At 46.7% G+C, this 288,358-nt stretch overlaps 1 protein-coding gene and 1 long non-coding RNA gene across 8 annotated transcripts; one reads left to right on the forward strand and one right to left on the reverse strand.

Annotated features, from left to right (window-relative positions):
• Positions 1–11,697: 11,697 nt before the first annotated feature.
• On the reverse strand, positions 11,698–63,091 carry Prox1 (prospero homeobox 1). Of its 6 annotated transcripts, none has more exons than XM_075989453.1 (6): positions 62,555–63,091; positions 53,102–54,895; positions 46,272–46,377; positions 40,061–40,255; positions 16,891–17,102; positions 11,698–16,386 (listed from the first exon to the last, which is right to left on the reverse strand). In XM_075989453.1, the coding sequence occupies exons 2-5, from the start codon at positions 54,826–54,828 to the stop codon at positions 16,914–16,916; spliced, it is 2,217 nt and encodes a 738-aa protein (XP_075845568.1). In that variant the 5' UTR covers positions 54,829–54,895; positions 62,555–63,091; the 3' UTR covers positions 11,698–16,386; positions 16,891–16,913. The 6 variants fall into 6 exon arrangements, with proteins under 6 accessions (XP_075845568.1, XP_075845565.1, XP_075845570.1 ...); XM_075989450.1 differs by adding an exon at positions 62,307–62,416 and having other exon boundaries at positions 11,698–17,102; XM_075989455.1 differs by adding an exon at positions 62,307–62,416 and having other exon boundaries at positions 11,698–17,099; positions 46,272–46,379; positions 53,104–54,895; positions 62,555–63,090.
• On the forward strand, positions 62,546–136,421 carry LOC142859122 (uncharacterized). 2 transcript variants are annotated; one of them, XR_012912116.1, is made up of 5 exons: positions 62,546–62,702; positions 95,546–95,662; positions 109,763–109,967; positions 134,489–134,769; positions 135,123–136,421. It is a non-coding gene; the product is annotated as an uncharacterized LOC142859122 (long non-coding RNA). The 2 variants fall into 2 exon arrangements; XR_012912115.1 differs by lacking the exon at positions 109,763–109,967.
• The last annotated feature ends 151,937 nt before the right edge of the window (positions 136,422–288,358 follow it).

Below are 288,358 nucleotides of genomic sequence, written 5' to 3' on the forward strand. Positions count from 1 at the left end.
GGGAGGTGGGAGTGATCCAGAGCTGTTTATGACAAGTCCAGGCGTGGGTCAACTGTGCCACCTCATCCTTCCTCCCTGCTTAAGCTATCAGAGACCTTAGGTCTCCCAGGAATCCTTCAAACAAGAGCTGTGTCACAGGGAGACCAAAACACGAGCTAAAGGGATCACATGGCCATGGGCTTCTTGCAGGCAAAAATATTCCATCAAGACTTTACCCACGGACAAATCAAGTTGTTCCCCAGAGAAAGAGGACCCGTGGTCCACAGACAATACTGTTGTCATGTGCTCTCCCCCAAATCTATGTTCTAGAACCAGGTCACCATCCTTTCTGGACTTTTTCAGTTTTGCTTAGTGAGTTAAGATCAGATGAACAGGGCTGAGGAAGCTGTAGGCAGACAAAATTAGCAAAAATTCTTTCCCACAACACAGCCTTCCATTCTCCTAGCATACCTCAAGTGCATGCCCTCGGCCAGCACAGATCTGGTGAGAGGAAGATTAACAATGATGACAAGAATAGCCCCTGACTTGATAAAACAAATATCAGCTGGGTCAGGGGACAGGAATCGCCTGTAACTGGCCTTGGGGTTCAGCATGTTCTTCACCAGCAGAGATTGCACCATCTTAAGTATTTCACCTCGTGCTGACTCTGAAGTTAGACCTTAGACCACTGCCCTTGAACTCGGTCAATATTTGCAAAGGGAGGGAGGGGTAGAGGCTTCAGAGCCACAAAGAGGGAAGAGGAAGACATTTGGGGATAAAGTTTGGCTTTCTCTAACTGCCAATCTGTTGACATTTCAGGAACAGTCTTTGAAGTCGTGCAGGATGATGGTCCCTCTGCAATCAGATGCATGGTGGGGACAAACGTGGTTGACAAATTTTCATTGACTCAAACGTGGCTTTGCCTTAGTCCAAGCTCCCCAGGCTCCTCTCAAGATAAGGATGAGCTCATCGAACAGATCCCATCTCCGGATCAGCAAACACTCTGTGGGGGTCAAATTCCAGTCCCAGACCTGGGCTCCTGCTCTTTGGGACACATTGATTTTCCCTTCCTGGGGCTCAGGGTGAGAGGTCAGGGAAGGTGGGGGCATGGGTGATGAGATTTCCTGTCTTCCAGTCATGTTCTTTTGCATACTTTCTCTAGGGCACGTTTCCGACAGTGAACATTCGGTTTCACTGTCTTTGTCACCGTCCCCCATTCTCCTGTTTGACCATCTGCCCAAATGCACAGGAACATGTATGTGTCATCATAGACATACACATGTACGTACACACATATATGTACATATGTGTATATATATTTCTGTTTGGGGGATGGAACCCAGTGTCTTGGATGTGTTACGTGTTCAACCATGACTATGCCCTTAGGCCTTGTACCATCTATTTTGTTAGTTTGTTTCTTTTTTAATCACTCTTGAGCTCTGGTTTGTTCAAAGTAAACTTTCTTCATAGTATAACACGTCTCCCTCATCTGTGCTTGAAACCTATCATTCTCTGGATCAAAACAAAAACCTAAAAGCAACAGGGGTGTGTGTGTGTGTGTGCGCGCACACACACATGTGTGAATAAGTATGTGCATGTGCTTGAACCTGTGTATGCATATATAGTGTCTGTGTGTGTAAGTTTATATGCACGTGTCTATGTGTATATAAGTATTGTGTGTATATGTTCATGCATGTATACATATGTATATTTGTGTGACCATGTGCGTATGTGTCTGTGTGTATATGAATGTGTATGTATGTTGTCTGTGTGTACATGTGTGTTAATGTGTCTGTGAGTATATGAATGTATATGTGTGTTGTCTATGTATGCATGTGTGCTAATGTGTCTCTGTGTATATGAATGTATATGTGTGTGTCTGTGTATATGTGCGTATGAATGTATAATATGTATATGTAAGCATGAGTGTGTGTGTGTACATGTGTGACAGTCCCTTCCATTTCTGACACACGTGTGTGTACACACACTGCTGGAGGACAACGTACACGCTCGGCTCGTTCATTCGGTGTCTGCCTGTTCCTGCCAGGAGCTCACAGAGGCTCCTTTGGTCTGTTAAGCTGAGGAAAGCAAAGACCACGGGCACCACTGGTGGCGCTGAGGTTCGTGAGTGTGCGTGGGACCAGCAGGCCTTCCCTTGCTCACTGTGAGTGGTGACTCTCCCTCTCTGACGTCTTCTCCCCGTTGAGCACAGGCTACCCCTGGCACATCCCACTGCACATTCTACTCATTCCTCAGCTCAAAGAATCCACGGCATCTGATGAGGAGCACACCTTATTTAGAAGCAGTGGCAGGCCTGCTGCAGCCTGAGCTTATCCCCATAGCTCAGGAACCACGAGGGCATCTCCCTCCCTCTGAGAACTGAAGTGCAGAGACAACACACTGAACATACTGGCGGGGGGCTCCGTCTCAGGGAGGAGCTCGGTTCCTCTCTGACAGCAAATGGTTCGTGTCCCCCCCTTTGGCTCCTTATATGCTCCCTGTTAGGAAGTGGCATGTTTGCTTGCTGGTAAAACCCTAAACATTACAGAAGTTATAAAGTCCCCTAACAGCTCCACAAACCTGAACCTCAGCCAGCGAGTGGTCAGAGGAAAGGGTCCTGAGGGAATATGACCTTCTTCACCTCAGGGAGAGGGCAAGCACCCAAGGAGGATATGAGAGTCCCAGGTCAGAAGCTAGGGAGAAACTTAGTTGGTAAAGAGGACCTGAATTTGATCCCTAGAACCCTAGTACATATGTCAGGTGCAGTAGCAGTTGCTTATAATGTCGTTAGGAAGGCAGGGGAGGAGGGTCCCTGGTGCTCACTGGCCAGCTGTCTACTAGCTTAACAGATGAGCTCTGAGCCAATGAGAGACACTGTCTCAAAGGAAGTGGGCAGTGCTTCTAAGGATGGCATCTGTGGTTGTCCTCTGGCTTCTATAGGCAAGTTCACGTGCACCCGTCACACACACACACACACACACACACACACACACACACACACACACACACACACACACTATGTGAATGCACAAATAAATCCCAGAAAGGAATTTGAGGTAGAGATTGGCTTGAACTACAGGGTGAAAGTAAGTAACATTTTAGTAGGAGCGCGCATATGGGTCTGGCATACCTAAGCACTCATGTGCTCCTGTGCAGATCTGTGCAGGAAACTGACCGCTAGATGAGGCGTCCACAGAGATGAGTCCAGCACGTCTGAGGCTCGCGCCAGGCTTTTCTGTGATTGGTGGTTCCAGCTAATCTTGCTGATCCCTAGGACAGTTGGACAGAGACATCTAGCCCATGCCCTGCCAAGCTGATGCTGCCCCTATTTAGAAATATTTACCTATGTCAAACGGAAACAGTGTCCCCTCGGGTCTTTTTACAGTTGTTGACTTTTGTGAGTTTCAAGTCTACCCTGGGGTTTCTTTCGCTTTTGGAGTCCACACTAGAGGATGGAGGAGCCGAAGGGAGAGTACCGTTGTTGAGTTGTGTGTTGTTCTGCTTCATTTGTGTTTAGGAAGTTAAGTCGAAAGTAGCTCCAAGTAAGTCAGTTTGGGGGCACACACCTGTTATCCCAACACTGGGAAGCCTGAGGCAGGATAGGGAATTCTAAGCCAACCTGGGCTACAATGGTGAGACCTTATCTCACTAATAAGATAGTTGATAAAATTAAAAACAAAGATAGGGCCAGTGATATGTCTCAGTGAGAAAAGAGACCTGTAGTGCAAACCTAGAAATATGGGTTTGATCCCTGGAGGTAGGAGGTGAGAACTGACCCTATGGGGTTGTCCTCTGACCTCCACATGCCTGTCTTTCACCCCTCCACTGCAAGAGCACATACACACACGTGATAAAGATAAAAAGACATGAAGCAGGTCTCATACCAAGACATACACCTCTGCTATCCTAGCATTTGGAAGGAAGAGGGAAGGAGGTCAGAGTTCATGGCCAACCCCAGCTGTTTAGCAAGTTCGAAGCCAACCTGGGGCACAGGAGTCTCTATTTTAAAGATAAAATAAAATAAGATGAATACTTCATATGTTCCTTTTGCCACAATGTTATTCTGCATCGTGGGGATTCTGGGAAGCGCATTGTGTCTCCTGGAGAGAGTGCTATTTGGAACAGATTTCTCCATAACCTAGCACCTCCCTCTTCCCTTGCCAGACTTAAAGAAATAGGCTGTAACTAGAAGCCAACATTTCAAAAAATAAAAAATGCTGGGGTAGCTTTGGTATAAAATGGGTAATTTGTCTTTAATTGGCATACTGTTTGTTCTAGACTTCTTGTTTTGTTTGCTACAGACTCTCAAATAGCCCCAGCTGGTATCGCGGTCCTGGTTCACTCACCTCTACATCCCAAGTGCTAGTGCGATACAGATGCAGTACAAGTGTTTCTGAGCCTGGAACCTAGGGCTTTGTGTAAGCTCTCTGTCAGCCTGGCTGACCCCAGCCCCAGATTTCTTTCTTCTTCTTCTCTGTTTAATAATTGAAGGAAAGGCTGGAATTTGTTCCAGGTGAACCTGGCTTTGTCCTAAGCCTTTAAGTTCCAAGAAGACAGAAGTGAAAGGTGACTTCGGAGTTAGGCAATGTGGCAAGCTGATATGTCAGAGGGCAAAGTCTGCTTTGTGACAGAAACAGGGGACAGCAGGTGGCACTTGAGTGAGACCGCAGTTCCCACAAGACACACCGATCTCCGCCGTCATTTCTAAGTCGGGGCCTTCCTTGAAGTCCACTTGTCTGTGGCGCCCTCTTTGTTCTACATTCGCTGGAATGATTCTACTTGTCTTTTCCATTTGTGTTCATGAACATGAGCTTTTCAAGAGAGAGTTGAACATCTGTGCGTAGAACACATGAGCTAGATGTAATATGAATTGTTTTAAATACTTGGCTACACTCAACCATAAATCTTTAGAGACCAAGTGCTTTTGGAGAATAGGAGTAGATACTGGTTTATTTTTTTGTAGTTGTTTATTTGTTTCTTGGATAACTTTGGTCATTTTTTCTATGGCCCTTGGTTCTATCAAAATTTCATAAATTTGTGTGTGTGTGTGTGTGTGTGTTCCCAGGGGTCAAACCTGGGACCTCTGGGGCACTACTCGAGCACTGTAACAGAGAGCTAACATTTCCTACCTTTTGGTAGATTATAATTTCTCTCCTCTTTGTTAATGGATTCACCTACCTTACCAGGACACTTCGTATGTGTAGCTATGATGCGCACGGCATGGATGACTGGATATCGAGTGGAGGGAAGACAGGGGACAGCAGGTGGCACTGATAGCCACCTATCAGTGGCCATGTTCAACTGATAGCCCGTGCATTCTTGGTGGGTTTTCTGAGAAGGTTTGGACTCCTCTTCTCATACACACGGCACCAGGCTTTGAGGCTTTGATCTAATCACCATGTCACTTGCTCAGCCATGGAGGGAGATGGATGAAACATTTTCTTCCTTAAATGGTTAGCAAAGACTTTCCAGTTGGGAATAACTGGACGTAAGAACATTGGTTTTGGGGAAGCGTCTCCCAAAAGGCCGAAAGTCACACCAAGGACAAGACAGCTGTTGCTGTAGCTGCCGGGACCTGGGGCTCCTCTCACTAAGCTGTTTCCAACACCAGTGAGTGCTGGGTGTTGTTTGCACAAACACCAGGCAAACCCAGTCTTTCTACACCCGCAGGATTTATTTGCAGAGACACAGGCATTTTTTCCAGGGTAGCTGCCAAAGGTCTCCTGAGCCCTTTCATTTCACCTGGGCCACCTCACAGGGGGCTTTGCAAACAAGGCCCTTTCCTCTGCCAGGGTAGGGTGCCTGTGCATTCTGTTTCAGTGTGTGATGGTGCCTTGATCTCTAAGCTGCCCCACTCCAGGGCTGACCCATGCTGCAGGGGTGGCTACAGTTCTGAGCTCAGAAAATAGCTGTAGGGAGACAAAGGCTGTGGGTCGCTGTGTCCTCTGTGTTCCTCACTTTGGAATCTGGAGTGGGTTAGGGTGTAGTTCTGAGTCACAACTTAACATGCACTGGCAAGATGACAAAAGCTACCGACCGTGAGAGAAGGAGCTCTAACTAACTGTGGTTTGCACAAATTCTGTGCCAGGCTCGCACAGTTCCTGTGACACAATCTCTCTTTGGAAGGTTTGATGGAACCCACATGCTATTGTGTACTTTAATTTTCACTGATCACGATAGATCACGTATGCAACCCAGTGAGTGCTGGGCCATCATCGCTTAGTAGACAAATCTTTAAAGATAGTTCCATACGACCTACCTATTTAATTTCATGAGCACATGACAAGGTATCACATTTATTATTTATCATGTGTGTGTTTATGTGTGCCCTGATGATATAGGTCAGTGGACTGCCTGTGGACGTGGGGTTTTTCCTTCTGCCTTGTGGATTTCAGAAATAGAACTTGGGTCTTTGTGCTTGATGGCAAGCACCTTTGCGCCTGAGCCACCTTGCCAGTCCTCATGAGCACATTCCACACAGAGATCTTTTATGCTATCCAGGAGGTCCTTATTTCGAGCAAGAGAAGTGCTTTACCAGAGAACTTTTTAAGTTCTTTGGTATGCTAATGAAATGGTTCTGTTAAGAGGTTTTGACCTGAGAGTCCCAGAAGCAATAACGCATTGCTCTAGAGTTCTGGGACAATCCCCTGAGACTTAGCCTAGTGCTGGGGCTGGAGAGATGGCTCCATGAATAAGAGTAAGAGTCATCATTCATGATGACCCGAATTCCCGTTCTAGCCCCCCGTGAAGCCTGCTGTGTCAATGCACATGGCACTGTGCCCCTGTAACCCCGGGAGCTTGTCGGCCCCATCCTTGCTCCAGGTTCAGTGAGAGACCCCGACTCAAGGGAATGAAGGTAGAGGGTGAGAGAGCTGGACAGCTGATGTCCCTCCTCCTCTGACATCTCTGCACACAAACGTGTGAATCCACTGTACACATTCACACGCACACATGTACATACAAACGTGTGAATCCACTGCACACATTCACACACACACATGTACACACAAACGTGTGAATCCACTGCACACATTCACACACACATGTACATACAAACGTGTGAATCCACTGCACACATTCACACACACACATGTACATACAAACGTGTGAATCCACTGCACACATTCACACACACACATGTACATACAAACGTGTGAATCCACTGTACACATTCACACATATATACATACAAACGTGTGAATCCACTGTACACATTCACAGACACATGTACATACAAACACGAATGCACACACACATGCACACACTCATGTGCATTTACATGCATATTTACACACACACACACACACACACAAACACACACACACACACACACTTCTTTGCTGCTAATTGTTGCTCCTGACTGGTGGCGAAGGGGTCTCATCCTGACAGGTCCATGGCTGGAGACATTGAGGAAATCAGTTCTGGGGGAGTGAGAAGAAAAGCTGGAGGCAGAGGCTGGGCGAGGTACAAGGTGCAGCCCCTAGCAATACCTCCCAGAGACCAACCAGCCTTAAGTGGGTGGGAGAAGCCTATCCCGTTTCTCGCCACTCAGTCAGGAGACTTGGGACCTCATGTGAAGACAGCAAGCCTTTATTTGTGCCCGTCACATCTCAGCAGTAGACTGACGGCGGGAGAGGCAGAGTCCTTGGTCTCTTAACTCTTGCTTTACTAAACAGTCTGTCCCTGTGTGTGTGGGGAGGGGACAGGAAACACTAGCACCCAGTGCTTGGCAGTGGGCCAAGATGTTTACTGAAGGGAGGATAGTCAGACACAGAGACAGGTCCAGCCACACTTAGCCACCTTCGGAAATTTGCTCTTGCCTTGCTTGCTCTTTGGCCTAAATTTCTCATGAGAAACAAAAACGTTATAAAGAAAAAAATATGGTTTTTTTCTGTGCCTATGAGTGCTTTGGTGGAAGCCAGCATACTGACTGTATAGGACTCTAACTGCCCTATCTAGCTTTGAAGGCTATCTAACCTAGCTCTCCTGGGACGCTGGAGGGTTGGAATTGAGGGAAAGTAGGCAGGCAGGGTTTCCCTCAAATTGAATTGAATTTTCGTTTCAAAAGTAACCAGTGGGTTTTCGCCCCAGGGCATTCCTCCCTCCTGGTGATGACGGGGCATTTATGTCTTTTGTACATTTTATAATTCTCATAGTTACCAGCATGCTTTTAGACATGCTTCCCTTGCATTTTATGATTGAGTGTGAATGTGATTGCTCACAGCACACCAGGAATCCCAGACACGGGGAAGGCTTGAGTTAGGTTGTGAATTCAAAGCCAACCTGGGCTACTTCCCTAGGGAGGCTCTTTCTCAGAGAAACAAAATGTCTGTAGACCCTAATGTACAGCATTTTCTTTAGATTCCCAAAGACTTTAAAACACTTTAAAAAACAGTCTGTATTCATCATGCACAGTGCTGGACATCATGAAGAGAACTTATTTCTGAATGAGCTGGACCTTGGGTCCATCTCCTGTCTTCTTTACCTTTGCTTTCCCCAATTCTGTTTTCCTGTTGGTCACCTTCCTGCTCAGTCTCCCCACTGCTTCCAACTGTCTGAATGTGTTGGTATGTATCTATGTAAAATCAGTCTCCACACAGGAGCACAGGCATGTGCGGTTAGATAGGTTCATGGGACTCTGATTTGGGATATCTGTGTCCTGCTCAGCTGTGCGTTGGTGAAGCCTCTACAAATATATGTGGAATTTTAATTGCTAGCTTGAAGGTATGCCCAACCCTTTGACATCACCAAACATCAATGTCATCTGGAGAGTTCACACTTGAGAACAAGTTGCTGAAAAAAAATAATCACCAAGAAAAAAAAATCTCATAACGTTTAAAGTGAGTTTAGGGTCTGTGTTGGGCATCAGTTGAAGACATCCTTGGTCACGGGAAGGCTGGACACACTTGCATGGAAAACTTGTAAATTTTAAAATGAATAGATTGTATTTTTTACCAGCTTGTCAATCATGTGTGCTCCAGTAAGAACTGGGTCCTAGGGTCCCTCAAGAAACGTGTGCTGTGAAGTTCGGGTCTGAAGGGTTATATCAGGGTTGGGGACAGTGGTCTGCTTGATTCTAAGATAATGCCAGCAGACAATTAGTCATCACAGGAAAACTTTGAGACCAGTTCTTTAGATTTATTTTTATTGTTTTGTTTGTTTGTTTGTTTTTCAAGACAGGGTTTCTCCATAGCTTTGGAGCCTGTCCTGGAACTAGCTCTTGTAGACCAGTCTGGCCTCCAACTCACAGAGATCCACCTGCCTCTGCCTCCCGAGTGCTGGGATTAAAGGCATGTGCCACCATCAGCCAGAAATTTTCATTGTTTTTAATTATGTGTATGCACGCACTTCATGTGCCTGCAGTACCTTAGGTGGCCAGAAGGGAGGCATCAGATCCCTAGGAGTTGGAATTACAGGTGGTTGTGAGCCATCCAGCATGGATGCTTGGAACTGAATGTAGGTCCTTTGCAAGAGCTCTCAACCCTGGAACCATCTGTAGCCCCAGAAGCATTGCTTCAATTAACTCCTGTGCCAGAAAGCATTTCTGCCGGCTCTCACTTGCTTGAGCAACTGTGGATTATCTGGACAGCTCCATGCATGGCAGTGGAAGCTTGCTGTATGACTCTGAGCTCCTCTAAGAAGAATGGGTGGGAGATGAGTGCTTCTATTTGCTCTTTTCTGGGGATGAATATTTTGGCAGGAGAAACAAAGGCTCGCCCTCTTGCACACTTTAGCTAGGAAAACTATAATTTAATTTGTGCTGCCAAGAAAGAACCCAAAGAAGAAAACCACTATTATTGTTTGATAAAGTTACAATATCACATTGACTGCACACAACCTTGTACAACTGTGCCAATGCAACTGTAAAAATAAGATGGAATTGTCTTGATTGAAGCAAAAGTAAGAGAGACCTGAGGGGCAGAGGTGGTCTGTAGTAATGAGCCAAGAAGTGAGGGAAGGAGAGGAGACCTAGTTGACCTCAGGCTAATTCTTCTGATTCTTGATAAAGAAAGATCTAGGCTACTTTTAGTTGTTGTAGCAAATACCAGAGGCCAAAAATTTCATTAAGATACAAAGGGGTTTATTTAATTCATGATTTTGAACAAATTGGGTAGTTCCATCCACTGGTTCACCCCAGCAAAGCCTTCATTGTGAACAGAGGGAACACAATGAGAAGAGCCCTTTCTAATAAGGTAGGGCAGGAACTTACCAGGGCCCCTGCATTATGCCTTTCCTATGATGAAGGTTCCCCATCCCGGCCCCCATGACCTAGTGGCCTTCTATGGCGTCCCATCTCTTAAAGATCCTTCCCCTTCTTACTGCCATACTGGAGACCAGCCTCTCGGTACCTGAAACTTTGTTGAGCATCCTCAAACTGCATCCAAGCCAAACAAGTGTATAATACTGTTTTTTTAAAAGCAAAGTTAACACATGCCATCTTCTAAAGCCCTGTGCCACACACAGCAACAGGAGAAACGCTGCCAATAATGTCTGAAGGAACATTTTAGGATGCTGTTGGAGTTTTCCTCCCTTTAACAGTCGGACTAACGTAAGCATGTGCACCCTGTGCTTAAAAACTTGTTATTCTGTGACCGTGAAGACCATCTTTTCTATTTCTAATTGATGGCAGCAGGGTAAGGGCTAAGATTAACTTGGAAGCCCCCCTTGCCCAAGGACAGATGACTTCCTGGAATGCTGGGCTGCGGTCTTATGAGATAACAAGTCACATGTTTTCAATTCAGTCAACAAGGTTGGCTGCCCCACCTGCGCAGGATGCGCTTGATAACACCGAGGCAGAAGACACAAGATACGTTGGCAGGAAATAGGTTGGGATATATGCTTACCCCTGATTGGACGAAGGCAGGAAGTCCCATAGCCTTGTGGGAATTTGCTTTTACAAGCTTCCGACTGACCTAAAATGGGGGCCATTTCTCAGGGAATCCCAGGTATTGACCTGGCCAGTGTTCATCTTCCTGGTCAGTACTGAAGAGAGCTCACTGTAATCGGATAATCGTGGTGATTCTCAGGTTTAACTGTAGCAATTGCCAACTTAAAGGGTTTCTATGCACTACAACTTAAATCTTTGTGTGTGTGTTTTCATGTGTGTTAAGAATGCACACACGCATAGAGGTCAAAGGTCAAACTTGCGTGTAGCTCAGAGGACAACTTCAGGTACAGGTCCTTATTTTCCATTTTGTTTGAGACCAGGTCTTGTTTGCCTCTGAGTACCCCTAGATTATCTGGTCTGTGTACCCCAGTACTAGCTGGCCTTAATCCTCAGTCTATCTGGTCTTCATTGTCAGGCTAGCTGGCTTACAAGCTTCCCAGAGGCTCCTGCCTTCACCCTTCCAATATTTCACTCTTAAGAGTGCTGGGATTAAAGACTCCTGCTCCCATATGTGGCTATAGCTGAGTTCTGGGCCTCCACCATCTCCGGTCCTGTCACTCACACAGCAAGTGTTTACCCAGAAGTCACCTCCCCAGGGTGAACTACTTTTTCTCTTCCCTCAAGTTGAGGGGTACTAAAGTTAAATCCAAGTGAGAGGTTCTTAAAATAAAAAGCAAGCCATTCCAGCAGGCATGGTCTGGAGGAATGTTGGGTTGCATGAGAGAAAACACCAATGGAAGGAAAGCTACGACTTGATATCAGTCAGACAGAAGCCTCCAAGGTCCAAAAACAAAATGTCACACATTTCCAGAAAAAAAAATCACATGACATGAGCTTGTAATGTATATTTTATTTTGCACAAGCTTGCATATATACTGCACATACATTCAGTTCAGGAGAGGATGGAAGGCACACAAGGCAGTTGACTACTGCACCCTTTAGTGGTACAAAGCAAACGGTCCAAGTTCGGAGAATATAGAAAAGCTTCAAACACACAACGGAAACCCTCCCCGCCCTCCCCATGACAACATTGTCCTTTTTTTTTCTTGTTTTAAAATTTTGTAGCTGCCAAACTAAATTGATTTACTTTTTACTTTAAAATCAATTGTCTACGGCACCTTTTTTTTTCTTTTGAAGATGGACAGGGAGTCTCACTGTTTTATCCTATCAATTAATATTACAGTACATCCTTGGTAATACAAAATTGTACACCTTCATCAAATAAATTAGGATAAATTAAACCAATAAATTATGCAGTCTTCAGAACAATAGACAATAACAAAATGCACAATTGAAATTGCCTCTAGCTAAAAAAAAATCAAAAATGACTTTATCAGTTCAGTTATTGTACTATATTCAAATCAAAGGGTCTTTATTACAAAAAAGAGCTTCATAATGCTATTTACAACATATTGCTAAATCATATAAAGGCAGTGTTTGTCACGGTTTATACTATATACATATGAGAAATGGCTGGGACAATGTTGGGGGAAGCTGTGACCTTTGACCCTTCTTGGGAGCTGAGACCAACTCCAAATACATCATTTTTCCTAAGTCTAAATTTGAAGTGGCAATATACAATTTTAAAATGCTTTATTCCCTCATACGCAGAGGAATTTGTTGTTAAAAAAATATCTAGTAAATCCATTTTCACAAAGGCAGGCCTGCCATTTGCCTGCCTGTTCGCGTTGTGTGCACACCAGGAGGGTGTCTGATTTGAGAGCGAGCTCAGTCGAGAAGACTCAAAGTCCACGAGCTTCCACATAGTCTTAGAAGGGTCCTTCAAAAGGACGCGGAGATTAAACACCACTGTGAACCCCAGCTCTGAGGATGAAAATTTTAGTTTTACTTTTTAGGTGGTTTGAAACCAGCTGCTCCACAGAGGCAAAGGTGCGCTACCTCGCACGTGACACGGAAGTGCGATACGGTGGCGCACGTACCAACCATTGTGTTTCCCAAGGGGAGCCTTTGAAAACAGGGCTGTAATCTAAAGACACAGAGTTTACACCAGGAGGAAACGGTTGTGCTGTTCGCACCAGGAATATTCTGTAATATACACTGCAAGGATGTTCGTGTCCGCACACACGTTGCTGCTCCGGGGAACATCTGCAAACCGCGAACCGCTCTTTGATTTACGGTCACTTTGGGGGAGCAGTCTAGGTTTAGTTCCCTCCCGAAACTCTGTAAGTAGTCGATATTAACCTGCATGTGTGTGTGGATGTGGGGACAACTTACTAAATGTCTTCGTCTACACAGAAAAGAAATGTCACAGATTTACAGAGACGCCATTACCCTTGCCTTTGACATCTGATAGAGACTATTGTGTTTTGCAAGTAGAGAACAGGGTTATTGAGAATGCTTTCAACTGCCTGTAGTTACTGTAGTGTCCCTAATAAATTCAACAGATGCTGTGATACTGTAGGTATTTATTAAAATCTCATGTCTTATGGAACAACGGCCATGAGGTTAAATATTTACATTTCCTTATAAAAGTTCCCCTTTGCTTTAGTGTTTTTGTTTTGACATTTTAAAATTTTTTAAATGATATTCACCCATATTCCTAGCACAGTAACAAGGATTTCTTCAAACATAAAACACTTCAATTAAGTAATACTCGGAGGCACAAAGCAAACTTCAGGAATATGGGGGAGAACAGTTACTGAAGTAATTACTACATCCTAACATCTTCCACATATTTTTACCATTGAATGCAAAACATCTCCATTGAACAGCCAGAGAGACGGTAAGAAGTCAATGCTGTGTTGTTGCAAATAGAACATTCTTCTCACGAAACATAACAAATGCCTGAAATAAGCTCTGAAGTCTAGATAGGGAAAGGTAAGCTTTCCACCTCACACGCATACATATGTATATTTTTACATGTGTGTGCCTGTGTGTTCGCACCCACACCTCCGCACACACATTGCACATGGTATGAAATATTGCTTCTATAGTGCTTCTCATTAGGCTAAGAAAAACAAGAGTTACACCACAGTTACGAAAAAAAAAAAAACTGGCTTCTACAAGAATCTCCAAAACTCGAATGCTGCTCAAACAATTGAGGAAAAAAAATAATTTGCGGTGTATCAAACTGTTCTAAAAATTTCTCTTCTTCAAAAACATTATTCTCCCGCTTCATTTTAAAAAGACGCAAAATATGCATAGCTATCAACATTATGTCAAACAGCCAGAAAAAAAAATGTAGTGTTTATTGCAGCTGTAGTATTGGAAATAAGGTAAAAAGAGACGACACAGAGAGCCACAGAAGGCACAAGAACAGTTGTACTGGTGGGGAAAGAACTGGTATTCTGAAGGATTCTGAAAAATCCCCGCGCTGGTGCAGTTTAGATCTAGGCACAGACTTATCACCTTGAGTGTACGCGCAAAAATAATATAGGGTCAGCATAAAAGAAGTGAAGATATGGAATTGCAACAGACTTTAGAGTTGGTCCCCACTCTCCCACTGTGAAAAGTCAACTTTCTCCTGTGCACAAAAAAGGAAAGTTTCACTTGGTGAGAGCTGAGTCAAGATTTGAAAGGTAGAAGGTTTTGTTACTGCTATTGTTTTATTTAAAGACTAACTGCCTGATAGGAGCATTGCGAGACAGGCTTGTGTGATTTTACCGTTGTACTGGGAGGACGCATGGCCTGATGGCTGTATTGGGAACAACCACCTCAATGCAAAGTCACGGAGATCTGCTTCCAACAGAGGGCTGAGTCTGTCCTCAGACTGCCAGTGTGAAGTCACCTCCAGCCATAGTGAACACTGAGGGGAGTCTAGGTACATAAGGGCACCGACAGCAGAACATACACATTTGTTTTTGCTAAATTTGCTTATTTCAAAGGCAGAAGAAAACAATATTTTAAAAATCCAAGCCTAGAATCAATATTTATTTGCCCCAGATTATGAAGATACCTAGAAATCTGTCTACCCAGCTGACTACCCAGCAGCTTTGCCTTTGACCTTGCGAAGGGTGACATGGTGGGGATCCGACTGGCATGTGACTCGGAACAGCCAGGACCCTGCTGGGCCCTTGCAGGAACCTTCCAGACAAAGCAAGCCAAAGACTTCCATAATTTTTACTGACTGGGTTCCTGATTCTGTCGTTTGAGTTTTAGCATTTATTTCAGTGGTATGGTGGGTTACCTGGGCTTCTTGTTTCTAAATACACCCAGAAAAATAAGAAATACACTCTTAACAATTTTATATGCATCTCTGGGTGCGTGAGCACTAGGAGATGCCATTGTAGTGAATGAATAGCGTTGACCATAATTGTTCATGCTCTGTCCTCATTGCTAGGGCCTTCTGGCCTCCTGGAAGATGCCGGGCCTCGCAGAGCTCCACTGTTTAGCTTAAAGTCAGCAGGTTTTCAGGCTTTGTGCTGACAATAATTGTGTTCGTACATTCCTGTCCATCAGCAGAATTTATAAATGATGTTGAATTACAGTGATCCAGCCAGCTAGACAGGCACAAGGGCTGACCTGCATCCTCCAAAGTCAAATGCTGATTTTTACTTTAAAAAAAAATTAATGAAAAACGGCATTTCTGTTCTTTATGTTTTAAATGCCAGATCTGTTACTGTGTTGCTTTTAGAGTGTGTCTATCAAATTATCTAAGGGGAAGAAGGGGCCTGGACCACACTATTCGAGTGGACAGTGCTGTTCACAGCATCTGTACACAAAAATCCAGCCAAGAAAGCAAGTGTGAATGGTACCCAGCATTTTAAATGCAAGCATAGGACATGGTACGTCATCAAAAAACTGGGGGCGGGGGAGCCATTTGAGAATGGGGAAAATAGCAGCTAGCTTTCTCAGTATGCTGAAATTGTGTCTTCTTGGGTAACCCCAAACTAACCTATTGTATTCTTCTCACACTTTGGTCAATATTAGCTTCTGAAATAGAAAAAAAGACATTATCCGTCGCTTTAAGATATTATACCCAAAGTGAAGAGAGAGAGACGGCCATCCTCGCATACTCATGTAAGCGAGCCATTCCCGGGTGGTGTCCTCACACAATGTGAAGGTCGGGTCCACCAGCAACTGTCAACACGCTCCAAGAGTAGGCAAGGATTTCATGGCCAGTGGCATTTCTGAATTCCTTACTATAGAAAGGTATCCAGAAGTCAGTGTTTTAGGAGAGAAACAAAAAGGGTTAAACAGCAACAGCAATGCTAAGCATATGAAGTTGAGCAAGGAATACATGCGAAAGGTACACGCTTTTTAATACCTGAAGCAAAATAAATAGGGAATGAAGACAAAGTACAGGGTCTTCTCTAAGTCAACACCTCTGAGCACACGTCCCGAGCACACGCCCCACCAAGAGCCCGTTACAAAGTTTACAGGGACAGCTGGTCCACCCGCACAGATTTCCAGTCTCATCTCCAGAGACTCGGTTGTGTAAAAATTTAGTCTGGGGTGTATGCCATTTCTCTTAGAAAAGGCTTGGTGATGATGACCATTCTAAACATCTGTCCTTTGAGGGTACTTTTGAGTGTGAGCTGCGCAGCTGCCGCTGGCATCTGTGAAAACATGTAAGAAAAAGTTACTTATGAGGCTCAAATTAAACAGGGTATTCCAGTGTGTGAAGTGCTTTCCTTGAGTTCTCTCGGAACTTCTTAACCCTAGAAACAAGAGACACGGCACAGGGGTTGGGGGGCGGTCTGGGTGTGCGCTGTGTCCTCGTCAGGGTTCCGCTCTGCTGGTGGCCTTTTACAATAGGCTCCCAGGTGAGCAGAGTGTCCTTGGCTCTTGTAGACTTTACACAGGCTGACATTCCCTTTTCCTGAAAATCAACCCAACCTCAAGTCTCCAAATATTAAGGGCCTTGGGCAAAAGTAACTAAAGGCGAAGAAGGAAGGTACCCATCCCCCTGTAGTGGGGAAAATTAAAACAACCCAGAGGGGATGAGCAGGAACCACCAGCTGATATCACGACACACCCATGCCTCCCCCACACAGAGATAGGAAATAAAAATCTAGACACACAGAAGTTAGACATCCAAGGGGGACTTCTTCTATTCATACATTCAAAAGAGTTGTTGCAATCTCTACTCGTGAAGGAGTTCTTGGAGGCAGTTCGGGGATTTGAAAATCTCAGGAACTTCACTATCCAGCTTGCAGATGACCTTGTATATGGCCTTCTTCCAGGAAGGGTCAACATCTTTGCCTGCGATGATGGCATTGAAAAACTCCCGTAATGTGATCTGCGCAACTTCCAGGAACCTCTCTGGAACCTGCTGATACAGGGAGAGCACGGTATTAATAAAGTTTTCAGTTTCAAGTCTGCAGTTCTTCAAAGGAAACTGAGCTAACTCCGTGCCCTCAGAGAGGGGCTTTAGACGGCACCTGCATGTTCTAAAAATGGCCAGCCTCTATTCTCTTGTGCAGGGTTGTTATATATAGCAGCATTGTGATAGACGGTGGCTGCTCCACGGATCTCAGGAGAGAGCCTTGTGCTGAGGACAGACACAGGCCCACCAGCACCAGGGTTTCACTGTGAACACCACTGCAGAGAGAGGAGGCCCACAGCCTCATGGAGGTGGGAAGATCACTCTAGAACAAACTTGCCAACTCCTTTTTTCGGAATTTTATTCCTTTCTCCTTTTGACTTCCATTATGAAAGAAAAAAAATGTGTTCTCAGAGTTGAATAATAAATGCTGGACATCTATGTAAACTAAAAGCCTATTGTCAATGAAGAAACTCTGAAGACAGTACCATAAATGGTAAGATCACAACACAAAGTCCTGAGATGTGAACTCCAAATTCCTATGTTTTGCTTGGACTTGTTCCTGAGACAGTGGGTTGTGTAACTGGTCACCGTTGTACAAACTAATACTTACTGGGTGTTAGCTGTGAGAGGTACCATGCTACATCTTATACCAAACACCATTCCCTTCTTCCATCCTCAGGGTAAGGCGCTCTCTCAATTATACAGCGCGAAAACTAAGGCAGGGACAGATCCTACGGGTCACTCAAGGTCATCCCAAGATTATCATTCCCCAAATCTTTTTGGAATTTCTCTTTGTCACGCCTTTGCTTCCACAGAAATGAGTATACGTGAGCTGTCTATCTGTATCTCTTACATGTTGATTGGACAGTCTGAGCTCTTGATTGTGAAAAGGAACGCTTAATATTCTTCAGCAGTAACTCACAGAAGAACATGATGGATTCACAAAATAATTACATGAAGTCATAATTTTTCCAGTACATGTTAGTGAGCCCTCCCAGATATACCACGAAAAACCTTCCCACAGTTCAGAAATGCCAGTTACTGAAACAACAGGGAGATCATTGACCTATAAGCACATTCAACACCTTCCTCTTGGTCTTTTCTCAACAAGTGGAATGGGCGTGTTCATGGGTCATCCATGTATTAACACACATATATGGATGGCAGATGACACAGAAAACTAGAAATCACTGGATGTCCCTGGATTTCAGATTTCAAATTGGACAAAGTAGCTCATTGCTTCCAATAGCAAGTCAATTGTTTTTTAGGGAAATCTAGTAATTTCCCAGAAAAAAAAAAGTAAACACTCCCAACATGGAGTCTAGAAAAGGAAAGCACCAACTATAGTGTCCCACATCTTTAATCCCACCCAGCACTTGGATCCCTGTGAGTTCCAGGCCAGCCAGAGCCACACTGAGACCCCGTCTCAGAAATAAAGAGGAGGGTACTGAGCAATCTCTCCCAAAGGCGTTTCCCCTGGTCTGTCAGAATAGAGCTCAGAGCTGACTGGAAGAACAAGGAGGACCTCCTGCTCCCTGGCTGGGCAAACAACAGTCTGCTAAGAACCTCACAGCTCCCCCACAGATTCCCACTCAGAGCTGACTGGAAGAACACGGAGGACCTCCTGCTCCCTGGCTGGGCAAACAACAGTCTGCTAAGAACCCCCACAGCTCCCCCACAGATTCCCACGGAAGCACCTGCACACTTGCGGATTTCCTGGAGGGAGCATCGCGTTCCCACCCAGTGACAAGTCATAGCAAACGGGCCTTACTGAGAGAGGACACATGGCTGGGGCACAGGTCTGCAGCCAAACGCTACAGGAGCAAAGATCACTGGTGCCAAGCAGTGTGCTCGCACTGGCTGCTGGCAACAGAACCTCCATGGAAAACTGTGTTTCTCAGACAACAATCCCAGAACTTCAGGAGAGAGAAGCTGAGAGACACAGGTGTGAGCTCTAGAGAAAGGGGGTAAGCCCGAAGTCCCCTCTGCTCCAAGGACTCCCGTCCCCCACCCCCAAAGCACACACAGTCAGGAGCAAGGACAAGGGCCTTGTGAAAACTGTCCGGGAGCAGAGCTGTCTGGGTACCTCGACGACGAAAGCACAAGCCCTGAAGGAGGGAGGGTGATTTAAGGACTTTGAGAGGACAGCGGGACTTCAGAGATGGAGCCAAGTCTGTACTCACTTTCTCAGTGCCCGTGAGCCTTAGCTTAGAGCAGTGGTTCTCAACCTTCCTAAGGCTGAGAACTTTAGTACAGTTCCTCATGTCGGGGTGACCCCCAAACCACAAAATTACTTTCCTTGCTACTTCGTAACAGTAATTTTACTACTGTTATCAATCATAATGTAAATATCTCTCCTTTCCCGTGTTCTTTTTGGGATCACGACCCATAGGTTGAGACCTGCTGGATTAGTGGTCTGATTTAACCATCCATTTCTTGAGCTCATTCCACCAGCCGACCTGAGACAGCTTTTGTATTGTGTCTGGCTTTTCACTTCCTTGTAACTGGTTTCAGCGTCCTCATCACAAGGTGTCTTTGCCTGAGGAGCCCAGGTCTCTCTTCCTTCACCTACACGTTCAGTGGCAGGCCTTTTTATAACTATTCCACGAACATTGTTGTCATTAACAAGAAGAACTCCCCTCTCTGCTTTCTCCCATAATGCTCTGCAGTCTCCTGACATCCCCCCCCCCCCAGTGCTTTGAGGAAAGGAAGCCCAGGGCTGAGTACAGCTCCGTGCCACAGTATTTCCTGGCCTGTGCGAGGTCCTGGGTTTGATCATCATTATCACTATCAAGACCAAAAAAGAAGCAACTTTATGAACATTTTCAGCAATATGGGTCTCGGAAACTATCATTTTATAGGTTAAAAAAAAACCTAGGAGATTCCCCGAGATAGAGTAATTAGATTCTCCGAGATAGAGTAATCATGGGATAAAGATGCTCGTCAACTGTGCGAGCCAAGGCATCTTTCTACTAGAACATGCTGGATGCTAAAACTTCATCTTTTGAGGCAGGGTCACATGTAGCTCTGGATGGCCATGAATGCAGCAAGTAGTCCAAGAATATCGTCTTGACCTTCAGATCCTCCTGCCTCCTCCTTCCTGGGTGCTGCTATGACAGACCTGTACCCCTAGCCTGGCTTTAATGATTTTATCAAGGCGGGTTGACTCACTGTAAGCAACAGATTCCTGTTTGTCTACAACTTCAGAAAACCATCCCCAGGGAGCCTGTGACCTTAATGTAAACAGAAGTGGGCACAGAGAGTGAGTTGTCGGCTGGTTATTGGGAATGGGTACCTTCCCTGTGCACAAATGAAGCAGCTTGCTAACTTACTGCCTGCTCTGGGCAGTGTGCACACAGGACTGCGCTGGGTGAAAGGTTTCTTGGAGATCCTCTGGTACTGGAGCAGCTCTCTTTTGTTGGTGGCTCCAGGGCTAGTGTGGGTTAGCAACTGCTATTCTCAGAGAGTGCCGGGGGATTCCACCCACAGGTAGAGACCTCACCCACGGAAACAGGGAGCCTTAGCTCTCTGATCAAAACCTTTCTCCACCTTTATTTGTGGAATAAAATAACATCTTCCTGATGTTTGGGGAGACATTGGGGTTCAGGATTAGGAATGTGATATGGCCCATATTTTGTGCATCCCCTCACAACTAATGGCTTTCCAATCACTAATAAACATCTGCAGAGAAGCCCTTAGTGACAAGTAATCCCTTATCTAGGTTTCTTTTAATAGAACCCAACAATCTCTACAATGAACCCTCCAGTCTCTCTCCTCAGCATCAGGTGCAACAGTCAATCAAGTCACTGGAATGCAAGACAATGCAGGCTGCTGGGGGCGGGGGAGGGGGGAGGCCAGGCCTTTGGACATGCCACAGGGGAAAAACAAAAGGCTTCCAAAGTCTTTGGCAGAGTGAGGAGGCTATTGTGGGAGCTGCTTGGCCAGGAGTTCTTCAGGAGGGGAGAATGGAAACTTTGCTTTGATAAAAAGGCATCCTGGCCGAGGAGCCTCACCCCCAAACGGTCTTGCCTTGACATTTAGAGAATACACTGGTAATGAGGTACTTGAATACAGTGGTCACTCTGAAGGGAGCTGGCCAATAAGCATCTATCAATTCCATCCCGATGATTGGCTCTTGCTTATTGATCAGAGTGAGCCAGTAGCTCCTGGGTTTCAGGAGGATGGGAGAAGGAGTTCACATCTGTTGGGTCCACAGCTGGGCAGCACACGCATGCAGTGGGGTGGGTGAGTGGATGTTTCGCTGCTATCCGCTGCTTCTCCCTCCCTCCCTCCCTCCCTCCCTCCCTCCCTCCCTCCCTCCCTCCCTCCCTCCCTTCTCTCTCCTCTCTCTCTCTCTCTCTCTCTCTCTCTCTCTCTCTCTCTCTCTCTCTCTCATCGGACTGAGTGGCAAAGACATCCCCCTCCCGTCTTCCTCCTCCTCTTCCCAGTTGCTTTACCTTCAAGGATGATTTGTTTTATTAAACTGGCTGTCCCTAGTCTCTGCAGTCCATAATGAAAGCCTGACATAGCAGGCTGCCTGCCTTCTGTGTCCTGCAGACACTCATCATAAGTGTCAGGACATACCAAGGTTAGCGGTCACTGGAAGTGTGCTCGCTGGCCCAAACCTTGCCAAACGCTCTTGGCAGCTGAATGAATGTCACAGAGAATAGAAGGGGAATGACAAAGGTTGAAAAGAAGACAGCCTCCCCTATTTTCTGGAGACAGAGAAGCGGAATTTTCACACCTCTGAAGCATCCACCAGTTCGTTCATCAGCCTCTCGTGGGGGACCATAACCCTGCCCTTTGCTCAGGTCCCCGTGGACACTTCTCCACCCTTGATCCCCTTCAAAAACTGGCCCACTGGCCTCAACCCACCGGTGGGATCATCTTTACTGAAACGGCTCGAAAACAAGCCAGGCATTACCTCTCTCCCGAGCCCCTCCCAAGAACCACAGGCTAGTGGCCCATTCAGTCCATCAATAGATTCTGATCTTAGGAAGAAGACCTTTTGACACTATCGTCTAAGCTATTCTTTCCCCTCAAACTTGAACATGAAAACGGAAGACGTGTGTAAGGATGGACAGGAGTGGCTGAGGGGTGGGGAAAGGGCTCCCTGACGTGTACCTTGGTGAATTAGTTTTGTGTGTGGGTTTTCTTTTTCTTCCTTCTTGACTTTTATTTTTTTAATACTATAAAAGGGCAATAAAATGCTGACTGCAGAAGACAATGTCAAGGAGAAAAGGGTGCTGGCATTTTGGATCCTCTTCACCACTCGCCTTGGAGAGAGGGTTATTCTTGTCTCCGGCCTTTTGTCTGCATCTGCTGACGGCTTGCCGTAGCCAGCAGCATACTTGGACCGTTTTGTCACCTCCCAACATCACATGCATCAGCTGTTGGGCTTTTGTTCCGGGTATTGTAGAACTAATCCTCTGTGGCTGCTCTACTGTGCAGTAAATAAAACAGAACCCGGCTCCTCAGACCGCTCTGCATGAATATTTCAGACAGCCTTTTACAACTCGGGGACTCACCGAATCAAATAAATAAATAACTCTCACCCCCTAGCATCCCCAGCCCCTCCCCATTCACTGAAACAAACAAACAAAAAGCCTCAAACTCGCCCCAGATGCCCCCAAGTCACCCTGCATGGACGGCAGGGACTGGAGCCGGCAAACAATTGTGTCAGTGGAGTTGAAAAAAAGTGGTCTCAACTTGGGCACTGCTGAATTCGTATTTACAAGGACAGCAAAACACATCTGAGGCTCAGGCTGGCTAAGCAGTTCTGAAAACCTGAAGGGCCTCCTGGGGGTGGGACTCAGTCTATACATACAGAAGCCTATGCTTCCATAGGTTCATTCCATATGTGTGTGTGAGAGATAGATGTATATATAACCTTGTTAAACTGCTTTTATCGTTTCTGTGTGCAGTTTTTTCCTTTCTCCTTATCTACAAGGGTTTAGAGCAAGATGCATGTACTTGCCATTCACCCAAGGGTACTCTTCCAAAATGTGTAAACCTGCATAGAGGTGTGGACAGAAAATCAGACTCTAGAATGTTCTTTGAAACTCAATATACATCACGAACCCTCTGTAAGTATGAGTACCGTCCCAAGCAAGCGCAGCTAGGCTTTCCTGGAATGCCTTCAGAAGAGTTCAGGAGAGAAAGGGCTTCGATGCACCCCACGCATGTACATGCCTAGCACACAGAGGTCCCAGGAAGGAGACACGTACTGGACTTCTTTCCAAGCCATTCACCCTGGTGGGCACATGATTCCTCTAAACAAACTCGCCCATCCCTGCTGTTTGTTAAGTCAATATTGATCAAGGAGAAACCTGTCCCCTGACAGCAGTGACGCAAGCTGGGGACTCGGACTGCATAGATGGAGTGGATGGATGTACTGCATAGACCGAGGGGAAGAGATAGATAAACTCGGATGTTGCAGTTACTCTTCACAGAGATTATCGGGTAGAAAAGCAGTATAGATAGACGATTGGAGCTCCTTGCCTCTGTCTTGCTCACCCTAACTCTGCCAGGTGCAGAAAAGATAAGTCATGGGACTATGAAATATAGTCACAAGATACCAGCCACGCATGCACTTAGGTTGTGCGGCCAGCCCAGCCTCCCAGGCCTTTCAGAAGACTGGAAGGTCCAGGATGCTAAGTGTAGCATCATCCTGGGAGTCTCTCCCAATAGCTTCTCCCTTCGGGGAATGTGCCTGTGTGGGAAGGCACAAGAGACCATGTCCCAGTACGGTGTTGGGCAGAAACGTGAGAACGGTCTTCACACTTTGAAGAATCTCACTGTGGCTAATGTGCACGTGAAAGCGCGGTTCTAGGGACACTTTGAGGAGGTCCGCTTGGGTGATAGTATTGGTGGGTCAACAAACGGAGAAAGATGCTGTGTGGAACTCAAAGTCTCTCCTGTGCTGTCAGGGGCTGGATGGAAGCAGGCTCTGCCCTGGGAAGAGCCAGTCTGGAGCATCTTTAGAGACATCTTTATGCATTAACCCCAAGTACCATCGTCTAAGAGTAAGGTGTCCTGTTTAGAGTTCTCACCAAAGGGCCAAACAGTATGCAAATGCTTAGGACACTCTACGTGCAGGAGGAGGGCAGCCGTTAGGGTTACAGCACACTAGAGGGAGGTTTCCACAACAATTAAGAGGGGGCCAAAACCTCCCTCTGATGCTGCAGGGAACATTCAACTTTCAGGCACCTTGGAGGATTCAATTAATTTAATACTCATGTAATATGGGGCCCCAAGAGTGAGCCCACTTCCTAACTACACACTTAGCTACTTCAACATCTGAAGACTAAATACTCTCAGGAAATGTTTAAAACACACACACACACACACACATGCAGAGAAAAAGCCTGTGTTTCCTTGGTTTAAGCAAAAGAACACATGATGTAATGGTCTGTGCCTTGTCTCCCCCAAAACACCCTGCAACCCTACCCCCTTATATTTTAAAACAAAGCTACAAGAGAACAATGTTCCGTTGAGCAAAATTCAGTAGCATTCTGTAAACATTAATTTAAGAAAATCAATAGGCTCAGTGAGCTAAAGCCATATTACAAGATAAACTGGCCAGAGTGTCACTTTGTCAAATAGATTTTCCTTTTCCTTGGCTGGATAAAGACAGTTTCAAAACGGGGCAAACGTGTTGCAACCAAGGTTTGAAAAGTATGTGGCCTTCAAACAGCCTGTCTGTCCCTACTACAAAGCTGGGTAAACACACTTTCAAAATGATAAGATGGATTTGGTGTTCAAATTTTACACAAAGTAAACTTTCTCAGGTGAGGAAATGTTAAGTGTGTGTGTGTGTGTGTGAGAGAGAGAGAGAGGGGGGGGGGGGAGGGGGCGCGAGCAGAGGGTGCCTTGGGAAGAGTTTCAGTTGATGTTTGACTTTTAAAAAGGAAAGGAAGAAAGAAATCTTTATTCATGCTGACCCCATGGGCAATAGGCCTTCTTGCCAAAATCCCAAAGCCAGACTCTCCAGTGAGCTGGGGATCAGAGGGTTCAGCTGGTGGAAGCTGCTCCCAGTCTACACTCATCAGGCAATGTCATGTTAATGTGGAGGGGCTGTGGGGGTTGAGGGACGACCCTGGCCCCAGGAAGGAACAGGAGCCATGGTTTACCCCAGAGCCTCCAGGCTTCTCTCTGCTAGATGCAAAGGTGATTAGGAAAGCTGGTCAAAGAGAAGCCTGTCCCTTTGTGTGTTCCCACAGCACTGGGCTTCTGGCGGCGTTCTCTCAGGCAAGACCTGTGACCTGCTCCAACAGCACCCCTGCCTCTGTCAATGCCAAAGCCCATCGAGTCTCCCAGAGGCCACTGTGGAAGGGAGCAGTCCCAGGGAGACCAAGAGGGAGGCAAGGGTCCCTGGAAAAGGATCAGAGGGAGGGACCTAGCTGGAGGGGGAGGGGTGGCAACACTGTGATTGACACATACTCCATCTGTACATCCCCCTTCACCACAACAGCAAAGAAACACCTGAGCATTTCCTTTTGTTTCCTTACCTGAAGTGTGGCTGCCTTTGAAAATTTAAATATTTAGAAAACTCAGAGCTGCACTATAAGATTTTGACACCTTTAAGATGTTGATAGCACACATGCACATCACAGACACAGGGCTCTAGAGGATAGCGCCTTCAGTAGCTATGATTTCTGGGTCACAGAAAACATATCTTACCATCGTTTCTTCCTGCTAACAATCCAGGCGTGCATTTTAAACTGCATACACATCCCATGGTCAACTCAGTGGACAGATAAGAAAATAATAAACTCATCTTTTCCACCCTCGCAGAAGAGTTGGTGCTAGCAACCCAGGAGCAGAATGAGTATGTCTTGAAAGGTTTTCCACACTTATTTTTGTGGGGCTGAAATCCAGTCCTCAAATATACTTGAAATAGTCACTTTACATGCTCCTGCATGGGAGTCTTGAAGTCCTATGCTAGGAAACCATTTGTTGTTATTTGTGTGTGTGTGTGTGGGGGGGGTTCTTCCTTCTCAAATTCTTCATCTATCTCAAAAGAATGAGTCAGAGTTAGAATCGACAAAATAAAACAAACAGCAAGAAAGGGCACCGGAAACTGAAACCAAGTATCTCTTCCCATCTTCCAGAGGTGCAGCACAGAATCCTGAGATCTGAGACACCACCAGAAACACTGCTGAGGCCGCCCCTGTTAGGCTGTGGTGGTAAAGGCTAGACCAAGATGACTCCACCAAACAGCCATACGATTCTGTAGCTTCAGACACTGGAGGGATCTCTCAGCCTACTTCGTGTTTTCAATAAGGAAAGTGGCCCCGGGTGGCTCTCAGATACACACGCTTCCTTCTTACAATTGTTTAACAATACAAAAGCCATGCTTAGCACAGGCACTGTCAAAGAGAAACTAACTAGACAACTCTTGTTCAAAACCCGACTTGAAGTCTACCAGATTTCTAGATGCCAAATGCTCTTGCCTTACGTAATAATCCCATGGGCACACCAGATGTTCTTAGGGGGAACTGGGCTTGACTCCCGGGTTCACCCTGCAATGCCTCACTGTTTCTCAGACGTAGCTGAGGCTGTCCAGGTTGATGGGGATAGAGGTAATAGGGCATATACAGAGGCTGGGGCGGACGGGAGTACATCCTGCTTTGATCAGGAAACTGAGTATTTCCTAGGAGTCAAGGCTTCATGGAGCCCGGCAGAGACGTCTGCATGCTTCACGATACACCTCATCCCTTGCTTCCACCTTCAGATGGGAAATTTGGCACTGAAGCCCGCAGACCAGTCACTCTGTAGGGCTAACAAACTACACATCAAGGCAGCCTAGGGTATGTGCCCCTGGTGTCAAGACAAGCTAAGAGTTCTTGAGGTTAGAGTTCATGACAATTACAAGCTGAGGTGGTTAAAGCAAACAGAGCCAAGCTCGGTGCCACTCCTGGATAGAAGATTATCCAAAATCAACATGGCCTAATTCTCCAATGTTGTGCGAAGGGAAGGCTGGGGCACAGGTAATCCGCAGTGACTCCTGTCCTGCTGGACAGTGCATTATGTGATGGCTTGCAGCAGCAGCCTTCCCGTCACAAGCCAGCCCCACTTAGGCCAATATTAAACCTGGTCTGCTTGCTCTGTGCTCCTGTGCATGGGACAACATGAGCAACGTTCCTAGGAAGATCCTAGGTGCACTCACCCCAGCGTCTGGTCATTTCTTCTCAGTGACTAGATTACCTTGTATTAACACTCACCGACTACAGCAGATTTGAGTTGACAATGGCAAGGGAGCCTTAAAGAAACAGAAGTTGGGTATAACAGCCCTAAGAAGTGTGAAACACACAAATCCAGGAGGACTTGCTGCCTACCCACAACACTAGCACACATATGGAAATAATCACATTGCTGGTCTTGATGACTGAGGGTCTTTCAATGGAAAAAAAAAACCCATCATGCCTTGCAGTAGAGGCAGAACACTGCAAACAGTGCTCACTGTTCCTTGAAGGAGGGGAGGGATAGGATAGCGTGTTCAGGTGTTGAGGTCTGCAGCCCTCCCCTGTACACACAGATCCAACCACATGGTAGAAACCCAGGTGGAGAGCCCCACTGCCATCTCATCCAATGGATGGCCAGGTCAACCAAGTGAGCAGCGAGAGCGGCTGTGCCAAGTCAGCCAATCAACTGTTTATCAATTTGAAAAATTAGTCTCTATCATCCCAATAAGGGAATTTCCTCATCTCCAAGGGTGCTGTTGCAATCTGGATCTGCGAAGGTGGCCTTGGGAGGGAAGGAAAATGAGCACCCTGGAGACCCTCACTGAGTAATGAAGCTGGGCAGAGTCACATGGGTGCAAGCGGCCCCACGTGGATGCCATCTGGATTCCCAGGACCTCGGCACTCATAGCTCATGGCTCTGAAGCACGGAAAGGGCTCCGGGGGCTTCTGTGAGAGAATGCAGGATGTCCTCTACTCTGCAGTCACGGCACTGCGGTGCTAGAGCAAGGCTGTGTCTACTCATGTCCCTTTCCAGGTGAGCTTAGCAGTGCCCAGGGGAGGCAGGCATGGCCACAGCCTGAACCTGCGGCTCTCCTTCCTGCAGCCCTCTCGGAGTCCCCAGGCAGTCCCGGGATGGCAGTGCCTTCACGGCCAGGACTGGGCAAGGCAGGAAAAACCACCTTCTTTCTGAAAACTAGTTTTGCATTGATTAGTTGACCCAGTTCTGAGAAGAGCTGTTTGGTGACTGCTAAGGGTCAGGAGGAAGTGATGCAATAATTGGTTACTGATGATGTAGCAATGATGAGGTTCTGTGTAATATGTGTCTGTATGTGTACATGTGTTCTGTGTGTGTACATGTGTTCTGTATGTGTACATATGTTCTGTATGTGTACATGTGTTCTGTGTGTACATATGTGTCTGTATGTGTACATGTGCTCTGTATGCGTGCATATGTGTCTGTATGTGTACATGTGTTCTGTGTGTTCACATATGTGTCTGTATGCGTACGTGTGTTCTGTGTGTTCACATATATGTCTGTATATGTATATGTGTTCTGTGTGTTCACATATGTGTCTCTGTGTTCACATATGTGTCTGTATGTGTACATGTGTGTCTGTATGTGTGCATATGTGCATATGTGTCTGTATGTTCACATATGTGTCTGTATGTGTACATGTATTCTGTGTGTTCACATGTGTGTCTGTATGCAAGTGTGTGGAGAGGCCAGAGGTCAGCGTTGGGTGTCTTCTTCAATTGTTCTCCACCATGTCTTAGAAAGGTTCGACAGCTTCATTCATTTACATAATTTTATTCCTTCTCATCCCCCTCCCTCTCCCTTGCCCCCCACCACACAGCCTTTTGAGACCGGGTCTTCAGACTGGTAGGGCCTCTGCCGGCTCTGCCTCCCCCATTCTGGAATACATCACTATTCAGTCTTATACCTCTCCCCAATGGTTGACCGTCTCCACTTTTGCTTCTCCCTTGCTCCCTTGGCTCCACAAACCAAAAAAAGAAAGGGTTTTGCAGGGTTCACATTGTGCTAATAATCCCGTGTGGGTGCGCTGAATTCTCACAACCCTGAATACGTTCAACTCTGGAGCTGCATCTCCACTTACAGATAAAAAAGCTAAGCACAGACCCTTGCCAACATTTCTAAGCTGGCAAGCAGCAGAGCAGAGAGTGGGTCCGGACTTGACCAGTTGCAGAGTGCACGTCTTGAACGACTACGCTAACACTGGTCCAGGACCACTATGGCAGACATCCCCCGAGAGAATCTTCCTAAGATTTCAAGATGATGCCTGATATAAAATGTTGGCTGCCTGTAAATAAACTTGCTACACATGACCAAATATAGAAAAGCCAACATGTCTCGCCACCTCTGTCATTGCTACGGACTCGTCCCAGACCACAGTTTTCTTTTACGAACTCTGTGAGGACACACGGGTAGTGGGGTAGACCTGCCCGCTCTTCCTCCTGTTGGACATGTCCTGTGCACACAACTCCATCTACCTGACTTGCCAAGAATCTGATCATCCTTTTTGAAATTGTACGGTTTTGAATTGTATAGTGATCAGTGAGATCACGTTAACCAATAAACTACTGAGGGGTTAAGAATGTAGAGCGCGTGCCTATCAGGCCCTGGGTTTGGTCCCCAACATAAGAAAATAAAAAAAGGTACTGAGATACATCGCTTAAGAAATCCAATTTCTGAGGATACACTGGTAAAGCAGTCAACAGAGTGCCAAGGGGCACGCACAAGGAAGGGACAGTCTCTGAACCGTACCACGGATACCCACACCAGGAATTCTGCCTTGCAGTTCAGTCACCAAAGTCATCCCTGGGAATAACACTACCAGGCGGAAACACATGGTACAGGGCAGCTGAAATGATCGGAGCAGCCCACTGCCTGCATGCGATTAGGCTTTGAAAAAGGATTACCGCTCCTTAATCTGCAGAGGTGAAGACTACGGGGGAACAGTGCTCAAAGTCTATGAAATCAGAAAGAAATAGAGAAAATGGCTCTGACCCTATCTGCAAATCCCCGAATTCTATCCCTCTACAGCTTCAAGGGAGCCACTTTCAGAGCCATCCACACAGCGGACTATTTTCTCAGCAGGGAATAAATTTAGAGAATTATTATTTTGAGAAGTGGTATAGTCTAAGAGGGCGGTTAAGTTTTAAAACGTTTTAACAAGCCCTCAGGTGACAAAACCAAAGGATTCAGTCCTGGGAAGTCCATCTGAAAAGTATGAATGACGTATCTAGTCTCTCCTGAGGTGCTCCTGCCCAGGGCGATCCTCCAGCCTCCTCTCTCTCCACCTTGTCAGCTGGACGGTTCATGAATATTCAGAACAGGGCCCATGCATATCCTTGTGCCCAATTTTGGAATGTACTGGGACGTCTCGGGAAACCAGTACAGCACAGCCACCCATTCTGTGCGGGGAGTTCTCCTCAGTCCTTACCACAGTCTTTGTCCTAAGATTCTGAATTAGAATTCAGGGGAATGGTTTGACCATGCGCGCAGTAAAAATGGGATGCCTTTAACGATACCTTCAAGGAAAACTCACAGTTGCTGTTCACAGAGCAATGTTTATACCATGCTGTGCTGATGAGGGGCTAAAAACCAGTTAAATCTCAATGGGGATGCTGCTGGTCACACAAGAACACAGATCAATGAATTCAAATTTAAGGGGGAATTAAACATACCAATTATATAGTCGTCATCACAGCCCAAGATTTTAAACTCTGGAATGGACTGAGGTTCCTGGAGGAGGAGCCACCCACCTTCCCAGACTGGGCTCTGCTAAGCACACAGGGGCTAACTTTCTAGAGGGAAGAGAATCAGCTCCTTCCCCAAAGAGCCAAGCGTTAATCACTTCAAGCATCTAATAATAGGTGATTGTTTGGGGGTTGGGAAGCTGGTTGCAGAAGGAAGGGTAGTGGATTATGGTGGGGGGCGGGGCTGGGGGCAAAGACTCCAAGTCCATTTAGAGAAAGGAAACTTTTAACAATATAGCCAGCTTTTGGATCACTGGTAGGATGAGGCACTAAACAGAAGGGGGAGCAGGGGGCATGGAAAGGGGTGTGGGGGTCTGAGAAGAGAGAGGCTTCCCGGAACAAGAGATAGCTAACAACTCATGCTAACCTTGCCTGCCACACAAACTGGAAGGGATCCCTTTGTATCCCTTCAAATTGCAAGTCTGAAAAAACTCCCATACGTTAGTTCTATTCATGTGGGGAGCACCAAAGCAGCAGAGGTGGGGAGGGCTGGGGTGGGTACGGGGTACAGTGTCACCTTGCTTCTCCTTGTGGACTTGGGAGTGATCTGGGCAAGAAAACTGGGCCATCTGGAGTTCAGAAGTCGAGGGAGATTGGGGAAGAACCGGGAAGATGAACACACGTTCATCAGCCACACAAAAGAACGGAGCAGAAAGAAGCCTGGATTTGGGCACTCGCGTCTGGCAAGGAGGCCGGCAGCAGGGCTAATGAAGCATTTGCAGTGTGGGACCTGTGCCAGTGCAACAAAGATGTGCTGGGGCTCTGCAGATGTGCCAGGGCCCCCAGAGCAAAATAATGACATAATCACCAACAGTGTCACAGACCAGACTGTACACAAGGTGACAGGGGAGGGAGGCCTGGAATACACACACGCACACACACAGAGGACTTTCCACGGCCGGCCGCAGTGGCTGTGGCCCTGAGGGCTGGGCTGCGGCCTGCCCTGTCTCAAGTTCCCAGGTGAAGTTGGTGTCCCTCTCTGCCCGGGTTCTCACCCAATTCCAGTGAGTGCCAAATGAGGCAGGGGAGATCTGAACCACTTCGGGGAGTAAATGGCAGAGGCTGAATGAAGGGAGACAGGCAGAGGGAGATGGAACTCCAGAGAACTGAGGGAGTGAACCTCTAATATCTGCAACTTCTGCTGTGTGTGGCTCTGGTCACAACCTAAGGCACAGGGGAAAGGAAAATACGCAAGAAATAGTCTGGGGCAATCTGTGAGCGGGCAGACTACAAACTAACCACCAGCATAAAAAAAAGGGGTAACCTCAAACTGGGGGTAAAAGCAATGACTAAGCACGGGATGGAAGGCAGACGGGCCCTGTTCATGTTTTAAACAAGATCTCCCAGCAGGCCCTGTCACCTGCCCCGGTGGCTCTTGCTCTCAGTAAGGTGGGTGTGTTGGTACAGCTGTCTGGCTTTTAAGTGACTTTTGTCAGTCTGAAAGTGAAAGTCTGTTTGAGAGGTTGAAAGAACAATAGCTTGGAGCCCGGAAGAAGAACTCCAAGCACAAAGGCCTCCTACACCAGTGTCCCTTTTCATAGTGACTCATGAAATATTCATGAGGAGAACTTGAATTTTTTATGACCCCTTTTTGGTTTGACTATATTACTTGTGTCAACGCCCACATTCAGGTTCTCCTTAAATACCAAAAAGGTCTGCTGTGGCAGTGTTTCCAAAGAGTCCCAGGGACAGAGTTGGCGGCGGCCATCCGGCAGGCCTGTCCGTCCAAACAGAATCACTAGGAGCGACACAGATTCTTTTCAATATGGTTCCCGTCAGCCTTGAAGCTGCCGTCCTCTCTACACTGTCGATATTTTAAACCTTACTAATTTGCTAGCTCAACTCTTCGGAAGAACGGTTATATTTGTTTTTCTTGGCTTCACCCTACTTAACAGAAAAAACCCAGCCTAATGATCAGCCATAGAGCTCTTCTTTCTTCCCAGAAGCGCTTCCACCTTCCATCGTTACTTTGTATCTCGGCCAAAAGTGGGAGGGGGCTGGGGAACAGATTGTATTTGTTTTTTTGTCATGTCACCAAACAGCCCTGGAGATTGGCTTAAGGCAATCTTGGAGGGTGAAGCCCGATTTTAAAACTAGAATAATCTACTTTCAAGAGTTAAACTCCGATGCTTTACCCAAAAAGGCTGTTTGCGAAATAGTGCTGCCAACTCAGACGGGTGGATTGAAAAGACACGAGCAGATGACGGTTAGACATTCTGCCCTGTGACTGACAAGGAAGCCAGTTGTGAAAGCTAAATACTACCCTGTGGGGGACAATGAGAAGATTGGATTTGAAACTGTCATCCAGGTGAAAGGGGAGGGGCAAGTCCCAGCAAGCTCTGGGTTTGCTATGGGAATCTGTTTAATCCAGGCCACATACTCAGGCTGGCTTTCAATGTGGTGTCAGAACTTCTCCAGACATTCAATCCAGGATAGATGGAACACAATAGCTACATCGCACCAAAAGCGGCAGCTACCACCAGCGGCTCTCAGGAGGGAACTTGTGCTCTCCGTCCTACTGATAACCCTTTGTGGGATGAAGGAAGAAGCAAGGCCAAGAGGACGGCACGGCAGACAATACACCCCTCCACACTGTCCTCAGACTTTGCTCATCATCCAGGGATAATTAATTATGAAGGCCTGGGGGTAGGCCGGAGCAAGAGAAAGCCCACCACTGCCTCAGCACCCCAGCCGCCACCTCTGTGCTTGCTAAATGCTTTGCCTATTGGGGTACAGCCGCCAGGGAGCCAACAGAACACTGGGAGGGGTGAGCGGGAGAAAAGCAAAAGATTTTTTTTTTGTATGTGCGTCCACCCTTGTATAATTCCATTCTCACTGTGAACTCATCCATACACAAAACACAAGGACAATTTTTTTTTTTTTTAGAGAAAGAGCCACAGGGTAGGTTACAGTCAGAAATGGGCTCTCGGTGGTGTGTTAAAAAGATGGTCTTTTCACCAAATCGTTCACAGAGGCAAAACAGACAAACACAAAGAGTTGAGAGTTTTTCTCCTACATTAAATGGAGTAACTGATAAGGTCAGACATGTGATACCTAAAGACACGGATCCACGAACTCTTGAAGTCAAAGGGCCTCTGTGCGCCGAGGCTCAATCTTTCAAAGGAAACAGATCACAGAACTCCACTGAACCCCCTTTAAACTTTATGAAGCAGGAGGGGAAAAAGCTCTAAGTAGGGAAGCTAGACAGAAGAGCCTTGAACTATTTTCTGAAGGAGAGATGAGGCCTCCCTAGGCCGCCACAAAACACCTTTTTTTTTTCTAAAGGCTCCTCTGAACTTTGATATGTGCCAAGACACTGCTATTGAAAGCTGTATAATTACGTGCTATAGCCACTGTAGAAAATTCTTTGTTCCCCCCAACAAAGGACAATGAGCACAGTGCAGCGACATTACACACTATCTTTTTCTTTAAGAATGTTCGCTCGGAGAGGTCATGGGACGCTATCACTAATAAAGCTGTTGAGTAAGGGGGTTTTAAAGTTGTCCTCTTACTGTGCTTGAATGTAGCCCAGTGACAAAAAGAGACATGGGGGGCTTAAAAAATGCAATATTGCCAAACAGACCATAAATCAATGGACCCCTTGCTTCATTATACTGATGAACACTTTGAATCTCAGAAACAGCAAAGAAACGGAGCCTTGCACTGGGTGAGGGTGTGCCCTTCAGCCCCACTTCCAGCCTGCTGCTCTCCCTCCCTCCCCTCCCCTCTCCTATTTTGAGTGATCATTCTGTGGGTACCTTCCCAGTCAGCCATGTGTGTACGTGTATTTAGGGATCATTTATTCAGTCTCTTAAAAGATCAATTTGGCTTGTCACCAGTGAGACTGGCACAGGAAGGAACAGAAAGTGTTTCTCCTCCTCCTTGCCACCCACTAGGAGTGTGTTGTGTAGAGAGCTTGTTCAAATGGCTTGGTGGCTTTGAGGCCAAAAGATAGCAATAGCGGTAAAGGGTTTTCAGTCATGCGCCAGTTAGCCAAGACATCGCTCACATTTAAGTATCTATTCGGAGCAGAGGGAAGGGCTTCCAAATTCCACCTGTCTTCCTGCTTCTTTCTAGAAAGGCTTCCAAACTTGCTCGTTCTGCTTGGGCTGGCTGGAAGCGGGAACAGGCTGGGTAAGGAAAAGTTCAGTGCATGCCGAGGGGAACGGTGGTGGAAGGGTCTCTTGGGGGGAGACACGCTTTCATTTTCAATGTCCAAGAAGAAAGGGAGAAATTACATAAAGAATTACATAGACGTACCCCTCTTGCCTGTCATGTGTCGTTAGAGAAATGTCAGCCCCACAGGCTCTGTGACGGATATACCCAGAGACATGCTATGCCTATCGCTACCGTAGGAAGTGGCCTTTACCAGCCCACTAATGAATGAATCAAGTTCCCGGGTCTATTTATTTCTAAGCCTTCCAGCCTCCATCCTGAGCCCTTAGCAAGGGGCAAAGGAGATTAGTCAGTCTCCTTGGGAACTTGGACTCTGCCAACGGGCTGACTAGCCACTTGAGGGGCCTGCGAGGAGCCTTACTTTCCACAGTACACGTACCTCATGATAGCCACTGAGAAAGTGGGCCCCCTGTGTCGGGTGACAGTTATCTCATCTTTGTCTCAATTCATACTCATGTCACCCCAAGTCCCCAGCCTCTACCTCATCCTGTCCTCTGAGTTGCACCAAGGCAGCATCCACACCTTGGCTCTCTGGGCTCCACAAACAGCGGGAATAACCTCTGAGTCATAGGGCTTAGGTACCGAGCGTGGATTCTTCACAAACTGGTAAACTGGCTTTGGGAACTAACGGGCATCATTGCCTTCCTCCTCCCACAGTGGAGGGGGAAACAAAAAAGCAATAAGATCTGACTTCATTGGCCCCCGAAGTCAGAAGTGTAGCTATGATTTAACAACTGGAAAGCAATGCCAAACCTCCCTTCCCTGCCCATAAAAAAAAGTCTTTTGGAACCCCTTCAAAGTGAAGTGAGAATAAAACACAGAGCTATACACCATCACACCTGGAAAGATGGATTTCTTGCTGCCAATCGCATTACACGGGAGAGGCAGGGGTGGAAGATGCAGCTGAGATCGCACACCTTCTCCCTGCACGTCTGTAACTCCGTCTAGAAACGACACACCCCAGGCTGTGGAGTCGACTCCCCTCCCTTTGGTACAAACCAAAGGTGGCCCTGCTTTCTCCCTTCAGTTCTTCTCCCGCGTTCCCCTGGGCTGTCTCAAACTCTCAACACCCCGAGTTTGGGTGCCGTGCCAAGAGTCCTGGCTATTGTGAAAGCTGATACAAAAGGCAGGCAGAGTAAGCGCTCCGGTCACTTAGAAGGCCAGGGAGGACAGAGCTCTGCAGGCCACTCCCTCCTGCCCGGTGACAAACCTTCCTCAACTGCTTCCTGGTAGGCCAGGAATGGGCAGCCTCTCCTCTGCAGAGCCACTAGAGTCAGAGACTGAAGGAGGCTGGTGCTCAACAAGGGCAGAGGACACAGGCTGGAGGGTGGCACCCAGGGCCTCCCAGAAACCAGCAGCAGGAGACAGAAAAGAAGGAAGAAAACGTCCTAGTACTGAAGGGGAAAGTCAGAGGGAATCCCTGCTCCCTGTCCACTGCATGGGCCCCGCCCACTTGGAATAACCTAGAAACCATTCAAGCCTTGCCTTCATTCTTCTGTTTCTATCCTTGTCACTGCTGGTGCCCCCAGCAGGAAGTTAAAGCCATGAATCCCCACAAAGGAGTATCAGTAAACAGTCAACAGGTGCTAGCTACTTTATTATTGCTATATACAATTGGTGAGAAAGTGTGCGTGTGTGTGTGTGTGTGTGTGTGTGTGTGTGTGCACGCACGCACGTGCATGTATATGTTTGATTGTGTGGGGACATGTACATAGTGCGTGTGGCAGTCCGAGATTGGCATCTCACGTCTTGCTCGGTCACTCCCATCTTATTTTTAAGACAAGGTCTCTCACTGAACCTGGAGCTCATGGCCCCTGAGTTCCAGAGATCTGCCCTCCCACTCCCCCTTCCCCCAGCTTTGACACGGGAGCTGGGGATTAGAACTCAGGTCCTTGTGCTCTTCTGGCAAACATTTTACCAACTAAGCCGTCTTTCCAGGCTTAGGAGAATTTTAATATGTAATCTATAAGATGTTGGATGGTTTGAGCAGCTAATAGGGGGATAGCCTGTTCCTTTGTACTGACTGGATCTCTGAGCATCATAGAGATGTAACCCCTGTCTCTACTACGCTTCATCTCTGTTTAATGTTCTGGAGACAGAGACTACGTTCCCACCTTCCCCTCTAGCTTATGCTGAAGCTCCTGGTCTATTTTAGTTGACGTTAAGAAGAGAGACTTCAATGCAAGAGTGAAGCTGTGCACACTATCATCCCAGGCATTCGGCAAGAGGTGCCGGGGCTACTTTTGGCTCGCAGCCACAGCCCACACTGGCAAAGCTGCAGAGATAAGAACAGTGGCTTTTTAAGCATCTCACTTAAGCAGTGACCTCCATGCTCAAAGGCACGGAAAAGGAGGGACCCCTTATCTGAAGCCTTGTAAGTCAATGTGCCAGACTCAGAGGCTGAGTTAAAATCTATTTAGTGGTGGTGTGTGTGTGTGTGTGTGTACACATGAGTTTGTGTGAGCACGAGTAACAATGTTAGGGTACGAGCTGCTGAGTCTTGCTTTCCACATTTCTGGAGAGAGCCCATGTTTTGTTTCTTGTTGGTTTTTTTGTTTGTTTGGTTGGTTTTTTTTTTGGGGGGTTTTGTTTATAAGTGAAGGAGGAACCAGCCTCAGAATAGTCCAATAACTTGCCCAAAGTCACATGAGAAGTGACAGGATTCCTGCCTAGGCCCCACTCTCCCCACAGTGGAGCAGTCTTAAAATAGACTATGCAGATAAAGGCGAGGTGGCCTGGCTGGCAGTGGATTTGATTCCCAGAGAGAGAGCTATCAGATGGTAATCATATGAAGGAGGCTTTGGATGATGCTAAACGGAGCAGCTTGCTGGGTACCTCTTGATGCCAGTGTCTCCTGCTTGTGCCGTTCTGCTGCCTGTGCTGGGGATAGGGGATTAAATTTCAGCAGGTAGGTTTAAGTGCCCTGAAGATCCCAGTGTGCATTTAAAGGGCCTGTCCCTTCTGGCCCGAGATCAGAAATTGCCTAATGAACACTGGGTAGTCTTTTTATGGAGACCGAGGCACCTGCCCAGCGTGTATTTGTTAAAATATAATGTGATTAGTTCACTGGTGGGCAGCAGTAGCTCCTGGGGTAGAGTCTTGGAAGAGAAGAAACAAGAAGCTAAATTCTTACGCAAGATTTCTCCAAATATCTAGCCACTTGCAATGATTTCAGCTTTGGAAGGCAACATTGTTGCTGTTGTTTTTCATGACAGGGTTTCTCTGTGTAACCGCTCTGGCTGTCTTGGGACTTGCTTTAGACCAGGCTGGCCACCAACTCCCATGTCCACCTGCCTCTGCCTCTCCAGTGCTGGGATTACAGGCATGTGCCACCAAACCCAGCCTGGAAGGCAACATTTGCTTATAATTTATCCACACCATCAACCAGTGTGGTGACAGTGGAGACTTTGAAAACAGAAGGGGTCTAGGTGGCTCAGAGGATAAGGTAGTGAGTGGCCTTGCAGTCAAGCTTGGCGGCCTGAGTTCCTTCTCTGGGATTCACGCGATGAAAAGAGAAGAAACCACTGGCTCCCGCAAATTGCCCTCTGGCCTCCCCACTCTCTAGACCTCTCTCTCACACACAGTAAATAAACAAATAAGAAGATAGTGGATTTGAATTCCAAGAACTCCTATTTTTATCACATTCAGCAGAAGAAAATCTTTCAAACCGTTCAAATTTTCAAGGAAATATTTTGACTTCCCCTTTGTGAAACTTGCATGCCCATTCTTTACAAGCTCAGAACTGATCTGCATTGCCCAGAACAACAGGGAGGAGAGCTGGAAAGGAATGAACAGGCAGTGAAAATATACTACCCGGGAGAGAGAGGGTCAGGTCTCTCTACAGACAAAGCCAGACCATCGGGGTTCCTCTTTCCCTTGACATAAAGATGTTTCTGGGTATCACTGGGTACTTATCTATAGAACAAGAATACTAGCATAAGGTCCCTCAGATTCCTGCCTCGCAGTGGCACGGGATCTAGCCAGGAAGGTTTAAGGAATGATCAGCGTAGTCAAGGCACAGCTGGTATGGTCTACCCTCTTCCCAGGGGCTGTCTATAGAAGTCCCCCCACTCCCCACCCCCACCTCCAGCTATTGTTGCCCAGACCAGCAGGGCTCAGCAAATGCCTTTGTGAGCATTGGGAGCTTGCTCTTGTGGTCTCATGCAGTCATCATGTCGATGACAACTGTGTCAGGGCTCGGCATCAGCCCGTAAAGAAGCACCTGACTCGCAGCCCACACACCTTTCATTGTTGCACGGATATGGCTTCCTGGAAATTGTCTGTATCGCTGTGCGCACGTCTAGAATGGTCCCATATGTAAGAGGAACGCACAAGCTACTCATCCCTCCCCAAAGCAAACATAAATAAACACCAAAGTCAGGCTGGCGAGATCTCTCAGTGGGTCAACGTTCTTGCCACAATGCCTGAAGACTCCAGTCCAGTTCCTGGGATCCACATGGCGGAGGGAGAGAACTGGCTCCCACAGTTGTCCTCTGAACTTGGTGGGCACTCTATGGATCAAGGACAGCCCCCGCTCCTCACACAGTCAAGGCCACACACTTGTGGACACACACTAAACAAATACATAGAAATGCAACTAAAAATTTATAAGCAAAAAAAAATGAATGCAATCTTTTGAAATATACTCAGTAAATTCTCACGCCACTTCCTCCCAGGAAGGACATAGGTGAAGGTGGAAATCATGGAATCACTTCTCAAGCAGACACTTTTGCAGTTACATTGCACACAGTCTGTACCCTTCAGTTCATGTGTGTACCCCACAACATAAATGAAATCATCCTATGTTTGCCCTTTGCTTCAGACTTTTCAGTTCTCTTGCCTGCGTTCTCTTCCACGTAAGCTGGATGGGGGGGGCGTGGAAATGGAATGGCTGTGGGGGAGACACATGATTCTCCTGGTTGTCTGCATGCTACCATGAATGCTTAATTAAGAAACCATTGCAAAAAAACAGAGTCCTTCCCAAAGAGCATGAAAACAAATAACGAAAGAGGAGACGACCAAAGCCTGAAGGCTGGCTCCTACCTCAAAGTCATTTGCTTTGTTGTAGTGCATGTTGAGGGCTCGGTACAGCTCACAGTCTCTGGTGATGGACAGCTCTTCTGTGCTGGTGACCCCATCGTTGATGGCTTGACGCGCATACTTCTCCATCTGAATATAGTAAAACTCACGGAAATTGCTGAACCACTTGATGAGCTGGGAGGTAATGCATCTGTTGAACTGTTAAATTTAAATGTTGAAAACGGTGAGCATGCCGCTGCTCTTCTGTCAGCTGACTTCGCGTAAGTATCAGTATCAGGAGCATTTTTAATGTTTCCCTCCCCATTCTACCTGGAAAGCGAGGTGGTAAGTTCCACCAAAATGGTGGCAAGAGGAACAACCATTCTCACAGAGTATTAGAAGGTACACTCATGACAGAAACCACACTCTCTACACCACTCCAAGTGGAGAAGCCATAGTCTAAGTCAGATTTTCCATGGATGGATTATCTCTTATTTACAGAAAACCCCACTGTTCTACCTTCAGTAGAGGGCATGCATCTGCTTATTGCATGGAGAACCACTGGAGCCAGGGTCCTAGGCAGAGTTGGTACTTCCAAGCTCCAGTATGACGTCAGCAGCAGTAGGACATGGTGTGTGTGTGTGTGTGTGTGTGTGTGTGTGTGTGTGTGTGTGTGAGAGAGAGAGAGAGAGAGAGAGAGAGAGAGAGAGAGAGAGAGAGAGAGAGAATGGGTGTGTTTAGGACTGTCTGTGAATGTGTGAGATTGTGTGTGACAATGTGTGTGACAGTGTGTGTGTGTGGAGACTGAAGACAGGCCCCATGCATGCTAGACACATGCTCTACCCCTGCACTATATCCCTAGCCCTGTGTATATTTTAAATAAGAATTTCTATCACTATGTGGCAATCGTATTCAATGAGGGAAACCTGGCTTTCTCTAAAATGGTAAGACTCATTTGTGCATAGGTTTTGGTGCTGAATGACCCCACACCCATGTCTCTGTAATCCATGCATTTTACAGTTCGGCCACCGTATTTACTTCCAGTGTGGTCTGGGGAAACCTTGATACCTGTCCCTGTGTTCTCTGCAACCAGGACTTGCAAGGCCCATGGCCCCTTCCCTTGACTGCCGTGTTGTCTGGGAGGCGTGGTTAAGATACAGTTCACAGATGGCAGAGACAGGACCTTTATTACGTTTCTTTTTAAATGCCACGTTACTATAGCATGATTGGGCTTTAAAAGTTTGTTTACCCAGGTTTCCCAACAACCTTTGAAATGAAGATGTCTTCCTGGATGGGCAAATGGTCCCATCCTTATTGACTGCTTTCCTCACGAAAAGGACAGGTGTGTCCTAACTTGGCAAGTCAGAACCAATAAATCCATCGCTTTCTATGGGGCAGGCTGACAGACACCCCTGCCTTTTGCCATCAGGTCCATTCCCTTCCCTGAGCCCCCAGAAAAGGGTGTCCATCCATCATATATCAACAAGGAACACTTATCAAATCCTGGCCCTGAGAATCTCCAGGCTGCAAGAAGCTGACAGCTAAAGTGTGTGGGGGGCTGTAATTACTGCAGAAAGTTGTTTCTCTACCAGCACAGATAACAAGCGAATGAAAATTTATGGCAGAGAATAGAAGTCACAAGGAAACAGAAGCAGAGGACTGGTGTTCCTCCCAAAAGGCCATCTTGCATCCTAATTGCCGTGGAGTTGCAAGGGCCCTTACAGATAATTGAACAGAAAATGATTAAGTCATCAGCAAACCGCTTCTGCTTGCAAGAGTTCAAACATGTACTTAACCTGTCCAAGAATTATATTTTCCCTCTGTGCGCCTGCTCTGTCTCCATTCAGCCTCGCGGGGAACCCGATTAGAAAGACAACTGAAGGACCCCCGTTATCTGATCTTCTGGTGGCCGATTTCAATAGAACTTAAACCCATTACGATTTGCTGAACTTGGACTTCTTTCCATTTTATCTGAGCAGTAAAATACACTGTCCAAATTTCCAGACACTGAGATAAGGCCTACAGGCCCCCGTGACGGCTAACTGTTCCTTTTTAATTCTTTTAGAACAAGAAACAAAACATTACAAAATGATAGCAGGCTGGGCACTGGGGAATGAAAATTGCTTTGACATGGAGATTAGGCCTCTGTATTGTTACAAGACATTGTCTCATATGGACAAGAGTACTGTAGAAGGAAAAAAATAGAGGGGCATTTTTTTTTCTAGAATGGTCATGAATGACCTAATGGAGGGGGACAAAAAAGTAAGTGCGCTTGCCATTATGAACGAACGGGACATAAAGGGAGATTTAAAGCGTATTGTTGGAGGCTGGAAATACCAGAGAGAGAGAATGGGCAGAAACAACAGACTCCAAACCCGAGATAGGCAAAAAGAGCAGTGTCCACAGCTCAGAGAGCGGAGCTTTCACCGCCACCAAGGGGTACGAAATGTGTTCTGTTTTCCGTTCCTGGCTAAGAGCAAAACGCAAGCGGCTTGTTCTCTAGATCTTCACGTGAAAGGAGGGAAAGAATTCAACTTTAAAAGAGTTAATTCCGTGTGCTCTGTGTAGCGCTTTACGAGCAAAGGATCAATTGTTCTATAAAGGCAAGCTCTGTAGTGTGCTAATGTGTTACTGCAAAAACTAATCGCTTCAATAAAGAGGCTGTGTTTCCAGAGTGTGCGAGCCTCCGTGACTTTGATTAATACTTCCCACGGGACATCTCAGCCTCAATATGGGCTGGAGAAACTTCCTAAATATTCAATGAGCATGGTCAAAAGATGTATAAAACAAATCAACCTGACACCTTAATCCGGCTAGGCAGCAGTTGACTCAAGGGGTGGAGGGAACGAGATACATCATTTAACACGGCAGGCTTGAAAGGCTGTGAACGCCTGCTCCTCAAAGCTGAGATGACACCGAATCTGTTGTGCTTAGTGGTCTAGGAGTTATTGGTGTGTATGTTAAAATCACCCAGTGGTGAACATCCTGGCATTTCTTGTACAATTCACAAACATGTTCTCAATGGGCCTGAAAGCAGGATGAACAGAGAGCTGTTTGCTAAGTGTCCGTGGAGGGAGTGGAGTCTCTGAGAGAACACAGAACTCTCGATTCTTACTGGAGCAGCTAAGCTAAGGTGGCCCAGGACTTGTCTCTCGTGTCCACCATCCCGGCACCGCATCTCTGAGGGCCTGTGACCCCTTCTAACTCTTCTCCTGGGTGACGGTGGGAGCCACTTGGGGAATGGCCAACAGTGGTCCAGGCCTGGAGGGAGACATGCAGTCATGTGCCTCACTTGGTCTCAGCTCGCGTTCAGAAGAAGGATAAGCTCCATCCAACACCTGTTCTCCAGCCATGGCTATGGCAGACATCTAGCTAGCATCTAACTCAAGAAATTAAATAGTTTCTGCATATACTGTTTCTCCTGGTTGTTTTTATTGCAAAACGAATGCATAGTCACCAATTTGAAGTGGAAAAGACTCAACAATTTGAAAGAGTATATCTTATTAGGGTTAGGACTTTTTTTTTAAAAGATGAACGTGCCAAACCAAGTGCTGTATGTCTTTTTCAAGAAATATAACCAGGTGGCATTTCTGATGAAATTCTAGGATCCCTTTCTCAATTTCTAGAGGTCTCCGAATTCTAAAGTGGTTTCTTGAATCTTAACTGCAGTAAAACTTTCCCTGTGCATCCATACATAGCACAGTGTCTGTTTCTTTTAGCCTTAAAAAGAAACAGATAATGACTTATGTAGATATATGTGATCAGCATAATAGACACATGCTTGTACAGGAACAGGGAATCGACAAGACGTGGGGTCACCCGAACTTTAGGGAGCTTGGGCTGCTCTGCACTGTCTTCTCAAAGGTCTGAAGCGCTTTGTTTCAATTGGCTCCTGCGCACGTCACGCAAGCATCCCTCTCGTTAGCTCAGGGAATACAAATTCATTTATTACAAGCCCAATCGAAAGATGTAATTAGGAAACTTAAAAATGTATAATTCATTCCAAAAGTGAAAGAGAGATGACCTTGTGTGGCTTTCTGCTGTGGGTGGCACATGGTACTGTTGTCTTTCATTACAGAGGATCATTATTGTTCAACTAAACTCATACAGACTTTAGCCACTTCCCCTCCTAGTGGGGTTAAAGTATGGACCGAATCTATAATTGAATATTAGTGCATTTAAAAATAAAACATTTGCCCAGGTACTTTATCGTGGCTTGGACAGAGTAAGTGGTTCCATGTGCAGTTAGGTTTACTCGCTGCGTTCTGAGGGAACGAGAAGCTTTTTTTCCTCAGATCTATCTCAGTCCCTTGGCATTCATGCAAACACACAGAATTAGGACATTATTAATGCCCGTATCTACTCCTGAGTAGTGCTGTTTGGCTCAAAATGGCTTGGGTTTTCTACCCCCACATCCCGGGAGGCTCATTTCACTACTGTGTGACCAGTGTTTAAAAAGTTCTTTGGTCAGTCTCTGAATGGAAGAAGGTGCTATAGAAAAACATATGAGACAATGTCATAACATTATAAAAATGCAACAGATTATGGCGGAGAGAGGGGTGATCCAGGAGGTAACAGGACACACGCATGTGTGCACGTGGCACACACATGATAACCCTCCTCGTCTCCTTTTTAGAGCCAAAGCCAGGTTGGCCAGGTCCTAGAAGGCTTTCAGGCATCTCCACCTGACAACCAAGGACAGCTACGAATGTAGACAAGTTTACTAAAAACATTATGAAAAATTATTTTTGTGATGTGTGTGTGTGTTTATCATTACTGCTAAACTAAAACTCAGTTCTTGAGTAGGAGCTTTGGAAATGGCAACGTCCTGTCCCACTGTCAAAAGGTTGGGCATGCCTGTGAATGAGACTAACAATGGCCAGTCCTCCACCACTTGCTCCAACCAACAGGTCCACTATAGAGTGCCACCCACCAAATTCAGGTTCTTTCCCTGACCCCCATGGCACCAGCCTTCTGTGTGCCTATGGTTCCCTTTGCAGCCTCGGGCTGCTTTCCCCACTCTGCCCAGTTAGTTGGCGCTGGAAAAGAACACACCTCCCACGTAAGCAACACAGCAAGAGAGAAAAGGCTGAAGTCAATACATAGTTCAGAAGCAAACAGAAGGAAAACAAAACTTCTCCCATAAGGCCAAATTAAATATTAGTGACGAAACCAACATGAACAGGCCTGCCAAAATGCAGCCATAGGCTCGGCTTGGGCCTGAGATGCAGGCCAGCATGAGTGAGGGAGAGGAGGAAAACAAGCTCATCTTGGTGGCTTGTGAGACCTGGGTGGAAGAAATTAGAACCTGTATACACTGAGGTAGGCAGGGGAAGGGTTGGGGGGCACCCAACCCCCCCAAACCAATCTCAGCTAATGTAATGTTTATCAAATTCCTTGGCTAATGATACCATGAGTGCCATTCTAATCACCAAAGCCCGGTCCGTTTTTAAAAAGTTACACATGATTAACACAACTCCAGGTTGATGGAGATAATTACTTCAAACCCACACACATACAAAACACAGGCACTTGTGCATGCACACACACATGGACGCACGCACACACATGCACATGCATGCACCCGGCCCCAGAGAGAACCAAGAGGTCCCAGTATTCTGCAGAATGAGGGGGGCTGCAGCTGTAGGCCGACAGCTTTCATATCCTCATTTGAATAATGTGTCCTGAATCTGTCACTTTATTCATTCCCCCTTATGCTCCGTGTACTCTACATCAACAACAAATTAAGTTGTAAATAAGAGACAATCATCACTTTTGTTTTTAAGCAGCTACTGCATAGAGAATTTCAGCGTTCGCTCCTTTCGACAGGAGGCGAGGAGGTGCTGAGAGTTAGCGTTCAGAGGCACACATACAGAGAAATCAACAAAAACAGAAACAGTTTACTGCTGCAAAAACAGTGGATTTTTTTTCCTGGAACATCCAGACATTACCAAGAGAGATTTCATCCAGGAAACTACTAAAACACATAAAGACAGAGGCAAAGTCTCCTGGACCGCACTGGTCACTCATGTGAATTGGGAAACAACCTCAGGTCTTAATAGACAAGCAGTATTTTTGCTTCGCACCTTTGGACAAAAGGACAAGAATGGCCACTCATCCACAGCCCAGGCGTCATGGGAAGTTGACCCCACACTCATCTCCATTAACTCCCAAGAGTCCGGACCACTGCTGCACCCATAGACAACGAAAGAGGGGGAATAAAAGCGGCCCCTACCTTCACATCAGAGAAGTAGGTCTTCAGCATGTTGGAGCTGGGGTAGCGGGTGTAAAAGAACATGAGCTTTGCCTTTTTCAAGTGATTGGGTGACAACCCTTCCTGCATGTAGGATGCAATCAGTTAAGGCACAAACAAGGTTAAATGAAAGGGGTTATCCCTCCTGTCCCCATCTCCACACATACTCAGAGAGTCTAGAGTCCCCACAAGCCTGGGAAAGCTGAGAGGTCACCCATATGGGTTGTGGAATCCATCACTGACTGGCCACCTTGCTCACTGCCTGTTTTGGATTGCCGAAGGAAATGGTTAGGATGCTCAATTCGGTTGCATATTCTTGGCTAATTCCTGATGCGGGTGGCCAAGCCCTCCTCCATTTGAAGTCCAGTACGCTATCCATACAGTTCACTTGTTGCTAAGGAGATGGACCAGCTTAACACCACTGCCGGAGGCTTACCTAGGAGCCTTGCTCCCTGTCTGCAGTTACATTCTGTTTGCTCTTTTCTGCAGTTTGCCTGTGGTCATCACACCGACCTAGGTAGGGCTACACAGCACGTTATTCTGAACATGATCATGCAAGCTCCATGTCCCCCCTTGCAGCACTGTCACGGTGAGGCTTCAAGACTCAGTTTCTTCCTATCTTATTCCGATCGTCTTTGAACAGTTTCTTTTAGCGGCAATTCAAGCTTGGGAGGGGTAGTCTGGCAGGACAGAACAAGGAATGTGGTGTTGCTTTTGTTAAGACAACAGTTCAACACCAAATACAATTTGCCCATCCTGGATTTATAGTTAACTCCTTTGAGAATGACACAGTAGTCGGGGGCTAACAAATCAATACATGTGGGTTAGCGGATCAATAAGTAGCCACTTACCCCAAATAAGAAGGCCTATTTATCTGGAAACATCGTCACCTTTTAGATCTGTAAACAGTGGCAAGGAAAACAGTTCCCAGGAGAATGGGAGGCTAACCATAACAATCCAGGCTGCCTGATTCTCTCTCAGATTCTTGGCACTCCTCAGCAGGCTCCGAGCTGGGATAGCTCTGGTCACATCTGTGCCGCAGCCTGGCCCTGCCATTTCCTCAGCAAATTAATGGCTTTATAATTTATCAGAGATGAAGATGCACGTGGAGAAAATCAATGTGGTCCCCACAAGGTCAATTAAGGGTCCTTCCTAGAGGTTCCTCTAAGGACTCTCTCTTAAAAGAGAGTAGGGAACAAATAAAGGAGGAAAACAGAAAAGCAAGTGTGTGTGTGTGTGTGTGTGTGTGTGTGTGTGTGTGTCCCACACATGGGAAGCTACCCAGTGAAAACCTCACACCTTAGGAAGAAAGATCAGATAAACAGACATTTGGGAAAGAGAACAGGTTCCCAGTGACCTCCATGAGGAATGGGACTATGAGTTGTAGGAATAGTGGGGAACCAGAAAGGATCTAGAGAGGTACAATCAAATCAATATCGATAAGCTCTGACTACTCCTGACCAAACACTCAGCCATGAATGTGTTCTGGGGACATCTTCCTTTATATCCTATGTTGTTAATGGAAAAAAAAGAAAAGAAAAGAAGATCGTCATTTTTTAAATAGAAAAGTTAACTATGGTGGTTCTGTGTGTGTGTGTGTGTGTGTGTGTGTGTGTGTGTGTGTGTGTGTGTGTTTAACTGAGAATAAACACCGAAGAAAGAAATTTTGATTTTTCTATGTGGAAGCCAAAGCAGCTTAACTGGACTTGTGTTTTTGTTTAAGGCCCTTAATGATCACAAAGACGGCAATTTATGGCTGACATACTTGTTGTGCCAAGGAAAAGCTGAAAGGTCTCGCAGTAACCTCCATTAGACTGATGGAGACAACGAAAGGAGCCGGGCACTTCAGGACCATCTGCCCAAACGGATAAGTGAAATCTCAGTCGCAAGCTGCTCCCAGCCTCACGATAAGAGTTTTCAAACGAGCCCCAACTCGGATGAACATCTTCGATCTGGGCTCTAATCTTTTCTCTCTCAGGGCCCTGCCTATGATTCTAAGTCCCAAATCTTGTAGATTTGGTCTCATACAAAAGACAAACTGTTCAGCCATGTGTCTAAGAGAGGCACAGAGCTGCCCGAATACCCTGGGGCTTTCTGTCCATCTCAATTTTACTAAGATATTTTAGCTTTTTGTATTTAAAAAAAATCCATTCCCTTTTAAAATCAGAATTTAGAGACTTTTATTTAATGAAAAAATTAAAACATTATTTTGATCTGGATTGCTCAAGTTTTTGCTTCAAGATGTTTCTGGCACCATCCGCCCAAAGAGAAACAGACCCTGCCTCTGTCCCTTGCGATCCTTCTGTAATTAAGATAAAATTCTCATAAAATATATGTTTCTAATAAACTATTAAAAATAGCTAATGAAACATTTAAAAGCCAGCAGTTAGATAATCCTTTTTTTTTGCCTCCTCAAAATCAATCTGAACTGACCAATTGGTTAATTTCCCTTTTAAGTGCTTGTGCCGAAAGCAACTGCTCTTCCAAGAAGGCACTAGCCGTTTCCTGGATACTTACACACGCACAATGACTCACGATGGAATAGATTCAGTAAACATACAGCTGTACTGAACACGCGCTAAGCTCCATTCAAGGCCAGGAGAGAAAATGAGCACAAATAAATATTAAGGAGGTGAAGGGGTGGGGGAGGGGAGGGGGTGCAAACAAGCGTTGTCCCGGCAGCTCGCGCGCGCGGCTCCATTCTCTGAGCCTCAGCTTTGTGAAGACAGATGACATCCAATTCTATGTGTAATGCAAAATAGACAATAACTGCAGAAACTTGAGACGGCTGCCAGGTGTAAAAAAAAAAAAAAGAAAAGGAAAAAAAAAGAAAAGATGATAAATCCATAAATTAATGAAAGACATCTGCTTGGCATATAAAGGCTCAGGGAAGGAGCGGGGTACAGCTGGACCTGGGAGTCCAAACAACCTGAGAGTCTCAATGCGGTTTGTTTACCAAGCACAGTATAACCTTACCTAAACAGCAGCCGCAGGAACAGCTCAGGCAGCAAAAAGGCAAATGCAAGAAGAATAGGCCCTGAAGGCTACAGGAAGAAAAAAAATTCCCCTAGTTGAACTCTGGGTTCTAAGCTGCAGTTCCACACGGGGAAGAGGGTTTTCCCATTTTCTAAACACTTTGAAACGGAAAGAAGTTTCCTTCTCTGATTTGTTCTGATGCTTCCCTGAGAAAATTCAACGGATTTTTAGCTCTCATTTAAGCGACAGTAATAGAGCAGGCTGTCACTCTCCCGGGAGCCTGACATCAGAGAGCTGGATACGGGATTTTGTTTGTTTGTTTTAATGACTTTTTTTTTTCTGGAGATGGTTAGGTTAGTCATTCAGGATTTCATATATGTGTTAAATTCCGAGGGCCTCCAAAGCTTCTAAAAATGTCAAAGATCACACTCACACATATATTCCCAGCATGAGGGGTGCTGAGGCAGGAGGATTGCTGTGACCTCAAGGCCAGCCTAGGCTACACAGTGAGACTTTTTCTCTCAACAAACCAAAAAGAAGAAGAACAACAAAACAACCATCATTTTAAACTGGTGTTTCATGTTGGACTTCAGTTTGTCTAGTGAAACGGTTTTTCCTTCTCAACCCCAAATATTCCCGGGACATTCTTTGCACATGTCAAGCCTTCTCAGAGAACAGGCTGAGGACCTCCAGCCTCACATCTCATAATGGTTCATCTGACAACCTTGTGCTTGAGCTCGGGGGATGCAAATGTGAAAGGCACACACAAGGCTATTTTTCTTGAGATGCAAAGAAGATGAGAGACAAGGAACGTCACAAAGAGAGACAATTGGCTAGCGATTCTTCGGGAATTTGACTATAACTTAATATTTGATTAAACTGATCCATTTGCAAAGACAGTGAATGCACTGTTTTATACCCAAGACACGAGCTCTTGGACCAGGTGTACTGAAGTTCCGGTGGACATGAACACAACCGTGACTTCCTTCCTTCTAGGGGGACTACCAGGCCGTGAGCCTTTCAAACACAGATGACAGACATGTTCCACGGAGCCTGAGCCATGCGAGAAGCTGGCAGTCAGCACTAGTCCTTATCATGGCCACTGCACTGGGAAACAGGAAGGCCCTTCGGAGTAAGAAAGGGGTGTTCTTGAAGGGGGAGATTACGTAGTCCTGGAGTGATTGTTCTTCACCTAGCATGGAAAAGACCCTGGGTGCAATCCCTAGCAGGCTGAGGGTCTGAAAATAAAAGTTATTCATGACAATTTAAAGAACTCTAAATGCACACTAATGTTTGCAGTCTGCACGTACCATCCCAATACACTTCTACTTGCTCCATCGATATCTTCCCCCTAGGGCCGTGTAGTCTAAAAACTGAAGTTAAACATTCCTTGCTGTGATTCCTCAAGATTTTATTAATCAAAGCTTGAGACTCTCCCCCCCCCCCTCCGTCTAAAACAGAGCAGAAAAAAATGGTCTGTAGAGCAGAAGTCTCAGGCAGGTGAACCATGCCTAGGGGAGCAGGTGCTACGTGGGAAGAGGATTCCCGCTGTGGCTTGCCTGTCCTTTCTTCTGACACCCAGGCCTAGTGACAAGCTGGCTGGTCACAGGTACAAGGAGTAGAGGAGAGTGGAAATCCAGAGGTTAGAAGGCCAAGGTGTGGGAAACAGAATGGCTAATTACAGCGAGAGGCCCAAGGCCATGGAGCCTGGGGGAAGGAAGCAACTCCAGATACAGAAACCTGGATTTCAGGCCAATATGGGGGTCTCCTGCCACTACTGTTTAGAAAGGGGCTCTATGCAGCAGGAGACAGGAAATGTCTCTCTGCACAAAAGACCTCTTTTTGTTCGAATCCTCAAAATTCCTCAGGGGATTTAGAGCGAAGGATGGCACAGTGAGCTTAGTGGACACTCAGAGCAAACCAACGCCTTTTCTCTCCCTAGAAGACAAGCTAACAAAGGGGGCCCAACTTCAGTTATCCACCACGAGTCCAGGTCCCAACTTAGAAAGCTGCTGTTATCAGTGAGACTCTGCTGTGGGCATCCAGGATTTTGCCACCCAACTTAACTGGTCACTAAGATGAGTGTGTGTTACTGGAAGAGGGGCACAGCTACTTTACTATGTGGTTTAAAATACAGTTCTCTGAGGTGCAAGGAGTCTAGCCTTAGACATAAATCAGTCTAACAGGATCACATTCTTGGGTAGATTACTGCCCAAGTGTTCCTATCTTCTTCCCTTCCCTTCCTCCGGCCCAGCAGCTCGCATGGCCAGCTGGGCGTATGGGGCAGAAGTGCGGTGCACAACTTTTGATGCACTGAATGCCAGCTTTCGAAAAACTGAGACTGACCCAGCAAACAAGCTCAGACTCAGATCTGAGACCTCGGTGTCTTTGTCTTTGCCTGAGACATTCTCGTCTTCATCAGGGTGGGAAGAGATTCTTGGGCTTAGTGGCCCAAGAGGCCTCGTGCTTGTGGCTTCCGCTCACTTTACCAACAGCTGCCCTGGAGGAATGAGAGCATACGTCTATCATCCTGGGGACCAGAACTTCGGTGCAGCCTCTGGAGTGGGCTCTGCTACTAAAATGTCAACCTCTGTCATCCAGACTATTGCTCAAAATCCTCAATTTAGTAGCAGCCAACTTCATTGCTAAATTTTATATCATCTGCTAATTTATTATACAAGAGGCATGTCTCTACCTGTCCCTAAATGCTACTATCCTCCTGCCCAAGACAACCACAAAATTGAAAAAAAAAATATTGAAAGGACTGATTGACAGAAGAAAAAAAAGTTATGGATTAAAAATCACTGGCATACATTTCAGATGTGCTAAAAATATAATTGACATCTCTACCTAAGAGTTAGGGTCAGGATGGAAAAGTTCCACTAACGGGGCCATTTTTAGATAGCCGAGTTTTGGATTTAACTGTGTTCTCTCGTTTTCCAAAATAATTTGCTTTGTGTATATCAGGACAAAAGATTTCTGTGTTTGACTGAGCAGAGGTCACTCATGCGTACAGGCAGCTGCCCCAGCCCACAGAACAGACCTTGGTGATACAGAGAGGCTGACGCCGTCGGAATACATCAGTACCTGCCCATTTCCTCTGAAAAAGTTTCAAAATTAAAGACAGAATGCAAGCCCTCCTCACAACCATCGCTAGCCCACAGCCTCGGTGGTGGCTTCCTTGCCTTCCTGAGATCTAGTCACGCCTTTGCAGCCATGGTGGCCTCCAAAGCAGTGAGAATTCTGGATGGAATCACAGGTCTGAAAACTGGCTTTTCTCCTCACCTCTGTCCTGAAACTTACCATCTTTATAAAATTCAGGATTTACAAGGTGTCACACCCCCCCCCCCACTCTATCTGCTCTCCAGAAAGGAGACAAGACAGTCACAAGGAAGAAAGGCAGACGGAAGCACTGCTGGGAGACGGCCTTAGAGACTGTTCCTAGGGGCACTTATGCACTTGTCAAAGTTGCAGGGATGCTGGAGTTAGTGTTTAACTTTCTCTGCAATCGGAAACACACAGTGTTTGGATCCCACAAGGCTATTATGTTGAGTATTAGGAAAGACTACACCCTTAAGAAGGTACTGGCTGTGCACTGTTGTGTATGCCTGTCATCTGAACACTTCAGGAGACCCAGGCCAGCCAGGGCTATAAGAGTCAAGCCCTGCCTCACAGTCCCCAAACCCAAACAAAACTAAACCCCACAGAACATGCCCAAAACCATACTGACATAGGTCACCCTAGACATCCTGTATAGTGTGGGTGGCTACGCTTGTGAGGGGGACCTCCTTTGGCCTCTTGTTTATGTTTGTTCTTGAGGAGAAAGATAAAAGGATATTGCGCCTCCCGAATAAGGTGAGATGTCGGACATATCTTGAAGATCGCCACACTCAGACTTTATGAGTGACAAAGACAGTCCTTCTGCGGTGCTGGGTGGGTGTGCTGGTGAACAGGGGTGGTGGCTCAGATGGTGGGACGACATCTTGGTCCTCAGACTCGTCGTGTCCCTAGTCAAGTCTAAGGACTCGGGAGAGGCTCTGTCTTTTCCCGAGAAGGAGCCAGAGGGAGCACCTAGTGGACTCTGAAATGGGTAGGCCATCAAGGGCAGGGGAAAGGGGTGGCGGAAGCTAGGGGTGGTGAAGCCGGCTGTGGCAGAGAGAGGGGACTGGTGCAGGGGCTGGTGGTGGCCACCTGTGGTTGGGCCGGAGGCGGATTGCTCAGATGAGTTTTTGCGGACCACCAGGGGAAGTGCTTCTGTCTGGTCTGTGGAACTGGGCATCTGCACATTGCCGAAGGTGTCCAGAGGGTTCGGAATGATGACGTCACCAAAGCATTGCAGGCGCTGGTTGGCCGTATGGAAATTGTGGTTTTCCCCATTGACTGCAAATCTGGCCTGGGGGATCTGGAGAGGTGGGAAGACCTGAGGAACCTGGCGAGAGGGTTTGGCTGAGAAGACTTTGACCACCGTGTCCACGACCTGTGACATGGCCGTGTTCAGCTCCTGTTTTAACGTCTCTGCCAGATGCTTGCCTTCTGGCTGCAAGGAGTTTGGCCCGTGGTCTCTTTCTTTGTTGCTGCCTTCTCGCTTGGGCTTGTTCTCAGCCATCTCCTGCTCCCTGATCAGAGCTCGAGCCCTGTCGATGAACTGCCCCGGGTCCAGCTCACACAGCTCATTGTCTGAGCGCCCCACCGAGTCCTGGGCCCGTGCATCCAGGATCTCCGATCGCATGCTGTCTTCAGACAGGTCGCCATCTTCATCATTTTCAGAGTCGGTGCTGTCATAGACCTGGTAGAACTTCTCCTGCAGCTGGCGCAGCTGCTTCTGCATGTCTTCCAGCTGCTGTTTCAGCTGTCGGCGCTCCTCTCGCTTCTGTTCTTTTCGGGCTGAAACCAGCTGCTGGAAACTCTGTTGCTGCTGCTGGGGCAGCTTCTGCTTGCGTTTGTTTTCTCTGTAACTTTCTCGGGGACTAACAGACTGCGGGGCCATCTCTCTTTCATTTTCATTGCCCCTTAATGCCACACTGGGGGAATGGCTCATACCCCGGATGATATTCTCAACCCGGGCGCGCTTTGCTCTCAGGTGCTCGTCGCATAAGCGATCCACATCAAACTGGCTCATAGTAGGCCTGCCAAAAGGGGAAAGACACTCTGGGGGGCTGTCTCTTGAAGAGTTGCTGCATATATCCTCCTGATGTACTTCGGAGCCTGTGCTGGAGAGACCGCTGGCTTGGAAACTGGGCTCGGTGCCACCGTTTTTGTTCATGTTATTTTTCAACAGCTGGGAAATTATAGTTGCTCCTGGAAAAGGCATCATGGCATCTTCATACGAGTTTGCCCTCTTCAGCAGCTTGCGGAGTACGTTCGACTTTTCCCCATCTGCGTGTTGCACCACAGAATATTCAACATCCTGCTCTGAGCCTTGGGGATTCATGGCACTGAAAAATGTTGCCCTTGCCTTAGCAAAAAATGCAGATGCTGTCCCTACTGTCCTTTTCACTCCAATGTCAACCCTTCTCCTCTTGGTTTGCCGGCTTAAGAGGGCTGTGCTGTCATGGTCAGGCATCACTGGACAGTTATTGTGCCATCTTCAAAAGCTCGTCAGCTGGGCACAGCTCAAGAATCCCGGGACCCTGGCCAACAGAACAAAAGGACTGATGAATCATTTTCTTTAAATTTCTCCAAATTTCCTGACCTCAATCCTGAATCCAATGCAAAATGCATAGGCTCTGGGATTTATGGCGCATCACAATTATTGCAATTTATCATGAACTCCGCTTGAAATGAAACATTTTTAAATATTTCTGCTCCACTGGTTTAAGATGGATTAAGATTAAAAAAAAAAAGCAAAAACTGCTTAAGCACCAGTAATATGATTCTCTTTCACAAATGCCTAAAATGATACTGTTTATCTTCGGAAGAAATGGCAGATTATAAGAACACAGCCTCTGACGAGCAATTGATTAAATTTGGGGGCATTAAGATTCTTATTCTAAAAGAAGAGGGGCATGGGTTACACTTAAGAAACAGGGTTAAATTTTGAGGCCGTGCGGAATTTGGATAAAGAACTGATCCGGAAAACACTGTGGTTTTCATGTTACTGAAGGAAGGGAAGACTCAGATAGATGCAGATATTTAGCACACACCTTTATTACTGAATTTAGAAATCAATCTTGTCGTATGTGCAATGGGACGAAGGCAGCGACCAGCACCTTCCAGGCATTCCTGGCCTGTTAAGCACTGAGATCAAGGCAGATCCCCATTGTTCAGTGCCGCTTACTTCACACAGCGAAGGGTTTGGGTCAGGGAATTCAGAGGAGAAGATAGTATCTATCTGTTGCTGTGTCTACACATAACAGGGAGATGTTTGGAAATGGCCGCAGTATTCTTTTCGGTGACTGTAATTGTTAGAAAGTTAGATTCTCTGCTGCCACATTTTGGGAGCCAATATGTATAACTCTGCACTACTTGACCAGGCAAGAACACACACATCTTTAGTACCAGTTTTGTTCTGGTAAGATCTGCCAAAACAGTACTTCAAATGGCTAAGAAACTCTTAAACACACACCATTTGTAAATCTTGTTGCTTATGCCAAGGAAAGGAGAGGGAGGGGGAGAGCTAAACAGAAAAAGCAACTGGAGAAACATACAAAAGAAATAAAATATCAATCAAATATATGAGAAAGAAAAATGACTTCTTTGGACAGGAGCTAGCATTGTTTTAGGGGCAAAGTAGAAAAAGGAAACATCCTTGCTTACATTTTATCAAAGGCCCTTGATACATGTGTCACTTAGTAACTAGCTCCAGATTTTATATGCATGCACAAGACAGCACATCTTTTTGTTTACAATTAACGTTTTATGAACAAAATGAAAATACTGCCTTCATGCCGGGTTTATCTGATATTGAACTTCGAATTTGCTTAACAGACCACATCTTCACAATAACAGGGTGCATTGCCAAAGGCAGCGTGTGGAGTGCTTGGAATCTCTCCCATCTCTTTCGGTTCACCTGTAAAAACATCTACGTGCTCCCTAGGAGTGCATCTGTGGCTAGTTTTAAAGAATGGCTACCCATGCAAATAGGCATCATTTCAGCATGGAATAATCTGTAAAAATCAAGAAAATCCTCCATGCTTACATGGCAACAATATGTTCTTCTTCTTCTTCTTTTTTTTAATGACCAATATTTCACCATACTGCGTTTGCTCTTGGTGTTTTTCTCTGAAGACAAAATGTTTTTAGAAGAGTCTGCTTCAGGGTGTCCTGAGGCAAGGTGGCGACTCTTTCTCGAGCTTTCTGTATGTCTGAGGGTAAAACACTTCAAGGCAAAATATCCTGAATTGAGGTTGGAGTTTGGGATCTCAATGGCTTTAATACTGTGTTTGAAATTGAGTTCAGAATAAGAGAGACTCCTCACCCACTAATAACACAATTGATCTGGGTATGACAAAACCCAGCATCACATATTTTGCTGACAGCACATTGAGCCTGACAGATAAAACAGGTGAGGCTGTCAGGTGAGAGCAAGACCAGAAACAGGGACAATTTCCGAGTCACAGAAACACTTGGATATCGGTGGTTACAAGGAAGATTCTTTTGTACCTACAGCAGCTTTCTAAAATCAGGGCTCTTTGCCATCTGAGATTTCTATGTCATTTGTACGCGTGTGCAAACCTTTTTTCTCTCTTCAGTATCACCTGCAACGCACATGGACCTCCAGTGAAGGCCGAAGAAGCTCCACGCTGTCTCTTCTCCCCCTGTTCACCTTGCTACTCAGACTGGCCTTCCCTCCTGCCCATTTTGGAGTCTGAAGAACACCTCTGGCTCAGAGACTCCCAGAGGACATGCCTGTGTGTGTGGACCAGCACAAGGTCATCCAGGCATCCTTCCTCTCCCAGCTGCCATTCACCTCTGCGTCAGCTGCACTTCCTCTCATGCAGCCTAGGTATCCACAGCTGCATCCCTGCCTCATGCCAGAGCCAAGAGGAGGCTGGGCTCGTCTAAGGTGGGACAGCTCCACTCCTTCATCTTCAGTGGAGAATAAATATTAATTAAACATATGCACTGGGCCCATTGAGACTCAATAGCCTGTAACTCCCTCCAAATCCACCAAGCTAAATTGATTTTTTAAAAAATCTGAATCAGGTATCATTTAAAAAATAAATAATGATTTATTTCCATTTTAGGCAAGGAGACTACAAATACCTTAGGTCTCTGTGTAAAATGTCCAACTGAGATATAAACAACAGAAAAATTATTTTATCCAGTAAGACAGGGCACTATGTTAATAGGTACACATTGATTTGTTTTCCATACAGCTCAATATTGAAACAGAAATAAAAAGAGAGTGACCATACACTTCAGGGCCATAATCCAGGGGTATTATAGGCAAGATTTAAAAATAATAGGTGGCTGACCTAGTGCATGTCTAGCATATTTTACTAAACCAATGTACAAAAATATATTTCCACATCAAAATGCACTATCAAGTGACCATGGTAAAGTTAAAACCGCTACGAACGTTTTCCAAGGGTTTCCTTCATTTCCAACCTGTAGTTCCCAGGACTTTGTCCCCACGGTGCCAACCCACTGAGGTACCCAACAACTTCACATTTCTAAGCATGTGAGCTGAGCTGCGGCTTTCAACTCCAATTACTATGGATTCTTATAATGTTTTCACTTTAACATTGATTTGGAGCTTAAGCAGGCGATATAAAACCTCTGGGCCAGTCCTGCTGAGAAACAGTATAAAGAAGATGGGGAAATAGTGATAACAGAGTCCGGACCAGATGATTACTGTCCCAGTACATGTGCTTCAGAAAGCTCTCCTGAATTCATGTGGAAATCTATGTCCAAATGTTAAATTATCAAACACATGCCGTGTGGGTCAGCATGCAGCCTACATGCATGCTCTAACAGCACCTGTACAACAGCACAACACAGCAGACGCCTCTTGAAAAAAAATCCAGTGGGAAAACAACTTCAAGACACGATCGAGTCAGCTCTAACTGCTCCTAACGGTGCCTCCTTGAAACCCAAAGGGCCTGCATTCTGTTTCCCAAGGAGGAGCAACCCAGAGGACATTGCTGACTTCGCGCTGGAACAAATAATCTTCAGCAAAGAATTTCAAAGGAACACAACAATATGAAGCGAAGTGGCTTAGGGCTCAACTTTAATAAAACAAGTTATTTTGAGGAGGGGGTGTGCGACTTTTCCTACATCCCTCTGGAGCCCAGATTCCAGACAAAGAAGTGTTTCATTATGGTGATTATCCAGATAGTTCAGGCAGAGCTTTTATAAGCATAGAGAGCGTAAGGCTGGCATGGCTTCCTGCTGCAGTCATTTAGATTTCTGTCTAGGTTGATAAAATTATTTGGAGAAATGGCTTGCATTTTTTTCTTTTACAAAGTCATCTTTAAGGGGCTTTAATGAGGTAAGCTGGTCACATGGTTTCAAGTGGAGTATCATCATTAATATTAGAAGTCATTCTGAAAGTCAGCCTGAATTCAACAGGGGAAAATCAGGAACTTTGATTCACATATACACTAAGTCACTCGCGGACCCCTCCCTGCATTTCTGCTAATTAACAACTTTTATTTTAGAGATATTTCTACATGCTACGAGGCTAAGAAAACTACTTGGCATAAGTTAATGCTTTAAAGAATTGAGAGCTTATTGACAAAAATTTTACATTTCCTTTTACAATACAAGGTTTCAAATCATAACCATTTCATGTGTGAGTCCTCCATGCTATCTGAAATTCCATTCATTTTTCACCAGAAAAACGAACACAGAACTCTTTCTGAGACCTGCCCAAGATATTGATTTCCACTTATTTCAAAGTTACAATTCATCAAATTAGGCAAATACAAGAGTGTGAGAAACAATTTTTAAAAATGCACTCACACTTTTTCTTCTTTTTTGCAGAAAAACCAGAATACTCAAAATATCCTTTGAAGCTTTGGAATGCACTAGGCAATAAGATTGGAGAAATTTCTTCTATGTTTCCCTTCCAATTTATACAAATACTGAATTTTGAAACCTATAACCATGGTCACGCATAATTTGTTTTCACACCATATAACATCACTAGCATTTTATAATTTCTTTGAAAATTCTAACCAGTAAACAATTTTAAAATTGATAGCATATAGTTGAGGCCATACTTGAAGTGATACCAGAAATTTGGGAGAAGGGACTTTGTGGGTTTAGAACAATTGAGAAGGAGCCTGGCAGCTTGCAGAGTGAGTTAGCTCAGGTTGGAAGGGTGCACAGCCTGCTCGCAGAGGGACCTAGCTAGCAAGTGAGCACGCAAGAACAAAGATGTGTGTCATGTATGCACGACTTTTTCCCCACAAGGTGGTGATTAAACTAAACAGAATACTGCATCATGGGCACACAGAATATCAATAAGTGCCATGCGTGACTAATGCCTATCAAAAATAAGGCATATGAACATAGCCATGGATGGCATTTTCATTATTAAATAATCTCCAAAAGCATACAAAGAAAGAGCTAGGAGGGGAGGGGTGACTGATGTTTAAGTTATAGAAGACTAAGTGACACATACCTGTCATTTTCATGAAAACAGAGATAGCCTCCAAACGACAAAACTAACCAACAAAGACCGTACGCCATCTGATCTATTCCCACACAACTCAACTCAAGGAAGTAAACTGTTTAACCAGCAGCCTAGAAGGTCAAGTTTTGAGAAGCCAGACACCCAGACACAGCACTTACACAGAACTCCCAGCATCTTCCCTGGCACACAAGCAGGCTTCCTTTTTTCTCTCTGCACACAGCAGCCTGTGTCATTCGGAAACCACTCCGAAGTTCTTGCAACAAACTCTTCATAGAACTGGCTGCCCGGGTCTCCCATCAGATCGCCAGAGCCGGGTTCCCTTGCACAGACTCAGCTTCTCCCTCTCCATCCAAGTCCTTTCTAGGACACCTGGCACATGTCTGATACAGCGACAGGCCCAGTTAACTTCATGAGAGTATTTAACACAGGGCTTGAAAGAGTTTAAACACATACCTATTCTTTCTGGGCAGGGAGAAAGCCTACTACAAAGACAGGCTTTAGCAGAAAGTCACACTTGGGAACTGACTTTGGTATTTTGGGCAGTTACAAGCCACCCATTGCTGTCCAACACACACACACACACACACACACACACACACACAAAGGATCTCCCCGCCCCCCTCTCTGACCTGCCAGACAGGCAGAAACTGAAGGGAGGCAAAGAGAAAGTCAACTCTCTCCACCTGCTATCCTGAAGTGGGGTGTGCTTTTGGCAGACAGAAGCCTGAGATAGGGCCTCCGCAGTCACCTGCCAACATCCTTAAGACAAATAAACAAATACTACCCCCACCTCCAAAAAAAAAGTCTCATGGCAGGGGCTCAGAACACAACAGCCCGATTCCCATTAGCCTGGCAATCCCATTAACCAGAACCACCATAAATTCATGAACCTCTTCAGTTCTGAAGCCTTGTGGTCTGGAGCTGTACAGAAACACAGGCACCCAGGAAACTTGCACCTGCCTCTCTTGACAAAACACACCTGTCCAGCCCTGCCCATGCGCATTCTCCTAACAGACTTTTGTCTGCCTGGTTTAGGAGAGGAAATGATTTTTTTTTAACAGAGGGGTACGAGAGGGGGTGGTAAAAGAAAGGAGGGCTAGGGAGGGCAGAGAACCAGACAGGAGACTGACTCTTCAGCCTTGACTTTGAGAGGAGGCCACCCTGGGCCTGCTTTATTTTCATAAGCTTAAGGAGACAACGCAGATGTTCTCGGAAAAACATAAGTAAGCAGGTGAGTTTCCAGCCTTCCCCGAGGCGAAGGGCTCTGGGCTGCCAAGAACAGCAGCTACACACTCCAACCAGCCTCCTCAAGACTATCCCTCAGCCTCTCCTTCTGCTTCTGTTCTTAGTCTGCCCAGAGGACTTAACTTCCCAAGAAGCTGGGCAGGGGCGGGAGAATCTGAGTGTGGCTCAATACTTTCTCCAGGGGGGGCCCCATTGCTCTCAGCACAGGCGCTCAGTTTTAGCAGGACTGACTGGCTGGCACTGTCGAGGCGACGACAACTTGCTCAGCTGGACTTTGGGTGATGTCTACCGCCCCCCTCCCCTGTCTCCTCTCCTTGTCTGTTCAGGCAAGATAGCAGCTCTCCCCTGTCCTCCCGCCCTCCAAGCCGTTCTTCTCAGCAACAACCGCTCTCACCTCTCTGCTCAGCTGGGCTCTTCTCCCTCCCAGTCCTAGGAACTGGGGCAACACTGGAGCACTACCCAGCCGAGGCCGGAGCGCAGCTGCCCACTACCCGAGCGTGCCTGCAATGGCTGGGGGCTTTTCGCCCGTGGGCGGCCCAAGCACACCCCTACCCAGGGTCGGCCCTCCGCAGCGCAGCGTCGTGATGGCCCCGCGGGCAACCCCTGAGGCTCCGGGGCCAACTGCCCCTACTCTGTGCCTGCCAGCGAGGCGCACAGACTGGGTGGGGGGGGGCACCTTTCTCGCTCCTAGGGACTGTCCCTCCTTGGCTGTAGTGCCCAGTGCAAGCTCCCAGCTCTGAACGCAGGGAGAGGAAAGTCACCCCGCGCCCCCCCCTTCTCCGCCCTCCTCCCCACGGCCGGCCCTTGGCCCGGGGTTAAAAAGGAGAAGTGAAAGGTATGCAAACACCAAGCAAATAGGAAAACCCGGGAAGAAAGGCAGCTAGAATAAACAAGACAAAGGGAAGGGACTGGGGACAGGCCCTGGAGTTTCTACCCGGCTAGAAGGGAAGGAAGGGGCTGGGAAGACAGCAAGAAATTTAGAAGAACAACAAAAAGGGACTCGGTACCCCTCGCGGCCCCCTCTCCTGAGGAGAGTAAGAGAAAAAATAATAAAAATAAAAGGAAGCCAGAGCCTCAGTGCACCCCAGGCACGGTACACAAAAGGTGACAAGATCAGCGACAAGTCCGGCAACGCCAGCCTCTCCCCCATCGTCAGCACCACCCCAGCCACCGGCAGGCACGAGAAAGAAAGAAAAGCCAAGCGGATCACTTACTCTTCGTAACTGAGAGGAGAGGAGCTCGGAGTTCCACTGAGGCTCCTGCTTAGAAAACTGTTTTTAGAGGCTATTTGATTACGATTCATGTAAATAACACCATTTTCCCCCTGGAAAAAGAATGTTTACACGGGTGTGAGTAACGGGAGGCTCTTCTTTCTCTCTCTCTCTCCTTCCCATTCAAGAACAAGCCAGTGCGAGCGGTTCTCGAAAAGGGGAGGGGACAGCGACCGGGTGAAGATACTTACGCGGTGCGGGCAGCAGCGGGGTGCAGCCACTCTCTCTCTCTCTCTCTCCCTCTCTCTTTCTCTCTCTCTCTCTCTCTTGCGGGCAGAGAGAAGAAACCCACGCGCGCAGACAGTGATGTCTTACGAGTGATAATTGGCCCAAGGGTCGGTGAGTCTGTGCGAGAGCGAGTGAACGGGGCGATTGCTGGGACAAGAGGGGAGTAAGGAGGGAGGGGAGGGGAGAGGCGCGCAGGGCAGAGCCCAGAGCCCGGGGAAAGAAGAGAGAAAGCAGAGGAGTGGAGGAGGAGGCGAGGGCTGGAGCGCGGAGCGCAGCGCGATGGCCCGAGGCGCAGCGGGCGCGGCGGTGAAGCTCCTGTGCGTCGCGCGGCTTCCCCAGCTGCAGTGGCGGACGCTTTCCCAGCGCTCTCTCAGCTGAGGGCTCCGCTCCACAACAAGATTTACTTTAAGACACAGCTGAAGGAAACAGGAAGACTGCACGTCACAGTTCCACTGACGTACCCGGCCCCAGCACCCAATCGCGAGGCGCCTTCGGATTCAAGGGGGGATAGCGAGGCAAGAGAACTTGGGAGGAAAAAAAATACATATACATATACATATATATAAAAGGGGTGGGGGTGAGGGGCTGGGAAGAGAGGAGGGGAGAGGGGCCCCGTGCTCCCCCGCCCCGGCCTCCAGCCCCGGCCCCCACCCCGCCCTGCCACTGCTTGGGGCGCCTGGATTGCCGCGCCCCGGCCGCTGCGAGCCATCTGCGGGCGTTGTGCACCGCGGCGCCTGGCTCACACTGGCTCTTCCAGGACGCAAGTCTTTTTTTTTTTTCATTTCACTGATACAGATGATGGAGTTCTCCCAGCGGCTGAGCTAAGGGAGCGCTCCCCAGACTGAGGTAGAGGAAGGCACGGAAAACTATACGGGAGAAAAGTGGAGGTTTAAGGAGGGGGCATAAAGAAGGGAGTGTGTTTGGGGGGGGGGGGGATGCAAATCGTTCCGCTTTGGAAAGGATCATAGATAACATCAGTAAGAGCTGTCACTCTGGCTTCCTTTTAAAGAGGATGGGCAAGCACAGGTAGGTTTAGGATTTAAAAAATAGGTGTCAGAGATTTCACACCGGGGTCACTAAATCTGATGTTAAAAGCTCTGCCTATTATTGACTGAGTTCCAGTCAGACAGACCCCGAAATTTATAGGACGACGATTCATCCTTGGTTACCTTTAAAAATATTTGAATTGTAGGCAAAGTTGCCACACAGGCTACAGACACCACATCCCAGTCGCTCTTCAGTTCACGCACCCCAGGGTGGACCAAAAAATTAGTCCAATATAGAATTTACACAATATCGAAGTCTGAGTGACAAACTTAAAAGTTTATCAGGCAAGACGGCTCAAGCGTCAGCAACTCCAACTCTAACGCTTAAAGCCATATAAAAAAGCACATTGGTTTGACATCTTGGATGAAAAATAGCTGCGAGATTTCTTCAGATAACATGGCTATTAAAGAGGGCCTTGGCTTCAGTGACAAACGCTGAAGAAAGCTTCCCGCTGTTGCTGGAATGTCCCCTTCCCTGGGCACAGTTAACGGCAATGCTTACTAAGGAGACAGTGTGGATTGAAGCACCTTAGAAAGCCCGACGCTCAGCAGAGCTACAAAGCACTGGTAACGTTCATACCTAGGAGACCGGACACTTTTTAGAAGGGTGGTGTTGGGACAAGTATTTTTTTCCCCCGAGTCCCTCCAATTCAATCAGATCAAAGGTTGAAGCGTGTTGTGACAGAGTATGGAGGAGACTGAATGCGCCGCTACCGTAGTCTGCCACGCACACCCTCGTTTCTAGGACGTTCTGATTTCAGCCTCCAATTCATCAGACTGGGAGAGTGTATTAATCCCCTGTGACTTGGACAGCTGTGTGTGTGTGTGTGTGTGTGTGTGTGTGTGTGTGTGAGAGAGAGAGAGAGAGAGAGAGAGAGAGAGAGAGAGAGAGAGAGAGAGAGAGAGAGAGAGAGAGAGACTGTGTCCTGTGGGAAACTTTTGGCAGGCACGGAATTCAAACATTGAAAAGAAGGAGAAAAAAAAATCAGGTCCGCCAGGCTGATGTTCTGGAAAAGACTCACCTGAGCATCCCCCAGCGTCTTACCCCCTCTCGAACTGCCCCGAGACCTTCCCCATCTCAGGCAGGGAAACAGCATCGCCCAGAGCCCAGTACACTATTCACACCTTCAAAGATGGGCTCCTGTGGCAAGAGCTCTACTCGGGGCTGGTGGGACTGAAATGATCTTCTCACGTGCCCATTAGACATGGTGGAATATTGGTTGTGTACCTTTGAGCTAAACGGATGGATTGAGGAGGGTGGAATTTGGGGTTCTGAGAATGGTCCAAAGCCACTATCTCATTTTTCGTCCCTTTATTTTCTTTTGAAGAATCTGTTTGCACTTGCCAGCTTGATGTTTAAAAGGGAGGGGATCGGGCAAGGAAATCGGTGGGGGACACGCAAGGGTAGAGGGAGAGAGATCATTCTGGAGTAGTTTGTGTCAATTGCACCTGGCGTTCGGATGCACGTTTTGCACATGCCACGCCTGGGTTTTGGCGGCGGGAAAAGTTTCCCCCAGCACCTTCAAATATAAATCCTTTATCTGTCTCGCAGAGGGACAAAGTAGGCCTGAGTCAAAGCTAGGGTAACCTCCGGACAGACAAGCAAACTCCCTACCCGCAGCTCGCACCTCTCAGGCTCCTGGCTTGTCATGCTCAGCCCCAGCAGTTCGCAGCCCGCACTGGGGCGCAGGAGCTGCGCGTGGAAACACAGATCTCTAGCCAGGCTGGGCTTGTGAGCTAGGGTGGTGACCCCGAGCTCTAAACGCTGAGGATGAGCCCTGTCTTGTCCCCTAACTGTCCGAGCCACGCATAAGCCAGGCTCCCAGGTGCTGTCTGGCCTGAGCTGCAACGCTCCGCCGGGGTTCTGAGCGGTGCTGGAGCAAGGCTTGAGGCCCAAGGCCCCCCTGTCTCCCGGTGACTCCTGGTTTGTTTTCTGATAGCATGGAAGCAATCAATCAGCCAGGAGACCAGAAGTCTTCTAGATACCCGCTTCATTTGCGAAGCCAGGGGCCAAGCCTAGGATCCTTACAACCCTTTCTTTTGCCAAAACTGGCCAGCACCGCCCTAGTGATAAAAAGTGAGCACAAGTTCTGGTGGGTGTTGGGACAAGCCGTCCTCATGCAGGTGGCATTAGCTGGTTTTTCTGGAGAGTGAATCGCGTGTTAGAGAAAGGCATTTGTGCATCGGGCTCTAGGCTAAACACACTTCGCCTTGACCTTCCCTCTGGGTGTTTCTCCTCTCCAGTTCAGTCTTTAAACCCTTAGGTGAGGGCTAAGGAGGGGAGACAGTGTTTGTAGGGTATTTGAAACCCTGCAAGCAGCAGGCTTCAGCGCCTGAGAGCTGTTTTGGGGTTTTCAAGCGGATTCCGTGAAGAGCCAACGTGGGAGTGGATTTTGTAAAAGGATGTTGGAGGACCTCGGTGGCCTCCCACCAGCCCACCCACTCACCACCACCCACCTGAGGAGGGGAACAGAGAGAAGAGGCGGTGGCGGCGGCGGGAGCAAACCTGCCAGCTGCAGGTTGCCTAGAGGCGGGTTGACGGCCATCCTTTCACGCTCTCCTCCCCTGTGCCCAGCGTGACGCCGAACCCAACCTGGATTTGTTCTGAATGGTGGGGGAGAAAGTGAAATGCCACCAGATCAGTAGCAAGTAGCAGCTGCGGCGTTTCTCTCTTGGGAACCCCACTGCTCAGAAGCCTCCGAGTGATGTTTGTTTAACCAACAGCTTTCAAAGTAAACATCAGCGAGTCAGTCCAAAGAAGTTGGGAGCCAGGGGGGACTGGCAGAAAAAGTAATTAAAAAAAAAGCCTTCTTCCCACCAGAACAAAAAGACCCCCCCCCACACACACACCGTAAAAGGGCACAGGATCGCCACAGACATATACATAGTAAGGACTTGTTAGCGACAAGGTGATCTCAAAGAAAAACACAACCCCAGGGTGATGATGAGGGGGCTGTTGGTGATTGAGGGGGGTCACAGGACCGCTTGATGTGGAGAAGTGGACAGAAACGAACAAAGGGGTGAGGAGGGGCATTCCCTGCCCTAGAGGAATAAGGAGTCGGCTGAGAGCTGTTCGCCGCCAGCCCTGGCTTTGCCGCAGGCACCGAACTTTCCAATATCAAGATATTAACAGATGGTGCGGAGCGCAGGGAGGGCTCTTACTTACATAACCCGGCCACTGCGCCCGGTCGCGCCGCGATGCGAGAGGCGCTCGCCAGGCCTCGCGCTCGCCTTCCGTGGGGCTGCTCTTGTTCCCCGAGATCGCTTGCTCATCCGCAACCCCACCCACCCAGGCTTGGAGGGCCAGGGTTCGGAGAGGCTGTGATTTTGGTTGTCTTTTTTTTTTTTTCAGTCCACAACAGGGAAGCTGGAAGAGCCTAGGTCAGAGATAAGCTGAGGGACGCCTGCGGGGACAAACGGGGTGCTCGCCCTCATACTTGGGGGTGTCACAGAGTGAAATGTGCACTCACATACACATGGTCACACCAACACACGCGCCACCACCACCACTGGGTGTGATCACCCTGTCTTGCTGTCAGAGAAGTACAAAGACAGGCTCGGGCAGCAGTGGCGCGGGAGTGAGGTGGGGTAAGGGTGCAAATGTGAGCGGACGCCTTGCAAATGGGGCGCAGTGGCAAAAATCACACCAAGTGTCCGGGTACAGCCACCCTTTCCAGCCCAGGCAGATTAGTAAGTGCTCTGTGAGAGTGGCGGTGTGGCCTCCCGTTGTCTTCACTCCCAAGGCCACCTCCGGAGAGAGGCCCAGTCACTCCTCCCAGTGTCCCAGGTCCTGTATGTCACGCAACATGCAGGGGTGTGTTTGCGGAGCCCCTTGGTGCCGGCTTTCCAAAACCAGCGACGAACGCTCCCGCGAGCACTGGAAAACCTGTGGGAAGGGCTGGAAGGCTGGGAGTGTGCCCGGCAGGCGTTGGGCGCTATCAGGGCTTCCTCGCGGTGTCCTCCTGTCCTCACTGCTGGCCTGGCCTTCTCGATCGCCCCCATGCTAGGCGTCACAGACTCCAGGTCGGGGAGACGGTGACCTCGAGAGACTGTGGCGCCACTGTCGCCACAGAGCGTTCTGGCAGAGGAGGTGGGGGGAGTTCGTCCCAGCCACCTGCCGGCTGCTTGGCCTGTCCCCACCAGGGTCCTACAGCCCTCCCCTCCTTCCTTGACCGCTGCACGAGTGGTCGCTTGGCCCTGCTTGGCCCGGCTCAGCGCACACCGGACCGCAGGGGGCAGCCACTTGCTCCGGGGGCCGAGAGCGTCCCACTGGGCTCCAAGCAGACGTGGGCCACAGCCAGGCCCGGCTGTCCCCGCCATGTCCCCTCCCCCGCTGCCCGCCTGTTGCTGAGGTGGTGGCGCGACACAGCGGACGCACACAGTGGAGCCCAGACAGGGGACCCTCTGCAGGGATAGTGAGAGGGGCAGGACATAGAAAGGGGTGGCGGTCTCCCTTTCAGCCTAGCCCAGCTCGGTCCATAGGTCTAGAGCTGTGTTACTCGTTTTTTTCCTTTGATGTTTGAGAATTCAGAAGTGGTTCTGCATTTTCTGGGTTTTGGGGACAGGACTTAAGTTGCAGATAGATACTCAGGGTCTCAGAGCTTGGACCGAGGACCAGCGCTAGATACAAACAGGTCAAGGCCAGAAGAACACTCAAGAGAGCCTGCGGTTGTGAATTTATTCCCAGAGAAGGGAGCCCGATGGAGTTGCATTTTGTTTAAATTAGAGCATGACGAAGCTGAAAGCCAGATTTCTATATTTTTTTCTGGTAATATTTCTTTTATGAAGTATCTAAGTATCTGTTTGTCATCATTTTGAGATCAAAAGGCAAGCCCATATGCTACATAGTTCCCCAAAATTGACGTTTAAATATGTTTTAAATGTTTTATTCAACGTGGAGGAGGAGGCTGCTAGATTGGCTACCATTGCAATAGGGCTTCGGAAATGGCTTGATATGGGGCAGGGGCGTCTGGGGACCTGCTAATAATTATAATTGCCCAAGATGCTTTAAAAAAGCTTCTGATTCCATCTCAGGTAAAGAAATCCATGAGAGGAACTAAGTAGGAATCTGGGGGTCATAGCAGGCCACTGGTCAGGAGCTGCCTCTTCTCTGGGACGTTTTCTCTACCTCTGTTCTCTTTATCTGTAAAATGGAAATAGTACCCCAAATCAATGAGTTAACAGAGACGTGTGGACACAGATGAAGTCGCTCAAGATGTGATTGGTAGTACCTGGCCATTTTAGAACAAGAGAGCAAGCAGGATGCCTGGATCGTTAAACAAATACTCATACAGGGCCCTCCCTCCTGTTCTCAGCCTTCGGTGAAGCCAGTGCACTGTGAGACTAACTCATCAATGGCTGGCATCTGAACACTTTCTGTGCCCCACCCTACCTCATTTAAGTATACAGAATAAATTCAGATCCACACTCATCTTCAGACTTGGCCATGTGCTCCCAGGCACACAAAACTGTTTTTATCAAGTCCAGAGGAAAGCAGGGGCTGTTTACCATCATGGCATAGGTAACAGATCTTCTCTGTAGAAGCCATAGGTCAAACCTATGAAAACAGGACCAAAAATTCTGCTGGACAGGGAACTGCAAGCAGGAAAAATAAGGTTAACACTTCTGGATAAGACAAAAACAAATGTATGTCATATGTTTGAATATGTTTGAATAAATACCTCTCCTGAGTGAATGCAAAGTAAAAAAAATATCCTTAATAAAAATTCACTCAAACCCCACTGAATCCAAGCCACTGCAGGGCACTACAGTGAGAGCCCAGCCAAGGGCAGCTGTGGAAGGGAGACAGGCAGGAAGGTGCCATGCCTGGCTGCCATGGTGTAGCAGGGCTAGGGAAGAGAGCCCAGGAAATGGACCCGCTGACCCAGCAGACAGCAGATCAAGATGCTGGCCAGCTTGGAGCAGAAGAGTTAGCAGTTAACTAAATAGTCAGTACCAGGGGCCTTTGGAACCTCAGAGCTGGAGCCAGGAGTTCTAGATTTCAGGGTTTCAAGAAAGGAACACCATGTTAAAGTGGACCAGGTCTGTGTAGGTGGACCTGGTGTGGGGGGGGGGCACACCTCTCTGCCATACCTGTCCTGGAATAGTGATGTGTATTTTTGGGGAGGGTGGGAAGTCTTATGCTTTTTAGCTATTCTGTGCACAGGTGGGAAATACCCCTGACCCTACAGGACAAAGGAAAACGACGGCTAAGACAACCAGAGATGAACATATCGCTGGGCCAGAGCTGGTAGGAAGAACAGGGCAACTTGTGGCTTCCGTTCACAAACCCTGCCTAGTAGAAGGAATACTTTTGTTTTGTCTACACTACTTGTGGGTGAGGGCTCAGGGAAAGAGTGTGTGGGAGAAAGGGAGAGAGAGCATGGGGTGGGTAACAGAAAAAAGGGAAAATTTGAGGGTGTGGGTGGGAGTTGAGAGAGTACAGGGGTGTGTGGGGGGTGCCTGCGGAGTGTGAGTGAGCCAGAGGGGTCACATATAGCTGGAGAGAGAATGAAAGAGAGGGGGGCGAGAGGGGCGTGTGGAAGGAGCCAGGGGATGCAGGAAATCTCGGTGGGCATGCAACTCAGTACCAGTCCCAACCCTCTTCAGGAGCGAGCAAGGCTGAAGTGGGGGAGAAGGGCCAGGCAAGAGTGAAGATGAGGTGGGAGGCTAAATCTGGCCTTGGTTTCAGTCTGGTGAAGGCCAATGTTTCTTGGCTTCCTCTAGGCCAGCCTTTCGAAGCAGCTCACTTGATAATCCCAGGCTGGCTGTGAAGAGACTTGGAGCCATCAGCCACAGAGGACAGATATCTTGGGTTCTTTCTGTGTGTGTGCATGCGTGCACTTGTGTGTGTGTGTGCATGTAAGGAGGGGTGGAATGACCTCTGACCACAGCAAACACACCCTTAGGTACCTTGTGTGTGTTTGCTGGGTCTTAGACCCTGCACATCAGCTTCCCCTTTGCTCCTAAATCAGTCTCCTTCTGCCCCAGCCTTGGCTCCCTCACTCCTCCGAGGCCAACAGACCCAGTACCAACACTGGACAGCTCCCTGTGTCTCTCCTCAGGGATTAGGTCTGGCTGAGATTTTAGAAGGGTCCAATAGCAGTGAGGCTCCAAGTGGAGTCAAAAAAGGGATCATTTTCTTGATTCCAGGGCATCACTGCTGTGAGCCCCTGCAAAGCCTGGTGTGTGGCAGCCCTGTGGAGAGCAGCCCATGGACAATTCCGACGCTGACCCAACATGAGCAGTGATTAGCTGTGTTTGATTTGGTCAGCTTTCTGAAGCCTCAGTCAGAAGCTCTGTTCTAGAAAAATCTGGATGAGGCAAAAGCACGAAGACCTCATTTTCTCATATTTCAGCTTGACCTCTCCATGAAAACAGTGAAGATGCAGTAGGCATGCGCCATCGCAGCCACCTGCCATAGCGGCAGTGCTCTCTCTGGTTAAGAACTCTTGCTGCTGCTCCGCCCAAAGCATCCATCTGGAATGGTTTAACACTCTCTGTAACTCCAGATCCAGGGAATCTGACACCCTCGTTTGGCCTCTGCTGGCAATTGCACTCATATGCACACACATACACGCACAGACACACACACACAAACACACACACTTAAAAATAAGTTCTGAAAACAAAAGGCCATAGAGGATGAGAAAAGACTCACTTAAGTGTGGTCTATGAGATAAAAGGAAAATGTGGTGACCTAAAATACACAGTGGATTTGGATGTCCTGATTGCAGGATCATTATAAAGTAGAAGACACAGCCGGGCGGTGGTGGTGCATGCCTTTAATCCCAGCACTCAGGAGGCAGAGGCAGGCGGATCTCTGAGTTCAGGGCCAGCCTGGTCTACAAGAGCTAGTTCCAAGACAGCTAGAGCTGTTACACAGAGAAACCCTGTGTTGAACAAACAAAGCAGAAGACTCTGAGTGCGAACATCAAGTCTGATGTCTGATGTGATTCTCCCAACAGCCAGGGCTGTCCCCATCGCGTTAATGAGTCAGCGGAGACGGGAGGAGATCTCACATCTTGGTCAAGCCCAAAAGACAGCACTTGCAGAGCACGGATTAGAACCTAGTGTGTGACAAAACCTCTCCTGGAAAGATAAAACACACAACTCCTCCCAGTCAGGGATCCCATGACAGCCCACAGTACACACCACTAAGGTCCAGCTTTATCGGGGTTACTCACAGGAATAGAAATGACTCAATTACCAAGGCCCACCCCAGCATGGGAGACAACTCACAAAAGCTGGGACAGCTGGAGCACACTGCACAGCCTGCAGGCCACTCAACAGATTGGAGTGTGTCCTTTCCAAGTGACTCTGGTCTAAACCTCTTCCAGGCATTTCTCTCAGGCAGCTGGTCCAGTCTCAGAGTCTGAATCTTTTCCCTTGTGAGAGTCCTTGGGCAGTTCATCACTCATCTGAGACACTCACCTTGTATTGTTTACTCTGGCAGGGAAGGGGCCTAGTGAATCTGGTCAGTTTCAGGGACTTCCTGGAGCTGTTTTTAGTTGTTTATCCTTTTTTTTTTCAAGATAGGGTTTCTCTGTATAACAGCTGTCCTGGAAGTCGTCTGTAGCTCATGCTGGCCTTGAATTCACAGAGATCCTGATGCTTCTGACCCCCAAGTATTGGGATTAGAGGTGTGCACCACCATAGCTGGTTCAGTTGTTCATCTTCTTATTTCAGGAAGGAGCTTTCTGTGAGATGGAACATTTCAATCTTGGAGAAAAGTGTTACAAACTCACACATCATCCTGCATGAAGCTGAGGCCATTTCTCTTAGATCGTAGAAATCTCTGCCGTAGGAGTTTGTGTGTATGAATGTTTTCCTTGCATGTATGTATATGTGTAATGTGTGTCCTTAGTGTCTGTAGAGGTCAGTAGGCATTGGATCTCCTGGAACTGGAGGTAAGGTGGCTGTAAACCACCCCATAGGTGCTGAGAGGCGGAGCCCAGGTCCTCTGTAATAGCATCCAGTGCTCTTGACCTCTGGGCCACCATGCAAGCTCCTGTATCGTTTCAATCAACCCAACTGTCATAGCTTCAGCTTTTCCTCGATTATCCTGCCATCAGTGTTCCCACCCCCACCCAAACTGTGGACATTTCCACAACAAAGTTATCGAACGGAGAAGAATCACCAAGTTGTCTGTTTATGTTTGCCCTCGGAAAGGTAGAGGCCGTGCAGGCCAGGATTCATTGTGTGCCACAGAGAGCCCATTTTGTTGAAATAGAATTGTAAAAAAGTAAAAAGGGGGCAGGCTAATCCTGTTAAACGTGGTGCATGTTTCTGCAGTGTGCAGGGAGAGATTAGAGCAGGAAAGAGACCAAGTACTGTGTCGGTCTCACTAAGCTAACGTGACAACTTGTCTTTGGCGATCTTTACAGCGTGTTAGGCAACAGTGGCTGACTCAGAAGTGTTTTCTAGCGTTCCTTTGTGTTGCCCACGGGGTTCTTTCATTTCTTAAATTTTCTTTCTTTTCCTGCCCCTTTCTTCCCCACGCTGCTCTATTTTGCTGTTTAATCCACGGTGTCTCCCTCAAGTCAAAACATTTAGCTGGCTCTGATCGAGATTTGGTTTTGAAGATGCCCTTTGACCTTGGACTGTGCGAAGCAGCCCCTGGGAAGTCAGCAGTCCACCCTCAACCCTGTGCCCTCTCCTGGGGCTCCAGAAACAGCTTTTGGGGGAACCAGCTCATTCTGGGTCTCATAGCGAAGCTGGCCTCCCTCCCCCTTTCTTCCATTTCTTCCTTCTTTCCTCTTCGCCCTGATTTCTTTTCTCGCTTACCCCTTCCACCTGTGCTTCCTCCCAGCTCACTGGCTTTCATCTTTTCTAGAAGGTCCATCTCTATCTCACAATTCCTTCTCTCTTGTTTCCTTCCTTCCTTCCTTCCTTCCTTCCTTCCTTCCTTCCTTCCTTCCTTCCTTTCTTTCTTTCTTCCTTTCATTTTTTTTTGCTGTTTTCTTTCTAGTTCTCCTTCATCTCAATGGTTTTCCTTCATCTTTTCTCTCCTAGAATTATCTTTTCAGGACCGAGGTGCTAGGCTCTGAATCTAGGGCTTTGCCAACTCCGAACACACATTGAGCCGTGTTCTCAGCTCTGATCTCTTAGATGCTCCTTGCCTCCTTCACGTTATTTAATCCCCTTCCTTCTTTTCCTTCCCTTTAAACAACACAGTGACACTTCTAACGAGAGGCTATGCACCCTTGAAAGTTTCCAGCTGAAGCGAGGTCAGGTGAATGGCTTCCACTGCTGACATGAGCCAATGGAGGAAGAGCTGATGTAGAGGAAGCACGGCTCTGAGACTCCGTCACTGTCTTTCCGAAGCAGGTGTCCAGCCTGTTTGGTGATGTGGCTGGCTGTCCATCCTTCTGTGGTTTCGGCACCCTCTGGCCCATGGTCCCTTCCCCCGCTTTCCCTACTGGCTTACCACCAGAGGCTAGATGTTGAGTCAATGGAAAAACAACACTGGCCAACATTAAAGGGAGACTGTTTGGAAAAGGAAGGCCCTGCTGAGGCACGGAGGAAGCCTGCGTGTTAACACGGGCCACCTCTTATCTGGGGCAGCTGGGGCTGAGCTGCGCGTGCTCACTCCATCCTTTGGCAAGAGGTCTTCTGCAGTCAGGCAGCCCTGGGACTGAGGAGCCATTCTTGGTCCCAGAACTATAGTGTCCCCAGAACTATAGAGACAAATGCCATTGCTCCCCTTAGAGACTGAGAAGCTAAGTTTTGCTCCCTAAAGCCCATATCTCTGGGCCTAGGCACTAATTCCCACGTGCTGTGAGTACAACCGCAACCCAACCATTTCTGACAGGAAAGTGAGTACTGAGAAAGAAGGAGAGAAAGCAACCCGAAGGAAAAGGGGACAAGGGCGTGTGGGTGGACCTGTGGCTCTGAGTTGGCTGCCCTTAGGCCTTGAACAGAAAGCAAATGGCTACCCTGCCATAGATTCACTGAATCTCTTTGTATGGTCCGGACATTTTCATCATACTGACATCTTCAGACCTTGCTCTGGGGGAAGACTTAGCAGAACCTTTCCGGAGGAGGTCTGTCTACTCAGCCAGCCACAGACTCACTCACCTGTGGGTGGGTAAAATTATGCCTGGGGTCACAAGCGCAGCGTTTCCTTGGGATGAAGTCCCTTTGATAACTTCTGGACATTTCACTTTTGGAAACTTTGGCTGCATGTGCAAATGCAGAGCAGCTTGGGGTTCCCCTCTGCTTCCGGGTCAGTTTGAATCAGACGGCAGATGATGTGAGCTAGTCATTGCTGCCTGCCCCCCCCCCCACCGTGTGTGTGTGTGTGTGTGTGTGTGTGTGTGTGTGTGTGTGTGTCTCAGAGGACAACTTGTGAGGATGAGTTCTGATCTCGTCTTCCACTACATGAATCCTGGGAATGGAATCCAGGTTGTCATGCCCTCATGGTGCCTTTGACCCAGTGGACCATTTAGATGGCCCAAACGTGAAGTTGATTTTAATTTTTACTTTTGGTCTTTGTTTTGTTTTGTACGGTTTTTCTGTAGATGTGTGATGTGACCCCCAGGCATGTAACTTATAAGTACCATTAGATGAAAAAAAATCAATTTGGTTTGATGCTTCCCAAGGCCAACCTATAGGTCATGCATGACCCATGTAACACAGTGGCGAACTTTACTCCTGAGTTTGTCCCTTTGAGCCACTTGAGAAGAGTGTTCCTTTAGATGGGAGAGGGATTGACTGCAAGAATGTGATTGTGAGCTTCTGTCCCCATCGAAGGATTGAAGATCAGGATTGCACCAGTAGGCTGCTGGCTTCCAGTATTCTTGTGTTGAGTCTCAGCTTCTAATCACCAGCTGGGCTTTCTCCTCAGAGAACCCAGTCATCTGGGTGCTGGATTTATCTGTAGCTGCTCAGGGGAGTTGTCAATCAGTGGAAATTCTGCCAGTGATGTGTGGCATCCATTTCAACAAACATGAATAACATCTCCTCCCATGTCCCCAGTCATCCTTCTGTCCCTTCTCATCCAAGGCTTGAGTTTCAGACAGGATAGAAAGCAAGCTTTTCTTTAGTCTCTTATTTGGTCTAGGAAGACAATTTATGACACAGATGATTTGGATCTCACTGAAGCCTCGTCAATAAGAAAAATCACTGATTAACCAACCAACTGAATGTAAGCTATATTAAATTCACTCTTATCGTCCATTTCTTCATGGAAGTTTCTGGCATTTGTGAACTTCATGAGTGTTTAGTGGTGAGGTTGTTTTGAACTTTTGAATGATTTAAGGACCCAAGTAGAGGTGGAAGGGTAAGGGAGAAAAAGTGAAAAGCATAAGAAGTTATTAAATGTATCAGTTAAAACCTCCAAGATCACTTTTTATTGAATTTTTGACTTCCTCAAAACACCCAGAGTGTTTTGCTCATACTAGTCCTGTCAAGAGAAGCTGGACTCATGTGTTGTCTCCTTCTGGAGGTTCCGTAGCCGGGTTGCTAACGTGGGGCTGAAACAAATGACACGGGAGTCCACGTTCCCACAGGCAGAAGGCATTCGCAGTTACACTAATCATTAGAGTTTCATGCTGATGGTGGGGGAGGGGTGGAGCCCTTCACATCGCCTTGTTTAGTTATGTTCGCTATGAAGAAAAATCGTTGTTTACCCCTGGGGAATTTCTGAAGGAAAAAAAAATCAATTTCTATCAATGAGTGATATTTTTCTCCGCAAGGGGTATTGACTCCACAATGGTGAGTTATTTTCCTCAGACACTGAGAATGGTTAGTGGACATGTCTTTTATGATCTCATCAGCATGTCGTTTTCGCAGAGGCATCCTGTCCAGGACATCCCAACTTCTGAATCGCCACTGGTTGGAGAATTTTAGAGTCTCGATACATCTGTATGAAATACTCCTATAGACTGTGTTCTAAGTTAACAAGTATGGCCTCCCCATTCTGCCGCTTTATGGGGGTGTAGCTTTTGTGATGGGGCAGCAGGTGGTAGAGAATCTTAGCCTGTTCTCCGGCTCGTCTCAGCGTGTTCTCTTGGCTCCTACATACACCCATGACCCTCTCATGGGGTCACATCTCCCTCACTGTCTCCAGGACTCCTTTCCCTCTTTTTATATTATAGTGTCATACTGGTATTTTTAATTTGATAGTCAACCAAAAACAATTATTTTCTTTAGAAATGTTCTTACTGGGAAGACAAGGCTGCCTCAAACTCCCCATGTAGTCCAGGTTAGTCCAAACTCATTCCATTATCCCGAGTATTGGGATTATAGGCATGTGCTACCATACCCAGCTTGAACTAAAATTTTATGTTGTCAGAGAACCCTTTATGTGAATGAACCTTTTGAGAGGTGGAGATGGAGGAAAAGTCAGGGAAGGTTGGAGCCTTGTGAGCTGCTTGACTTGACAGCCTAGAGTCTTCTGAGATGAGCATCTCACCTGAGCGATTGCAGAGAACCAATCATCTTGTGGGTGTATCTGTGGAGCATTGTCTTGATTGCTCACTGATGCATGAGGACCCAGCCTGGGGACAGCACCATATTTATGCAGGTGATCCTGGGCTGGATAAGAAAGCCAGATAAGTATGAGCCCAAATGAGCACACAAACTGTGTTCCTTCGTGGTTTCTCGTTTAAGTTCTTGCTTGAGTTTTTGCCCTGACTTCTCTCAGTGGTGGACTGTGTCCTGGAAGTATAGCCAGACAAACCCTTTCCTCCTCTAAGTGGCTTTGGTCATGGTGTTTGTCACAGCAACAAAATGAAACTAGGATGCTTTGTCACTCACTGTGAAGGATCATTCTCTCTGTTAGTTCATTGTCTCGAATTTTGTGCTTTCTTAATGTATTTTCCTTGATTGTGTGCAGATGGGGTAAGCTCTAGTGTCATTCCTCAGGAGCCTTCTACCTTATTTTTGAGACCAGAGCTCTGTTATTGGCCTGGAGCATGGTTATTGGAATAGGCAGGTTGACCAGTAAGCCCCAGGGATCTACCTAGCTACCTTGCTAGTGCTGATTTTGCAAGCACATACCACTATGATTTTGTTGCTGTTGTTTTGTTTTCTTTTGCTGTTGTTTATTTGCTTTTGTTGTCGTTTGTTTTGTTGGGTTTTTTTTTGTTTTGTTTTTATGTGGGGGATGGAGGTTGAGGCAAGACCTCATGCTTATGTAGTAAGCACTTCATTGCCTGAGCCACCGCTCCAGCCCATTATTGTTGGAGTGCTTCTGGGATACATTTGCTAAGTCTAAGGTTTTTTCCTTCTTTCTTCTTGTCTCACTGAATGACTGCAGTCACCTTACACCCAGGGGCATGCTCATTTTGACACTCTTGTCTGTAATGTTTGCCCAAGAACCACAAGTTAGGAGGTTTGGTCATGGTCTTGCTTAATACTCATGTCAGGGCTCTCATAAGGACGTCTAAAAGCTCCATTGTGCCCCAAGCTTACACACAATCTGTTTCCTGTTCTGAGTTTCTGATATCTTGCTGTTTTCTCATTGGATATCCATGTCTCCCCCTGACTCTTTATTCTAATACCTGGAACATATCTAAATGTGTGTAGCCTTTCTTGAAAAGCACCAGACTGTCTGTGGATGAAATATGCCCCTACTCCTGAGCTCACCCAAGAGTTTAACCCCTGAATTCAGATCTCAATGGTGTTAGGAGAGTGAAACTCTACCCTGCTCAGTTGTCTGAGATGTCTATGGGAAGTGATGAGAATGGATCTCCCATGATGAGACATGATGGTCTTATAAGGAGAAGGGGAGCCTCATAGAAATCCCTCACAGAGCCCAGGCCATGGAACTTGCCTTCAAGCCCATGAGCGAAATGAACCTGCCTTTATATAGTACCCTCCCTCAGGTATTTTATTTCAGTGACAGAGATGCTGGCCAACAAACCCCTGATCCTTCTCTAGATAAGTTCTTCTTCACTTTCCAAGGTCCAATTTAAAATTCATTTGCGTGAGAAAGGTCAGCTTCTGGTTAGTTTTGGTCAAATTAATGCAATCCAGCATCATTTGGAAAGCTAGAACCTCAGCTGAGGAATTGCCTCCCCCAGAATGACCCATAGGCAAGGGCAAGTGTGTGAGGACATTTTGATGATTGATGTGGGTGGGCCCAGCCCCAGCCCATTGTGGGCAGTGCCACCCCTGAGCAGATGGTTCTTAGTTGTCTGAGAAGGCAATCTGTGCAAGTTGTGGAGCACAGTCCAGGAAATAGTGCTTCTCCTGGCCTCTGTTCCCGTTACTGCCTTAAATCCCCACCCTGTCTTCCCTTCAGGGTAGACTGTAATGTGTAAGGTGAAGTAAACCCCTTCATTCCCAAGCTGCTTTTGGTCAAGGTGTTGTTAATCACAGTGACAGAAAGCAGGCTAGGACAGCTGCCTAATCTCGAAACCCTGGTCACACATGCCTTTTGTTGATCAAAAACGAAGTAAAGTTGTTCATCCAGCCGTATTCTCCGAGTGCTTCTGGTGGGCTAGCTGTTGGGATGTCATATAAGACATCAAAGTCCTTGCCCCGTGGAACTTACACTGTAGTCTCCGAGCAGGAAGTGACCATAGCTCTTTAATAACATCAGGCAGTGCACACGGATACAAGTGAAGCTAGGGCCGGGCAGAGAGAGCTGAAGATGACTGACTGCCTGGAAGATGCCAAGAGGAGGGTTGCTCAGCACAGAATTCCCAATACCTGCCACAGAGCCTGGTACCTGAGAAAACACCCTGGAAGCCTTTGCTGAATGAGAATCCTGACGGCTGGAACGAGGACCTGGAAGATAAAAAGGCTGCAATTAGGTATCAGTTGAATATATAATTCTGTGCTTTTGGAACCAGTTTCCCTGGCGAGAACATGTGGGCCTTGTGTTAACCATGTTTTCAGGATGAGCTGGGGTCAAGCCTGACCTCTGTTTAGAGTTGATCACATCCATACCTGTCAAGCGAAGGAATCATATACTCCTTCTTCTTACCCAGATTGAGACTGGCTGTGAATGAAACATGTGTGCCTGAAAGAATCCTTGTTCTCTTTGGTTTCTATTTATACTGACGACCAACTATTTTGCAATGAAGGGTGGGATTTTTTTTTCTGTGATCTGCATACGTGTTTTTAAATGACTAATGAAGCCAAACTGGACCTGGCAGATTTCGCCTCTACTTGTGAATATGTGATCCCCCGGAAGCTAGCTGGCTCCCTGCTCTGGTTGCAGTGGCCTCACTATTGGCATCCTGCATTTAAAGCTTTTCCATTTTGTATCTTGTCACTGGGTCTGGCTATTAGCATCCCCCATCCCTTCTTATTTTTAAGCCCACATTATCTTCTCAAGAATAGTCTGAAGATTAGGAGCTGAAAGGCTCAGTAGGCAAAGTGCTTGCAGTGTAAGTGTGAGGGCTGGAGTTTGGATCCCCAGCGCCCATGTGAAACCTGGGTGTGGCTGCATGCACCTTCGGTCTCCAAGCTGAGGAGATGAAGATAGGAACCTCCTTGGGGCGTATTGGCCAGTCAGTCTAGCCAATCAGTAAGCTCTAGGTTCAGTGAGAGACAGGTTTCAAAAACAAAACAAAAAGCCATAGAGAGTTATCGAGAAAGACACAGTGTGAACTTCTGGCCTCTTTATACATATCCACACACACATGCATATGAACATGTACACACATATGTAGTTCTCCTACAAAAGACTATTCTGAAGATTAGATATCTTTGATTAGTAAAATATTTTGGGGTGCAGAGTTAAGAAGAAGAAGGACTGAACCAAATTGGGTCCGTTCTCTATTCCTGGCCACGGTAATTAAACCCTGAGACGAGAGACAGGAAAAACTGGCTCTTCCCTAGGTCTCTGCTGTGTTCTTCCTCCATCCCACCTTCCTGGTGAGATGCTGGCCTTTTCCTCTTCCTGGGGACCTTTCCTGGTCTTGCCCCTTAGCTGTTAGTCTGCCACCCAGTTCATACAAGAAATGCTAGGGGAAGTTCTCCCTCCCAAGTTCATGTTGGCTCTTAGCCACACTGTTTTGGTTGGCCCCCATCTCTCTGTGTGACTCTTCACTAATCTCCATGATTAGATTCAAGAAGCCCCAGCAGAATGTCATGTGATCTGCCTTTCCCCCTCCTTAGCATCCTCAGTCTGCAGGCGCTTGTGATGAGGTCTATGTGTAGCTGCTGTTGGCGTTAACTAAAGTTTGTATTTGCTCTCTTCCTCAGGTTATTAATGTTACAAATGCCAAGTTATACATGTGTGTGTGCACACGCATGTGCGTGTGTGCGTGTTTGAATGTACAAGCATGTTTCAGTGTCCAAAGGTTAACCTTGCATTCCTTCCTCAGGGGCTGTCCTCCTTAGTTTTGGGACAGGAGAGCTCCCTGGCCTATAACTCACCAAGTAGGGTAAGATGACTGTCCAATGAGCCCAGAGGCCCTGTGTTCCTGCTTCTCTGAGGCTGGAGTTATAAGCACACTTGAGTTTTTACATGGGTTCTGGGGGGGGGGGAGGTCAAGTGTTGGTCCTCATTTTGATGTTGCAGCCACTTTGTGGACTGAGCTATTTCTTCAGCCCCAGCTATGTAGTTTTAAAACTTATTAAATGCCTCCCGTACTTTAAACTGTAAGCTGCGTCAACGCAGGGAAAGATGCATGCTTTGTCAACCAGAGTGCACAGTTCTGACCAGTGTAAACATGTCTAGAGATCTTCGTGAGATGTGGGGTGCATACTGAAGGAATGAAGGCTTGGGGGGATTTGCACCCACCCTCCTGGTTTTTTTTAATCTAAATGTGTACAAATTGATATAGGCTAAGAAATTCAATAACTATCTTCATCAGTTTTAGTCTCTGTGTGGGGACATGTGACAAGACCCAGAATTCCTGGCACCGCCCTTTTACAGCATTAAAAAAAAAAGAAAGAAAAACTTGGCGTATTACATCAACCAGATTTTCCCCCTTTGTCTCAAATAAGGCTCAGCTGAACAGTAGCCTCCTCACCCAGCACAACAATCAAAAACTCACAGGCCCTCAGCTGCCTGGGATGATGTCACAGAACTCTCAAGAAGGCTTGCTGCTGAGCTGGGCTCAGGTCCAGCTCACACAATTCTTCCTGCCACTTTCAGAGCCTGAGAGAGATTAGGTGGTCGCTCTCTTTCTCTCTCTCTTTTTAATTCTTTTTCTTTCTCTCTCTTTTCCCCTTTCCTTTTCATCTTCTCAAAAGGCATCTTGGTTTACGTCTAAGCACGACATTAGCTCTGGCTGCCCTAAATAACATTTTAATTGAAGTCTCAGTCCAAACAAATGCCCGGCCTCTTTATTAACCCCAACAGTGTAATTTTTCACCCTAAGCCCGATTCAGGGGGAACTGTCTCACTTAAACTGCCGTGTGACGGAACATGGCAGCTTTCCGCTATCATCTCTTCTCTGACCTTAATTTGAACCTTAATCTCTCTTAGCCATGCTCTCTTTATTAGCTGGCCACGGTGTGCCCAGTGCTAATTTTCCTGTTAGATTCTCCCACCGTAGACGTGGGTTCAGTCCACCTCAGCTCCCCTGTGGTACTATGAAGGTTTCTTTCTTGGCCTTTTTTGTTTTCACGGAAAGGAAAGGAAATCTTTTATTTGTTTTTGTTTAGTAATTTCAATAGCTACTTTGCAAAATGCTCTGTAGAACTTTAGCTATTTCTGATATTCACAAAATATATGTGCATAAAAATAATATACTCTTTAATTGTCAGGAAAACTCTTGAAAGTAAGTACAAAGGATTCTTCACCTATAGACAGACCCACAATTAGAAAACAAAGCAGAAAACCAAGATCATTACTTTACTAATTCAGGCAAAGATGATATTTTTTTTTTCAGAAACCTCTGACCTTGGGGGGCACCTGAATTATTCAGATAATAGCTTTAATTCCTTCATTCATTTTAACGCTTAGATATGACCAATGACTAACAACAGAGAAAGTAATTTCTTTTTCCTAATTATCCCTTTCCGTTTTTTTGACATTGGTAAAATGATCCACATTAGAATGCAGGGGAAAAAAAAGCATACTTTTCAATCACAATGATAAAAAATGTGTTTCTCTATTTGGAGTCTAGCTTAATATAGCAGAAGCTTGTAGGTAGAAAACAGTGCTTATGATCGTGTGCCCAATTAAATTTATTATAGGTTTTCGTACTTTTTGGCATCGCTATGAAAGCATATTAGTTATTATTCTTTATAACCTAATTGGAGGCTTTGTGTCTAGTCACCCTTCTGTTCTCTGCAGAATACAATAGTTTGTTGATTGCAAAAAAAATTACATTTCTGTGACTTTAAAGTCTTAGAACTGGGGTTGCCATTAAAAGTTGGAGGCATGGTCGGGTGTTTCAGAGGGCAAGGACCCAGTACCCTCTGGGAGTGAGGAGGGAGGCAGCTGGGAACAATTGCCTGTTCCCTGCAGAGCTCCGTGGCCCTAACAGCATGTTGGCGTGATAAACTTTGCCTTCATTTCACAGGCTAGAACAATTAGCGAGAATGAACCAGAGTTCTCCTGGATCACAGTTTATTATATGCTATTAAATTCCATTATTCAAGAAGTTGCTACTATGATCATAAAACTTCTCCCCCAGCCCTCCATGTATTTTCTGTTGTGCGTTGGCTGCTTGCTTCTCCGATGGGCAAGGTTTCTTTCTCTTTCCCGTTAGCACTTATTCAGAGTGCTTGAAGCTAATTTGGGAACAAATCTTTGAAAAGACAACAAAAATGAGATGTGAAAACACACATACACACACACACACACACACACACACACACACACACACACACACACACACCCCAACGGATGAAGGCTCTTAATTAGTCCGTTATTTGACACGCACGATTTAACATGGTGTGCTTAGTGCTCCACATTCCCCAAAAGAGAAAGGCTCTTTTTTCCCCATCCCCAACCTTCCCCCTCTTATTCATTCTTTCCCCCTTGTCACTTTCCATTAACCAGTGATAACATCCTCTGCTGGAAGGGTGAGCAAGTAGATTATTTCCAAACTGGTGTAAGTGACACTCAAAGGTCTGACCCAAAGGGGGGTTTATGATAGCAACAAGCTCCTCAGCCCCTGGAGTTAGAGAATGTCACTTCAATAACACACCCAAGTCCCTCGTCACAGCATGTCTGCAGCAAGTTGCCAAATGTCCAGGAGTGGTGGGACGAGGACGTGTATGTAAACATACTGGGTGGTGGTACCATCTCAAGTTATCCTTGTTGCTAGCAGCAACGAGAAGATGCTACGACGACACAGCCCTCCTGCACCATCCATTCTGCAGGCGAGGAGACTGGGGACTGCACAGTTTGCCTCAGTTGTCTCCGCTCACACTGTAAGTGATGGAGCTGAAGTTCGTCTCGTTTAGTGGGCTCCAAGCTCATGTCTGTTTCTGGAAGGGCCATAAACCAGCTTTCTGGTGGGGGTGGCAGCATTTCTTCTAAAATCTGAGGGTTAAACCTACCTGAAAATGGTACTGTCCTCAGGGGCTGCAGACAGCGAGGAACAGAATAAGTTGGGGTTAAAAATAAAGTGGCTAGACTTTGCTAAGAAAAGAAGGGGGGTGGCTTGCTTGGGTTAGCCTGGTTGTAGGACCCACTTCTCTGCCTGCTTCCCACACCTCTCTCCTGCTTCTGCTTATCTGCCTGCTGCCCACACCCCTCCCCTGTTTCTGTTACTCTGCCTGTTCCACACACCCCTCCCCTGCTTCTGCTTCTCTGCCGGCTCCCCAAGTCCCTCCCCTGCTTCTCTGCCTGCTCCCCACACCTCTCCCCTGCTTCTGACAAATAGAACTTGGAAAGAGAGGCAGCAGAATTAGACTGGAACAGTCGGGATCCAGCGCAGGCTGCTGCCCAGACCCTCACACTGCCTTCTGGCCTCAAAGAGCTTTCTGCTCCTAAGACAAACAAATGTTATTCATTGACCAACTCTCAACTTTTGATCTTCCTTGGACAAATTTTAGCTTCTTTTTCCCAGGAACCCCGGAATCATGTTTGTTATAAAATAAGACTGTGGACTTACATTGACAGAAACAAAAAAAAAATCACTTCATCATTTGTAGCCAGAAAGGCTATCTTTTAGTTGACAAAATGCCTGAGAAAAATCAATTTGTAAAGAGAGCACATATTTAGACTCAAACAGTTTCTGTAGGTTCTCCCTGGGTGGACATTTAGCTTCATCGCTGTGCACATGTGGTGAGTGGAGGCATCAGAGCTGAGGGGCAGAGCTGCTCCTGTGCAGCTGGGATGTCCAGAAAAGCAAAATAAATTCGTGAGAAGAAAGGACCTGCCCCCTAATGATCGCATATTTTAGTTATGCTCCACCCATCAGCTAGGGGCTGAAGATTTAACATACCGGCTCTTGGGGGACGTTTAGGATCAAAAGCATAATACCAGTGAATGGTCGATAACGCTACAGAGGGCAGCTCTCTGGCCAAGGCTCAGCACACGTCTGTAGCCGGGAGGACATGGTGGTTACAGGGAAGAGCGGATGATGCCACCCCCACTTAGGTCGGATATTAGCACCACGGGGTAGCCTCACCTATTTGCACCCCAGCCTTCCTAGTTCCTTGCCTTTCTTACTTTGCCGTGCTGACAGTGGCCCCGCTAGTAGTAGAAGGGGATGGATGCGCATGTTTTGCCAGGGTGCCCCATATAGTGTCCTTCTTTCTCTGTTTCTGTGCCCCAGCAACTTGGTTACAGACTTGTAGATGACTTTATTCTAGACAGGTCTTCTGTCCCTTCTCAGCCCATGTAGTTGGACCACCTCCGTTAGAGGTCACCATAGTGGCTTTTCTGAGCTCCATCGTGTCCATTTGCCCATAATTCTTCAGTTAACATGGTCAGCATGTTACCTATTTTCAATCCTGTCTCCCCTGGGCATCTCTCTATCTCCACTTCCAAAGCCTGGCACCAAGGCAAGACCCAAGTTGTCCTTTGTGTGACCATCTGTCAAGCACCCTTCAAGTTAGGAATGAAGGAAGGACTAAGAGTTGATGGTCACAGAGACAGCAGTGGCCCAGCTGCGGTCCTCTGGAATGACAGAGGAAAGCAAGTGACCTCAAACAAAGGGAGGTAATGGGTTAGGGAGATGGCATTGTGGGTAAAGTGTTTATTGCTCAAATCTGTAAATCTAGGTTTGTATCCCTAGCAGCCACGTAAAGGCTGGGGACCCCGTAGCACAAGTGTCTGTAACAATCACATATCTACAGGAGGTGAGAGGTGGAGACCGGCGTCTCCAGAAACACTTGAGCCAGCTCTGACACCCACATATATGCCATGGTACAAACAGACCATTATTCTATTATTTACATGCCAATGTGCATGCATGCACATGCGCGCAAACGCATGTGCGCACACACATACCACTCTAATAGAAAGGTCATTATAAAGAAGTTTCTCTCCCTCCTTCCCTTCTTCCCTTCCCCTCTCTATCAGTGTTTACCATGTAGTTGAGGTTGGCCAGGTTATGCAGATTAGAGTAGCCTTGAATTCAGAATTCTCCTGAAAAAGGGGTCCTGGATATTAAGATTTATAGGCATGTGTTACCATACCTTGCTAAAGAATTTAATTTTTATTGTCTTTTAAAAAACTTTTAATATTCAGTTCATCTCTCAGAAATTTTTATATGACTGAGAAGATGTAAAATTTGTCTATTGCCCTCCTCTACCTACCATTCTGTCATCTATCTATTAATTGATAGGTTTATCTATCATCTATCCATCAATCTATAACCTACCCATCCATCACCTACCTATCTTTTCAAGCTGGAGAAACAGATGACAGGAGAGTGGATAGTCAGCAACAGGAATGGAAGATGGGGAATCACATGCAATGAAGCTGGGAGTCACATGGATCATCCAGACCTTAAAAAAGAAAAAGGCTGATTTTCAATGCTAAAGTCTTGAAAGGGGCCTGACAGCTCATGGTGTTGGTGTGTTCCTCCTGATTGTAGATGACATTTCGTGTTTGGCATAAGCTGTCTAGATGTGCTAGCTCTTTGTACGTATTTCACAGGAAAGTGTCCTCCACTTTCAACAGAACAGAATAGCTCTTGGCACTGGAGGCCCTGGTCTGGGGATGGCTGAGGGACCTACCTGAGGATGTGCAGGGTGTCATCTAGAGCACCGACATTCTGACCAAGGAAGGAGGGTGGACTAGGGCTTCTGTAGTCTTCTCCCTTCCCACTGTGCAGGTGAATCTCAGACCGTGAGCTCGGGAGCTGCCTCTCCAGTCCTCATTCCTGTGGATGACAGATGCATGGGTCTATAATGTTCCTACTTTCAATAATTTCTCATCCTGCCAGTTGCTAGTTGCATGTTACATCTTCTGCAAAAATAAATCCCTAAATAAGTCAGGGTGCTGATAAGACAGCTCCGGGGGGGGGGGCGGCGCTGAGGGATTCCAAGAAGAGAGCCACATGAAAGGCATAGAACAGCTCCTGCTATACAGCTCCTGCTCAAGAAATGCTCACAACTGTTATTGTTGTGATTAATAACTGTGAGGATTCATAATTTTTAATTTTCTATGTTAAGTTCCTCCATGCATCATTATTATTCTAATTTCAAGCAACTTTTATAGAAATAGTCTGGTCATAAGTCAAGCTATTTATATGTGTGGTGTGACACATGTGTCATGATTACTAAAAAAGATTTATTTTTATTTCTTGTGTATCAGTGTCTTGCCTGTGTGTATATAAGTGTACCATATGTGTGTAGTACCCCTGGAAGCCAGAAATGGGCATTAGATCCCTTAGAACTGGAGTTATAGCAGCTGTGAGCTCCCATGTGGGTGGTAGAATCCAAACCCAAGTTTTCTGGAAGAACATCCAGTGTCTTTAACCATTGAGATATCTCTCTAGCCTTGAGGTTTTTTATCCCTTTATGTACCGATGGACAACAAAGTTGCTGCCGTGTCCTGGCTACCATTAGTCACTCTGCAGTGATCCTGGGAACATAGGAATCTCATTCAAACTCTAGTGTACCTTGATACATGTCTGCACAGAAGGGATTGCATGACAGACTGATGTGAAATCAATCAGGGACTGGACGTGAGTCCATTTCCTTCTGTTCTTATCCCAAACTATAAGCATAGAATGAAGCAGGTGATGGGGAAGAAGTGGTCACTTATGTTGTCGAACTTTTATAGAAAAATGTGGTGTTGGCATGCTAGAAAACACTCAAAGTTCATTCTTTCAAAAATGACTTTTTAGGGATCAGAGAGATAGCTCAGTGGTTAAGAGCATATGATGTTCTTGCAGAGGACCAGAGGTTGGAACCCAACACCTACACGGCAACTCACAACCATTCTAACTCCTGGTTCAGGGGACCTGACTCCCTCTTCTAATTGCTGTGAGCACCAGGCACACATGTAGTGTACAGACATACATGCAGGCCAAACACTCACACACATATAAAATGAATTTTTAAAAAGAATTTTTGTTTTTCCCCATATAGTCTTCCAAGAAGGTTTTATTTTTTATATTTTTATATTTTGCTTTATCAAATGGGGTTTATCCTTCTGCTGTCCATCAAACACAACGGTGAGGATAAGATGATTTTTGAGTGGAGGGTGAATTGACTGCAATGGCTTTCTCTCTGGCTTTGGACAGAGTGACAACCCCATCTTTTTGTCTTGACCCCAGGCTTAGAAGCTGCCAGGAGAAGAGAGTAGAACACTGATAAATTTCTGTGAAGAGCAAAATCGAGGAAAGTGGGTGTCTTAGTTGCTTGCCTATTTCTCTGACAAAACACCATGCTCCAGGCAACTTATAGAAAAAAAAAACATTTAATTTGGGGTCATAGTTCTACAGTGGGAGTCTCTGACTTTCATGGTGGAGAGCATGAGGCAGGCAGGCGCAGCTCTGGGTCAGTAGCTCAGAGCTTACATCTGACCCACAAGTATGAAGCAGAGATAACAATAATCTCATAACCCATGCGCAGTGCCATGCCTCCTCTGTCAAGGTCACACCTCCTAATCCTTCCCAAGCAGTTCCACTAACTGTAGCCCAAGCATTCAAATGTATGAGCCTGTGAGGGCGTTTCTCCCTCAGACCACCATGGTGAGATTCAGCATGAGACAGAACACATAGGGAAGAGGAGGAGAGGGTGTTGAGAGCAGGAGGAGGCTGTGCTGTAATGGGGGAAGCGATGCCATAGCAACAACACAGAAAAGAAAGAACCAGAGTAACACAGTGAAGATGTGGCTAGCTGCTCAGAGAGTAGGTTAGCCATTTAGGGAGAAACTGCTCTTGCCTGAACTGCTTGACTAGATATGCGGGACCACAGAAAAATGACTGCTGAAGGTGAGACAGTTCCTGCTTCATGAAAGAGTCTGCCAGACATTCAGCAGGACACAGAAAAAAGTGACTGATGGACTTAGCTGTTACAAGGCAGAACACATCTTCAAATTTCCTGCTTCATGGAAAAGTCTGCCAGATACTATGGGCCTGTGGGCTGAAGACTGGATGCCCCAATGATACAGAAGAACTTTGGGTGACTGTTCAAGCAGCAAGATGTCTCTGTCAATTCTACAGTTTTGGTACTTGCTTATACTGCACTTCCTATTAGCTCAGGTAATATTATTTCCTTCAGTGGTCTTTAATGGAGTTGAAGAATAGATAGTTATAATTACAGTTTCCTTAGTTATGATAAACGATAAAGTAGATATAAATATTGTAACTATAATTCTTGCTTGATACCTGTTTTGCTATATGTAAATTTACTATGTTAAAGTTAAAACCTTCCTTTTTATTTAGACAGAAAAGGGGAAGTGATGTGGGATTCCTCTCTGTATGCTGTGAATATGTTTTATTGCCATTGGTTAATAAAGAAGCTGCTTTTGGCCAATGGCTTAACAGAATAGAGCTAGGTGGGAAAACTAAACTGAATGCTTGGAGAAAGTAGGTGGGGTCAGGGAGAAGCCATGTAGCCACCCGCAGGAGACAGATGCCCCAGAACCTTGCCAGAAAGACACAGCCACGTGGCAATACACAGATGAATAGAAACGGGTTAATTTAAGATATAAGAGTTAGCCAGAAATATGATTAAGCTATTGGTCAAACAGTATTGCAATTAATACAGATTTCTGTATGATTATTTTGGGTAAGGGCAGTGGGAAAACAAACTAGTGGCCTCCCCCAACACATATGTGCTGGCAAAACACTTAAATAAATCAAAAATTGAAAAAAAATCATTAAGATTTTTCAAGTAATCCTAGGCTGTACCAAGTTAAGACTAGACAGCAAGGAGTTATTTATTATTGAAACAACACCTACCTAGTTCTGTTCTGACTTATCTACTTGAATATTCTCCTGAGGAAGGGATACCATATACAGAATTAGAAGGTAAACAGAACTCTTGAGAGGGTTGGGAAGGAAAGATCGAGGAAGTTATGCAAGTGGACACTGATGCCCTCAGCTGTCTGCATAGAAGTGACATACAACCCGCCATCTGTCCCTTGTCTATGCACACAAACACCTGCATGTGGCTACTGATTGAGGAAAATGTCTCTGTTTTTTGCCTCTTCAGCTTCCTGTGATGTCAGTGGCAAATCACTCTAAGAATCTTCTTGGCAAGAGAGCCTGGGAAATGTATTTTCTAGACTCTCAGGTCTTGAAGTATGGGAGAATTTTATTTTTAAAGTTTTCAATTAAAATATTTGAGATTTTATTTATTCCTATTTTATGTATAGAATTCTATGTCCATGTACCATGGGCATGCAGTACCCAAAGTGGCCAGAAGAGGCTGTTAGCTTTCTTGGGACTGTAGTTAACATATGTTTGTGAGCTGCCTTGTGGGTGTGGAAATCAAACTCCAGTCCTCTGGATGATCAACCAGTGCTCCGAACCACTGAAGCAATCCTCCAGCCCAGGAGGGTTTGGAAGAATGCTGAAGGATGCTGAAGGTACGTGCTGTCTCTCAACAAGAGGTTGAGCATCACTTTCTTGGTCCTTCTGGTGAGACATCCAACAGGGTTGTCCTTTGTAACTCACATTTTCTTGAAAACGTCTCAAGAACAGATCTTAATGAACCCCTTGTCTTCATGCCACACAATAAATTATTCTGAATTGGTTTCATTAATGTGGCAGAATCAAAAGAAACAAAGAAAAAAACCAATACGTTAGATCTCAGCGAAAGGCACTTTCCTTCCTACCCTGCTCATAGTGCGGACACCCCTGAGTCCTGGGTTCTGTCTGCACACAGACAAAGGGTGGATGCTTTGTAGATGCTCTGCCTTACTGGATCCATAGAAACTGTCAACCATAGTTTTTTGTCTGTTTTATACTGAGTTTGTTTATAAAGTTGGTCAACGTGTGTCAACATTTTGTTCAGCTGATTATGCGCACAATCTTGTACTCTTATACGAGATGGAATTCCTGTTTGGGCATGAGGGGTTTGTGGGTTTAGACTGGAATAGAGTGGCAAGTATTCTTTAAGTGAGGGGTGTGGTATTTGAGTACCAAGAAGACCTACTCAGCCATAAAAAATTGATACTCAGGAAGGGGGGCGGCAGGCCCTGTTTCCATTTTAATGGAAAAGGCACAAGGATTAAATCCATCCTCTTGGCATTTGTTTTCTTCATTACCCCCAGAGGCTAAAGCTATTGTGTCTCTGGTAAAAATGATGGCGGAATGACTCAGACTTATTTACAACCATCAAAGACTTGATAGATATGGATCGTGTCATAATTAAGCTTGTCATAATAAAGGGGAGGCCATATCAGTGCAATCACGGGGGCTGTTATGATGTCACAGCTGCCTGTGCCCGGCATTTAGCCTCTATTTTCCACTCCCGCCCACGCTTATCTCCCGCTATATTTGGTTGTTTTACAGTGCTACCTGGACCACAGTCTACTTTACAAAATAAATGAACAGGTTGAGCTCTCTGGAACCTGTTTCCTGTGCCTACCGATGCTTTTCCTTGGTGTGCTATGTTTTGTCTACTTTGTACCTAGAATCGTGACTGGGACAGTCATGAGTTTGCTCTGTGTAAAGGAAAGGAGAGCAGAACATTGAGCAATCAGCTAACGAATCCCGCTGAGATGGTTGGTGAGTTTGGAAAATTCCACTCTCAAAAAAAAAAAGTTACTTTCTCCATAGCAGATTTCCTCTTGGCCACAATTATCCACAAAGCTGTCCAGTTTCCAAATGGTCTTGACCACTGCTGATATCCCCTACATAAAGCCTTTGGAAGATTTTATTAGATATGCTTAGTGATCCTTTTTTCTAAGTAGCCTGTTTTTCCCAGCCTGTGTACTTATTTAATAGCTATAGAAACCTGTTTCAGCTACTCATCATTGCTGTTGATAAAGTATTATAAGCATAGTAACAATAAGGGAGTGTATTGTGTTACTCATGGTTCTTGGTTTGACAGCTCAGTTGGGCAGCTCTTACTTGGAGTCTCATGTGTTCATAGTCAGATGGTGGCTGAGGCTAGAGCAACTTCATTTGTATTTTTGGCCTTGGGCTAATCAGAACTCAATGTCTACATGGTTTGCTTAGATTTCCTTGTGTTTTGGTGGTCTTTGGGACATCAGATTTTCATATTGTGATCAGCTTCCTCTAAAGCCAATGTCCTGAGACATTTGTGTGGATGTTGCAAAGATTCTAAAATATCTCCTTGAAAGTCATGTGATCATTTCTTCCCTCTCCCATATGTGAAGAATTACACTGGTGAACCCATATTCCAAGGCTTAGAGGAATAGATTCTGCCCTAACACAAGGGGAATGGTTTGTGCCTTGAAAGAAATACTTGACATGATCATCTTAAAGAGACACAATCACAGGTGTCCGTGTGTGGCTTTATCTGTAGTACTGAAGTGCTTTACCCGTAGACAGGGACTCATGAAGGTTTAAACTTAGCTTGTGTTTCACCAGACAGTCTTCATAACTAACAGCTGAGCAGTAACGGTGAATACTAAGAGTGTTTGCTCATGAAACGGGCAAACCAACTATTCTGATCACTTCTGACTTTCTCACTGACAAGGTGAAGGCATCTGTATGTGTCTGACCCCCTCACCCGATGAGCACCTTGCTGCGCTTTCATTCACGAGCCATAACAAAGCCTTAACAGTTTGGGCAACACTGAAGTGTTCACTGTGGTTTGACAGAATGGGAAATTAGTGCTACATGTGGGGGTTCAAACTAGCTTCTTTGGCTTATAACAGGGATTATTGAAGAAGCTGAAAAGTCAGCGTTCTCCCCGTTGAGTTTCTGTTCTCCCTAGCACATCTGTCCTTGTGTTCTTTGGAACAGCTGGAGCCAACCATGGATTGAGAGTTGAGTTCAGACAGTCAAGAGAGGCAGAATCAGCATCCGTTCCCACCTGAGACTCCTGCCTGGGAGAGCAGCTGATGAACAGTTTGTCTCCGTGTGCCTCCCCTCAGCACCGTTAAAGGAAGGTGATCAAGGTCAGATTTCAGGTCAGCTGTGTTGACAGAAGGATTGGTGGCACTCAGCAATTCCCAGGTCTTATCAATTTTGGCACCGCTTATGTCCATTTGAGGGTGGCACTCTGAGGGGCTGGGAGAATAGGCTCATGATGACATAAGAGATGTCTTGACATTTCAGAAACAGAGGTCAATGCCTGGAAAGACGCAAGAGAGGTAGAATTCCCGGGACCTCTGTCAGTCCTGTGCCTTCTGAGGTGTTGTCTCCTGTGCGTGAAAGCATATTTTTGTGTGTTTTAAGTGGACAACAGCAACAACAACAGCGTAATTTTCCTTGTTTGCCAGAATGTTTCAGGGAAGACTGAATTCTGGCCTATCACATTGCTTGTCTTCTGTGAGTTCCTAACTCCAACCTCATGGCTGGTGCTGCAGGACCAGTTCCTTCCTCATATCTGTGAGGGTTATATATGTGGGTATGATTTGCCAGTCTGAAGTCCTTCTATTTTCAATACAGCTTTGCTTATCTGAAAAGTCTTTTTTTTAAAGTAGAAATTTGCAATGATCTGACTTTAGTCATATGCAATTCTTCTCTCTGCAAGCTCCACGCTCGTTTGCTGTTTGAGAATATTTAGTTTTTAAAAGTGTATTTATTTTATTTTATGTTTATGAGTATTTTTTGAGCAAGAAGGTGTGTGTGTGTACCACATGCATGACTCCAACTTGTAGCAATCAGAAGAGAGCATCCGATCTCTTAGAACTGGAGTTATAGAGGGTTGTGAGTCACCACGTGGGTGCTGAAAACCAACACTGAGTCCTCTGGATAAACAAGAAATTCTCTTAACTACTGAGTCATCTCTTTAGTCCCTATCTATTTTAATTATGTACATTCATGTGTCTGTGTGTGGGTTTGTGCATGAGTGCAGGGATCCTCCTGGAGCTGGGGTATAGGCAGTTGTGAGCCACCTTGAATGAGCACTGGGACGTGCTTGTAACTGCTGAGTAATCTCTGGTCCGTGCTATGTGTTCTGTTGTATTATTCAGTGCCTGCTGGAGAATCACTGTATAGTGATTTTCTTAGATGAATGGTCATGGCAGGGATTTCTCTTCACATGCAAATGTATACATAAACACACATATATGTATGCAATTGATATGGATACATACAGACCTGTGCATACAAACTTCTGAAGAAGCGTCTCAATTCCTGATCCATTCTCTCCGCTTCCCTTTGTTTTGTGGGTCGAAGTCAAGCTGAAGCTTTTAAGATAATTTGGTGAATTGAATGTATACATACACCTAAGGAATACTGTCGTTATAAAAGATCTCCAGCTTGTGATCACAAATATAAAAATCAGATAACTATTCACCTTATTCTCCATCTATTTATGACAGGCATAAATCTCTGAGTATGTAAGAACTTGCCATTATTTGAGCCCCCCAAATATCTGTTTTTCCTTTTGTACTGTGGAAGTCTTTAATCCCTCAACATAAAGCTACAGAGTCCTGGAATCTCTGTGCAGACCTAGGAGAATTCATCTGGGCCTTCCTTGGGCATGGAATCAACAGGGTGCAGAGGACTGTGCTTCTGCGTCTGTGGGGGCTGTCGGAGACTTCTCCCAAATGTTAACTTCCTAGAAGCCCTTTAGCTTGTAAGCCACCCCCCCTCTCTCTTGTAGCCATTGGAAATATTTCTGTTTGGAGAGCGTGGGGCTGCTACGGCACATCTGGCGAGGAGGTCTGAGATCGGGGCACCAGGCAACCCGTTGCTGTCCCAATACCCTGAATATTTTGGTACTTCTTATATTGATGTAAATTACAGCTATCTTCTCATAATTATACTCGTACTTAAATTGTGAATGGTACGATACGTCCTTGTTCACAGACACCCATCATGACAGGCAGCAGATCTTTCCACAAACACAGGTTTTCCTGAGAACAAAGTGGTGCTTGGCGGGGGAGAGCGATAGATGCCCACGTTTTAAAAGTGATGGATGCAGAAGTAAGGTCTCGCTACCTCATGGGAATTCCGAAGCGATTTATTGGTGTGAGAAATAAAACGTTAAGCCCATTTGTGTTCATTTTAATTTCACCTTAAATCTGGGCATGCGTGTTCTTTTTAGTTGTCATTCAATAATCCTCCATATCTATGGGTTCCATGTGAAATCGAACACCTGAGCACAGGCATAACATTCCTGTGTTCCTGTATTCTCTATGTTCAGAATAGGTTAATAAATGCGTAGTTTGTAAATTAAACTAAATTTAACATTTTATTGTTGGTAGAAGTGTATGGTCTAAACGTCCAAAGATCCCTATTTTCAAAAGGAACAAAAAGTCCTGATGAGGCCGAGGGGAGAGATGGGAGGTGACATAGGACAGGGTCTGCAAGCTCAGCTTCCCTTCTCCGGTTGTTCCCGGCCCCAGCCATTTGATCAATAGTGAGTTCACTTCCAGTCAGACTCCAGGACAGCCCCTTTTAGATGTCAAGAAATTGCTCAATGCTAGGATGTTGACCAAAGAAAGTAGATTTTAACCGTGCTTTTATTTTTTCCGTTTTGTTTTCTCAGGAGTCTGATGGGAACAGAAAGTTTTGAGGGAGTTCACTGCCGATGCAAGGTAACTGGCTGGATAAAGAAGTCCAAAGTTATTTTTTTATCTGTAGAACAAATAAAGCCTGGCCAAAGGTGAGCAAAAGCCAATGCCTCCCACCTTGTCCCTCTCTCTATGCCTAAGGGATGTTTGCGTCCGTGGTTGCACAAGGAGAGCCTGCTCCACGCTGGGTGGAGGGGGGCGCATCTGAGAATGCCTGGCTACAAACTGTCTCCGACCTTTGTTCTTCATTTGACGGGCGGTTGATGATGCCATCTATACAGAATCAGTTAAAAAATGAAAAATCCAATCGTTGGTATCTTCTAAATACCTGGGAATTTGTCAGCCAGTACCGGAGTGGCTGAGCTGGGATACTTTTTTATTTTCTCCAGGAATAGACACAATATGGCTTTATAAAATGGTGAGGTATGCGGACTACTTGGTGCATGCGTGGCTGTTAGGCTGGGTCAGTGAGGGGGGACACAGCGGCCTGATCCTTATGACTCCTCGACGATTCTCATGATGGCCACCAATAAACAGACACCCTGAAAATGCTGACCATCCTAGGGAGCCCAAGTAGTCTTTTATATTTCTATTTTTAACTTTATTTTATTTGAAGCAGTCTTGCTGTCTCCCAGGCTGGTCTTGAACTCACAGCAAACCTCCTTTCTCAGTGTCCCTCATGAGGGGATTATAGCCAGGAACCACCATTCATGGCTCTCATTGGTACTTAGGAAGACAGTGGCAATGTTGCTGGCAGATTGGGAGGGATAACTAACTGAATGATTACTTAACTGCCTACTATTGGGAGAAAATTAAAGCTGCTTTGAATCCTAGATATCCATATTATCCAGATATAGCTATGACTTTCTCCTATTATTTCTGTTAGAATAGGACAGGGGGTCAGCCAGGAAGTAGGCTAACACAGCCACCGATAGCCAGTTGTGGAAGGGATAAATTAATTGGAAGAGATGAACTTTCATTTGAAACTTAGGTTCTGGAGAGTTTTCTAAACCCTCCCAAGAATGTGTGTCTTTCAGAATATTTCCCACAAGAAAATATAATAAATAAATATCAGGATATTTAGAGCAAACATAAATTTCGGAATTTCAGAAACAAATTCTGACGGGACTGAAATTTTGAGATGGGAAATTCATGGAGTGTCTGTGTTCAGGAGAGTATACGTGGATGCGCACATGGCAAAAGTCATGCGTTAATATCCGGGTTTTCTGAATAGCCACGACATCTTTTGGTGCTTATTTAGTGCTAAAAGAAAATCCCAAATTTTCCAGGACGGAAAAGAGAAATTCCGGTCTCTAAGCCTAATCCCTGCTGTGACCTGGGGCTTGGAATTTTGCTCATGAGCAGCTTGTCAATGGAAAAACTGATGGTTCTAAAAGGTTTAGGTAGTTACGTCTGAGTGACCCTAGGATAAATTGCGGGACCCTGAACCATTCCAGGGGACGGGGGAGACAGTTGTCTTTCAGAGTGTGTGGATTTGTAGGTGGTGTTGTTTGTTTCTGAAAATGAGTTCTTTGGAATCCTGTAAAGCTTAGGATTCTACCAGTGATGTGCCCAGGGCTGACGTACAGTGTGTTATGAGCCAACCATATAATCTGCTTTGTTTTAACAGTCAGCTTGCCTTAGAATTCACTAAGTAGCATAGGATGGCCTTGACCTCTTGGTGCTCTTTCTGCCTCAGTGTCCTTGGAACATGAATGTTGGGTGTTTATCACTGTGCCAGGCTAATCTCCCTTCACAACTGTGGGAGGTTGATGACTGTGGGCTGTGGTAGAGATTGCAAGGCAGTGAGATCTGCGTCGTTGCGACGTGCAGAGCCTATTATTTAAGGTTAGCGTACAAATAGTAAGGAAAGTGGTCATTCCACAGTCAGCTACGCTACGGCTTTTGGTGAAGAAGACCGTAGAGTAGGAGAGAGAGACAGGAGGACATTACAAATAGAGCCGTAGCAATGCACCATGCGGGGCTAGCAGACGGCAGACTCAGAGGGCCTAGCTTTCCAAACTGGCTCTGAGCTTGATGAGTCTGTTTATTCAGCCACAATATCAGACATTCCCTCTTCCTGCCCGAAGAAGTCCCTTTGAAGATCGGCTTTGCTGGGGAGCAGTTTCCCCTCGGACCAGCTCCTCCCGTGGCAGGACTAAAAGGAAAGAACTGGAAACGCTACAAGAATGTTCTTTAAAGCGATATTCCAGCACCACGTGAGGGGAGGATGAAATACCTCTACAAGATATATTTCCTGGTTGAGGTATTTTTTTCCTCTCTCAAGTCAATGTGACAGCGAACAAAGATGTCACATGAATGGGTTGGGGTCAGATGACTCAGGTACCTCCAGATCTGGGCAAGCAGGCTGAGGCTTGGGGGTGGGTGTGGGGTAAGAGATGGCTGGGCAAAGCCATAGCATTTTTAGCTTCTGTAGGCCTGGAGAGAGAGTTCACATCTGCCAAAGCTGGAGGAGATGCAGCAGGCACAGCAACCTCGTCCACAAGTCTTTATCTGCAAAGGACACTGTGGTGGTGACTTCTCAGGGGACCGGCCCACGTTTTCAAAGCAGAGCAACAGATAGAATGTTCTCCGGTGAACTGGGGCACAGGCTCATGATCAGACGGCACAATCCAGAGGTCAGCATTTTGTTCAGAGGTGTCACGTTCATTTCTTGGTTTCAGAGATACTCTTCTACCTTTTCAAAGGGTTTCATGGAGTCCTCATGTCAGCCCTGTGAAGTAGCTGGGGAGGATGGCAGTCTCCTGGGTGTTCCTCTTTGGAAATGGATATGACACAGAAGGAGACATGGTTTTGTAGCTCGTTACTGGCAGGGGCAGAATGACAAGCCAGGCCTCCTGGCTCTTGGACCAGGCCTCTTTCGTCACTGTTCTTGGGACCCATACATAGGGACAGTAGGGTGTCAGAAAAGAGGAGGTGGCATTCTTCTTCTGCTCCAAGACGCTGCTGGGACCCCAGATGGGCTCTGGGGGCCTGACCTTGGGGAGGAGACTCAAAGTGAAACCTTCCGAGGCTAAGTCTCCCGTTCTTCTCACACAGCTGACCACATCTGGAGTCGTCTCATTCAGGCTTCCTGCGTGCCCCATAGACCAGATGCTCTCTGGAATGCAAAGAGGCCTTTGTCCCTTCCATGTCTGAGCGGAACTCTCCAAGATGCCTGCTTTTCTCAGATGGAGGCAGGGTCCACACTCTTCTCCTGATGCCTGACCCAGACTCCTATGACCCACATTGGTCCTCAGGGCCCCGGGCGCGAGGCTCACACTTTGGGAATAGAGGTGCTCACACAGGTGCTTTAACCAATGCTAGGAACCAGGGTTTCCCTCTGGGGAGAGTGGAGTCTTGTCTGGCTTCTCGCTCCAAAGGGATGCAGGGAGATTGTGACTGTGGGCTGCGGGTCCTGCATCTGTGCGCAGCTTTCATCTTATCTTCCCCCCACATGTAGCCCTGAAGTTGCTCACCATCTGAGCCGTATCTTGTAATTGTTTTTGTCCTCTGAGGCTTCTGCATGTTTCAAATATCTGATGAGTGGATGGGAGCCTATTTCCAGTCAAACCCTTATCCAAGTGTCTCCCAGCCTGGAGTTCCAATCAGAGTCACCCGGGAAATGGATAGGGTGGTTTGAAATAACTCCCCAGATGACTCCACACGCTGCAAGGTTTGAGGAACTGTGTTTTGTCCCTTTCTCCTGACTTTGGAGAGTCTCTGCGACTTTGGTCAAGGCTACCTGTGCAAACAAACTCTTGGATCTGCAAAGGGTTTTGTGCTTTACAAAAGCACATTTCACGTCTCCCTTTGATGTCATTCTAAGTGAATGCAACTCACTAAAGCCAGGGGTCTTTCCCCATCCGGTTTACAAAGGAATGAAGGTCCTTGGTTTGTACTCTGCTGTCCCCCATCTCCTGTCCAGGCGCAGGATCCTCTCTACCATAGGCCCTGTGGCTCTGTGTCTTTGCCAGGCACGACTGCCCTCTGTGACATCTACACAAAGCTAGCTGAAGCCATAGCAGTCTGTGTCCCTAGGGAAGCTGATGGTCGGTAAATGGCTGAGACCACCAGCAACTTGTTCTTTCATGTAGAGACAGGACATTTAGAACAACACCTGTCCATTTCAAAGTGTCAAAGGCCCCGTGGGAAATGATGAATGATGAGAATCCATTCAGAGAAGGACAGTCTGCTTGTTGACCTGCAATTCATTAATAAATTAATTATTTTTTGTTTTTGAGGAGCTGGGGATTGGATGTAGGGCCTTGAACTTGTTAGGCAGTTGTTCTAGCAGTTAACTACAGCTTATGCTCCATATTTTAAAGAGTTGAGATAGGATCTTGTTAAGTTACAAACCCAAGCCAGCCTTAAAATTGTTCTGTACCCTGGGGAGAACATGTTACCCTCATGTCTCAGCCCGTGAGCCCCTGGGAAGAACATGCCATCCTCATGTCTCAGCCTTGTGAGCCCCTGGGAAGAATATGCTATCCTCATGTCTCAGCCCGTGAGCCCCTGGGAAGAACATGCTATCCTCATGTCTCAGCCCGTGAGCCCCTGGGAAGAACATGCTATCCTCATGTCTCAGCCCGTGAGCCCCTGGGAAGAACATGCTATCCTCATGTCTCAGCCCGTGAGCCCCTGGGGAGAACATGCTATCCTCATGTCTCAGCCCGTGAGCCCCTGGGAAGAACATGCTATCCTCATGTCTCAGCCCGTGAGCCCCTGGGAAGAACATGCCATCCTCATGTCTCAGCCCATGAGCCCCTGGGAAGAACATGCCATCCTCATGTCTCAGCCTTGTGAGCCCCTGGGGAGAACATGCTATCCTCATGTCTCAGCCCGTGAGCCCCTGGGAAGAACATGCTATCCTCATGTCTCAGCCCGTGAGCCCCTGGGAAGAACATGCTATCCTCATGTCTCAGCCCGTGAGCCCCTGGGAAGAACATGCTATCCTCATGTCTTAGCCCGTGAGCCCCTGGGAAGAACATGCTATCCTCATGTCTCAGCCCGTGAGCCCCTGAGGAGAACATGCTATCCTCATGTCTCAGCCTTGTGAGCCCCTGGGAAGAACATGCTATCCTCATGTCTCAGCCCGTGAGCCCCTGGGAAGAACATGCTATCCTCATGTCTCAGCCCGTGAGCCCCTGGGGAGAACATGCTATCCTCATGTCTCAGCCCGTGAGCCCCTGGGAAGAACATGCTATCCTCATGTCTCGGCCAGTGAGCCCCTGGGAAGAACATGCTATCCTCATGTCTCAGCCCGTGAGCCCCTGGGAAGAACATGCTACCCTCATGTCTCGGCCCGTGAGCCCCTGGGAAGAACATGCTACCCTCATGTCTCGGCCCGTGAGCCCCTGGGAAGAACATGCTATCCTCATGTCTCAGCCCGTGAGCCCCTGGGAAGAACATGCTATCCTCATGTCTCAGCCCGTGAGCCCCTGGGAAGAACATGCTATCCTCATGTCTTAGCCCGTGAGCCCCTGGGGAGAACATGCTATCCTCATGTCTCAGCCCGTGAGCCCCTGGGGAGAACATGCCATCCTCATGTCTCAGCCTGTGAGCCCCTGGGGAGAACATGCCATCCTCATGTCTCAGCCCGTGAGCCCCTGGGGAGAACATGCTATCCTCATGTCTCAGCCCGTGAGCCCCTGGGGAGAACATGCCATCCTCATGTCTCAGCCCGTGAGCCCCTGGGGAGAACATGCCATCCTCATGTCTCAGCCTTGTGAGACCCTGGGATGACGGTGTACCACCACACTCAGCTGTGACCTTTGTTTTAAAGCCCTGAACTCCTGATTTGTTTTCCTATCGAGTTTTTCCAGGAGTAATGGAAACTGGAGGGAAATAATGCTGTGGCCTCGAAACACACCCTGTGCTCTGGAGACCCAGGGACGTGACAATCTCCTGAGGTTGGCTGTTCAAGGTGTCTGTCTGCAAACCCAGTGACATGACAGTCTTCCGAGGTTGGCTGTCTGAGGTGTCTTTCTGGAGACCCAGGGACGTGGCAATTTCCTGAGGTTGGCTGTCTGAGGATCCAGTAATGACGGGGGAGAGTCTTCTGTTTTGTGTTAATTTCATTGGTTAAATAAAGAGACTGCCTTGGCCCTTTAATAGGACATAAAATTAGGTAGGCGAAGTAAACAGAACAGAATGCTGGGAGAAAGAAGCTGAGTCAAGGAGTCGCCATGATTCTCCTACCGGACACAGACGCAGGTTAAGATCTTCCTTGGTGAGACACCTCGTGGTGTTACAGGGATATTAGAAATGGGTTAGATCGATATGTAAGAGCTAGCCAATAAGAGGCTGGAACTAATGGGCCAGGCAGTGTTTAAAAGAATACAGTTTCCGTGTAATTATTTCGGGGCATAAGCTAGCCATGTGGGCGGCCGGGTGCCAGGGATGCAGCCCCGCTGCTCCCATTACAACACAGTAATGTGAAAATCTCCTGAGGTTGGCTCTTCAAGGTGTCTGTCTGGTTCATATAGCTAGAACAAAACGATTCCCTTGAGCTGGGAGGGCCCAAGAGTGGGTAAGGTGGACTTCACTTAACTCCAAAGAGCAGTAGGCTGCACATCTGGCTCAGGGGTCAAGAGGACACGTGTGTGACCTTACTTTCCACGACAAGTTAGCACCCATCAAGCGTAAGCACGGCTTTCTCTTCTCTCAAACTTTCTCTTTGATTGCTCGCTAAAATGCAGACAGGCATCAGAAACAGAAAGTTGTCAATTCGAAGAGAAGGTGGGCCTGACATTTCTGCTGGGCCACACTTCTCTTCCACTCAGCTGAGCAGGGACCCCATCGTTCATCGTGGAGTAATAGATGATTGATACGACTGCACCCTGATTAGAAAAGGCTTCATTTAACTTGTGCATGGTGCATGGAATTAGTTAAGGGTTGCATAGGAAAGGAAGTGATGGACTATTGTTCATACTAAATTATAATGACAGCCTTCCTAACACTGTGTATTTATTATGTAAGGAAAGAAAATGTCTGGTAAAATTCTGTATAGGTTAATAACACCTTCATAATCCACTCCTTCTTTTCTGTTGACTTGAATAGCCCTCCTACCGACTTTTAATGGATTATTAGAGTTAATTACATCAATTGCAATATAATTGATTCTTAAATACTATGTAGAAACCTCACACAATTATGGAAAAACAAAAGTTATCTAGACATCTCAAATCAAAAAAGATTTGGAATTCCTGAACATTTAATCCCTGATAATCACCAGTCAGTTTGGACATTAAGATTGTATGGTGTCTTGTTTTCTCTTTGCCAGGTTTTGACAGAATTGATAGTTTTACAACATTTATCTCAATACGCATGGAAATATAAGATTAAAGCTGTGAGAGCTATTTTTTTTTCTAAAAAAGAAAGATCTCTTCATGGTTTAAAAGCCGAAATGCATTACCTGATTCACGGTGACAGAAATAAACTCAAGGGAAAAATCAAAGGCGATTTGATGCTGGGCCTTAGAAATCCCTTCTCCACAGGAGTGTAGCTTCCTGGGGGTCTTAGGGTGTTTTATTCTAACTCGGGGGCCCTAAAATCTGACAAGGGAATGAGTCACCTGAAGGGGCAAAAAAGACTCTTCAGTGTTGCCACCGAGTCGGGCACAGCGTGTTTTCCTGTCCAAACCACTGGCTGAAGAGTGTTGTGTCTTTAGCAACCTGGCAATTGATGTCACAGAGATCAAAACAGGTGTATGTGGTAGAGTCATTTGATTGTGGCTCTTTCAGTTTTAACTGGTTTGGGGGGGACATGTCAGCGAGTATTGAAGATTATAAATGTGAGTTCCCTAAAGGACTCTTTCTACACAGATTAATTACGAGTGTTAGATCACTCTAAAATGGTTGGGAGATGGGTGCTGTAAACAGTGTTTGCCCATGCCTCCTGTGGCTGCTCAGTCATAGACTTAGCCTTTCCTGGCCTTCGTGTCCTTTCCTGTAAAGTGAGGAGAACGCCTGTAAGTCGTCCCTGAGTCTCCTGACCACCGTCACTGCTTAGGGCTTTTGTTGTTGACAGCAACTCATCTGACTCCAATACTATCTACACTATCCCAACTCATCTGACTCCAGTATTAGCTACACTATCCCAACTCATCTGACTCCAATACTATCTACACTATCCCAGCTCATCTGACTCCAATACTATCTACACTATCCCAACTCATCTGACTCCAATACTATCTACACTATCCCAACTCATCTGACTCCAATACTATCTACACTATCCCAACTCATCTGACTCCAATACTATCTACACTATCCCAACTCATCTGACTCCAATACTATCTACACTATCCCAACTCATCTGACTCCAGTATTAGCTACATTATCCCAGCTCATCTGACTCCAATACTATCTACACTATCCCAGCTCATCTGACTCCAATACTATCTACACTATCCCAACTCATCTGACTCCAGTATTAGCTACATTATCCCAACTCATCTGACTCCAATACTATCTACACTATCCCAACTCATCTGACTCCAATACTATCTACACTATCCCAACTCATCTGACTCCAATACTATCTACACTATCCCAACTCATCTGACTCCAATACTATCTACACTATCCCAGCTCATCTGACTCCAGTATTAGCTACACTGTCCCAACTCATCTGACTCCAATACTATCTACACTATCCCAGCTCATCTGACTCCAGTATTAGCTACACTATCCCAACTCATCTGACTCCAGTATTAGCTACACTATCCCAACTCATCTGACTCCAGTATTAGCTACACTATCCCAACTCATCTGACTCCAATACTATCTACACTATCCCAACTCATCTGACTCCAATACTATCTACACTATCCCAACTCATCTGACTCCAATACTATCTACACTATCCCAGCTCATCTGACTCCAATATTAGCTACACTGTCCCAACGCTTGTACATCCATGTGCTTTATGTGCTTACATGTGTGTTTTATAGTCTTCACGAGGTTTTAAAGCTCTGAGAGCCAGGCCAGGCTGTGTCCATCCCTAACCATGCGACACGCATGCCACAGAATAGTCTGCTTGGCTGACGGAGCAGCGGGTCAAAGGGAACACTTTCTGCTTGCTCCCTAAGAGACTGCATGATACCCCAAGAGTAATGACAGTATACTGTGTTGTCATTACTTTACAGAATGTTTATTTATTTGTGAGTGAGGGTCTTACTATGTAGACCCAGCTGGCCTCGAACTCAGAGAGATCTACCTGCCTCTGCCTCCTGAGTTCTGAGATTAAAAGCATGCATCATCATGCCTGGCTCCATTATTGCTATTTATTATTTTTGAGAGATTTATATGTGAGTGCACTGTGTTTACATCATTTCTACTCTTCCCCCACCACACTCTACACTCCATTCTTCCAGTGTCCCTCCCCTCCACGTCCCCCTCTCAAATTCATTCATCATCATCCTCTCTCTCTCTCTCTCTCTCTCTCTCTCTCTCTCTCTCTCTCTCTCTCACACACACACACACACACACAGAGCCTAATGAGTCTAATTAATATTGCCAATATATAATGGATCTCAGGCAATCTAACAGGGCTTTATCCCTGAAGAAAACCCACTCACCAACTCTCCCTCCCTCAGTAGCTCTTCAGCTTAAGGGTGGAGCTAAGAATTTTAGACCATTCTAGAGTGTTGGCTTATCCGTGTTGGACTGTCTGCTAGTGTGGTCCTATGTAAGCAGCCATATGTTGAGACATCATTGGTGCAGCATCCCGGTCATGCGCAGGAGAGCCTACTTTGCAGCAGTTCCTTTAGCCTCTGGCTTCTATACTCTTTCTGCAATGTTCCTGAGCTCTGAGTGTCAGAGTTATGCTACACATGTCCATTTGACAATAGACCTCCATGGTCTCTTAATAAACCATAACTATATATATATGCTACTTAATTTTATGTAACATGAATTGTGCTTTAATCAGATGCCAATAAGATGTAAAAATCTCATTTGGCTTTTCCATAAACTGAAATGCCATCCCATTTCTAACAAGACATTTAGATCTAACAAGACATTAGAATTGGATCAATTCATCATAAAGTTCCTGCAGAAGAGCAGTAAAAAACAGTTTCTTTTGTACAACCACAGACCTATCCCAGTAGCTGTCAAAGCAAACGGCTCATCTTAAACAATGCAACGCACGCAGCAAACGACAGAGAAATCAGTTCACCACAAAAGAGTCCAGAAGCAGACGCAGGACTGCGGAGGAATGGCGCGGTAAGTGGAGGCATTTCTGATCAGCAGCTCAACAGTAGATTGTTCCGTGCACAGTGCCGGGACAACTGTTTCTCCATCTGGACTCAAACTATACACAGAAGTAAATTCCAGATGGAACAGAACTCTGAACAGAAAACTCCAGATCTGGGTGAGTGCAGTAAGAAGCCACAAACACCTTTAAAAATGTAATCTCGAGTTAGAAGTGCTTTGTAAGCAAGGTGACAAAGCCAGAGGTCAGTAAGGAAGACCTGACAGACACGACGTCATTATAAAAAACTGTTAGAAAATTAATAGGCCTGACAAATTGGGACAAAGGTTTGACTTATACTTTAGAAAAGGGGTCAGATCCATTATTGAAAGAGTACATACAAGGTTTGTAGGCGAATGGGCAGGATACATCAAATGAGCAATTCTCAGAATAAATGCATGTGACTCGGGGACATCTGAATAACTGGTATAACCATGCTATGGTAAAAAGGGGCTGCCATTTCTACTACCAAGCCTTGGTTGGATATATCAGTTAATGAAGATACTGTATCTAGGCTACCAAGGACAGATATCAGTTGTGTTGCTAGGGGAAAAAAATGAAAGTTCTAAATCATCCCACATTATGTAATTTCTGTAATAGTTTAAATTTTAAAAATTATAATATTTTTAATAATTATCTGTACAATGCATACACACGTACAATGCATTTTGACCATAGCCACCCCCTCTTCCTCCTAAACTCCTCCTGGGTCCATCCTCCCACCTCAACCCATCTTCTTCCAACTTCATGTCCTCTTTGGTGGAGTTGGTTTTGGAGCATAGGTGCATATAAAATGAATTTTAGTAATTTATACGAATTGAATATCTGTGGCACAGTGGGTAACTCTTGAGGTAGCATTTGGATAGGAGTAAGTACATATCTTTTCTGCTGGAAAACCTTCCTCTTTTTTTGTGCTTGACTGAACCCTATTCAAGCCATGTGACTTATTTAGGAGGTAGTTAGGGCATTTAGCTGCACCAAGCGCTTGTGAGTGTGGTGTGGCGTTGTTTCAGAATCTCAGTGCATTCTGCTCAGGTTCTTTCGGTCAGTAGGTTCCCGTCTGACTCCGTGGTTCTAGCCTTCTTCTCAGAGCCTTCCGTACTTCAGAGTCTCTTGAGTTGTACAAGGACTGCCATAGAGAGGCTTTCCCATCAACTGTCCTGAGGCATCCAAGGTACCCCATCTGCCCCACGAGCTCTGGGTGCCAAATCGATCACAGCATCCTTGAACCCAGGAGTCAGCAGGGCAAAACAAGTCAGTGTAAACAAAGCCTTGAGTTTGCTTGCTGCCAGCTTTCAGTTGTTTGGTAGCAAGGGGTTAACTAGCTAGCTCTGACCTTCGGTCGTCTGGGTCTTTAAGGAAAGCTTTTCCCCCCATCTCAACAACGACTTCCTGTTCGTGGGAATCGGGAGGAAATGAAGCTGCGGCAGGAGGATGGGCCCACCCTTTTCCAGTCGTGTGGCTCATTTGTCAGGTGTCGTATTGGCACCTGGTGGCTTGTGTTGGCCCCCTGCCCACTCTTGCTGGGGAGTATCCAAATACTTGTAATAGGCAGTAGGAGACTTCAAAGGCATTTGCAAGAGAAAAGGATATTGTCATTAGGGAACTTAATGGAGAGCACTCCCAATCATTTAATGATGTCAAGATGAAAGGAAAAATTTAAAAACACATTATCCAGAGTTTTCGCTTATGTGTACTCTGACCCGTTAAAACAAAGCCATATAGTGTAGTTGGTTTAGTGAGAACATAGCCCCATGGGTACGTGTGTGCTGATTGCTTAGTTACCACGTTTGGGTGAGACTATCAAAGGTACCAGTTTTCATATGGATACTATAGGCGATTTCGCTGTGGGTATAGTCCCTGCTCTAACTCAGCTTCACATAGGGACTCTGTTGGCGTCTACTAATGGAGCTGTATCCTTTGACTCAAAGCAGGCAGCTCCTGCTCTGTTGAGTGGGTGTGGTAAATGAAAGGGACAGTGTGAGCTTTCCGAATTTATTAGGAATTCTGGATGGGCACAGCTGGTTCCGTCCTATACGTTTCTATTTCCAACAAGATATAATGACTGTGGTTGGAGAGAGGGTGCAGAAGTTAAGAGCACTGGTTATTCTTCCAGAGGACCAGGATTCAATTCCCAGCTCCTGTATGTCAGCTCACAACTATCTGTAATTTTAGTTCCAGGAGATCCAATGCTTTCTGTGGTCTCCATGACACTTCAGAAACATGTTGCACAGACATGCATGCAGAAGAAACACCCATACACATAAAATAATAACATATTGAAAAAGAAAGGAAAAGCCTTTTGTACAGTGATACAGGTAATTGTCCGGCAATCCAAGGTAAATTTATCTATGTGTGTGATTTGACTGAACTACGGCCAGAAGTCATTCAACCATAATAAAGTCTACACGACGCTGTGATCTCCTCCAGTTTCTGTGATTCATATAAACTGTCTTGGCTTGGTGCCTCCAAACCTCAGAGCATGATCAGCATTGTAGATATGAAAGATGGGTGGCAAAAAGAGGAGCATGGGATGTACTCACTCATATTTGGTTTCTAGCCTTAAACAAAGGACATTGAGCCTATAGTTAGTGATCCTAGAGAAGCTAAATAAGGAGAACCCAAAGAAAAACATATAGGCATCCTCCTGAATATTAGCCTTCATCAGGCGATGAAAGGAGACAGAGACAAAGACCCACATTGGAGCACTGGACTGAAATCTCAAGGTCCAAATCAGGAGCAGAAGGAGAGAGAGCACGAGCAAGGAACTCAGGACCGCAAAGGGTGCACCCACACACTGAGACAATGGGGATGTTCTACTGGGAACTCACCAAGGCCAGCTGGCCTGGGCCTGAAAAAGCCTGGGATAAAACCGGACTCGCTGAACATAGCGGACAATGAGGACTACTGAGAACTCAAGAACAATGGCAATGGGTTTCTGATCCTACTGCACGTACTGGCTTTGTAGGAGCCTAGGCAGTTTGGATGCTCACCTTACTAGAACTGGATGGAGGTGGGGGTTCCTTGGACTTTCCACTGGGCAGGGAACCCTGATTGCTCTTTGGGCTGAGGAAGGAGGGGGACTTGATTGGGGGAGGGGGAGAGAAATGGGAGGCTGTGGCGGGGAAGAGACAGAAATCTTTAATAAATAAATAAATTAAAAAAAACAAACAAACAAAAAAAAGAAAGATGGGTGGATCAGTCTCCCGAGGTATGTGTTTACGGACTCATTGCCTGTAAACCTCAGTCAGCCTGTTAATCAGACCATCAACAAGCTAACATTTTGATGACCTAACCTACAGCACCAGATAAATTTAATGCAGTTTTAATTGAAAAGATATTTGTTAGATATGTGTTATATCGAATAGGATTGGATTTGCTTTATTAGAGACAACATATGCCCAGACAGGCTGCACAGAGGCCCCTCACCTCTCAGTGTCGAAGAGGCAGAGGTAAACCATCTGTCCTTGCTGGCTCTCTCCCCTCTTCTCGTTCTAATGGTCCTCAATCTATAGGATGGTGCCCCCCACACTCAGGGCAGGACCTTCCCAGTCAATGGGCCACAGACACACCCTGAAATATTCTTTGCTGATCTCCCAGTTCAATCAAGTTGACAGTCACAGTCAACCACCACAATCTGGGTTGGCTGTATTGTCTGATGCTTAAAGCTAATTGGAAACATGAAGCTATGGACTAGTAGCTAAGGAGCCAAGAGAAGGTCTGGGTAACTGATGGTGGCCAGGGTCTGGCTTTCTGCAGGTCCAAACCCTGATTCTCAAGGCTGCTCTTGCTGGATTTCTGTTTCTCCTCCTTCCTCTCCAGCTTCACGATGGTTTGTATGCCTCACCCTGGCACAGCCAGTGTGTTGTATTCTGATTTTTTTGTCCGCATTCTCACTGTTTGTTGTTTTTCAAACCCGTTTCCTTCGTTTCTAGTTTTGAACACCTCTTCCTGCTTCAGGACCAGCTCAGCTCCTCATGTCCTCCAAAATGTTTTGCAAAGACTCTATCTCTCCCCCGTCTCTCTTCTCAAGCTCTCAAGCATTGCAGATTGATCATCTATATAAGCAAATCATGCACAAGTCTGCGCTGTTTAACCAGCCTTCCTTGTTCTGCCAGTGGCTATACACACGCCTAGAGGGTAAGGATCAATGTTCCTCTTGTACTAGTTAAGACTAATATTTAGCTGTTCAAACCCAAGGTCCCTAAACAGTGAATTTCAAAAGAGGGGTTTATTCTTCTCACAGTATGAGAGCATGGAGTAAGGTACTCAGGGCTGAATGGTGTGGTTCGATAGGACAAGAAAATGGCCTCTCTTCATACTTTTGCTCAGATTTAGCACAGATGTGCCATGTTAGGGTCACACACTGACTGATCTTCTTCAGATACAGCACCGGACAGTAAGGAGCAGCAACACAAGCAAAGGACAGCCCAGGCTTGCTGTGATGTGATGTGCCCCACCCCTTAACTTCTGCCTATCCTGTGTGTCAGCCATATAGGTGGCCCCTCCTTTTTGTAAGTGATGCTGAAAGTATTGGTTTAGTCCAATGTATAGATGTCCCCACAAAATATGTGCTGCTTAGGAAAGAGCTATGGACAACTAGTTTCCTAATGCTCACTTATTTGTCTCTATGATATGATGTGCATTTATAACGAATACCTCTGTATACAGAAATGTATGTAAATATGCCTATATGTGTACATATGCTTACAACTGTATGTATATACATTTCCTGAGGGAATTGGTTCTAGAACCCCACACAATGCCAAGCTCTGAGTATGAGTCCCATACATGAAATGGTGTATTTAATTGCATTTAACTACACATATCCCCCTATGCAATTCAACTCATCCTTAGTCTACTTTTTGCGTTTGAGACAAAAATCTCACACTGAAGCACCGACTGGTCTAGAAATTATTACGTAGCCCTGGCTGATCTTGAACTTGCAGTAATCTTTCTGCCTCAGCCTTTACAGTGCTGGAAATTGTTAACAATATCTAATACCAGCAGACACTATGTAAATAGTTGTCATAATGCGGGAGGGTAATAAAGGACAGAAACTGCCTGTACATAGATAGTTCTTTTGCAATAGTCTCAACCATACTTGGTTACAGTCACAAATCTAGGATCCATGGGTGCAGAAGGCCAACTCTACATTTAAATTTCTGTTCTTATTTTGACATAGATATTACATATATGTTATGCATTTTGTGTAGAGACAGAGGTGGAAGCAGAGAGACAGATTATACTTCATCTGTGTCCCTCTCTGGCTGTAGATACAGAGAAATGCCATGTCTCTATACTTGAAGAAAGATATGCACAGGTGGCATATTGTTGCAACTCACCAAAGCCCAATGATTGAAAACCTGGCCTAATAATCAGCGACTATATTAATTACCATGACCATTATGGCTAAAGACAAGTGGAAATTCCATAAGTGTCTATTGCCACTATTTGTATATAACTGATACAGGCCTTTTGTACTGCTATAGCCGGTTACTTTTAATCATCTAGCATTTATTGTGTATCTGTGCATGTGTGTGGGCACACAACAATCATCAGTTGCCAATAGCTACCGAGCCAAGGGCAGGAGTTCAAACTTCTTCCTCCATCCATGCTGGGGTGTTGTCTGGCTCGATATTGCTTAGATCTCATACCTAAGGTCACAGCCATTGTTGGTGCCAGTGTGTAGTGGCCCCGGACAGCTCAGTTCCACTGTATCCATCCACCACCTTTTCCTGCCTGATCCTGAGGCATGGCAAGCAATTTGATGCCAGGGCTTCGTGGTCTGTTTGCCTGAGCGTCACAAAGCGGGTGGGTGGAGGATCTGTGGTCTATCTACTCAGGGGCTGGCAATGCTGAGGACAGGAGGAACCATGACGTAGGACAATGGGGGGAAACGGTTAAAGGCAGACAGCACTCATCGGAGCTGCCTTGTTTGTTTTCTTTTGAAACCTTAAAGTTATCCAAATGGAGTGTTAATTTTTTTTAAAAAGGCTGTTTTCTTGGGAGAAGACAATATTTTGAAATGTTTTAATTTATGAGAGCCTGTCTTCTTCGGTCTCCCATTGCTGCACGAGCTTGAACAAATGTTCACCACAGCTAATTAATTAAGTTTGTGAGAGGACCAGCAGGGGACTGGAGACTTGAAGTAGAAGTGAGCATTTGACTATACACACGCTGCCTGCCTGAGAGACTTTATCTGGATCGAGCTGTTGCCGACTTATCCAAAGACATGCTGTATCTCTGGGAGGATCAGGCTTGGCAGGGAGTGAGAAACAAGGGCTCTCTCTGGCAGCTCTCATTCGTTTCCCGGGTTTTGCCTGGTTCTGTCCATACACTGTTATTCGAATGCCTTTTCTTGTGGATGAAGGTGATTCCATAGCCTTGTCTCAGAGAAAAGTGACCTCCAGGGGAGGAGAATTTTTTTTTTATGAGCTAGGCTCTTTATAAGTTCTTTTTTCCTCTACAAGAAGTCTTGTTTTACATATGAGGAAACCCAAACTCAGAGGACACAGCTCACACAGGCTCCATTTAGAAGCCATGGAGTGGGGGGGGGGGGGGGGATGTGAGCCCATCCTTGTCTGATCATTGGTCTTTTCAGTGGTACCCATGACACAGGGTGGCCAAAGATGGCAGGGCATCCTGGTAGCCTCCTCCTGTGTAATTTTGTGAACAGGTAAGGACAATCCAGGGAAAGACCCAGAGCCACAGAATTTAGAAAATGATCCTTATCCAGGATTTGTAGATTACTATCGAGCAATTCCAGGTCAGATAGATTTCTGAAAAAGATTTCCTAAACTATGGCCTTTGGGCTTCCGATTACAATGGGCTGGCCCTTCTTCCCTCAGAAATTAGAGTTCAGAATGAATATTGAAAAGAAGGTGAGGGCACTAATGTCAGAAAAGGAGATGGAATGGAAAAAGTTCAGAGGAGAGCCCAGGACAGCCTCAGGAGTCAGGAAACTTTGGGGCTCTGAGCAGAACAGCTGTGACCAGAAAAAGGAGGCTTTCTCCAACAGGGAGGTCATATAGAGGCGGAGACACCACCATCTTCCTGTTCCTACATCCGGGGGACCTCTCAAGGTCTTTGCTTTCCAGTCATCATGATGACGCGTTAACCTTGCCCAAAGCCGCCACTTCTATCTCATCACTTTGCCCTTCGCACTCAGGTATCACCATGGAGACTGAGACTCGCAGAGACGTTTGTTCGAAATGGTCCAGGCAGAGTCTCACTTGGCTTAGTTTGATTTGTGCTGCTGTGATGAACACCGTCACCAAGAGCAACTCGGGGAAGAAAAGGTTTATTGACTGAGAGTTTGGAGTCTATCATCAAGGGAAGCCAAGGAGGAAACCTGGAGGGAGGAATTGGAGCAGAAGCCGTAGAAGAATTCCGCTTCCTGGCTTGCTTCCAGGTGCATATTTAACTACCTCTATAGATCAGCCCAGGCCCAGCCTACCAGGGACGACATTGCCCACAGCACATCCACCTTAACAGGAATGGCACTGCCCACAGAGGCTGCACCCTTCTATGTCAATTACCATAAAAAATGCCCCCACAGATATCCCCATGGGGTAATCTGATGGAGGCAACTCCCTAATAGAGACCCCAAATTCCTGGGTCTATCAAGTTGACAGTCAAGTTTAGCCATCACAGGCTGGATCCTAATTCTTGTCCTAAACAATTGTTCCTAGAATATCTGGCACAATTGCATATGATTGTCTTAGAGATTAAACACATCAAGCATCCCATTGAGTCTTTCATTGAGTTTATGATGACTATTACCACTAAAAATTTATGAATGCAAAATCAAAATTACAGTATCTGAAGCTGGAGTTAGTGAAATAAAATACTGTGAAAACTTTTTACAAAACATAATCTTGATAAGGCGAGATATCCGAAATTTGACTAGATGAAGTGAAATCTGCCCACAGCTGAAAGCTCCTGCGGTCACAGATGACAATGCACAGTGGTGGGTGCTGTGAAAGATGGATTTCCTGCTGTCAAAACTGCTGACCAATAAACAACAGCGCTCCGTAAATTCCTACGAAAGAGTCAACTACATGAAAATGGTGCCAGTGAATTCAGATCGATATGGGGGAAACCAGCCAAGCCTTGACTGTGCTATACAGAAAATACTCTCGGAATTTGTTTGGGAATCTCACTTCTGAGCAGTTTGCAGCAAGCTTTTTGTTGTGCTTGAGTAACTACAAAATTAGAATAAAGCAGGAACATTTTCACTTAAAGTTTTTACTTATAAACACATTGTTATTAAGCCTTTGAGAATTTTGTGCTTGTGTATGATGTATTTTTATCATATTCACAACCACTTCTTCCCCTAACTCCTCCCAGATCAATCCCTCACACTCCCACCCCCTCCCCATTTCATACCCTTCTTTCTTTTTAACAAGTTACTGAATCCAATTTTTGCTTCCTATATATCCGTGAGCATGTGGCCATCCACTAGCGTGACAGCCTACCAGGGGTGACGTCTTTAAAGAAAATGGACTCTCCCTCCACGAGCAACCGTCCATTGTCCAAAGTTCCTTAGCTATGGGGAGGGACAGATCATGAGCCCCTCCCACTCTACGCTGCATTGTTGACTGGCTTGGTCTAGTGCAGGCAACCACAGCTCCGAGTTCATAAGTGCAGAGGTCCTGTCCAGAAGACCCGCTTCGATCCTGCTCCACCCTTCTCCAAGCTCTGACTCGTAGAATCTTCCCACACCCCTCTTTCTTGATGGTCCTTGAGCCTTGCTGAGCGGGTGTGATGGAGATGTCAGAGTCACACTTGTGGCTGAACACTGCACGGTGCTTATTCTCTGTGTTCTGACCAGTCGTGAGTTTCTGCATTAAACCCCCTCCAGTGCACAAAGAAACTTTTCTGATGAGGTCTCAGAGTTGTATTAAGCTATGGGTGTGGGGATAAAAATTAAGAGAACAGTTTGATTCTATGTCTATTTAGCAAAATTATAGTAGTAGATTCACCCCCTGGGGCCTATGAACTCGCAAACCATGGGCTCTTGGCTGGATTTACAGAGACTAGGTCTTGGAAAGTGAGCCTTAACTCTGAGCAGAAAGTGGTTGGTTACCCCCGTGACATTTATACCACTGTCATACCAAAGGCATATTTTACTACACTGATCAAACATTTTACTTTTAAAGATACTACAGGAGAAAGAAAACTGTTAGATAAATTAAAATTCCAGGGGGAAACCTTTCCATGTCAAAGCCAAGGACACTGGTCATTATCTTTCCTGGATACAACTGTAAACATGGATCAGTCAGATGCCAAGACCACTGGTCATTATCTTTCCTGGATACAACTGTAAACACAGATCAGTCAGACTTGGCTTAGACTGAGGGGCTTTACTGGGGAAAGACAATCCTACAGAAAGAGTGGGCCAGATGTGTCCTAGATGCCTCAGCCAATCACCTGGAAGGTCTTTTGCAGAGGAATGAAGTTTGGTGGAGGATGAGACTGAGAAGGCAGGCTGGAAAATCAGATAAAAATGTCTCATGGACTCAAAGTGCTTGGGAAATCACCTAGATGGAAGTTTCCACAGCAAACATGCAGCTATCACTCACAATTCCAAAGGAGAAAAACAGAATCTGACTGAAATGTATTTTGTTAGTGCCACCAAGTTTGCTTGATTTTGGACTAGAAACAGACGATCATAATATCTCCTCCTACTTAATGTGAAGCAGAAGACAGTGTGACTATATTCAACAATTGCCTCAAAGAAAATTGCCATACTGTGTCACAGAGGAAACAGAAATTTAAGGGCTAGAAGGATGGGTCAGTGGGTGAAGATACCTATCATCAGGGCAGGTGGCCTGTATTTGGTTGCTGGGACCCACGTGGTAGAAAGAGAGAACTGATTCCCACTGGTTGTGTTCAGACTTCTGCATACACCATATCATCATATCTCCACACACATAATTAATAAAAAATTAATAAATAAATATTTTATAGATGAGCTGGAGAGATGGCTAAGCAATTAAGAGCACTTGCTATTCTTGCAGAGGACCTGAGTTCAGATCCCAGCACTTACATTAAGGGCTCACAACTGCATGTAACTCCGGTTCCAGAGAATCTGACTCCTTCTTCTACCCTTACAGGTACTGCATGCTTGCAGTGTACATACACACAAGCAGGCACACATATAAGTAAAAATAAACTTAGGAAGATAAAAATTGAAAGAATTGAATGGATAAAAAGGAACATATGTGACATAAGTCTAATATATGTGTGAGTAGAAGTTCAGAGAATAGGGCAGCGTCTCAGAGTTTCTGTTGCTGTGAAGAGACAACATGACCACAGCAACTCTGTAAATATGCAAAGCTCTCTTTCAGTGGCCGTTACTTTTTCATGACAGGAGTTTCTTCGTGGCGAGAGGATGTGTACCTATGAGGCTGTGATGAGAGAATCAACCTGTTGCTCTTCCCTGGAACCAACGTTTATCACCAGTAACCTTGATCATCACTAGCATCTGCTACTGAGACAGATGCAAGCAGACCAGAGGGAACAGACAAGAACATCAGTCAGATCCCCTCATAATAGCAGGCAGATTTGAGTCACCCTACTTGGGTGCTGAGAACCAAATTCAGATCCAATGTAGGACCAGCAGGCACTTTTAACTACTGAACCATCTCTTCACTTCCTATATTTGCTTTTCTAGATTTACTCAAATGATATAAAAAATAAATGAAGACATGAATATTGCAAAAGAAGCCATCCCAGTGTAGAGACAAGCGGGCAGTAAGAACATGCTAGAACACCTGGGCGTCTATGGATTTCAAATGCCATCTTCTCTTTCTTTTGAAGATAGCTATATTTTCCTGGTTCAAATATTTGTCCACACCCATGCTGGGCTCTGCTGTGGCTCTCAAGGCTGTTTGCCTTCCTTCTGTTTTCTGTCTAGGTCCTCAGACAGTACTAGTCAACCCTGGTTCTGTATCAGGATTTCCATGCCTCTCAAATACATGGTCTAGGTCTGGGATTGGCTCCTGAAACCTGGAATCACCTACACACTCCTTTAGCATGGCCTTCTTCATTAGTTCACTTCTTCCACAGGGGCTGGAGATATCTGAACTGTGGCTTTTCCATTCAGGCTTTGAAGTTCCTTGCTTGCCTTGGTCATTTCCTCTGCTAGAGATAGATTTTAGTCTGGCATCTCTGGCTATTATCTGGAATTTGGCATATGTATACTAAAATTCATTCATTCATGACTTCCTTAATTTTAAAAAAAATCTTGAGAGCACTTTAATTTATTAATTTAGGACTTATTTGTATATGCTTGCGAAGTTCTGAGGACAATTCACAGGCATTATAGTTCTCTCCTTCCACTATGTGGGTCCCAGTCACGCATGGCAGCAGGTGTCCTTACTTATTGAGTCATCTCCTTGGCTCCTTAATGCATTTTTAACAATCATTAGCTATGTATCTGGCACCATGTTGCATGCTGAAAACAGAGTAGTGAACAAAATGGTAAGAGCCTGTCCTCAGAGAGTTTGTGCTCCTGTGGGGAGGGAGGTGTCAATTAATCAGACAAATACACATGCAATTACAAACTGTGACAATAACTCCAAAAGATGAGAAGAAAATTCTAAGTGGTAGCTTTGAGGATTTGCATCTCCTGTCTTCGTTAGGGTTTCTATTTCTGTGATAGAATGATGAGGGGTTCCCTTCTGTATTCTGTGAATATGTTTTACTACCATTGGCTAATAAAGAAGCTTCTTTGGCCTAATGGCAGAGCAGAATAAAGCTAGGTGGAAAGTCTTGTGGGAAGGAAGGGTCTACCACTGGCTGCGTTTGCCATCCTTGCCTATCCTGTGCGGCTAGATCTTGTCTCACCCAGTTTTACCCCAGGGTATATTGTGGGTGACCTGGTATGCTGGGATCTAGTAGGGACAAGACTTGAGGAAGCTCCACTGGTTTGAGGACCACTTTCCTGGTAGCCAAGTCAGCCACTCTGTCACCTCTACTTCTGGGGGTCCCCTTTTTGGTATCCTTTGCAATGGACCATGGCCACCCTCTTGGGTAACCAGATAGCTTTTAATGGGCTAAGACTTCTTCTTTCCTCATGGTTTCTTTTCCTGCTGCAGTCAGCAATCCTCTTTCCCTGTATAGAGCCCCATAGACAGGGAATGTTGCCAAAGCATAGGGCCTGTCAGCGTGTATGGTGGGAGTCTTGTCTTCTCCCAAGTGAAAGGCTTGGCTCAAAGCTGAAAGCTCAACTGGCTAAACTGGGGCTACCCTGTGACTCCTTATTGCTGGCATCAGGAAAGGTGTCGTGAAGTAGGACACGTTTTCTGTAGACATCCACCATTGTCTCCTCTGACCCTGTAGGTTCTGTTTTGGTTTTCAGAATGACTTACACCAAGTCATTTGATATCTCTTGATAAAAATATATGAAAACACATTTATGAGCCCTTTTGGGGTGTAATTTTATAATAGTCCTAAGTCTTATCTGCTGCCCTTGCTCACCTGATCCTATCTCGGACAAAACTGCTCCCATCTGTGAACAAGACCTTGTCTTCTTCACCAATGGAAGGTCAGTCAGATAAGGCCGGAGAGATCAGGTCAGTCAACTGGCAGGGTTGAGGGCTGACGTCTTGTGGAACCAAATGCAAGGTTGATCCAGAAGGAAGACTTGATACTGGGTCACCCGGGTGTCACATCCATCTCTGGGGGGGGGCCTCAAGAGGGCCTCCACAGAGTGTGGGACTCCAGAAACCATTAGTGCTCTAAAGTTCATTTGTCATTCTCTTTAACCAGCACAGCTGCGGCAGCTGTGGCCCTTACACACGCTGGCCATCTGGTGAAATGTGAAGTGACCTCTGCAAGAGTGCAAGGTGGAGGAATCTCAGCACTGCGTAGCCCGCCACACCCATTGATGGCCGCTGATGTCAGGACTGGTGTGCCGAAATAGGATGTGTTTCTGTAGAGATCTCCCACTGTCTCCTCCTACCTCCAAAGGTTTCAGGTTTTGTTTTCAGAATGACTTACACCTGGTCACTTGATATCTCTTGACAAAAATAAATATAGAAACATATTTATGATGCTTTCAGGGTGTGCTTATATAATTAAGGAGTAGAATGGTTCTGTTCTTTCCCTCGGCTCCCGGTGAAGCCCTCTGTTGAGCGGCCTCTTCCTTTCCCAAATGGCAGTTGCACGTCTTGCAGTCATCTTGGCTCTCCTCTTCCATCTGAGTGTGAACTTGACTTACACACTAATCATGTCTATTTTGATCTGCCAAGAAGGTGGCTATTTCCAGTAACACCTTTCTTATCCAGGAAGGGACTCAATTATTTTTGCCTCTGAGATGATCAACTTTAGTTGACTTACTAAGAGCACAGGACAGAGAGGATGGGCATCCTCTTTCTACCACTGAGAAGTCTGGAGCAGCTCGCACTCAAGCACAAATTCTTCTCTCTCTCCGAATAGCATTGGCCAACATTAGCATGCAAATACTTGCAAAGTGAAAAATAATACACTTCCCCAGTTCCTCATCCCTGGGTGGGGGGCAGGGTGGGAGGGGAATCAGGACAGGAGACAGGAAGACAGGGTCTGTCCATGGTGCAATCACATGAGCTTGACACGGAGCTACATGTCCTCTGGAGCAGTATCATGTGGGGTGTCAGCCAAATCCCGACCTTGCTCTCTGTAAGTGAGTAACTGTGAAACACCTGCAGTGATGTCAGGCTGGGTTGGTGGTCTGGCTTTCAGTGTTTGTTGTATTGTATGTTTGTAATGCCTCATTTGGACCGTGTTGCGCTCCTACTCCATTGGTATCTGCAGACATCAAGACACTGTCCTGGTTTGGGGTTATGAGCAGTGACTAGCCCCTTGATTTCAAGAGATGAGCAGCCCATAGGATTCCTTCTTCCCTGAATTCTCCTGCCCACTGAAGGCATAAGGAAAGCTGGAGTGATGCTCAGGTCGCGGAAGGCAGCGCCTGGCCCTGTGTGCATCTGGAAGGCGTGTCTCCTTTGACATCTTCTTTTGCATTCTTCCTGTTGCTCAAGCTCGTCTCACTCCCTTCTGTGTCCAACCTTTACTCAAAGCTTTCAGTTAGTTGTTTCAGTGTTTCCACGAATCCAGGCTTTTAGTTTTAGATGTGGGTGCTGGCCCTTCTAGGGACCTGCTTGGTCATCGTTTATAGTTTGGTGGGTAAAGAGGCAGCAGGTACAATGGAAATAGTCGGGGTTATAGCAAAAGGCTGCAGGGGTCCGTCCTAGCTCTGCACCAGCTGCTGATAGCTCTTGGCCTTGGACATGCTCTTGCCTGGGGCTTCAGGGTCCTCATCAATGGGGTAAAGATAGCACAGGGTCCCCATCGCTCATCTCACTTCCCCTCCGTGGAATTTGCTGGTTCTCTGTGGGTTTGCCACGTTAGGAAGCACCAGCCTTGTGTCTCTGTTTCTTTTGAGAAACTTTTATTCTTTAACAAATAAGGAGGGAGTGTGAGGGAAAAGCCCCGAGGTAGATGTCATGTAACTTTTCTTGGGGAGACATGAACAAATATCCATTCACCCCAGATAGGGAATCAAGGAGAAATCAAAGAAATAAGTCTTCCCAAATCTAGCTTAGTGAAACAGTGAGATCATTGCAGTAACTTACAGGATCATGGGAGATGCAAATGCAGTGACATCACTGAAGTCCTGCTCCGGCATGGGAGATGACCCACAAAAGCTGAGTCCTCGGAGCTCCCTGCCCATCTCACAGGCAGCTCAGCAGAAGAGCCCCAGCCCACCAGTTGCTACTGTTGCTCTAACTTTTGGTGGTGGGGGAGGAGGGCAATAGAGTTTGTGAGCTGTGCAAGTTTTAGGAGCTTCCCGAGACTTGTGGATTATTTGCTTCCTAAACCTTATCATTTCTGTTTACTTCCTGAGTCTTAACGAGCCTTCTTCTAGTAGGGACTGTTACAATTCTGAAGGAATTGCAACACTTGATTTTTCAAATGCAGTAGTATAACGAGGGCAAAATCTATTTTATTAAGCTGTGGCTTTAGCTTACAAATAAGATCCGACCTCCTGCCTTGAAGGGGAAGCAGTATTTTCTACCAGCTAGGAGAATGCTTCAAAGTGGAGTTCGCTGTTGATCTTAGGGATTGTACTTCAAGGCAGGACATAATATTATTCAAGTAAAACTGTACTTTTGGAAGGAAAAGGTTAAGGTTGGCTACTGATATTCATCAGGAGATGGATATTTAATCTTTAATCTCTCGTCCGAGGCCTTCACTTTGGATCAACTCATTATCCCGAATAAACGATGCGTCATTCCCATTATTCATGTTTCACTGCTGCCAGAGTATCTGGACCTGGTGTTAGTGGGGCCATTCATTTCAGCCCATTCAGTATTAATCCCCCTGCTCACATCTTTCCTGTCCTACGTGCCGTTCCTTGTTTGCTTTTATGTTTTCTGCAGAATGTTTATAAAAGGATAATCTTTTACAAAGCAGACAGAATTTTTGTGTATGAACGGCTCTGTTTAAATGCCTCATTGATATAGCATCTGAAAACTCCAGTAGTCAGCAAGCCCTGAGCTGTTGAGCCGACGGAAAACATGAGAACTGCTCTCTCCGTGCAGGAGCAAAGGTGACGGAAGGGGCCCTGGCTTTGTGGTCATAGGCACATAGAGCCTTCATAGCCCCAACAGACAGGGGCGCCCGGAACTTAGAGGGGAATAAGGCAAGCTGCGTTGAGCTCACCTGGTCAGGGTGAAGGGTGTAATGGCTTTATGACGTCTTTGCTGCAATTTTCTCAGACTGTGTTGTGGTTATGCAAACCCTGATTCATATGTTCGCCTGCCCCAGTTTTTGCTAAACCCATTTGAATGTGCGGAGAGTGACCATGCGATGCCGCTCAGTGGCTCCTTTATGTCTGCCCTATAGAGAAGCAGTAGAAACCAAGAAGGAAGCTACATAGAAGAAAAGCTTCTTCCTTTCTCTTCTCCATCTTCTCTCTCCTGGACCTGGGACCATATCCAGACAGCTCTCTTGCTTGGAAGAGGTAGACACCATTGCATTCTATTATGGACAAAGAAGGCTCTTTTGTGGAAATTTGCATGGGGTCACAAATATGCCACCAATGAAAAGCCTTAACAGATGGACTCTGAGAATAGGAATGTGTTAAAGGAAAAAAAAATTAATTTCAGTGGAACAGGGTGGCAAGCCTGGCCTTGGTGGAAGCTGAGCACAGGAAGCCACACTAAGCAAACACTCTGTCCTTTAGTGCGCGTTCAGCTGGTAGAGAGAGACGCGTGCCCATATCTGAGACACAGGCTGTACTTGGGCTTGTGGTTGGCAGGGCTGTAGGAGGAAAAAATAAAACCTCCCAAGTTGCACAGTGCCAGAATAATATGTGTCTCCTTCAAAGAGGGGTTCTCTCCAGCAAATTGATCATTTTGATAGCTCAATAGGAAGGCTTGTTGTTTTCCAAGGCATGTCTTTTGCATAGGCGAGAATTTTTGCTAACATTTTTTACATTTCTTAGGGAAAAACTAAAAACAGACATGTGGTTGTGTCATTCCAATGACACAGACCCTGAAATACTAAGGGTCTGCCAAAATCTCTTCTAAGATCTCGGCTATAAAAACACTCAGAATTTACCCATCAAGACTCCAACAACGAGAGACATTATTTGGGATTTTGTTTTAGCCAATTGCTCCTATTGTTGGCCATTTGTTGCAGTGTTAATTAGGGTAAATGCTTGTCTGAGCCTGCGGTCCCCACCAAGATGAGGCCAGCAAACTATAGAGAAGGAACTTCCTAAGGTGCTCTGTGTAGTCTTTGAGAAATTGACAACCAAAGAGTAGATCTTCTAAATCTAAAGGTCTGTGTTTAGATTGGGTAGCAACTGGGAGAGACCGGGCAATTCCCATAGCAAGGCTGGGTCAAGTGCAGTGTCTACAGACAAAATGACTAGGAACTATGACAAAGAGTTCACTTCTAACTGCAGGGAAACTGAGGGTGGCTCCTTCGACTTTGAACAGCTCCTTCAGAACACGCAAGACAGCTCGGGAGGGGCAGCTCTGCTTACTCCATGGGTGTCGATTTTAATGGTGCATTTATGATTTGGGGGCAGGGCTGTTTGTGTGTGCACGTGAGGTCATAAGTCAATACAGAATGTCTTCTTTACTATTTTGGTTTTTGAGACAAGGTCTCTCACTGAGCCCGGAGCTGGCGCAAATCACCTAGACTAATGGGTCAGTGATCTTGAGGGAGATGCCTCTCTCTCTTTCTTCGGGACTGGGATTAGAAGCAGTGCACTGTGGCGCCTGAGTGTTTAAAAACTTGTGTATTGGAGATGGATATCCATGCTGTTTGCATGGCTATATCCACTTTATTGACTGAGCCATCTCTCCAACCTGTGATAACTTATTTGGAACTTCATTTGTCCAGTGCTATTCCTCTTTTCCCTCTACAGATACTTGGTCAAGCCTTCCTCCTTTATTTCATTCTTTTACTCCCCCCCCCACTCCTTTTTCTCTCTCATTTCCCTTCTTCATCTCAGAGCGACTGGAGGTCATGTTGCGTCCAGACGCCCTGATCTCCTCTTCTGAATGTTTGCAGTGTTATTATAGGCAAACACAGGCAGCACCCAAAGCATCCAGGGTGAGGACAGCCAGTCCAGCTCATTTCGCAGTTTGGCATCTGCCACTCAGAAGAGGCTGCCTGCAGCCCTGTGTGGAGAGGGGCTCTGGGTTCAGAACAGCGCTTTGAGGGGACAAATGTCCTGATCAACTGGATGTGACAGCAGAGGACACAGGGAGAGTGGCAGAAATTAGTCCATCCTGGTCTATACTGGGGCTTCTTCTCTGTGGCCCAATTGACATTGCAGTTTCCTGAGTCTTTGCTGTGGGGTTTGTGCAGTAGACATGCAGCCAGATGCCCGACCTCTACCCAGCATATACCAGCAGCACCCCTGCATTGTTGACAGCCAAAACTGCTTCTATATTACCAACTGTCCTCTAGGGAGGAAATAGTCCATGCTCTAAAACCAGTGTTTTAAGTAATTCCCACAGAACTAAATCAATATTGGGCAGTAAATGAGCAGGACAAAGGGTGTAAGGACAAGGGGCGTTGTGGATGGGGAGCTGTGTGAGGAGTGTCTGCTGTGGTATCGCTGTGGCCCACCAGACCATGTGCCAATGTGGCATCGCTGTGGCCCACCAGACCATGTGCCAATGTGGCATCGCTGTGGCCCACCAGACCATGTGCCAATGTGTCATCGCTGTGGCCCACCAGACCATGTGCCAATGTGGCATCGCTGTGGCCCACCAGACCATGTGCCAATGTGTCATCGCTGTGGCCCACCAGACCATGTGCCAATGTGTCATCGCTGTGGCCCACCAGACCATGTGCCAATGCCCCTACTCTCACATTTGTGAAAAGATGAGGCTCTTGGCGGAATGGAGCCCTAGACCACAGTCAGAGGGACTAAAGCAACACTGGAGAGCTTTAACTGTAAGGTGGGTGGAGCTCTGGGCACCATCATCAGTGTGCAGAAGATGGCAACAGGCATGGAAGGATGCTACTTAAGGCAGCTCAGGAGTGGAGCGGGCGGAGGAGCCCAGACACGGGAGGCAGGACAAAGCTCCCTTGAAATTCTGTGTGTGTGCATGTGTGTGTGTTGCATGTGAATGCACATATGCATACATGCTCCTCCATGTGTGTGTGTGTGTGTACATGTGTGATGTCATACATGACCATGGAGGGCCAGAGGCAATGCTGGGTATTCCTCAGCCACTTTCCACTTCATGCACTAGAGAGGATCTCTTGTGGAAGCCAGAGCTCACCGATTCCCCTGGTCTAGCCAGCTAACTTGCCTTGGGGGTCACTTGTCTGTGCCTTCCAAGTGCTTGGATTGCAGGTGGTCACTACATCTTCCTGACTTTTTGGTGGGCTTCGGGGCTGCAAACTCTGGCCCCCAGGCTCACATGGCAAGCATTTTATACACGGAGATACCTTTTAGTCTTTTATGGTGAGATACTTCCTAGATCCTGGGATTCTAGGAAATGATACGTGGTACCCACCATAGACTCTCGGGAAGGGGTGGCTGTAATGCAGACATTCTTTATTTGACCCGGCCAGAAGTTGATCCTCAGAGAGTAGTTGCTAGCCTATTTGATGGAATGAACCAGTGGCTCCAGGACACATTCAGAGTGTGCCAATCAATCCCAGGCCCTGGTTCCAGACATGGGCACTGACCTTGTAGCACAGGTCATTCGAGGGGACAGTGATGCAGTCTGCTTTAGTCTGAACTCTGCTTCTAGTTCAGAGACTGAGAGACAATGAACACGTCCAAGCATACCTCCGAAATATCTGAAATACGGGCAAGTGTGCAGGGAGGGCAGCGTCCTGTGTCGAAATGAGGGTTGGGAAAACTGATCGAACCAGTCAGGGCCTTCAGCGGTGTCATCTTCTTCCCCCGAGCTCTTGTCCTGAATCCTGCCATCATCCTCTCCCCCCAGTCATATAGGAAGTAGGAATAGAGAAAGCCTCCTGGTTTCTTTCAAAACTTTTTCATGTACATGTTTATATTTTTCCAGTGTGTGTGCATGTACTTATGTGTGTATGTAGGTGCCTGTGCATACACGTGTGTGTCTGTGTGTGTGTGTGTGTGTGTGTGTGTGTGTGAATGTGCATGAGAAGGTCAGAGGTCCACCTTGAGTATTATTCTTTGGGTGCGGTTCACTTTTCTTTTTATAAAAAATTTTATTTGCTTAGAAGCATTCAGAATGTTAATAAGTAGCTGCAATTATTATTATTATTATTACCTGCAATTACAGAGTAGTATTCAATTAACAGAACAATTATCTTTGTATAAGCTGCATCAGAGACAATTGAAAATAAAAAACAAAACCACAACACTATGCTCCCCATATATAACTAATTTGTGCAGTGCACCAGCAAGAGCCTGCTTTAAATTTCCATGTCAGCCGGGCGGTGGTGGCGCACGCCTTTAATCCCAGCACTCGGGAGGCAGAGGCAGGCGGATCTCTGTGAGTTCGAGGCCAGCCTGGTCTACAAGAGCTAGTTCCAGGACAGGAACCAAAAGCTACAGAGAAACCCTGTCTCGAAAAATCAAAAAAAAAATAAATTTCCATGTCAGTTTCCATCCGCAGACCGCACCAGGCAAGGTTAGTGGTTACTGAAAACTCCTCAGAGACAGGGCCAGCTAAAGACACATTCAGGACTGTGTTAACTATATAAAAAAGAAAAGTCTTACACCATGTATCCAGGAGTTAAATGCTTTACAGACAAGAAAAAGTAACTGCAACTCGTTCATCATCTTCTTCCTCTTCTTTTCTTGTTCTTCCAGCCTTGACCACCCCATTTCTGCTGCACCGGGTTCTCCCTTAGCCTGGTAGGCAGCAGTATGCTTTTTGCATTTTTCCTTCAGCTTGGCAGCCACCTTTTCACAGGGCTGCCTATCATCTGCAGCAGCGTTGGTCCACATGGCTCCCAGTTTCTTGGCAGCATCACCAATGGATAAGCCAGGATGGCCTTCTTTGATTTGGGGACGGTGTTCAGCACAGAACAAGAAGAAGGCCGAGGGAGGCCTTCTGAGGGCACTTGGCCCTTGAACTTTTCTTAGATCTTCCCTTGGGGGGAGGGGGTGCAGATTTTCATTCCTCTCTCATGGAGAGCCTTGTCAGCCTCTGTCATGTCTGCACACCCCCCTTTGTTTCCCCCCTGGCAGACACAGTCCCCACCTCTCCGAGACTTCTTAGAGAACCCCAAGAAGTTGACAGAGGCATCTAGGCTTCCTTTTGAACCCCTCCTGGCAAGCTTGTACTGACATTCTGCCTCTCAGCTTCTTAGCTCTCCTTTGCCCGTGTTTAGTTGATTTTCCTCTGTGAGGCACAGAGTCACCTGTGCCTGTCTGGCTCTTCTTGCCCAGCATTGTCTTTATGAAACTCAATGTACCACAATAACTGTCCCCTCTGTCCCTGTCCCTTCCCTCCCTCCCTCCCTCCCTTCCTCCCTCCCTCCCTCCCTCCCTCCCTCCATCTCTACCTTCCTCCATCCTTCCCTTCCTTCCTTCCTTCCTTCCTTCCTTCCTTCCTTCCTTCCTTCCTTCCTTCCTTCTTCCTTTCTTTCTAGGCAGGCTTTGTATTGGCTTGGAACTTGCCAAGTATGCTGTGCTAGCTGGGTGAACTCTAGAGGTCCCCTTCCCCTGTCTCTTTTGCCCCAGCCCTAGGATAGCAAGCCTGCACTACCCATACAATGGGTCTAGGATCTGTAGTTGGACTTTCCCCAAACTCACAACAAAATGACACAGATATTTATTATTAATTATAAAAGACTGGCCTTTGGCTTAGGCTTGTTCCTAACTGGCTCTTATAACTTTAATGACCCTGTTTCTATTAATCTACATTCTGCCACATGGCTATTCACCTCTCGTCCATTCTGTATGTCTGACTTGCATTGTGTCTTCCTGGCATCTCTCTACAAGTCTTTTTTCCCAGAGTTCCTCTTTCTCCCCCAGAAATCCCACCTATTCTCTCCTGTCTAGCTATTGGCCATTCAGCTCTTTATTAAACCAATCAGAAGGTGCCTTAGGCAGAGACACATCTTTACAGTATACAAAAAGATTATCCCACAACAGGGATCAAATTCGGGTCCTCACAAGGCCAGTACTTTACCCATCGATCCATCTCCCTACGCAGAGACTTCTGGTTTTTAAGTTAGGCTGACTTTGTCTACCTTCTACTGAACATAGTCAGAGCAAGTGAACTATTCAGTCTGGGCAAATGTCTTAAGGCCAAGGTCCCCTTGGCCTTATTCTGCAACCGCTGCCCCTGCCTCTCTGCAACCCATTCCTCATGCAGAGCAAAGCACTGCAGCGAGCAGAGATACTGTCATCTCCCAGACCCTGAAGAGACGCTTGTGACCTGGGGCAGTGCCTTCTCAGGAGCTGGCAGGACTGAACGGTGAAAGGCTCCATATGTCCACAGGAAATGCCACCACTGAAGAGTCTCTCTCCAGGATTGGGAGAGAGTCCCCTCCAGACTAGGTCAGATATCTGGTTTGGAGAAAACTTGAGGCTGGAAGACAGTCTCTTCTGTCTTTTGTTGTTGCTCAAATGGGCACCTGGAGATCAGAGGATCCTGTCTTCCTTATGTATAGCTGCTCAGTGCTTGTCTGCCTTGACTAGATGAAGGTTTTTCATGGACTCATACTCTGCATTATGGTTTTAGACTTTCTTCCAAACCAGGCTAAGTTAAATTATTTATCCAGCATGACTGTAGTGGTCTCCTGCATGCACCAACTGTCATCCGTGTGAGCTCTGCATTCATTGATGTTCTGCATGGAAGTGAAACACCATGGACTTCATATCCACACCTGCATCTATCTGTCTGCCTGCTCATCTGTCTATCTTTCTGTCTGTCTGTCTGTCTGACTGTCTGTCTGTCTGTCTATCTGTCTATCTGTCTGTCTGTCTATCTGTCTATCTGTCTATCTGGCTGTCTGTCTGTCTATCTATCTGTCTATCTGACTGTCTATCTATCTATCTATCTATCTATCTATCTATCTATCTATCTGTCTATCTGTCTATCTGTCTATCTGTCTATCTGTCTATCTGTCTATCTGTCTATCTGTCTATCTGTCTATCTGACTATCTGTCTATCATCTGTCTATCTACTGTCTATCTGCCTAACATCTGTCTATATATCTATCCATCTGTCTATCAACTGTCTGTCTCTCTGTCTATCCATCTATCATCTGTCTGTTTGTCTATCTGTCAGTCACCTGTCTGTCTGTCTATCTATCTATCTATCTATCTATCTATCTATCTATCATCTGTCTATCTATCTACTATCTATCTGCCTATATATCTATCTATCCATCTGTCTATCTGTCTATCTACCTATCCATCTGTCTGTTTGTCTGTCTATCATCTGTCTGTCTGTCTGTCTGTCTGTCTATCTTCTCTCTGCTGTATAGTTTTAATTTATAATATGCATCTATGTGTTTATCATCTTCCATTCTACCCATCATTTCTATTTATTTCTCTGTCTTTCTGTCTATGATCTATCCTCTAACTTTGTATCTATAATCTATCATCCATTTTTTTACCAATCATCTCTCTATCGTTATTATTATTTGTCTATGGCCTACCATTTATAGTGTAACGACTTTATCATCCATGTATCTTCTAATCTATATCTATTTTCTAAGAATATTTCTCTTATATATATATGCATATATATTTGCGGATTAGTGGTTGACAAACAGGACCCAGTTATTAAACTTAGAGGACCCTTCATAGCAACATAGTAAATTTTTTTTAAACATGGATAGAAGCCAAGGTTAAAATAGAAGGAGGTGAGGTGCTGAAGAGGGCAGGGAAAGACGGACTTCATGCTGTCACACAGGGCCCCATGCTTTAGAAGGCTTGGCTGAAACTTTGTTGTTTCTATGTCAAATTATGTCATGATTTTTGAAGACTCTTTATTCTTTTGCTCAAGGCCCTAACATCATGTAACTGATTCTAGAAGAACAGGGAATCCATAGAAAAAAGGTGTGCAAAGTGGGATTTGTGAACTCCCTGGGTTCTGTGGTTTCAGGTTTCCCACCCCACCCCCTGCCCTGAATACTGCAGGCATGAAAACTGCCACGAGACATTCATTTTTAATGACGTGTTATGGGCTTCATAGCAATATATCTTTGGGTATTAAGGTGTGGAGTCAGAGACTTAAAATGATTAATGTCTTCGCTCTGCATAAGGGGTCTCCCACACTCACCTAGCATCAGATTCCATTGGGAAAATTTATGGGCGCTCTTGGCAGCCTAAGCGGCCATCAAATATTAATCAAAAATATGTAATAACTAATATATACTTAAAGAATTGAAGAAAATTAATATTCAAGAGAAGCACTCAGGGACCCATAAAAATAACAAATGCTTCAGAGACTCAGCTGAGGTTGGCAGGTCCTGTTCCCCAGCTTTGAGATGGTAGGCTTGCTGGGCGGTGTGCTACACGGAGGACGAGGGCCAGGAAGAGGGATTTGTGCTTCCCACAGGATCAGAACTCCCGGAAAAGGAAGCAGGCTCTTACTGGGTTCACGACATTACTGCCTTCACTGTGCCCTCTCTCTTTTGGATGGCGCAACCAATTTGCAACTAATTCTCTCTCCTGGAAGATCCTCTGGGCCACCTTTATCACTTCCATCCGGGGACAGTGGTTTTCAGACATGGATGACTCCCAGCTGTTTCTCAGTGGTCCATTCTGTAAACATGAAACGTCAGCAATGATAGGAGCTCACACTGGTTCTCCGCTACTAGAGTTAGAGCTAAATGATTACCCCAGAGCAGGCTTGGGGAAGTCCCACAGTTCCCATCGATCTGATTGGAACTTGAGCTGATCCCTAGGCCTCAGGTCTGTAGTCAGTTGTTTATCGCAGAAGGCTTAGGGTTCCCTTCCTTAGCCAAAATAAAGGGTTAGAGACATGGCCTGCCTGGCAAGGTGGATTCAACTGTGCCCAGTGATGGCGTGGGGCCAGGCATGTGGGCACCTGCCATCTTTTTGCCTCCCTTCTTTCTTGGTCTTGAACTAATTCTTTCCCTGTTTGTCCTGCTCACTATGTGAACACCAGATGCAGAAAGATAAAGTGATTTTTTTTTACAAAATATTTTTATTTAAAAGTAACAAAAGAAAAAACCTGAATGTATTGATGATGTGCAATGTAATGTTTTGATATCTGTGCACGTTGGGAAATGGCCAAATCAGTCCTGTTAATATAATGCATCCATTCCTGTGTCAGGTACTGCCAACAGGTAAAAACATACTCTTGAGGGCTCAAGTGAGTTATTTTTACCTGCAAAGAAGAAGGAGTAGAAGGAGGAGGAGGAGGAGGAGGAGGAGGAGGAGGAGGAGGAGGAGGAGGAGGAGGAAGAAAGAGGAGAAAGAAAAAGAAAAGGAGGAGGAGGAGGGGGGAGAAAGAAGGGAAAGAAAGAAACTGAGCATCAATCAGGACTCAGACCTGGAGTGGGAGAGTGCTGCCCGTGCGTGGCTTTGGAGGCAGGGGTGCCTGACTGCACTGGGGACAAGGGGCTGTTCTTCCATCCCTGGGAAGGGGCGAATGCAGCAGATCGCAAGGGCTTGAAAGCAGAAGTGTGTTCTGGTGTTTGGACCACACAGCAGTTGCTGGTATCTTCTGTTATTGTAGGAATCGGGAGCAGGGCCTGTCACTTGTCATCTGTTCTTTGAGCATAACCAACTTTTCTTCCATGGGCCATTTGGTGTGACTGCGAATGATGGTTCTGGCTAAATGGCACCCTCCTGATGGTGGGGTAAACACAAGTGAGCCCGGAACAGGCGCCTTGGATCCAATTTGTGTTTTCTGAGAGCCTCAAAAAGGGCCTGGGGCTGGAGCTGTGCAGCACAAAGGGGACACAGACCCCCCTGCTCAGTGCCACCTGCAGTCCCTCCTGTGCCGGTCCTGGATCCCAGAATGACAGAGCACACATGCCGTGTAGGCATCTGAGAATGGAATCTGAGAAGCTCACCCTCCCAGCATCCAGACAGAAGCCCAGGGTGCCCCTGAGATGCCCAATGGCTTGGCCCCAGTCCTTACTCTGTTTCTAACTCAGACGATGGAGGCTCAGAGAAGCCGCGTGGTTTATGCAAGTCATATGGCTTGAAGCGACTGAGCAGAGATGGGAATCAAGTCTCCCTGCTTCTATCCACCAAACTCTCTTTCTCTGTCTCTGTCTCTGTCTCTGTCTCTCTCTCTCTCTCTCTGTCTCTCTCTCTCTCTCACACACACACACACACACACACACACACACAGAGAGAGAGAGAGAGACAGAGAGACAGAGAGACAGAGAGAGACAGAGAGAGAGAGAGAGAGAGAGAGAGAGAGAGAGAGAGAGAGAGAGAGAGAGAGAGCTCTATAAATATAACCTGCTGTGTGTACACGATTTCAGGACTAACTACTTACTCTCTCTCTATATATATATGTGTGTGTGTGTGTGTGTGTGTGTGTGTGTGTGTGTGTCCTATGAGGGAGCAGGGAAGACTAGTTTTCCCTCAACTGAAAGACATTTCAAAATGAGAAACTCATTAAGAAACAGCTCCGAGATTTTGAAAAAGCACCTCTGTCTCCTCCTTTGCCTCTGGGACACGTTCCTCTCTGTATCTCAACTGAGCCATCTTGGAGCCTAAAGCGTCACCTGCTCCAAGGGGGGGGGGCGAGACTACACATAGTCAAGACTCTCACCGTGATGTGGGGCCAGCAGCCCTGTGTTTGACGCCTCATTTGTGTATGTTTGCGAGAGAGAGGCAGCACCACGCTTGGGAAATCTTCCTGGTTTTCTGTTTTAATTTGCCTGTGAGGGAGGACATTTCCTGCTCTTTCAGGCTGTCCTAAGCCTTGGTTTCTGGAAGCATCTGCTGGTCAGATGCCAGGCACTTCTGAAATGGCAGTCTTTGGCCTGTCCGTGACTATGAGCTACTTTTCCATGTATTCTTGGTGACCTTCCCTGCATCCCCTTCCGGGGGTTGGTTAGTGTTGACAGAGGTAATTCATGCCTTGTGCACATGGATCTACCTGACCCATAGACGGCATACAGTAGCTGTCTAATAAACATCGGTAGCAATTTTTCTCTGAAGCTGTGATTGGGGGACAAGAACAAAAGATTCGGTAAACAACTCATGGTCTCACTTCCCCATGTGGACTCACGAGCCAGCTGGTGGGAAGAGGATTCATTCTTTCTGTTGTACAGATGGGAGATTGAGGTACTGAAAAGTGACATCACCAACAGACAGTGACCTAAGGAGTCAGGGCCAGAACCAGGTCTGGAACACAGACTTCCTGGATCCTGACCCAGGTTCCCTTCTGCTGCGCGGCCTTCGGAAGGCTGGAAGGACCAGGAAAGTGTTTGCTCCAGGGTGCGCTTCTTTGCCCTTAGAGATTTATCATCTCTCCCCTGACTGCTGACCAAAAACACACACGTTCCTGAGGATCCCTTACAGGATATCCTGTTGAGACCCCCCCCCCTTTTTTTTTGATCGGTGCTTAGCTGGCAGATGAAAATTCAGTGGGCCCCATTTGTAGGAAGTCTGATAAAATATTCTCATCTCTATTGCAAACAATTTCTCCATCTGCCACTTGGCCGAGAGGATCAGACTCAAACACTCTCAGGAGAGGGAGAGTGACACTCGGCAGAGCAAGGCACAGGAAGCGGGAGCGTTTGTGTCCGGCGCTGTCTACCTGAGCCTCTGTTTGATGATTAGTTGGCTTTGGTAAGCTGCTGGGCTTTAAAAGAATCACCTAAAGAGCAGTATGTATTGATAACGACTCTGTCTGTTATTTGATAAAGCTGCAGCTTTATAAATAGAGTGTGGAAATTTGTACAAGGAGGGCCTGGCTCAGTGAATGGAACACTAGAAGTTTTGGGTGTGGTCCTTAGCACTGCATAAACCAGGTGTGGTAGGTTCTGCCTATGATCTCAGGACCCGGGGAATGGGGAGCAGAAAGATCAGAGGTTCAAGGTCACCCGAGACCGTACAGTGAGCTCAAGGGCAAACTGGACCATATAAGCCTCCATCTCAAGAAATAAACAAGAAAATAAGTAAATAAATACATTTGTAAGAGAAACAATAACAACTCAGGGCTTGATCTGGGTCGTGGATAGATGATGGAAAGAAATCATGGTTGGAGTCGCTATGAAGTCAGATCAGGACCCCAGCTTGGGAGAAGAAAGCCCTGCACAGGCATTGCCAGAAATCCGTGCATTCAGTTAGGGAGGTGTTGCTGTTATGAAGGGATTGGGCTGAACACAACACCGAAGAGGGGTAGCTTCAGAGCCACATTGGAGAGGGGACATCTCTTCCTTTTTAGACCCTCAGTAAGGGCCAATGACATGACATGCAATGTGCTGCACCTTGGGGACCTTGGGGAGACCAGGATAAACGAGAAGCCCAACCTCATGAGACTTGCATAATCCTGGCAGAGAGCAATGGAGAAAATGGAACCATTGCTCTGAATCGATCCTAATAATGTTCTGCAAGAAAAGGACCAAATTTGAGCGTGTGGGGCAACCAGAACTGTGATGTGTCTGAATAGATTGTACAACTACACACTCCCTTTCAAGGACTAGCTAACAAATTCCTAAAGCGCTGAGCTGTGTCTCCTCCATGGCTTGGCAATACGAAATTACTAAGTAATTACTCAAGGAAGTGAAAACATATGTTTACAAAATGACTTCGATGAAGGTGATTATAGATGTCTCAGTCATAATCGTCAAAGAATGGAGACAGTCCTAGTTTTTGCTGGTAGGAGAACGGCTAAGCAGGTGACTGCCTCCCTATACCAGGGAGTGATACTTCACAAGAGAAGGGGGTGACTTGTCTGATGAGAACGTCCTTGCGTAGATACATTTATGTGGGCGTCTAATGGCTTGCTTGCTGATTGAGACACGCATCTCTCAGGCTGAGCTGTGCGTGTATGGCCATGTGGACACCTTGTCAGATTAGAGACCTGAAGTTCTTTTGGGTCCAGTTCTGTGTGACTTGCATGGGTGTCCCACCTGGTGTGTGCCAGCCCCTGGGGGTGCTGACCTTCCTGCAGGTTTCCAGAAGGTCTTGTCAGCTCTCTGTGTCTTTCTCTCACAGTATGTCTCTTCTCTTTCCTGATTCACAGAGGGTGATGTTTGGCAGTACTGAATATTTGTTGAAGGAACGAAGACATTAATTAATAAAGAGAAGGCCCACTTGGTAAAGAACTTGCCAGGCTTGTGTGAGATCCTGCCTTTGGATCCCCAGAATGTGCGTGAAAAGCCATGCACTAGAATGCCTTCTATAATCCCCATACTCTTACCCAGAGAGAGGCTGAGACAGTAAAATCCCCAGAAGCTCTTGGGCCAGACTGCCTGTGGCACCCAGTGGGATCAACAAGAGACCTCGTCTCAGACAAGGTGGAAGGTGAGAAACGGCACCTGAGGTTGCCCTCTGACCTCCACCATGCCCATGTAACAACATGTGTCCATTTTAAGTGACACACTTGAACACACACACACACACACACACACACACACACACACACACACACCACACAGCATGCATACAGAGATTCAAAAGAGAATGAATTAGTGAATATCAAACTACGGCATTGGTGTGAATACGAAAGTCAGCTGTCTCTCTTCATAAGGATAAGTGTGACATGAGCTTACTGGAAAGACAAGGGACGCCTTCGCCGGGTTCTCTTCAGTCTGCACAGACGAAGATGCCCCAGACAATTCAATGACTGATCTTGTTTTCCGTCCTTTTCTTCTCAGAGTAAGGGCCAAGATGATGACAGCTGCCACTGTGGCTAGGCACTGGGCCATTAAACCGTTATGCAAGAAATAGACATGGCCTATGGGAAGCAGGCGTGAGATGGCCCCGTCTCTGGTCAAGAACGACAGCAACAGCTGGGACTTCTGCAGAAAACACCAACTAAACAACACCCCCGAGGCCCCTCCATGCCCAAGAGGCAACAGGATAGAAAATGCATTAAATTAAGCTAAAGCCGCCAAGAAACCTGCCCTTGGAAGATGTGTTATTGGAAATTTTTTTTTAAATCAAAACTTACTAACTAATCTATCTCTCGAAAAGTAATATTTTGTGTCCAGAATGTATTTATAGAAATAAAACAGAATTAACCCAGGTCAAAATCAGCTTTGTTCTAAGAATTCTTAACACAGTGATAAAGAAAGAGGAAATTAACAATGTGTTGAAAATGGAATATAATAATTCTGAGCCAACAACTTTAATGAAGAAAGGACCAATTATGTACATTTGACTTGAGATGTTAAGTATTTGTAAATTTATTTGAACTGAAACTTTATGCTTGGACTCTCAAGTTTAAAGCCCAGGAAATATGGATTTATTTGTTTATAAAGACTTCTGAGGTTAACACAGAAAGTTGAGAGATTCATGTTGTTTCTTTGTTGTTCCATCGAGTTTGTGTTTTGTTTTGTTTGTAGGAGTATACAGTCTATTATGTGTTAGATATATCATAGTCGTGATAAAATTGAAGATAATGAGCATGTGTTATATTTTGGGGATGTGGTAAGAAAGAATTGCAGAAGGGGGAAAATTTTCCAGATGCATTCCTTGTCTCTCACCAGGCCCCAACTGCCTTTCTTCTTTCTAGTGTCCTGTGTTCTCTTGTCCTCCCCAATCGTCCAACAGCTCTTTCTTCTCCTGTGGCCTCTTGTCTTGTTCTCTAGCCTGGATCTACACTCATATACTCTATACTGTTCAACTGACATGAAATTTCTGATTTTGCTATGCTCAAATGATCAAGTCAGAAAGAGAATCAGGTAGGAGAGATGGCTCAGTGATTAAGAGCACTTCCTGTTCTTCCAGAGGACCTGAGTTTGGTTTACAGCTTGCATGTTGGGTGGCTCACACAAACTAGTAACTCTAGCTCCAGAAAATCCAATACCTCTAGCTTCCATGAGTGTCTCACTCACATACACACGCACACACATGTACACACTCACACATGTAATTAAAAAACACACTGATTTTTTTTAAGCCAGGAACACAATTTATGGGCATGATTTAGAACAGAATTTATGCTTACTAAACTGATCTTAAGCAATAAATATCTTAATAAGAAAAGCCATTTGGATTCTGAGTGTTCTTCACAGACAATCCTCCCGGCCTTTCTATGACAACTCAATCCTTCAGGGTGACCCTATTCGTGACAGCTGCTGACGTGTGCAGCTCCTGTTCTGCCACTGATTAGAGGTGACACCCGCAGGCCCTCGTGCAAATGCTGCCCAGATCTTGTCACTAAACTTCCACTAAGCTTCCTTCAGTTCTTAGCTTACGTTGAGCTGGTGTTGAGAAGTTGGTAGGTGGTGTTTCTAAGTAGGTGCAAAGTTAACAAACGTTTGGAGCAGACAAGTACTGGAGGCCCCGGCAGATGCTTGTGTGTGGTGCAGAGGCTGGCAACACTCCCTCTGGTGGGGCTTACGGCAGAACGGACTCATCCAGCCCTGTTCCTGGAGCTGTGGTGTCCTGGCCATCTTCTTGTGCCCTCTCTAGCCCTGCTACACCACAAAGATCTTCCTGCAAGTTAAAAAAGCAGGGACAGTTACTGGGAGATGGAGGTTCTTCTGCCTGCAGAGCTGTCTGCAAGTACTCAGTGAGCTCAAGGATGCATCTTAGGTGAGTGTCACCCATGTTGGGGTGGGATCTTCGGTCACACAGCTGCCTTTGAGTCATCCCTGTTCTTGTAGGCAGCCCCTCCCCCCCTCACATTCTTGTAAGTAGCTGCAAGAAACTCACTGTTTCACTGACCAAGCTCGGGTAGAATGATGATGATGATGATGATGATGATGATGATGATGATGATGAGGAGGAGGAGGAGGAGGAGGAGGAGGATGTTTGCCATTAGTGTTCTTCTTTGGTGAATGGACATTTGTTCACAAACACCATACCGTGGGGAGGCTCTGGAAACTTTAGGCAGTAGGACCTAGCCAGAGTGAATGGGTCCCTGTGCCTGAGGCCTTGAGTTTATCTTGTCCCCAGGCTCTTCCCTGTCTGTCAGGAGGTGAATAGCCTCTTCCTTCCTGTGCTACCACCACCACAATGCCCCACCTCACCATGGGAGGAGAGAGACCCAGTGAAGCTAACAGTGCTGCGGATATTTTGGTAGGGGCTAGCTGTGGAAAAGTGAAAAAAAATTAGCTAGTACAGCTCGCACTTCAGTAGGATGGAATCTTTTAAGACTTTGAGGGTAAGGTGAGACAGATTCACTTAAAACATTCTGAAGAACTATTACCACCTGGAGATACTCTCCCAGCTTCCTGGGTTGGGGTAAGGGACAAATGAGAAAGAGAGGCTAGATAAGTGATGGTTAGGATAAGTTTGGTTCCCAGTGAGGTCAAATCAGAAGTAACATACAGCAACTGGGCTATTTCTCAGAGCCAGGGCACCTCTTCAGCACGACCTTGTATCATGGCACAATGGGCAAGAACAAAGCAGCATTTGGAACCAGCGGACAGATAGTGAGGGTTGTGTTGCTGTATGAGTAAGGAGATCACCGGGGATAACTCCCAAAGCAGTGGCTATCAAAACAAAAAAAGCCAGCAAAGACAGGTGTTTCCCATCGAAACTCATGCATATTCATTTAGGAAAGTTCCACCATCATCTGTAGAGGCAGACACATCTATTGAGCATGCTCAGTTTGAGAACAGGCTTTCTCATATGTCACATGTTCAAACATGGCAGACAGGAACATCTCCAGGGTAGAAAATTTAGCATCACAATGAGATTATAATGAGCAAAGGTCACCTACGAGATTTTGGCTGATTCCTTGAGTTTCTCTCCGGAGAGCCTTAAGGGAAACAAACAAAACCTTGAAGGATGATTGACAGCCATTTAAAGGGGCAGCAGCCCCCCCCCCCCAGCAAGCACAGCTGCCTGTACATTCCTTCCAGCAGCTAGTGCAATGCTGGTGGGATAGAGCCCCTGGGTTCCTACCAATGTTCTTACCCAGTAGCTCAGCCGTTCTGGTATTCTGCATACTTAGCTACCCAGGTCATATCCAGCCAGGGCAAGTTCTGCTGCATACAACTGAGAAGGTATATATTGCCTGTGGGAAGCAAGGCAGCCCCATAGCAGGCACCTCCACTGGCTGCCCACCAAGCATGTTCTGGGTCAGGTGTTCTACCTAGATTGTCATTCTTCTATAACCATAGGCTGGGATTGCCCTTCTCCATTGACACGTGAAGAGCTGAGCTTTGAACACAGAGATCTGTCTCCTGAATCTGTTCCTACTACAACCAGGCACTAAACACAGTCAGAGCCAGACCTCCTCCAAGGCTGTGTGAGGGTTTGAATGAGATGTCCCCTATAGTTCCAGGCACTGGAACACTTAGTCCCCAGTTGGTGGCAGAATTGGGGGAGTTTTAGGGGGTGCAGCCTTGCTGGAGAAAGTATGCCAGTGGGAGGGCTTTGAAATGAAAAGTTTCACACCGCATCCAGCTTGCTCTCTCTACTTCAGGCTTGTGGTGCAAGACATGAACTCTCAGCTTCCTGTTCCTGCTGCCATGCCTGCGGCTAGCCACCTTGCCTACCCACAATGATGGGCTCTTATCCTTTAGAACCATAAGGAAAGAGAAAGTCTTCTGGTCGCTTCTGGTCATGGTGTCTTCTCACAGTAACAGGAGAGCAACTAGTACCTGTCTCTGAATATCGAGTTATCTTACCCATATTTACTTAAATGTGTGTGTGTGTGTGAGAGAGAGAGGGGGGGGTTGGAAAGTCCTTCTATATATGTGTTGCTTTTATTGGTTAATGAATAAAGGAACTGCTTTGATCCTATAGCAGGGCAGAACAGAGCTAGGCAGCGAAAACTAAATTGAATGCTGGGGGGAAAGGCGGAGTCAGGGAGACACCATGTAGCCTCCGCCTGGGACAGACAAGCTGGAACCATGCCAGTAAGCCACAACCATGTGGCAATACACAGATTAATATAAATGGGTTATTAAGATGTAAGAGTTATCCAATAAGAAGCTAGAGCTAGTAGGCTAGGCAGTGACTTAATTAATTAATTAGTTGTTGGTTAATACAGTTTCTGTGTGGTTAAGTCTGGGCAGCCGGGAATGAGCAAGCGGCTTCCTACAACATGTATGTGTGTGTCAGGGCATGTGTATTCCACAGTGCATGCGTGCATGCATGCATGGAGGTCGGAGGAAGATCTGGGGTGTCAGTCCTTGCCATTGATTTGTTTGAGATAAGATATATTTTTATTGTTGTTCACCTGTGTACCGACCCACAAACTTGCTTTCTCGGTCTGTCATTTCAATGCAAGTTCTGGGATCACATATATGTGCTACTCTACCTGGCTTTGTGTTACTTCTGGGGATTTGAACCCAAGTCGCTCACTCACAGTGTCTGTGCGTTAAGGACTTAACCCACTAAGGCATATCCTCAGTCCTGCTTACTTCACCTACAGAGTTGTGTCTACTGTGCGCCTTCACTCTCAGCACTTGCTGTCATGTGATTTTTGAACTATTTGAGACGTTCCTGGGAGCATCCTCTTTATCTACAGTGTCAGCTCTTGAGAGTTCTGACCCTCAGTCCACTCTCATGAGGGTGCAGCCAGGGGCCAGACGCTGACCTTGCAGGTTTGGTGTGGACTGATGTGATCTACAAAGTGTCAAGTTTAGCACCTGCTTCCAAGAGAACTGGCCAATCAAGGAGTCAAGCTGTGACTCTCTGAACCGCCTGTTCCTTGCAGACGGTTATACCTGGGTGACAGCTGTAACACTCTCCCTGGGCTGGAGGGCGTGGTACAGATTTATGTTTTGCTTTCTGTGTCTCTGAATTTCAGCTGCTTCCAAATCAATGTTGGTGCTGGAGAGATGGCTCAGCAGTTAAAAGTACTTTTTACTCTTGCAGAGGACCCAGCTTTGGTTTCTAGCACCCACATGGCAGCTCACACCTGCCTCTAGCACCCTCTTCTGGCCTCCATAGGTACTGCATGTGTGCAGCACACGTGCATGCATGGAGACAGAGCACACAAAATGAAAATAAGTGAAACTTGAACTTGTCTCTCTTACTCCTGTGTGCTCGTGGACACTCGGCGAGCTTCTGAGCTCCCAGAGGACAGTGCCCAGATCTTGTCTCACAGTTTGCAACTGGTGAACATCAGAAGCAATAATTCCATATTTTGGTTGAACAACCTCACCCTGGGTCTTGTCTCTGTTTTTTTGGCTGTAAAGGGCTCACAAAGTTCTCAGATAATCCTCCCACTCTACGTAAGCTTTTGTTTTGTGAGAGAGTTGGCCCAGGCTGGGCTGGAACTGTAGCTCCTCCGGCAAGAGGCTCCTAGGCAAGGCGGTTGCAGGTGTCACCACCACACCGGCACACTGTGTAGGGAGGACTTACGTCATTAACAGCCCAAATGATCTTTCATGCTGTGTCTTTAGAGATACGGAGACTGGGGTCCTGCAATCCAGCGAAGGGGTGCTGGTGAAGCAGTCAGACAGCGTCCCCGAGCCGCTGGCTCTGGTGGGGTGACGGTCATTGTGTTCTGCTCGTCACTGCAAGAGGGCTGGCCTAGCTGACCAAGGCCTCTGTGAGGCCATTTTCCTCCAAGGAAACCCGTGGCTATGGGTGCTCCCAATGGATCAGCGTCCATCACTGCAGAGCCCACCCACCTGCCTGGCACCCACAGTGTGTTTCATGCAGTTCAGGTTCCTGTCTTCCTTCTTTCCCATCTTCCATCGCTCTCGTGCCGACAGCTGCAGGAACACATGGAGAGGGTTTGGCAGCTGCTTGCGGCAGATGCAGGTCTCTGTAATGTACCTTCCCTCCCTGGCTTGCTGCTTCTCAGTGCTTCTCTGGCTGCCTAGATGTCTTCATCACTGCCGTGGGGAGGGACGCTCAGAGGTGCGAGTGAGGCGTGAAGCCTCTGGGGACCGACACTGCTGAGCAGGCAGGATGGCTGCGTGTTTAAGATCCTCTCTGCCTTGCTTTTTCCCCCCACTTAGAGTCAGTTTTTTAAACTATTTTGTGTGCCTGGGGGGTTTGTACCTTTCAGGCTGTCCTGGGGAAGAGAATATCCCGGTACGTCATTCCTTCCACCCTTGTGGAGCCTGCCTCCGACATGGCCCCATCATGGCCTGGTTCTTCCCTGCAGCTGTCTTCTGATTTAACTGGCCTCTTTGCCTCCAACATGCCTCTTCTGCTTTCCATGGTCCTACCCTGGAGATTTCCTTATAGCCAAATCTGGCAGTGTCCCTGCTTCCCTTCTAAGAAAACTTTTATAACGCTTGTAGCTGGTGAGGATGATCCTGGAACACTTGGTGTGGTGGGAAAGCCCTCATGGCTGGACAGGACCTTCCCACTTCTGCTGCAGCCTCACCCACAGTGAGTGATGAAATCCAGCTGTTCTAAGCCTGTCTTTGTTTTCTTTCCTGTGTGTGTGATACATGTATGCACTGTATGTATATAGATATATATGTGCAGGTGTATGTATGTGCAGGTGCATGTGTGTGCACACTTGTGTGAGGGCCTGAGGTTGATGTTGGATATCTCCTCGATCGCTCTATCTGTATATTAAGGCAGTGTCTCTCATTTGAACCCAGAGTTCCCCAATTCAGTTAGTTTAGCCAGCTACCCTTGGATTCCCTGTCTCCACCTCCTGAACACTGAGGTTTTTATGTGGGTCCGAATTTAGTTGTCACATTTGTATAGCAAGCACATGACCCATGGAGCCATCTCCCAGCCCTGTCAGCGTTTCCACTGTGTCCCTTCAGCCTAGAGTCTTCTGCTGTCCCCCTCCAAATTCGTACCATCTGAGTCAGACGGGGTTCTAGGCTGATGTCCCCTGCTTTGGCCTTGGCCTCAATAGTCTCAGGGCTGAAGCTGCTTCTAGAGGCTTCTCAGAGAGTATCTGGGCAAAAGTGCTGACTAAAGAGCCTACTCCATAACAGGAGCTGGGCAAGGCTCAGGTCTGGTCCTTAAAGGGTTGAGTGGTCAGCCAGAGACACCAGAAAGCAGCCAGAGACACAGAAAACAGCCAGAGACACAGAAAATAGCCGGAGACACAGAAAGCAGCCGGAGACACAGAAAGCAGTGGAGACGCAGAATGCAGTGGAGACACAGAAAGCAGTGGAGACACAGAACGCAGTGGAGACACAGAAAGCAGTGGAGACACAGAACGCAGTGGAGACGCAGAACGCAGTGGAGACACAGAAAGCAGTGGAGACGCAGAAAGCAGTGGAGACGCAGAAAGCAGTGGAGACACAGAACGCAGTGGAGACACAGAAAGCAGTGGAGACGCAGAAAGCAGTGGAGACGCAGAAAGCAGTGGAGACGCAGAACGCAGTGGAGACACAGAAAGCAGTGGAGACGCAGAAAGCAGTGGAGACGCAGAAAGCAGTGGAGACACAGAAAGCAGTGGAGACGCAGAAAGCAGTGGAGACACAGAAATTAGTGGAGACACAGAACGCAGTGGAGACGCAGAAAGCAGTGGAGACGCAGAAAGCAGTGGAGACGCAGAACGCAGTGGAGACACAGAAAGCAGTGGAGACGCAGAAAGCAGTGGAGACGCAGAAAGCAGTGGAGACGCAGAAAGCAGTGGAGACGCAGAACGCAGTGGAGACACAGAAAGCAGTGGAGACGCAGAAAGCAGTGGAGACGCAGAAAGCAGTGGAGACACAGAAAGCAGTGGAGACGCAGAAAGCAGCGGAGACACAGAAATTAGTGGAGACACAGAACGCAGTGGAGACACAGAAAGCAGCCAGGTTTTAGAGAATAAAATCAGCATTGTGATGAGGCAGGTGCACAAAGCCCCTCCCACCACTGCCGCCTTCCTGTGTCCTTTGCAGACTCTGCGGTTTTAAACCATGTCTTCATTCTGTCTTCCCAACAGCCTTGAGTTTCTTGAGGACCAGGATTAGTCCTTGGTGCTCACCAATCCCAGAAAGGAAGCTCAAAAGGTGGCCGGCCTCAACGGCAGCCAATAGCTGTTCAAGTGGTGGTGGCCCTGCCAGGGGCCATCCGCTTTGGGCCAGTAACGTTTGTTTCAAGGAAGTGCCTCCATCACCTTGGGCTGAAAGATGGGTCTGTGAAATGTGGTCCTCCCTGCCTGCCATGCTGAGCTTCTCATAGATGTGTCTCTCTGGCTGTTCATGTCCCTGATTGTGAGAGTTGGCCTGCCCTGTCCTTTGTCGCGTCTGCTCTGATGTAGGTACGATGCTCTGGGATGTTGCTTTGGTTCATCCAGCACTTCTCTGAGAAAGACATGGACATTTAGTTAGATGATGGTTTCAAAGGCCCGACTCTCTGGGCGGTGTATTTGCATTTTATACTAAAAGTGCCTGGCATGTTATAAATTCGACTTTTCCGTGCTTCAGTAGTGACATGAGTTTAATACTAATGAATAGTCCATCCGGCCTTGCGGTGACAGCAGTGGCCGTGTTCTCGCGGGATGAAATATGCCGCCCAGTTTATGGATCGCAGTTGGGTGCATGTCTGTGTTTGTCTGCATTGGAGGTTCTGGTGCAGCTGTATCCGTGTGTGTCTGCACATACTCATGCCTTCTATGAGTGGAGCTCAGATAACAGTGTGTGGATTCTGTGTGTCTTTGTGAAATTATACAAGGACTCGTGTATTTCAGTGCCCCAAATGTACCTCCTAAGGGACAGCTAATTCCCACCTGCCATCCTAGCACCTCAAAGGCTTGAGCCGAAAGTTTGTAAGATGAGCTAGGCAGAGAGCCTGTTTGGGAGCAGCTCCTAGTCACCACCTCCCCCCACATCCACCATCCCCTTCTGAGAACATAGATTTCTAAATTTGCTGAAGCATTGCTAAAAATGTATTCTCTATATACTCAGACAGTTTTCCTCACACAAGAACCTTTTGCCTTGGCCTCTGACCTCGAAACCAGAATTTGGGCTCTGTCAGATGGCTTGAAAAAAGACCCAACCTACTGACTGACTGAGAATTAAATGATTTTGTAGGGAGATAAAAGAGAAAGCAACGCCCCATAATCAAGAAAGACCAAGATGTCACCTCCCTGCGTCTGAGTTTGCTTAGTCAAGGGCTTCTGGGGTGCTGTCTCTGTGCCCCCCTCCCTCTCTCCCTCCTTCTTTCTCTCTCCCCTTCCCTCTCTTCCTCCCTCCCCTGTCTCTGTCTCTCTCTCCCCCTCCCTCCCTTTCTTCTCCCTCTCTCCCTCTCCCTCCCTCTCCCTCCCCGTCTCTGTCTCTCTCCCTCTCCCCCCCCTCTTTCTCTCCCCCTCTCTTTTCCCCTCTCTCTCTCTCTACCCCTCCCTGTCTCTCTAGCTCTATGTACCTCCTCCACCTCCACCTCATTCCCATTTACACTTCAGTTTTGCCATCTCTATCTTAGTCTTGGCCTTGACCACACACACCCTATACCTTGGCTTACGGTGAGGTCCAGTCCCTTGTGGCTGGTGAGCTGGATGACTTAAAGTCTTTACTCACTTGTACTATGTGCGTTCCAGCTCCTTTCAACAATGCCCCCACCTCCTGGTCCCGAGAGCCTTGCTCCCTAAATAGGTGTGCTCCCTCATTCCAGCCCAGAGCTAGCCCCATTTCCACCTCTGACATTGAGCTAGCCTGCCTCCAGCCTGTCCAGCTTCCTGCCTCTGGGCAGTCAGTCCTCACCCCTCCTGTCCAGGCCTGCCCTGCTGGGGCTCCTGCCTGGCAGGACATGGCACCTGTAATGACTAAAAATAGGTGTTGCATAAAAGAACGGTGAGACCCAGATGATGTCTGAAGCAGGAAATATAATGACCCTCCAAAACTATGGTTCTGGTGCTTCCCCAGGAGCCCAGCCCTTGCTTCAAAGCCTGTGAACTATCTTTATTTTGCATTCAAACTATCTTTTGGGGCCAGGTTTCCTTCACAACACAGCTTATTGCTAAACGGATCTGAAACCCTGGGGAGTTTATCTGTAGTTAGGGTTTCTTTTTTTTCCTCCTTTCCAGTAACCATGGGTCGGAGGTATTCCAGCAATTCTTAACCAAAGGGCGACTCTGTTTCATGACATCTAATCAGGGGGACATCCCACTGGGAGGACAGATTGTGTCCTTTTTCCCCACTCTGGACTGAGGAGATAAAGAGATAAAACTCAGAGGTTGTTTTATTTTCTGAAAAAATCAACAGTGCAGTCTTCTGGTGGGGGGATCCTCGTGTGAGCCTGTTATGCATAGAACCTGATGGGAGGAGGCCAGTGGGCTTGTGGGTGGAAAGGTTTGTGCCTACAATGACTGGTCGTGGTCTGTTCTGAAAAGGCTCCAATTTGGAGCTCCCGTCTGGCATCCCGATAGTTCATAGGAAAATGGAAAATTTTGCAGATGTGCACCTGTGCTTTCGCCAGATGTCTGCATTGGTGGGATGTGGTTGTGTAGACCTGTGCACTCCCTGAGGACCTTCTCAGGCCCAAGACGCTGGGTCCACCTCATTCACAGCTGAGGAGGCCCAGGTGTTGCAGTAATGGGTCAGGACATGCTTAGGGTCAGTCTCCTGCCACCTACAGCCACGCAACCAATGCCTACCATGCTGTTCTCGGAGGCACTAATGCACCTCTGGGAAGAGCGTAGGAGATGATGCTTCCAGCTGCGGCAGGAGAGATGGCTTTTCTGCACAGTCATCAACGGCCCAGGGCAGAACATTAGTGGGGTTCACAGAGTGAGCAGTTTGGGGGGTTTGTCTTGGGATTAGAAGCAATGGAAATTCCAGATCCATGGAGAGCCCAAGTCTGGGCAGCAGCAAGTGGGCCACCAACCGGTCCCAGCATGCATCGCTGGCTCCCGACTCTTCACTGCTACTCCTTTGTTCTGGCTGGGTGCCACGGTTTTCTCGACCTCTACCCCATCTTCCTTCTCTTGACATCTCATTCGTTTATTTGTCCCTTCAGTTCTAACGCAGAGGTTCTGAGACCAAAGCCAAAAAAAAGTTAAGGTGCTGGGGGCCCTGCTTTCAATGCCACCGAGGTACCCAGCTTTCCCTTGGGGTGTAACACCAGCTGCACCATCCCCACCCCTGAAGACTTATTTCCATTGTCAGTTTGTGTGGGTTAAGAGAAGCCTGGGGAATGTCTGTGTGGGCATTTCCAGGGAGGATTATCCGGAAGGAGGCACCCTGACATCAACAGGCAGGATCCCATCGATCCCATGGTCTTGGGTCCTGCGCCAAACAGGGGAATGGAGAGATAGACACTGCGATTCATTCCCCTTTCTTTGATCTGCACAGACAGGGACAGAGGAGGTCCCATGACTGAACCTTCCCTGCTTGATAGACTGTGTCTTCAGAACCTTCAGCCCAAGTGTGCTCTTCTCCTGTAGGCTGCTCTTTGCCGGTGTTTGGTCACAGCAAAGGTACAAGTAATGCCGTGTACCCCCGTGAAAGCCCATCCCGAGATCATCTACCCTGACCCATGCTGTCTCTTGAGTTTCCTTTGTCTACGATTTTCCTGCTTCCAACAAGGAGCTGCCCCAGCCTCAGAGCGTAAGGTTTTCTCTTTTCCTCATAATTTTATTTTACTTTTTAATTAAGAATGAGGTTTCATTATGGCATTTTCTAAGCAATTTTTTTCTTGCTGTTTCTCTTTCCCTTGTCTTCCCTGTGTCCCTCCCTTCCTTGTGTCTCACCACTCCAATATCATGTCCCATAGCACCCCTAAGACCCTCACCTCTCCACCTGTTTCCCTCTCATGGGATCCTATCCAGTTGCAAAATCCAGTCCCACAGTCTAGTCCCTCTCTCTGAACCCTTTGCACACACACAAGCATCATAAATCAGTGTGTGCAGGAGAGGACACTTGGCATTTGTCTTTCTGAGATGGGATCACCTTACAATACAGTACTTTCTAGTATTGTGCATAATAAATTCTGTTTTCTGGAAATTTTCATAATTTCATTTTTATTAACAGCCAAGTAGAGTTCCACTGTGTCACAGTTTCCTTGTCCACTCTCCTGTTGATGGACATCTCGGCTGGTCTCATTTCCTGGCTGTTAGGAATGGAGCAGCAACCAACATGGCCGAATAAGTGTCTCCGTAGGGTATGAGCTTCAGGCACTCTGAGCAGAGCTGACTTCACTCTGCCTGTCAGCATCAGGACAGGTCCCTCTCTTGTCGTTCGGAGTCTGGCTTTGCAGCAGGAGTAAGCGTCCATCTGCCAGGCTGTGACACACAAAGATCTTTCCATTCCGTGATCATTTGAGGCTCTATCAGAATCGTCATTCGGACTTTGTCATTTCAGCAAAGTCACTGACAATGGTCTCACCCATCTGGGTTATGTGTCCCTCATCTCATATCTGCTAGTTCGAGGGGCCAGAAACACTCTCTCATCTGTCTCAGCCCAGGTCTATGGAGCCCTGCTTTGATGAGCATGGAGGATGTGGGTTTGGGGGATTGAATCTTTGAAAGGACTTTTAGGAAAGTCAGCAACAACAGTGACTGTAGCTCAACCAATCTCAAGGCTCAAGGTTTTTTGTTTTTTGTTTTATTTTTAAATTAGGGAGAGCTTTTGGACCCCAGAACAAGACCCTCTCCCGTGTTTCTGCAAAGGTTTTACAGAGTATAATTAACATGCATAGACCACCTGGCTTAGCAGGTGAATGTCTGGGCTCTGGTTCCCACTGTGAAATACCAACCTTGGTTTTGCCACATCCTCAATATTGGCGTGTACCTTATCTTTTCTATGTAAAAAACAAATGGGGATAATGATGTTTGTACCTTGCAGGGTTATTTCAGGGATGAAATAAAAGTGTTGAGAACAAATGTCCCTGGAAAGAGCATGACAGTATGGATACTGAAGAGTGCCAATGCCCAAATGAATGGTTTCTTTCTGTCTCTTGCTGGCCTCCTGGAGGCAGGACCCAGGCAACAGCAGTTCCAGGAGGCACTTGTGACTCAAAGGCAGAAGTTTCCCCTTGAAACAAGTGACAGAGGAGTACAGGTGACCATGCCATCATAATGAACACCTCAGCAGGTCGGGCTCTGAGAAGTCTTGTATTGCTTGGCTCTGTCCTCACAAGAATAGTGGGAAAGATGCTAGGGACGCCTATGGTTGAGGAATGAGAGGCTTGGAGAGAATTGGAACCTGATGAAACCACACGGGCCAGGACCTGAAGCCTGTGTTCTCCCAGCAGACCCTCTATGTGTCATTGGCGTAACCATTGGGGTGTCTTCTGGTCTTTCCTTTGGTTTCCCTTCCTCAGTGAGTTCCTATTGTTGCTTAGGACTTTTATATACAGACTCAGCCCTGACCAAGATGTCGTGACACCCAGAATTTTGGTCTCTCTGTATCACATGCTGGGCTAGCTTGAACAAGCTGTTGACCATAGCTGGAATATTAAACTAGAGCTGGGGTGCTTTCTCTGCCCAGCTCAGGTCAAATGGGGAGGATCTAATCAGGTTATTCACGTATTGGTATTCATCAGATATGGTTGCTCTGTGGTTTTCTTCATAAAATTACTTAGGAAACATGGTTAAGCATCAAAGAGTTGTCCTGTGGGTGTGGCCAACATGAACCAATTTTTCTTAGGGCTTGTTGTCCCAAAGCAAAGCAACCACCAGACTTCCAGAGTTGGGGCACCAAACCATGTACTTTAGAAACCTCAGCCTCAATGTCCTGCCTAGCTTTCAGGCCCATCCTCTTCCAGCCATGTGTGGGGCTGATTCAGGAGGAAATGCCAGCTAAGGTGGAAAAGCCACGATGAAGTTCCCCGCCCTGCCCCAGGCATCTCTGGTGTTGGGGTTCCTGCCTCATGCATGGAGGCGGTTTTACAATTGTGAGACACTGGGTTGGCTTGACATGCCATTCAGAAGACACCTTTAGGTAAGGCAAAGGAAAACCCTGAAGTCAAGTGAAAATGGAAACTCAAATCTGGATGTTTCGGGGTACACCAGGGGTACTCATGATGGTCAACCGGCAAAGCATATCCCTCACCCTAGATAAGGCTCCTGAAGATTCAGGTTGGTCCAGCGTCTCCTTAATTCAATGGACCAACTCTTCTTGGCTCTGCCTTCTGGGACCACAGTGGGAGCAGAGTAGAGATCATACAGTCTCAGGCCAGCTCCACTAAGGGTGCACACATGGCTGATGGTAGACAGCAGAGGTCCTGGCTTCCAGCTCCAGCATGGGTCCGCACAGACAGGCTTCTATTCACTCTGCCCGCTGAGCTCTGAAGACAGCTCCAGGTCCTCAGTTCTCCACCCTTTCCAAAGCCTTGTGCCGAGGCTTAGAGCGTGCTTAGTGCGGAGCCGGGGAGACAGATTCGTAGGTAATGTGCTTGCCACACATGTGTGGGAATCTGAGTTTGAATCCAAAGCACCCACATAAATTGCTGGGCCCAGCAGTGTAGGTTTATAATCCTGTTGCTAAAAAGGTAAAGGCAGGAGGAGGCAGGAGGCTCCCTGGGGTTTTCTGGACAGTCAATCTAACCAAGTAGCAAACTCCAGGCTCTGTGAGAGACTCTATCTCAAAATATAAGTTAGAGAATGATAGATACCCAGTGCTGACCTCTAGCCTACACATTCATGTACACAGGCATGCACACACACACACTCAAACATACATGATCACACACAAAGACATGTTCATGTGTGCATGCATATGCATGCACATGTACACACACAAACACACACAATGTAGAAGATGATGACTGTCTAATGAAGGAGGGTTAGCCCCATCATCAGTGAGGTTTAGGTTGTCCAGGGTAGATGGCAACTTACAAAGGCTGCTTTGCTGTTCTCGGGGAATTTCCCGTTCACATTGGCGGCTCTATCTCTAGATGGCATGTAGGGTGGATGCACAAGCTGTTGGCATTACATCGATTTATTTGTACATGTCATTAAAAAATAATAAGAGGATATCGCCATGTGGAATGGAAGAAGCAAAGGATAGGGAGTGAGAATAAAGATTTTGCTTGGATAGGAAGGCCCAAAGTAAATCCCTCTGGAAAGAACCCAGCCCGTGGCATTTCTCAGCCCTCCCTCTTTCTGGGGCTGCTTGGGTTGGGTTTTCAACAGAGAGCCTCGGGATGAGGGAAAGATATCTCCCCGGCACAGAGTTCCCCGGCTCTCCAAAGGGAAGGCAGATTTGGAAAACTGGCACTGCCCCTGCCCAGATGGCAGCCAGCAGCTGGCTCTGGCAAGGGGAAGTTCTCACTCTCTGCTGCTGGCTGCCTGGCCCCTCCCAGCCCCAGCAAAACAGGCCTGGCCATAGGAAAGAGAGCATGTGAGAGCCCGACCCTGCCAGCCGCTCCCCACCACCCTGACATGGCGACTCTGGCTCTGGCACCCTGGTGGGGGGGAGCAGGGGGAGCAGGGGGAGCAGGCCTGGCCACCCAGCCATCAGCCCTGGCCTCCCTCTTCCTGCCTCAGCTGCTGGCTTGGCACCATGTGTCTTGCATAGACGGGGCTATTGCAGGAGGGACAAAGTGTGGTGGCAATCGCAGAGAGTGTCCTGGCCTTGAAACCAGGAGCCTCCAGATGATGGGGCCAGCCTGTAGCTGCCTCTTCCCACTCTAATACCTCCGCCTGTCAATGGGCCTCTGTGACCTCATGGTTCCCACCCTTGGTGCTTCGTCTGGCCTCCCTCCCTCTCTCCCTTCCTCCCTCTCTCCCTTCCTCCCACCCTCCTTCCTTCTTTCTTAGTCTTCTCTTTCAATTCATTTTCTCCTCTTCTTCTCTTTCACCCTCTTCTCCCTGTTCTTCTCTTCCTCCTCTCTCCCCTTCCTCTTCCCTCCTTCTTTTCTTTCTTCTGCCTTCTTTTTCTCTCTCTCACATCTGCTTCCTCTCCTCCCATGATGCCTTTCTCTTACTTCACTGCCTCTCTCCTTCTCTTCTGCATCCCTCACCCAGTTCAACTCCATGTTGTGTAGCTCAGTGGGCCCTCTAGGTTCTGGGATCGTCGTCCAACAAGGGTGCCTTGTACCGAGATTGCTTTGTGATCACTGATAGTTATGGTGTGTGAGCTACACACACACATAATACACACATATACACACCCACACATACATACACACACATACACACACACCCACACATACACTCACACATATACACATACATATACACACATACACAGACACACAAACACAGACACACCCACACACATACATACATACACACACATATATGCACATACATACACACAGATACACACATACCTCACTAATACTGGGCCCAGACGTTTTTGTTAAAAAAAAATAAATTTTATTGCTCATTTATGTATCCAGGGAAAGATTTAATGTATAGATCTACTGGAAAATGGAAGGCTGGTCTTTGGGTTCAGTGTTTGTTTCCTATTCAAATCACAAGGTTCCTGCCATCAGTTAGGCTCCCTTAGCTAAGTCCCAGGTGGGTTTAGGCTCAGATGCTATGTATATTTGTGAAGAGGGAGGGAGGGAGGGAAGAAGGGAGGGAGAGAGGGAGGGAGGGAGAGAGAGAGAGAAAGAGAGAGAGAGAGAGAGAGAGAGAGAGAACACTTGGCATGCAAGCTCTCTATCACTGTGGTTAAAGCACCTAAGGTAATTTACATATAAGGGTAACAGTTTGTTTGGTTTCAGAGGTTTTAGTCCAGTCAGTTAATCCCACTGCCTTTGGGCCAGCGGAGAAGCAGAGGCATGATGGTGAGAAGCCAGTGGCGGGGCCACCAACCGCTTCCCTCATGGCAGCCAGAAGCACAGAGAGTGAGAAGGACACAGTTCACTGACTCGACTTTTTCTCCCTCAGGCCCCACCTTCTTTCTGCCACCTCCTAGTCATGACACAGACTGGACACCTTTGGGGGCACTTTAGGAAGTGTGCTTCTGCTCCCAGAGGTCTTCTGCAAGGGCGCTTTAACTTAAGGGAATGTTCCATGCTCTTAGTGCAACGGGTTCCCTTTCCCAGTGAGTGAGACAAGTTCTCCATGTCCATGACCCTCTCCCCTGTCCAAGAAATGAATACCTAACCGTGGAAGTCTCCCCAGCCATTTTTGGTGTGATTCAGAAATTTCTCCTTGAAGCCGGAAACAGCTGTGGGTCCAGATCCAGTCTCTGGCTGCCTGCCCCTGGGGGGCCTCCCCCACCGCTGAGGTGTTCAGCCTCACAAAGGCATCTTGTGTCTTGAAACATAGGTGTCTCATCTGGGAACTTTAGGAAGGGCTGAAGACACATCTTGGTCATTAGTGTCCCCTGGTAATGTGATTAGCGGGAACAGTTCAAGGTGAAGGGCTGGCTTTAAGAACACCAGCTGATCATCACAGCTGGAGGCCAGCAGAAGCCTCTGGCTCCGAAGGAACAGCCCAACCGCTCTGTGTGTCTGAGCTAATGAGAAGGTCAGGGGTCCAGTGTCACTTGAGATAAATTAGTGAAGGCGAGCAACTGTGGACTGCACCCTGAGCAGAGCAGAGTTCCTTCAAAAGGAACTTGCCACTATTTAAACACACACACACACACACACACACACACACACACACACACACACCACTCAAGCTTTCGTCATGGTAGCTTTGTTTCTGTTTGCTTGTGGGTGTTTTCTGGTTTGTTTGTTTTATTGGCTTAGTTAATAATAATTAATAAAATTCAGCTTCTGGATGTGGGGATGCAAGGGTTTTCAAGAATGCACTCATGCATGACCCTCGCCGTCACATGCACTCATGCATGCCCTCGCCATCACATGCAGTCATGCATGCCCTTGCTGTCACATGCAGTCATGCATGCCCTCGCCATCACATGCAGCCATGCATGCCCTAGCTGTCATGATGGGAGACCTGACCACACGCCAACCTGCTTCCTGTGCGACCCTTTGTATCCAGCCCCTTCTTTTTCTTGCAAAGTCTGACAACTGTGGACCTGTTTTTCAGGTCTTTGCCAAGTGTTCTATAGATAGATTCATACCTTACAGAGCTTGTCAGAGCTGGTTTCTTTCACCCCACAGTGTGCACTGGGATCCATCCTTGCTGCTGAATGTGCAAAGTCTGAGGTTTTCATTGCTGAGTGATACTCCACCACTCCGCCGTTTACTTGTTGACAGACGTGCGGTTACTTTTGATTGGGAAAATCATAGTAACATTTATGTGGTATGTTCTTATCTCCTTTCGGTAAGAATCTAAGCATGGGATGGCTTGGTCCTGGGTTTCATGTCTTTATAACATCACCAGAACTGACAAAAGGCCCCGTGCTGCCTTCCAGCTGGGAGTCTGTGAGAATTCCATCTGTCCCGCATACTCGGACTCACTTCAGCCAGATTTTGAGAAATGTTTTTAGCAGTTCCAAAGGAGGCGTGGAGGTCTCTTTAGCTTTGTGTTTTCTGAAGGATCACAGATACTGGGCTTCTCATCTGCATGCCCCCCTGAGGAAAATGTTCACTCAGACCTTTAGCCTGGATCAATGATGCAAAGCCTTGTTTTGTATTACCTTCCAGAAAGATCATAACTTAATATTTTTTATTTACAGTCAGGTCTATGACTCTTTTGAATGTATCTTTGGATATAGCATATATCCTGGTCCTCTCCTCTTCTACACTCCCTCGCTACCCAGAAACTGTTCATAGGGACAAAGTGCCCCACCTCTGACCTACAACCCCAGCCCTTCCCTTTCCTTCCCCTTCCCTTCCTCCTCCTTCCCCCTCCCTCCATATAAACATTCAATTGTTTCAGCACCGTTTGTTAAAAGGCAACTTTTCTCCATGGAAGGTTCTATGCCCTTATCAAGTGAGCAGATCACCTTTGGTGGTCCATGCTGGGCTTGTTGAGAGGACTGTCTCTAGTCTGACATCTCCCTCATGTGCCGTCTTTCACAGTGAGTCTCCCTGCTGGCTAAGGAGTGACCCATTCAGGCTGAGGAGTGAGCCACGTATGGACAGAGCTGCTCAAACCTGACTGGGCAAAAGAAAAACAGTTTTATCCAGCCGAGATGGGAGCTAACTTTGCCATTGGTTGTAGTACAACTTTTGCGTCTAGGGTGTCTTGATCTTAAAGAAACGCAGGTGAAGTTCTCTGAGCAGTGCCGTGAAGGTTAATGAGGGTCTTGTCTGGGAGAGGGCTGGGGGTTCGCCTCATCAGCATCCAGGTATTCATATATATAAAACCCCTTCTGTTTTACTTCACAGTGAAGACGTGCTAGGCGAGTGGAGATAGGAGAATAAGCATGGTGATAGACTAAAAGTTCTGTGATGTGTGCACATGCAAATGTGTGTGTACATGTGCATATATGTGTGAGTGCATGTACATATGTAATTATCATGTATGTGGAAGCCAGAAGCCAGTCTCAGCTTTCCTTCCTCAGGTACTATTCACCTCTGAGTGGGCCAGGGGTATTCTCCTCCTATTTCTCCTCCTCCTCCTCCTCCTCCTCTTTCTCCTCCTCCTCTTCCCAGTTTCGGGGTCACCAGGATGTTCCATCACTCCTAGCTTTTCTACGTGAGTTCTGAGGATCAAACTTAGACCCTGCTGTTTCCAAGGTGAGACCCTCAATGTCTCCCAAGCCCAGTTCCTGCATAGAAAACTCCATCGTCTTTTGTAGGCTAAGACACAGTTCACATCTGTCTACACCAGCCACTCTCTCAGCATTGCCGGGCTCACTTACTTCCTGCCGGGAGGTCAAAGGCATAAGTTATCCGAGCATGTACTTCGCAATCGAGTGCCCATGGCATTTCTCGGGCTGTCCTCATGAGCAAGACTGTTGTGGCATTTTGGAATGTGCCTTTGTATTGCTCAGATACTTTCTACCATGCCACTCATTTCTGATTTTTCATGGCCTTAAAGCCACCATCTGGTGCAAGGCTGGGAAGGACACTGCAAGAACCCAGTGGCCTCAGGACTGTCCCCCCCCCCCCCCGGGCTACGAGAAACAGTTCTTACTCAGAAAGCTTCTCAGAGTTTGCTTTCCGCCATTGAAGACTTGACCTTTTGTGTAGGCCCTAGCTCGCCCTCCAGGGAACCTACTTGCTACTGATGGACGATCACCCCTGGAGCGCTCTGGAAGGTTTGAACTATGAAAATGATTTTGTGTTTCTGACCAACCTTGCTTTGTAAATCATTAGAGCATCTCTGCTCTAAACACCAACAGTAGAGACAGCTTGTGATTAACCTCTCTCCCTCCAAGAAGCCGCTGGTACAAATGATTCTTCCTTTTGGAACAATGTAACCAGTTTTTAATAAAGCTGAAAGACTTCTGCCCAGAGCCCTGTGGTCATCTGTTTTCCTTAATGGCCTTTTATGAGGAACCTTATCAAAAGCTCGCAAAGGAATCCGAGTGAACGATGGTCCTCTGTTCACCTTTACCTACGGCTTCATTAACTTTTTCAAAAACAATATGACACAGTTTTCCACATAATTAAAGGGGTTGGGAGAAGGGAACTTTAAGTACCGTTTGACAGTTCGCGACGTCGCTCAGGAGGACCAGGTCACTGCTCACATTCTGCCTCTGCTCTCGGACACTAATTCATTTCCCAGGCTGTCTGGCGAGGTCAGCCGCAGGTTCAAGGTGGAAATGACAAGGTTGCAAGCTTTCAAGTGTGTGGCACTCAGTTCTCCAAAGAGCCCGAGGGAGGAAGCGGCAAGTTTATCTAGGTCTGGCCCAGAACAAAAAGGAAACTGGGGGAAGAACAGAGTGAAAGGCAGAAGAGGGCTGCCTCCCCACCGAGGGGGAACTCCCAGGCAGGTTGCAGATAGTCCCAACTGCTCTCTGGGTTCTTGTATGAGGAAAAGGGGAGTTGGTGGCAGACTTGGAAAGACTTTGTGTCTTCCATAGGAGAAAAGCAAGGCCGGTGAGGGTGGGCAGTGCTTTTCTGAGTAAGCCTATGCCAGGAGTGGCCTCTGTAATAGAACGATCTTGTCACCATCCCAGTGACCACTCCACTTGGGAATATCTCCTAGGTGCTAAAACGGGTTGTTTGAATGTGCACACGAACCTCTCTAAGCTCCGTAGCCCGGCTTGCTAGATGCTATGATCCTCATTTATAAATGAGAGGGGAAAGGGAAATAGAGCGCGGAGCACTGAAAGGACCTGGCGACAACTGCACGCCTAAGAGGATAGCAGACTGGCTGAATCCACTCCTGATTCTGAAGGGCAGGATGCTCATGCGAGCAGCTGGCGAATTCTTCGCTTATTCAGGGGCTAAATCCACCCACGAGACAAACAGGCTGGGGAAGGAGATATTCTGAGCATTCTAAAGATGAAGTACTAGTTTTTGTCAACCAAGTGTCGTTACTCAACAGTGAGAAAAATAGGCCGATGCCATTTAATTCATGGTAATGACTCACAAGGCCATTCCAGGGTGCTGTCCTCGCTGCGTCTTTGTGCGTCTCCATTTTCTCTGGCCTGAGAATTTGGAGGATTACAAAGGATGCTGGCTGACAAAATGCTGGCGGAGTTGGCTCTGCATGTAGGAAGGAGGCAGTAAGGAAGAGCGGAGAGCTTCCGTTTCTTTCTGGCTTACTTCTCAGTTTCCACTGGCCCCGTGCCTGCTTTTCCTTATGTCCAAAAAATTGGTCCATTTTTAGCCTTTTCTGTGACTCCAGAAAACTCATCATTATTGGCCACCGCATGCTTCATGTTCTATGGGATATGATGCCTGAATGTTAGAAAGCAATTTTGTTTTTAATGACACACTTTTACTGTGTATATTTATAAGGTTACAGTATGGTGTTTTGGTCTAGAGATTCATTTTTTAAATGATCAAATGGGGAGCATGTAACATACTTGCATGTTAAAATTCTCTCTTTTACTATTTTGATACAATCTTACCATATCTGATGTCAGGTGTCTTCCTCCGTTGCTTTCAGCCTTGTAGACTTGAAACAAGGTCTCACTGAAGATCATGTGCCATGATCCATCAGGCCATCTCCCCAGCCCTCCACTTCTTCCATTTAACTGTAAACATTGTTGCCAGTTGACCCTTCCCCCAACAATCCCAGCCTCTGGTGAGATTAGTTCTCTCCTTTCACTTCTGTGAGATCAGCTTCTTTAGACTCTGTGCAGAAGTGAGACCCTGAAGGCATCTTAAACAGTGCATCGCAGAGGTCTGCACTTTGCCCCACGATGCTCTTGCTGGCTGTCATACTACCTTCTGGGCAGCATGTGAATCTTATCAAGAGTTCAGTGTCTAAAGGGTCAGAGTGATGCTACTATTCTGAGTGCTACTCTGACAGGACAGGCAGCTCAGCTAATGGGAAAATTTGGAAAAAAATCTTGATTTGTCAAGACAGCGGCCCCTTCAGACCTAAGAGGCTGAACCACAAGAGGCACCAGGAGCTCTTTGTCAATGATGGAGCTGCAGATTGGAAAGAATGTGTCACCAGAATGGTAGAGCACTGAAGCTGTGAACTAACAGGAAAAGGATCAAGGCTCTTGCCCTGGAGAAGAGATGCCTGTGCTGGTGGTTCTCACTGGGGTCAAATGAAGCCAGAGGTTGATGTTCTGAAGAAGCGTTTTGAGGTCCGTTTCCAGGGTCAGTTGATAGACACCAGGTGTGTCTGTGGAATATGCAGCCGTTACAGAGTATACAAGGATGTGCTGAGGTAGAGGAAGAGGAGCAAAGGTCAGACTTAGGCCACACAGCCCAGTGTCCCTCTTGTCAACACCTCAAGCCGTTAGTGGTCTTGAATGAGGCAACTTTGACGTTCACCAGAGTTTCCCTGTCTGCATCTGTAAAGGAGAAATCATGCTATGGCATTCTGGCTTGTCAGGTAGTGCGAGCAAAGTGACCATCACTAGCAAGTGGTTCTTCTTCCATGAATACCTTGATTGGTTAGAACTCAAATGCTACATCTACTTTCCCTAGGAAGACTATGCACACGGCTTTACACTTTCTTAACCTCCGTGAGCTATGCAGAGCGGCGCTCCTGATAGGCCACATTCCCAAACCTTAACCAGCAGAGACAGTAATCATCACCTTGGTGGGTTGCCATCTCTGCATTCTCCTCTTACCTCAACAGCTGGAGGCAGAGGACTCCAAGATGGAAGAGCCTCAGGATGGAAAAAGTTTCGACTTCAGAGCCGTCACATAGAAGAAGGCATCCAGCAAGTGGTCTGACCCAAACCACATGTCCATGTGTGAGTTATATCCCCATATGAGGTTTTAACACTTGTGTTTGGAAGCCGTATTATAGCAGACTGTGTTGATAACTCTGATCAATATATCATTCCAGTTAAGACTAGTGCTAAAGCTCTTGCTCCTCTCAGAAGAGTGAAGCAGACTTATCGTCATCACTGTATCCATTCATACATATGTATGTATCTATTCATGTGTATATATATGAATAGATACACACCTGCAGCTATGCAAACTACAAAATAGAGGCTCAAATCCAAAGTGCAACACTATGAACCTCCAGTGCCATCCACCCTTTGAATGTGGGGAGGGCAGAGAGGGGCGAAGTCCTCTTGAGGAGGTGACACACATGCAGCACTTTCAGGACGAAAAGCATTTTCTAGGCCAATGAGGGGCGGGGAGACATTGTTGGGGAGAGCCGATGGGAATGGAGATCAGGAAAACGATGGATCTGTTTGTATAGTTGGAAATAAAACGCATAGTGGTTAACCTCATCAGTAACTTTATCAAGAATTGTTGGTTTCTATACAGAATAGCCAGGCCATGTGGGTTTGACTCTGGCCTTCAGAGGTTAGCCAGATCGGTGGGGACAGGCTGTGGACTGTGCACTGTCCAGGTGAGTTAAGCTCCGAGCTCCTCCTGCCATATGGACCACACCAGTCGTCTTTATTTCATTAGCCCTGCTGTGCTGCAGTGGGAACTCATATTTATTGTATCAGTCCTCATGGAATGGTTGGGCAACTCCAGTAAGAAAAACACATGAAACCTGATACAGAGTGACATGCGGCTCTGTGCTTTCCAGACAGCTGACGGCGCGGTGGCCCTGGCGTCACAGCACTGCACACGTCACCACTCTGGAGGACACATTTCACTTCGGTGGCAGTGGTTTGTGTCCTCAGGCACATGTACCTGAGTTGGAACACCCAGCGAGAGCGGCTGTTACGGGTGAGGGCATGCAGCCATCCGGAAGGCCGTGAGGGAGGGAGTGTGCCCTGTGTGCTTCCAGGATGGATACGCAGAGCAGGAGTCAGGACTGAAGCTCGAGGACCCTGGGAGCCTCAGCTGGGGCGGCTGGTTTTGTAGGTGAGTGGGGAAGGCTGTCAGGGAAGAATAAGTCATCGGCTCTGAAGAAAAGTGAGGACCAAGTGAGAATGTGGGGTGAGGACAAGAGGATCAGACTGAGGTTCACACAGTAAAGTCCTCCAGGGTGCACCGGCCAATGTACCCCATCCTTCAGGGCCTGGCATACAGCACGAAGCTGCACCTCGACACTGAGACGTCCAGGCTGTGACAGAGAGGTGGGGACCTTGACCGTCAACCTGCAGACCCGAGGGTGGTGAGTGCCGTGACCTTTGGTCAGATGTTTCCATGTCACCTGCCTTCCTTCTTATTTCCACGGGCGAGTACATCTCAGAGTCTCCACACATCAGTGACTACCTACAAGTAGCCATTACAGAGCCCTGAATCAGGCACAAGGGGTGTTTTGGGGCCCCATAATTGAAAGTCTCCATGATAGGACTATAATCAAATTCCTCTAAAGTGCCAGGAAACCTAAAGAGTTACCTGTTTACTGTTTCATGCTCAGGTCCTTGTATGTCCTAAGAAAATGTTCAGCCCCTGAGCCACAGGGCCAGGCAGTTACGTCACAGTTGTGTAAGTTGGCAAAGTTGCGGGTCCCTCATCACCAGCTACTCTGTGAGACTGGACTTCCGGGAATTTGAGCTTCTGAATGAGCCTCATCAGAGCCTTTGTGGACCTGATGTTGGCGATGTGGTAAGTCACTTTGGTTTTATCTACTGAGCTTTTCAAGGATGTGACAGAGGTGGAGAGCTTTATCTTCCTAAGTCCCCACAAGACAGTGTCCAACTGAGTGTTACGTGGTGCTCTTGGGAGGTTTGGACCAAATGAAGCACGGACTGTTGGCTGTTCAGACACTGCAGCCATCCCGCCCGCCAGGAAATCCTAGGGGCTCTCAGCCGGCCCTCCCTGTCAGAGCACCCTCACTTTGGGAAGAAGGGCAGCAGGATTACTCCACATTGGCATTAGTGCTATGGAGAGCTGCCTTCTCATCCGAGTAATGCTAATTTGCCTCCATCCCCAGTCATTTGCTCCCTAGAGAAATCCCCTAACAGCCTGGGACTGGGTTCCGCACTCCCAGCTTTCAAGAGCAACCTGCAGAGGATAAGATGCTCGCTGGGGCTGTCTGATACCACAGCACTCCTGCCCGGATTTTTAGAAGCATCTCTCAGTTAGCCCAACCTTTAGTGTACTGTAGGTACTTTTAATAATCTCCATAAAAGCCTGATTTCAATCCCTAGGCTCAAGCTGACAGTGTAAATAAAATCACCCAAATCCACAGGGACAGAGAAATGAAAATGACATGGATTAAAATTCGGTCAAAACCTCTTTCTTTTTAAAAATTCTGCTTCCCTTCCAATTGGATCACGACCCTCTGTGTGTTCAGCTGAAGGCCAGACGGCCTGCTTTCACTTTTATTCCTCTCTGTAGCAGGCTTACAGTATTTAGTGAGGGGCTGCAAAGAATGTGCGCCGGGGAGAGAGCTAATACCATAATCCCCCATCGCTGGGGTCAGATGCTGAGTAAAGTGAGAGACTTAGCAAATATGTGACGTACAGTGGAAGCAAAACACACCAGCGTGGATACAGTCTTGTGCGCAGGGACGTTCAATGCCCAGGAGTGATGCACACTTAAAACAGGGATGGAAGACTCCGGCAAATGTCTTAATACTCTCTCTCTCTCTCTCTCTCTCTCTCTCTCTCTCTCTCTCTCTCTCTCTCTCATTGCATCTGCCCAAGCACCTGCCTGGATCTGTTTCCTAAGTCACACGTTAGCCACTGAATCATCACACACAGAGCCGAGTAGGTGTCTTCTCTTCGCTCTTCTGCCGAGGGTGTGAATGTGGTTCCGAAAACGCCACCGTGATGCAGCTGTCTCAGGAGGATTCTCTCAACGAACGAGTAGTGATTGGTGGCACCATAGAAAAAAACAGTGTTAACAGCCACCATCTCCTGTGCCTTGGGAAAGCCAACCACGCTTCCCTGGAGTAAGATTACAAGCAAATAAATAGCCACATGGAAGTAATTTCAAAAGTGGTGCATGGGTGCGTGTGTGTGTGTGTGTGTGTGTGTGTGTGTGTGTGTGTGTGTGTGTGGCCAAAAGTGCAAGCTGGGTTGTTTTTTTCCAACGGTACCTTTCAAAACCATACCTAGTAGAGATCAACATTAAATATTAATTTAGCTTTAAATTTGCATATAGTAAAAGGCACTCTTTGGGGTGTAGTATTCTGTGCTCTGACAAGCCTGTGCCATTGTGTAAGGCTGGCCAGTCAGGAGGTGTAGTTTTATTAAACCCCACAATGCCTTGGGGCGCTTCCTTCATCAGACCTTGCACCCGAGCCCTGGGAACAACTGACCCACCCTTTGTCCTTTCATGCTTTGCCTCCCCAGAATGTCATGGATCGGAACCTCAGGGTACTTGCCTGTTTCTTCTGGCTTCTCTCGTTAGCAAGCCTATTTAATATCAGTCCAGGGCAAGGCTCCTGAAGTTTACTGATCTCCACCGTAGTCATTCATCTTTGTGGATCTCAGTGATGCTTCAAGAGCCGCTTGTTTTCCAACTTTGATACATAGTATGTAAAATAAATGTATCCTTCTTAAATGTTCAGTTTTCACCGCTACTTTTACCCCAGTGGGAATCATTTGCTTTGAGACAGGATCTCACTATGGAGTGAACTTACAGAGTCTTGGGACCATACTCTAAGCCAACCATGTGAGTGTCCACACTCTGAGAAGTTGGTGCAAGAGAAGGTGACCACTGAGGGGCTGAGCCAGTTTTACTCAGGATTATAAAACTCCCTGACAGTCATATTTGAGATTGTAACCTACAGGCAGAAAGAGAGGTGAAAAAATGAAGAAGGGGGAAGTGAATGAATGTGTGTGCGTGTGTACATGAGTGTGAATATCATGGGTATGTGAGTGTGTCTGTGTGCACATGAGAGCACACATGTGTGCATCTGACTGCATGCATCTGCTTGTGATGTGCATATATGTGCAACAGAGTATGCATGTGAATGAGTGTGTGAATGTGTGTGCACGAATATGTACGTGGATGTGTGGACGCGGGTGTGGGCGAGTCTCTATCAGTTCCCGTAGCCACTAGCTAAACGATGGGGACTGGCTTCCTGCTCCACCAGACAAGTATCCCACTAAGTGCCTAAAAACGAACGGTCTCCAGAGAAAACACTCAGGGACGTTATGAATCAGAGATTGGAGGTGTTTGTGAAGAATAACCTTCTCTTTGCTATAAGACACTTCAGTACATGAAAATCCCCAGGGGAGGCTGGATCCTAACTGGGAAGCATAAGCCAGGCTGCGGAGAGTAATCTGGCATATTGTCTCTTTCCCACAGGGCATACTGACTAAATCACAGAAGAGATCTTGTTTCACGTAAATAAAGCGTTATTGTTTAGTGTCTTTAATGTCACTCACTACCGTATCTCCATTTCTATTGGCCCAAAGTTGGCCTCAGTCTTCCTTACTGTCTCTTTCTCCTTTACATCCCGCAATCATCCCTGTTCCCTCTCTCCCATGTCACCCATTTTTCTGGGAAACTTGTTCACAGCCATGATAGCTAGGGGGGCCCCAGGCTACAGCTCCAAGCCAGGTTTCTGCACACTTCTAACTTACTGATTTCTCTCCCTGGATGTCCCACCAGCAGACCAAATCCCATCATCAACAGCTGAGCTCCTAACTATCCACACAAAGCATTCCTCCTCCATAGAACTTTCCATATACTTCCATTAGCTCTTATCTCACTTCCTGTTTCCTCCCTGGCTGAAGGTGACAAGCACGTGTCTTCCCCTGGTGCCTGGCACGGTGCCGGGCATCTGGTGGGCTTTTATAGATACTTTCACAGGGAAAGAGAACACAGAGTTTGTTCTCCCGTAAGCCCCGATGTTTACAAGTGACTTTCAAATGGACGAGTGGCTGTGAAGCCTCTGTAAACACAGGCAGGCACTCAGCGCCCCCCCATCTCTGCAGGATATTGAGACATTAGGCAGCATATGTTTTATTCCACACAGACAACAATAAGTACACTGCACTCTTCCGCTGTTGTTTTCTCTCAGTGAGCGCAGGCGTATTGTTCTGCGTTATAGGTACTTTTCCACATCCTAAAACATTTGGATGTTCTTATCTCTGCCTGGATAACATTGTTGAGAGGAGCCTTTCTCGGTTGACAGCAGGAATCTAGTGTGAAGGATCCTGGGGGCCTCGTACAGAGCTTAACTCTCATCCAGCAGTCTAGACTCCATGCAAAATATGGACCCTAGGCCAGTAGCAATAATATTGCCAGGTAGGTCGTTAGAGATGCAATTCTCAGGCCAGAGAGATTGCGCAGCCTATGGTCAGCAAAGCTTTATGACCTGAGTTAAGTCCCCAGGTCCGGCATGGCAGGAGAAAACCAACTCCCACAAGCTGCCCCCTGCCCTCCACATAGGACACACACACACACACACACACACACACACACACACACACACGCACACCACCATGCACGCACGCAAATTCTTGGGCTTCACCCAGACCTTCTGAAACGAGAGGCTCTGATGTGGAATCTAGCAATCTTTGATTTAACAAGTTTCCTTGGGAGAAGGATAGCATCGTTCACATTGCAGGGAGGTCCACCCGCTCTAATGTCTTCTTCACCCATGCTGATCGCTCATGCAGGCCTCTTATCATTCCCAAATGGTCTTCATATTGAAGAAAAAAAAAACTCTCTACTTTATGTAGGCTAGAACCTGCTGTGCACAAAATCTAAGAACAGCAGAAAAGAATGGTGCTAAAACTTAGTTTTTATAATAGAAACTTTCTTTAAATGAAATATTAGTCAGGTGTGTGTGTGTGTGTGTGTGTGTGTGTGTGTGTGTGTGCGCCAGTCAAATGTTGCTGAATGGATGGGAAAGACCCCACTCTTCTGGGCTTCCTTTCACTTAACCCCTTTCCCAGGATACCTCCAAGAAGGGTGTGGGAGATGGGAGCCCTCTGATGCAATGGGAAGGGATCTATATGGACCTGGCCTCCATCCTCTGAGATCTTCAAGCATCTCTGGACTGTATTGGATTCCCCACTGAAAATGTAAAACAATAAAATGTAAATGAATAAACTTTTTCTTCTGGGTAGAAATTATTTATATATGATACACACACACACACACACACACACACACACACACACACACACACACGGATCCAGGCTATCTCTGAATTGATCCCTTTCTTGGGGACACAGGAATAGATGTTTACTTTGCCACTTGTTGGTCCTCTGTCTTCCCCCTTCAGTGCTGACTTAAGAGTCGGGGCCAGTCAAACCCACAACATCAGCTTCTGCTACCCTTCTCCTGGGTTCCTCATGGACTTTGGAATGGGTCCATTGTACAGGTACCTCAAAATAAAATGTTAAGTCAAAATAATGTCATTAAGTTGTCAGCCTTGTGTTTGATGGACAGCATCATTCTGCCACCCGAGAGAGACTGACTCTTGCCCTAGTGCCCGTCAAGTCTAAGTCAGTCGAGCTGTCCTCCCGGACACTGGCTTTAGCTTTTCTTCCTAACCTCTCCATTAATATGTCTGTCCGTGATTTTGTTCAGATTCATGACAGCAGTTCATCCATGCTGATGCCTTTGGGGTCCTCACTTCATCTCCAACACTTCCATGTCACCTTTGGTCCACTGTGCAGATAGAGGGTCTTTCTAGAGTGAGACCGTCCAAGTTCGTGACTTCTTTAGAGCCTCCCACCACTCAAGCTGCACAGAGAAACTTAAATTCATTAACGTATAGTTTCTTAGAAACTGGGGAGATGTCTCAGAGGGTAAAGTGCTGGCTGTGCAAACATGAGGACCTGAGTTCAAATCCCCAGAGCCCACATAAAGAGCCAGGTTTGGCATTGCATATCTGTAACCCCAGTGTTCCTAGAGGGAGGTGGGGACAGAGATAGGAGAATCCCGAAACTCAAGGGATCGCTAGTGTGGTGTGTGCAGTGGTGAACAGCAAAAGAGAGAGCCTGGGCTTAAGTGAGGTGGACAGTGAGAGCCGGCAATTGTGTGCTATGGCAAGTAGGCACCCACATTCATGCATAGCACATTTGTGCACACATACAGGCACACACATCATCCACTCACACCACATCGCAGACTCCCCCACCCAGGTCTGGTTCATTCAGCCACATCATAACTCACTGCACACATGGCCAGTAGTCTCTCCTACTGAATGCTGCAGATAAGACATTTCCAGCATCATGGCACATTTAGTGGACACTGTTGTTCAGAGATTGACATGTTACATATATGCCACTCCTGTGCTTTTTCATAGAAGTCAGACGAAGCGCCAAACTCATTGTTTGGCACGCCAGATCCCGCCCCTCTGCACCTAGGACCCCATGCCTCAGTCATGCCCATCTCCTTGTCACCCCGTCTCTTTGAACTAAGTGATGCCCCACCCTTCACTCAGAAAGGTGGTGTCCCCTCATCCCTCCTATCTATCCCCTTAGAATTCCTGCAGAGTCTCTAGCTCCGCCCAGCATGACTCCATTGTGAAGCTTCTCCCTGTTTTTCTAGCCAGAGTTCAAGCTCACCTGTTTAAGATCTCATTTGACATTATTTAACTTGTAGGATGCTTGTCCTTCGCTCATGAAAAACAGTGTATTCATTCACAGTAGAAAGTTGAAGAATGGCTGCCCAAAGATGCCACATTCCGGTGCCCACCTCTGCACGTGTTTCTCCCATGGCAACAGGGACTTTACAGATATGATTGAAGTGTGTGAGGCGGGAAGGGTCACCTGGATGATACAGAGGCCCAAAGAAGTCACTGCAAGAGTCCTTATAGGCTATGTGATGACAGAGACTGAGGTCAGCAGGATGGAGATGGAGGAGAGGAATAGGAACGCAGGCATCCCTGAGAAGAAGAAGAGAGAGAAGCAGATTCCCCTTGCTGAGTTCCCGGAAGCAGCCCCCCTTTGCTGATGGGCTTCAAACTTGCAGGGTTCCATCACGATGACTTTGCTGTATAGCTTGTGACAGTTTATCACAACCGCTGTTAGAGAGCTAAGCTGGTCCTCCTGAGCAGGATCTTGCAGATATTCCAAGGCCCTCAATGGATGTATGAAGTCCATGTAAAGCCAAGCCCTACAGATACACTACTACCTACATTAGTATAAACACATAACACTCAGCTTACAAACTGGGCATATTAAAAGATTAACAGTGATAGCTCAGTGGTCTTAGCAACCCAAGCATAAATTTTTTTTTATGACTTCCCCATGTGATGTCTGATGACCCAGTATCATTGTTTTTGTACTTTGGGACCATGATTGAATAAAATAAGAGTTCTTAGGCTGAACGAATTGCGACACAACAGCAGTTGATTTGGTGGCTGAGCCAGCTACTGAGTGGCTGAAGAGAAGGTGCATATATAGAGTGGATACACAGGACAAAGGATTGTTCAAAGTCTAAGATTCCACCATACTACTCAGAACAGGATACAATGTAAAACTTCAGATTGTTTACTTCTGGAATTTACTCATTTCCTAGTCTGAGGTTGTGATTGACCCTGTGACTGGACCGATGGAAGGCAAAAGTGCCCACTGGGGTGACCATTCTGATGCCTCTACTCTTCCATCTGCCAACCCATGTATTCCGCCCATGTCAGATGTCCATGGTGAACTCTTGCTCTGTGACAGAGCTGCCTCACCATAGTAAGTTAGAGCCAGCCTTGTTGTTGAGGAAGGAGAGGGCCCTTCCCAGAAACTAAGAATTTTCTTAGGAAAGGAAGCCGGAGGCTGGAGTGCATGGGGGGGGAGGTCCTTCCTTCTGCTGTGTGATGTTGGGGCTCTAACCTGTAGATGGGACCTAATGGTGAAGGGTTTTGCACTACTGGTTTGTGATCAAACCTGTGTGTGACCTGGTTTGGATCTGAATCAACACTGAAGGCTGGCAGACTTAAGGCTGCCACCGCTCTCTGGATGAGAAACAAGAAGGGCAATCAGGGAAGAGACGGGGTGATATTTAGGTGCTATTCCAGAGACAGAGTGGAGAGGGCTTTGTGTTCAGTTAGACGCTGTGCACGAAAGGGCAGAATCCAAGATGACTCTGCTCCAAGATGACTCCGAGAACAGATGACTCTAAGCTCAGTGCCTGGCACAGAGTGGATAAGACGCGATTGTCTTGAATTGAATGGTGTGGCGAGAAGACAATGGGGTGGATGATCACTGGGAGGAAAGGATGATGCCAATGAATATGAATAGTGGAGGGAAATAAATAGAAGAATAAGCATGTGTGTGCGCGCATGTGCGGGTGTGCAGGGGGCTGGAAAGGATGTGAGGCCTGTGCCCTGTCAGCCGGTATGATTGCTACGGTACCGTTTATGCTTTTCCTGTGAGCCAGAGCCCTGCTCAGAGAGCGCATTTAGAAAACTCGACTCACCTCGCAGATGCCAGCTCTCTCAATGGCATGCTAACCAACTGTTTTGATCTGGAACGGTCTGAGAAGGAGGGAGGGAACAAGCGGTGTGGGTCGACTTTTAGGGCACTCTCTGGGGCCCCCTGAACAAAGGCAGCCCTCCTGGTTTCTCCCTGCTCACTGCCCATGGGTGCGGCAGTGCAGACCCCTTTACACTGGAGCCTCTTCAGAGACATGTGGCCGTGCGTGTTCCGTCTATCAAAAGGACACGCGTGATCACTGCTCCCCAGAGTGCATCCTGGTTCCAGCGCACCGAAGTACAGATAAATAAAATGATCAAGAAGAGGCCCTGCTGCCACTGCTTCCTTCCCACCAACCTTGCTCTGCTGTGGATCAGCTGTAGTCCCAGTATAACATGGCAGGGTCAAGGACAGGAGGACCAATCTTTTCCTAGACTCCTGTTTCATCTCCAGACATCATTGTTCTGCCTGCTATTAACTGTGAGCTTGTAGACTTAGAGACCTGGGACAACCTTACTGTCTGATTAAGTTTAGAAATTCTGGGTTGTACAAATGTTCTTCAGTTTGGATGAATTCTAAGGCCTTTTCCCCATACCTGTGACCAGTGACTGAGGAAGAAGCAGAGATTTCCACAAACACGCTTGTCTCCAGAGTTCTGTGAAGCCTGTGTGGAAAGGCAGCTCACGAGGCCACAGCTGGAGTGGAAGGCACACCCAGGACTTTGTCCTGTGCCTGCCACACTCAGCAGGAGGCCACAAGAAAGAACCAGCCAGCACGCCTCTTCACAGCCACCAGTGAGCGTCTGCTATCAGAGCAAGACCACAGTGGTAACTGGACAGGTGGCCTTGCTTTCATTTCATCTGGGTTCTAAAATTCAACTCTTCTACTGAACCAGAGCATAGTTATAAATCAGAACCATTCTGTCACCGCCCTGTCACCCTAAAAGCTCCATCCATCTTGCTGCCCCCTGTCACCCTGGAAGCTCCACCCATCTTGCTTCCATTGGGACACTTGACTAATCTACAGCACTCTGAAGTTCTCAGAGAGCCTTTATATCTCACAGTGTGTGTGTGTGTGTGTGTGTGTGTGTGTGTGTGTGTGTGTGTGTATGTGTGTGTGTGTGCTTGCGTGTGTATATTTATGGTTATGTATGTGTGCACACGTGTGTATATGCACACAGGTGAAGAAGCCAGAGATTGATGCTGGAGAGCATCCTTCTGCTCTTCCGCTTTATTCACTGAGACAGGGTCTCTTAATCAAACCCAGAGTCTGCCAGTATGGGCAGTCTGCTAATCAGTTCTCTGTGGGGGATGCCCTGCCTCTACCTTCTGAGGCTGGCATTTTATGTGGCCGTGGGGATTTGAACTTGGCTCCTCACACTTGAGCAGCGAATGCTTTAGCTGAGCCATCTCCCCACCGTTTTCAGAGTCTCTGTCAGCAATACTCTCCTTGGATCCTCCAGCAGCCCTATGAGGAGGAGTGGCTTAAGGTTCTCCTGTAGGAAAGCAGAAGACCCTCGTTTGAAAGCCTAATTTGAGCCAGGTATTCTGTGAAGTGCAGCACTTGAACCCACTGAGAGCTTGCCTCATTCTCAATGGCAGGGTGTATTATCCTCCTATTAGAGTTGAAAAATTAGGGGCAAGAGAGTAAAATAGCTTTCCTAGTGCCTTTACTTTTTAAAAGTTGTATCTGACATTTAAACCCCTGCTGTTCTACCATAAGAATCCACTCTCCTGTCTCTAAGCCGCCTTGAGGAGGCCCTGAGACCAGAGGTAGCTGAGTATTCTGTTCTGAGACTATAAATTATGGGAGTTAAGTCCCGACCCCTGGACCCCAGTCCTAGGCTCCCGCTTCCACTGAGTGCTGGCCACTCAGGGAAGTCAAGGGTAGACATGGATCTGAAAAATATCCCTGATGCCAATGGCTGATGTGAGCAATGGAAAGAAAATGGTTAGTGGCTCCAAGTGCCCTATCCACCCCCAAAGACACACACCTCGTGTTTGTGTGTGTACGTGTGTGTCTGTGTTCATGGCGTGTGTATACAAATGCGTGTATTACGCCAGAATTCTTCATCTTCTTTTCACTGAACCTGAACCTCACCGACCCCCTTAGGCTGGCTGGTGGCAAGTCCCAGGATCCTCCTCTCTCTGCCTCCCTAGCACTGGGTTGCAGTTGCATGCTGCCATTCAACGGCTGTTTTCTGTTTGTTTGGTTTTAAGAACGTGCTGAGGATCTATATGAGACCTTTCATGCTTGCACTGCAGGGACTTTATCAACTACATCATTTCCCCAGCATTCTTCTTTTATTTCTGAGATAGTTTCGCTGTATAGCCTAGGCTAGGCTAGCTTGGGAGGTGTAACACAAGCTACTTCTACACTGCTCTACTCTAGGGCAGATGAGACAATGTAGCTACACTTGCTTACTGAGCATTCCCTGCAGGTGCCAGGGCCGAGCCAGGCGATAACCTAGGGGCGTGCATGGAATGCTGGGAGAGGGAGAAGCACCTCTGATTGGATACCAGATACCTGGAGGACAGGAAATGAGGTAACTGACCCCTGACCCAAGGGTTGAAGAGAGAGTGCTGGCCTCCTCGTGTGTGATGTTCACCTCAGTCCCTTATAACAATGGCCAAGCCATACCTCCTCAGCTGTCTGCACTAAGCCAGTCAAGGGTAGTTACTGTCATCCCCATTCCAGTAGGGTGCATTCTCATTGCCATTTCCTCCTATTCACGGCTCTTAGAATTATCCTTTGAAACCAGGGTGGAACAAGTAGATGGGTAGCTTTCTTTGTCCGGCCCCACCCCGAGGTCTTTGGTTTGCGACTCTTCCCACCCTCTGTGACAGCAACACTTGGCACAGCCACAGGACGGCCCTTCTCCTTCCATCCCATACTGGTACATCATTCCCCTCAGCCCTGGACCCCAAGATATTGGCATCCTAGCCTCCCTAAGGAAAAGCGATCCCACTGGCCCAGTGGGCAGAGGTAGCTTCTCAATCTCCATTGATAAACTTCCCTCTCCTTGGGTGATCTTGAGTGATGGCCGTTCTTGGCCCTGAGCGACGATGTGTGTCTGCTCACAACCCCAGATGCAGCACGGCTCTTACATTCCAGGTAATTTTTGTTTTATTTTGACTCTCCAATCTTTAGTCCTAGCTGATCAAATGCCTCTGCTTCCTAGCTTCTGTGGGGTTCTGCTCTAGTTTGGAGACTGTCTGTCCTCCAAATGTGTGGCTGTGTGGAGAGGTGGTAGGACATGGGTGAAGAGTTGTGTGGAGGGGTCTTTAGGGTTCATGGGGGAACTGACTTCAGGGAGTCCAATGTGCTTCTCATGGGGCCTGAAGTAGTCTTCAGAGATGGCGGCCATGAAATCCTGAGCCTGGCTTCACAGTCTCTGTGGCCTCCTGCCCTTCACTGTTACCTGTCAGTTTCATGTCCCCATCACTGTCCTCTACCATGAGGTGATGTCAACAAATCGGGTGGTGGGGAGGGGCACACACAAACAATGTCCCTACATCTCAGTAAGCCATCCTGACTGCTTCTGTTCTCATCCAGACTCTGGGGGTTGGGCAGATGTGGTACAGCCCCCTGGGGGACCCTGATGTGAAGAACAAACGCTGGGTAGAACAGAATCCACTTCCAGCCCCCTTTCGACTCACTGGCTTGCTCGCCAAGGCTTCTTCAGCTATTGAGTGGGAGTCTGTGTACCAGGCCTGCCTGCCTTCTGTGATGAAGGAAAAGTTAAAGGATTATGATGGAAATATGGAAAAGGTTTCCTAGAGAAGAAGCAGAACTGTATAAATCTAAGGCAATTACAGCCTCCTGGGGAGGGCTTCCAGGGGTTCCTTGGCGTCGGCCATGCTCATGTGTGCCTGTTGCCCAGTCATTGTCCCGCTGGCACGTTTAGGCTTCAGGTCATTAGGCTGAGGGAAACATGAACTTCCCTTGAGGAAATTTAGTCCCTCCCTCCCTCCCCCACTCACACAACCACAGACTCTAGGAATCCCTGAGCATCTCTTGGAAGGGACTTAGAAGTCATTTAGCCCAACTGCCAGGATATTCCCTTGGTGAGCAGGCGAGTGGGGATGCGAGATGACAGTGTGGTTAATTCTCCATTATTGGACGTTGAGTCTTCAGAGACAGCGTGAGGATGCGCTCTCGTGGATGCTGGCGTCGGAAGCTCTTCTCTTATCTTTTCCCTCTCCAAGCAAAACAACCCCGTATCACTCCGCTGTTCCTCAGAGGACGGATTTTAAACTTCTGAAAACACATAAATCGAAGCCACCTTCATCTAACTAACGTGGATGCCGGCTTCATGCTCCTTCCAAAAACTTTTGGCGACTCGGCATTCCGGAGGGATGGACGGCATTTGAAATCAGATGGCAGTGAATTATTCTAGCTGACACTACCCTTCAGCTACATCCCAGGACCAAGCGAACTGCGACAGCCATAATGACTAGCAATCACGGTGCCATCACTGAAATGAATTCAATTATTAATTTCAATAGCACCCCACGGTGCGTTTATAAATCCCACCATCTGGGGAACATAAATATGGAGGTCTACATTCTAAACTTGGAGGCATGGTGCTCAGTGCCAAGGGCTGTATCTTTGAAGGCAGCAAGGATTTTTCAAGATACTATATGTGGAACGGCAAGCTGTGCAATTCTGAGAAAGCTGTCCCTGGGCCTCTATGGCTCTGCCATTTATTTGAGGCTCTGATGGGAGCCTTTTTCTTTTTTAACTGGTTCTTACCAATAGACCCAATGAATTTAAAACTTTTCAGTTAAGAAGGATAGAGAATGGGGGATAAAATAAAAACGGTGACTTGGCTGTTTTGTCGCTTCCCTGTCCTCCCTGAATTGAATTTCCTTTCATCTCTCCCAAAGTCTCTCTTCTTACTCAGTCGCTTCAAACATGTCGCTATCTGTGTTAGCATGTGACCCAGAGCCAGCTATTCTTAGACATTGAATATTTTCCAGATCTGTCTAAAATGTCAGGACAATTGTTCCTAAAGAAAAGGGGATGGAAGATCTAGGGTGGGTTTCACAGACTCCTGTAAGAGATTTAATTCTCCTTCCTTATGTGAAGCCATTTGGCCAGATGTTGGGGTTCAGGGACCTTCCCTGTTTGCCATCTGTGACATCCCCAAGGGCTGGCGAGAGGGGGACACTTCTAAAGCACACATGTAAATGACTTTCATGGAGCCCTGCAGGGGCACTGCAGGCTGCCTTCCCCTAACGTGGGTTGCCAACTCAAAGCTAAGTCACAGTCGAGCCTTCAGAGGGTCTCCATGCCAGGGTCCTCCACCCGCAACTGCCTGATTTCCAGGGCTCAGGATGTCTTCTGACACCAAGGAGAAACGCAGTGTGTTCTGCAGAGCGCATATGCTGAGTGTGATCACACAGCTCTTGCCCTGTTTTCTACGTGGCCAGGCTTTGGTGCGACTTTCTGTCTTGACTCGCTGATGGTAGGGACCAGCGTTCTGCAGCCCAGTGACTTTTCAGGGCGTATACACTTGAAATTGGGCATAGTGTAGTGGGCGGAGCCAATCAATGTGTCCTACAAACCACTGCCCTCTCCTCCCCCATAAGTGCCACTGACAACTGCTCTCCAGTGGCCAATGAAAGATACTCCTAGAATGTGAAGAGAAAGGGACGTGTTTGGGGATGGGATGTTTCCAGAACCTGCCTTGTAGGTGGATTCCCTGTATTCCCAACAGAGGTAAACTTCAGTGTAAAGAGTACATGGGGAGTCCTGGAAATAGGTGGCTTTGTGCCCAATTAGAGTTTCATCTCTTCAGCATTATACAAGCGTGTCTTCTATCACTTAGCCAAATTAGCCTTCTGTGAGCCCTCTTAGGACAAGCAAATAAATCGAAGCTGCAGTTGCCATGGGTTTAAATGAAACTTCTGATCTTCATGGCAAAGTCCTTGCCCGCAGCCTAGCCTCCCCTTTCCTCTCTGGGTTATAAAATCAATGTACATGGAATTTGAGGGAGCTGATCCTTTGGGGGCTTCCATGTCCTGAGCTTATTAATGACAACGAAGGACCCAAAGTCAGTGATTTATGCACTATAGACACGGCTCTCCCCAACCTCTGCTGGAGTTAGCAGACTGAAATAATTACAGACTTAATAACGATGATAAGAGAGAAATGTACTGTAGTTGGAGTTAGTGGGCTGAGAAAACAAATGTTCCCAGTCTCAGGAGAATCTGTTTGCTGCAACAGAGGAAGAAAAGGCAGAAGCGGAGAGACCCTGCCCTGATCTGCTGATCTGCATGAGTTCAGTAACTGGGAGGAACCGTGCAAGGCTGTCCCAATCTAGACAGTATGATAATCAAGGAGAGCCCTCCAGCAGTCTGCCGGTGCCAGTTCCCACCCTGCCCTGGGGAGCTAACCAGCGGACACGGCTGCTGAGGTGAAAACTCTAGAATGTTCATGGCTCTGCACCCAGTGTGGCTGCTGCTTCTGAGCTGAGCCTGGAAGAAGCAGTGTGAGCATGCTCTGGAGCTCGCTTCTGCAGAGGGACATGCCCTCAAAAGACCGGAGAGACTCCCTGCCGAAAGCAAGCTATGCTGTGAGCAGCGCATGACTGCCTTGGACATTTCAGGATGTGATGGCTGGGGTTCATTGTCAGCTGCATCCTAGAAGCATAGGAAGAGTGAGTCTTAAGGAAGCATTATTTTGGTTAGGTTGGCCGGCAGGCATGTCTATGGAAGACTGTCTTCTCGGTGGGCAGACTGCCTACTGTGGGTATCACCATTCCTTAGGCAGGGGAACGCGCATTGCACAAGCATGGAGAAAGACAGCTAAGCACTAGAAAACACACATATATCTACTGCTTTCTGCTTTCGACCATGGTTGTAATGAGATTAGCAGCTTCAAGTTCCTTCCTTGATTTCTCCACAGTGGTGGTCTATACCAGGAACTGTGTGTCACTTTTTACAGGGTGTATTATCACAACATTGAGAAACGAAACTAAGATACAGGGCTTCTTTTATCTTGGAGTGTCCCAAGAACTCACCCTAAGCAACCAGTTCTTACATGTTTCCAAGCTGAATCCGTGGTGTCCAGTTCAATGTCCTGGCCCAGTGATGGCCCAGTGTCCACAGAGAACCTGGCAAGCATGGCTTCCTGTGGCAGAGAACGGCTGTCCTCCAGGGTTCCTAGATTCTCTACCAGGAGACAGCACCAGCTGACGCTGCCCGTGGTGAAGAAGAGGAACAGAGAAGACATCCCTCGTTTCATACGGCGCCATTGAGCAGGCTGGGAAGAAAGACACAAAAGCGTGCGGGCAACGTCTTCAAGGACAAGCAACACAGAAAAGACATTTTCTTACTTCTTGGGCAGTGTGTAAACAACCTTCACCCTGGGAGGAGAGAATGCCTGCCTGAGCTTAGAACACTGCGCTGAATCCACTCAACACTTCCTGTTCAAGGGTAAATGCTTATCCTAGCAACTCTCTTTCAGAGAATGGGTTTTTTTATATATATAATAAGATGTGATGGCCAAATTAATTGACCCCGAGGCCACAGGATAGAGAAACAACAAAGCTCTGTAGAGAATTATTTAAGGAAAAGGGACACAGAAATTTAGAGCATTCGTGATTCAATCCCATATAATAAAGTATGTGTAATTTAGCAGACATGAAATAAGATTTTTGAATGTGTGTGTGTATGTGTGTGTGTATGTGTATGTGTGTGTATGTATGTGTGTGTATGTGTGTGTGTGTATGTGTGTGTGTGTGTGTGTATGTGTGTGTGTGTGTGTAGGGTTATGTTCATGTGAGTGTAAGTGCTCAAGAAAGCCAGACTTGGGGTCACAGTAGTTAAAAACTGCTTGGTTTGGATGTTTAGGACGGGTCTCGGGTCCCCTATATGAACATTACTTACCTTTGATTATGCAGTCATCTCTTCACCCCTCAAATAACATCTTTAAAGGGAGTCACCTGTTTTCCTACAACCTTCACTTTCCTACTTGGTTGTGTACCCCAGGAAGAGATAGGGCCAAGGGAAGGCACCTCTGTCTGGCCAAGGACAACTTCCACAGAGAACAGCTGGCTGGGCTTTGTCAGCTGGCAGTATGCCAGACAGCTGGGGACGTAAATGCATTCTTGAAGTGGGCTCTGGTGGCGTGTCCCAGGACTCACCATACCTGGCACGGCCACTGTAACTCACACAGAGAGAGCTCAGAGCTGTTTAATTCAATCATCTGTCAATGCCACAGTGCTTGAGTTTCATCACTTCACTTAGCGTGGGTCGCCTCTTAGCCTCCAAGAGCCTCCGGCAGGGGGTTATCTCTATCTCCCAGTCCTCGGCAGGACAGCAGATCCTTCATCACTGAACAGTGTGTCACAATAACCCAGCTCTCCTACACCCCTGGAATCAAATTCTATGCAAGTTCCTGTGGTTCCCACTAGTGCCGTGGGATATATCCACACGATCCTGGTGACCTGCCCCTCAGTGGGCACAGCTGGACTAGACTGGAACCTGCCTAGATTCTGGCCTGGCAGCTGCATAGAGAAGGGGGAAGATCTCCTGCCACACATCTCAGGGTCTGTGTTGTCATCGGCAAGGGCAGCGTGTGCCCATCTCAAGGCGCAGGACCCAGGTCTTTCTGGACCAGACCTCTGCTTCTGGCATGGAGAATGAGCTGGGTTGAACCAAGTCTTCCCCAATCTTTAAACTCAATGACAGGGCTTGTTTCTTGCATTTTTTTCTGGTGTTTGGATGCAAGGGATGAAATTTTAAAAAATTTTATCAGGCAGGTCATTGGGCACTCTACCGAAAACTGGAGATTAGCTACCCTCCGGCTCTCAGCTACTCTCCTTAGAGCAGCTGAAGTGCTAGGAGCAACCGCCCCATCTATGCTCCCCCGGGGCTCTCAAACACTGGAGAGTCTCTACCTCCAATTCCTCTCACATGACTGGCACCACTCCCCTCTCACCACCAGTGAACATCTTAGCAGCTGAACCCCTCAAGACTCTGCGGCTTGTTGCTGGCATTTATCACCGTATTGGGTTCCTTGTTACCAGCTAACCAGCAAAGGCCCAACTTCCAACCTCTCTTAGAATGTCTTTCCTTAGACTGCTCCTGACACCAATCCCCTGTGTCATGTTTCCAGGAAAACCGTTTCTGAGATAGAGATAGACTTGGGTGTCTTCTTGGGATCCTGCTTTTAGAGGCAACATCTATGAAGGGAGGAAGGGAGCTGGGTGCAGAACATGCTTAGGCCTTTGCAGCAGGGGCAGCAGGCCATGCATGAGATGCCCTGGACTAGAATGTACCTTATTAGTGACTCCTAGCTGAGACAGGGTGCAGAGATATCAAACGGTCATTGGATGCAGACTGAACATGGGAAGAAGGGAGAGCTCCAAGGAACTCAATAGTGATCTACACTCCTGGCAGCCGGGTGGCATCATGGGGAAAACTGGGCACCGCATCCCAGCATTCCCACACCCTTCCAGCTCTACGGATTCCTCTATCTCCACTGAATCTTTGCCTTAACACACCTCAGTGACTAGATAACCTCCTGCTAGGTCCTGCATCATAGCTCTAATACCTCCAATAGTGCCAAGCTGGGAACCAATATTTTAACTCATGTGCCTTTGGGAGATGTTGCAGAACCATAGTAGAGCAGTCCTGGAGGTCAGTGTCAGAGACCAGTGACCCCTGGTGAATGCTTGGGCCAGTTGCTAACTTACTCAAGGCCGATCGCCTGACTTCGTTGCAGGCGCTGGTCACAGCTGCCTCCTTTCCGTTGATAACATTTTGACATACGTGTAAACAGTTATGTGACTTTATATTTCTACCCATATCAAGTTTGGGGTGCTCTGCTTGCCGAGGTTCACTACATTCTAGGCGGCCCCTCTGCTCTGACGTGCGTCTTCTCTCACCTGGCTGAGCCCTCTGGCCTAGCACACTTTATTTTGAGGATGCTGCTCAGGGCATCTTTTTTTTCATATAGATCTTTCTGTAGCTCTAGCCAATCTTACATAAAATCGACGGTCTGTGTGCATGTGCATACATGGACATGCGTGTGAATCTGTGTACATGTATGTGGAGGCTTTCCTGACTTTCTCCTGACACCCACCTCTCCTCTCTGCAGCTCGGTGGCCTCTGGAGATACACGGACACAGAAGAACCCACCACTTAGTAGATTTCAACATGGCTTATAATCACCTTTTGCATGAAAAAGAGTGACTCCCTAAGGAAAACCCCAACTCCTGTATTCAAGCTGAACATGTAGTAAGTTCCCCCTGGACACTGGCTGATGAAGACTTTCGATACGATTAGTTCCCTGGACAGAATAACCTGAAGCAGCACCATTGCCCCTGTGGTATACAAGGAGCTAAAGACGTCCTGAAATTCAGGCTCAACACTCTATCCACCAACCTACATATTCTCTATCCGTTGAGGAACTCGTCGACATTTGTGCAAAATCATAAGTTATTGGTTGCTATCTTGAAGGAGTTCCTCTCTAGAAAATGCCACTCCGCTCTTTGCTAGGTGGTCTAACCAAGGTGTGCCTCTCGGTGAAGACCGCTTCATCAAGCTTAGAGCCCAGCCTATTGGCCTCATGCCCACCCTCGCAAGCCCACCCTCTCAGAGCCGCTCAGGACAAGCCTTAGGCTTACCACGGGCAGTCTAAAGAGCAGCAGCACAGCCCTCTGGGACTTGGACTTCCTCAGGCCAGGGACTAGGAAGCAGAGTCATTGGTAAGCCTCCCTTCTGAGCTGTACCCTGGGTCCTGTCTCACTCTGTGTCTCAAGACTGCAGCTAGGAGTCCAACATCAGCCTTTTCAAGGGCCTATATTAGATCATGCATTACCTGATTGCTGAATGACCCCCTGGCTCTCTCAGTAATGAACTCAATGGAAATTTTAGTAAAGATTTCTGTCTTATGTCGGTTAAATCTCTCTCTTCCCCCTCCTCTGTGTGAGCATGTTTGTGTGTAGGTACACATATAAGCATGTATGTGTATAGATGTGGAGGTCAGAAGACAGCCTTGGGTGTCTTTCATCACATTCCCTCCACCATTTTTCTTTGAGTTCTGGTCTTTAATTGGCCTAAAACTTCATCCAGTAGGCTGTTCTAGGTGGCCAGTGCTCTCTAGAGATTTACCTATGTCCCCTTCCCATCTTACCAATGCCAAGGTTACATTGCAGGTTCCAGGGATCTGGATTCAGGTCCCCGTGCTTGTGATGCAAGCACTTTACTAACCTAGCTACCTCTCCATCATCTCTAGTCAGCTTCAACCCCAGTCCTTCAGCTAATTTCTGCCCAAGTCCTTGATCCTTCTATAGGATAGGACTTTTTCAGTATTGTTACAGAAATACTGGTCCCTCCACGTGCTACTGTAGGAGCAGATTTATTATAGAAGGTCTTCATTCTCAGGTTGCCATGGGATTTCACACACGATTCTCTCCTTGGAAATAAGAGCAAATGGCATTGAAACTCATGTGGCTTCCTGGGAGTATGCATTGTTAACTTGGCAACCAAGAGAGAAAGCAAGTGGAGAAGCAGCAAGGAGAGGAGAAGCTGAAGGCTGAACCTGATGGGGGAGCCACACGCAGAGAGGTTCAGATAGGGTCTAAGTTCCAGCCAAGGGAGGGGATGCAGCTCACTGTGCCCCCATCTGCGCTCTATGCGCTACAATACAGTTCATGAGCTTCGGGCAATGGGCTGGAAGTTGAAATATACACACAGAGAGACAGACAGACACACGGAAGTCTAATCACTGGTAAAAAGCCCTTTCTTTAATAGCACCATGGAGGCTTAAATACCCAGTAGTCAAGTGGGCCAACAGGCAAAAACCCCATCCTCTGATCCTCTAGGCAAGGCACAGCTTTTAGTTACTCCAATCAGAAGGTTCTAGACAAGGGAGAGCAGCTGAAGGCCAGGACTCCAATTGGTCCCAATGAGGGGATGTTATACAAACACAGGGAACAGGAAGGGGAACCCCAAAACTATGGTGGTAGAGACTGTCCAGTCCAGACTCAGGCTGATGTAGAAGGCAACTGAGGTATGTGCCCAGTTATGTGGTCAGGACAGCTGGCTTGGTCTGTCTGTGGGGAGGATTCTGCGACTCCGAGTGGATGCCTGAAAACACGCAGTATGAAATCCTGTGTGCTGCATGTGCTTTCCTAAACATGCAAACACAGGTCGAGTGTTTCATCCATCTTTGACTAAGAGCCAATGCTCTATCAGGTCTGTAATTTTGTTGTTACACAAAACTAGCATGGAGTTCTTTTCCCTATCAACTTCACAGAAGGAAAATCCTTTCTTACACAGATGTCAACAACTAAGGTTTACATTTTTTCTATTCTTACTGTCCAGTACATCTACCCTTTTATACAAAGACTGGACTTCATGGCCTCTTCTCTGTGTCCCTCAGTTGCCAGCATCCCTACTCTTACACACTGGGGACAATAGTAAGTAAAATAAGGTGACATGGTCTCATGTGTTCTGGTATCTTGACACTCTCTCTGATAGCCAAAATGTCTGCCAGATAACTAAGGAAAAGACAGCCTATGCAGTATGGATACTGTGGGCAAAGGAAGTATTCACATTCCACGTGGGAGGGAGCCGGGTAGAAAGGGATTGGATCATGCTATTCAGCACGCAACTTAAAGCATAGGATTATTTGCTTCCGGGATTTAACCTTCTCAGACCTTAGTTGGTCATGGGTAAACAGATCTGTGAAAGCGGAAACTACAGCTAAGAGAATGCACATCTTTTATCTTTGTGGGCGCCCAGGTTTCAGGGCCTGGGAACTGCCATACACATCTAAGAAGACTAAATACTTTCTTCCTGGCTGTGAAAGCCAGGTTCCAGGGCCTGGGTACTGCCATACACATCTAAGAAGACTAAATACTTTCTTCCTGGCTGTGAAAGCCAGGTAGACTCTGGAAAGGAACATCCCAAGTCTCCACGACTTAAAGCAATGAAGACTGATTCCTTGTGTTCTCTTAGATCTAGAGGTGATGATGTAGGGTCTGTCCCTTTCTACTCTGCATTGACAGGACTTGAGGATGAGCCCAGTGTTAACTCTCAATAAGAGGCTCAGGTTTGCCTACAAGTCTGCTGACGCTGACTATAGAGGGTGGAGTATAAACATTCGGATTTTTTGGGGGACATTCTGTTCGTATTTTGTTAGTCTAAACTATTCACACTGGACATAACCGATTTCAAACTCTAGAGCTGAGTTGTCGCCTCCCTTCCTGGAAGCAGAGGAGAATGGGATGTGGGGTCATTAGTGATGCATATCATATCATGATCATAATACATATCATATCATGATAAATATCAAATCAGGTCATGATCGGGCTCTAGATCTTCTGCATAGTTGGTGGGAGGAGAGGGGAATCTCCTTATTGTCTTGTGTTGGGAAGAGACAAGTATAATGGGTGAGTCACTGAGATCTTAGGTCACACGGGCACCCCACAGAAAGGAATGCACTCTGATATACAGCCAGTCTACAGCCCGGAACTGTAGGCCAACGGGAGAGGCCAAATCTAGTCTCTTAGAATGGTCTCGTCATTCTTTCGCTAACAAAGACTGCACTTAGCAAATGAGAGCAACATGAAGCTGAACTTCTGCTCTCGGGCTTGGCTCGCTGCCCCCACCCTCACCCACACGCACCAAGGGTGTTTCTTCAGTGAACTGTCCAGACTCCACTTCTTGTCATCACCATGTCAATCATCCCGTGTGTTGGCTTCTGCTAATACTATGGGTCATGGCTAGAGAAAAGTCCTGCAACTGGTCCAGGGATTGAGCCACCATCTTTGGTTTTAGTAGCATCATGTCCTGACTAACCCTGTCACTATAGCTCAGGATCTTACTGAAATAACCCTAATCTATAAAAATATTAAGTATGATTACACATCCATGCATCCTAAACAACTATATATGGTTAGAGTTGTCAACTTGACAGAATCTATTATCACCTGAGAGATGGACTTCTGGGCATGCCTGTAAGATATACACGCATGCACCACACTCGCACACACACACACACACACATACACACACATACCCTAATCTAATATATATATATATATATATATATATATATATATATATATATATAAATTTATTCACTTATTTTCCATCCCTACTGCAGCCTCCCCTCCCATTCCCTTCCTCACCTCCTCACTGCACCCCCTCCCCCGATCCATTCCTCCTCGATTCTGTTCAGAAAGGGGCAAGCCTCTCATGGCTATCCACAAAACATGACATATGAAGTTGAGGTAGGACTAAGCTCCTCCCCGTGTATTAAGGCTGTAGGAGATTATATTAATTACGTGAACTGAGCTGGAAAGACCCACCCACTGTGGGTGACACCCTTTCCATGATGGGATCCTATGTAGGTCAGAAAGGGATGTGAGCAGCAGCATGCATGCATTGTTTGCTGCTTCCTGTTTACAGATGCAATGCAGCAAACTGCTTCCTGCTGCCTCGACGTCCCTGCTGTGGTGAATTGTGTCCAAACCCCTTCTCCCTCACATGCTTTTGCCAGAATGTCTTATCGTAGTGACAGAGGCTAAGGACCTATATACATGGAACATATGCGTACAGTAACATAAGGCTCCCTTTCTGGACACTCATAAAAACCCAATGTGGAAATGCCCCAGCCTCGGATTCTGCAGTCTAAGACACGCTCCGCTGCTAAGCAGAAACTCCTGGGTCAAGACCAGTGGTGCCAGCTGCATCCAAAGGGTGCGCCAGGGATAGGGTCACAGCTGCCGAAGACCCAACACGGCCTTGACCTGACAGCTATGGGAGAAGGAACACCTGCGCCTTGAAACCGCCATCGCCTTGGAGACTGGGAGCCACACTGACCACTGTTCAAGTGAGCCACGCAAGGAAGGGAGGTGTCTTGGAGAACTCCTGTGGCTCTGCAGGTCCCGATTAGCTCACTGCAGCCACCAGCTCTCAACATCCAGCCGTCTGGGCTTTCCTTGGCCCCAGGTGAAGAGGTGACTTCCCTCTTTGAGCTGTCTGTTGGCCGAGGTGGGGAGAAAACAATGTTATAAGAGGTCAGAGGTTCAAGGCCCATGTGGGTTAGTTAGTGTTCTTCTGTTCTTTGGCCAAAAGTCTATATCCTCTACGCTGCCCAGCTACTCTGATGATAGCAGCGGGAAGGGGTGCTGTGAGTCTCTCTTTCCAGCCCGGCTCTTCCTGTTAAAGAAAATGAGACCTTGCGTCAGTGATGCCATCTCCAGGGCCAAGGACTGTCCAGTAAGCAGCAGTGAAGAAAACAGCTGTTCTCATTCCCCAACGGTGGCCAGGGGGCCGAGGGACAGAAACAGTGGTTACAGCCCAGTACCAGCTTGGTCACTTACTTGAAATGCTTGTTACCCTGACGTGGGTTTTTTGTTTGTTTTGTTTTTTCCCATAGTTGCCAGAGTTTCAGCATTAGCCCCCACATGGTGGGAAAAGCACAAGCTACCACATAGACCATACCTACCTTGGCCTGGCCTTCAGTGAGTTAGGAAGCTGTGAGTTCCGCCAGGGCAGAGGAGGTAGGAGGTCTTTATCACGCAAATGGCACCTCTGTCTGAGGGATGGATGGGTGCACACCTGAATGAACGGATGAATGAATGAATGCATTCATTTCATCTCTGTCTGGGACTTCCTATTGGATGTCTCCTCTGCACATTGCCACAATGCAGCCTCTTCGCAGCCTGCGTGGGTGCCTGCAGCTCCCTCCAGGACCCTGCTTGCAGTCAGCCAAGCACATGCTGCATCTTTGACAAGTTGGATGCCGGGTGGAGAAACTTGAATGCTTTCATCTATTTACTTTTACCACATGCCATAGAAATTAAAAATACATTGTACCACCAGTGCTGTATTTAGTGTCTCCCTTTAATTACATTCAAGTGTGTTGCTAAACAGTCTTGAGGAAGCCGTAATGACCAGCTGTTCTAGCCTTTTCCCATATGTCAGAGACGGTTTCTAAAATCGCATTCTGGGACGGGCAGGTCGTATAATTAGACAGTGTATAGTTAACACTTCTAGATTTCCCCCTCAAACTGTGGGGCCTTTACACTAACATATTGCCTGGTTCTGCCAGTTTGGCACAATACAATTAAATGTCATGCCAATGAGCAAGGAGAATATACCAGCGCCATCAATCGTGTGATGGCAGCGGAAGTGTGTGTGCACTATGCAAGATTCAGTGTGCTCAGCTGACAAATACACTTAGTAAAGAGGGCTCTAAAATTTTAATACCCCCTCATAGTGCCATTTATCTCATCATAATTAGATGTGAAAGTAGCCCCCTTTTCTAGCCCTTTCAAACAAAGAGGTATCACTCAAAATAAATGGCGACCATTTAAGGAAACAGAACAAAACTGAAAATCACCAAGAGGAGGATGAGAAGATAATATTTCACATGGATTCTTCTGGGGGAAATGGGAATTTTTGTCTATTGCCAAACTAGATTTGGAAGATGAGAGAAGATGGATTGAGATAAACAATTGATCTCTTTGAAATAAAGTTGGGGCTCCTGGCAGTTGCTTCCTCAGCTTGGGAAGTTGTAACTTGGACCATAGTAATATTTCACTTGATCAAAATCAGCTAGTTCTTTGATTTTTAAAATACAGACAGACATTAGAATAAAAAATGTAAAATAAAAAAAAGAGACAAATTCGACTAGATATTGTTCCTCTCCTAAAGAAAACTCCCTTGATGCTTGTACTGAGCCACGAGTCAAAACTGTAGCTGTGATTTCTGATCAGACTTGTCCTCAAGAATATGGTCAACTCATGGCCAAGGCTCTCTTCAGTCCTAAAATAACAAAATCACTTTTTTAAAAAGGCTGAGAGAGGGAGCTCCACTCTCCTGAAAAGACCGGTTTACAGCGCTTTGTCTGTCCATTTGAATCTCCAGTGACTTATTTAGATGTGAGCGCTGACAGCGTAATCATTTTAAGTCTTGCTTTGTGTCTGGAGTTAGAATGGTGTTCAATTGATATTCAGAATAATGGCAGCAGTGTGGTGTGTTCCTTTGAAAAAAAAAGCCTGGGTACAGCCCAGTGCTCTGGGAAATGGACTCGCCGGAGGGCTAATCCACATTTAGAGCTCGTGTTAATGAAAACCCTTACCCTGTGCCACAGGGTGTTCCCAAGACTCTGTTTTTTCACTGTTTTAGTTCAGCAGCATGGCCTCCTTTGTCCTGACTTTTAAAAGGGTTTGAAAGTTGCGCTCCTGCGCCCGCTCTACACCACCCGTCACACCAAGTCAGACACTCAGGTCCCAGGTAGAAGGAGGCCTTCAGTGTGGTGCGGCTGACCTACATCTCCACGAATCAACCCAGCCATCATGGGCAAGGACTTGATCTCGGTTCCTTAAAGCTGTGTCTCCAACCCATGTCTAAGCGTCGTTTACTTCCCTCCACCTTTTCCAGAGTTTGGTTAGCCAAAGCCGATGCATAAGAGAGCTGAAAGTTGTTTAAAGGGGAAAGATCCACGGACGGGACTCCTCCGCCACAGACGGTATCCGTCATTGGTGACTAGAGGGTTCTTTTAAACACATAAAACTCTGAGTCACTCATGTATAAACAGAGTCTTGTACTGAATTTAAAATAAATATCAAGATGGAAATGGAAAATAACCCAGTTCTTCAAAGAGTGGACCTAACACTCTGGTTTATTGCTGTGTGGGAGAAAGATTGAATTAGAGAGAATGGCAATGAAGACAGCAAAAATCTCTGTTTTGTGAGCAGAGTGGTGCGTTCCTTTACGACCTGGAGTAAAGGTAACAGGCGAGTGGTTAACAGGCCTGTGTGTGCTTAGCCCATGACTGGCCACTTCCCCTATGCGGAGGGAGACTGGGACCCACGAGCAGGAGGACCCCCACCTCCTGTGCAAACAGTGTGTTGAGGTGGGGGTCCACCTGTGATCCCAGCACCCTGGAGGCAGCGATGGGTGTTGTGTTAGGAGCGGAGGGCTACTTTCCCAGCACCCGGCCGCCCGCACGGCTAGCTTTACCCGAAATAATTACACAGAAACTGTATTCTTTTAAACACTGCCTGGCCCATTAGTTTCAGCCTCTTAACCCATTTCTAATAATCTGTGTAGCACCACGAGGTACGCTTACCAGGAAAGATCTTAACCTGTGTCTGTCTGGAGTGGGAGAACCATGGCGGCTCCCTGACTCAGCTTCTGTCTCCCAGCATTCTGATCTGTTTACTCCACCCACCTAAGGATTGGCCTATCAAATGGGCCTAGGCAGTTTCTTTATTAATTAACCAACGAAAGCAACAGATTAGAAAGAAACCACTCCCACATCATTTCCCCTTTTTCTGTTTAAATAAAAAAGAAGGCTTTCATTTTAGCATAGTAAAATTACATATAGCAAAACAGTTATCAAGCAAGAATTATAGTTACAATATTTATATCTATTTTATCTTTTATCATAACTAAGGAAAACTATAACTATCTATTCATTCTTCAACTCCATCAAAGATTTTAGAAGGATATAATATTACCCAAGTAAACAAGAAATAAGAAAACTCTAGAGATGACAGAGACATCTCGCGGCCTGGACAGTCACCCAAAGTTCTTTTGTACCGTTGGGGCATCCATCTTTGGCTCTCAGGCCCATAGTATCCAGCAGACATTTTCATCAAGCAGGAAATTTTAAAGACAGTTTAGTCATTTTTTTTGCTGTGTCCTGCAGAATGTCTCGCAGACTCTTTCATGAGTCAGGAACCCCGAAAGACCATCTCACCTTTAGGCAAGTTCAGCAGTCCTCTCTTTGCAGGTTTTTTGTGTCCAGTTTATGCATCAGTCCAGGCAAGAGCAGTTTCTTGCCCAAATGGCTATCAAACTCCATAATGAGCCTCTTTGATGCCCATCTTTCTCTTGAAGTAGATTGGTGCTGCCAGGAGCAGACGTGTCTCATTGTCATGAAAAGCCCTAAGTTATTAAAGCATTATTTTAAATGTTTTATGGCATTTTAGCCATATTTTGTAGTCTTTGAAAGATATGAAGAATGTCTACCTAATTGAAATATATCTCTATATATCTAGAAAATCTAACTAACATGACTACAAGCTTTATTATCATCGATGATTATCCATTAGCAACCTATATTTTCTAATTATACATTACATTTTAAATGAACTACACAATCACAATAATCAATATCAGAAATACATATGCATATATCAAAATTGACCTTAAAATCCATACTAATGTAAATTATTTATATCTATATCATATCCCCCTTTAAATGTAAAAGAACATTTATAAACAATGTTTGGGAACATGGGCACAGTTTTTTTTCTCCAAACTGCTTTCTGCTAAATGGGGGTGCTTTTATGGGATAACCTGTCTGCTAGGTTCATCTCAGTCGGCAGTTGAGCAAAGCAATTTTTTGAGGATGTTCACAGCAACCTTTCAGGAGGGCGAGGTCTATCATACCATATTGGAATAGAAGAAATCCATAGGGTCTCATCCTCTGTAAAAACAAAAGAAGACCCTTTCCAAAGCATCATATCCTTAGACCCAAATTCTGAAGTCATACCCTCATGATATCCATTCTGGTTCCATTTGGCAGCCCATATAATGAAATGTCTCTCTGTACTTAGCTTCTTCACAGTCAAAAACTTTAAAGAAAACATAATGTACATAATCCAGACTCTCTGTCAATTTTCCATTTTTACGTGGCTTATTTTTCTTTATTTCTTTTAATCTATAACTATCTGTACACTGTCTCTTTAAAGACTTTACCCTTTTTTTTATGGGCATTAACTTTATTCGCTCTATTTTTTTTCTCTCTCAAGCCTATGTACATTCATCCAACATTGTGATTCATTTAGTGGTCTTTTATGTCTGAAATCTGTTTTATTGTGAATCTGTCATTTTTTTTTTTTTTACTATCCAGGAGCATTTCTTAAAATGTTAAGCAGTTTTTAAAAACTTAAGTTGTACCATGTAGAGGTAATACGGTAAGAAGGTACAGCCTGTTTCCTGCCCAGTCTAAACCTTAATTGCGCTATTATTATGGTAATTATGGTAGTTCCTGCCTGAGACCAGCATAGTTCAGCATGGTGGAGCTGAGCCGCTCCTGCCTCAGAGCCATTTGGTGCCCCTGAGCCACACAGAGTTCCAGGCACACAGCAGTCCACATTGCCATCAAGCAAGCCTTACCACTTTACTCCAAATGCTCCATTCAAAAGCTCTGTCTCCCGCAGGAGCCAGACAGAGATTGCGATGGCGGCACAGCCCAGAAAGCCGGCATTTTAAAACAGCCAGTTTTTTCCTGCTGCTGAGTCAGGACGATTTCTCTCTGCGGCACGACACCCACAAACAGCAAAAAGCTATCTTTTCCTTATTTTTAAGCCTTTTCAGATTTTTAAGTGGATTTAGTCCATCACTTCGGGCGCCACTCTGTTTTTTTTTTTCTTTTAATGGCAACGCCACTCTACTCCCGAGAGAATGTTGAGCACCAAAGACACTCCCCTGGGAGCTTGTCCTCTTGGCAGAACTGGCCTTTGGGTTAAGAAAAGCCCATACCTCAACTACTGACAAAGATATGAAACAGGATTGTCTTATATTGCCAAGACAAGGTAGGATAATTCTAAAAAAATTCCTTGCATTTGATAATGGTATGTCAGTTATGTTAGGCCTTAGCTAAAGTTGGTTGACTCAACATTACAAATGAGACTTTGGGTGATTGCCCAGGTAGTCAGTTGTCTCTGTCATTTGTTGTACATTTTGGATATCTCTCGTTTGTTAAGTAATATTTATTCCCTTCTCAGATCTTTGACGGAGTTGAAGATTATATAATTATAGTTACTCTCTACATTATTTAGACTCCTTGAGATAAAATGTTTAGCAAAACTTTTGTTCTCAATATTGTTTGTTATATTTATTATTTGTTATTATTGTATATAGTTGTATTTGGTTTAGTTCTATCTTATTTAGACAAAAGGGGGAGATGTAGGGTTAAGCCCAGCCTTAGGGGGCGTGTATGCCTCGGGCTAATGTTTACCTATAAATCTGCCGGTTGTGCGCCCAGCCTCCCCTTCTGCTTCCTGTTATCCGCAGGAACCGTGGTACTGTAAGTCTATTTCTCCATTAAAGCTGTATATATTTTCTACAATCTGTCTGCATTCATTTACGCCATTACAGATGGGGGACCCCTGGAACAGATGATCAGCTAAACTAGTCAAATCTGAGGGCACTGGGCTCAAGTGAGGTACCCTGCCTCCATATATAAGATAGGACATAGTCAGAGAAGATGCCCCCACATGAACCTATGACCTCTACATGCACAGACACCTGTACACAAATATACATCCCCCACAACACACATATATACATGCATGCACAGCACAAACATACATGTGAAAGAATACTATCTTTTATGATGTGCTCTTTCTAGCAGGCCCTCTGTGTGTTCTTTAGCTTCACCCTCCAATGCCCACATCAAATGTCACCCTGGCTGTGGTCTTTCTGAACTCCCATGACACATCCTCTTCCATCACTTCTGCTCTCTGGCTGCCGTGTTTCCGCACTGTCTAGCACTTATCACAGGGGTTCTGGCTACTTTCGTCCTTTCTCCCACACAGTTCTGTTTTTTAGGATTCAAAGTTTGTGTGCCATCCATTTTTGTTAAGGGGCACTTGTCCTTCCAGATATATTAAGCGCACGTTAGACTCTTGTGATAAAGAGAATATCAAAGAATGTGCATCCCAGTGTTAAGTTCTTTCCTTAAACTAAGTAAATAAAATAGCTCATAAACTAAGAGCCTACTGTTGAAATGTAAACATTTTTCAGGGGAGTGTGTGTGTGTGTGTGTACACATTTCTCATTTTCAATATCAAACCATAAAATGTAATGATATAATATAATGTAACGATTTACTTTTCTGATCTCAGAGGAAAAATTAGGACGTAATCAGATTGATTTATGATTTTGAATATATCTGGTCAATCTTCCTACCTCGAAAAAACACTACTGCCTACATTATGAATTTCCCACAAGATTTTGATCTGATTCAATGTAAGTATATATAGATTACATTCAGGACCTGATAAAAATAATTTTCTGTATGACATGACTGAAAGAAAAGTTTTTTGTTCTGTATTGATTGAAAGCAAAGGTGGCAAAGGGAAAAATGCCCCTTTTCTCACCATGGAGGATGGTGGTCGTCATCACAAACAACCTTGTCTCCCCAAGCAGATCTCAGTGAGATCATACAGACCAGGGCTTAGACCGCTGCAGGCACAGGCCAATTCTGCCCGCTTATTCCTGTGATGATTAAAGACTTCTGAAGTCCAGCTGGGCTCTGTGGTCCTTACTCCATCCCTGCCTGCGTTCTCTTCACCTTGGCACAGGTGAGGCATGAAGACAGATACTGACCAGCAAAATGGAAAAAAACATTCACTCTCAAGCTCCTTACTGAAAATATTTGCCAACATTTGACCTAGAAGCTTCCTTTTGTCTTGAAGACAGTGCAGCTAGGTGAGCCCTGCTCTGTTAGTATGGTCACCTGTATCTTTGCGACATACGGAAATGATTCTCATTAGAGACTCTAGTTTGGGTTGTTTTGTTTTGTTTTTGGTTTTGGTCTAAAGAGTTATCCCTAATTCATGCTAAGCATGTCAGGTGTCCCTAGAGGGTGCACATGTGAGCCTGTACTTGATTCACCCCTGCATGCTACCAGAGGGCCTAGCGTGGCCCCTGACGCCATCAGATGCTAACGAGGCTTTGGTTAAGTGAATGTCTATAACGGAGCAGGAAGAGAGTGCAGATCTGTGGCTTCAACCATCTCCCACTCAAAGCCCCAGTGGGCTTTCTCAGGTCTTTCACACACTTCCTATTTTTTATGGATTTTCATTTCTCCTTCTCAACGCAATCTAACCTAGGAAGACACCACTGCCGTCCTTTGTCTGTGAGTCTGGAAAAAATAAACCCGAGAGCATCAAATGATGCGTGCCTTCCTCTGAAAAAAAGAAGAAGAGCATGGGCACGTTCTCGTTGCTCAGGACATGCAGGGAAGCACAATTGGACACGTCCTGAGAAATGGTGCAGATGGCATATTTGGCATCACCAACCTGCATAGATCAGAGATGCATTTGTTCCCACGACTTTGTTTGCATTGTGACCATTTATCTGGGCTCCTGCTCACATCTGACCTCTGAAAGGGTCAAGAGAGAGTGAAGTATTTTGCTCCTGGGATTGGAAGGCATGGGGATGTTTGCGTTTCCTTCTACCTGCAAAATACTCATTTCTTGCAGCATCGGAAAACATTTGGTTATGTTATCTCGTGGGTCCAGGAGGAGCGTGCAGTGTGCCAAATTTAAGAGGCACTGCCAAATGCCGTAGCCTGCATTGTGTAGCCGGGGCTGCCAGTGGAGCTGGTGCTAACTAGTTGTACATTCTAGCTCTTGCCTCGGAAGAAAAAAAAACGTTACTCATTTCCAACAGGGCTCCAATGCTCGCCCTTGGTTATAAGATGTCTTTGTTTCTGATGCTGGCCTGCACGCACAGCTGATTGGCTGCTGTGGCTGACCTCCAAAGGCTTGGGACAGTGAGTGCTGATCACCACAACAAATGGCTAGGACCCTCTGGGAACTCGGACGTGATGTTCTTAGCAAATCCCTCTGAGGGCCAGGCTCTCTCCTTGACCTGAGCCATCCTGCCCTGGGTCTTCTTACAGTTCTTATTTGTGAAATGGGGGATAGATCACTTAGTGCCCTGGAGCACTGGTGTCTGCCCCCTCCAGCAAGGACAGTCATAGGACTGTTGTGGAAAACTTGCCTTTTGGGTGGGTGCATTGGATATCATGGGCTATTGGTCTGTGGACATGGCAAGTGTTTAGTAACTAGAACTATAGGAGGTGCTGGAGATGGGGCCCCCATGATGGCATCACCACAATGTCCTGCCCTCGGTACTTGACAAGAAGACCATCTCCAGTTACGGCTCCATGACCTTAGACCTCAGGAACTATGATTTGAACAAACCCTTAAGCTTCACAAATTAACCAGTCTGTGGTACCCATTGTAGCAGCAGAAAATAGACCAAGGCAGACTGATACAATCAATCCAAAACATCTGGCCTATTTACTGGAACAGAGAAGGCTCTCAGCAAAAAGATTGATTATTTCTTAGTATTATTATCGTGTTGGCTACTATTGGCGCACACCAGTAGAGGAAATCAGACAAAGTACAGGATGTTAAATACCTAGAACTTGACGGATGTGGGGCTTTATTTTGATTTAGGATGAGTACTTGACTCTTGCTGCAATGTGGCATAGCCTTTGGCCCACCTGTGCTCCACCAGTGCCCGACCCTGGGCCATCAGCTGTGCCAAGGTGTCATCTGTCTGTGACGTGCCTGTGACAACACTCCTGAGTAGAATCAGGTTGCCAAGACCTGCTAGGTCATCTCAATGGACACATTCTTCAAGAGGGACTCGGCAATGACAACAGTGTGTGCCGAGGGTCACCCACTGACCGCAGTATCAGGATAGACCTTTCTCATTTGCCTGCTACCCCGCTCTCTCAGGTGACCTGCCCCGCCCTCCTTGGCTATTGAGGAAGGGTTGACGATGGAAAAGACGGGGTAGGGTGGGGAGCACCCTGGTCTCAGTATGGAAAGGAGGGGATGAGGGTGATAATGAAGGGTGTGGCTGTCATGTGGCATCCCTTTTGTAAGCGCAGTCTCTCCTGAAGAAAGGTTCATGCAGTGCCCTCACAGCCTTGTCATGAGAGAGCAGAGATCCCAGATGCTCAAGGCGACAGCTACGAGTTATTACGGCAGAGACCTTGTGTCACATGTGCCTCCTGAAGCCCAAAGGCCCAGCAGGCCCATAGGGCCCAGTTCACACCACCCATATCCTCACTGGTGTGAATCAATCAGCTGAGGAAGAAGCCATGCGAAGTGTTACTGAGTGGCTCCTTCTCCCAGGCCGCATTGTCTTAGCTGGAGGCTAAGAACATGAACTGAAAACCAGCCTAGGAAGATGCTACACACTAGAGACTAGGCCTCTACAGGAGCTTTATATGCATTGGCTCATTTTATCCCGGAGGTAAGCTCTTCACAGAGTTAGTGTTATTGTTGCCCATGTTAAAATAAAGAAATGGAACTCTGAAGAACTTAGGTAGTCTGTTCAAGGCCACACAGGCAGAAGCAATGGAGCTATAAATGCTTGCAATGTTTCATTAGAGATTGAAATTTTATCCCTGGTTCATATATATATATATGAACATACAACATATAATTATATATATATCATATGATAAATAGAAATATTTGAAATAGAGCCTTATGTAGCTCAGGCTGGCCTCAGACTCGCTATGTAGGATGACCTTGAACTCCTCCGCCCCTTCCTCCACCTCCGAGTCTTGAGACTGGGTGTTCATGCTTGTCTTAAACATTTATATTTTCCTTTGTGTATAGCTAGTAAAGATTGTGCAAATTCAATTACTCTGGAGCATTAGAACAAAACTGGTGATTTAAGGTATGAGGGCATGGAGGAAAGAAAGAAGGAGCAGGCACAGGAGGAAGGAAGGGAGGATGAGAAGGAGAGAAAGTCTGAAGCAAATTTGGGGGTATAGATCTCTGTGTGTGTGTGTGTGTGTGTGTGTGTGTGTGTGTGTGTGTGTGTGTGTGTGTGTTTGTATGCACGTGCGTTTGTATGCATGCACCTGTGACAGAGGGAGAGAGAAACAGACAATGAGGAAGAGAATAGCACTCTTCCCATTACAAGACTCCATGCTTTCTGTATTTCCCCGGTGCTCCAAGAGCTAGAATTTAGCATTTCCCAGGCCACCATGTTTTTTTTATTTTTCTTGTTCTTTCACAAATTGCTGTTCTCAGAGAAGTTTCAGACAGCAACCCAGCACACCGCCCGTCCTCAGCATCCTCTCCAGAAACACAGCCAGAATAATTGGCGGACCAGCAAACAGAACCCGAGTTTGATCCCCTGCACTGGGGAGGCAGGGAGCCTGGCGATCCCAGGACTGCTAGCCTAGCCAAATAGGTGAACTCCAGGCCGCTGAGAACTACTGCCTCAGAAGGTAAGACTGAAACATTGAGGAAGACACCTGCCGTCAAGTCCTAGCCTCTACACGCGTGTGCTCATGTGTATATTTGAAAACTCACACACAAATACAACGGGGGCGGGGCTTCCCCCTTCCCAGGCTCCAGTAGTCTGAGTGACAGAGGACACAACCCAGGAAACCTTCATCGTCATTCTCTGACACGGGCTAACTGACTTCAATACAAAGCAAATCTGCTGTGTATTTCTTTTTAGTGCTATGGGCTGAAGTGAGTTCTCTAAAGTTCAACTTGAAGTTCTGACCCCACATGATGACAGGAGCAAGGAAGTAGCCCAGTTAGGTGGGGTCCTGAGGTTGAAATCATGGCACGATCCACCTCCTCCAGCGCCTGTTCTCGCTGTCCTTCACCATGGAAGGACTCAAGGTGAAAGCAGTTGGCCGAAAGCCAGGCAGAGGCCACATAGGCAGGAACCTTGATCTTGGCTATGCATCCCCCATAGCTACAAACCAGTGAAAAAATGGATTTCTGCAGCACTGTAGCATGAGATGGGCCTGGGTGGAGGATGGACAGGGCTCTATCCAGAGTCCTGAGACTGTCTCCTGCTGCTGCATGGTGCCAAGAAGTTACCCAGCATGGATTGAGCACAAAGGCTTCTGGTTTGGAGGTGGGGGGTTCTGTTAGTATTTTAAAACATTATTTAGTACTGCTGTTTATGTGTGCATGGTGTGTATGGGGGGCTCCATGTGTCACTGCGCATGTGTAGAGGTTCAGAGGACAGCTTTTGGCGTGAGCCCTCTCCTTCCACCTTTATATGGTTCTTTATGCAGGCCACCAAGCGTGCAGGCCACCAAGCATGCAGGCCACATGGCATTGCTTGCTGAGCTATCTCCCCAGCCCTCTATACGCATGTCAGCAGATGTAGAAACTAAACCTGTTAGATTTATGCATTTGCAAAAACAGAGAACTACTTTAAAAAAAAAGTTAGGCACATCTTTATTGTCTTGAAAGTGTGGGTAGACCACCTTCAGCATTTATTACTCCGTTCTAAAAAGAAACTTCATGGAAACCCCATGAGGAGTCCCTAACAGATTCAAATCTGCTCCATCAACAGAAGCAGGGAGTTCTGCAAGGGGAGAGGCCGTTTTGGAGATACCGGTAATTCATTTTCTCATAAGGTAAAAAAGGAAATTGATTGGATGGTTGTTATGGGGAGCAAGGCGTAGGACAACAGCCTGTGTCTCTGAGGGGTATACAGCTTCTGCCTGTGGGGCCATCTTCCCTACCACTTCTGATGAGTAACTGCTTGTTCTGTGTTCCAGTCAGGGACTCTCCCCCTTACTGGGTCCAACAGAGGTAAGTCCTTGTAAATCAAGGGCTGCAGGAGGAAACCATTCATATCTCCCTTCTCTTAATGCTGATGGAGTCTCGGAACAACAGGCTCGTTTGTGGTTAGGAAGGAAGAGGAGGGCTGAGACTGACATACATGGAGTGACCGGTCAGGTGATGCAGGTTTAGGGGGAGTCTAGGAGCAAATCCAGTCACAGGCAACTGCAGGCCCCCTGGGACCATGGGTCCAACCTGCGTTCTTCCTCCTCAGTGGGTGGTTCAGTGGTGGTGCGTACCGAAAGTACTGAATTAGTGTTTATTAAGTGGGTCTTGAAGAGAGGATAAGCAAGAAATTTGTGATGACAACAGAGTCCTAGACTGAAGAGAAGTTCAACTTAACAACCCCTTTCCCAATAAACCCAAGGAAGGGACCCCTTTCTTCTTGTACCATAGATTATAGCACAATTAATAAAAACCCAGAGTTAGAAATTGGGGTTCAACCTGAAGGTCAGAAAAATGAAAACAGCCAGCCACTGGCTCTTATCTCTACCTCAGTGTGAAATGGGGATCCTGCTTGCAGGAGTCGCAGAATGAGACCGTGTATGAGAGCTGTCTCCTCCCGTTTTATTTTTATTTTTCATTTATTTATTAAAGATTTCTGACTCCTCCCCGCCACCGCCTCCCACTTCCCTCCCCCTCCCCCGATCAAGTTCCCCTCCCTCATCAGCTCAAAGAGCAATCAGGGTTCCCTGACATGTGGGAAGTCCAAGAACCACCCACCTCCATCCAGGTCTAGTAAGGTGAGCATCCAAACTGCCTAGGCTCCCCCAAAGCCAGTACGTGCAGTAGGATCAAAAACCGATTGCCATTGTTCTTGAGTTCTCAGTAGTCCTCATTGTCCGCTATGTTCAGCAAGTCCGGTTTTATCCCATGCTTTTGCAGACCCAGGCCAGCTGGCCTTAGTGGCTTCCCGATAGAACATCCCCATTGTCTCAGTGTGTGGGTGCACCCCTCGCGGTCCTGAGTTCCTTGCTCGTGCTTGCCCTTCAATGGAAGAATGGATGAAGAAAGTATGGAATATATACATATTAGAGTACTACTCAGCAGTAAAAAAACAAGGACTTCTTGAATTTTGCATACAAATGGATGGAAATAGAAAACACTATCCTGAGTGAGGTAAGCCAGATCCTCCCATTTTATAATCCTTTCTAGCTCTGGGATTAAGGGGTACACCACTACCGCCTGGTTGCTGTGGCAAACTAGTGTGGCTACTGGGATTAAAGGTGCGTGTCACCATTGCCTGTTCTGTAAGGCTGATCAGGGCTGCTGTTTTACTCTCTGAACTTCAGGCAAGTTTTATTTACTAAAATACAAATGGAATATCACTGCAATAGACCATGGACTAAGTAGGCATCAATGTCAGGAAGCTAGGATACTTTTGTGGCATGGACTTAGTGGGGCATTTTAGATCACATGATTCTGTAAGAAACTTCTCATTTTGTGTGTGTGTGTGTGTGTGTGTGTGTGTGTGTGTGTGTGTGCATGTGTGCGTGTGTGCATGCAGGTGGAGGCTGATTTTGTGTGTGTGTGTGTGTGCGCGCGCGCACACACACATGCGCGCACATGAGTATGTGTATGCGTATGGAGGCTGGAGGACAGCCTCAGCTTTGTCTCGTCGGGAGCCATTCCCGTTGGTTTTTGAGTCTGGCTCTCTTCATTGACCTGGAACATGCAAATAAGGATAAGACCGCTGGCCCTAGGGCTGCACTTGTGTCCACCTCCCCAGAGTTGAGATTGCATACGGGCACCACCATGCCTGGCGTGTAAAATGTGGGTTCTGGAGCATGAAAATCAGATCACCATGCTGGCAAAACAAAAACAAGCATTTCATCGACAGAGCCAAGCCCCTAGCCCTGACTCCTATTTTAAAGATGAGGTATTTGAAGCTCGGAGAGCTTGAGGACAGCGTAGGTGGCCCACCTCGTAAGGGGTTAGGCTGTGACACAAACAGGGATCTCTCTGGGCATGACCTCCTCAGGTGCTTGTGAGTCTGGAAAGGTCACGAACCATCTTGGCTCCACTGGTTTTTGATGAATGATAGACTCTCAGCAAGATGAATGGATACATCCTCTCCCTGGACTCTGCCATGTGGCCAAAGGCCATGGCGTCATACATTATTTCTCACATTGCTGACTGCATCCTCCAGCAAGGGGCTGAGTTCAGGGATGGGACTTGACTGGCCCACGGTTTTGTAAGCTTGCTGGCAGAGTGTGAACTAGCTATTCTGCCTTTTGACAACTATCTAGGGCTATCTAGAGGAACGGGCTGGATGTGAAATTGAATGGGAATGATGGCACAGACCAGAGAAAACATGGGCCATGGGGCTCCCTTTGGAGAGCCCACGGGCCCCAAGTTATCACTCCTGCACTTGAATGTCTTCAATAAGCTGCCAACACTAACCAAGGCACTGGGTCTGCTCCCTGTGGCCCTAAGATAAACATGACCACTGCCGTCAGGTACTTGGTGGTTCTCCAGTGTGTCCATCTGGGCATCTCTGTGTCAGTTTCTCGTGTGTGTCGGGGGAGTGCAAGACTTTTACTAATCTCCGTGCTTAAAGGGTGTCTTTGGGGTAAGGAAACAAGGGCAGAAAGGACTGCCCCGAGATTGTGTACAGCTACATGGAGACAGACAGACCCCAAACAGACAGATAGTCTAACGGTGCTGTCATAGAAGTCTACACAACAGTATGGGAAAGTGAAGTAAACAGGACCACATAGTGAGTGGCACCAGGTACAGGGCTCAGAGAAGGGGACTTCTGAGGTCATTTTGAAAGTTGATTTGGGGTTGTTATTTGTGGAGGAGGGATGCAGAGTCATCAGTGGGAAGAAGACAGGGACCACGCTGTGTGGGGGTGGGTGGGAGCGGTGATGAGATGAGAAGATGGAGCTGGTGGAGTCTGAAGACAAAAGGGTCTGAAGGGGAGAGCCCACATCTCAAGGACGACAGAGGATTCTTAGTTTTTGGCATGAAAGTGATTTAACAGAACTTCTCAAGAACGAAGATCTCAGTTGATGATTATGTTCAGAAATGTTTGACAAGGTCAAGATCAGAGCAGACAAGTTTTATTTTTAAGGAGGGAGAAATGTGGGCAGTATGTGGAAAAGCCAAGAGGTTGGGAAAATCGCAGTTCATGGGCAAACACTCAGAGCAGAGGCTGTGGCAGGGGAGCCGAAGAAAAAGAACTGGGTCAGGGCTGCCAACAGGATGGGATGGAGGAGCAAGAAGAAGAGAAGCTGGAAGAGAGATCTTAGAAGGGTTCCAGAGTGAGAAGGGTTGGCCAAGGGGCCGTGTTTGGCTTTAGTGGGTGGACAGTTAGGACACTGATGGCCAAGGAGAGATTTGTGGAGAGGAGGAGACTTAAAAGGGGGCTGGTAATACTCGTCTGAGGTGTTTGTGGAGATCCAAGTGATGTAGGTGCCATGAAGTTCATAATCATCTGCCTGGGGAGGCAGCTCAATCGATGGAGTTCCTACCTAGCACACACGAGGCCATGAGTTTAATCCCAGCAGTGCATAGATGAGGCAGGGTGGTGCACAAGTACACAGGAGGTGGAGGCAGGAGGATCAGAGATTCAAGAGCACTCTGATCAGATGGCTCAGTGGGTAAAAGCACTTGCTGCAGAAGCACATGGTAGAGGAGAGAGCCAACTCCTACAATAAGTTGTCTTCTAACTTGTATATGTGCATGTCCATACGCAGATAAATGATAGATGGATAGATCATAGATAGATAGATAGATAGATAGATAGATAGATAGATAGATAGATAGATAGACAGACAGATATAGACAGACAGGCAGGCAGATATAAAGATGATAGAAAGATGGACAGAAGATAGATAGATAGATAGATAGATAGATAGATAGATAGATAGATAGATAGACAGACAGACAGATAGATATAGACAGACAGACAGACAGGCAGGCAGGCAGATATACAGATGATAGAAAAATGGACAGAAGACAGACAGATAGATAGATAGATAGATGATAGATTGAAGACAGACAGATAGCTAGCTAGCTAGATGATAGATTGAAGACAGACAGACAGACAGATAGATAGATAGATAGATTTTAAAATAAGTTCAACTCCATTCCCAGTTTTATAACAAGTTCTGGCCAAATGCCTGCTTGTCTCAAAATAAAAAAAAAATAAGGCCAGATTTCAGCATTCAGTGATCAAAAAAGCAACTCCCATGGTTACACTCACAGTCAATGTGACGCGGTTCTCTGGCCAGCTAAGGTCAAATATGCAAGAGTCCCCAAGTTCAGGACTAATTCTGGAATTCTCCTTACCTTCCCCTCATTCATGCTCTTACCTACAGTTTCATAAGGAAAACCACCCGTCCTTCAGCGTGACATCAGCCCCTTTAAATCTGTCCTACATCCCATTTGCATGTGTCTTATTAGGGCTGTGTTTTCCTTAGCAAAGATGGAGCATACATACATCACACTGTGGTGATGTCAAAGATGGACCAGAAGACCTGTGGCTTTGAGTGGACAGAGAACATCCTCAGATGATAGATGGCCTGACTAGCCTAGAGTAGAGCATTTTCGTGTCTTAGGTTTATGGCCAAGTAAAGGTTCCATCTCTGGAGGAGCAGTTGACTCCCCAGGGAGAGCTTGTAGTCCAGGCAGGCATCAGACACTGGGGAGATTTATCAGTTGGTAAAGCTGGCAAAGAAGGCAAGCTTCAAAACATGAAGACCTCAGTTGGATCACATGAAAAGGCCAGACTAGAGCGCCGGACAGATGGCTCAGAGGTTAAGAGCACAGGCTGTTCTTGCAAAGGTCCTGGGTTTGATTCCTACCACCGGGAAGGTGACTCACAGCTCTCCGGAACCCCAGTCCCAAAGAGTCTGACACCCTCTTCTGGACTTTGCATCCATTGGGTATGCATGTACATACACAAATTAAAAAAGAAAAGCCCAGGCTAGTGGAATTGGAGAGCTCCAGCTTCTGGTGAGAGACTTTGTCTCAAAAATCCCAAGGTGGATGGCTCCTAAGGAACCCCCAGAAGTGACCTCTGCATTCCACATGCACACGCATTCGCACACATGGATGCACACATGCATTTGTATACACGTCAAAACAAACACCACTGGCCAAAAGTAACTTCAGGCCGAAAGCTGGTACAGCTTTCTCAGTCAAACGGACAATGTCTGGGGAGAGCTAGTCAAGACAAAAACGTGTAAACTGAACATCAGTCACCAAACTTAGACCCACTTTGTAATCTAGCAATACAAATGTTTTACCTTGAGGCAGCTTAAGATTTCTCTCTGAAACCCACAGCCCATGTCACACTTCACAGGGAAATCATAGAGCTTTCTTACTAAAGTCAGAGGAAAGGTAAGGATGAATGCTGTCATAATTACTTATTTAACACTCTTCTGAAGCTACTGCCAGCAAAAGGAGCTGAAAAAGAAACAATAAATATGATTATTGAAGAAGAAAGGAAAATTCTTGTTACTTATAAATGATATGATTGTCTGCTTAAACAGCCACGAGGAGGAATTAGAAGGTTTTTAAGCAATTAGAAGGCTTTGAAAGATCGTTAGGTACAAGATAAATATATGGACAGCTTACCACGTGTGCCAGAAATGATCAGTGAGAAGCATAATGAAAAAGAATGTCTGCCCACCAGGGAAACAATTTAAAACACAAAGGTATAAATTTATTGAAAGTTCTACAAAAGTCACATAAAGCCAATTGAAAAATTTTACTGAGAGACATTAAAAAAATAAAACAAACCAAATGAGACTCAAGCCTCTGTTATGTCCATAAAAATCAAAGTGCAGTGCTATACAGGATGATATTCCCCGAGGACACATATTAATTTAATATGAGTTATCTACAAATTCCCAATTGTTTTATGCAACTAGTTAAAATTATGATGACTTTACCTTTATACATGAGCTTTTAAGGACAGCCAAGAGAAAAAAATTCAAAAAAAAATATGAGTGAGAAAGAAAATCTCCTCATGGCAGTCCCTGCATTTATGCATCGACGGAGACTCAAGACGATGAAGAGAGGGTGCTAACCCCACTGCAGCCAGCAGGAGCGATTGGCTGCTTGGGGAACAAGCCCCAAGCAACCCATTTGTGAGGCTCGCCCTCAGCTCAATAGCAGCATGAGGTCACCTAACAAGGTTTCCCTGCCTGCCCAGGCATGGCCTCCACAGAGCATCCTCCTTCTGCTAAAGTGCTGCCACAGCAGTTCTTCTCTGTGGCACCTGGTGGACTGTCCTGCAGCCCTCTGGGTGCCGAGAGACAGCATTCCTGTTGCTATGGTAAAATATGCTGACAAAGGCCATCAAGGGAGGAAGGGCTTGTTGGGCGTCATAGTTCAAAGGTACAGTCCATCAGGGGGTAGACAAGCGGAAGGAGCTTGGACCAGCTGGTCACATCACATCCACACCCAGGAAGCAGAGAGAAACGCAGGTTGGTGCTCAGTTGGAATACCAGCCCAAGAAATGATGCCACCCACTTGACCGGGTCCTCCCGCCTCAGGTTGTCAAGGTAACCCCACACAGGCATGTCCAGAGCCGATCTTCCAGATGATTCTAGATTTTATTGAGATTAATTACCATACTGGGCGGTGCCACCCAGAGGCGCTGACTCTAATCCCTGGGAGCTGATTGGTGATTCCTTGTCCCTCCCTCCACCTCTGCATCACTGGACTCGCCCATTGGTTTTCTCGGCCTCTGTGGCGCCCCTTTAACCCCTCCCTTAGCAACGTCTTCCCGTGACTCCTTTCTCCCCATTCACCCCGACACCCCGGGATCCATTTCTCCTCAAGCCTTGAAAAGAGCAGCACCTCAAATTCTGTTTAGTAAGGGACTACAGTTAAGACTCACTCCTCTTTCGTGGCTCCTACCAATTAAATCCTAGACAACCCAGAGCGCAGCGATATCCCAAAGACAAAGAATAAAAAAGAAAATATTAGCTTATCCATCTGTAAATGAGTTCTACTGAGATATGAAAAAAACTGAATATAAAAATTTAATAAATTTGACTTTCTACAGAGCTGCACCCTCTGCAGGTTAGAAATATCTTAAAATTAAATGACAAGAAAACCAAGAAGAAAAATTCAGACTTCTGGCAAAAGCAGGACAGTGTGTGATAATAGACTGATACAAGTTAATATAGAAAAAGCATTTGAACGTCAACAAAACCCATGGAAAAAAGAAATAGAATATGGGCCTGATAAGAAGGCATAAAATATCAAAAAAAAAAAAAAGCATGTTGAAAAATACTCAGTTTCACTAGTCAGGAAAATGTAAATGAAGCCATTCCTATGAACATATTTGCTGAAATTAATCATTCAATGAGAGGAAGCTGGCCTAGCTCTGGGTTCAATCCCCAGCACCGTACACACGGAGGACAGTAAGGAATGCCTGCAATCCCAGCGGTCAAGAAGCAGGATGGGAGGCTCAGAAATTCAAGGTCATCCTTGGCTACAAAGCAAAAAGTTCCTTAGTGGCCTGGGACGCACGTGAGACTCTGTCTTGAAACAAAAACAAAAGGGAACAACAACAAACAACACACACACACACACACACACACACACACACACCATTCTTCCACCATCCACCTCTCACATCCTCACCCCACCCCTGCCAGGTCAGCCTCTGGAAACCCCAGGAGGTCTAGTGCTGAGAGCATTCTCCTTGGGATACTCTGGAACCCTTAAGAATGTTCTGTCCTGCAGGGCAGCGGTGGCGCACACCTTTAATCCCAGCACTCGGGAGGCAGAGTACAGGCGGATCTCTGTGAATTCGAGGCCAGCCTGGACTACAAGAGCTAGTCCAAAGCTACAGGGAAACCTTCAGAAAGACAAAAACAAAACAAACAAACAAAAACAAGAGCGCTATTCTCAGTGGATAGCTACAGCCTTAATTTATCCCAAACAAATACTGGAGAACTGTAACCTCACCCCAGTTCAGTCAGTACAGCATTGCTGAAAACTGGAAACAACAGGCTGTAGCTGCAGTTTTTAAAACAACCAGCAGCAAACAAGGGGAGCCCGAAGCAGGGCCTTAGTTAACTAGATGTGATTCCATGTCCCGCTTTTAAAAGGCTGCTTTAAAAATATGATGGGAAAGTTTTCAAAAATATTCCGGAACATGAAAGTTTACAAATAAAATTACGGAAAATAAAATCTGAAGTACGAAAACTCCAAAGTGGTCGCGTCGTATGCGCAGACAAGGCTCCTGTCTCCTTTCTCATCCTAGAATGCCGAAGGAAACCAATCAAGAACACGAAGCTCAGACTCTGAGAAACCAGGGGTCAGTCTCACGGCAGTATCTGAATAAACGATTCTTGTAACTTGGTAATAACATTATTACTAGGCTTTTAAAATAATTTTAAGCTATAGACCTAAATGTAAAAGCTAAAACTATAAAAAATATTTCAAGACAAAAGCTCTAGGGGAAATTTGGGAGAGTGTAAACCAGGAGATTATTTCTTAATCGGATGTAAAATCTTCAACCATCTATGGAAAAGAAGGTAAGTAACAAGCTTAATCAAAATGTCATGCTCTTGTTCCTTAAACAAGATCACGGGTCCACAAGACGGCAAGCCGCAGCATGGATGTGTTTGTGTCTGCATTTAACAAAAGAACGGTGTGTGCAATGCATGAAAAGCCCTGTGTTAACAAAAAGATACCTCAACCTGGGCAAAGGGGGAAAACTGAGCAGATTCCACAAAGGGAGCGCTAATAATAAACACACAGGAAGAGGAACGGACAGTACAACGAGATGCCACCACATGCCACTAAAATGCCAGAATTAAAGGCATGTGGAACCCAGTGAGAGCAAGAAGGTGGAACAGCCATGGCACCCTCACAGTGCTGAGAAAAGGGAGCCTCATTTTAAAAAGCAGTTATTAGCCTGACTGGGAAACAATGACTGCCTACCACACCATCCACTCCACTCTATCAAAGACATGAACATTTGCTCACAGGGTTCTTATGCAAAGCGAACATGGTGGCTTAGCTGAAACATTCCCCAAGTGGAAGCAATCCAAATGCCTGCCAATAAGTAAGTAAAGGAATTATCATCCATCTGCACGATAATAGAGTGTTAGGCCACAATGAAAAGAACTAAGGAAATAAACTCAACTCATTGATATAGCCATCCGTATGGAAGAATTTCAGGGTTATCTTGCTAAGTGAAGAGTACCAGAGATGAAAGAGGTGCACGCAGTGTAAATGCATTTATACAGGAATCCAGAAAACACAGGCTGAGTCAGAGCTGCAAGTCCGTGGTCACCGGTGACTGAAGGAGGGAGAAATGGTGGACGGTGTCCTGTTTAACTTTCTGTTGCTGTGAGAAAGAGTTCATTTCATCTTACAGCTTACATCATGCAGGGACATCAGGACAGGGACACGAGGAAGGAATTCAAGGCAGGAACCGAAGCAGAGACTCCGTAGGAACACGGCTCACTAGCTTGCTCCCATGGCTTGTCCAGCTACCTTTTTATACATCCAGGACTGCAGTGGACTGGACCATCCGTATCCATCATCAATCACAGGACTGCCCCACAGATATGGCCACAAGTCAATCCAAGGGAGGCAGTTCTTCAATTGAGGCTTCTTCTTTGCAGGCATGTCACGCTAACAACCGAGACGCCATCACAGAGAACCAGGAGACGTGGTGGAACTGGGGGTGCCCGTGGTGACAGTTCTATTGACATTCACTTTTCTCAAAGACAAACTGTCTACTTTGAACAGTTGTAGCGAGTGATGTTTACATCAGACACTGGGAAAGTTAGTGAAGTTGCTTCCTGTCTTCTGTGCTTCTGTGTTCTCTGATGGATCCTTTTGCTCATGGTCCTTTGTCCTGTCTGATGTTGTATTGTCTTTAACTGCTTCATGTGCACCCACAAGAGTGTGTGTGTGTGTGTGTGTGTGCGCACACACAGGGGAGCATCAAAAATTCCCAAATGCTGGAGTATGTGAAGGGAAAGTCCCTCTATCATGGGATTGGGGGTGCAGATGGGGTTTTGGGGCTTGGCATGCAGCAGGGCTGGGATGAGCTGCTTTGGGCTGGTGTTCTGTAGGGACCAACCAAGATGTGAAGAATTCAGTAGAAGCAGAAAAGCTCAAAGGAGGGTGGAAGGTTCCAGACCATGTGGAGCATGCTCACCCCCTCCTGTAGCAAGCATGCAGCTTTCTGCAAGTCTTTATTCAGCTCCACGTCTGAGTAGACTTTTGGAGGGGAGAGATGCGGAGAGAGGATCTATGTCTGATGACAGATGGATCTTTGTCTAGTTTGGGTAAGTGTCACCAAATTAGGGCTCTCTCCAGCTGATTGGGGGGACAAGTACTGGTGCCGTAGAGCCGTCTCCATCGAGCAACCCCAGAGCCCCCCCTTGCTGTGCGTTATGTTATTCTGCATATGATATGTGCATCAGGTGCTCTTTGCCATCCCCTGGCAGAAAGCATACATAGCGGAGGGGAATTCCATGAGCCTGCTAAGTGGGACGTCAGGACAGAACTATTGTCGGGGTCTATGCCAAATGCAATTTCTAATAATGCCATTGTCCTGTCATCGGTCTGAGATAATTGTGCTGTGGCATATATGGCGTTCTTCTAGGACTGGGTGGAATGCATGACATAATAGCACCAGGACTGATCAGACCCAGTCCTCGCTGGAGAGCTAAGAGGCATCAATTCACAGGCTTTTATCCCCGCTGTAAAATCCATCTACACGGCACACAGGAGTGAGAAACTCACCTGAAAATGCATTGTTAAAAATAATATACGGTGGACCAGCAAGGCAGCTCGGTGGGAAATATGGAGACCTGAGTTCAATCCCCAGGAAAGAACCAACTCCCAGAAGACATCCTTGGCCCTTACGTGAGTGCTATGTCACACAGATGCCCACATTTGTTAAATTTAAAAATAATGTTCAGAGTAAAGAAACGCTCGTGTCCCTAGACCCCTATAAAGAGGACAATGGACAGATAACAAATGACACCTATTTCTGTTATTTTAATTTGAGATCTCAGAACTTTGCCACGAGTTATGGGTGTGAGTATATTACACTATTATCTAGATTGCTAGAAGATTCCCCTTCTACCATACCTCAAAAATGGCAATATCATAGACTGTCTAAAGCAGAAGGGAAAAGTCTCAGAGTCCCACCTCAGACAAGAACCTAGAGAGAATTGACGACTTCTGAGAGAGGGGGAATTAGCTTCTCCTGAGGATGAGAGCCCTCATTGGTCATTTAATATAAAGCGGTCGGCCCTGAAATCACATATACATAGACAACAAAAGGGGTTCCGTGGGTTTTATTTATATATTTGTGCATAGATATACATATCTATCTCTCTCTGTATATAAAATATATATTAGCAACAATAATTAGGGGAGAAGATGCTGTCACTTTAAGAGTAGTGGGGGACATGGAAAGAGTTGGAAGGAAAGGATTTTGGAGGAACTGAAGGGAAGAAAGGGAAAGGGGAAAGTGATTTAATTCTATTTAAATTAAAATAAAAAGGAACGGTCTGAGAGAGCAGGTCATTAAACGCATGCAGAAACTGTACACACTATTGCTGAGGGATGCTGGGCAAATGCCGGTACCAGTCCTCTATGACGTCACTGTGCTCTTGATTGGCTTAATTGCCAAGAAAACAGGAAAGAACACCTTCACTCACTTCTGATCTTTGGTTTTTGATCAGGGTTGTAGCAGAACCAAGAAAAAACAACTTTGAGAGACTAATTAGTCAGCTAATTAGTCTGCTTGTGTCTTTATTGCCAGCATGTTTACTGGGCCTAGGTTGTCTTGTTTCTTTGAGAATATCGGGGCCCCACAAGAGTAGGGAGATGATGGTATTGGATCAGTGAGTGTGCTCAGCGGAGCCCAGCAGGCCTGACTTCAGTCCAGCTGGGACCCTGCTCTCTTTTTGTCTATAAACTCAGGAAGAGATGGTAGCCTCCCAGATGCTAGGGAAGCATTACTGGGTGGGGAGAAGGCTCCGAGGGACTCCAGAAGCCCAGAATCCAGGAATGCACAAATGATGCATTTGAAGGCTTGCATTACAGTCCTCGTGCCCACAGGGAGGAAGTTCTAATTGACTGAAGAACTCAAGCAAATTTATACACTTTCTCCATTCACACGAAACAGAAGTTTGGTTTCTAAGCATTATCTTATTTGGACTTGACACCTGGATGTGCTATCACTATGTTCGGGAGGACGCGACTTTCAAGCAAATCATGGTTTATTCTATTTTTGCTTTTGAACCTTTCTGTCTCTTGTTGGTAACGTCAGGAAGAGCACCTCAGGGCTTACACGGTTAATCAAGGCAAACTGCAGCAAACGCTTCCCTTCTGGAGCATCTTTCAGCTTATTCTAATTTTTTAATGGAGAAAATGCATTCTTAAATTAAATATGCATAATAAGGAATACTAATGATAAGAATAAAGTGGAATATGTGAGAACGAAGCTAGTGTTGTAAGCAAAATGCATTTGATTTGCTAAGGCTAAAAGCTAGCTCGCATCAGTAAGACTTGGTGCAAAAAAAGAAAAGCCTCATAATGCTCACAAATTGTCCATAATTGTATGGATTTTAAATATAAAAGTTGGCAGTGGCAAAAGCTAAAAGCCATTAGGAGAGACACTATTGTGTAGTACACCGGGAGCAGCAAGTCACAAGCTTAGGAAAAATCCCCCAGCTTGAGTTTTCTAAAAGTTTGATAACCGTACTTGAGGCTCGTCTTGATGTTTACCACAATGCGCCCATTGTTCTTTGAGGCATGGCCTAATGCACAGAAGAAGAGAACGACTCATTAGCATGAATAGTCTTCTTCTCCGAAGGTCGCTTACCGCCAAGTTCATTCTTCCGTCTCTCTTCCCTGGTGTAGCTGAACGTTACTAAAGAAGTTTCCGACGACAACCATTAGTCTAAGAGATCTGTGTTTCTCCCTGACACTGGGTCACAGTTTTTAAAGTGTCTTTTTTCCTAAGCCAAGAAGTCATAAAAATAACATTTAATGGCAAAGAGGTTGAGAGAAGAAGGGCACCTTTCCATTCCTTGGGTGTCCTCCCAGGGCAGGCAGTGTTTCCTCTCACTGGGTTCCCTGCTACAGTCTGTAAGAAGTATGTTGGGGCTAGAGGGTTGGATGGCTCAGTGGTTAGGAGCATTTGCTGTAAGAATGGCCAAGATCAAAAACATTGACAACTTATGCTGGAGAGGTTGTGGGGAAAAGGAAACATTCCTGCATTGCTGGTGGGAATGCAAGCTGGTACAACCCCTTAGGATGTCAGTTTGGCAATTTCTCAGAAAATTAGGAAACAATCTTCCTCAAGACCCAGTAATACCAGTTTTAATACCAAAGGATGCTCAATCGTGCCACAAGGACATGTGCTCAACTATGTTTACAGTAGCTTTGTTTGTCATAGCCAGAACCCAGAAACAACCTAAATGCCCCTCAATCGAAGAATGGATAAGGAAAATGTGGTACATTTACACAATAGAGTACTACACAGCAAAAAAAAAATAATAACGACAGCTTGGATTTTGCAGGAAAATGGATGGAGCTAGAAAAGATTATTTTGAGTGAGGTCACCCAGACACAGAAAGACAATTATCACAGGAACTCACTCATAGGTGGTTTTTAAACATAAAGCAAAGAAAACCAGCCTATAAACCACAATCCTAGAGAAGTTAGACAACAATGAGGACACTAAGAGAGACTTAGATAGATCTAATCTACATGAGAAGTAGAAAAAGACAAGATCTCCTGAGTAAACTGAGAGCATTGAGACCTTGGGGGAGGGCTGAAGTGGGGAGGGGAGAAGCAGGGAGGAGAACGGAGAAAAATGTAAAGCTCAATAAAAATCAATTTAAAAAACTATTTTTTTTTTTTTAAAAAAAGAGCATTTGCTGCTCCTGCAGAGGACCTGGATTCAGTTCCCAACCCCCACGTGGTGGCTCACAACTGTTTGTAACTGCAGTTCCAGGGCTCCAACGCCCTCTTCTGGTGTCCTTGGGACTGCACACACATGGTGCACAGACATATATGTGGGCAAAATGCTCATAGACATAAAATTTAAAAATGAATGGATCCCTGAAAAGTATATGCTTTATACTGTTAATAACAGCAAACTGAAGCATCCCCTCCTTATAGTGCTTCTTTCAGCTATTATTATTATTATTATTTTATTTTGAATGAAACTGTTTAGCTTTCCCGGTGTCTTTCTGGAACTTAGTGGGATGGTCCTGAAATGTTTTCCAGATATAGAAAGCGCTTGGGGACTTAGTGCTGGTATTCTGGGCCAAGGGGGCTTTCAAGAGTGCCGACTATTTCATACTGGGGACCAGCAGGTTTTCTGGGTTAGATGTTTAGGGAATTTAGCTAAATTGAAGGGATTCCCATGGTTGCTGAGAAACAGTGCCATTTGCTAGAGCTCTTTGTCCACAGATGACTGACTCTGTCAACTTGTGTGTGTTATGGGAGAAGGTGTCAGAACAAACTTCTGTCTAGATGTCACCATGAAGGTATTTCTGAGATGGGACTAGCATTTCCAGCAGTGGAATCTGAGTGAGGCCAGCGACTCCCCATCCACCTCAGCCAACGTGTCGAGGTGTTGACAGGCCTTCGAGCAAACACCTGGGTGTCCTGAAGCAGAGCTGTCTGCCGTGTAGGTACAATGTGTGCCGTGTAGACATGCTGTCTGCCGTGTAGACACGCTGTCTGCCGTGTAGACACACTGTCTGCCGTGTAGACATGCTGTCTGCCCTATAGACACGCTGTGTGCCCTGTAGACACGCTGTCTGCCATGTAGACACGCTGTGTGCCCTGTAGACATGCTGTCTGCCCTGTAGACATGCTGTCTGCCCTGTAGACACGCTGCCTGCCCTCTAGACACACTGTCTGCTGTGTAGACACACTGGCTGTGTAGACACACTGTGTGCCCTGTAGACACACTGTGTGCCCTGTAGACACACTGTGTGCCCTATAGACGCACTGTCTGCCGTGTAGACACACTGTGTGCCGTGTAGACGCACTGTCTGCCCTGTAGACGCACTGTCTGCTGTGTAGACACGCTGTGTGCCCTGTAGACACACTGTCTGCCCTGTAGACACACTGTCTGCCGTGTAGACACACTGTCTGCTTTCCACAGTACACATTTCAAACTCAAGGCTGTGAGACAAACCAATGCCTTCCTGAATTGTAAGCCTTCTGGTAGGTTCTATAGATTGCCTGGTCCCTGAAATCATATACAAAAGTATAATTTCACAAAACAGCCCATTGATTATATATGTCTAATTTGTTGGTAACAGAATGTATCAAATATAAGAGATCACAATGAAGGCTACCCAACATGAAATTATATAAACTTTCTTTTTTTTTTTTTTTTGGTTTTTCGAGACAGGGTTTCTCTGTGGCTTTGTAGACCAGGCTGGTCTCGAACTCACAGAGATCTGCCTGCCTCTGCCTCCCGAGTACTGGGATTAAAGGCGTGCGCCACCAAAGCCCGGCTATAAACTTACTTAAAACGAATGATTTTGTGATTTTTAAGATTCAGCTGGGTGGTCTCAAGTGTGAATGCTACAGATGACAACGCTGGGATGCGGGAAGACGGACATCCTGGTAGGTAGAGAATCTCAACTCATCTGATGCAGAACTTAAAAAATGAGTAATAGAATTCTGGTACGAAACATACTCTTTTAACTATTCGGCCTCTAAGACAGGGATAAGCTTGGGGCCGAGTTTGTTCTCCTAATGGGATGACATGGATGTGTGTTGGACAAACACACACTGTGAAACAGCTTTCTGTCCCTGGACCCAGGCAATCAACTTGAGAAAGAAGAGGTTCATTTGGATCGTGGTTTCGGTTTAGGGGAGTTCAATCTGTAAATGTTTGCTTGGTCCTGTTGCTTTGGATCCTCTGAGTCAAGGGAGAAATTCACGGTAGATCATCTGTTCACCTTGTGACGGAAGAGAGGGGGACAGAGTGCAGAAGGAGAGGAGAAAGAAGGAGCATGCATGTTAGGCTCCATGTCTTCCAGGAGCACCAGACAGAAGCCTCACACTGAATCTGCATGAGTCCCTTTACTTTAAGTTTTCAAACATCAAAGTATTTTACAACTTGAAATAAAATTAAAAGTCCTTCAGCTTAACTCTGTCTACCAAATCAATCAGTGCCAATTAGAGAGAGAGAGAGAGAAAGAGAGAGAGACAGAGACAGAGAGAGGGGGGGAGCAATGTCAGGGGTAGGAGGAAGCTGTCTTCCTGGAGCACTCTATTACGCTCATTTTTTATGGATTGAGCTCCTAGAACAGGCATTACTGAGGGGCTCATACATAATATGATGTGGGATTTCATTTATGCTAAAGACCAAGAGGCCATGTGACCAGGAGAAGCCCAGCAGCCAGCATCAGGCAGAGGCTCAGAGTTTAGCACAGAAGATGTAGTCAGTGATGGGTGGATCAAGGACTGAAGGCATCACAGACAAAGCCAGAGAGGGAAGAGGGAAGGAGCGTGAGGTCCGAGAACATACACAGGTCTGGCTTGTCTCAAGCTGGCTGTGAGTGGAGCAGGAGGATGATGGTAAAGAAGATGCAGAAGCCAGAGGACCCGGAGGTTGAGACTCAAAGGACCAGACCCGAGGCTCACAGGGATGTCGCCAGGGAACTGCTGCTTCCTCCATCAAATTCCTCCACCAGCCTCCCTCCAGCTGCCTCTGGATACACTGCCTCTGACATCCTCTCTGGAAAAGTCTGATTTTATCATAAAAAAAAAAAGAGTCAGTCCTTAAAACAAGTATCCATCCTTCTCCAAATGGAATCTTGCCCTGGTGCAGAAACATGTCTCCTAGGATGAACTCAACCAGACCTGGGGGTGGGGGTGAGGGTGGGGGCAGAGTCTTGGAAGAAGGGGTTTCCTCCGAAGCAAGATGGCAAGGGAGGTGTTTGTGTTTTTCTGTTTAGGGAGTTTAATTCTTCACGCTTTGTTTGGCTGTCAGAACATCTCATGTTTTTATTCGTGAGCATACATGGTGATCAAGCTTAAGACAAGAAAACTGATGGCGAGTCCCTAGATGCGCCCCCCTTCCCCTCCGCGCGCAGATGTTGCCTGCGGAGCTGAGCTTTCAATGCTCGCTCCTGAGATGCAGTAAACTCTCCTCCGCTGTTCTCCTTGCGCAGACAACTTACAAAGATAATGTTGGAGTAAAGGAGTTGAAATTGGCAAACCAAGCGGTCTGAAGATGACCAGAGAGAGACAGCATCGGTACTGATGACATTCCCCACAGCCCAGGGACTGTTAGACAAACTCAGCACATGAGGGGAATCAGGACAGAGAGCCACCGGTGTGGAACAACACTCTTGAGTCGGAGGCTCAGAAAGCTTGAAGCATTTGCAGGTGAGGGACAGAGCAGAGGGAGCCTAAAGGCCATGTTCACCATCGGAGGAAGGCTTCTAGGAGCACAGTTTCTGAGCTAGGGACAATCAGGGTTTTATTCACAGGAAGGTGAGCCTTCATCTCTACATCTGTCAGGATGCAGTCTCCTCCCCCTGAATCCCACTGTGGGGGTCCCCTCCCTTTCTTCTCTTCAAATCTTCCCGAGACCAAAGTCCTGCATTCCCACTTGTTTGAGCCTCATACAACAGAGCCTAAGTCTGGATGGCAGGGTGAAAATTGGATAAACAGCCACACTGACTCAGGGGAGAATTTTTTTTTCACATGTGAACATCTGTTTCTTGAATTTGGCCATGGTAAGACCTAGGGGAAGGAGAAATGCCAACTGATGAAATAACGCCAAGAAGATACAGCCTCATCTTTTTGTGTATTTCAGGAGGATGCAACCTGGATCCTTCCAGCATGATAGCGAGGAGATTCGCATTTCTTCAGGCTCTGAGTTGATGCCTGATTTTCCTTTAGCAGGGCCCACAGATCTTTTCCGGTGCTTGGTGAGTCTACGAAGGTGCCTGCTTTGAACAAATTCCCACACCTGCCCTCACAAGTGTAAACCTCGGATGAAGAGGAGCAGAATCACTCACAAGAGTTCAAGAAGAACTTTCCGTCTTCCAGGCTCTCGGCAATGCACTAGGTCCGTTCAGAAGCACAGAAGAAGTAATACATCTTCGCTCAGATGCAGCTTGAAATTTAGAGAAGATGCAGTTATATAGAACAATATAGGGCCAACTACAGCCTAGTGTTCGATGCTAGGATACCCGGGATGACAGTTGTATTCACTTACAAGAGAAGAGGCCGGGGTTGCTGCAGTTGGGGGAAAAAAAAGAGCAAGTTAGAATCCTTCAGGATCAGAGTGACAGCTCAGCACAATGCTTGCCTGACAAATGCTAGGACCTGAGTTTTGCCTCCAGAACCCACGTTTTTTTTTTGTTGTTGTGTTTTTTTTTTTTTTTATGTTTTTCGAGACAGGGTTTCTCTGTGGTTTTGGAGCCTGTCCTGGAACTAGCTCTTGTAGACCAGGCTGGTCTTGAATTCACAGAGATCCGCCTGCCTCTGCCTCCCGAGTGCTGGGATTAAAGGCGTGCGCCACCACCGCCCGGCTCAGAAGCCGTGTTTTAAAAAGTCAGGTGTAAAACTGGAACTGGAGAGATGTCTCCATGGTTAGGCACATTTGGTGCTCTTGCAGAGGACTGGGATTTGGTTCCCAGCACCCACATGATGGCTCTTAACCATCTGTAACTACAGTTCCAGGAGATTCAATATCTTCTTCTGAATGCCACAGGAACAAACAATGCATATGACATACATGAGGGAACACATTCATACTCATAAATAAAACTAAAAAAAATTCAAAAGCAGGGTATAATAGCATTCCCTTCTAATCCAAGAGTTGGAGAGTCAGAGACAAGTGGACTCCTAGGGCTGACAGGTCAGCTTCCCCTGGCAGGACATGCTACACCAAGGGGGAGTTCCAAGGTCAGCCAGGGCTCAGACTACGTGGCCCTGTCAATACAACTTCCTCTGTCAGAGGTCATAATATTAACTAACACCCTAGCCCGAGGGAACCTGGCTTTGCATAACACATTTGGCTGACCAATCCTTATGACATCATACCTAGAGGTTTTAAGTAAAGAATTTAGTAGGGGTTAATTTTCTTCAAATGAAGTCCTACGTAGAGTCTCAGTTCTTAAGCTAGAAGGTGAACACGACAAAGAGAATCAAGCCAGTCAACAGAGGGAGTCCACCTGCCAGCTTCCGGTCTTGGTCTGCCTTCCCACCCATCTCTGACTTTGCCATAGGATCTCTGGGCTGCAGAACTTAATAAATACTTTGTGCATCTCAGTTAGGACGGATGTAGCAGAATATTTGACTAAGAAAAACTGTAGTCATGAAAATAGATACCCAAAGGTAATGGCCAAGTGTGGCTTCAATGATCTGGAGCTCTCAGGGCCAATTATTTTTTGCTTTTCTTGATTTCATTTACACAACCTGAAAAAGTTGCTTCAGCTCCAGACCACACACCTTTACTCGGGAAACAAAGAAAGAAGGGCACTGGGGCAATTGCAGCTCTTTGGGTTGTGTAGAGCTCTGCGTTTGATGCCCAGAACCTTGTCAAAAATTAGTCTCTGCTAGGAAGCCAGTGGCTCCTCTCTTGCTGGGAGCAGCTTCGTATAGGTTCCTCCAGGATCCTACAGAGCAGGTCCTGAGGAAGGAGAGTGTGACGGAAGATAGAAGCCGAAGGAGAGAGAGCTGGCATCCTCAACGTCCTCTGCAATTCTGACTGACAGACACATGTCACCCAGTGAGGATTTCATATTTCCTAGAATTGCTAGTCTTAAGAAAACAGTATTTTGTCTTATGAGTGAGCGGCATAGGTTGTCCAAACAAATGCAATCGCCTGTTCAGCCAGAGGGCTGGCTTGCTGAGCAAAATGAGCTGAACGTAGTGTAATAAAATAGAGCTGACTGTGAACTCCGTGAGATGTGCCCCAAAGCCCGTATGTGTACACTCACACACACACACACACACACACACACACACACACACACACACACACCTGACTCACACAGCTAGGGACCCTTGACCTGTCTATCTCTGGCTAGAGTACCAGGGCCTTCTCTGTGGAGTGTGGGACTGGACCTGACAGGCAGACAAAAAGCAATTCTTGATCACGTGTCTTTTTGTTATCACTTTGCTTCTGGAGAGTTAGTCCAGGAAGAGATTCAAAATTAGGAGGCAGGCCATATGGGCAATTAATGGGATTTTAAATTTTTATAGAGAGAACAGAGTTGCTGGATTCTACCAGAGGGTCCTTTAAGTCCATACAGTTACAGACCAACATATTGCAAGGGAGGTTCCCTCTCACATGCAAGCACCTTGCCTCCTCCCACTTTATAAAGGCTGAGTCCACAGAAGGGAAACCCAGCAGCAAGGAGACGCTGCCTGAAAAGTGACCCAGGGCTTCTTCAGTGGCAGCCAACAAACCAGCCCTTTGGTCCTTGTCAGTGAGGTTTAGTTTACCCTCCATCTTAAGCCTAGAAAGAAACCTAAAGGCGATCCCCACCCCACCCCACCCCCGCCAGGGTCTCCTGCACATTTGTGAGCTGTGAAATGGGCTCTTCAGCCAGAGATGCGTACATAGGCCGGAATAGAATGGAGGAAGACTAGAAAGAGGCTCACAGGCAGTCAGGACCAGTTATGGCGGCAGTTGTGTGGCTACAGAGATCACACTGCCTCAGTCTGATAACCTGAAAAAGGCTTCAGTTTAAGTGCAGGAGGGTGGAGTCTTATGAGGCCCAATGACCGCAAGTGAGAGAGGTGAAGGGCAAAGCAAGAAAAAGGGCAGGTGAGGAACAGGAAGTGAAGAGGAAGAGGGGAGGAGGAGGATCCAATACTAGTGAGGTGTGTGTGTGGTGTGAGAGAAGGGGGAAGACAGAGACAGAGAAGAAGGGAAGAAGGGAGGGAAGAAAAAGAGGAAGGAGACAGGAAGAAAATGAGAAGAAAGAGGAAGGAGAGAGAGATGGGAGAGGGCATATGGAACAGAATCCTTCTGAACCCTTCGGAGCTGTTAAGAATGCCTTGCAACTACTAGGCACCCGCCTCGCTGATTATGACTCTCCACTGTTTATTTCTCGTCTGATCTTGCAAGATCTGCTACCCTACGTGGGCTAGACACTCGGCAGACCTTGCCGGTGGTGTCGCTCCCGGGCAGTTTCCCAGCCCAGGCCTCCAGCATCAGTTCCCCAGGTCTGAGACTGAGAATGACTTGCTGCATCAGGAGCCAGTCAGTTGTGTCAGGTGCTTAGGAGCCCGGCTCCTCGCAGGGGGCGTGGTCTCCTCACAGGGGGCGTGGTCATGGCTTGGCCCTGCTGGGTAGCAGTTTACCTTTCTGGCTCTGCAGCACTGCCCTGCCCGCACTGGCTACAGTCTCCTTTATGGAAGGCAGGAGGTCTCAGCGTCTCCTCTTCCCTGAGAGACCGACTAAGGGGGAAGCCACCCTGAGTGTGAGGGTCACCACCCAGTACTCTTGGGGCCCAGAAAACTAAAGAGGAGAAAAGAAGAAACCTGGTTGCTACCCTGCACTCCTGCACCTGCCTTTTAGGACAGATGGGAACCTCCGACCCTGAAATTCTGCTTCCTGAAGTTCTTTCTCTCCGTTGCTGTTGCAGTGGTGGCTTATTTCAATCTCAGAGGCAAGAAGATAGAATGTGAAAGTTTATGCAGGCTGAACTAGTATAATAATAATTCAAACATAAATCTTTGTTTCTAGAGAAGAAATCATACTGTTCCCTATTGCTACTGAACCAAACTACTATCTACTCAGTGACTTAAAACAATGTGTATGTATGTTGTCTTACATTTCTGAACCTTAGAAGCCTAAATCAAAGTGTTAGCAAGGCTGATCTTTCAGAGCTTGAAGAAGGGACACCCTTACCCTGAACCTTTCCAGCTTCTAGTAGCCACCTTCACTCCATGGCTTGGGGCCCTGTCCTTAATCCACCCAAGCCCTTGCTCCCACATCTTGTCCCCTTTCCCACGACTAGCTAACCCTTCTAACTTCCGCCTGAAAATTCTGCGATGGGAGTGGACCTAGCTGGATACCCCTTCCCTTTTGCCCCCGCTCTCAGGACACCACACTTGACCATATCTGCAGAGCCTTCATGGCCATGAATAGCGACTCTTTACCTGTTTGTCAGATGAACACATATGTTTTTGTGTTTTGAGGAAAGAGTATTATTCTATCTACTGTAGATAAGGCTGGAGCTGGGGAGCTGAAGAAGGCAGGAGGGAGGGTTTTAACCAGAGCAGCCCAGAAGCAGAGAGTGGAGACAGGGGTCTCCCGCATGCACAAATCAGTGGCGACTAGCTGTCAGCAAAGATAGCCCCATCTCCAGCCCAGAGGAGGGATCTCTGAGCTGCCTGGAGCAGTATGACCAACACAGATGGCGAGACCAGCTCTGGGAGGCGGCAGCGATAGCAGCAGGGCATCTTGTAACTAAGGTGATGGCGCTAAGGGCAGTGAGCATCAGGCAAGAAGGCTCACCCATCCCATGGGCTTTTTAAAATCCTGTAGGCAGAGTTCTTTAGTGACCACATACAGTGTAAAGTAGGGGAGAGGCATCCCCTAACTGACAAGCAATGACTATCTGGACAGGATGACAGAGGAGAGGAAGCAAGACTGGGTAATAGTTCACAATTTTATTCTTAAACGCATGTGACATGAAACCTTAGTGTTGTGCTCCCAAACTGACACTTGTGGGTGTTAACAGACTTCGTGCCGTGATCCTAGAGGCCAGAAGGGCAGGTGAGGTCAGGGCTTCCTGACCCTCCGAGCCTCTCATAGCAGGATCAGCCATCGTGAGATGCCTTCTTGCACAGCTCCTTCCTCGGGGTCTAAACCAACATAACCTGCCAGTTAGCCAGGCTCCGTCCACAGCGCACAATATCTGAATAACAATAACCATATTAATCAGTGGATCCAGCAGGAGGAGGAAAAGAAAGGTGGTAGGGTATTCCCAAGACGAAATTAATTTCTTTTTATAATCTGCAAGGGTTTATTTCACAAATTCATGACCTACCCCACGATGTTTGTTCTTTATGACGAGCCATAAAAATGACACAATACATTAGCCAAGTTCTTCGTTCTGCTAAAATGACCATATTCAAAAATAATAGCGGAGACTTGTATCCACAATGCAAAAGATGCTTGAAGTAATTGGGGCTTAATTTGTACACAAACTGTCAAGGCAGTTTTCCTCACGGCCTGCATCTTCTGAATTCATTAGTCTCTAATTACGGCCAGTGGGGACCAGCAGTTAGAAGGTTAAAGAGGTTCTGACAGGCCTAATCATTGCTCAGGAAGCTGAAAATGTATGCGCAGTCTCGGCAGATGGGGTGAGAGCGGCTGCTGCCAAGTGATAACTGTTTACTCCTTTGCACCTCCGAAGCTGTCATCCTAATAGGCACATTTTAAATTTATTAATGCTCTAGTTACAATGCATACCCAGGCTCTAATGGTATGTCAGCCTCGGTATATAAACGGAGCAATTAACACGTATTACCTGGTAATGGTAAAATTATTTGTTGCCTGTTTGATTTTTTTTGGAGGGGTGGGGGTGGGGGGGAGTCTCATTCCTGGAAGAACTGTCCCAGGAAAAGCCTCCTTGAGTTAGGATGTCACGAGAGCACCGCTGAGGTTGGCTTTCCTCCTCTGATGTAGCAAACGAACCAGAATGCCTTCTCCTGGCTTCTCCCCAGCCGGTTTCATCAGCTTTGGTTTCTGACCTCTCCTGCTGGAATCTGGTAGTTGGGGACAGCTTATGTGAAAAGCTGGTTTGGACTTTGGGGAAGAGGCAGCGCATGCCAGGCTTTGTAGGAATTGGGTCTCTCTCCTGACCACATGGAATGAGTGTATTGGGGTTGCTAAGCACTGCTGGGGGACACGGGTACCTACACCATCAAAGTTACTTACGGGTCATGGGCGATGGTTCTGGAAAGCTGTTCCTTTGGAGTCCCTGCTGAACTTGCAGACAGCTTCACCCCAGGGTCTTGTTTACTGAGCATATACTTCGTGCTTCTTGTGAGGTTCCTAAGTTTCCTGACCCTTGTGAGGTCTCTGTGCTTCCAGGGTTGAAGAGGCCCCTGCTCCCTCTTGTAGTCTGCAGACCACAGCTGTACAAGGGACCCTGTAGAGTGAGAATCCAGGATCCCAAATTCATGCTAACTCATAAAAGTAGAGGGCTCCTCATGATTTTTAATTTCCCTTTCCACAGTTGCCAGCATCACAGGCCTTTATCCTTCAGCCAGAGCGCTAAAGCTCACTACTCATCAGCAAGAAGTGCCAGAGAGAGAGAGAGAGAGAGAGAGAGAGAGAGAGAGAGAGGTCTCCTGTCTTCCCTGTGACTGCTGCTACTGCGCTGCACGGGCTGGTAATGAAATGCAGTGTTTAGGGCACCAATTGTTTCTGTGTAGGAGGCTGCAGATGTGCAGACAGCCGGAATGTGCATTCCCCCTCTGCGGGCTTTGTGGGGATGGCAAGATTCATAAGTGTCCTGAGAACGCGATAAGGTGTTAATCTCAGCAACAGAGCAATTATCTGTGTCTGACCACTGCTCTTGCTAGCTGTCGCTAGTCCGTGATGGCTAATTGATTTACACCATATAGAGGCAACGTAACAGCAACAACACGTGTCTTGGCGACTTTGTACTCAGTAGAAGCTGTGGTTACATTTCCCCAGTAGGTGATCTGTGTAGAGTCTGGGGTTTTCTGTTGTTGTGGTTTAGGTTTTTGCTTTGGTTTTTGTTTTGTAACCACAGTGGAAAGATACTGTGCTGGATAGTTTCGAGTCAACTTGACACAAGCTAGAGTCATCTGGGAAGAGAGAATGTCAACCAAGGAACTGCCTTCTTCAGACTGACTTGTACGCATGCCTGTAGAGACCGGAGGGCCCAGCCCACTGTGGGCGGTGCCACCCTAGGCAGATGGTCCTGGGCTGTGTAAGAAATCAGCCTGAGCAAGCCATAGAGAGCAAGACAGTAAGGTTTGGTCCTGCATGGCCTTTTCGTCAGGTCTTCAGTTTCTTCTATCTCAAGATAAGGAGTTGGCTTAGCCAACTTGTAACATCTGAGATTGTTTTGTTATTTCTCAAAGTCCGCAGTCCTATGAATTTGAATGTCATATGGCCAGGAAGAAGCTGTGTCATGAAGCCTGTGAGTCAGGGACGGGTCACATCTTTTATCTTCACCTCTCATTTTCAACTTGGATGTTTAATCTGTTTTGACCATTCTGTTTATTTTTAACCTTTTTTTTCTATCTGTGCACGGTGGATTTTTCCAGCTGCTTGCTGTATTTTCGCTATATGAGACAACCATTCATTTTTGAAGATTGAAAAAAGAAAGGAGGAAAATAAACCCTGTTTTCAACACTGCTTTAATGGAAAAGCCAGGGAAGAGTGTCTAGACACACTCTGCAGTGGGTGTCCATTGGTGTGATGGGACATCATAGGGAGAAGGGATGCCCTGTGGGTCTATGAATTAGGAGTACGTGTGGTCTGCCTACATGGTCACCCCATGTAAGATCCCTGTCTGTGTCCCTGGTCAACCACCTGGCCTCTTCAGGTCCTCCTTTCCCCAACTGTGAAGTAAAGATGTTTGGCTGAGTAACTCTAAGATCTTTTTCATTGTCAGTGTTGATGAAAAACAGAATTTTCTTCAAAATTAGAGCAATGGAAAGCAGTGGCATAGAAGAACCAGCAGCTGGAAGAAGAAAAGCGGGGGCTTTGAAAGCTATTTGTGGGAGAAGTTACTAAGAAAGCTTGTCCTTAACAGAGAGGAGATCATTGTGGTACGACTTATACTCAGTAAAAAGAAAGATATTAGTCAGGGCTATAAAAGTAACTATTTAAAGAGATGGTTCTGTGTTCTGCTCCCTTCAGGAGCATCTTTCGTCTCCTCCTCTGAGCTGCCTGTGTTCTGAACGTGCTGCTCTCTCGGTGATGGAATGGAGCTTCCTCCATCCTGTAGAGGATGCTTCAGAGAATGGGCCATCCACATTAGCTTCCCGGAAGCTTGGTCGAAGGTGAGCAAAGGGTTCACACTTCAAAGCATTCTTAAGAGATGTACAAGACTAAAGTTGGAGAACCAGAGTTCTAGAAAGTAGAGGCAATGGCCACACAGAGGTCTTCCTTCTGAAGACTCTGCTATCTGCCTCCCAACATTGCAAAGCTGCCTTTCAGCTTTCTCCAGGGAAAGTGAAAGCCTGGCATGGTGGTTCCTGTCTCAGGAGCAAGGTCCCAGCTTTGATCTACAGGTCAAGGGCAATCTAGACAAACTTAGTTCTGCCCAGAGGCTCTTCCAGTGTGCTGTGGTTTTTGTAACTGGAGCACGGTGGGCTTTGTGACATGAGTCACTTCTACTGTTGTCCTTAGATGTTGAACTTCTGCAAACATTCACTATGAAGCATCAGTGACATGCGGAGATCCAAGAGAAACCACTTCCTGCTCCCAACACGCACATTTCAATGTGTAGCCTAAGCGTGCGAAAGGTCCCTTTCATTGCGGTTTCCTCCATCTGCGGCTGCCCAGGGCTTCCTTAGAGACGGGAGATGCCACAGGACGGAAATCTTAGTTTCCAGGTTTGGTTTTGGAAAATGATCTCAAGCTGCAATGACTTAGCACCCTTGGTCTAGTTCACCTGGGTGCAAATGCTGGCTCCCCACTGTGACGTGGGAACAAAGCCAGACAGTTCCTCTTCTGTGCCTCGGTTTTTAGAGGACTCGAGGTAGGGCTTATCTTCTAGGGTTGTGCTAAGGATGCAGTGAGCCGATACATGTAAAATTCAGAGAAAGCCAGCACTGGCTAAATGTTAGTGGCGGTTAATTCTAGACCATCTGTGGGCAGGTTCCGTGGGGACAGGACATGTCCAACAACGGAGCTCAAGTTCAGATGAACCCTGCACTGGCTTTAATGTTCTATTTTTACTGTCTTGAAATTGTAGTCATTTTTGGCAAGGAGCTCCCCCCCCCCCGCTCCGTTTTCATTTCTTTTCAACCAAGTTCCAAAAGGATGCAGCAAGTCTCCTCCTGAAGGTGGGTGAGTCTACAGGCTAACATCTCCGTGGCATTGAAATCAAGACGGCCCCACCTTCGCATTATCAGAAAGGTCAGAAGCTCCCTGAAGAAAATGTGCTTGATAATTGTGCTAAGGTAAATATTCTTTGTATATTTGCACAGAGACAGCGATTACCTAGCTTAGCTTGTGCAACTTAATGATAATACTACGGCACACTTATATGCCTGCTGCATCGGCTGGACTTCTGTAGTTATCAACGCTGAAACACACAGAAGTCAGGAGTTAAAAATGTACAGTATGATTCTAAGGTTCTTGTATTACCGTGAGGTATTTTTTATGTGTTCCATCTTTCCCTCCTGAACATAAAGACAGTGTCTCACTTCTTCTTTGCATTCTGCGGTGTCCGTCATGCCCGTTGGCAACCAGTCATTACTGAGCGGCTCTCAGGACAACCAATAGGATGATCATATGTCATTCATCTTGAGAGTAGGGACGAAACTGATGCGCACTTGGCCCTCCTTCCAGCACATATTCTGATTGCTTTCAGTTCATTTGCTGAGGTTCAATTTTAAAACCCAAGCAGACATATAATTTATACATATAATTTAAAAAGTTATAGAAGGAAGGGAACCTTAGTACTTGTTTGTGTGGAAATTGCTAGAAACATCCCACAATGAGCAAAGGATTTGGTTCCCTAGTATCCCAGTTGTAGGGTCCTTTTTTTTTTTTAACACGCTGATTATTAGAGTTGTGTTTGAGCTCAGAGCTATTTTACAGTGTCTGACTTTGAAGATAAGGAGACTGAAGCCCATGGGGATTCTGATTTCGGAAGGATAGACAGTTTGTCAGTCCTTGAAAGGGCTTTGCTGGTGTCCCAGGTCAAAAGTGATCCATGTGGTGGGGATAAGGACTGGGTACCGGCAGGTCCACCAACCTGGGCAACAGACTGATCATGGACTGGGTGTCACTGGATACTACTGACAAGCTCCTGGAATAGGGCATCTTAGTCCTAACTCGCTTCCCTCTACCAGGTCAGGTTCTCTCTTAGAAAGACTAGTTTATCAGTTAAGTATTTTTCTGTCCCTGCTTGTTGATGTGTCCTCGTTTTGTGGAAAAGATGGCAAGCATGGCTTTAAGCATTCCACGACCACATGGATACCATGCTAAATTCTGTTAGGAGTAGTGGAATACAGGCAGTTTCTAGTTCTGGTCCTGAAGATCCCTGAGAGGAATGCTGGGCCCCCTGAAAGTACCTTGTGACTCCAATGGAAGGGTATGGAAATAGGAAGCATATTCTTTGAGGCTTCAGAGCCTCAACTATAGCTTGTGCGTCTGGCTTCCCAGATGGGCTAATGTAAGGCCTCTTGTCCTGTTACTTGGGCAGTGGGTCCTCCTGCTCCTATGCCTCTGGCCAGCACCACTGGAGAGTGGACAGTGCCTGTCACTATTCAGACAGCAGCTTGTGCAAGCCACAGCAAGGACCAAAGGAGGTAGACAACCTCATGAGATTCCAGTTTCTTGCCAGTGCAAACCCTAGGCCACTTTCCAGGAGGCACACACTTTAGTTTGGTTATCAGCTGGGGGGGGGTGTACAGTGGGGGTGAGTCCAGGGCACCAGGACTCCTGTTTACCAGGTGGACATAGGCTAACAAGGGAGGTTGAAAATAAATGAATTGTTACACAGATCCAAATTGTTCACCTAAAAATGTGAGACATATGAGCTTCAACTGACTGGCAAGAAGGGCCTGCCCCAGGAATGCAAAGAACCCTTAGAGACCAGTGATGCACAGAGTTCCACTATCAATGATGTGGTCACATTCTCCGTAGGATCACATTGCCCGAGGAGACCTGGGTCTAGAGTCTTTCTCACTGCAGTGAGACCATCTTGATGCTCGATGCCCTTGACTTTATGGGACTCATCAGAGTTTGAGTTGTCAGGACACAGGGAAGATGAGGCAAGTGAGAACCGCAAGCCTCATAGGCACAGACTCTTCACTGTCTGAACTATGAGAAATTCCATTTGTTTGTCCATTTGTTCCTCTGTCAAGTCTACACCTGCCTGATGGGTGAATAAGCCATCTATGCTGGGACAACAACAACAAAAAACTTAAAAAGAGTCCTTGGTCTACTGTAAGATCTTAATGACGTTCTCTTATTATTTTGCCGGTGTGTGTGTGTGTGTGTGTGTGTGTGTGTGTGTGTGTGTGTGTGTATGATATCCAAGTTTGAAGATGTCACAGTCACTACATGAAGAGTGAAGACAATGTTTTGGATGCTCAAAATGGAAGGGGAGAGCTGAGCTAGGGCGACCTCCTCTACCCGGAGGGAGAAGGGAGTAGGAATCACCACACCTAAGGAAATCTGTATAAGTTACCGATTCATATTCGATAGACTCCCACCCCCACCCCCATGTCATTAAACGATTGGTGCAAGGTTTCCAAACACCAACTGTTCATTGAACCCTCAAAAGACGCAGAAGGAGAGCCTGCCTCGTGCGCTTGTCGGTGTTTGCTTAAGAAAGAAATGCTGAGATCTGTTGTGTGTCAGGCGCTAGGAGGACCTTGCCGGAGCCGCCAGAAAACTTAGAATCTAGTAGGACTAGAAAGAGGACACCGAACTGAGGCCCGTACAGTACTACAGTCTCCACTCTATGAAATAAAGCAGGACAGAAGATGAGTCACGGAGCCTGGAACGGTTTGAGCGAGCCCTCTCATGGAAGAGGTATTGTAGGTTGGCTTTTTCTCTTTGCTCTTTTAGGAAGCCTGCCACCCAGCTCCCAAATAAATACACACAGAGACTTATTCTTTCTTATGAATGTCTGGCCTCCGCTTGGCTTTTTTTTCTAGTCAGTTTCTCTTAAATTATCCCATCTACCTTTTGCCTCAGAGTATTTTCTTTCTCTATTTGTGTATATCTTTCTTTACTTCTTTCTCTGTAGCTAGCTGTGCAGCTGGGTGTCTCTCCCCTGGTGTCCTCCTCTCCTCATTCCTTAATTTCTCTTGCTTCTCATCTCTCTTCTTTTCCATTTGTTTTCTCTGCTTGCTGGCCCCTCCTACCCTTTCTCCTGCCTTGCTATTGGCCGTCCAGCTCTTTTATTAGACCATCGGGTGTTTTAGGCAGGCAAAGTTACACAGCTTCACAGAGTTAAACACAACATAAAGGGACGCAACACAGGTTTGCATCCTTAAATAAATATCCCACAGCATGAACAAATGTTACGCCTCCTAAAATAATATTCTACAGCCAAGTGGCTTGGGTGAGTGGAAAGAGGTTGCTAGAGGGGAATAGGAACTGGGTGTCCTGGGGATTCACAGGATGAGCAAGAGATGGGAACAAGACAGGCAGAGGAGCTTCTGCTTCACTCTGAGTGCTGTGCAAGGGAAGGAGAAAGACGGGGTAGTGTGAAGTGGCAGCTTGAGAGTGTAGCGATAGCAGGATGCGAGCCACTGCAAAAGCCCCACTCCGACTGCTGTGCAGAGAAAGGGCTTTAAGAGTAGAAGCAGCAACCAGGTGAGGGCCCTTGAGCTAGCCTGGGCAACAACACCAGGAACTTTGGTCTAGAAGGTAGGAGTCTGACAGAGAAGCGAGTCTAGAGTAACAAGGCTTACACCAGGAGACCTGCGGTCATGGAAATGGGGTGTTGGTGGGGTGTATGGGTTTGGAACCTAAGCCAATGGAGGCGTGAGGCTGTCCTTGCAGGGAATAGTGAAGAGGGGAGACCTGGCAGCACACTGACATCTGGGGTGACACCTGCTCTGGACTGGTCCGGTTATTTGGAGTTGTTTCACAGACCCTGAATTAGAAGTTTGATGCTCAAGCTAAGACCAGGGGATTGGAAACTGAGATTTAGGACTTTAGCATCATCACAACACCAGGGGTGGCCCGCGAAAGAGCCATTTTTCCTAGGCAGGGGAAAAAATAAACCAATCATGACACAGTTCTCTTTTTTGTTTTTTGTTTGTTTTTGTTTTTTCAAGACTGGGTTTCTCTGTGACTTTTGGAGCCAGTCCTGGAACTAGCTCTTGTAGACCAGGCTGGCCCTGAACTTACAGAGATCCACCTACCTCTGCCTTCTGAGTGCTGGGATTAAAGGCATGTGCCACCACTGCCTGGCTATGACACAGCTCTTAGGGTTCAACCTGACATCTAAATCTACGACCGAGAGACGATCAAGGTGGGTGTGTGGAGATATCCGAGGAATGAGCCCGAAGCTGCTCAAACAATGAGGGAAGAGAAGAGGAGAAAGACCCATTTGTGGGACTCAGGTTCTCCCACCAGAGGCTCTAGTTCTCACAGGAGGGCCTGGGTTCTCACCCTGGAGGCTTGGCTTTTCATGCCAGGGACTCAGGCCCTTCCACCAGGGACTTGGGTTTTCCCATCAGGGGTTAGGGTTCTCTCACCAAGGTCTCGAGTTCTCACACTCCACTGGGGCTTGGGTTCTTACTCCGGGGCCTTGGATTCCAGGGCAGGTTGATGGATATTGTTCCTAAAATAGACTGTCTAGAGTAGAAATACTAAGCGAGAAGGTATTAGTTAAATGGGGCTTTTAGGACCTCTCTATGCACTCTGTGGAGGTGGCTGACTAGTTTTATTATAAGCCAGCTCTCTAGACTCACCAGATGAATGCTGGGACTCAGATGCTCCAAGGAAGAAGGAAGTGCAGCTCCCTTCCTTTCAAGTCCTGAGCAAGATGCACCCGCAAGCTTGCTAGTCTGGAAATGCTAACTCATTACCAAGTTACTAAGGACATAGGTGTTGCCAAGGTGTCAAAGTGCAGCCAAGGGTGTTTCTAGCCCATAACTCTGGTTTAAGGGTCTATTGGGCCTCACAGAGTGATGAAGGTGGCCCGGGTGAAATGGCAGTTTTTAAAAGTCTCTGACAAGATTCGGGTCACCAGTTCCAGCTGGACCACTGTTGTTGCTGGCAGTTCCCTCGTATCTAACTAAACATTTCTGTCAAATTCTAAAGGCATGGTGAAAAACAAATGGGTTGAACTGGGGATTATCGTGTTAATTATGAAAAAAATCAGACACAGAAAGACAAATAGCACATTTTCTCTCGTGCACGGGTTCTAAAATAAAAAGATGGAAATGTGTGGGAAACCCCTTTGGGAAGTGGAAGGGAAGTATGGGGGGTCGGGGAGGCAAGATGGTATGGGGGGGTCAGGGGAGGCAAGATGGTAATGACACATGAACATGGTCAAAATGCATTGTAGCATGGTTAATAAAAACCCCGAGACAGATACTGGAGTTCAATCTGAAGGTCAGAAAATCAAAAACAGCCAGCCACTGGCTCTTCCTTCTACCTTAGTCTGAAATGGCGATCCTGCCTCCAGAAATCTCAGAATGAGACTGTGTCTGAGAGCTGTCTCCTCCTGTTTTATATTCCTCTCTAGTGATGGGATTAAAGTTGTGCACCACTACCACCCAGTTTCTATGGCAAACTACTGTGGCTACTGGGATTAAAGGTGTGTGTCACCACCACCTGGTCTGTAAGACTGATCAGTACTGCTGTTTTACTCTCTGAACTTCAGGAAGATTTACTTATTCAAATGAAATGCCACTACTGTGCATTGCACACATGTAGGAGAGTGCCATAACGACGCCCATTGTTTTGCACAATTAACAAGCATTCTCATTTTTAAAAGAGAAGAGTCAGGCAGAGTCAGGGCACGTGGGACATGAGGTGTCGGGGAGGGGCTTCTGTTGCCCTCCGGGGGCAGATTCTGGACTAGGTGGAAGGATTTGTCTTTATTTCTTTGTCCAATCCCTGGAACAGGTTCAGGATGAGCTTGCTCTAGCAAGACGGTTCTCTATCAGAGTTCATTCCACACGGGTCTGTTGGAGAGAGGCTGGTATCGCTGTACTTGAACTCCGAGTTCCAGTGGGGTAGAAGAAGCATGGGGTAGGTTGTGTACCCTCTTGGCCTTTCAGAGCTGGCTGCTGTGGGTTTTCAGGGAGGTCGTGAGAAGCTCTCCTGGCATCACCAGCGACGCCCTTTTCTCCGCCATTCATCAACGCTGCTGATTAGGGAGCGGGTGCCAATATCTCACCCAAGGCAGCTAAATCAGGATAAATGAATCAGTTTTAATAAAGGGTGATTTCAATTTATCAAATCCTACTTATGTTTCTTTTATTTCTCAGTTTTCTATAGATGCTGTGACATCGCCTGCAAAGACTTCATGCTATGGTCACAGGCTTGCCAGATTTTCCGTGGTCTCTGTGGCTACAGCCGCAGCCATGTTTCATGATTCTAAGCCTCACGGCACACTTTGCATTTTCTGGGCACTGTGTTCAGTACTTTGCACATATTACCTTATTTAATTCTCAGTAATTATATATCCTAGTCTCTGTTTAAGTTGCATGTAAGGAAGCCAACACTCAGCATGCCGCATGGGTGACATTTGCATAGAGCCATTCTCCATCCCAGCTTTCCAAGTCCAACACATTTCAAAGAATGGTTCTTGAACCACTAAAATCTTAAACGTCTGGGGACCTTGGTAAACATATTCCTGGGCTCCTCTTAGACCTAGACAGTCAGAAGCCCTGGAGACATGGTTCTGGAACCTGTGTTTTGAGCACACATTCCCAGAGAGACTTGTAATGTGGTGGTTTGGATGAGGAGTGTTCTCCTAGTCTTAGGTATCTGAATTCTCAGTCCCTGGTGGGCCGCGCTGTTTGGAGAGGCTATAGAGTCAACCTGTCAGGAGGCGAAGCCTTGCTGGAGGAAGTTTGGTCACTGGATACAGGCTTTGCAGGTTTCTAGTCTCCCAAGTCACTCTCTCTGCTTCCTACTTGTGGACCCGCTCTGGAACCATACGCCAAAGGTTTTCTTCCTTAGGTCACTGTCGGTATTTTGCCACAGCCATCGCTGATACATTTATGAACACCGAAGCCAGAAAATCATCTTTCCTGGCTTCTGAGATGCTATGACCACGTGGTATAATTTCAAAGTCAAAGGTGTTGGGCTATTGGATGGGCATGGAGGAGGAGCAGAGGTGGCAACCTTTGAGAGGAGCAGTGGAGGAAAGCTGGAAGAAAGGCGTATGCGTTTGTCTAGCTTGAGCGTATGTGATTTACTTAATCTTGCTCAGGCCCCATTGTATGATTTGCAAACCTAGAGGCTACTGCTCTTCTCCAGATGGTTGCAAGTGCCAGCAAATATGATAGAAGAGTATGATTCACCTGTATGCAATATTAACGGCGAGGTTGCATGAACCAGGGAGGTGGTTGGAGTACATGCAGAATGTTGGGGTGCTTTTTAAAGATATTGAGGTGCAGAAATGAACACAAATCTTTCAAAGCTGGGCATCTTGGAGATGTGTCAACTTCTTTAGGGGATAAAGGAACCCATTGCTCAGGCTGAGTAGCCATATGCTTTCTTTGCTGTAGCCTTCATTTCCCAAGTTCTTCCTGTGGGATTTAGATGGACTTTCTGCCTCAGTTTCTCCCGTATGCATAGGCAAAAGACAAACACAGATTCCTTCCTGGTTATGCCTGTCAGCATCACTTCCTTTGGCCAGATCTTATGAAATGCCCTCCATATGCTGGGTTGAGAATTACCGTGGTTTGGGTATCAAAGGGGCCACACAGCGGAAAGGGACAGACACACCATGCAAGCAGAGCTTACATGGGAAGTTTATTGAGAAGGGGAAAGGGGAAGGAGGAGACTGGCCTCTGGGGACAGGAGTGGTGGAAGAGAAAAGAGAGAAACAGCGGAATGTAGAGAAAGAAAGATAAAGAAGAAGGAGAGAGAGAAGTAGGTGGAGTTTCACCTTTTAAAGGGGCAGGGTACTGCCTGCCAGGCACACATGGCGTGGTGTAGAGGTGACTCACTATATCAGATCCTCAAGGAGCAGGGCCAGGTTCACCTGGAGGCTAACAGTTAGTCCTTAGCTTGCAGTGCCGTTGATGGAACTTTCAGGTTAGGCCCACCAGGAGAAAGTTACATCATTGGAGATGTGTCTTGGAGGGGATATCAGGGCCATGACTCCTTCCTGTCATTCTTACGGTTCTTAGCCTCCCTGAGGTAAACAGGCTACGTCTTCCACAGGTTTCCACAGTGATGGGCCTTGTGGGTCTGGAAGCATCTGAAGCAGTTGAGGCAATGCAAATCTTGCATCTTTGTAAGCTGGTTGTCTCAAGTATTATTTTAGAAGCTATAAGAAGCTTCTATATGGCAGTTTGTTTACTTTTCGCCCTTTATAGACAAGAGAAAAGACGCAGGGAGCTCGCCCTACCTGAGCCAGCAAGTGGTGGAGCTCCAGATCTGGCCTCCCCCCATCCCATCCCACCCACCTAGGAAAGCTGTTGGGGCAGAGTTGGCCTGAGAGTGTTGTAGGCCTCTTGCTCTTCCGAGATTCTGAAGGAGCGTCCCTGTGGAGCAAGCTCTTCCTCTCCCCAGTCTCAGATAGTGTGGCCTGAGTCATTCAATTAGAGAAAATAATTGGCAGTGGAGAATGCCTCTAGCAGTGGTAATTACCTCCAGTGCCTTGTTGAAATAGCCAAGCTACATTTCAGTTTATGCTGTAAAACCTTAATTATAATATAAACAGCTGCCCTTCAGCCCCGCAGGGGCAGACCTCCCCCGCCTGCCTTTTCTGGCCTGGGAATGGCACTCCCTCACAAGTGGTCAGGGAGGTCCAGAAGTGCAAAGGGGACATGGGAGGGGTGGGGCCGGTTTCTGCGTGGAGAGGGGGCCTGAGTGACTGAATCAGGGGAAGCTGAGCTCCAGCACCCATCTTCCTACGAGAAAGCCACAGTCACAGCCCTACTCCAGAGGTAAGGATCTGGGAGACTCCGCAGGGCAGATGACCCTAGAGCCAGCCTCAGCCTGGCCAGCATCCTTGGGAGGGTGTACAAAAATGCAAACTTGTTTCAGGACAGCATCACTTTCGATGTATGCTCCCTAGGAGGGGAAACTGAGTCTTCCCTCCTGGAGTCCAATTACATGCTTGGATAGAACCCTATTTAACTCCCAGTATACACCGCTGAAACTTCTGATTATATCAGTGTCTGGTGTGTTACTGGCTCCATTTGGATGATGAGCAAAAGGTGCCTTGAAAACTCTGTAGAAGGCTCAGTTAAGATAGAGTACCCCAATGATGCACATACACATACACACACACACACATACACAGACACACACACACATACATACACACACATACACACACACATACATACATACATACACACACATACACATACACACATACACACACATACACACACACATACACACACATACATACATACACATACACATACATACACACACACATACACACACACATACACACACATACACACACACACACACATGCACGGCAGAGAGGGAGAGAGAGAGAGAGAGAGAGAGAGAGAGAGAGAGAGAGAGAGAGGGAGACTTAGTAGATTTAGGTAGTTTAGTTCAAATAATGGGGGATGAAGGAAAGCCTGACCACCACCAGGCATCTGCAAGGACCCTGGAACCTGGCACTGATGAGGATGCAGAGAAGAAGGCAGAGGGTTAAAGATGCCTGCCGATGTCTGCATCCAGAGACACCAGCCCATTCCTGGACCTTCTGTGCCACAGGGGCAGTTCTACAGGACAGAGAGAATCATGAGTCTTTGTGATAGCATAAGACAATGGTCATCTGCTAGTCAGAGATGGCTTTTCAAAAGCAAGTCCTCACTACTGAGTGACCAAGATAGTCCCTGAAGAGAAAGCATCATGATCAGAAATTCTTATTTTTTTTCTTCCTTTAAAATACATACACCAATATATTATTATGTACTGGAGTCTAAGAAGACAAGAATCTCATTCATGGAGATCCTCTATGTAAATACATGCAAATGAACGATGTGCATTTACGTGCTTAAGGATGTTTTAGATCTTAGGGTGCACGATCAAACTTTCCAAGTCCACTGGGTTACACTGTGATGTGAGGCCTGCTTGAGGACGGTGGCCTGTGACGAACAAAGACTTGGCATGATAGCGACCACTCCTCATGGAGCCTTTCTGACTTTGATTTCATTTACTGGTACAGAAGCCGGGTAACATGGAGTATGGATGGCCTGTGTAACCAGATGACCCGGCTCCAGATCCTCGCTCTGGCATCTCACATTCTGCTTCTCAGGATCTTTGTGGACCAGAACCCTCTTTCTATTTTTATTCCTTAATCTATTTTATTTATGTGTATGCGTGTGCACCTGCCTGCATTCATGTGCACCGTGTGCATGCCGGTGCCCTTAGAGTTCAGAGGGAGTCGGTTCCTCTGCAGCTGCAGGCCATTGTAAGCCTCCATGTAGGTGCTGGGAATTGAACTTGTGTCCTTTGTAAGAGCCGCAAAGAGTCTTAACCACTGAGCCACGTCTCCAGCCCTAGGACTCACCTTCTACAGACTGCCGTGAGGGTTACATGGAAGTGGCTGTGGGTGGTTGGCCATGGGTCTCCCTGTCTCGAATGTCAGTCAGGAGAGGATTTACTGACTGTGAAGCTTCAGGGAATCAAGGCGAGGAACTGGCACTTCAGCTCCTGCCTGGATGAGTCTAAAGCCCCACAGTTCAGGAACCGTGATGGAAGCTAGTCTAAGTTCACCAGCCCCAGGTATATGTGAGAATGTCTGCCTGTCTTTGTTTCTAAGAACTCTTCTCTCCTTCTATCCTCCTCTCTACCCATCTCTCCAAACCAGGACAGAGAATATGGCACCTCCGTTTCAGTGGAAGACACACAGCAGGCTTTCCCTGCCGTCCCCCGGCAGTTGCACTTTCAACCTCCATGGTCTTGCCGCATTCCCTTGACCTCTTGGCATAACCTTGCTCCAAGGAGGGCTTCCGAAGCCTTCTGGAACTACAGGCAGGGCGAGCAGGAGTACTGTGGGAGAGAAAGTGCTGCAAGGGAAAGGCAGCGTATGAAATACTTCCTCTGGGTCCAGTGTGTCTGGCCAGAGAGCCTGAACCAGAGTTTGCATCCCTCCTCCTCTGCTGGCTGCTGGCTTTCCTTGACAGTCCCTGGGTGCCCCACCCAAATATCCTAACACCGTAAAAAACCCTGGGCAACATGTCTTTGTATAGAGATCTTGATTCCTCTCGTGAGATTCAAGTGATTTCCTTTCATAGTGCTCTACCCTTAACCTCCCACGCTGGTAACAGCTGCTGGGTATGTCTCAGGCTCAGTCTAATGGGGGTTCAGGTTCAGATGGACGGGGTACTAATCACCATCTAAAGAGGAAGCCACCAGACCTGGGGCATCACTGGGTCATGGAGGAAGAAACCAGCTCTGTGGAGATTCTGGGGAATTGGCACACCTGCCTTCCTGTTCAGCTTCTGTGGGTACCACACCGGTTTCCTGCCGCACTTCTCCCTGATAACAGTGCCATTGAGAGCTTTCTGAGCATTTTTAGTGTGCGAAGTGGTCAGAAACAAACAGAAAGTAAAAGTCAAATTTCCAGAAAAAAAAAGGCAAACTTGTAGAAGTTCTGAGACGCTTTAAATGAGGCACTTAAAACACATTAGGATTGAAATTAAAGTCCTTGAGTGGCTTTTTGTATTTCTTTATTTCGTGGTGGCCCGACTGCAGCTTTCACTTCTCCATTCATTTCCTAGAAATCCTTCTTCAATGAAAGCTGGAGGAGCGTGCCCACGCTTGCTGAGGCTGGAACAGTCCGGGTTGGCCTCATCTTGGGGCTTCTCTCTTGATGGAGAGTAAGGAAGGACGATGGCTCTCCAGAGACTCTTAAAGTGGAGCTTTAAGAAATAGCAGCCAGTAAAAAGTTGCCCGTGGAGTTATGGGGCCTGGATGTGTGGCAGTTTTCTTAACCTCCTAATCCCAACTGTCCAATTCTGTGTTTACAAGCCCGTGGGGACTGCTACATTAAGTAAATGAAGAGGAATGACCGTACGCTGCGGAGGCAAACGTATCCACTGCTTGTTGGGGGAGAGGTGCGTCTAATGGGGTGTTTGTGAAAGCAGTCCCCGAGGCAGACAGGGCAACCCCCTCCGGACTCTCTTCCACCTCGTCTGCATGAACTGTTGTTCATTTTTATAAGCCAATGTATCTGGTAATAACTCTCCCTCTTTAACACACTCAGCTAACTTCTGCAAGGGTGTCCCAGCTCCTGAATGAACTGTCGCAGATAGGGACTCATCCCTCTTAGAATCCCCATCTCAAAAATTTATCATGTTGTTCTACCTCCCGGCAACAGAAACTGTGGACTTTAATAGACCTAAAACTTGGTGTTTGGTCCTTAGCTAGGAGTTGTCTATGGAAAGGAGCTAGCCCTGTGAGTTCAAGAACATCTGTCCTGCAGTGACTCAGGCAGCTGCTGGCTTTATGGCTGCCTCAGTTTCTCCCCTTGTGTGCAGGGGAGAGGCATGGACCATTGAACATGAGAGATCTTCTTCCCTTTCTTCCCTTCAAACACTGCCTCCAGGGCAAAGACAGGGCATCCCACAGAATCTAACATGATGCTTTAGAAAATGTTTTTTTGTTTTCTTGTTTTATTTGATTCTGTTTTGGGTTGTCTTCTCTTGGGGAGGGGGGGGACACTCATGCCATCTTATCTAACAGAGGTCAGCAGGATTTTATTAGATATTTGTGCTGAGCCATGATTCACATACAATTAAACTATCAATCTTCGAAATTGTTTGGAGTCGTGAATTAAATAAGATTAAATGGAATATACACTGAAGTGCTTCAACCAATGCTCAGCATCGAGAGGTGTGAAGGCCACACAGCCGCACAGTTTGTAGAAACCCTCAGGGGCTTTCCATTTCTCATAGAACAGTCTAGAACCCAAAGAGCAATAAATTCCATTTTACCACTTCTGCAGCTGGTCTGTGGCTATGCTGCCCTATGCACTTGGCAGATGAAGATGAGGGCAAAAGGCTGCTGCCAGCCCCACACTCCCTTCCATGGTTCTGTGTCTGTACACCAGGGCCTTGCCTATGTTGAGGTCAAGAGCCAATCCCTCCCTGGAGTTGGTTCTCCTGACCTCTCTGGCTAGTTATAAATTTCCTCTTCTCAATGGTGTATTTATAAGATTCACATCCCCATGATGATGAAATAACCAAGACAAGCAACCCTAAAGGAGGAAAGGCTTTGGGTCACAGTTTCAGAGCTGCTAGTCTCTTGACGAGTTAGATGCTTTGGGTCTGTGATGAGACAACAGGTTAGGTGGGAATGCATGGGAGAGGAAGCTGCTGAATATGAGGGGGGGGGGAGAAAGAGAACAGAGAAAGAGAGAGAAGAGAGAGAGAGAAGAGAGAAAGAAAAAGCAAATAGAAAGAGAAAGAAAGGGGAGAGAAAGGAGAGAGAGGGGAGAGAAAGGAAGAGGGAGAGAAAAGGGAGAGAGGAGAGAGAGAAGGGAAAGAGAGAAAGGAAAGAGAGAGAAGAGAGAGAGAAAAGAAAAAGAGAGGGGAGAGAGAGAGAAGAGGGAGAGGAAGAGAGAAAAGAGAGGGGGAAGAGAAAGTGAGAGTGGGGGAGAGAGAAAGAGGGAAATGGAGAGAAAAGAGAGGAGGAGAGAGAAAGAGAAAAGAGAGAAAGAGAGAGGGAAAGAATAAGAGAGGAGAGGGAACGGAGAGAGAGAGAAAGAGGGAAGAGGGACTATTTTCTCAATTTGTCTTTCAAGGGCACACACCCCAATGACCTAACGTTACCCGGGCTCCATCATCTTCCAGGCCACTTCAAGCTGGGACCCTGGCTTTCCATATGTAAACCACTTGGGAACATTTCCGGTCCAAACTGTACTAGACAATCCATTACATTGTTTAGTATTGATTCTGAGAAATTTGCCAACTTCTCTTTTGTAGTACTTGTCACCACTAGTTCCTTTACACACAACTTGATAAACTTTCATTGAGCATGGGTAGTGAGCGAATGGTGTGCTAGACAGAAGTCTGAGCAGAGGGACGAAGATACGTGGTTCGGCGTTTGCTGTGGAAAATCCGTGGACTGCTGGGGGCCTTGAGGCTGCAAGCCACACTGCACTCAATTTCACGTCTCCAGGAGTGTCAGAAGTGTCCCAAGCAGACCAGAGATGGATGCTGAATGAGACCAGCGTGTTTGAGGCTGCTGAGGCAGCGCTGGGTAAAGGTGCTCACTGCCCAAGCACGAGGACTTGAGTCTACGCTGCCAGTGTCCATCCAGAGGCTAGGGGCAGCAAGACACACCTGTAGCCCCAGAAACTGGGGGAAGAGGCTCAGAGACAGAACATGCAAGAACACGCATGTGTGTGTGCACACATATACACACCCAAGGAAAACCATATGAGTATGTCACATACAATTGCTTCATTTTGGCAGTATTGGATATGAAGTCTCGGGCAGATTTGATAACTTGTCTAAGATCATCAGTGGCACTGAAGTCAGTGGAGACCGAATGACACAAACCTGGGAAGGTCAGACACGGATAGTGGGGCAGTGATGCTGGCAGGTGTTGGCTTACTGTTTTTGAATTATTTTATATGTGTGAGTGTTTGGCTTGCTTGTACGTCTGTGTACCACATGTGTGTGTCTGCTGCCCACTGAGTCTAGAAGAGGGCATTAGATCTCCTGGAACTAGGAATACAAATAATTGTGAGCCAACCCTGTGGTTTCTGGGAATTAAACCCAGGTCCAGAAGAGCAGCAAGTGCTCTTAACCACTGGCCAATTCCCCAGCTTTGGTTTGCAGTTTTTAACGTTAAAATCCAGACATGGCACTGATGATAAGAAGCCCAGTTTTGAGCATACACATGAGCACCCTGTCTCACAAATGCTGTCCTTTGTCCTTAATGGAAGCTGGGTTTGCATTCCAAAGCAGCTCCTGGCCAGGCAAATACCCCAAGAAAAGAAGCACAGTATCTCTCTCTGAGCCTCACTTTCCTTGGCTGGTATTTGAGGGTGTCAAGGTTTTATAATTGGAGCGGCGGGCTGTGTTCCTGCCTCCCCAGCTCCTGGTCGCCTGGCTAGCTTATACCCCGAAATAACTACACACAAATTATATTCTTTTAAACACTGTTTGGCCCATTATATCTAGCCTCTTCTCAGCTAACTCTCGCACCTGGACTAGCCCATTTCTAATAATGTGTGTAGCCCACGAGGTGGCTTACCAGGAAGATTCTAGCCTACGTCCATCCTGGGTCGGAGCTTCATCACGTGTGTCCCTGAGAACTGAGCTATGTCTCATTGTCATGAAAAGCCCTAAGTTATTAAAACATTTAAAATGCCATATTCTATAATCTTTGAAAGCTATAAAGAATGCCTATCTAAACTATATCTATGTACATCTAGAAAATCTTAACTAACATGACTACAAACTTGACTATTATGATTATCTATTAACAACCTATATACATTACATTTTTAAGTGAACTACACAATCACAATACCTTAATCAAGATCAGAAACACATATACATATAGCAAAATTGACCTTAAATTTAAATCACTAAAGCAAAATCCATATCAATGTAAATTATTCATACCTATATCATATCCCCCTTTAAATGTAAAAGAATATTTATAAACAATATTTGGGAGCATGGGTGCAGTTTTTTCTCTTCAAACTGCTTCCTGCTGAATGGGGGCGTCATTAATTGGGTCTTTCATGGTATAACCTGTGTGTCAGGGTCATCTCAGTTGGCAGTTGAGTGAAGTAATTTTTTGAAGGTGTTCACAGCAACCCTTCAGGAGGGTGTGGTCCATCATATCATATTGGGATAGAAGCAATCCACAGACGCTCACCCTCTGTGAAAACAAAATAAGAAACTCCTTTCCAAAGCATCATGTCCTTAGATCCAAATTTCAAAGTCAAGGCATTTTCAAAATATCTATGTTGGATTAGTTCAGCAGCATTTATAAACAAATATCTTTTAGCAGCTGTTGCTCCTTCCTCAGCATTCAAACAATTCAAAGAGAGCATAATAGCATACAGTATCAAAATTCTCTGGTTATTTTCCATCTTTGTACGGCTTTATTTTAACTCTATTTTGTTTATTTTTACTTTTATTTTATATTCTCTGTATATCTTTGTCCTGGAATAACTCTGTAGACCAGGCTGTCATTGAACTCTCAGAGATCCGCCTATCTCTGCCTCCCAGGCATTGGGATTAAAGGTGTACCACATCTTGAAGTCACAGAGTTCAACTCCAAGGTCAATCTACCTGTTACGAGGATTACACTAATAGAGAATTAAATTAATATATGTAAAGGGCCGGTTTCAGGCCCCAGCCCCTGGGAGTGCTGCCCCTGGTGGGGAGAATGGTGTTGGCCCTGGAATAGACATTATGCTAAAACATACCTGCAAGCTGAAGTTGGCACTGCTAATGGTTTGTATTTTAAAACACTCCTTTGGAAACTTGGTTCCCTAGTGATGCAGAAAAGCTCTCCATCTTTAGCCTCCCTGCTTCTGACTTCCCCGTGTATCAAAGACAACTCGGAGCACATTGATATATCAGAAAACAAAACAAAACAAAAAAACTATTTCTTTATAATTTACCAGATCTTCTTCCTCATCAAGCTTTTGTCTTCATCTCAGAGTTCTTATTTTTTTAAATGTGTGTGTGTGTATCTATGTATACGTGTGTAAGTGTGTGTGTGTGTGTGTGTAAGTGTGTGGGTGTCAGGTAAACATTGGGTGTCACTCCTTAGGAACTACTGACTTTACATTTGGGGAATAGGGTCTCTCAGTGGGACCTGGGGTTCACCAAGTAGGCTAGTCTGGCCAGTGAGCCCCCAGGGATCTCCCGAGTGCTGGGATTACATGCACAGGCTATATGCCCAGGATTTTACACGGATTCTAAGGATGGAGGTCACCGCCTCATGCTTGTGCAGCAGGAACTTGACTGAGTGAGCCATGTCCCCAGCTTCAGTTGGGTCCTACTCAATGTCCTCCTCCTGCTGTTGGTGTGCAGGTTCCTTCCACGCTCTTGTGCTCAACAGAAAAGTACTCTACTGGCTGAGCTGCTTCAATCCATGGATTTCTCTTCCCACACCTTCAGCCGGTGATTTGAGGGTAGGCGGTCATACTTCAGGGCCCTCAGTTGATCAATGCCTTCCCTGGGGTGCTGTAGTGTAGAGTATTGAAAAAAAAGTTTCCAGTTATTAACTAAAATGTCCTGTCAGGAAACAGATAACTTGAGAATTAGGTTCTCCCGCTGTTAAGATACAAGCAATGCTGGAGGAGAAACACATTTGGATCCCGGCTGGTACCCACCCCACCGCTCGTACCCACCCCACCGCTCGTACCCACCCCATCGCTCGTACCCACCCCATCGCTCGTACCCACCCCACCGCTTCTACCCACGCCATCGCTCGTACCCACGCCATCGCTCGTACCCACCCCACCGCTCGTACCCACGCCATCGCTCGTACCCACGCCATCGCTCGTACCCACCCCACCGCTCGTACCCACCCCATCGCTCGTACCCACCCCATCGCTCGTACCCACGCCATCGCTCATCTCTCACCACAAGCCCCTTTTCTCATCCCTCTGCAGCCACCTGCACTTTTCCCATCCTCCTCTTTCACTTGTGTGCCCCAAATTCTTCCCGCTGCTGATTCCCTCCCTGGCTGTCTCACATTCCCTCCCAGTTCCCTTCCTCTGCCCTTGGCTGCAAACCCACTGTCATTCACAACAGGGCAGCTGTCCTTGGCCTGGAGAATCAGGCTCCTGCTTTCAGACGGCCCCCGGAGCAGGGCTGCGACTTTGGTCTCCGGGTTCCTCAATAGCCTGGACAACAAAGGCCTGGTGAAAGAAGGAAGTCTTCGGAGGAGTTCGCGTTACAGCCCGGAGGGAAAGAAAATGCTGATATTGTTACCACCGCCAGTTTCTCCCCATTGTGCTCCTTGTCAAGAACATGCCCCCTCCAAAGGGACGGGATGCGTTTCAGGACAATTTGAGAATGTTCGGTAACCCGATATTATCTCCATTTCTCTTCTTGTTTCATGTTGCTTTCTGATCCTTGAGTTCTCCCAAGTTCACAGTGGTCCGTGACATTACAGTGACTCGCTAACTCCCATTATCCTTACAGTCAATGGGAGGACAGTGAGCTGTGTTATCCTGTACTCCACCTCCCTGTCACTCAGCGTTTTATCTCCGTTGATACCCCAGGACCAGACACGGAAACCAAAGTAGGCTGTCTTGTCTTCAGGGAATCTTGAATGCCTTTTGTTCAGAGAGGCGTTTTGTATTCATCAGTCAACTGAGGACTCACTCTGGAGAAGCCTCAGTCAGCACACAGCCTGGGTGAAGAGGGGATGCTCGGGCTGTGAAATACTCAGTCATGGGTGCCTCAGTCAGCACACAGCCTGGGTGAAGAGGGGATGCTCGGGCTGTGAAATACTCAGTCATGGGTGCCTCAGTCATGTTCACCGTTTTGGCCCCGTGATCCTGACAGGATCCCCAAAGGGAGCTGCCAAAGCTTGTAGACATGGCTGTCACCTGGATGAACGAATGTGTGTGCCTCATACCCTCTTCTGATATTAAACCTATCCACGCGGGCACATTCATCTTCCTCCTCCATCTGCCAACCAGCGGTGTCAAACATCTGTGATAAAAGTCCACAGGTGATAGCAGTGGTCAAAGCAACCCTAATCCCCCCACTTCTTCGATAGCTGTAATGGCCTTCCACCACCCCCAGAGCCTGTATCTTACTGTCCCTCACGTAGTTTTCAGACAGTGCACATGCCAAATTAGACGGCTATTTGTGTTGCCGAGAAACAAAATCTTAGCAGATCAATAAACTTGTGTCCAAACAGAAAGCAAAGGGAAGATATAATGGCTATCAATTTGAGGTCAACCGTTGGTGGCGATTAAGTATCTAGTCTAACCAGAAAACAATTGACAGATACCGTAGAGAGAACGAGAGAGGGAAAAGAGAACCAAAAGAAAAATCTAGAACGTCACTTTAAAAGTCCTTATTAGAAAACGTGCATTGTGCAAAATAATTGGTTTTCTTTGGCTGAGAACACGACTCGGTTCAGTTCATGCTGGGCAGACATGAGGATCTGAGTTTGATCCCCGTGCTTGCCTGAAAGCCGGGCAGGCCTGCCGATGTATATCTCTAACTCGCACACTGGGGAGGCAGAGACTGGTGGACCTGAGGACTCGCAAACTGGGGAGGCAGAGACTGGTGGACCCCAGGGCTCACAAACTGGGGAGGCAGAGAATGGTGGACCCCAGTTCTCGCTGGCCAGTCCATCCAGCCAAAGCTACAGGCTCCATGTTCAGGGAGACGCTGGCTCAAAAACTAAAGTGCGGAAGGAGGCCAAGAGGGAAGAGCCTGGCATGTACCTCTCACCTCTACACGTGTCAGCACAGCCATGCATCGCTCCACACATCCCTGTCCACAGGGACACATGCAGATACCATGCACACAAACATACACAAAGGAATGTTGTCCTTATGTTATTGTCATATATTATAGACTTTGATCGTGTTTACCCTGTGACTCTCTCTTGTATGTTACTGTCATACACGTATATTATAGACCTTGATCATCTTTACCCCATGACTCTCTCTAGCATGTTATTTTCATGTGTGAATATTATAGACCTTGATCATCCTTACCCCATGATTTTTTTTCTTGTTCCTCTACCAATACCACTGTCTCCTTCCTCTTCCCAAACAGTTCCCATCCCAGGTTGGGTGTGGAGGCACACGCCTTTAATCCTAGCACTCAGGAGGTAGAGGCAAGTGGATCTCTGTGAGTTTGAGGCCAGCTAGGGCTACATAGTGATGAGACCCTGTTTAAAACAAATAAATAAATATTCTCACAAAATAGTCTCCTTTATATTTTTAGGCCTTTGTTTCAAATCCAGATTCTGTTCATGGGAAGAGACATTTGCCTTTCTGGCTGATTTATTTTATTTAACACATTCTATCCAGTTCCCTACAAATGATGTAATTTCATCCTTATGATGCAAGGCTTCATCGAACATATAATACATTTTCTTTAGCCTTTTTTCTATAAATGGGAACCTGAGCAGATTTCATACCTTGGATATAATATGTGGAGTGCCATATCCAGGGGTCTCTGTGGTGTGTTAGCCCATGTTCTGCAGTGCTGGAGATGGGTCATCTCTGGTGTTGTGAGGAGCCTCCATTCTGAGTCTTTAGTTTATATTCCAATCATCAGAATCAGGGTCCCCCTTCCCTTCCATTAGCATCAGCATTGTGTGATGATAACCAAGCTCAGGACCTTGAGCATGGGAGGTAAATATCAGACATTACACTCTAGCCCTTAAACACCACTTACGGGGAGATTCACTTCCTCGGAATCCTTGATGAAATTAGAACTAGATATTCAGAGTTCCAGGATTCACAACAGACCACTCTCTTATCAGCAGAGAGAAGTTTTTTTTATGTAAATCTGGACTTCCTCATCAAGAAGAATCACTCCCATGGTAAAATGTACCTAGACTGTAAAAACAGTGAATGGTGGCTGGCGAGATGACTTAGTGGCCAAGTGTGCTTGCCTCCAAGCCTGATGACCTGAGTTTGATCCCTAGACGTACGTACATACATTCATGGTGAAAAGAGAGAACCATCTCTCTCAGGTTGTCACCTGACTTCCACACTTGTGCCTTGGTGTGTGTGTGTGTGTGTGTGTGTGTGTGTGTGTGTGTGTGTATGTGTAAAATATACAGAGAACTAGTTTTGTGTGTTCATCCCAGGTAATTCATACCAGGTAGAGATGGCAAACAATGACTTTTTACTTCTTATCTCCAATGTCAGGAATTTCCCTGGGCATTGAACAAGCAGACATAGAATGATTTAAAAGAAGTCCAAACATGTTTTCATAGATTTAACTGGAGTTAGTGTATTTTATCAACTCTATTACTGTCTGGCTAATGACTGCTCGATGTAGTTTCTGACCAAGTCTACGCTCAGCTAGACAGGTCTTCACAGAAGGGTTGGTGATAGCCTGCCTGCAGCTGTACCCACAGCATTTGTCTGTGGCTATGGTAATGAGAAGCATTTACTCGGTGCACAGCAAAGAGTGTTCATTTGGAGTCTCTCATTGGTTGCCCATGTTAGGAGGGTTGCCGTGTTGAGAGGGTTGCTAAGACCATTCCTATGTTCAGAAGAAAGAACAATCTTAGCATTAAATAGTGATGTCTGCCAGCAAAGAAGAGAGCCATGGTGGCCGAGCTGCTTGGCTTTGTCCATATAAACCTAGGCTGATGAATTCTCGATTTCGTGTTTCATTTGAGAACACAGGAGAGATACAAATGCTTACAAAGCAGTGGACTTCGTTGGAAAATCTGAATAGCCATTCCTTCCCAGGCACCGAGCTTCTCAGAACAGATGGCTTTGCCAGCCATCCCAGTTTGCTTTCTAGAGCTGAGAATAAAACCTGGGAATAAAAGGGTTTATTTCATCCTACAGCTCACAGTCTATCACTGAGGGAAGCCAGGCAGGAACTCAAGTAGGGAAGGAACCTGGCCATGAAAGAGTGCTGCTTACTGGCTTTCTCCTCTTGGCTTGCTCAGCCTACTTTCTTATACACTCAAGATCACCAGGTTTGATAGAGGTTTCTGTCCCACCTGGTCCTGCAGCCATTCAGTCCCAAAGAAACACACAGAGGTCTACATTAATTATAAACTGGCCTATTAGCTCAGGTTTCTTATTAACTCTTACATCCTACATTAACCCATAATTCTTGTCTGTGTTAACCATGTGACTTGGTACCTTTTATCAGTGAGGTATTCTCATCTTGCTTCCTCTGTGTCTAGGTGATGACTATAGACTGAGCCTTTTCTCTTCCCAGATCTCTGGTTCTGGTCATCCCACCTATACTTCCTGCCTGGCTACTGGCCAATCAGCATTTTATTAAACCAGTACAACTGACAAAACTTTACAGGGTACAAGACCATTGTCCCACAGCAACCAGGCCAAATGGTACCAGCAACAGTGGGCTGGGCCTCCAACATCAATCACAAGTCAAGAAAATGCCAACAGGCTTGCCCACAGGCCAATGTTATCTTAACTGAGCTAAGATTTCTTCTTTTCTTTGGGCTGGAGAGATGGCACAGAGATTAAGAGTATTGGCTACTCTTCCAGAGGTCCTGAGTTCAATTCCCGGCAACCACATGGTAGCTCACAAACATCTGTAATGAGATCTGGTACCATCTCACAGCAAGCAGGCAAACAAGAGGACAGAACACTGTATACATAATAAATAAATATTTGAAAAGGAAAGATTTCCTTGTCCCAGATGATGATGGCCTTTGCCAAGTTGACAAAAAACAGTGCACCAATCTGATGAACAAGTAAGATATAAACAAGCTTCATGCCCCAGCCTGTGCACCAAATGAGACAGTCTCCCATAATCCAGCATCATAATCCTTGGACTCGACTGGACCCACCAGGCAGACCAGGCTTCATCAGTCAGTGCCCAGACTCCTAGCTCTATCACAGGCAAACTCAGCTCCAAAGAAAGTGAATAACCAAGCCGGTCATTAGGAAACCTATGAAAGTGCAGATATGTAGTTCTGTCCCGCTCTCCTGTTAACTTGGCCAACAGGCAGAGGCTCTTTACAGCAATGGAGAGAAAAATGGCAAAATTGAAGCTGTGTTAGTTACTCCAAGGGCTGCTGGGGTGGGAGTTCCTGCTAACAGACTGCTGTGCCCCTGGTCTGCAGTGGCTCCCCAGCTGCCTGAACTGCCTTTCTAGAAGTCACCCAAAGACAGGTTAACTGTCCCCAGCATCTGCTGTCACAGAACTATCCCTTGGCCTGGATGGGAGCAAGGCACTCCCCTGGAGGCCTGGAGACCAGGAAGACCAAGAGCTTGCCTTAACTGGAGCAAAACTAGGCAGTAAGTCTATGCATTTCCCTCCTTGGAGCTTTCCCACCAATGCTCGGTGACCTCAGGGCGACTTGGGTCTGAAACTCATTTACTCTCATATGCAAATGACGCAAATGTGCTGTCCAGGTCAAGTTCTGCAGAAGGGGGGTGATGTTCAGTGGTGGGGTGCTGGGTTCAGCAACCCTTGTTTGTAGACAGTGCATCACACTCTTAGAAGACTTTTTTCTCTTCCATGTGACTCTCATGGCTGCGCAGGAGCGCACTAAGCCTCTGGTGTCCTCTAGCTCCTTTCAAATAGAATCCAACCCCAAATGGCTTGGAGCTTGTGGGAAAATAAGAGTTGGAAGTGCCTATAATGGAGAATTAATTTGCTCAGGGTGAAGCTGACTCCAAGTATCCATTTGGGAAAGTTGCCTGGATATTTTCATTAATCCTACCTTCCCTCTGTCCACCTTCCTGCCATCAACTGGAAATAGCATTTCACTGGGTGAGTTTTTCATTTTTACAAGACCGTGTTCTTTCACTAAAACTTATTTATCTAGCAGAGCCCTGATGTGATGTAATTTGAGAAGGACAACACTGAGCCGGTGTAATTATTTCTTAATATTTAAAAGCTCCCTTGGTTAATGTGTTTTCGGAGACAAGCTGTTAAATCATTAGGGATGGTGTTTTGCAGCCTTTTTCTAAGCAGCAGCTAATGTGGGCTTGAGCTGTTGGGCCAGGGGACCACCCTCGCTCCGCTCCCCATTAGCATGCTGGTAACGAGCAGGCCACTTTGACAGGTCTTACCGCCAGACTCACAGCCCACAGATGTGATGATAATTGGAAACTTTTCTTTTAAAAAGGGAAAGTCAGGGAAGTTTGAGGTGTGCTGTACAAGCTGGAAAAGGAGAGGAAACCTCTGGAAGCTTGTGCTCTGCCCGTAGAGAGCTCCTTCGGATGGTGGTGGGAGACTTCGGGATAGAAGAACAAGATTGAAATGATTTACCTATGGACCCCAAGTCGACACATCCCAGAGACGCTTGCATGTCGGCGTTTATTGCTGTTCACAGAGCTGAGTTATAGAGCCCACCTCGGTGTCCAGCAACAGAGGGGTGCAGGAGGGAGACATGGTACATACACGACGGAATATTTTCCAGCCATAAATAAGAATGAAATTATGTCATTTGCAGGAAAAATGGTTCCACTAGAGACTGTCATAGTAAGTGAATTAAGTTTGTTTCTGGTAAATACCTTGTTCTTTCTCATTTGTGGTTGCTAGGGTTTATGGGATATATAAAACTATGTGTTCTATATATGTCTGTTTATAGGTATGAGTGAGGAAGTGGAATGGCGGGGGTGGAAGATGACAGACAGGGGGGAGGAGCAAATGAGGGAGGATGGGTGACTAGGCACAGAGCTAGTATTTACTTGTATGAAAGCATCCTTTGTGCAATGAATGTACACAATAAGAATGTTTTATATACTAAACTATTATTGTGTGACTCTTTAGACTAGGACCCAGAGTAAAGCATGGTCCACACGGCTTAACGAGGCTGCTTCCAGAACATCCGTGTCCCCATTTTGTGGACTGTGGCTTAGGCTACTCTTCTTGTCCAAGTCCTGGATGTGAGGTACCAGCGAGGTGGGTCTCAAATCTTCTCTTATAGGCAGTCACCATCTTGACCTTACATGGCAGAAAGCTCTGGTGCCTTTTGTCCTCCTTATAAGGGCTCTGATTCTATCAGGAGGGCTCCATCTCCCAACCTATTCTGAACTAAATGACCTCCTAAAGGCCACACTCCTAATACTATTGTGTTGAGGACTGGGGCTTCTCCATATGGCTCTGCTGGGCAGGTAGAGCACAGTCCTGATAAATCACATGATTCTAGGCTATGGGGGTGTGCAGGTGAGCTACTAGTATCTCTAGCAGAAGGAATCTCCTCGGAATGGGTTGTTGGTGGTTTGCTTCCTGTTCCTCCCCCTAACATGATGCTTCCTTAGTTACCGTGTGAGTCAGCGGAAAAATGAGAACTAGAGGAGCCAAGGATTCACATCAAGGTGCTCACTGAAGGCTCGCCACTGTGGATGACGTTCAGGGTCCAGCTGGACAAGTCTATGGATGGAAATGAGAGTGGCCCGTGAAGACGGGGGCGTAATCTCACATTCTAAGTCACAGCGGCACGGCGCTGCCCCATGTGAGGGTCATCTGGTGACCTTTGAGCCAAGGGTCGTGGTGCTAACCAACTGGTACAGAGGAAGAACAGAAGAGCCACCAGCCTGGAAAAGGCATTGACCTTGCCATGACACCACCGGCCTTTGGAGCAAACATTAAGCTGTTGCATGGGGGAACATCGAAATTGGTCCCCAAACCCACGGCCACTGGAGGGCAGAGATTTCAACTCTAATCCAGCATATTGTTCAGATCAGAATAGAATGGCTTGTAATTAGTGGACCTCAGATGTGGGGGTTTCCAGAACTGCACATCAGAAGCTCCCTGGGTGGAGAGAAGAGGCTCACCCTGGCTCTTACTGCCCAGGGTGCTCTTCTCAGCCCCCATCTCCATGCCCTCGTCCTGGCAACTACCAGGAAGTACAGTGACGTCTGCCGAGTGAGTGCTCTCTTTCTCACCTCCTCTCTGATGGACCCGTTATTTTGTTGTCTTTGTGGCACCTTAATGCAGCCCCCTCTGCATGAGCCAACGACAGTGACACATTTAAGATGTTCTTCTAAGAGCTCCAACAATATGCAAAGGGAAAGAACCCTCTTAAAACAGCACACACACACACATACACAAACACACACACACACACAGCAAGTTCAAACATGTCCATAAACTTGTCCATAAAGACAAGCATTCTTATACTAGGGAAAACGCAAATATTCATCTCCTGATGGGCAGATCCACATCTCATTTTAAGAATGTAGAGGGTTTTTTTTTTGATATGTGTAGTTTATCGTTTCTTTATCTCATCTTTGAGATGTAATTGTGACTCCACAGACGAACTCCCCAGAAGTTACTGGGAAGGGGGAGGACTTGGCAGGTGGGTGTATTCATGGTGAGCCCTTGAGATTTTGAAGCCTATCACTGTAGGGGATTTTCCTCTGAGGAAGGTGTCTGGGAAGAGAGGAAAATAATTTGGATAAGAAGAGGTGACCACTTGCAGGTCAAATGGTTATGGCACTGGGTTACCAAACAGAAACCTCCTTAGGTTTCTTATGTCATGTTCACTTTCCAAAGAAAGCCAGAAGCTCATGGGCCATCTAGGTGCTCTCTCTCTCTCTCTCTCTCTCTCTCTCTCTCTCTCTCTCTCTCTCTCTCTCTCACACACACACACACACACACACACACACACACACACACACACGAGATTATCTCAGAGAAGGTGGAAGGTGAGGACCCACACCCCCAGGTTGCCCTCTGACCACTGTACACCTTCCATTGTATACACAAGCCTGCATGGCACTCATGTACATGAACATACCACCACCACCACACAAAGGTAAAAAAATAATTAAAAATATCATTCCAATCCACTATTGCAGCTCTGTGAAGCTAAATATCCACAATGATTTTTAGACTATTTGATACCAGAAAACCCCCTACCAGTTAGCCAGCCCCCCATCTCGACACCTAAGCACTGATAATTGAAAATGAGCTTGGCTTTCTCCATAAAGACAAGCATTCTCATACCAGGGAAAACACAAATATTCATCTCCTGATGGGCAGATCCACATCTCATTTTAAGAATGTCGAGTTTTTTTTAATGTTGTTGTTTTATTTGAGGTGGGTGGGGGGTTCGAGACAAGGTTTCTCTGTATAGCTTTGGAACCAGTCCAGGAAGTCTCTCTGTAGACAAGGATGGGCTTGAACTCACAGAGATCTGCCTGCATCTGCCTTCCTGCCTCCCAAGTGCTGGGATTATAGGCATGTGCTACCACCGCCTGGCTAGATTGCAGTTTTATGGTTGGGGTGATTACTGAAGCTTCATTAGCCAGCCAGCACACCTCTTTATAATGGTGATTTGGAAAAAAAGCATTTCCATTGTATTTGTAACTTGCAATGCTTTTGATCAGATTTGAAAGAACTTAAAGTTATTTTGGATTCTCAGTTTGTGAGCAACGTGAGCCTTTCATTCTAGGGGGAGAGTGAGAACGGAGAGGGTCCAGCTGTCTGTTTGTCCATCTCCCATGATGCTCGAGAATGGGGAGAGTCCCCACCTGTGGTTGCTGGTACACTTTCACCTGCAGCTCACTGTACACAGCAATGCTCAGAAGAACTTAACCCAGTGGAGAGAAGGTTTCAGAGAAATACAATTACTATCTCCAAACTTGGGAGAGGAATTGTGGAAAAGGGCAGATAAGGGAGATAATTCTTACTGGTTGCTTCAGTGCCTTTTCCTATTGCAATGATAACACACTCACTAAAGTGACTTCAAGGAAGAAAAGTGATTTTGCTTTGATTTTGGGGAAATCAGGGCAGCAGGAGCTGGAGGCAGCTGGACACGCCACTTCCACGTCAGGGAGCAGGGAGTGATGGCCATGTGCGACTGCTCAGCTCCCTTTCCACACTGGCACCATTCAGTATCCCAGTTAGGGAACAGGGCTGCCCATGGTGGTTGGCTCTCCCACCTCAATTAACAAGATATTTATCAAGATCACATGCCTAGAGGCCCTTTCCCAAGATGATTCCAGATTCCGTTAATTACCAATTAAGACTAACTCCAAACTGAGGGACTACATCCTCACAGGCACACTCCTAGGCATTCCTCAGGCCTTATTTGTTCCTCAAAGCAGCCTTGAGTGGCAGGCAGGTCGTTTAGATTCAGAAACTAGAATGGAAGACTCAGTAACTGTGCATCTAGTGTTAAAGTGGCAGGATTGGACTTAATCCTAAAGCAAAGCTAGCATCTTAAAGCCCTCTTATCACCCGAGGTTATTTTAATAAGAACCCCTGGGTCCATAGACAGATATTACAAGGTAGTAGATTTTATCCCTCTCAATATAGCAGGAGAATTTCAAGAGAAGGAAGGGTCGACTCTGAGATAATGGAAAGGGGGAGAACTGATTTCTCTGGGAGTGAGTGAATGTCACCTCCACACGGATCATCATTTCCCAACAGACTTCCAGCAGAACACCCTGAGTCACAGGACAGGGGAAGAATGTGAGGGTGATGTTGAAGTGGGGTCTGTAGTTGAGTACGTTCTCTCAATGGGAGGCTGCCACATGCCCATCACCACACGACTAACTTCCCTGCAGAACCTCCCGAGCCGTGAATCTACCAAGTGCAGAACTGATCTCAACCTTGGAACTTGTTCATGGACTAAGCTTCCAAAGAATGAGTCTGGGAAGGCCTGCTGTGGAGTGTCAACCCCTGGGAGGCTTGGGTCACAAGACTTTTCTAAGCACAGCCTTCACTTACTCCATGCATTCATTCATTTCCTGAGCAAGAATGGCTGAGGATTTCCCAGGTACCAAACCAAGCGAGACACCAAGCAAGCAAAGATAAATGAGGTCTGACCTCTTATCTCTCCTCCCAACTTTGGTCAGGGCATCCCCCTGCCTCCCCACCTTGCTGTCATCTCTCCCACTAGCTGCTCCTTTCTGTCCCAGACACCTCAGTGTTCTCAGGTCCTGCATGACTGTGACTGTCTCCCCCACAGCCTTCCTTCCTTCTAATAATAGTATTTTTATACTAGTATTATACCTTATAACATGTATCACCACCCAGCACCAGTGGGACTAAGTTTACTGTATTAGTCTGTTTAGTTGTCAATTTATCTTGCATTAGTCACTGTTGTGACAGAATGCCTGACAAAAGTGACTTCTGGGAAGCATGGGGACAAGAGTAGCTCTAGATTGTGGGGGAGGCCCATGAGATGGCTGCTCACATGCTGTCTGTGTACGGTTACATTGTGTCTGTCTATGTATAGTTATATAGTGTCTGTCCACCTACGGTTAAATAGTGTCCGTCTGCGTACAGTTACATAGTGTCCGTCTGCATACGGTTACATAGTGTCCGTCTACTTACAGTTATATAGTGTCTGTCTGCATACGGTTACATAGTGTCCGTCTGCTTACGGTTACATAGTGTCTGTCTGTGTATGTCCTGCCCTGGTAGAGGAGGGCTTCCTAAGATCTGCATGGGAAGAAGCTACTGCTATCTATGGTCAGAGTTTTATTTTATCTAAACTGAATCTCAAATTCACCTTAAAATGTAGAGAATGCCTCAGGTAGTGGGTTTTTAAACAGCAGATAGACGCCTTACTAAGGACAGCCTTATGATTTGGAGCCATGGCTACACTTTAAACACAGTGTCCTTCACTCAAACCTAACTGAAGTCACCACATGAGGTCTGCAAGAGCTGAGCCTGACCCAGAGCACAATTAAGGTCTATTTATATTTTAATATCTCCAAGACCTGAGTCAGGTGGCATGGAGTTGAATCTAAATATGTCCCGATGCTACCCACTCAACGCTTCCAATTAAGTAGGGTAAAGTTCGTCCTGGCCCAGCATCATTTTTGCCTTTGCAGAGGAGCAAGGACACTTTCAGAGAAGCAGTATCTTCTCCGCAGGCTAGGTGGTCCCATTCTGCCCTGCAGGTACAGGCAGGGCACACTTTCCAGTGTGGTGGGACAGGAAGCCAGGCTGTCTGTTTCTCAGATATGCAAATGCAGTGGGTTTTACTGGAATTTTAATTTAAAACAGACTACATTTGGATACAGGAGAATTTAATTGTTTTTTCTATGTTAAAGAAGGACTGAGCTGTGGCCTGAGTTCCCCGGTCGACTCTTCTCTTCGGCCCTTAGCTCCCTGCTTAGATGTCTAATGCTTGCTCTCACCACAATCCTCCACACTGAGAAGGGTACTGAGGCAAAGGACTGCCCCAAACCCAGAAATAAACAACAAGCCTGATGTTGTCTGTACAGTTATAGAGTGGTCTCGTTTTGTTCCATGTGAGTGAGGGATGATTGTGTGTGTGTGTGTGTGTGTGTGTGTGTGTGTGTGTGTGTGTGTGTAACGCCTGGAAGTGAATTAGAATAGTTAATATGGGTTTTGAACTTCTGCCAGTTGCTTCTATTTGCATTGCTGCATTTATCCATTTCCAAACATTAGAAGATCCATCTATCAGATTCTGTGTCAATCCGGCACATGGATAATTTGTAAAAAAGCTTTCCTTCAAAATGTTCTGCGGTTTTTCTAATCTCGTAGCTTTTCTCCTTTTCTAATCACATAACCTTGAAGTCGAAAGACGCAGCCTGTGATAATCTGTGTACACTGCCTTCATTACTATCACAGACAATTCTGGAAAAAAAGGCAAAGAAAACACACACACAAAACACATACCCTGAACCTCCTTTCCGCCCTCACGCATTCAAAGCTGCCTTTAAAGTCGTGGGCTTTCTCCCAGTTCAATCACACCCGCATTAGGCCGACTCATCAGACAGAAAAGTGGTCGGGAACATAAGGGGATATTGACTTTAAAAATTTACTGGCGAGGCGTTCAGAGCCTGCAGGAATGTCAAAACTCCAACCTGCATTTTGATGTTTTTTGCCTCCGGTTAGTCTTGACTGACATGCTTGGAGCACTCTAGTCTGTACTCGGGTATCCATTAACTGCCCTTGACTCAATGTTATCCAGGCCTTTGCAGGGTTTCAGTGGATTCTATGCCCCAAGGTGTAAGAAAAAGCTCATGCCCGGTTTTAAGGGATCACATTGGCTATTCCTGGCTTCATTAGGGGGGCATTGTTTGATCCTAAATAATGAGAGCCTGTTAATTATTATTCTGATAATTGGGCCTCATGTGGGAGCATGGCAGGCGGGCAAGAGGTGTTTGAAAAGGAAGCAAGTTGGAGAAAGGAGAAAGAAATGTCAAGGTTGAGGTGTCTTTGAGAGGAGTTTGTTTATATGCAAAGCGTTTTCACCTAAGTGGGGACTGAGGGGGCTGGGGCAGGTGTAAGGCTGTACTTACTTCAGCTAGGGTGGGTTGCAAAATTACTACCCTGCACTATCTGCTCACCAAGGCTCACCCATCCCTTGACTGAACCTGTAATCCACACAGGGAGAAAAAGGAATTGGTTTCTTTAGGTGGGGAGAGAGATCACAGGGAGCGGGGAGCTGGATGTCTGCCCCTGCTCGCCAAGAAAAGAGCACTTGCTTGCTCTGCAGGCTCCTGGTTTACTGTTTTCTTTTCACCTATAATGTGACAACCAAGTCCACACAATGCAAGGTGATCACCCTACTGCCTGCTCAGACACAAAAGATGACTGTCCAAGAACCACAAATACCAGGAGGACCTGATGTGGCTGAGGGTAGACGGCTTTGGGATAGATTGTGGCTACCAGGAAGTTTCTTGAAGTCTTTGAGACACCATGGAAAATGTTGGCTTTTGAATTCTTGACAAATGGGAAGAACTTCTGTACTAAATCGGGATTGTCCTTCCCCGGTGAGTACTGCGTCAACACTTCTGTATTGGTCTTTGTCTATTTGTTATGTAACTGTGAGAGAGAAATTCCATTCCACAGAGTATAATGTCTTCCCCCTGGGACCTATAGAAGAGCCCAGTGTCAGGGCTGGAGAGATGGCTCAGCAGTTAAGAGCACTGCCTGTTCTTCCAGAGGACCTGGTTCAATTCCCAGCACCCACATGGCAGCTCACAACTGTCTGTAACTCCAGGATCTGGCACCCTCACACAGACACATGCAGGCAAAATGCCAATGTACATAAAATAAAAATAAACAAAAAAGAAATAAAAAAAGAGTCCAGTGTCTTATCCAACTGAAGGAAGGATTGAATTTTGACAAAGGCCTCCATTAAAAGCAGGAAGGGAGTTTGGGGAAGGCAATGTGGCATTTGAAGCATTAACTGGGGTTTTTGTTAGACTTACTTAGACTCCGGGTACAGCGGGCCAGCTGAGATGAGAGCTGGCCTGCCTGTAGACCAGGTGACAGTGGCCGACAGGAAGAGAAGAGACAGAGGGAAGGTCCACACTCGTTTTGAGTCCCAGCACTATGTTCACCTGACTTTGCCAGCCTCTAAATCTCAGTCTTCCAATTAAACTGGAGAGACTATCAAAAGCGCATGTTCAAAACGGTTGAATACCCCGGAGCTCTGGACTTGCCTGAGTCTTCTTCATAGGCTCTGTGATTCTCTTTTGTAGGTGTGAATGTTCTTTGAGATGCACCATGGGCCGCAGCGCAGGAGGAAAGGGTGGGAGGGCCAGGGGCACAGTATTGGGGAATTGAAGAGTTAGTGGCCAAAACAGGCTATCTTGTCTGTGATCTTTCAACTGCTCCTAACAGCTTCAATACATCTCCTAGGTTCAGGCAAATGACAGTGAGCTGTACTAGAACATGGCACGCTAAGCGCAGAGCCATCGGAGCACAGAACCATCTTGAATCCCGTGCACAGCGAGGTCTGAAGACCAGTGTTGGCCAACAGAGCCCTGGTGGTAACACCACCAACAACGAAGTAGAGAGGGTTTGATTTGACCCTTCCTTCATTCCATGACCTTGAGCTGGGTCTGATTCTCCACTTGGGTGGTAGAGTTATTATCTGCTTCAAACCTCCTAGGGACACTGAGAAGCAAGCACAGGTTAAGACTCCAATGCAATCTGTAAACACAGAATCCTCCGTGGTCCTATGGCTATGGTGTCTTTACCAGGTAAACAAGGGCACTGGGGATTCAGGAGCATCTCACTGTCTGTTCGCTTAGTTTTGCATTGCTGAGTAAGTAAGTCAGCCCCATTGAAAACTGTATAAAGACAGAAGACATTTCTCCCACTGTGTACACACTCCTGGGAGTTTAGAAAGAGGACGCAGCCCTATGGTCCGCATGCACCTGTTCTTAGACGTAGTGTAAATCACATAAGCTAATGATGGGCTGGTGCTTAGGGCTGAGTCTGTTCATGGCCCAGGGCCTGGCAGGAACCCTGAAGTCAGCTCTCACTTCCCTTTGAAAAAGATCCTTGATGAGTTTTGCAATCACTGTTTCCAGCCTGTGCCACCTCTCTTAGAACACAATGTTCTGCTTTCATTTACTCTTCCTCCTGCCTGAGCAGCCTCAAAGGACAGGGAGCCCTGCATTCCCAGGATTACTGGAGGGCTGTGCTCATATCCAAGACCAAATTGTATAGATTTATTTGCGTGGTTCTCCATGTCCTTGCCGTTCCCACCGGAAGAAACTCTCAAGTCTCTCCCTCCTTTCCCCCCGTTTTCTGACCGCATCGCTGGCTGACTGACAGGTTTATGTGAGGTGCCATCCCCTTTAAATGATCACAGTCTGTCTGGGGGTTGCAATTTGTTAAATTAGGTACATGATGTATCATCACGGACTGTGGGCCAGAGCCACTCCTGTGTGAAGAAATGCTTTAAAAGAAGGAATAAAGCTTAATCCACTTCCCTCCTCCATGCAGGCAATCTTCTTTGTATTGACCAGTTTATAGTGATGGTGACAGCCATTAGGACATATGATCGCCAAGGTCCTTGGTGCCTTTGAACTTGGACCCATATTTCCGCATCAGTGACTGTGACTCAGAGCAGCTGCTCTGTTCTCCTCGTGGCTGAGAGTTTCTGCTTCATGGATGAACCCAGCGTAGTGGACCTTGTAGCGAATGCATTTCTGTCTCTCTTGCTCCCTCTTGACATAGTTAGGGAATGTTTCCTTTGTCCTTTAGACTCAGGCTCTCCCACTAGGCACAGCTCAGTGCCTCACTCAGTTTCCATTGGAGCGTTCCCTTGGAAGGCAGTCTTCCCCTTATCCTGCTCATCAAGAATGAGGAAGAGAAAGAATACAGACTTTTTCAAAGCCAGAATTACCCATGATTAAAGTATGACATGATGGATTGAAAAAGAAAGCTAATACCTACACCAGGCACCTCAGTGAAACCAGAATGAGGGAGGGGCCATCTGCAAAGCAGTTGGTAACATCCTCCAAGCCCTGCTCAGCCACCTGCCGGGCCTCTTTCTACAAACTATCTATGGTAACACCGGCCTTCTGGGTAAAGCATCCCCTCCACAAAGTCCTCCTCCTCTAGCCCACTTTGCATCCCAAGGAAAAGTGGTCAGGCCGGCTCAGAAGCAAACACCCATCCCAGATCTCTTAGGTCACCATGGTTTGAATTCTCTGCAGCAGTAAGTTCCTCTTTCCCTACAGAGAACTAAGAGCTATGTCTCCAAGGGAATTGTTTTCTGGCCTGAGATGTAACCCTCTCTTTTGATAGTCATAGTCAGTAAGGGCCCCTGGGGGCCTGATTGGTCCCAGGCAGCAGTAGCAGCTGCAGTGAGGTGTGCATGGGCTAGCAGCTTTATCAAGAATCCCTTGCTCATTTTTCTTGTCACTGTCCCGGTGGATAAGATTTAACAAGCAGTCAGCCACACTGCGATATCAACTCGGCTTCAGAGAACACCTTATCATCTTAAAGGACGCGTTTTTTTATCCTGCTACCTGGGTCCAAGTGATTTCCCCAAACTTCTGTGACTTTGCAAACACGTCTGTCTGGGACTAGGAAGAGGCCCATGGGCTCATATGGTGACATTGCATTAGCCAGGACAGAACACAGGAGCAGCAACTACCAAACCAACACGTGTGACCTTAGGTTCCATTTGTGGAAACTTGACAGTCCGTGGGATAGCCCAGACTACTTCTGGAGAATCTTCTAACATCTAACTTCCTCAAACACTGGGCCTGAATATACAAACAGTGTCATTAAATCAGCAAATACTTCATACCAAACCAGAAGACACAAAACCTTGTCCTGGATTCTGGAACTAGATTAATTATTCCAAATTCTACTGTTGGACATTTTTTACGCCACTTCTATTGATTTCGTTTTATTGAGTCTTTGATAAGAGCCAAATCACAGTCCCCAAAGAGATGAATTGAGTTGTAAGGGTTTTAGTCTCCTACAGAAATGAGTGGGTCGCCTCTGCTTCCCCTTACACCTGTCAAACAATACTCGAGAAGCAGGAGGAGGGAGGAGCATTTACTCCCCCTCCCCCAAGAGCTTTGTGTGCCTGTGTGCACAAGTATAGTAATCACTGGGTTATGTAAGACAATGCTTAAGAAGCAGGAGGAGGTATTAGTATCTACCTCCCAAGAGTTTTGTGTGCACAAGTGCACACACATGCTGTGTTGTGTGTGCGACTTGCCTGTGCACACACATGTGTGCACTGTGATTGAGGAATTGGTTTTCACATTTTACATGAAAAACAGAAAGCTCAAAGGGGATCCGTTGTACCCCACATCCTGAGTCTATCCTGGCCTCCCTCTCAGAGACCAGGCACATGAGCCCTCAATTCTTCAATTTTCAGGGCAGTTTGGTTTTAGAGATATGCCTAGGAATGTTGTGAGGGAGTTTCTGGTGTGAGCCATCTGTGTGGTGACTCCCTCTCCTGAATCCCTGTCATCATTCAGCATGGTTATCTCTCAAGTTTCCTGTAGGCCTCATTTCCATCCCATCGGCTTCTGAAGCTGATAAAGGCAATGGGAAGAGGGGCGGAGCAAGGATGGGGTGTTGGTGAAAGTGCAGGGGCTATGGGGAAAGAGGCGTGGTTTGCTTAGCTGTTCTCACACTTATTATGTATTACCCATAATAGGGAACAAGTCAAGTTTCCTTCAATGGCAGAAGCCTTTGCACTCATCTGAGCTAGCAAGAAGCGGTGGTTCCAACCCTGTTAGTGCACATGTCTACTTTACAAATAAAATGCTGGACACAGAACAAAATGATCTGAATTTTTGTAATGTTAATGCTGTCATGGCTCAGAACCATCACATTCTTAAGCCTGCATCTTCAGCATAGAGAGAAAAAAGATATAATGACCACTGCTGATCATTTGGGCAGCCTGAACCAAAACAGTCATTTCTATATAGTCTCTACATTGTGACCAGTATTGGGTTGTTAAGTTGGTCAATTAAAATTGAAAAATAAAACAAATATCTTTGTCAGAGGAAACTGCTGGACCTCGCAGCCCTGGTAAACAATCTCAGGTTTTACTGTGCCCCTTTGAGAAGAGGGGTTGGGTCCTGGGTCATCCCAGCCACACCTTCAGTCTCTTCTCGCTTCTCTCTTTTTTTTTTAAATTTTTTTCTTTTTTTTTATTGATAAAAGGAGAATAAAGAAAAGAAAAAAAAACAGATTTCCACCTCCTCTCAGCCTCCCATTTCCCTCCCCCTCCTCCCACTCTTCTCCCCCTCCTCCCACCCCTCTCCCCTTCCCCCCACTCCTCTCCCTTTCCCTCTCCAGTCCAAAGAGCTGTCAGGGTTCCCTGCCCTGTGGTAAGTCCTAGGTCCTCCCCCCTCCGTCCATATCTAGGAAGGTGAACATCCAAACTGGCTAGGCTCCCACCAAGCCAGCACATTGCGTTGAACCGTGCTCCCTCCACTGGATTCCAACCCCCTCTTCCTGGTCACTGCCCCGTTCTCAAAGCTTGGTCCATACGTCTGTCCATTCCCCACACTTACTCAGCTCAGTCTTAGACTGCACAGAGACAACCTCTGTTTGTCATCTCAGCCACCAGCAGGCAGATGCCCTGCTCATCACTGGCTGGATTTTCTGGCATAGCCCCATGAGAAGTCTATCATGTCTAAAGCAGAGCCTGGCTCCGCCATTGAGGAATTCTTTCTTCATCTACTTCACTCTCAGCTCCCCCTTCAGGGTCTTCAACTCCTTCCTTTATTCCCACATCTAACCCAGGGCTAAGATTTTCAACCTCACTTGGGAAAAATCTGTCCTATAAATGGCCTAGTCATATGAGCTACAACACCCTAAATGTAAAGAAAACTCCACATTCCTACTCCTTCCCTGAGCACCCACTCAAACCCTCCCTCCTGGTTTGTTCCACCCCTCCATTAATGTCATCTGCTCAAATAATTTTTCTTGTTCATTCTGCCCCCTCCTCTCACGATCTCTTTATACTGCCTTATCTATTTTATGGTATCCTTGGCTATTTTTTCTTTTATAAAATTTTATTTTCGTATTTAGTTATTTGTGTGTGTGACAGTATGTGTGTGACAGTTGTACATGTGATATAGTGTCACAGTGTATGTAACAGCGCATGCGTGTGTACATATGTGTGTGACAGTTGTACATGTGATATAGTGTCACAGTGTATGTAAGAGTGCATGCGTGTGTACACATATGTGTGTGAGACAGTGTACACGTATCACAGTGTGCGTGTGTGTGTGTTTACCTGCGTGCGTGTTCATAGTGTACGTGTGTCAGTGTGTGCACGTGTGTGTACACGCACACTCATCTACGTGTGGGAGTGTACGTGTGTCAGTGTGTGCTCATGTGCGTGTGAGAGACAGTGTGCATGTGTCATAGTGTATGCATGTGTGTAAGCATGCGTGCACACTCATGTACATGTGAGAGACACTGCATGTGTCATGGTGTGTGCATGTGTGTGTGCACACGTGTCCCCTCATGTGCATGTGAAAGTGTATATGTGTCACAGTGTGTGCATGTGTGTGTGAGAGACAGTCTGCATGTGGACATGAGATGTCAACTGATGAGAGTCACTTCTCTTCTTCCACCGCGCAAGTCCTGGGACTCAAACACGGGTCCGCAGGCTTGGTAGAAAGCAACTTTATCCATTGAGTAATCTTGCTGGTCCCTTTTTCTTATTATAGTTTGTCTCTCCAGTTATGGTTCCCTAAAGAGTGCAGGCTCTCTACAAGGAGGGATGTAAATGCTTTACTAACTAGAACAGAACCCCACACGAGTGACCGGTGGACTAGTACTTGGGACGAAGTCATGGGTGAATAAGATAAACCCAGGCAGCAGAGGAGAATCGCTTGCTCAAGGTTACAGTTTGCAAAGGGCAGAACCAGGCCCAGGCCCTTAATACGACTCCAAAATGCCTTAAAAGTAAGTTTTGTTCCTCTTCCTCTCTGTCAGCTCTCCCCATTTATAATGGTCTCTTCACCCCGTGTTCTTCAGAAATACAAACATCAGACAAGCTGGTTTTAGTAAACGCTTGTAGGATTTCAGACTTCTTTACCAGGATGGCTGAAGATGGACAAATGATGACTCTCAAATTTTAATGAGCAGTAAAATCGCTAAGGAGGAAGAACTGGGGAGCTAGTTCAGAGGACAGCGGGGCAGCACCCCTGGCTCCAGAGATGATGCTCACTGGGGAGGTGGCACCACCTTGAAGAATTGGGCAAGCCTCTACTCACAGGTGCATTGAATGAGCAGTCCACAAAGGTAGGACACACACATTTCCTCCTGGCAGACTTCCAAGCAGATTAGCAGGCAAGACTCCTTTCTAGTCAGGCTCTGCAAAGGGAAAATACGGAGTTTCAGAACGGCTACCTGATGTTGTCCGAGACGTCTGGCATATGCAGCAGAGATGAGATGTAGCCAGTGGCTTCTGAATCCAAGTCCGATGTCTCTAATCACGGAACTACTACAGAATCCCACTGCCATGCTGTGCTGTTGACAGTAGGAAGCATAGAAATAGGGAAATACATCTCAACAAAGGAGAACAGCTATGAAGTATAGTGGAGGAGAGAGAAACGCCTATGTAATAAAAATGAATCAAATTTATAGTAGGTCAGAATGTGTGCTATGGAAGGGGAAGAGAATGGGAGATAGGGAGGGGTAGGGAGGAGCAGGAGGAGAAGGAAGAGAGAAGGGGGAGAGGAGAGGGAAAAAAACGGAGAATAAAACTTTAAAAAATAACCAGATTTAGGATACTTTGTCTCTGGCCTAGTTTTCACACCAGGCTCCCCTTCCACTTCTGCTATTCCTCCATCCTGTCCTCCTTAATGGTCCTTCCCTTCCTCCCTGAAGTGATGGACCACTCTGGGAAGGCGGAGCCATCTTGGACCACACTGGGAAGGATGGAGCCACCTTGGACCACACTGGGAAGGTGGAGCCACCTTGGACCACACTGGGAAGGTGGAGCTACCTGGGAAGGTGGAGCCACCTTGGACCACACTGGGAAGGTGGAGCCACCTTGGACCACACTGGGAAGGTGGAGCCACCTTGGACCACACTGGGAAGGTGGAGCCACCTTGGACCACACTGGGAAGGTGGAGCCACCTTGGACCACACTGGGAAGGATGGAGCCACCTTGGACCACACTGTGAAGGATGGAGCCACCTTGGACCACACTCGGAAGGATGGAGCCACCTTGGACCACACTGGGAAGGATGGAGCCACCTTGGACCACACTGGGAAGGCGGAGCCACCTTGGACCACACTGGGAAGGTGGAGCCACCTTGGGCCACTCTGGGAAGGTGGAGCCACCTTGGACCACACTGGGAAGGATGGAGCCACCTTGGACCACACTGGGAAGGATGGAGCCACCTTGGACCACTCTGGGAAGGCGGAGCCATCTTGGACCACACTGGGAAGGATGGAGCCACCTTGGACCACTCTGGGAAGGCGGAGCCATCTTGGACCACTCTGGGAAGGTGACACCAGAACCAGACCAAAGAGTGAAGAATAGATAAACTTCCTTGGCTCAACATTCTTGAGTCCTGTCCCCTAGCGAGTGATGCCTATTGCTTGATAAGGGTACGAGTATGAGTTTCTGTGGGCTACAGTATCACATCTCAACACACAGCAAGGCCTCGTGCCTCTTTTTCAGCTAGAGAGCTGAGTAACTCCCAATTCCATTGGGCCTTGTGCTTACAAACCAAGCCTTCCATGGAAGACATTGCTGATCGCTCGCAGCAGCTTCACTACTGACTCTGGCCCTGCTCGTCAGGCTGCTGCTGGCTCTTGGTTAGGGCTAGCACGCGGATAAAAGCAGGTGCCATTGCTGTGCCCAAATGCTGTTGCTGTCGTCTCCGTGGGTCTCGTTCACAGCACTAGAGAGACCATGATTTTGCTTGGGGGTGGTTTTCTTCTCTGGGGGTTTTGTCACAGTCCCAATATTTCAGGAACAAATTCACTGATGGCTCCACAGGCGTCCTCTTCCATCCAAGCAGCCAGTGAGGTGCCTGGGAGTGACCACCTAACCCGTAGGCCACCTTGGCAGAGACAGCAGTGGGTCATAAAGCAGCAAGGCTGGCACCTAGAACAGAAAGAGAAATGGATCAAATGTCAGCTGCAGTTGAGGAGGGGGAGCGTTCGATCAGGCCACAGATGGGAAGCCTTGCACTGGATGACAGTGACCAGCAGCTTTGCCCATTTCATAGCTCTCGCTTCCCTAAAGTTTGTCACCCGTCCCTTCCTCCGCATCAGACACCTCAAGCTCCGAGCGCTCCAGAAAAGGGAGGGTGAGGGAAAGAAACTCCTCGCCGATGATATCAGGGGAGGAAGTGTCCCAGACCTGGAGACAGGAGCAGAGGAAAACAGCAGAAGGAGACAGAGTTGCGAGTCTGGGTTGGGCCTTGTATCTCAGGTGAGCAGTGCTCAGCTTGTTCCGAACTGAAAGCAGCACTCACTTAACACTCTCCAGCTCCCATCTGTGGGTCAGACATGGAACCGAGGCAATGGGCTCTCATCGCTTGACCTTGACCCAGCTCTGCCACCTGCTCGCTGTCCCATCTGCTAGGGCGGGCCTCCTGGAGCAATTGTTTAAAATGCAGGTATCCATAGAGAGCTCTGGGCAGGGAACTCAGATATGGGTAAGACTCAAAAGTCCTTGGGAAAATCAGGATGTTGGCCGGCTGATCCCTAGGATCTCCCGTGGTTCTGACCAACCTCATGTTCCCAAGGGATCTGTGGTCCCAGCACTAGTCAGTGAGCTTCATCTGCTAGACTCTACTTTAACATATTCAGTTTGAAGGGCCTCTGAGGTCCCCAGTCTTTCATTAGGTGCTTGGGAAAGACCACACAGAACTGGCCTCCCCTTGGTGACTGGGGGCGGGGTTTGCCTTGTGGCTTTGGCTGTCCACATCAAGTGGGGGGAGCTCCAGAGGGGAGAATCAGTCAGCAATGAGCCCAGTGACAGGCCAGCAGAGGTCACAGTACTCACTCCCCCCACCCGGTGCAGCCTTTGGATTCCTTCTCCTAGTAGAGGAGCACGGCCTTGTTGTGATTTCAGGTTCTGTGTCTCCACCCTGCTACTCTCAACAACAAAGGGGAACTTCTCAAGGAAACTCTACACCGGAATTTAAAAGGAACAATAGAATTGGATTTGATTTGTTTAATTCTGAAATCAAGGTCACTAGAAAGTACTGTGGCTCTTATTTGTGTGGTTTGAGGGGATTTTTTTTTTTTTGGCAACATCTTTCTTTTCATTTGATGGTCCTGTCATCCCCAGAACTGTGTATGTTACTGATCCTGCCTGTATTCAAAGCCGTTATTAAGTGGACTCTTTTAGATTTTAGAGAAATGATAATGGTTCCAGAGATGACAGAACGTGGCAGCTGGTGACAAAAAAAAGCCTTGATAAGACGACAACAGTAAATCAAACTACCGCCACTTTTCCGTTTCATGTTTGTTAATACCACCTCGCCTTTTGAAGTTTAAAGCAAGGTTCAAAAAAGCCAGGTGCTGAATCATAATATTAAAGCAAGCAAGGAGCTCCATGAAAGCGGGCAGATCTGAGAGGGAAGCAACAAACAGAGCTTTCAACTGCCTTTTGTCGGCCCTTCTGCAGATGTCACCAGCGGTTTCTCCCAGCAGAGAGTTCGGCTTGTAGCAGCGCCTCTGGCTGATTCCCGCGCTGCGTTTCAAGTGTCAATCAAAAAGGAAGGACGCAGCTTAGGTCCTGGTCATTGTCCTGTGAAAAGAGCCAAGCGTTTAACATTGATTTAGCTCCCTCAATATACAAAGCTCGAGCCAGCTTTGTGCATCGAAAGGGCCTTTGGCAAGGTTGCTTGTAGAGCAATTCCACCGCGTCCCACGCGCCTTGGCATAGCTGTCAGGCTGCGGTGTCTGGAGTCCCATGAAAAGTTGTTCAGGACTGACTGAGCAAATCGGGAAGAAAGAACATGTTGCCTCAAAGAGTGGGGTCTGTTGTGGCAAAGGCCTCTTTGCATCTTTTGGTCCAGAGGAACATTGGAAGTAATCACCATGAACACCCAGTGCCTTGAGCAAGCTAGGAGGGAAGCTGGAAAAGACCCCAGAACCCAGGGGACACTTGGTTCCCATGTATTCCAGTTTGCAGCTTGTGTGGCCTTTCAGTGCTGAGAGCTCAGGCCAGTTGGCTGTGCCCCTCCCTTGTTTCCATTGCCTGGGAACAGGCACTAACCTAGCCAGATCAAGGGGGAAATGATGGCCTGCTCGGGCTTAACTGAATGATCTTGTTGCTTCTCTGTGTATGTATGATTCTTTGTCTGCCTTCCCCTCTCCTCCTCCTCCTCTCCCCTCTCTTCTTCCTCTTCATAGTTTGTGTGTGTGCATGTGTGTACATGTGTGTGTATGTGAGTGCTTGTGTGTATGTTCGTGTATTCTGAGGGATGAATGCATGCGCACGAGCAAATGCATAAAGAAGCCATAGCAACCTTGGATAGCACTGCTTAAAAAGTGCCCACCTTAATTTTTGAGACAGAATCTTTTGTTGAGACTTGGAACTCACCAATAAGGGTAGGCTAGAACCCCAAGGATCCCCCTCTGCCTTCCCAATACTGTAATTGGACTCATAGTCTGGGTCTTGTCTATTGTCTTTGATGCATTTACTCACTAGGTTTGATGTGAGTTTGGGAGACGGAACATCCCTGAGTCTTCAGATTTGAGCAGTAAAGACTTCCTGACTGCTGTATCCCCCCCATGTCCTCTCCACATTTTGCTCAGCTTCTGTGTTCCTACCCAATGGCAGAATTGCTTTTCAGCTGCTTATTCACAGCCTATTGGGCTCAAGGAATGCTCTTCAGATGTACCTCAATCAGATGATGGTTCAACATAACAATTTTCCTCGGCGTATAATGGTGGATGCCGTGCTTCAGGCATTGGATGTTAGTATTTCCACAGACCATCGTGAACGGACCATGGTCTCACACTGCTCTGCTGCTGAGCTGTGACTCTCTGGAGGTCAGCTGAGTTGTGTGTCTCGCCAGCTTAGAGTGTTGGTGTGTGTGTCTGTGTGTATAGATGTATGCAGGCCCCCATGTGCAAATGTGCACTTGGAGGCCAGGAGACAACCCACGCACCATTCCTCAGATGCCAACTGTCTTGTTTTTCGAGACAAAGTCTCACTAGTCTGGAATTCACCAAGGAGCTCTGGCCAGTGAGCTCCAGGGATTATCCTGTCTCCACCACTTTCTGTGCCGTTGGATTTGGGGTTCTAGGATGATTGGGGCTCATGACAGCATGCATCACTTTCTCTTTGAATCCTCAGAATCGGGCCACCTAGTCCGCCTGCCCGTTTAGGAACCACATGCTGAGATGGCCCATCCTCAGCATAGGAGCAGCTACTAGTCCCACGTGAAAGGTCTGACTCCAGTGGACTTCACACGAGCCGTGCGTCAACCTTTGTTGTGCGAAACCTACTGCTCCAGAGCCTTGCTCGCTGTGTTTGATAGACTTCGTTTGTTCGAAATCGTCTGGTCAGGCTCTTCTCAGCACAGGGTGGTGTGGAAACCGTGGCTAGCCACAGAGCATTCCCAACAGCTGCACTAACCTGTGTTAATACAGTATGATGATAAATAGAAACACAACAACATTAAGGGACTCATTGTCCATGTAGCCCAAGTCCTGAGTCCCCAGCAGTGAACTGCCTGTCCCGTGAGTGGCTGCCTCTTCTTTGATGCCCACCCACCTCTCCAACTGCCTTGCCAAATTACCATATCGCTGCACCTGCCTGCCCACACCGTGACTAGGAATTAGCTAAACCATCTGCCTCTTCCACTCTTGAACCCACATCAGTGAGTCTGACACAGGGACAATGTATCGACCTTGCCAGGGACTGTTACTGCTGAATCGGTGTTCCCAGCCTCAGCTGCCCTGCGACACCAATTGGCAGTTCACGTCTTCCACCAGAGTCCTCTTCTGTCCTCTTAGGATGCCACGCTGCTCCAGAACTTTTCTCTCTCATCTCTAAGGATGCTTAGACATCCAAGGACAATCTACATGCCAGTCTTCTGACTTCTGCCATCTCGGACATTGCTCTATCTGTTATGTTTGCTTGTTTCTAGAATTTCCGTCTTTGGCGGCTCTGTATTCAGCCTATAAGCCAAGTATCCTTTGTATACTTTTGACTAAAGTGGTCTACTCTCATACCATTCCTCTTCTCGGTCCCTCACAAATCCTTTGTCCACAAAAACTCGCCTTCTGTCTTTTCTATTTAAACTTGCTCTGGTGGAAGCCAGCAAGACCTCCATGTATATAGGAACCTGTAGTGTTTCAACTTCTGCATACCATGTAGAACTCTCAACACTGCATTCTCTCCTGTTTTACCAAACTTGTTTCCCAGGACATCGATGTCCCCTTTCTTGCCACTGTTCTCTGTCTTCTCTTTCTCCATCCAATGTTTCATATTCCTGCTCCTTCAGACACAATCCCTCATCCCGTATGTGATTTTTCATTATCTAACTGTGATCATCTTCTTTTCCCACTGTGGAGGTGGAGGAAGCACTTAGGAACTCAAAATTATCAACAGGAAGAGTGATGTGCTTGTACTGCCTGCAGCTCCATGGCAAGACCTCAGTTTCCCCAGTGCTGAGTCTGAGCTCCCAGCCTCAGTTCTGAAGCAGACCTAACACATTTTGCCACACAGCTGGATTGCTACCAACTTTGATGATATTAGGTTTCTGTTCAGCGTTCCTGTAAATGGGGAATCTTAGGTCTGTGGCATTCCTTGTTCTGCCTGGTGGTTAGAGGAACGGGATGAGAGGTAGAGAGAGAGTTTGCATCTTGACCAAATGCAGCATGAATTTCTAGGCTCAAATATATACCGAGAGATCAACTTTCAGGCAAGTCTATAGAAGATCAAACTAAATACCTCTTTAAACTCCTGTTCAGAGCATTTTTAGGATTCTCTTTCTTGCTTGATCCTTCTTTCTTACATCTTTCTACTGAAGAATTATTTATTGCTTCTCAGCCATTTCAGCACCTGAAATTTAAGATTTATTAGTGAACGTAAAAGTTAGTGTTTTGTTCTAATTTGACTCTAAAACACCCTAGATAGGAGGCTTATTTCCTCTTCCTGCTAAGTCTATGTGCTCATGCCCAGACATCCACCCAGAAACACACCTACAGTAGCAACGGTGTGGTTTTAAGGACACTAGGGGAGTCACCTTCTCATTTTTCATCTCCTTGGTTTACTTGGAGAGGGTGCTTTTAAAATACAACAACATCAACAATCGGTTGACCTTAAACAAAGGTTACTTTCTGTCATGTGGATGGGTCTCGCTCATCTAACTAATCAAGTTGAAGTCCTTCAGGGCAAAGGCAGAAATGGGGATTATAGGTCGGTTGGTAGAGTGCTTACCATGAATGCATGAGGCCCCAAAAGCACAAAATGGAAAGAAGGGAAGGAAGGGAGGAAGGGAGGGAGGGAGGGAGGGAGGGAGGAAGGGAGAAAGGGAAAAGAATAAGAACAGATAGTCACTACATCTTCCTGGAGAAGCAATCCTAGCTGAGCAATGCAGGGGTAGCCCCTGTCTGAGTTGCCAGCCTGTGCTACATACTTAGAACTTGGCAGCACACACCACCACGCATGCCAATCCTCTCAGCAAACGATATGGTTCTGTGCATATATTATTGCATGTCATATGCATATCTCCATGCACGCATTCCTGCGCTTCCATATCTCTAGAGAATCTATCTGACACAGCTGGGCATCAGGGGCTGCTCCAACGGGAAGGAAGGAGGCACTGAGTTTTAGGGTGCAAAAAAGGGAGAATGAATTCAAACATTCCTGTCTTCCACCGTCAAAAATTTAAGGACCTTATATGTAGATGAATCACTGGGACATGAAATGGGTCTGAGGCACAATGTGGAGTCAAAGAATGTGTTTCCCTGGCAACAGATGAGGTGCGACCACAGTCACTAGGCCAAGGAGGGTGTCAGAAGCAAGATGGCCCGTAACTCCTGTTTACATTTTACCAAGCCATCCAGGTTTGGATCTTAGATAAGGCCAGGAGGGGACAAAGGCAAGGATTGATGTGCCCATTTCACTGGTCAGGTGATAAGGACCCCCAGGTGACCACAAAGAGCATCATCTGAAAGACAAAGCGTGAGTCACAAGAGGCCGGATTCCCATCAAACTCTCCAGTGCCCACCATGGACTGCCTCACATCAGCTCTCCACTTCTGTGGAAGACACCTGGCAGGTTAGAAGCTATAAGGCCCACTGACATCCTGCATGAAGCCCTGGGCTTGAGGAATAGCTCCCAGGACACCAAAAGGAAATGGCTTTGGAGGACACAGAGCCTATAGAGGGGCAGCTGAGCGGTGGCAACTGAAGTTACCCATCGGCACAAACAGCTGGGGAGCCATCTGTCTGGGAGAAGCTTCCTGCCCACACCATGCCCCCTCCTCCTGCATCTGTGAGAGGCCTGGCGGCTGACAGAGGCGCTTTGCACAGAGGGAACAGAAGGGAACCCTCTGGCCCTTGGATAACCTTGGCCTCATTAGCATTGAACCGAAGCCCACGGGTGCTATTGACTTCTAGTAAATATCCACCCACCAAGATGTCCCCAAGCACTGCCCAGGGGTGTTCGGACACCAAGCAGGCCTTCTCTAGCCTCTGTCCCAGGCTCTGTTGGTGCTCCCCCACCCCTTGCCATGCAGCAATGAGAAGCCTCTCCATCCTCCTGGGAGGAGGGAGGGGGGAGCAGGCAACCTGAGCTGTCATCTCCTTGCAAACCTTCCATTCTCTCCCTCCAAAAGGCCAAACAAATAATCCCTAGAAAAGCAGTTCCGCACGTGAAGTGTGCACCATTGTATTTCCAACTGCTTTGAAAAACTTCCATTTTTGTGCAGCAAATGACACATTATCTTGCTGGAGGTCAGGGAATAATGCGGTTGGATTCTTGCAACACCATGAGAGTTAATGTTTCTATTTGCCATTGTGTCCTGTGCAAAGAAAGGCAGCCGGGCACCTGGGGTTGCCACAACACACAGCACGGAGATGGTCGAATCCACCAGAAGTGCTTTGATAACATTGAACACTATTGTGAGGCGGTGGCTCCCTCCTTGCCTGCCGTGCATAATGGGCTTCCGAGTGCTAAGGAGATAAACGATGCTATCCTTGGAGTGTCAAAGGTAGAACTCTCCAGAAGCTACATTCAGAATCGGCACGAACTTAAGGACTTTGGTTTTTTTTAATAGTAATTGAAATATATAATTCAATAGAAGTGTCACTCTAATGTAATAATTGCCAAAGAAATTGAGCCACGGGGAAGAACAGCAAATTGCTGTTTCCCTTATTAGAGTGTGTGGAGATGGTGATGTTTTCTCATCAAGAAAGACCCCTGGATAGCTCCCCTTCCCATCCTTCGAACGTTCGTCCTCACGCATGTCACCCTCTTGAGGGATAGATACCCTTGCTGATTCTAGGTTTCCTGTAGACATAGTTGACCCCTCTTAAATCGCCCCTCACCAAGAAGAACGTGTATTAACTGCCTTAGCAGCTTCCTAAAGCAAACTCCAGCTAATCTCTTTATTGCCGGGAGTCAGCCACCTCACATTCTACCTCCAACATTGTCTTTGCTTCTGTGCAGGGAAGCACCAGAGAGGCGCTTTGTGTACCTGAACTGCCCCATGAATTGGGGCTGTCTCTCCTGTCTTCACACAGCTTTCTTGGAATGAAACAGTTCCTATGGAGGAGGTAGTCTAATATCACTGAACTGAGTTTGGGACTTAGAGGGGCAACGAAACAAGGAAACATTTGTCTCCCTGCAGGAAGCCATGACTCAGGCTATCCTCCTTGTAGTCATTTTCATTTGATGATGATAGGTATCTAAGCACAACCACCCCTTACATCTGGTGGAAATGTATAACATATTCATTTCATAACACACAGTTATGAGTCGTTCTGTCCCCTTTATCCTTTCGCGTCGTAGCCATCTACTCCCTTCCTTCTGGTTGCCTTCATCAGTTTACTTCTAGGGACCACAAGGGACCATGATGACTTGAGATAGCAGGTCCCTGCAGCAAACTGTAGCCACCAGGCACAACCAGCTGGACTTTGGCAGGGTCCTTAGTCCCAGGGTCCCCCAGAAGCTTTGCATTTAGGGGAGGGAGAAAACTGGAGTGGGAGTGGGCTTAGGTAAGACCAAAGAAAGATCAAGGTAAGAATGCAAAAGAAAGAAAAGGAGCAAACATCGGGGAGAAAGGGTCACATACTTTACAGGGCCAAGGGAGACACAGCACACATGCTTTCTGGATATCTGGAGACCAACGATGGCGGCAGAAAATAACAAAGTGAAGACAACATGGTCAGGGTTGTATTATTGTCTCAATTTTCTGGATTTGTATAATAGAAGAAAGAAGAAATTAAAGAAAAGGCTATAATAGAAGCCCATAGGTCAGCACCCCAGTTTTGTATTCAAGTTCAAGGTTGGCAGCAACAAGAGGAGAACTTGAAGCTTTAGCTGCAGCCGGACATCATTGCTGGTGTCACCCAGGGCTCAAAAGGCTTGAAGGATGAGCTAGAGGAGACTGGGAGCCAAAGACCGACTTTTCACTGACATGCTGACCATTGCAGAAGAGCCTGTAACAAACCCTAAGGGAAGCATTTTAGATGTTGCACTTTCTGTTAATGGAAATTCCTTCCCCTTAAGAAAATACGAATCTGATAGCTTGGTTACTCTCAACTGAAAACTTGATGAGATCTAGGTGAGAATCACCTGGGAAACGGAATTGTGGGCTTAATTGAGTGGGGTTAATTGAGGTTGAAGGACTACCCACTGTAGGATAAGTGAGCTGAGCTTACTTTCATCTCTCGCTGCTTCTTGACGGTGGAATACTCCTGCCTCCAACTTTTCCCTGCCATGATGGACTGCACCCAGAACTGTGAGACAGAACACACCCTTCACCCCTTACACCGATTTTGTCGGGAAAAGGAAGGTGCTGGGCACCGAAGCTCACTTCTAATCTCTTACCCTGGCAAGTGGAGGCAGGCAGGAAGGGAAGAAGCAGTGTAGGGGCTACACAGTGAGTTGCAAACCAGCCTCAGCTACCACCAGTCCACCAAACAAACACAACAGCCGTCTCTGTGATGGCTTGAATTGCAGCCGCAGAGAAGAAAATCTCGCCCCAATCAAAGATGAGAGGAAAAGTTAAAAGAAAAATTCTTATATGATCATGTATCGGTCATCAAGATTCAGCATGTACAATTCACATCTACTTTGTTTTATTGGTGTTGCCTGGACAGTGTAATTAAGTGTCTTCCCTAACCCAAAGCATCCCCATATGAGGTGAGTGATAGAATTAAGAGCAACATCCTGGCCTCTGAAGTCACCCAAACTCGGTTGCCCTCCCCTCCTTGGCATCTGATTTGACCCTGGTAAACCGCCATGGTGTCTGCGGAAAAGCATGGCGGATTGTCCTGCCTTGTTGGGTCACTGTGAGAATGAAAGGGGCCAGCACTTGTAGTCAAAGCGGAGCAGGCTTCTGGAGCCCTGAGTTCTCAAGGCAGCTAGGGCTTCCTTCTGACCATGGCATTCTGTCCACTCCTCCTTGTCTCATTGGCCAGAGTCTATGATGAAGCAAGGAAGGACTCTCTGGGGTAACATCACTGCTATCGCACACATTTATATCTGCCTCTGGTCAATTCACATCCACCACGCACATTCAAAGACTCGTGACACACATGCTTAACAAATCCATGCATGTGAATGGCTTGTAGCAAAGATGGTGAATCCAAATCACCACACACATACCAAATGACTATAATCTGAGTGGGATGGCCAGAATTGAAAATTTAAAAAAACATAGCTGAATTCTGGTGTCCAGACTGATCACACCCGAAAGACACGCCTACCTGTGAGGAGAGTTGCCACTCAGGTTTGGTGGCCATCACTCCTTAGGGGTGCACCCTGAGGCTCATCTAGGACAGCACAGACTTGGAAATCACAGATGTGTTTCCTCCTGAGCCACGCCTCCATCAACAGTGCACAATCAAGAGTACTCCTGCTTCATTAAGATCTGACCACAAGACATGGCTTTCATTATTTTAAAAGTATTCTTCACAGTCATCAACACATATTATCTAATGATTTTGTTCACTTCCACTTGAGAATAACTGCTTGTGACTGGCTGGCCCAGCACCTGCCGCTTTCTCTTTCTTCTCTTTTATCGGTCTGCTTTTTGCTTAAGTTTCTTTTATTCCTATCCTTTCCCAAGAGGAGCTCACTGTAGCGACGCAGCACAGGGCTGGCTGCCCCCATTGCCTTGCTTCCTTCCCTGCATTCAATGGGGCATTTGAAGGGAAAGGGACAGAAAAGGTATGCCGTGGGTCCTTGTCGTCGGAACACTGGGTAGGTCTCTCATTCTCCCTTCCACTGGTGGCACTCCTCTCTCAGATTCCTGTCTGAGCTCTCCCCGCCTTCCTTCACATTCCCTGTGGCCCAAGAACCATTGCAGCCCCAGTGCCATGGAGAGATATAGACCTTAGGATTACCACCTTTTGCCTAATGAATCATAATCTTGTACATGATTTAAAAGAAAAAAAAAACAACCTTGCTCCCATAGTGATCTTTATCTGTTCTAAAATTCAAAAACTACCTTTCCAACCCCTTTCCGCAAACCCGGTCCCCATCTCCCTTTTCCCTGCTTGCTTCCCCGGTTTGGTCCTAATTACCAGCCAGCGGGTAGATGCTGCTGCTACTCCGATGCTCTCGCGCTCTGGATCCCTAATCATGCCCATTGTGCTCCTCAAAGCGAAGTCAAGAACTGCTGCCTTTTTATGCCCCCTCTCTCCCTACATTGTAGAAGGAAGCAGGTCCCTGCGGCTTTTGTTGTCTCCACTTCTGGGCTAAGCTCCATTTGCTGGTGAGCGGGCCCTGTCTTCGCTCCCCCTCTAAATACTGCAACATTCAGCATCCTTTCATGGCCGTGCTTTTAAAGTAAATCTTTGGACAATTAAAGACATGAAATGGCTAAATAGAGTTCCGTGGGCGTTGTTCTCTCCTTTTTAGAGGTTTAATCACACTTAATGGCTTCTCTTCAAAACTTGAATTTTCCATTTTGGTGTTTTGACTCCATTGAAAGAGTTTACTAATATTCTTTCAAAAGTGTTCTCTGCTCAAATGAGCTATTCAATAAAGTTTTGTGCCACGCTATAGGATTTACTCTAAATGGAAAATAATTTAAAGGGAGATGGGGGGGGAGTTGCCATCCTGTGCCACAGGTTTTGTGAGCCAAATCGTAATCACCAATATAGAATTCGTGAAGAGGTGATGAAAAGACAAGGATTATTTCGGTATAAGGGGGACTATTTCAAATGAGATTTCAATATCTTCCTTTCCTTGAAGATGGCCAATTGTTCAGCCTTACGGGTCTGTAAATAGGAAGCTGGGATAGCCCTCATCATTCTTCTGCCCCTCGCCTCTCTCTCTCCTTGTCTGTATTTTTTTTTTCCTCTCAAAAGACAGAGAAGCTGATTTTGTGGCTCATCTCCTGTGACAACATCCTCAACATAGTGCTGCGGTTCTTTCCAGATTGTTCTTGCTGGGCTAGTTCCTGTCACCGTCAGGAGGAGGAACCCGGCTGGGCACTGAGCTCCCCCCAGGTCATAGTCACTGTCCAAGAGATAGAGTTTGCCACTTGAAAGACAAATTTAGTGGAAAATAAAAGCCATTAGTTCATGACAGTGCTTTCTTTACCCCAAACTCTCTGGTGGTGTGTCTGGGTGAGCAGTACCCTGGGGTCGGGTGTCACATCTGGGCGAGCAGTGACCTGGGGTGCTAGTGTCAAGCTTTAGAGAAAAAAGGAATGCTATACCACTGTATAACTGGAACAATGTGCCCCCATCTGCCTCTGCCTTTCACCCACTCATCTTTCTTCTAGAAGCAACGCGGGACAAAGTTTGGGGAACTGTGGCCTGACCTTGAGGTATTTAACGTGTGGATCCAGAAACAAGCAATGTAGGTAGAGGAAAGAACACAAACAATATGATCTTACATCCAGGCTCTGTTGCTCACTAACTGACCCAGGTGAAGACACCCCGAGGCTCTCTCTTCCATGACAAGGGTCCCTGGCATTGAGTGGATGCTCATATCTGCCCGAAGCGATCTCACTCGTGTGCTCATTTATTATTGTGTTTCTCGCCTCCCTCCCCAGCGTCGGCTCCTTGGGCAGGGACCTTGACAGAGTTCATCATTGCATGCTCAATGCCTGGGAGCAGGGCTCGCATCGAGCAGATGTCCAATAATGGCTGTTATATCAGAGTTATCGGAATCTTCATGAACATTGAGCCACTGACCTTGACCTAGGCTGGTAGGCTTGGTAAGGTTTGCCAAATCGGTCAGAAGAGAAAAATTATTTCAAGAAACCAGCAGCAAAGAGGAAAAGAGCGGGTAGTGGGGGAAGAGACATTTGAAATCTCCACTGGTCTTAGGCGTGGAAGACACTGGGCTGTTCTGCAACAGTGGACCTCCTTGGGAAAGAACTGCTTCAGTGGGTCTCTGAAACTTGAAACCCCAAGTGGCAGGATTAATAGCCAATGTTGAAGAGGTTTAATCCAGATGTAACTTGGAAAAAAAAAGAATGTTTGGAGGAAAACTTACCAAATTGAGTTATATAAAACCTAAGGTGACAGAGGGGTAAATTAAGATGCTACAGCCATCGACAAGGCCTGAATCAGAGTCACAGAAATGGGAATCTCCAGAAGGGAGGTTCAGGGCAATGGCAGGAAGCAAGTGATTGGACTCTGTGGAGACATGCAGGAGAAAGGCATAGAAGCCACGAGAACTAGGGTGCTGGTAGAATCCATGAAAACAGGGAAGTGGGGGAGGGGAAGACACTGGGGGAGAAACATTCACACAGAGAGAAGCATCTATGGGGTTGCAGGGAAAGGGAGCCAAAGATGTCACGTGCAGCACTATCTACTTAGAGGAGACAGGTGGAGGAAGGGAGAGGAGAGACCCCCAGGCAGAGGAGAGGGAAGAGCAGGGACGGTCAGGGACACAGAGACTGACCTGCCCTCAGCAGGACCCTATAACGACGTGTGTGAAGGAGCATGGGCAAAGAAAATGGAGCAGTAGCCACTAAGTGTTAAGGTCTGCCCATCAGAATGGAAGAGAAAGACGGTTTCCTACACAGGGACTTGCGTTCAGCCTCCACGCCAGAGCACGTGCTGGAAATTCCCGTGTCTCCTTCTCATTTCCAACCCACTATGAGCGTCACGTAGGTGATGTCCTTGTGTGCCAGCCCAGGCAGTGTTCCTACTCACCAACAAGTCAAGAGAGTTACTGGCTAATTGCACCCCATATGACAAGAGAAGACAATTCCTTGTCCCTAATACCTTCCACTATGGCCCTCTCTGCTTTGCCTTTTGGGGTTCAAGATGGCATGGTCACAGTCTCAAGACTCAGGGAAGCAAAAAAAGCAACATAAAGTTAGCAGGTGTCTGTCAAGTGCGGGGGGCTCCAAAATTCACTTTTATCTATGGAAAGAAGAAGCAGGGAAGTTGGGTTGCATTTAGGCACAGAACTAGTCTGATATGCCGTGGAGTTGTCAGCTGCATTTTAAAACACCTCCACTTGCAAGCCACCTCTCCAAGACTCCTCAAATCTATCCACTGGGCTTGGGATTTCTCAGAGACAAAGCCATTATTGGGGGCTGGAGGGATGGCTTAGTGGTTAAGAGCTTTGCCTGCTCTTCCAAAGGTCCTGAGTTCAATTCCCAGCAACCACATGTGTTCACAACCATCTGTAATGAGATTTGGTGCCCTTTTCTGGAGTGCAGGGATACATGCAGGCAGAACACTGAATACGTAATAAATCAATCTTTTAAAAAAAAAGCCATTATTAGCACACAAGAGTAGTCTAGTTTAAAGCAGAGAAACCTTACTACATTTGCACTGCCCCTTGGGTCATGTTAACTACAGGGAAAAACAATGAACAACAAAAAAATTAAAACCACAAAAAAAATATAACTTCTTTTTCCATTTTGTCCCTGAAGACCAGTGACAAAAATGGAATCAAATTTCTTAGAGCAAGAGGCCTGTTCTCTCAGGGTCAAGGCTGGCATGGTGGGGCAGGCTTAGAGGGAGTAGGGACCCTGAGGGGCATGAGGGTGGGCTCCAATTCCTGGGTCTCATTTGTTCATCTAGTCAGATGTGCCTGGAGAGCCCTCAACAACAGGGTCTAATTCAGTGGTCCTTAACAGACCAGCAGGCCTGGGAAAGAAAGCTGACCTGGCACAACGCTGGTTCAGGAAGAACTCCTATTTCTGACCTGAAGTGAACAGAGAAGGCTTAGTGTGTGTGTGCATGTGTGTGTGAGAGAGAGAGAGAAAGGGGGGAGGGGGGAGAGAGGGGGAGAGAGAGAATGTGTGTGCATGTGTGTGCATGTGGTATGTGTGTGGTGTGTGTGTGGTGTGAGTGTGCATGGCATCTGTGTGGTGTGTGAGTGTGATGTGAATGTGTGTGTGGATGTGGTATGCGTTGTGTATGTGAGTGTGGTGTATGTGCGTGTGAGTGTGCTGTGAGTGTGTGTGTGTGGTATTTTAGTATATGTGTGAGAATATTTGTGTGAGCATATATGTGGTACGTGAGTGCATTTGTGTCTGTGGTGTGTGTATATGTGTGGTGTGATTGTGTATGTGGTGTATGTGTGTGTTTTCACTGACCTGGAACTCACCAAGTAAGTGGTGGTCAGAGAGTCTCCGGATCAGCTTGGAGGCTATACTGTAGTGTGCAAAGCTCCGAGTCTGCCAACTGCCTGTCACCAAGTGTCTCCCATAAAGCCGTGAGAGACATCTCCACAGAGACACTCCAGGGGCCAAGGAGAGTGCAGATAAATTTTTTGTGGCACCAGTCCTGGCGACTTTTCTGGTGCCTGAAGCTGTGGGAACAGAGAGGGAGGTCATTTGGGTCCCATCTTGAACTCCATTTGTTCTTCAGATACTGAAGGCAGACACATACCAACAAGAGGGTTTTCAGGGTCTGGTAAAACAGATCACAGTTGGACCCTTGGATGCGGGAAGAAAAGACTCCCCGAAAAGACAGAGAGGAAAAGACAACAGGTGTTTCATAAATAAAGTTTGCTGACTGCCTTAGCAGCTGCCCTAGGCAAGTCATTCCCTCGTCTCAGCCATCCTAGGTCTAAGAATGATCCTAACTCCCAGAAAGACTTGAAGGAGCCCCAGAAAGGGAACACACCTGCTACTCCCCCAGAGCTGTTTATTTCCAGTTGACAAATATTGTGCTGATGTTCACTTCAATTAGGGGACACATTTGACAGTCTGACTACTCCATCTGATGCCTCAAGGGCAAATTCCAGCTCTTGCAGGAAGGGGTGGTCCAATAACTGATCCGTATGAATAAAATATGCCAGCAAGGAACAGTCGCAGCAGTTTGGGGAAGCCACCTCCTGCCACAAGGAGCGTAAAATGTGTGTGAAAAGAGCAAGTCCCATAAATAACACATGGCACTCACACTGGAGGAGGCTGGGAACTGAGTGTGGAGGCCATAGTGCCTGCTCCTTCTTCACGAGTTAGGAACTAAGGAGTGAGACTCCACGGCAGGGAGCACAAGGTGTTTGCAATTCTGTGCGGAAAATCCTTTCAGGAGGCGGAAACTCACGGGAAATGATATTCAATGATTCTGGTTTTCAGATCAGCATCGTCAGGGAGAAGAGTCTCACGTTACTCCTTCTGGGGTGTGTGTGCGTGTTTCTGTGTGTATGTGTGTGTGTTCCTTTGTGTATGTGTGTGTGTTCCTGTGTGTACATGTGTGGTCCTGTGTGTGTGTGTACACTCATGTGGAGGATAGAGGTTGAGGTTCTAGAATGCTGTCTATTCATCTCTTTCTCTTTGAGACGGTCTCTCACTGAGCTTGGAACACAGACTAGTCCCCTTGACTGGCCAGTGGGTACATGAGAATCCTTGTTTCTGGGATTACAAGTGGGGCCCCTACCATGCTCAGATTTTTATATAGATAATGGAGATTGAACTCAAGTCTTCATGCTCGTACAGCAGGTACTTTACCCTGGGAGCCATCCCCCCAACTCGCTCTCTCCCTCCCTCCCTCTCTCCCCCCTCCCTCTCTCTCCCATCACTTTGAGGATTGTGAGATGATCTGCCCAGCACCTTGCACACAGCCTTCTGTGCTCGGCTGAAGGGCACGCAGTGGTCAGGCACTAACTAGTGGGTCTCTTCATGCCCAGTTGTGACCTTGGTTCCTCTTACCTGTTTTCTGCCAGTCAAAGCCTGAGATAAGAAGGGCAGCAGAGGCATTGCTGAGCTGCCCTGAGCATGTGGGCATCCAGTCTCTGGACTCCAGTGTCCCCATCAGGGAAGGGGACAATCGGTCTTTCCTCATTTCCCAAGGGTCTCCTGCTATAAAGGCAGGTGCAAAGAGTGGGAGGAAATAGCAGGGAGACATAAATGAAGGGCTCTTGTTTGCTTCCCGTTCCCCCAGCTGGCCTGGTCAGTGGAGTCATCTCGGTCACGGACACCAGAAAACAAATCCCCATGCCTTTCAATCAGTGGACTCCAAGCTCTCTGGTCCTCAAGCTTGCACGCTACCCCCTGTGTCTCAGCCCTATTTTAAGTACACATACACACACACACTCACACACACACACACACACACACACACACACACAAGAAATCTGGACTGGTGAGAAAACTCGAGGGATGAAGGAGCCTGGTGCCAAGCCTGACACCTGAGTTCGACCCCTGGAACCTTCTGGCATGTGGCAGTAGAACTGACAGCTGTAAGTTTTTCTCTGCCCTCCACACCCACACATGGTAAGCACACGTGAGCAAGCAAGCACACTGCACATGCATACAAAATAAATAAATAAAGCCTCACCCGGCTTCTCCATAGCCTAATAGCATTTAACTTATTTTGTGTTTCCATAGTAGCATCTGATGTTACAACAGAAAGAACTCTCTGGAGAATGGCCACGGACCCCATTGTTTATCTATTCTTACACAGCCTTTACAAATATCTACTATTATTAGCCAGTGGTTGTGTCAACACTTGATAGCAACTGAGTGAACTCAGGGGTCTCGGGCTTACACGGGCACTTAGGCGTCCTCAGCTGCTGCCCACTTCCTTCGTTTTCATCCGCTCATTCGACAAACATGAATAGGAATCTAAGATGGAGACCCAGCATGCTGGGGAAGCTAGGAGCCTTGCATGCATTTTCCTTTCCATCAGAGACAGCAAGGCAGAAGCATGTGACCTGGGGCAAAGGGAGCAAGGCAGAGGGCGTAACTCCAACTCTAATTGTCCCAGAGGCTTCCTCTGAGACCGAATGAGAGTATGAACTGGAGGATGCATGGGACCAAGCATGTTGGGTGGGAGGGATCACTCCTGACAGCCCAGACCTGGTCCCAACCAGAGCCAGTTTTCCTCGTCTTTCCTTCGCTCCTTTCTTCTCTTTCCATACACTCCTCCTTCTCCCCCTTTCTCTCTCTCCTCCTTTCTCCACCTCTGACTCCCACCACCTCCCCTTCACCCTCTTACTCTCTACATCCCCATGACCGTAACGATAGTTTTGGCTTTACCTTAAATCCAAATAAAACTGGAAAAAAAAAAGATGTATGAGCACTACCACCACCTACTAACCAACCATCTACTCCACTACCACCTACTAACCATCTACTCCTCTACCACCACCTACTAACCATCTACTCCACTACCACCACCTACTAACCATCTACTCCACTACCACCACCTACTAACCACCTATTCCATTACCACCACCTACTAACCATCTACTCCACTACCACCTACTAACCATCTACTCCACTACCACCACCTACTAACCATCTACTCCATTACCACCTACTAACCATCTACTCCTCTACCACCACCTACTAACCATCTACTCCACTACCACCACCTACTAACCACCTATTCCATTACCACCACCTACTAACCATCTACTCCATTACCACCTACTAACCATCTACTCCTCTACCACCACCTACTAACCATCTACTCCACTACCACCACCTACTAACCACCTATTCCATTACCACCACCTACTAACCATCTACTCCATTACCACCTACTAACCATCTACTCCTCTACCACCACCTACTAACCATCTACTCCTCTACCACCACCTACTAACCACCTATTCCATTACCACCACCTACTAACCATCTACTCCATTACCACCTACTAACCATCTACTCCTCTACCACCACCTACTAACCATCTACTCCTCTACCACCACCTACTAACCACCTATTCCATTACCACCACCTACTAACCATCTACTCCATTACCACCTACTAACCATCTACTCCTCTACCACCACCTACTAACCATCTACTCCTCTACCACCACCTACTAACCACCTATTCCATTACCACCACCTACTAACCATCTACTCCATTACCACCTACTAACCATCTACTCCTCTACCACCACCTACTAACCATCTACTCCACTACCACCACCTACTAACCACCTATTCCATTACCACCACCTACTAACCATCTACTCCATTACCACCTACTAACCATCTACTCCACTACCACCACCTACTAACCATCTACTCCACTACCACCTACTAACCATCTACTCCTCTACCACCACCTACTAACCATCTACTCCACTACCACCACCTACTAACCACCTATTCCATTACCACCACCTACTAACCATCTACTCCATTACCACCTACTAACCATCTACTCCTCTACCACCACCTACTAACCATCTACTCCACTACCACCACCTACTAACCACCTACTCCACTACCACCTACTAACCACCTACTCCACTACCACCACCTACTAACCATCTACTCCACTACCACCTACTAACCACCTACTCCACTACCACCACCTACTAACCATCTACTCCACTACCACCATCTACTAACCATCTACTCCTCTACCACCTACTAACATCTACTCCACTACCACCACCTACTAACCATCTGCTCAGCCACCACCATCTGAAGCCATCTGTTCTGCGACCACAATCACAGCAAAGCTCTGAGATGACTCTTCCTCCCACTCAGTCTCCCCCAGATTCAGTCTGGGAGAAACGTCATTCTTGCCTCTGTTTTCACCTCTGACCACTCATTCACAGTGTCCACACACTTAAAAACCTCCTTTGTAGAACCCAGGAACCTGAGTGGGCACTAAGCAAGCGGGATACTGAGCCATTGGGAAGTTCAAGGAGACCCAAAGGCAGAAGTGTGGACAGAGGCGACACGTGTGGCTATCACTCTGCCGCTAACTGGAAAGCATTTAGACAGTCCAGCCATCGCCCATGCCTGTTAACAAACAGGAGGCCAGCTGGAATGCTCTGCATGCCTTATTAGAATGAAGCCCATTTTTAATGATCGCAGTTTCTCTCATCTGATGCATCCCACCCATACAGCCCCAGGTACAAGAGACTATTAAAACCATACCCTCCTGTTCACGTTTTCAAAAGTTTGCTGAAGAGCTGTCGCCCCAAATATTGGCTTGCTGTGGTCACACTGTGCAGTATTTCCTCTCACCAAGCTCATCTGGCTGTGCTTTTGAGCTAAACAACATGCATCCTCAGAGTTCATAAATCGTTGTTCCTCTGCCCATCCAGAGAACAGACATTCATGACTTGATCTCAATCGAATGGTGTAAAAACCCAAACAAAAATACATCTGGACAGGCAAACCGGATGCCAGGCTTCTGCTGGATGAGAAGGGAAATAGCTCAACCCTGGTCCCTTGCAATGAAGGCTTTATCTAAAAAGAAAAAAAAAAGAGCTCGTGGAACCCAAGCGCTGTCCTGAGAGCAGCTTCCATGGTGACCGCCAACATAAAGTATCTCTGAGCTCATTTTGCTCGGTGCTTTGTGACCTGGAAAACATTTTGTTAGATCTTTTTTTTTTAAAAAAAAAAAATTAGCCCATGTTCCCCACCACCACCAAATGTGATGATGACCATTTTCTGTTCCTTTAGCCCAAATGGATGATAGGCAGGGAAGGAAAAGTCACCAGCAATTTCCTAGTACTCTTAATGAGCCACTCAAATTCTGCAGAATCTTAGCAGGACTGATCAGACACTAGAATGACCAGAGAAACACATCTGGGGGGCTGGGGCTGGGGCTGACAGTAAGTACAAGGTGGGTCAATCCAGCAACAGCTCACCGAGGCTTATACATACAGTGATCACAAAGCCAGCCGCTAAGACTGCAAGAGGACTGTAGTGTCCCGGCATATGTTTTCCTCAAAGGAAACAAATGTATCTTGTGTGATATAGGTAGATACATGTGCTCTTTGATGGAGGTGGGGTCTGTCTGTCATTGAAAATAAACTCAGGGCTTACTGGATCTAAGACCCTACTTGCGGGAGAAGGGGGTGGAGGACCACCCCTTCTCTTCCCTCCTATGCTCCCTAGCTCCTCACCCCTGCACCCTTCCGGGAGGGTGTTGCAGGCTGGGAATGGCAACAGGATATATGCAAATGGTCTCTAATTGTGTTTTGGTCATTACTCCATTGTGGTAGCTTTTAAGATACTTTATTAAATATTCTCTCTAACCACTGCAAATGAAGCGGCATGGGTTCTGTGTGACGTGTGTATGTTAGAAGCACGTGCAAGGGTGATTTCTTCTGGAGTTATTTACTTGATAATGATATTAAATATTAGAAACTCTAACAGCTGGTGTGTTTATCCTGACTGGAGTGTATTAACCTCTTTAGCCCTTTTTCCCCCTCCAGAAGAAGGATTCAGCACCACGGATTCAACCGTCAGCTGCGATGCCTGGCGGCCCAGGCGATTGGCAAGCTGACAGAATCTAAAGTCCAGGACAGCAAGCAAACAGGGATGGCACCGCGGCGAGGGTGGGGGGAGAGCACTTGATGACTTGAGGCACCTGCAGCTGCTTGCACCCAAATAACAGTCAAGGCTGAGCTCACTGGGATGGAAAAATACTGAATTTACTGGGAGTGTGTTGGTTTTGTACTAGGTGAGGGAGGAAGGGGGCTTCAGAGAGAGCACAAGAGAAGAGGATGGAGCTTGGAGCACTGGCGTTTTGCCCACTGACTATACTCAAACAGCTAAAGTGCCCTGAAAGAACTCTGGGTCCTAACGGCCATGCCCACTCACAAGGTCGCACGGTGACCCTGGTTGGCAGGTCAGGGGGATGAAAGACAACCCTCTGAACACTAGGTCAAAGTGATGTTTATTTACAAAGCATGACTCTAGCCCGAGAACGACCTTTTGCTGGCAGTGTGAGCTGCAGGGAGTTATTTGTTCTCTTAACTCCACTTTCCACATTTGCCATCACAGAGGCGATTGGTGCACACCCATACCGTCAAATAAACACGAACAGACACAGCAGAAACACAACGGATTGCTGATTTTCCATAAAGATTATCTTTGTACTGTTCCTCATGACAGCTCTGAATTTCACTGGGGACTTCTCACACTTCTGAGACTTGATTTTCCTCTGGGGGTTAATAGTGTGGGACGCCTTTCTGGAACCTGGTCACAGGGCATTTTGTGGTCAAGAGATCATCACATCCTTGAATGTCTGGGTCTGAATGTCCTGGGCATGACGACATGGGGAGAAGGTGTTCGGGTTCACAAGGAAGATTCCCCTTGGAAGCAGAGGCAACGTGAGAGGAGCGGGCATCTCAACACTTCTTGGCAGTGGTGGGTGGCGGTCTCCCCACTCAGGCTGGGGTACAGATAGGAGTGGAGACTCAAGAGAATACAATGCTTTCTTTGGTATGACGGACAAAGCGTTGCAATAGCTCCAGAAATCCAGGGGCATTTCCGTTTCTCACAGTAGTTGGTCTACTTTGTTGACCAAATGTTTCTGTTTCTTTAAATTTTCTGCTTGTCACCCTAATTCCTTGTGATAGTCATTTAGAGATGAGACATTTGGCAGGTAGTTCCAATTACCACAATTACCTTACACTGAAAGGGGTGGCCCTCAGGACAAGATTAGTGTCCTTCTAGGAAAAACGTGATATTGGTTCCCTCCACCATGCAAACGTAGTAAGAAATAAACCAGAAGAAAGTCAAGGAGAACTCTCACCAAATCTTGACCACGTGGCTAAGCCGACCTTGAACTTGCAGCCTCCAGAAATTTAACCCAGTGTAGAAGGGAAGATGTGAGATCTAGGAAGCCAGAGACAATGCCTACCTAGACACTCTTTCCTTTCCCCACCTCTACCCTTATCCATGCTCTTCCCTCCAGGAGCCTTGTGGCTTCCTGCTATATCGAGTCCAGAAGTCCACTGAGTAGGAAGGCTCAAACTGCACCAGCTCAAAGCTTAAACTTCACCTCCCACCGGTCTCACTCTCATTTTAGCAGACAGATTTTCTTTCTCCAACAGATCAACATCTTACTTGAGGGAATGACTCCCTAGAGTGGACCATCTCGTCTTTGCTTTTCTGTGAAGCATATCCATGATGCTCACTTGTCTTCTCTGACCTTTCCTGAATCACCCCCATCAGCAACCTCCAATACGGGAGATCCGCATAGCAACAATCAGCCAGGTTTGACTGCGGGTTAAATTTAGTCTGCTACCTGTTTTGGTAAACCCAGTTTGTACGGAACATGGCCACACCTTTATCTTTTACAGATTGCCCATGACTAATTTTGACTCTATGATGGAAAAGTTGAGTGGGTGGGGCAACTATGTGGTCCACGATGCCTAACTATTTCATTCTGTGGCCTTCTAAGAACAAGACTTGCTGACATCTGTGTAGGTTCACCTGTAGCTTAGATTCACTACGATCTAAAGATCTGAGTATAGCCCGATCAGAAGTTGCTTTTAGTCTACCACAGAGTGTTTTCTCTGGAAATATGAAGTGTGGCATAAGTACTGTGTTCATAAAAATAATATGAATGTTACCATGGATTAAAGCCATTTGCCAACATTATCTGATCTTAAAGCCCACAACAGCCAAGTAGCTTAGATACTGTTAAACCCTGTTTTAAAGAATACACAACTGCTGTTCTTATAAGTGGAGTGATTCGCTGTATGTCTTGGAGCTGTGAAAGGGAACACTGGGGTTTGAACATGGGTCTAAAGCATGACCTTGATTGATGGTGTATCGGATCTCCCACTCAACTGCCAAGTCTTGAGCATTCCTTACACGCTAGGCACTATGGAAGTAGGCACTGTGACACGCTTACACTTTTCTCACATTATCTTCTGTCTTCTTCACATATCAGGTTTCCACCATCTGGTTAATGATGCCAAACAGCAACCACAATGGTTGTGACCATCACTCTCCTCACCCAGGGGCTCTTAGCTCCCAAAGTTCCTCTTTCTCCCCTGAGTCAACCCAGTGTCCTCTGTCAGCTGTAGGTTTTCACTATTGCCCTGCACATCAGGGCAACTAGATGCCACCTTTGAGGCAGAGCGATAGCTGGTAAGGGGACTCTGGGCGTACAGCTGAGAGATAGAAGGCAGAATGGGCCCAAGCATGGTTTGGCTAGAGACAGGAGGAAAGTGTGGGTTATAGGCTGCCACTGTGCTCTGGCTTGGGAACGGAGTCAACACAGAGAGGTCCAGCTTTCCGGAACATCAGAGCCATTGGGTATTGAAAAGCACCACTCTGGGCAGCTACACACCAACATGACACATGCCGCAGGCTCTCATTCCCAGCCCAGCCCGTCCGCCAGGACTGTTTCACCATCTCTCTGAGGATGCTGGTGCTGCCTCCTGACACTATTACTAGGGCCCCCACAGTCATCTGCTGTATGTGCAGAGTATTCATTGTGGCGAGTTGCTAAAATCACAATCTGTGACTTTTTCTGGGAACTTCAAGGCATCAGGTTCTGCCATAGCAACACATGGAGGAAGAGGAGCTGCTGAGCCAGGCACCACACTTGGCAGTTCAGGCTCCTTCCTTGCTGCAGTCATTCACTGGATTCTAGTATTATTCGTGCAGAGGTATGCCGTGACCACACATGGTTAGCAGAATAAAGGTGGGATTTGAGGTTATTGTGAAATAAAACCTTGGAGCATTTCTTGGCGACTGATGTGGCACTGCTAACTTTGAGCTAGCATTGGTTAACATGCCATCAAATGTGAGGATAGGTGTAGATGAGACGGGTTTGTTCCTTGGTCAGTTCCACCCCTGAACCCCAGGTCTACACCAGCAACTGTCTGTTGACTCTCTACTTGGATGTCCTAGAGGTGACTTCAACCCAACAGGTCAACAAAGAGCTACTTCTCCTCCCTCACAAGAGATAACCCTCATGGACCACCTGGTGTCCAAGCTGGCAACCAGGGGTTGTCATGTGCATTCCCTTTTCCACCCATCTATCCATTGCCACACTCAGCTCCAGTTCTGTCGTTTCTCCTGGACTATTAGAGTGGCCTCCCAGCAGCCCTCGGAGTCTGTATTACACAGGAGCCTGGCCAAGCAAGAACAAACAGAGATAAAGATGTCAATCAAGACCCTGAGTCAACAGCAAGAGGGACAGAGTCAACAAGGAGCCAAAGCAAAGCTTTGCCCTCAGACTCCCGATAAAAATGGCTGTCTGAAAGTTGACCAGTGTAGGAAACAGAAGATTCTGAAGATGGGAAAATATAAAAGTCTCTTTCCTTCAAGGCTAGAAACCACGCCAAGCAACTACCAGGTGTGCTTGGGAGAGAGAGACATCCTACGGTCATAACTGATGTTTGCAACAGAGTAATCATGAGGACATTGTCCCAAACTCCCAAACAAAGAAAACCAAACCAGAAGTAGGCAGCTGAATTTGACAGAGTCTGAATGTCAAATTCTTTACAAATATCGACTATGACTAAAAAGGCTATTTTCATTTGACATGTGTCTTACCTAGTGTTTCATGTTTGAGAAGATAAAGCAGGTCTTGTCGTTGCAGCTCTGGGGAGAATATTGGAGTTAAATAAACAAACAAACAGCAACTGTGGGCACCGTCCATGGTCTATTCCCCTATGGCCCTTTAGCATCGAATTCCATCACTCACTTCCCCCACTTACTGCCTTTGCTAGTCAGATAATGCTATTAGAATTCCAGCAGTAAGTTTGGGGATACCAGTACCACGCTCTCCTAAGGTTGTTCCCTGAATAAAGAAGGTGGCAGTTAAAAGGGTTGTTGACAGCGGCCACCACAGCAAATGTCTTATCAAAATGTATAAGGCGAGAAGAGACCAGCTGGAGGCAGAACTTCACAGTGGTTCTGCAGTAGATGGGGCTCTCGGCCTCCTGGAATTCCATCTTAGCTGCAGTAATGGAAGAAGGGCTCTCATGCAATTTGGGCTTGTCCCTGCCATAACTTCCTGCCCAATCTGATCCACCATAAAGGAAGTTCCTTTGTTCTCCATGTTTATGAGTCTCCTGAATCCACCAGCATGCTGTGTGTGTTTGTGAGTCTGACCCCCACCTCTTTGCGTGTATCCAAAACACTGCTCCAGGCTCATCTTTAACAAGGACTTTCTTCCTGTTTATCAATGGATTGGATTTCTGGGATACTTCATACAACAGTTAATCTTCACTGTCCCCTTGATTGGCTTTGGAATCACATAGGAGACACACCTGGGTCTATGGGGCATTTCTCCCGAGGCTTAACTGAGAAGGCAAGACCTTCTCTGAATGAGGGCAGGACCCTTTTGTGGGGTGGGGCCCTGGAGTAGAGAGAACAAGGATACTCAGCACCAGCATGCACCATTCTTTGCCTCCCAACTACAGATATAACGTCACCAGCCTGGAGCCCGGGCCACCATGACTTCTTTACACAATGATCTGTGAGTCAGAGTCACCATTTTTTTTTCTTGAATTTGTTTAGTCAGGCATTTGTCACAGTCACAGAAAACATAGAGAAGACACTCCAGGGTGTCAGAGCTGGAGTATCTATTTTCGAGGACAGAAAGCACTGTGGAAGTTCTACAGTGCCCGGGGTGGGGTCACTTTCAGAGCTGACACTGTACAGATTCTGACCTCGTCTTGGGACAGTAACTAAGATCGATGCCTACTGAGGTGCAAGGGTGCCCTTGGGAGACTCCACCCAGCCAGCATGTTGGTGGTGAATATGCTCATCAGAACGAAAGAGGAAGACAGAGCTGCTCAGGCTGGTGCTTGGCACCAGGATGGGTGCTGATGTCTGTGATATCTGGAGGAAAATGGACATACTCACTTCAGGAGTGTCTGAGTCGGCCGGGATAGCCTTGCACCACTGTTGGTCTGTGATATCTGGAGGAAAATGGCCATACTCACTTCAGGGGTGTCTGAGTCGGCCGGGATAGCCTTGCACCACTGTTGGTCTGTGATATCTGGAGGAAAATGGCCATACTTACTTCAGGGGTGTCTGAGTCGGCCGGGATAGCCTAGCACCACTGTTGGTCTTTGTCCTTCTTGCGCTTTCAGCAAATCATGTAAAGTTATTTTC

Source organism: Microtus pennsylvanicus, chromosome 10 (genome assembly GCF_037038515.1).
Source record: "Microtus pennsylvanicus isolate mMicPen1 chromosome 10, mMicPen1.hap1, whole genome shotgun sequence".
Classification (NCBI taxonomy): domain Eukaryota; kingdom Metazoa; phylum Chordata; class Mammalia; order Rodentia; family Cricetidae; genus Microtus; species Microtus pennsylvanicus.

Excerpts from the sequence above, each read along its gene's own strand:
- Prox1 (XM_075989453.1), bottom strand. The coding sequence starts at position 54,828 with ATGCCTGACCATGACAGCACAGCCCTCTTAAGCCGGCAAACCAAGAGG. Across the intron at positions 46,378-53,101 it reads CCTTATTCGGGAGGCGCAAT|GCAGGAAGGGTTGTCACCCA; the intron begins ATCCTTTTATCT and ends TGCATCCTACAT. Across the intron at positions 40,256-46,271 it reads CCTACTTCTCTGATGTGAAG|TTCAACAGATGCATTACCTC; the intron begins GTAGGGGCCGCT and ends TAAATTTAACAG.